Raw genomic sequence first — 255,019 nt, 5'->3', positions numbered from 1 at the left:
AGCATATTGACATTTAGTAAATAAAATCAGCTCGGAAAATTTTTGTTATTTGGGATTTTGTCTCACTAATATTAATTTATTCATCTCATCTTACAACGGATTTTTATAAAATAGGATGCTAGCACCATTTTGTTTTATTGAATTGAGAGATAGAATTGTTACAAATGAATTCGAGAGATCAGTCGAAATCCGACGTTATATCATGAGTAACAAGTCATTCTGATATAAATGATCGTTTTTATACACCTTGTATTTGGTGAGAGCTTAAAATATTTAAAAAAAATCGGATTTTAGACATTTAACTTTGTTCGAAAAGCGGTAAAACAAACTTTGTCCGAAAAGATACATAATAACAAATTAATTAAAATTTTAGTAGTTAAAGGGGTTATTTCGCCAGACAAATGATATACAAGGAACTTGGATACTAGAAAATAATATAAAGACAAAAACAAGTCTTCGATATCCCACCAAGTGAAAGTCGACTTGAAAATAACATAGAGAGCATAAATTTTAGAGTATGTCTCTTGTGAGACGGCCTCACGAATCTTTATCTGTAAGACGGGTCAATCATACCGATATTCACAATAAAAAGTAATACTTTTTTCATGGATGACCCAAATAATATATCTGTCTCATAAAATACGACCCGTGAGACCGTCTCACATAAAATTTTGCCTAAAAATTTTATTCTAACCTTCTATTATGCAGATAATTTAGGTACGTGAATGCTCTAACCACATTCATTCATTTGAAAAGTTAATTAATTAATAGTTGAAGTGAAACCCAACAAAAACTAATACAACATCGGCCTTTTTTGACTGCAACTTCGGCAAAAGAGACAAAATATTGTACTTCCTGCTGAGATAAATATATGGCCCTAATTTGTCCCTACAGTAAATAACTTGGATCCAAATACCGTTGGCTCTTCTTCTTTTTTTTTTTTTTTTAAATAATTGATCCAATTATTTTAAAAAAAAACTAAATTTTATTGTATATAATAATAATAATAGACAATAAAAGCGTTGAAAAACGAAGTCATGCACTTAAATGTTGTGGTCTAATTTTCTACTCGTGGCCTTTACAAGTGACTAGCTTCCTATTTAAGAGTATCATTTGTCACTCTCCAAGAACCTGAACAATATATGCCCAGCTAGCTAGTGAGCAAAAACCAAAAGGGTCAAGTCTTTTTTTCATATATCCCAAAGTATACTAGTTTATGTAATAATTAATTATACAAGGAATATATATTATGCTAAACAGAAGGGAGGCCAAAGTTTCAAGATTTACAGAAGATGAGGCTAACGATCTCATCTCGAAATTACAAACATTGTTGCCCGCGGATTCAAGCTCGAGATGCAGCAAAACAAGGGTAATGTCTATTTCTTCTTCTTTGGTTTTCATTGCTTTGATTTTTCGAAAAATCGATACGATGTCTTTGGTTTGTATGATTATTCTTGTACTAATAATAGATGCCAGCCTCAAAAGTTCTGAAGAAAACATGCAATTACATCAAGAAACTGGAGAAAGAGGTGGACTGTTTAAGTGACAAACTTTCCATGCTTCTGGCTTCTGAAGACATCACGAGCCTTGATGCGAATACTAACCCTACTCCAGCGATAAGGGGGGAAATTGAAAAATAAAACCCTAAAACGGAGGCTAAGACAAATGGATTTTTGAGGATAATGCAGAGGTTTCCTCACGTCTGCCAACGGCACATATGATCAGAGGAGGGCCTATGAATATAGTTTATGAGATTTGATATATTATAAATCATGTATTTTTGGAATAAAATTTTCTATTTTATAAAATTAGTTAGCAGGAGAAAGTATATGCATGTATTTATATGATATATAAATTTCTAGTAATTGGTTATATTTGAGTATTTATATTTATATTTTATGATATGACATATACATTTTTAGTAATATCATTGGTTATATTTGACATCTATCTTGACCAAATTATAACGAGGCAAATATTGAATCTCGAATGTATAAAAAAGTTTCTCTTGGAGACGACCAAAAAAATATATTGTCATTCTTGACAAATTTGAGGAATAAATAAATTTATAGCTCGATGGTTGGATGTACATACTCGAAGCATAATTAAGCAATATGATCATGTATGTATTAATTACATGTAATTCCGGTGAGATGATTTTATGAGTTAATTTTGTGAAACGAATCTCCAACTCGATCTAATTCATGAAAAATATATATTATATTTATACTAAAAGTATTACTTTTGACTTAATCGGTTCGACTCGTCTTACAAGACACCTACTCAATTAATTATCCCTTTATAATGTTGTTAATTAAATCAAATTTGTAGATGAATCCATCACATTATCTCATTCACAATTCCATGTAATATAGATTATGTATATATTATATATTTTTATCTGTTTTTATTGTTGTATATTATATTTATCAATATACATGATTTATTGTCGGTAAGTTGATATTTCAATTATTATCTTTCAGATAATAATTGAAATTTATTAAACGAAGGACCATTCTAGCTAGCTAGATTCGTACTTATCATTAAAAACCTAATTAATGCAATATTTATTTCCTTATTCGTGGAAAACATTGCCCCAAAATTAAATCCATTGATATATATTATTTCTTCACATATTATTTGGGATAAAATTACGCAAATCCGTGCTGTATAAGCCTTATAAAGAAAGTTAGTGGCCAGAGTTATATGCGCAAAGCTCATAACTTATTCAAACTAATTTGAATGGATCGGCAAAAACTTGTATGACACATGTCGTATTTTGTGAGACGGATCTCTTATTTGGGTCATCCATAAAAAATATTACTTTTTATTGTGAATATCGGTAGGGTTTACCCGTCTCACAGATAAAGATTCGTGAGACCGTATCACAAGAGATCTATTCGATAAGTTTTGTTGAGAAATTTGGGCAAAGTGGAATACGTACATAAGTATGAAAAAAAAAACATTTATGGCAGAAAAAAGTGATCTCGAAGAACTTAACTCCCAAAAACTTGCAAACAATACAAAATTTTTATAGTAATATTACAGAAATATTAAAGTAAAATTTAAGGTTGACAATGATAAATATGGTTAAAAAAATCCGGCCGACAATTTTGCAGTTTTTCACGAGATCCGAGTTTGATTTTTCTGCATACGTTGAGACTTTTCAAATAAAATGTCAACCGAAATTAAGACAAAAGTTGCAAGTATTTTATTTAGATCTATCTATACATACTAGTTACTCTACACACGCGATATGTGTACAGTCTTTTTTTTATCATTATCGATGGACTAAAGTGAAATTTGACAAATTATGGAGTGACTAAATTGATAGTTGAATCGTTGAAATAAAAAAAATAAAAATAAAAGTGTTTGTTGAAATTTAAAAAAAACAAACGAAAAACAAAAGTGTAATATTAGTATCATATAAGAGTAAACTTGGAAGAAAAAGTTGGCGTCATTCCTAGGTGGTTATTATATTGTCTTCAACTTTAATAAATTTAGATATCAATCAATCAAAAAAAATTTTTTTTTAAAAAAAGACTAATCCTTCGGCACGATAACATGTCAAATATATATATTAAGAAAAATGATATAGTGAAAGAATGGGTCTATTTTATTTTAACAAATTATAAATGTATGATTTAAAAAAACCTCCAGAGTTGACAATATGAGGCAACCGCGTGGATTCCATCAAATAACCAACCGGGAACAGGTTCGGTCAACGTCTTCCCATATTATTTGTCTGATGTATAAGTAATTGAGGCAGTGTTCATGTATGTACCAATCCGCCATGGCCACTCTTCTCTCTGCATTAGCACTTACAAGCTTTTTGCTAATAACAACGGCTCATGCAGGTGATTGACTCAATTTCAGCATACCATTTTCATTAATTTTTCTGTGGATTGATTATATATATGTATATATATTTACGCAATTCGGCATTTTTTTCATAAAATAAATAAACTATTAGGAAGACGGAGTTCGCAGAAGAATAGTGGGGAAATTTTCAGATTGGGAGTAGTTTCTCATGCAACCAGTACTTACACCGGCAAAACTAACTCAACCGACGGTTGGTGTCGTTATTCTAATTTTGAGTCAAATGGATTTAAGATTCAGTATTACTTAATTTGTGATTTTATTTTATTTTTTGATAAAAAAATTTTTGGTTGAAATAGTTTAAATTAATTTAACTATCTTGATTTCAAATAGAGATTTTAATTGAAACCTTAGGTAACTACATATATCTGTATATTATTTAATATGATGATTATTTTTTGTACTTTAGTGTTGGGATTGGTCTATTTATTCACCCAATATCCGTTGCTGGAGGAAGCTAACGAGGACCCGTGCTTTCCACCAGTGTGGTCATGGATAGAGTGCAATTCCGATCCCCGACCGCGTGTCATAGCGCTGTAAGATCTATTGCAAATTTCATTCTTTTCACGACGAATTTAAGAAAGTTATATATATATATATATATAGACACACACACACACATGACATAAATAAATATGAAACAGGAATCTTGCGAGCAGATTGCTATTTGGGACACTTCCCGACTTCAGTTTTATGGATGCTCTTGAGTCCATGTAAGTAATTATTGTCGAGCTCCCAAAAGTTGGTGAACGTTTGACTAATGTTTAGGAGTTAGATTTTCCCTGCCAACATTTTCTCAGGTGCATATATCGCACATGACTTGTCTAACGTGATTTACCCGACTAGTGTGATTTGCATGTTATTACATTAATTCGAAGGTGTACCCAGAAGGGTAGCGACCGCAGCTTCCTACATCATTAAAAAATAATTATTGTCAAATATTGTTACCAAAATCCATATAATTTAATGGTTACATTTGTTGATTAATTGCAGAGATTTACAGCAAAATAGCCTTTATGGAATCATTCCTTCATTTCTTGGGGACTTCCCAAACCTTCAAAACCTGTGAGTTATGATATATATACCTAGTCATCTCCGAAATTATTATCCCGATCCCATTTTAATTTTCATACTAATTTTCCACATGCATGATTATGAATATTTAATTTGTGTATGGGAATATATAGCTCTTGTATTAGTTATGTACGTCCAATGTTCTGATTGAGAATATCTCGATTCGTCGATCGAATGTGGGTGAGATTGGTCTATTATGATAATTTGTTTACATTATTATTCTCTTTTTAATTATAGGAATTTGGCTAACAATCTATTCACTGGACAAGTTCCTGATTCAATAGCATGCAATAAGAACTTACAATTAAGGTACGTACGTACGCCATCAGAACCTTTTTTTTAGGTGCGTCTCTCTGTGTGTATTTTTGATATGGTAAAATTAGAGATTTTGAATTTACTGGTTCACTATTTTTTCACAAGTAACGTATCGACATAATATATATGTAATGGCAGCCTAGATGGTAACTACGGCTTATACGCATCGAATTCGTGCCCATCGGGCATAAACAAGGCTGTTCCGAAGACAACGACCACCTCACAACCTAATTATTCAGGCGATGGTTATGTATATACACCCACAACGTACGGAAAGAAAAGTAAAACGCCTGTCATAGTGGGGATCGTAGTTTCATTATCGGGTGTCATCGGGATTGCCGTCGGAATTTTCGCTATATTCCGTCACAAGGCCAAGGTTGCAGCTGCCGTTGCTGCTGCCAATGCACAAGGTAACTAGAAACTCGGAATCCAAATCGATTTTTTAATTTTAGACCTTGAAAAACACACAATGATTCATGATAGAAGGGTTTTTATGAATGTTTTCAACACAAAAACTTACGTGAGACGGTCTCAAATGTTAATTTTGTGAGATAGATATTCTATTTAAGTGACCCATGAATAAATATTATTTTTATGCCAAAAATATTGTTTTTTATTGTAAATATGAGCAAGATTGATCCGTCTCACGAAGATCCGTATTACTAAATTTATACATTTTCAGGGGCGAATCACGAACAAAGCAATCCAAAGCTCAATATTCCTATGGAGGAAATGCCAATGAATACACGTCCAACCAATCTAAGCCCATGAGCGGTAGATTTTTATCCTATAACATGTTGGTGCCATATTTTAATTTTGGTTTCAGTTTTATATTAAGGGGTGTTTTAAAGCTTATAAGCTCTCATAATTTATTTGGTAGAAAAAACTTTAATCAACTTATAAGATGCAGAGTAAGTCTTTTATGAGGCGGTCTCACGAATCTTTATTTGTGAGCGGGTCAACCCTACCAATATTCACAATAAAAAGTAATACTCTTAGCATAAAAAGTAATATTTTTTCATGGATGATCCAAATAAGAGATCTGTTTCACAAAATACGGTTCGTGAGACCGTCTCACACAAATTTTTGCCTAAGATGTAAAAATAAGGTGCTTTAAAAAATGTTGGGATACACCACCATCTTTTTAAAAAATATTTTTATTATATTTCACTTCTCCAAAGTATCCTTATATATCTCCTTAAATGTCTATTTTCTTCTTAAATCTGCACTTAATCACTTTGCTTCTTTTTTTTCTTTTTTTTTTATCAAATTTAAAATACTATTTTATTCTATCTTTTTTTAAGATATAAGAAACAAAAAAAATTATTATTTTATTAAGTAAATTATTAACTATATTTTTAAAATCAATAATTTATTTATACACATTAAAAATAATAATAAATACTTTTTCTCCAAAAAAACATAAAATTTTCTAAAAATAAATTTAAAATAGATTAATTTTTTTAAATTATTAAAAATATAAAACTATATATATATATATATATATATAATTAATTAATTACATTAATTCATAATATTATAGATATTGGTAATTTTCACAATAAAACTGTAATGCCCGGTTACTCGTACAAATGATAATAATGCGTTTATGTCATTTATTATGAGTTATTTAGCTCATTATGTTTTACATGTGGATGAGGTATCGATATTGAGATTGAATATAAATTCTAGATTGTCAATAGTGTACTGAGAATGAATATGTGACTAAATAGTCTAAGATGTATAGGTAAAAGTAGTGTAATGGAAGTTGGTAGGAAATGAGATGAAAATATGACAGTTTTTTACGGGTTTTCGCATAATGATTAAAATATTTATCCAAATTATGTGAGGCCACAACCATTAGAAAGCTAAGATATAATGCTACAGCTTTTATGTTTTGGGTTTTGTCCAAATCATTGTGGAAGACAAGCCAAAAGTGCCCCGAAGTGTGTTGTGTGTATCGTCATTCTTCACCGACATATGTTGGGAAAATAAGAATAACTTTTTACTCAAACCTTCAAATGACATGAGGCCGATTGGAGATGCAATCAAAGACATAGGACTACAATTTTTATGTTTACCACTTTTTCAGATTATGAAAGAAAGAAACGGTTTGGAGCGATCTTTGATAAAATAGTGTGCAGGACATAATGCTTGGCGCCCGAGCGGTAAGATATGACTGCCCGAGCGGCAGAAAATGATCGTCCGAGTGCCAATGCATAATATTTTTAGAGTTTGGGCCGAAAGTTCCGCGCCCGAGCGGTAAGAAATCACCGCCCGAGCGCCGCCTTATATATGAAAAGATAACTATCGACTTTTCCAAGATTTCCACCATTTTCAAGCTCTTAACAGCAAATAACTCGAAAGCAATCCAAGAAATCTTCCTCCAAAAGCTCCTTTCGTCCTCTTCTTCATCATTTTGAAGTAAAAATTTAGTTCTCCATCACAAGAACTTCCTAAGGGTGTAAGTTTTCATCTCTTTTAGTTGTTATACATGTAGATGAGGAGTAACTTTCACCTAATATAGACATAGTAACTGAACAATTGGTGTATTTGACAGTATAGGAGCGAGAAACATCGTCTCAAACCAGTGTTCTTACGCTTAGACAGTAAGTTGGCATGTTCTTGATGTAATACATGAATAATATTATGAATTCCAAATGCTTGCAATTGATTATTTTTATATGTACATTGTTAGTATGTTTATTGATGAAAACATAGCACCATATTATATTGTTATGTATTAAATATGAAAAAAACTCACGAATATTGAAGATAGGTGCTATGTCATGAACATGAACATGAACATGAAAGGAAAAAGACTGATTTTTATATGATATAGAGCTTGTTGACATCATAGGTGATTTTAAGTCTACCAAACCTATTGGCCAATATATGTTCATGGGGCATGGGGTTGTCAAAGGTACTCCCTGACGTCCAACACAGTAGTAGCTATATAATAAAGCAAGCACAGTAGAACATGTCAACTAATGAAGCTCAAGTACAAAAATGAACATGAATATATGTTATGATATGACATTGTTTAAAGATTCATTGTTGATCACTACTTGATATGTATGTTTCTTTATATGCATATTGATACGTATAAGTGTCAACTTATTGAGTTTTATAAACTCACGTAGCTCATGTATTACAGGATTAGGTAGCGAAGATACATAGGATGTCGGTTCGTCAATAGATGCTTGTGACGTGTCTTACCTCGACAAGAACCTGAACGTCTTATTGTATAGCTTCCGCATATGTATTTATAGTGAATTTATGTCAGGGTTTGAAACAAGTTGACGACGTTTATGATTATATGTATAACGATACAGTGTACGTTTGAGTATGATATATGTATGTATAGATATTGTTTCTTGGGTGGTTGGCTTATACAAAATACAGGGACATCATGCCAAATTTTTTTATAAACCATCAAATTGATGTCCCATGTTTGAATTGCTTCACAATATAGGTATATCGTTCAAAACCTATTTTGATTATAAGTATTAGTATCATTAATCATGTCAAATATAGAAGAAGGAGGTGACAAAAACTATCTTATAATATCAAACACATTAATATTTTAAGTTGTTTAAAATAAGTTCATTCAAACAATTTAACAATTTATTTTTAAAATAAGACTTTACGGTTTATAAACTCTTGAAATAATTTATAAGATGTAAGAAATTATAAGTTGTTTTAAATAAGTTTAGCCAAAGAACTTCTACGTAACAGGATAATTTCCTAAGTTGTACTATTTATACTTTGAGCTTAGTTAACAAAATTTGGCTGCCATTAATATGGTATTGTATCATGTCTTATCATCATTGAATTTAAAACAAGTGCGACGGATTTTATGCAAACAAGATATTACATAAATATTTTATTTGGGATCGTGTTTATTGTCTTTGGGTTCATCTTCATATCCAAGAAAAACAAGTCTTTTTTAAACAATAAAAAAAGTCAACGTTTATTCTTACATCCTCTCCCATCGTGGAAGATATTATTAAATGAGTATGTTTTTTGTGAGACGGTCTCATTAATTTTTATCTTTGAGACGGGTCAATCCTACCGATATTCACAATAAAAAATAATACTCTTAGCATAAAAATTAATACTTTTTCATGGATGACCAAAATAAGAGATCTGTCTCACAAAATACGGCCCGTGAAACCGTCTCACATAAGTTTTTACTTTATTAAATAAGATGAAATAATTTTAGAATTAAGTTATGATTGGGGCCGGGTTCGCCCAACCTTTTTTTTTTAAATTAGTTTATATTATAAAATTTTATTATTATTTTATTTGGCCTCAAAAAAATAAAAATAGCCTTCAGTGTTTTTATTGTACAAGTTGCAGGTCCTAGAGTCCAGTTAATATAATAATATAGTTTTGCACCAATTCTACAAAACATAATCTTCTGAGTGCCGACTTCAATAATTTTCATATAATATAAGGTCTTCAATTTTTTTTTACATTCTCTCCCTTGTATCTCGCTTACAGGCTACAACTTCCAAATCAAAAAACTAATCCAATTTTAAATTTTTTTGATACATACGGGATCAAAATCGTGATGGTGCAAGATAAAACTTGAAAATGATAGCATTATTTTCTATTAAAATTATAAGTCATATTTAAATAAATAAAATTCTCATTGACATATCTCCGATCCTCACCTCCTCAAGAAAAAAAATTGGATTGCACTTATTTTAAGTTTAACAACACTAAAATATTTTAATAATAATTTGACGTCTTATGTTTCTACGGTTACCACAAAACAATCTTTTTCTGATATGAATATAACTAAAACTATGTATCATAATAAGACGAAAGATGAATTTCTTAACGATCACTGTTTACTTGTTATATTGAGAAGCAGATTGCTAAAAAAATTAAATATATATTCACTTTTAAATGATTTTCGTGATATGCAAGAGACGTTCTAAATTTTAATAGATTCAGGAAGTAATTATGTATTTTGGACTATTTGATGACGAATATTAATGATATATTATTTGATGAAAATATAATATATTTAAACTTTATTGTTATATATATATATATATGATAAATATTTTATTTTTCTCATGTTTGCATGCAATTGACCCCCTTAATATCGATCTAGTCCCGACTCTGTCTCTTTGTGTAATCATGTCATGTAATCGTTACTATACATATAACATTTCTTTTTAGAATTTGTATTGTACAAACATTTAATTAATATTAGGTTAATATATTAGATGAGGACCAAATAACAACTAGACAAATTTTCAAAAAAAATCTACAGATGGAAGAAGTTTATATATAGCACTTCTATATCATCATGAATAAAGAACAAAATCCAAATCCGAGATCCAATATTACCGCTAGATTTTTGTCAGCTACATCCTTCTATATACACATGGCTGTTCGTTTGTGAGATTGAGTTGTTGTCACTCTAATGATGTAACCCAGATATTTCTATGTAAGAACCCAAACAACACATTTTAATAGTTGCGGCACATAGCTAACAACTATGGACTGTGTCCAAAACTGAATCGCCCGATCTTTCCACATCCTCACCATGATGGCTTTCGAACTCAAGATTGGATACAATGCCACAGTCATCTGCTTTTTTGGTGATTTCGAGGGCTATGTTATCTCCCTTCACCGATCCACTTCTCTGCCACGCTGCTAACACACAGAAAAAACAAGGACCTGCCTGCAATAAAGATAGAAACCGAGTTTCTATATCTATTTTCTCCTGGATTCCCTTTCGTTGCCATGATATATATATTAAGGCATTATTTTCTTACAGATTAACATAAACAAAGCATCAAACATCAGTTCACAAATAATATGTTTGATATTCTGAGTTTTGTTTAATAAGATCTGGTGTTCAAATCGTCTTATAAATAAAGCGTATAATTCATTTGGAGTAATATATTTACAGATGACCCATTAACTGCAAATACACCGAATGAATCCAAATAATAATTCTTAAAACTTTATGCTTAGAATTTATAAAGGTATGGACAATTATACATATAGTTCACAAAATGGTAAGGAATTTGTTTTTTCTATTGATTTCTTGTGCAGAAAAATAATTGCTAAAATACGTCTTTTTAAGTAGCAATAATATACAGTAAAAATTGTGACGTATATGATAGATCTATAGTCTTTATATACAGTAGTAATTGTGGAAATACAGCAATGATTGTGCAATTGGGTGAAGGGTTGACCCACTTAAATGCAATTGAAGACATATAGTAGAAATACACATGAAGCCACAATAATATAAATATGTATTTACTCTGAGCCCTAATCAAATTTGGACTTTTACTTTTATATCCCTATACATATTTATGTAGGTTTACGTATTTACAACTGTAAAACTGTATTTTTATTCAATAATAGATGATAGATAAGCTCAATAGCACAGCCCAAAACCAAAAGTCTAGTATGTTAACTTATGTGGATAGCATTTCACTTTTGTAAGCCACTCCACGATTAATCTGAAGCCCTGACATTTACGAGACTGCCAGTTTCTAAGCATCATTTTCCTTCCGTCAGGGCATGAATCACACCATAATGCTTACCAGTAATCTCTGCACGAGCAAACACCGTTCTTGAAAGAGTGATATCGACTCCTATCTCTCAATGCAATCTCCACTTCGTATACTTTAGAAATCAGTTTCATCACAGTGTGACAATCTTTGCATACTCTCAAGTTCTTCACAATTCTCAAGACGCCACACCCTCTCAATCTTGTCATCCCAAAAGCAACAGCCAACTTCTCACTGTGAGTAATAACTGCATTTTCCTTTTCCTCCTCTTCAATATCGTGTAAAAAGTTGACAACATTGGGAATGTAACTTCCCTCTAGTCTTAGTCTTAACATGATCTCTTCTAACTTCTTATGAGCCACCGTTGTTACATCATCCTGCTTGGCACCAGCTACAAAAGTATACACGACCTTCTCAACTTCAATCATACTCCAACCAGGAGTTTTCTTTATTTTTTCTTCAGCCATTGATCTTCTTAGCTTCGCGACATCTGTCCACTGCCCTGCTACTGCATAAATATTAGACAACAATATGTGATCACCAGAGTTTTCAGGGTCCAACTCCGACAGCCTTTTTTTGACCTCCTCTGCCAAATTGACATTATCATGAAAACTACATGCACCAAGAAGTGTCCGCCAAATAATGGCACTGGGTGGAATTGGCATCTCAGATACAAAGTTATAAGCTTTCACCAGTTGACCGGCCCGACCATATAAATCAACCATGCATCCGTAATGTTCGATTGTAGGCTTAATCCTATACACATTGGTCATTTTATCAAAAATTTTGCAGCCCTGTTCCACTAAACCGGCATGACTACATGCATAAAGAATCACAATAAATGCAATTCCATCTGGTTTGATCCCAGATGCCTCCATTTGATTAAAAAGATTAAGTGCCTCTTCACCATGCCCTTGAATTGCAAGACCTATTATCATCGAGGTCCAGGTGACAATACTCCTTTCACCGGGCATCCTCTTGAAGACTAGACGAGCCATATCAATGCTCCCACACTTCGAATAAGTATCTATTAGTGCATTATTTACCGTTGTAATCCAAACAAAGCCTGCTTTCTCAATGAAACCGTGTAATATCTTTGCGAATTCAAGCGCTCCCGCTTGTGCACAAGCAGATAAAGCTCCTGTCAAACTCACCTCGTTAGGCCTCAACCCCACCTTCTGCAATTCCTTGAAATATCTAAATGCTTCATCAAAACAACCGTTTTGAGCAAACCCCACTATCATTGTATTCCAAGAAACATCATCCTTTATTGGCGTGTCCACAAATAACTTCCGTGCCAAATCCAACTCCCCCATTTTTGCATATGCAGCGAGCATCAAATTATAAGAAGCCGAGTTTCGTAACGGCGTCAAATTAAACAATCTCTCTGCGCCTCTTACATCACCGCACCTAAAGAAAGCTGTCAAAATGGCATTCCATGACACAACGTTTGGGTCAGCAATTTCATCGAACACTTTGTTTGAAAACAAAATACACCCACATTCTGCATACAAACTGATCAATGTAGTTGCCACAAAGAGATGGGTATTGATCCCACGTTTCATAGACTGGCAATGGAGCTGAATCCCTGAACGAAAACACCGCATGTTTGCCGCAGCTTTGAGAGTGAAAGCAAAGGAGAAGCTGTCAGGAGGGTTTCCCAAATTCTTCAGCATGAGAATGAATGTAAAGATCGAATTTTTAGGAAACTCTGAATCAGAAAAACCACGAATGAGGGTGTTGTACATGAACACATCGGGGTTCGCGGCATGGAGAAGGAGGTGGCGAGAATAGTCCAATGCGGCAGAAAGGTTGACCGAGCAGTGGAGTATGAATTTTCCGGTTATAAAGGGGTCGGAATCCATCCCGATTTTCACGGTGCGGGCGTGTAATTGTTGGAGAGATTTGAGGGTCTTGCAGCAATTCAGCAGCGAGACACAAATTTGTTCTGCACTGTTCATCACAACCTCGTCACCCAGGTTTTCGTAAGACTGTTCGAGGTAACCACTCTGCTAATATGTTACTCGTTAAATTCTTCCAAAGATGATTACTTTTGCTTATTGTACCTTTCAACATTTCATATATAACGCTTCTCCGTGAATTAACTAAAATTTCTCTATAACAAAGATACAGTCTTCAAAACTTTTCGCTTTTCTCAAGCAAATCGGCCACTTCTTGGCCATCCCTTTCTACGTGTATATGAAATCGAAGAAACAAGAAGCGTAGGGCAGGAGCACAAACAAGGTGGAAAGGATGAATATTGGACCCCTCAATACATATAGAATGAATCTACCGTGTCGAAGCTTTTCCTTTTTAAAAATCTTTCAGCTGGCGTGGCCGCCTCTCTATCTCTCCTTCCACGTATTTCGTCTACCATTTTTCAATTCTGTCATCCTCAAACATTTGATTGTCACCATTGATTCACAGATCTTAACGGCTTCGATCGACCGCAGTTTAGTACTCATCATCATCGATACAAAAAGCTCCATTAAAATATCGCTGTGTTTTCACTGTTATTTATTCCAGGCTTCAGAGAACACACGCACTAGCCTTCTCTCTCAACCCGCTGAAGAGAAAGAATTGGCTGAATCTGATCTGGATGATGTATTGGAGATAGTCATACACAAGCCAAGCGGAATGGCTGCTTACGAACTTGAGATGAATCAGTGACGTGGGATTTTGGGGACAATATTTTTCTATTTACCGAACTTATTACAAGTGGAATTCAAGGATTGAAATCATTAAACGTGAAAAAGCCTCTTGGTTTTCATTTTCGGGTCTCAAGATTGGGAGATTTATGAGCTTTTATCCTTGGGGGGTTTCTGAGCGAGCATAGGATCTGCGTAATGGGATATTTTTGCGAATGAAACTCGATTCTAAATTAAAGGAGGGATTTTTTGGAGTGTAACCTGTTAATTTCTTGGTGGCTTGGTGATGGAATATCTTTATTATTGAATTTTGGGTTTTTCTTTTGTAACTATATTCGATCATTGATGGAGAATAGCGAGATAGGGAAGAGCGGGGATGGGTTCTTTGATAGGAGTAAAGTGAGGATTTTGCTATGCGACAATGACGAGAAAAGTGCAGGGGTGGTTCTTACTCTTTTGTGTAATTGTTCTTATCAAGGTATTGTTTTCATTTTTTCGTTACATGTATTTTTTTTATATTTCTTTATATGTACTTGAAATTTATCAATCTCTTGATTTATGTATTGAGATATTTTTACGTGATTTTTAACTTGTTATAGAATCTAGAACCTCTGCTTGATCAAATAATTGATTGCTTCCTTTAGAAGAACTCTTTCATTTTTTGGGAGTTCTTCCTGCATCATTTCTGATATTTGGGTTTATTTAAATCTAAAAGTTCATGGCCGTTGTTTTTCAGTGACTTCTGTAAGGTCGCCCAGACAGGTAATTGATGCATTGAATGCGGAGGGGCCTGAGATAGATATAATTCTTTCTGAAGTCGGCCTTCCTATGACCAAAGGATTCAAAATGTTAAAACACATCATGAGGGACAGAGGGTTGCGTCGTATCCCTGTTATCAGTAAGTATAATTATTGCTTACGTTGTTCCATTTGTCTAAAAATTTGAAGATTCTCACAAGATTGTAATTCTTTATTGACTTTCTAGTGATGTCAACTCAAGATGAGGTCCCCATTGTTGTCAAGTGCCTAAAATTTGGAGCAGCTGACTATCTTATAAAGCCATTGCGCATCAATGAGCTGTTGAATTTGTGGACTCATTTGTGGAGAAGAAGGCGAATGGCATGTCCCTTGTATTTATGTCATCACTAGTTTCAGTGCAATACATGTTTTTGGTTTAATTGTTGGGATATGTTCCTTTGAGTAGCCTGGATAGCTCTCTATATTTTTAATATTTGAGAGAGAGAGAGAGAGGTATGTACGCGCAAAGAGCAATGCAAAAAACCAGACAACTTAAATGTGATCTTGTGATAGAACACATATAATGTTAGTTTGTCACTTCTTTTGAGTGCATGAAGTTGTATTATTTTCTTATCCAGAGACTATCTTCAAGCAAAGCTTTCACATGGCCCATTTATAGATTCTATCTATAGTGCGTAATTTATGTGGCGAAGTTTTATTATTGATCTGGAATGAGTGCTATAACTTTCTACTTAAGCTTCATGTAACTAATTCTTCGTCTACTTGTTTTTGCATCAACAGCTTGGACTAGCAGAGAAGAATATCTTAAATTATGATACGGATCTAGTTGTATCAGACCCAAGTGATGGTAACACCAACGGCACTACTTTATTTTCGGATGACACGGATGACAAGGCTCGTACGAGTACCAACCCAGAAACTTGTGCTTCAACACATCAGGAAGGCAGGGTCAGTGTCATCAGGAGGACTATGTTTTAACACATTAAATTAATATGGATGCAAAGAAATCGGTAGTGGTAACTGTAGAGTGATGAAAACATGGACCAATATTGAGAAAAAAGCAAGCCGTGGGAAAATTCATAAAATAAAAAACTGGGAGTCGCAACTGAAACTCTAGGGCCTGAGAAATTCTGCCAGCTAAACTTCTCAGGCAAGAAACTAATTCTACACTCAGGTGCTATATTCCAGCATGTAGCCAAATACTCTATGTTTCTTTTGGAACTTAGAACTTCTCAACTGGTCTTAGGGAGACAAATCTTATCATTACAAAATCTCCATGACATTTATTTGTTGTTGAGACAATATCCAGTAATAATTGAGAGTTACTTCCCTGCTGATTTGGTGTTTTTTAACTAACCTTTGTTTCATTGTCAGTTGTTGTGTCTCATCTGTATATTCAGACCAATATCAACACTGCTATTGCTCCAATGGAAACCGTGACTAGAGCCCCTACGGAGTGTCAGCCAGATGTGCCAGGAATAAGTGACAGAAGAAGAGGTGAACGATTTACTTGATTTATACAAATGCTGACTAATTTGAAGTTAAAACTGTTCACAATAGTGTTTTAAAAGTGTTAAACACGCTTAATTATTTACGTAAGGTGTCTGTTGACATTGGAAGCAGAATCTGGAACTCTGGAACCGTGTCCCAGAACTTCATTACCAATATTTTGTTAATATTAACATTTACAACATCTATTCAGAAATGTGTGGAATTTTTTTGCTGAACATGCGACAATGCTTTTAAACAATGAAATTAGATGTTCATGCTGACTCTACAAAAATTCAACAGCAAATCTTGGAAAACAGTTTATTCAATTTTCTTTTCTCCCATATGGCGGTGCACATTTGATCATGCGCTTGAATATTTTCCAGGACAAGTTGTGTTACTTCCAAAGAAAAATGAACTTAAGATAGGCGGGTCTTCAGCCTTTTTCACCTATGTCAAATCATGCACGCCCAATAGCAACATCCAGGTGTCTTCTTCTGCCAATGAGATTTCATCTGAGCATGTGAAGATTGTAGAGAAGCTTACGATATTGGGTGATGAAGTCCAAAGACATGATGCCCGAAATCCCCTGGAGAACTGTTCACGAGGAGATGGGGATCCTGTTATTTCACTTGATGCTTCCCAACCAAACTCACAGGAAGAGTTTGCTAAGGCGGATATACATTCGGAGAATGACAATTCCAATGATTTCCCTGGTTGTCAAGAACATACGGCTGCCTATCCTTTCTACATTTCTGGGGTGATGAATCAAACCACGATGCCACCAGGATCTAGCTATCACAAAAACCTAGCAGATGTTCATAACCAAGCTAATTCAACCATATTGTCCAACTACAATCATATTCCTCAATGCACTGCTCACATCCCCGGGATGCCATCTTATCCTTTTTATCCATTTATGTGCCTACAACCTGGTCAAATTCCAGTACGATGGTCAGCACATGAAAATAATGCCTCCAATGAAGGAAAGCTGCACAAAGTTGATCGTAGGCAGACAGCGTTGATGAAATTCAGGCAGAAACGCAAGGAGAGATGTTTTGACTAGAGGATCAGGTATGTCAATCGAAAAAAACTTGCGGAACGTAGACCTCGTGTAAGGGGCCAATTTGTGAGTAAAGTGAATGAAGTTAACGTGGATCTTAATGGACAACCTCCTTCAACAGAAGATGATCAAGAAGAAGAGGAAGAATCTGATGAGGAAGATCAAAATGCCGGTATGGGTCTTTCACCCTAGGAAGTTGCTTCAGTATTCCCCTAATAAACTTCAAGTCATGGAGATTATAACTCTGATGTTATCTTCCTACTGTCATTATAGATTAAGCGTTCAACTCAATGACTTCTTGCTTAACAAATTTACTAGTAACGCAGGTCGATAGCATATGATCTCCATAATGTTCTTCAGTTGGATGTCATGATAAATGCTTCAGGATTTTCAAATGGTACTGACTTTATGCTACCGTAAGGTGGAATCTTTCCCTAAGTTTTAACTGTGATTCGATGGTTTTTGATACATTCATTCGGATACGGATTGAAGAGATCAAATCTTGTATTGACATTTTATTGACGGCCTGATGATACATATATCTATTTTCGGGTATCAAAATTTGGCTGCATTTTCAGTATGGATTAATTTTTTTATTTTTTGTATCCTTTTTGATGTCTCGAGTGGCTAGTCTTGTCTTTCCTAAGCTGATTCATATCACAAGAAAGCCTCCACTCAACAAATCAAATTAAGTCCAATAAATTCGAAATTGTGAGTTCATCGTGAACTTTAATATATTTATTTATTCAAATTTAATAGAAAAATCAACCTAACTTTCTCGAGTCAAAATTCAATCTTACATTTGATTGTAGGAATCTAGTTAAAATTCAACTAAACAAAAATTACCTGTTAATTTTTCGAATTTTAAATAAAATTTTAGCCGACTGGTGTCACAAATTTTAGGTGCATGTATTCCGATCCATTCTTCAAATCACAAGAGATGGACTCCTATTCGGCAATTGTACTACATTTTCAAATGTTGTACTAAAATAAAATTTTAAATTTCGAAATCCACTAAAAATTGAATAAAAAATAATAATTTTAAAGGAACATTGACATTTTCGAGAACGGATATATATATATGTATATGTATATAATCTGATATGTTGAAATTCAACGTGATGGACAATGCGAAAAAATAGCTATTTATTTAAATTTTAGTTTTGAAAATTCTTTGTTTATATTGATGAAGAAAACTTATTAGAATCCAAAACTATTTGTCTGTTACATCAAACGTTAATAATTTAATAGTCGAGTTGGAGCATCGATTAGCATGCAAGAATTGAAGACATAAAGTGCTTTGTAAGGATGTGGTTGTTGTGTTGTGTGTTCCTTGGTATTTGACGGACGAGGATTTCATCGACTGATTTGTTACGCAAACGATTGTAATCTACTAATGCGGAATTTCTAAGGGATCCAACTCACACTTTATATTCACATATATGTATAATGTATACAGTACAAGCATAAAAAAACAAAAAAATTTATGACAACTATTATTTATTACAATGACAAAAACTTACGTGAAACGATTTCACGGGTCGTATTTTGTGAGACGATATCTTATTTGGGTCATCCATAAAAAAATATTATTTTTTATGCTAAAAGTATTATTTTTTATTGTGAATATCGGTAGAGCTGACCAATCGTCTCACAAGAGACATACTCTAGTATATGATACTAGAATATCGAGATTTGTACAGTCTTTTCCATTCAAAATTTGACTCATTTTTTACAAAATATTAAAGATATGTATAATGATATTATTCATATAAATTATTACATCTTTCATCGTTTCATCAATAAACTAAATCATCTCAATCTGAGAAAAAATTTATCCCACAAAATTGGGGTTATTCGGATCACTCGATCGATACAATTTTGAGAATAGTAATAGCCAACAAGAATTTCAAGAAAAATCTTCTCTTGGTTCAGAATAAAATATGCGGGCTTTTGTTTGTTGAGAACGAAAGCTCTTCGAAAATGCCAAATTCAGTAATAAAATCAATACGCATAAATTATATCTACATGTTATATATAGATATATGTGTGTTTGTATTTACACATGCGGAGAGAGAAAGTAGACGAAGTAAGGAGGACTTATGGGTGGGGGGGACTGGGGAGGAACACGTAGACGAACAGAGTCCAAGTATGTGACGAAGGATACAGCAACAAACACGATGCTGCTACCTCTCGCCCACGGCTGAACGATGACGTTTCTTCTGCTCCCATTTGCCCAAAAGACTCATTTTTATTATCATAACTATCCATGAAAGGATAGTCGCACTACACTGTTACTCCGTCATATTGCCTGAAATAACGATTTTTTCCCCTTTATTCGGTCCCTTTCGCATCGTTTTTTGCTGGAATGTCAAGCAGCGGTGGCGGTGGCGACTCATCTGCTGCCTCCGTTTTCAGTTTGGAAGGGATAGATGATGTCCAGGATTTTCCATATGTGAGTGCTGTATCTTCCTTTTTGTTGTGTGTTTACCGTACTTATGCATCGTACGATTATGGTGTGGGTGGTTTTTATGCAGGTGAATGAAGGAGAAGGACCATCAATGTCATGGGAGAGGTACAGTCATCTCAATGATCTCATGCACACTGGGAACAAGGCTTTTCGAGAGAATCGATTGGATCAGGTTAGTTTCCCCACCTTTCTATTTTTGCAGAGGTCGGTGTGGAGCATATAGGAGCACATGTGTGTTTATTCAAGGTAGAGGTGTGTGTTTGTTAGAGTGATCGTTGATTTAAACATCTATTTTGGCTAGTCGTTTTTGTTTCCATGTTTTGTCAGCTATGGGAATATAAATTCACCTGAATTTGGAGGAAGTCAAAAGTTTATTGATTCTTTTATTCATGAAAAATATGGCTGCGAAACACATTTCAACATTATGGTTGGCTATTTCTATTTTGGCAGTGTATATTGATTATATTCGCGGGTGTATTTGTGCCAACCAGAATTGATATTGCATCTTCTTGTGATTGAATAACAAATGAAAGGAGCTATTTATTTGATGGGTAGTGTGCAATGTGCATGTCTCATAGTTTATTTTCAAAATTAAATAATCACTCTTGTCTTTATGGCTTTTCTACCGAAGCCATACGAGATGAGCTATGTGCAAATAGTTTATCAAAAATATAAATTTATTTGATATATATGTCATGGAGCTTCCATTTAATGCATTTTATCTAATTATTCTTGTTATAATATGCCATTAGATGTGTGTGACTGGTTCATGCTTGTAATGTATTTGGTAAACCATGACAAAGCTGACGACTTAGCCTACAATCCCAAATCCCAATGCAATTGATAAAACACGGCAAAGTTGAACTATTCATGACAATACATAATTAGCATTGCTTGCAATTACTATGTTATATATTTTGAATGAAAGAAAAACAAATTCAGGTTATTGCATGTGATGTGATGTATGCTGATAGAAGCACTTCTATACCTTGTCAAATATTGCTAATTTTCTTCTGACTTCCAAATGAGATTCCTGGCGAGCATTTGGTTTGGTATTAATTTAAATGAAAAAAAAATATCTTGCATTACACATTTTGTAAGTGTTTTTTGATTGATTATGTTTTAATCAGGCGATTGAGTTTTACTCAAGATCTAACAACATTAAACCTGATGATCCTGTTATTCTTGGGAACCGATGTGCTGCATATCTTCGGTAAATATCACCAAAAAATATGGTTTTTTTATTGAACTTTATCATCCCCTTTATCTGAACTTCATTGCTAGTTAATAATGATTGTTTCCTGTTGCATGGTTTTCTAACCTTTAATTCCTTCCAGGATTTGTCAATTCCTTAAACACAGGCCTCCATCTGCATCTGAATATAGACCATTAAGTGGGTTGGATCCAACCACTCATGCTGGGGTATTCCCATATCTTAATCTTATTCCCACATTGCCTGCCTGATTGTTTTCCAAATTATAGATCTCAAATAATCATGTGCTTGGTTTCAGCTTGCCCTGAAGGATGCGGATAAGGTGATGAGTCTGCAACTTAATTTTGTGACATCCTACATTCTCAAGGCAAATGCACTCATCCTGGTAAGCATGACATTTTGTGCACTGTGTTGGATTGAAATGACAGAAAACATAATTTTCCTGGAGGATATCTTTATATAATTCCTTATGAATTATTCTCAACCGGTCTTGTTTGAATTTTCTACATTGCATTATCTTGCATTTATTGTGTGTTATAATGGCCAGTTGGAAAGGTATGAGCTCGCTCAGGAAGTTATATATTATGGCCTTCAAATTGATCCTCATAGGTAATACGTTCTCAAAAGTTGAATCTGAATCAAATTTCTGGTTGAATCGACAGATTTAAAGTTCTGGTTGAACATTTTAAATACTTCGTTCCAAATAAAATTGTTGTAACCAATCAAATATTCCATCGTCCAGTAATCCTCTTCTGAATTTGGAGAGATCAACAGCCAATACATTACTGAGGAGAAGCCATGCAAAACCACATCGTACTGATGATTATGATTGCACAGTTTGCTTGAGATTACTGTATGAACCTGTTACAACTCCCTGTGGACACTCTTTTTGTCGTTCTTGCCTGTTTCAATCCATGGACAGAGGTAGATTTGCTGGTTATTTCTTTCTTTGCTTTCCGCTCTCTAATTTGTATTTATCTTGTCAATAATCCCCGTTTTATTCAGTATTTGGTTAAAAATTTCAGGTAACCGATGCCCAATCTGCCGCACTGTTTTGTTTATAAGTCCCAGAACATGTGCAGTCAGGTTAATTTCTCACTTCTTAACATGGTGACCATTTCATCCGCTCTGGCAATAGACATTACACTCCAGATGATTACTATCAGTGATACATTTCTCAAAACAGACAAGTTTTCATGCTGTATTTTTATTAAAAAATTGCTAAGTTTCACGGAAGAGACTTTCATATGGTGATTTCCATTTAAGTGTTAAGGTTTGTACATGGCCTTCCTTGTTTACAGCAGTTTCATATGCTTTTAGATGTTACGTACGAAGCTGTGTCATGGAAAACGTTAATCTTATACTAAGATTATCACTCAGCAAATAATAGATTTCGATGCACATGGAAAAATAATTCAGCAATTAACTGGCTACTTTTCAGTGTCACATTGAACAACGTTATACAGAAAAACTTTCCCGAAGAATATGCTGAAAGGAGGTCGGAACATGCCATTTTGATAAACCCTGGTGTTGATTTGCTTCCTCTTTTTGTCATGGACGTCATACTACCATGCCAAAATTTTCAGCTTAACATATTTGAACCTCGTTATAGGCTTATGGTAAGTTGATCAAAGTAGTTTACTTTCTGTGGTAAATTGATTTCTTAAAAGGATTGAAGATAGTGAAAAACCTCTACCTGAATTCAAGTCTTGAAGATGTTACATGTATAAATTATTTTCATAAGCTTGCCATATCAAAATTGTGGTACAGACGTTAGATAGTATTTCTTCTTTTTAACTGTAATATGTTCATTGATTTTGTATGCCATGCCCTCATAGCCCCCCCCCTCCCCCTCCCCCACAACACACACACACACACAATGCAAGCCACTCTGAGACCTACTTTTACTGACCTGCTTAATTTACTTACGTAATTTATTATTTAATGTAAAAGGTAGATGATAATCATATCTAAATAATTGGTACAGGATTAGTGGACAAAATATGGCAGCCGTCAACTTTTCTTATAGAAAATAGCTCCGTTGTTATAAATTTGTATAAGGCAGCAATGGATGAGGCACAACTGTTTTAAAGATTATCACTTAATTTGAAAAGAAAAGACTGCATAGAAGTACTAGATGACCTTTGTGTACCATGGTACATGTGCGATTGTTTTATTATTATTTTTTTTTGTAATTATTCCTACTTGTGGGCACGACTTATGCAATCTCCAAAATAGCTAATGAATAAATGAGTTTATATGTGGTTTGCAGTGTTATTATTACTTTCAAATGCTGAATCCTTGTCTACAAAATGGAAGTTGGAAGTTGAACATATTTATTTAGCTTTTGTTGAAAATAGCATGCCACTACTTGGAATAGAACATCATTATCTACTGCTGCATCCCTAGGATTTTGTTTCTATCAATTTTAGAGTAGAATGCTGTTTGAACTCGTAACCACTCTATCCTGTGAACAGCCCACTTTGATATTTGACATAAAATGCAATATGGTCACATCTGTCCCCGTTCACAGAGTTAGTGATGTAAGATGCCATTAAAAAATTTCACTAGTCACTGATATGTTCATGGTTGGACCCTTTTAGGTTGGCCATTCTAACTGCTTATTGTATTATAGACCCAGTTTAGTCATTATTTTTATGTTGTTTTCCATGACTGGATGATTTGAACTTTCAGCCTAATTGTTTTGAAACAGGTGAGAAGGATAATGGAAGGAAGTCGTCGGATGGGAATGATAATTATTTAACTAAAATTCGTCTGTTGTTTTTATTTGACTGATTGATTCTTCTTGGTTGTAAACTTTCTTGCTTCCATTTGGGCAAATCATCTGTTGATGTAGGTCATTACAGACTCAACTACAGGTTTAATAGCTGATCATGCATGTGAGGTGGAGATTACAGAGTAAGTGATTGGTCTATGTTGAATACTACTACATTGATGGGTGCTTTATAGAACACTATAAATACTTTATGGATTGGTTTTACTGGCACTTCAGGCGCATAGATGATGATCACGTTTCCTTCTTAATGCAGTTGTGAGCCACTCCCTGATGGACGTTTCTTTTTAGAGGTAAATATATTAGCTTTACGCCTATGAATTTAGTTGTATTGTATGTTTGCTATGGTTTCGACTTACAAAGAAAGTTAATAATAGATCTTATCGTAATTTTGACATTATTTACTTTTTTGTTTCACGTGCCTGGACTCTACTTTGTCATCATTTGGATTTGATTGTTGTTTTATTATGGATTTTTATTAATGTTCAAACATCTTGAGTGTTAGAACAACAGTCGTACGAGATATTGTGACTAATGTGTTTTAGTTCAACCAGCCATGGGCCATTATGGATCTTCGACCATATTGTTTAGCCATTGTCGACTGGAGCATTTGACTTGTAAGCGAATCTAAAGATGAAAGTCCCTGAAATTCATTTTTAAGCCAATCACATCAGTCACATTGAAATTTAGTCGTGCATTAGAGAGGTCTCTGGCCCCGTAAAGATTTAATATACTTCTGTTGAGAATTATGTTGGGATAATATTCATCTAGGAAAAATAATAAATGTCCCTTACATGTTTGTTGGGTTCAAGGATAAAGTACGTGGGAAAAATAATTTTTTCATCTCTTTTTTGTTTTTTATTTTAGTCTAACTGATTATTGGATGCAGGTCGAAAGTCGTAGGAGATGCCGGATTGTAAGATGTTGGGATCAAGATGGGTAAACTTCTGTTTTCTGTATGGTGCCTGAATTGTTGATATGTCCACGACTAAAATTGTTGATTTATTATCTCATTTTATCATTCTACATGAAGGTACCGTGTTTCTGAAGTTGAATGGGTGCAGGATAATATTCCGCTGGAGGGAACAGCAGAGAGACATTCCGTAAGTGCTACATTTGACAGTAAGACATTCAGTGAACATTCCGTCCTGGGCTTCTCCCTAGTGAAAAGTACCATGAAGTTCTAAAGTCAGAGAGGTCAATGAGTGTCTTACTGTACTAGATTGATATCATGAAATATTGTAGTTTACTTCCACATATGGATATTCGGAAAAGCGCCGAGAGTACAATGGGAAACTGGCATCGGTATCCTGTATGTTATTAATGGACTGTCCAATATCTCATTGTACTTCTGATTGTACCATCTGCCTCTTTTTCGAGTTCATTGTATCTTGTGTTTAGAAATTTTAAATATAGCTTCCCTTGCATATGATAGATGAAGAACCCCTGAAAGACTTAACTTGCATATTGTTTTGGTTTGTTTGACTCAACTTTTATTCTTACAGTATCTGGAGCTGACACAAAATGCAGCAGTGTTTGCTCGCCGGTGGATGAAGGATGCACAAGATGCGGCTCAGGGAGGTCATTATCAGCCAATCTCTCATTTGTGAAATGATACTTTTCAGATTCTTTTAGATTTCTTTATGAGTGTTTACTTACAGATAGGATAAGGCTTGCAGAGCTTTTTAAAGCCGAAGGTTTAATGCCCTCAACACATGATCCTGAGCGCTTTAGTTTTTGGGTATTGATACGAATTAGTGTGTATTTTTTTTCATCATGATATAACATTTGTAGCTTGTTGCTGATGCATTCCATGAACGCAGCTTGCGACTTTAACAAATCGGAGACCATCAGAAAAATTGAAGCTCCTTCGCATGAGAGATACAAAGGAGGTAATGCTCCTCATTTTTTATATCTTTGATAGTAGCATGCTCTTTTGCTGGTGGCAGGTTGCCTGCACTTGGATATGGAAATTGTTGATGATGTCTTCCACAATTTATACTATGTGGCCATGTTGTCATAACTGTGTGGTTTTTAAGTAAAATAGCTAGGAAATTTGCACTAGAGTTGTTCTCCGTACGTTAGTGCTCAAACATTACAAGAGATTTGCTTCTCAAATGTGGAAATGATTCTAGTCAACTTTCTATCTTTCTGGGTGTATGCTCGAAAATTATTTTTATCTGTATTCTGAAGTATAATACCCTGCTAGTCTTATGCATGTTTGCTGAAACGTGGTTAAAAATGTTTCAAGACAAATTTTGATTTTATATTATTTGGTCTACAGCAAATTAAACGAGGTCCAATGCTTGAATTATAATCCAAGCATTTGTTGAAAAAATCTCGGTAATTAACTTCTAATAGTGGATTCAATGAGTCAGTTTTAATCTCGACATAATTGCTTATTAGTTTAAAATATTTTGAAGCTGGTACAAAAAAATCCAAGTTTGAGTTCAAACATGGAAATATAAGTAGTACTGGGTTTGATTCTGTTCATTTGTACTTAGGTGGGCACTGGAATGTGCACCAGCTCTTTCTTGTTGAACTAAACCATGCGAAATGTTAATGTGTGTGTGTGTTGAAGCATGCACTGTGCAGCTTTCGTAATTTTTTCTAGTTTTGTTGCAGAGAATTAGGCGGGGACTTCTGTATATGAAGGCAGAAGAGCAAGGATGTCGGTTGCAGTAGAAGAATACTGGTGAATTCATGTGTTATTTATTGTTCTTTTGACTATTCATTAACATGCATTTGTTTATTTTCAGGCTAGATATATTCTTTCGTCATATATATGTTATACAAGTGGAACTTCCCACTTCCAAATTTTGAGGAACAAGTAGAATTAATTACGTACATATTATCATTTATCTCATAATTCTCGTTGTAAACAAAACATGGAATCAGATTCAGTAAATTATAGACGGTAACTACTTTTATGTTAACTCTTCTATTATGATTTAATGCGTTGTCTTTTATTGTTTTGAGAGTTTATAAGCTTTCACATGCTTTATTGCATCCTGTAGTTAGAATTTGGGCTTTAATTTTGTCATTGGGATGGAAATTTCTTGCTTCGTGAAATATATTTTTATTTTTTCCTGATACAATTGAGATTTATTGTGGAAACCCGAAATAGAGAATCTTCGAGTTGAGCCGTTACTCGAGCATCAACCAGTTTGTGGTAGTACCATTTTAAGCTTGTTTGGTGATCTTAAAAGTTCAATTATTTTTAATTATAATTTGGGGTTTGTCGCGAAGTGCGTCTAGTTATCCCCCTTTATTGTTGTGGTAATTATTGAAACCCAAAATCAAATTGGTTCTTAGTTCGGAGTGGGAAAAACATGTGTTTTTTCCCTTATAATCAGTTGAAAGATAATGATTTTATTTGGTAACAAATAATCAAATGGAATAGTTGCAAAAATGTCTCCTCTCCCAATGACTTAACATTTTTGAGTGCCAATATAAATAGAAAAGTTGCAAAAATAAAGAGAAACGTGCGACCCGGAAACACAATGCTCTCCGCTACAGTAATATAAATGATAATTCGTGTCATACATTACAAAACTGGAGTCTCATGTTCCAAAAATCGAATCATCTTGTGGAACAGAACCTAATCTCGACTATCACTATCCATGTACTTGCTTGCAGAGCCTACTTTTCTAAATCCTATATCTAATCCTCACTTGTTTACAACAATCTTACCTTGACCAGTAAGTACAAGGAATACAACTTTTCATGATTCAACAAGATTTGGTACAATTTTACACGTATCTTGGTACATTTTTGTGATATGCTCTTCAACTCCAGTCCAATCCTCACAAGCAGATAAGACAAATGGAGGAGATACCGACTCTGCTTTCAAGGACAAAATGAGAGGCCTTTCAGGATCATACCAGGCCATATGATCAGTTGTACGGGTCCATATTTACCTTTGGTGACTCATTTTAAAGATCCCAGCCCCAGGAACAGTAGTTACTGATCAGAGACTTAACACAGAGGATTCCTGAATCCTGTGCAAACTGGAGTAGCTGAATTTTTTAAGTCGCTGACACAGAATTTCAGGTATTGTCATGCTAGAGCACCCTCTCACTCCATTTTTCTGGGTCCAGTGAAACCAAATAATTCCATAGCTGATCCATGCCACAGTATCTGGCATTTAAGGCTCATGGCCGATCCATGTTGTGGTATCTGTGGGTCGGAAGTCTGTATCCAACATGTGCTCAGTCCTGATGGTTGAGGAGGAAACATATGAAAATATTAAAGCATTTCTTAGTGCTTCGTTGCTTTTGGTGTCAATTTTATTCCCTTTGGGTTCTCCATCTCAGCCTCCTTTTGAGCTTTTTTCTTTTCCAGTTCATCCTGTTTACGGTTTTCTTCATGAGCTTTTCGAAACAACCTCACAAAATTTAATAGAGTCGCTGGAACTGCATATGTGATCAGACACTGACTTAGCAATCTGCAACGTCAAGGTCACACAAGCCAAAATAAAATACACAGTAATATCACCTTGCTCGAATGGACATCGGGCAGGATCTTCACCAAAATACAGGGCCAGTGCATCGGCATTTCTTCCCTGCCCAACAAGAGAGAGATGAACGATTTCATTACCCAGGAATAATCAGATGCTATCGTGATGTGTCACATAGATTCATTTTAATCCAGGCGGAAATTTACCGCAACAGAATACAGGTTTGTTACTGAGGACCCTTCTATCTCCGCTACATCGACAAACTCCTTCAATGTCTGCATGCAAGGAACCTCGTAAGTCATAAGATATCAAGTGAATGTCATACAATTCCTTCAAAAGTTTATATCACTATATTATCTAACATACATATAAATATATGACTTTTAATTGTGAATTTTCCAATATACCTTATTCATTTAATGTAGCAAATTAAATCAATAATTTTTTTGATGGATTCTTTTATAATTTATTGTCTATCTTAAATGCCTTTGGATATTAATGCATATTGAATTTATCAATTTATCTATAATTTTTCTTTGTTGCTAACTAAAATTTGTCACTAAAATTAGTGTATTTCTTCATGGTTGCTAATGAATATTTAATATTTATATCTTATCTTTTCTTTTTTTTTATAAATTGATTTAAGTAATAATTAAATAAATAGTTACTCAATAATTTAGTGATTTCATTTATGATTCATTATGTATTATGATAATATTTTAGATAATAATGTTTTTAAAATTAAAAGTTTCTATTATTATATATTTTTGTTATTAATTTTCAATTGCGTTCTAAACATAATACAAAGTATGGTTATATTAGGCATTATTCTATTACGAAATCATTGTATATAATATATTGATTTGTTATTTTGTTTGTTCTTTTCAACCTATTAATTAATTTCTAATTGTATATGATGAAATTACATACATAAAAAATAATTTTTTCTCTTTTCTACATATTAATTAATTTATCATTATATATGATGAATTTATATACATAAAAACTATTTTTCACATTTCAAAATAACAAAATTGTTATTTAATATTACTCACATATTAAATTAACTAAATTATGTTTACCAATTCATTGTGCATTATTACTATGATTGCAACTTAATGAAGCATAGGTGATGACATAGAGTGGTCATCCTAACAATTAATATTTGTGTTTAAATTATTATTAGCAATTAAAATTACTTTGTGTTCGATGAAACTATTTGATTAGTGAGAATAAATTTGATTTAGAAAAATGATTTCTAAAATGTAAAATAACAACTATATCATATTTGTTAGGTGCAATAATTGTTTATGTAAGATATAACAATCCAAATGTGACGTTTGAGTTGTTTTATGACTTTAAAAGATTTTAGTTAATGTTGCATCGTTACCTCGGTTATAACTTTTGGTAAATCGACAAATGTATGATCTTACAATTGGTATATATAAGAGTCAAAGTCATGAGATCGATTCTCATAGATTGCAATTAGTGTAATTATTGATATTGTTGGAATGCAATAATTGTCCTTGTTGGATACATCGATCGAATCATGACGATTGAGCTACTATACCGGTTAAAATATTTGAGTTGATTTGTAATATCTATTCTATAAAAGGAAAAAGTTGAACAAAATTCACAATGAGTTAAAAGTTAGCAAAAACACAATTGATATTTAACTTAATAACAAGTTTATGGGTTTTATTTTAACATCATTGTGATAATTTAGTTAATTAAGATAATTTTAATTGACAATCACTATATGCACTCCATTTAAATACATTGTGATTTTGGTTTTAGTAAAATTTATTATTCTCTTAATTTTATTTATATTGTTTTTCATTGTGAATGATATTTGGATGAAAAATATCTTTGTTAATTTGAGATAGCTGTCATTATGTTATAATCATGTAAATTGAAAAATGTTATATAAATAAGTGAATATATTTGATTTATCGTCATGGTGTATTTTTATTTATTGTATTTTGATATATTTAGATTAATAAATACTCATAAACAAGATGTTATTCAAACGATTTTAAAAATTATCTAAATCTCGTTATTATATTTTTCATTATTAATCACCACGTGCATCGCACGTGATCATTCCTAGTAACCAAAAATATGCTACTTTAATATCATTAAATATTTTTATCCAACCATTTCTGATATGAGTTACATATTAAGATGCAAATTATTTTATCAAATCATGTTTACACAATTTAATTCTGTAGAAACAAAAATAAACATATATTGTATTTTCCCAAAACCTTCACCAAAATACTTCGCAAAAAAACTGTCCCAGAGGCCATAACACTCAAAATAAAACCATATGTACTGTTGGACTCTCAGCGATTTTTTAATTAAAAATGATGGGAAAAAATTTACGAGGGACTCCTGAGATTTAATCTAAGTTAGGCAGCAATTCAACGAAGTATTAATGCTATTGACGACCCATAACATTTTGAAGGTTCGTGTGACTGAAATAAAAAAGTAAGCTATTTATGTGAAAATAAAATGCAATGCATTATGCATACGCATCTCATGTGCCTGTACACTAGTAATATTGTGATGCACCACTGCATGCATACGATATGACAAGTGCAAGGAATACCATACTTACCTTGTGAAAATTTTCAGATACAGGACCATCATTCTCTGAAGCAAGCAATTCTTGCTTCACCTTTTCTAAACCCTTGATAATTGCTTGCATTTCTTCTGCCAAAGACTTCAATTGAATCTACGAAAAAAGCCAAAGAATTGAAACAAAAGGAAAAATTACTAAAGAAATTATTTAAAAACTGAAGAAATTTTTCATCCCCAAAAGATAAACCAACTAATTTTTTTTTGTATAAAAATCCAAAATCTAAAAATGTAATATTCAGTCCAAAATTACGATATCTGATTTATTTTAAGGATGAGGTTATTTTAAAAAGAAAATAGTCATTCCCTTGAAAATATTTTCAATTAGGTATGCACATAAACATTTTTTAAACAAGATCATTTTTCCAAAAGAAAAAAATATTTCGTCTAATTTATTTGAAATCGCTGTTTCTTGTACAAAAAACTAAAAATATAATTAAGATTTCTTTTTTATTTTTTTCTTTTTTGTGGAAGCTAACCAAATAATTTCTTGCTCAAAGAAATCTGAGAAAAATTAACAGATTCTGGTCATCGCGATTTATGATGTGATTAATGAGTTTTTGGTATTGAAATTTCTTTATAGAAAATTTCTGTATCGCGAGATTAGTAATTCACCCTAAAAATACAAACCTTTGAGGCCGCTTCCAGGCTGACAAGATCTTCATGGAAGTCTAAAAGAGAAGGAGACTTAGAAGCAAGCACCTGAGAAACAAAATCAAGACAGAATCAACCACACACCAGCAGACTAACTATCGAGTTCCTTTTCTAAGCATCATCCAAGCATTTAATGTAAGGAGTGGTGCATAGCCTCTCTTCTCGTGCATCCCAAGTAGGTAAATAAGCAAAGATTTCTCACAGGCACTGAAGTGCTATATAACCACATTTTATGGTTAACAGTCACAGATGCAGTTCAGAACAAATAGAAAATGTGATATCCTAAAAATTAAGTCCATTATAGTTGCGAAGCAAAGCTGATAATTTTAAGTGAATTCCTCATGATCTTCGCTCAAACATCTATGCATTGCATGATTGCCTTCCATGTGAACATTGCTTTGCCAAAATAAATGCTAATGGAGAAGAAAGGATCCAGGAAGAAAAAAATGTGTCTTCATGCTAATTGTGTGTTCCGTATGAGGAAAAACAAAGCAAAAGACAAGAGCATGTAAGGATTTTGTCATGGATCCAAACACATCAAACCAGCCCAGTATGCAAACACATCAAACTCATCCTAAATAAGAGATGACTCTTCTTTTGTATTTAAACTGTTCAACTGATGAATAAAAGTAATTATTTGGAATTAAACCACTCAATTTCTTTAGTAAAGTAATTATTTGGAATTCAAGACATCCTTTTATTCAGGATGTAAATATGCATTAAGCCACACCCATTTTAAATAAGCGATGGCTCTTCTTTTGTATTTAAACTGCTCAACTAATGAATAAAAGGATGTCTTGAATTACAAATAATTATTTTACTAAAGAGATTGAGTGGTTCTCTCAAGGAACGAGCCCCTTGAGATTATTCAAAGATAAGTAAAAAGGGCAGAATACTCGCAAACCTATCTAGGAGCTCAACGATCGATCTATCCATCGTCCTATAACTAGATCCATCTCATAGTTGTCAATAGTGAGCACGTAGCGAAGCGAAGCCCCGTGGCTACGGGGCGCTATGCGCACCACACTTCGAACCTAGCGAGCGCTATCGTCGCAACATCACGATAGCGTAAAGCAAAGCTACATAACACTTTTTTTAAAGTAATACATGTTTTATAGTCCTATTTTGCACAATTTTTAGACTTATTCTATTTCAATTCAATGCTGCTTCTCCTCTTTTGTTTCAATATTTTCCGATGCTTCTCCTCTTCTTTTGCTCGTGGCTCTTCGGACTTTGAACTTATATATTTGTTATTTAAACAAGAACTGTTGAATTGATGTTACTATATGTTATATATTATATATTTATATACTTGTTGTGTTTTAATTTCAAATAGTCATTGCTAATTCACTATGCACTATAGCCACGAGCAACCTTTGCGCTATTGACAACTATTCCATCTCAGAAGCTCATAATAGATTTGTTATCTACTGTAGGATAAGGTACAAATATAAGATCAATAGAAGAACAAAACAGCAAAAAAATTGAATAATAGTGTTTAGCTTCCTAACAATGGGTGCCATTGCCAAACTATAGGCATATCTCAGCAATAGTGTTGGAAAATGCAAGAGATCATCAAAGCTACCACCTGTACAGAGATGGAAGGGAGGGCATAGAGGAAAGAGAGAAGAAATTTGCAAAAGCAAAAGTTAATTTGGAGAAGAAAAGTTTAATCGCATGTGAGGGTTTTCCCAACTCATATCCTTTATCCCCTGGATTTCCAGGTTCCTGCCTTAGTTATGTAGAGAAACTTTCGAGGGATTCTTACAAGATTATTAACTTCTGATTAAATAAACGTAACAGTAGCTAGATGAAAAGCATTATCCTTCATTTGCTCAAAGAACTATGATATGCCACTCTGGCAATAATAATATTGCTACCATGTCATTAGATGTCATCATCTTTTTCAATCATTCGGACCACTTAACTGACATCACTTATCTGAGACCTGGCAACAATAGACAATGCTCACATGCTGAATTTCAAAACATCGAATACCAAAAATCATAGTAACTTGTTTGGGGAAGTGTGTTGATTCATTCAATATAGGCCAAAAAGTTGACATTTCATGATTGTTTCAAACTCTGTCAGCAGTTCCAAGAAAAATAACCGTCTGCTAACCATTTGGAAGATCAGTTGCATAAAATTAAAACAAAAAAGACAAAAATATTGACCAGTACCTTACAAAGATAATGCATGAGTGTCATTTTGTTGTTTGTTGCACGTGTGTCAGTGAGTTTCAAAAGGCTGTCCAATTTGAATCCTATAGCAGATCCTGGATGAGGACAATTTTTTAAATCAGAAGCAGTATTACAATTGCCACTCCTTTCAGCTGCAAACAAAGTCAAATTCCATATTTATATTTAAATAAGAAATTACAGCCAAAATAACTATACTATAAGGTGAACAAGATGTCAACATTACAAAGGGTTTTGCAATGGAGAGGTAGGGCATGTTAGACCTCGATAGGATTGGTAAAGATGAAACCAAAAGATGCAAGTGCAGGATACATGCTGTATCATATAATGTTTAAGTATTCATGCTTGTGAAGCCGTGAAGGTCTACTCAGGGTTGTAAGCAAAGTAAAACAATACTTTCCAGTGCGCTAAGGAATCCATGAAGAGAGGGTGCATGAGGATAAGGGTACTGGTTGTGCATTTGGTAACATGCACTCCACTGATATATCTTTTGTTCTAACAAAGAAATTGGCCACCTGAACAACAATCAGAGTGAAGAATCGAATACAAGTTATGGGCAAATTAAACCCTCCACTAGTCATGCTGTCAAATTATTATTTCATACCTTGGGATAAATAGATCCTTACCTCTGGCAGTTCCTTGATTCAATGTGTTTCCAAGGTATAAAATTTTCTTAAGAATTTCTTTCAGTTTAATGGACATCCGAACCTAAGGTATGAGAAGAAATTAAAATTAGTTCAGCAGCTAATAAATGTCAAAGCGAGACCATTATAATTTCTGACAAACCTCTTCACAAGCAGAGTTTACAATGTTCAAGCTTCTTTTGAAATCTGAAACCTGAGACAAGCAGTCAACTTAGGCAACTGGAGTAAGATTAGTAATTTTTTTGAAATATATATATATATATATATATATATATATATATATATGTCAAGCACACCTGAGAATTGAATTGAATCTTGAACAGAAAGACCCTTAACTTAGATTCAACTCGTGGTACCTTCATCAGCTCCAAGAAAAACTAAACATGGAAATGGAGTTATGAACATCCAACTTTAGCATTCAGAACTCAAGAAAATAACATAGTTCTTCAAAGAATAGGAAATGGAAACAAGAAATATAAACAAAAGTTACAAGTGCCACATCTTCAAACAAAAAGGTATCTTGTTAAGAGTGGTAACATTTATTGTTCCAGTAATAAACAAGGAGATTACATGATACCTATCTCAGAAATGCAAATATTTAATCATTATTATCCTTTTAAGTGTGTAACAAGGTAACTTATATTAACATTGCAAGAACATACATATTATTGGTAAAGGTGTTCTTTTGGATCCAGTTCACTGACCTGTTCACACTTCCCCAAGTTCTCCTTGTCACCCTTATAGCCCTAAAACCAAATTAGTGGCTAGTAAATAGTGGCCCCTTCTATTAGCAGTGGACATGAATTGCTTAATGCATGAGCAAAGACAGCTTTACCTTGAGAAGTTCCATCTCTTCCTTGGTTGGACAGAACTTTATGAGGTTTTCCACTTGATCGGCATCTAAAATTGATTCATCCATTGCAAGAGCTGCAGCCTGTAAAACACACAATCCTCCCTTTTACAGGAATAAAAAAAGGTGGAAAATGTTTTCACAATTGCAAAAGCAGCAAAGGTCTGACCCACTGAAGTTCTTTCAATTTTCAGTTCCATCATAGTTTTCATTTCAACAATTTCAATCAGCTTTTATTCTTTTGTCTGTGACTACAGGCATGGTCATGAAATTTTGTGCTTAGGAAGAAGAGAAAACTCTGAGGAAATGGCTAAAAGAGCTGAAAAAAATTAAAACTGTCTTGATTAGGTGTCTGAGTACTTAGTTGGACGGGTCTCACTAATTTTTAGACCAACTCAACATTTAAGGTTTTATAATGCATCCGAAACCCAGTCCAAATCAAAATCATAGTTTTACTCGAATTGAAACGATTTGCGTTGTTTGCCTTTTTCTTTTAATTTATCATTCTCTAAAACATGAATTGAATGTGATTATTTAAAACTTATATATAATTCGATAAGTGTTTTGCTCCATAGCAATAGAAACAACTACTTGATCAAATACTAAATAATTGGTCATGCAGCATCTGTAATCATTTGTTGGGATTAATAGCTCTTTCAAATGGAGATCTCTTACAATGGAAACAAAAAAATTCAACAGACTATTACAAATCGAAATCGTCATGATGAGGTGACTACAAATGAAAATTTAATAGTTGAGATGACACATGATGGCATTAAGTGTTTCAAATGGAAATATCTTAAACTTGGTAGGAACAAAAGGCAAACAGAAAAAATTATAAGAGAAGCTACGTCAAGCAGATGTTATGCCATTGAAGGATTTAAAATCTCGATTTGAGATCAGGAGAGTAAAACATAGTAAAGATGCACCAACCCACACTTACCATCATGTCAGGAAGTGGCATTTTCACCTTCGTGAGCATAATTTCAGTGTTGTTTGCCCTCCTTAAGTCAATCTACCAAGAAGAATATTTAGATTAACTACAGACCAAAAAAATTCATAAAAGCACAAATTGTGCCCCCAGCATAACACGTGGACCACCCCAGCCAATAGAGAGACATCCCAAAAAAGGGAAAAAACTGAACTCTAGAGAGAACCACATTCAAAGAAAACCCTCTAAACATATAAATTAGCTTAAAAAGCATACAATCCTACCATTATTTGAAACCACATATGGTCATAATTCTGAAGTTGTAATACTATGCAGTCTCATCGATCTATATCACACAAAGTAGAAGGAAACGAGCCAAAGCAGTGTTCTCGTGACAGAAACATCTATATGGCAAACCCATTACATATTTTGTGCTGGATGAGGCATTTCTCAACAATGGTAAGTCTGTCAAAGTAAAAAAGTTCTCGATTTTTTAACGATACCCATTACTCAACAACTATTCATGTGATTTTCAAGATGATTTGAAGAGTCTAAAGCTTATCGCTCACACTCAATTTCTATATTTGCTACTAAAATGCAGTACAAGTGGTTCAGTTTCTTTGATTGCTACAGGATAGACTATTTCCAGTCAAAGTTGGTCCTGCAGATATACAATTACATCTGATACTAAACATGGCACATTCCCTCAAATGATTATAGTTTAACAAGAAAAAAATTATGGAAATGTATCATTTGTAAATAAAAGGTCTCCTCGAAAGGTTCTCCCCTCAGTAGCAGATTCGGAATTCTTGACGTTCATAAACTCTCATGGTTACTAGATCACAAGAAGTATTTGGTTTCTCAAGTCCATGATGCTTAACTTGAAAGAAATTCATATTTTAAGATGATCTCAATTTATTAAAGCAGTGCCATTTTATTATCATCTACCATATAATTTCAGGAATTTGAAAAAAAAAAAACTGTATTTTGGCTAATTCTTGAGATCCAAAGAATTAAATTTATTCAATGAAACGCCCTCAAACAAGTTCAGTAAAAGAGATCATATATTCGAACAACTTAACCAGATGGACTTTGTCAGGCTTAGATCCAACAGACTTTCTACGTCCTCCAGATTGGCCTCCCGCATTATCTGACTTTGGGAGAGAAGTGGAGAAAAGAGGTCTCAAGTTCGGACACATCGAATTCTGATGCACTAGGAACAGAAGGAGATACGTTAGTAATTTAAGAGAATAAAGAAGTAATAAGAAAAAAGCAATGAAAGTAAAAATATATATTTTAAAAAAACAAGACCCAAAACCCAATGAATAGCCTTGTTTTAATAATTTAATAACGCTACTTTTACATGGGACCACGGGTTACATTCATGCATATGTGGAAACAAAATTGAGCTCATCTCTGGCCTCTAGGTCCTCGCCCTTTTGGGGGGACTGGGGGACCAAAAATGCAAAATAAATACTGGAAACTTTAAGAATGGAACAAAGCAAATGAAGAAGAAACACAAGCATTCTGGCAATTCTAACCCACAAAAGTGTACCATTAGAGAAAGAGCAATACACTTGAGGCTCCCCTTGCCGCTGAAATTCTTCCCATAAGCTTCCTTGTAGCACCCTCGTCACCTTACTCCAATGAAGTGGCTTTAAGGTGGATCTTCGAGGTGTATGGACAGTTGACAACCCAGGAGGGCGTGAGATTCCACGCCCTCTCCCAGCGAGCATTCCTCTTCCATCTGCTGCAGGTCCTTTCGCACCAAATGGTGGAGGTGGAGGAGGTGCACTGCCTGGATGTCTAGGAGGCCCTGGAGGTATTGGTGGCCCAGGAATATGACCTCCAGGAGGAGGTGGTGCAGATGATGCTCCTGGAACGGGCGGAGGTGGTGGAGCACCACCAATCATAGGAGGCGGAGGGGGAGGTGGCGATGGGGACCCATGTAAAGGAGGCGGCGGCAGGGGTGGAGCTCCAAGTACGGGAGGAGGCGGAGGGGGTGGAGCTCCATGTATGGGAGGTGGCGGAGGGGGTGGAGGTCTATGCATCTGAGGTAACAAAGGACGTAATGCACTATATTCAGAGGATGGACGACACAGTGAATCAAGAGGAGGAGCAGGTGGTGGTGGTGGTGGTGGAGCACAACGCAAGATGGATAGAGGTGGTGTGGATGGAGTGACGTGTGAAGAAAAAGAAGGAAAGCCTTGGCTGGGGAGTGGTGGAGCTGGAGGAGGGCTATCCTGCAGAGGAAGCGAATGTGGAGGGGGAGTGCAAGAAGGTATTCCCACACTGTGATATCTTTGTTTAAATGGTCCGCCAGTAAGCGGCGGCGGTGGTGGAGGAACATTCTGTATGGTGGAATCGTGAGGAGTTGGTGGTGGTGGTGGTGGTGGTGGAGAAGGAGAAGGAAGCCGGGAAATATTACCATGAATAGTTTTTTTTAAGCTTGTAGTAGTAGAAAATGTGGAAGGTGGAAGTGACGGGGAAAGTGAGGGCAGCGAAGATGATTCCGAAGAAGAAAAACTGATGGTGCTTTTAGATGAAAATCGAGAAGGCTGAGGAGGTGGGGTAAAACTTACATGATTGGACGGCAGGGCTAGAGGTGAAGAGGGTGAGTTTTCTACTTCCTGTGCAATTGTCACATGTGTCAAAGAAGATTCATTAACCAAAAAAGAAGGTGGAGGAGGTGGTGGAGGAGGTGGGGGAGTAAGAGATGGAGGTGGTTGAATAGCTGGACTAAGTCCCAGGGTCTCGTGTTCCACCAGGGGTGATGGAGGCAAAGTTCGGGAAGAAGCTTTTCGTGACGGTGACAAATCTGATGAGGTTGGACTACGGTACCTTCCTCGGCCTGATCCAGTTCTATCAGCAGTAACCGAAGTTTCAGAAGATGCAGTCACAGCCTGTAGCTTAGATTTCCCACGAGGAGGGGAATCCTTTCCAGGAACTAAATCAGGTGGTGCACAGTTGTGCCTTGATGGCGGATAATACACATGCATTGAATTAGTGTAAGAACCTTTATTTGAAGGTATCCACCTGGATACTGCAGTTGGCTTAGCCTGTCTTGTCATAGAGCTCTGTGGCTCTTGCTGCTTAGACTTCTTACTGGTACCAAGTGAATCTGCAGAAGGCTTTAAAGAGGAAAATGGCTGCTTCTTGGATATAGCTGAGAGCCCCTTATCAGACATATCCTTAACGTTATCATAAGCAAACTTCTGCGGTGAACCTTGTTTTTCCATCCTCTTCATCGAAAGGGAAACCTCATCGCATTCCTTGTCATCCTCTTCTTCAACCTTGCCATGTTTATCAAAATTGAGAGACTTGGATTCTTCATAAATGATTGCATCAGCTATAACGGGCCTAGACTTTGATTGAGCATCGCTGTCATGCAAAGCATTTTCTTGTGAAGATTTAACACTAGAATCAAACTTGTGGTTTAGTCCATGACTACCTTCATCGGCAGCACAGTCTTGAAATGCATGATGATCCAAATTATCCTTGCGAGCAGCTATCACATGAAGACTCCTACCATTCTGAGCGCTAGGCTGAGCTGTCTGATTATTAAACTCACCTTTCACATCGTGCCCATCAACTACATTAGTGAAGATCTCTTCTGCCTCAAAAAATTCATCTGGTGAAGCACTTTCTGTTTCATTTCCGTCTTCACTTGCAGACTCTCTGGCAATAATAGGTGGAACAGAATCTGCATCCGAAAAGAGTGCCTGAAAGAGAGAAAAATGAATTCAGTTCTTAAAACTTCAGGATTTAAGAAACATCGCATTATAACAAACCTTTACCTCAACTCTAAAATCCTTAGAAAATTGTTCCCTGGCATCCCAAAGAACATCGATTTCATCACGAGTCAGCATCAAAACATTTGACCGGATGAACGCTGTGTGAAACATAACTCTAAAAATCATTTCCTCCCTTACTTGATCATTGCCTAAATGGATGCACTCGATGACAACATCTCCTTGAACACGGCAATGAATATCTATTTTCACCAGTTTGCATTCTTCCTGCATTCAGCAATAAGGATTGGCTAAAAGATCCAATAAAATCACTGTAATCAATGTAAATTTTATTCATTATATTACCATTCGATAGAGACGAATATGCTTTTTCCTTTTGGAAGTTGAAAACAAAAGTTTTGAACTTCTACTGGATGTTTTCGAAGAAGTATCCTGACCGTAAATACGGACTGCTGGTCGACATCCTCTCCCACCATTATATAGAGGAAGGACTCTGAGTATTAAACAAGCCAAATCCAAAGGAGTATCTGGTGGAGGCCAATCTAAATTTCTTCTGGAAATGTACTGTAGATATCTGAGCTGAGATGGCTGTGAATTTGAAGAGGACATAAGATGAAGAAGTTCCCTAGGCGCTTGCTTATATACCATTTCAAGCGTCTTCTGTTCACCAATGTACTGTTTTCTATACAGAAGCAAGCCAGCAAGCATAAATGCAAGGACAGGCCACCCTCCACGTTCACAGTGCATCAAAAGCACATTTTGTTGGCCTTCAAGTGATAACCAACTCTCACTGGACCTCAAGAAATGGTGGATCATCTCTAGTGGTAAAAGTGGACAACCCTCATACTGCTGAGGGTAATCCATGACAGTCATATCGTACTGAGATAATACATCAGATATTTGGCTCCTCCGTTCTCCCTCTTTGAAATTGAAAACCATAAAAGCAGCATCAGGGTAATGGTCCTGTAGCTGGGATACAATCCCATTCATATATGCTCTGTACTCATCCTCATCCAGAACATCAGTGGAGAAGCAACAATCAAACACTTCATTACAAAACAAATAAAGATTGCATCAACATATTGAATAATCCAAAACCCTTGGTAGCTCACTAAAATTAATTCCTCTGCGATACACAATAAGTTCAATGAAACGCAAACATCACATTGTTCCAACATAAATCAATCAACTTGAGAAAAGAGTTAGGTGGGATCAAAGAATTAGCAGAGATGTAGCAATTTAACATAAGATCCTCCAGGTATAATGATATTATTATGGAAGATGATCAAAAGTGCCATGACTTAACAAGCATTCTTCATTATTAGGCATGGCAATAGATTTCATATAAACCGCTTTGACACTTTCAAGCTACAAAATTAACACGAACATCTTGCACAACAAGGAATCATGCTACCTTTGGAGATTTTGCACTATACATCAGTAAATGAAGTTGAATTTAAGATAAAAATTTCCAAATGGACATTATGCAGCAGTTTATGTACCCAGCAGCCGAACCAGAACATTAACAGAAGGGATGCGAAATTTGAAGTATAAAATTTAAAGATGAGAGGGGGAAAATATACGGTTGACAAAAAAAATTAATAGAGCGGTGGCAACCATCGTGTTTGCCCCCATTCTTCCTCCACCGCTGCATCCTTTCAAACAACTAGGGTAGCATATTCAAATGTCATCCAAGAAAAACTACTTCCGAAGTTTCAAATGTAGTCGCATCAAACAAGAACAAAGTTATCACGTAGCTAACCTAGTCAAAGACCAGTAAGAAGGCGAGCAAGGGTGAGAAAATATCAATCAAGAAGCTCCAACGAGCTCGCCAACTCTATGGCCTTACTGATTCCATATTTTCATAACGCCAAACATACTGCAGACATAAATGAGTAGGATAAGCAAGTCGAACATACCGTAGACCCTCTCGGAGATCTCTAGAAGCCGATCAGGGGGCTTCTTATAGAAGAATCGTCTAAACAGCGCCATCTAATGATGGCGCTGTTTGCCCCCTAATCAGTTCCAAAACCCTGATTTCCAATCCAATCTCCAAACTTTCTTCTTAAATCTGGACTTCTTACTAAATATCTCCACAATTCAGCAATTACTGCCACAATGCGATCGTGAAAACAATAAATAAGCAGCGATACAACCAAATGCCAAGCAAAATTCCTCAAATCCAGCACGGGTTTTTCACCTCACAGAAATTAAACAATAAATTCAGCACATTTCGACAGAATCAACAAAAAACCAAAGAACCAAGAAACAGAAAAGCAGTGTCAACGGCAGTAGTTAAAAAAGCTACTTTTTTTGGGTATGAACAAGTGAGGGGAAATTATAGGAGATAATCACTACTTTGGATTGTGATTTGAGGATAATTATATCAGGACAATAAGAAACGAAAATTTAGCAGTCCATGTGATCGTTAGCTGCAAGCAATTACAGAAGAATAAATAGAAACTTGGCTCACATGGGTCGAGAGAGAGACTGCACGTCAAGATTGAGACAGACCCGACCCGGAGAAGGTGTGAGTGGGACCCGAATTTTGTCTATTTTCTTCTTCGTTCTCATTTTTCCACTTTCGTTTTTGGTTTGGTTTTATTTTGTTGTGTTTAAAAGTGCGATTTGATGTTAGTGGGGATTTTCTGCCATCACGCATTAAATAATTAGATTAGGTTGCATGTCATTATCTCTTTTTTTTTCTCTTGAGAATTTAATATTGATACGATCTTCAAATTTAAGATGACTTTCAACGTCTTTCTATCATAAATAAGACGGTTTCACGAATATTTATCTGTGAGACGGATCAATTCTATCGATATTCACAAATAAGAGATCTGTCTCACAAAATACGACCCATGAGACCGTCTCACAAGTTTTTGTCTTACATCATTTTATATTTTGCTTAAGTTTTATATGAATTTGAGTTGAAAATTAGTTTATTTATATTTTTATCTTTATTTTTTATCGTCTTATCTCATGAATCAAGAACTATTTAAAGAGATTAATGAAAATGATCGTAATAAAAAGTTTTTGGATGGTTAAATTGTTGAACGGAAAAAGAAATCTATCAGAACTCCCTCCACGTTCATTGCAACTTGCATGTGCAAAACTAAATTAGAACCGTAAGTTCCCAGGGAGGGACAACAGCATACTAAATACACATGATTTATTGCACGTATGCAATAGAAAAATGTGAGTATGCATATATATTGATATATTAATTTTAATATTGAAATGACGCCATATATACGTGTATGATGATGTCAAATTCTTTTCAATGGAGAAATTATTTATTCAAATATAATTTTATTAGCAGTTTCTTTAAAAATAAAAATTGGTAAAACTAGACGGAGGATTTCATTGAACAAATTACTTTAAAAGTATTTTTTCTAGAGATTGGAAAACAGGAGAGCTTTACAGAAGTTTTTTCTTTGAAAATAAAATTAAAGTGTTTTCTTAAATTATAACTTCGATATTCCAAAATTTGTATTAATGTTAATAGTTTCTAAAAATATTTTTATGATGTTTATTTAAATCAATTATATGTTTAAATTAAGCTCTTTTTTTAAAAAAAAAAACAAAATAAACTAAAGATTGTATCCATTTTAAACATGAAGTCCATAATTCAGGAAAATGGTGCTCACGTTTCATAGGCTCAAACGTCAAAATTAATAAAAGCAACAATTAATTAGTCCACTTATCCACGTTTGCATTACATCATCAACGTTTGATTAAATTCGCAACGGTTGTCTTGCCTATCTATCGTGTTTACCCATTGACTCGTCTATTAAAAGTGGCGAAACATATCAAATTTATGTATCTAATATATGAGTGTCATCTGAATACAAACATATCAAATATATATAAATTTAAATTAGTAAGACGTATTTTAATAAAAATAAATTAATAAAAAAAAGATTTTATGAAAATGTTTGCTCTTTAAATATATTCTGGCTCTATTACTAGCGGCGAGACAAAATATTTTTAATATGCTGAAGGCGTATTACTCAAAACACACACACTTGAATGCTTACATTTCGTTAATAATCATTATTTAAATTATCAAATATAGAATGTGTATTATCTTAATACCAATATTCAACCACAAGAATTATAATTTTATTGAGATATAGTTATTCAATCACTAATTTTAATTAGAAGTAAATAAATAAATTTAAAATAAAACATAAAATACAAAATTATTTTATCTTAAAAAAACAAATTATTTTTAAGCTTGCCGCTATACTTATTTTAGAAAAGAGAATTTCACGCCCATGCTGCAGTAAAAAAAAGAAAGAAAGAAAGAAAGAAACATGAAGTTGCATGTTTTAAATGCCTATGTCTCTTTGTCTGGAAGACAGCCTAGCACGTTAAGTTCAATGTCCTTTCTTACCTCATGTTCATGTATCTCAATATTTTTTTTATTTTTTTATATTTCTTGTCAGTTTGTAAATTTTCCACAACATTTCCTATAATTTTCTTATAACATCTCCACTTTTAGTGTTTATGTTGATGTAACGAATTTATAACTATGACGCAGTTGAAATTTGATATATGTAACAATCAATTATTAGTGTAACAGAGAATGTTATGTTATGTTGTAAGTGATTTTTTTCTCGATACATGCGATACAGCCAAACCTCTTTTCGATCTTTAAAATGTTGTTTGCTTGTAATCTTAATTTTTTTCAGATACCTATTAACCATTTTTTATGTGTCGTTTTTTGAGAAGAAACTAATGCATAAACACTAAAAAAATACTGCCTTTTTGTTTCTTCAAATGCTCTCAGTAATGTTTTGAAATATTTAAAAACGTGACCAAATATTTCCAAAATATTAAAAGAACTACTTTAAAAAAAATTAAGTAACTTTGAAATAAGGCTTACATCCAAAGGTATGACTTCTAACTAATATGGATGAGAGTTTTGATCACACCAAAAATCAGTGGCATTTTCATATATACAAATTTAAAATAAAATTTTGCCATTGTTTCTAGAAAAAGTTTTGATTCAAATTTAGCCTAGGAAGAACATGGAAATCTGGTCCACTTTTTGTAATTCCCCGAAGTTGCGAAATCAAAATCAAACTCTTTGTCTAATCAATATTACACAACACAGTTAATTCATATTTTTCTAAACTTTCGACTCAGCTGATCAATTCATTTTCGTAGACTTTGATTCCAATCAAAAAGTGCCGCCAAGAAACAAAATAACTCGTGTTCATGCAAATGTTTTACATTACTCTCCACGCTATATCTAATCTCATGCATGCATAGGTTTGACTGGCGTAAAACCCGTTATTTTCCAAAATTTCAAGTTTTTTCTTACTTAATTGTTGGTGACTGAAGAATCCAAGTTGGGGAAAGAAACAGGATTGAGTTTAATTTATGATGTCAGAAGAAGAAAACTATCATTTCCTGTTTCATTTGGCTTCTGATCTATGTTTCTTGACTCTCATTGCAGGTACTTGCTAAATGTTCCAATCTTAACATACTTATCACTTTTCTGAATGTTAAACTTCTTTCTGGGATCCAATTCAACTGTTGATAATTTTCGCATAGAAATTTGATCACACTTTATTGTGATGGAACTTATTCTGAAAGAACGCCTACTTAGGATGAAGAGAAAACGAGGGTGTTAAAGTCATATTTCTACGTGTGTTCGGCACTCGGCAATATGTGGCGATGAGTACTTTTTGTGATTTCAAGTGTTGCTTCTGCATGAAAACTGTTTTTCTCTTCTTTCATTTTTGTGGGTTTTTCAAGGATAAACATTTGGACTAAAACAATTCTTATTCTATCTGAAAATCACAGGAAAACTTGTCCTTGGAAATTCACTAGAGACAGATAAGCAAGTTCTATTACAGCTCAGATCACTTCTGGAGCAAGAAAATCCAGTCATTGCAAATCAATGGAAATACAGGAAATGGAATCTTATTTGGCCTGGAATTTCTTGCAATGAAACCATGAATCGTGTGGTTGGCATAAACCTTTTTTGAAGCAATATAGATGGAAAAGTCTTTAATAACTTCTCTGCTTTAACCAAACTAATGTATCTCGATTCTCGATTTATCAGGAAACAAGATAGGTGTGGCCAATACCCGAAGATTTAGGCCGGTGTGAGAATCTTAGGTTCTTGAATTTGTCACATAATATCATTTATGGGGGGTCTGACTGGACTTAGTGATTTGGAGGTTCCTGATCTGTCCATTAATAGAATTGAGGTTGATATTATGCTAACTGTTCCTAGAAATTGCAAAAATTTGGCAGTTGCAAACGTTTCTGGTAATAATATCACTGGTGAAGGCCATCTTTGAAAAGTGTCAGAATTTGAAGTTTCTTGATCAAAGTATCAATCGTTTGGAGGGAGATATACGGCCCGAATTTGATCATATTTGAAGAGTTTTTATGGAAATGATTGATGGCGTTTCCACTGTGCATCTATGTTCTTTCAATGAAGTTCATAACTACTGATAACCACAGCTTGAAAATTCTAGATCAGATGTGCATTGCTATTCTAACTCTCGTTCAACTGTTTAACCTATATGTTCTTTTTATTTCGTGGCAAATCTCACTCGACATTTGAGTTATCAACATTAATGTTACTTTTTAGAAATGAGAAGTTCATGCCACCTTTGACTTTTTCAGGGAGATCGCCAAATCTCTGGATCTGCCCATTTAGGTGGGGCTACGGTCGCAGCGCTCGTAATCGGAGGCTTTTCTAAGTTGGCACCTCAAATTGCATTCATTATTAAACCTGTCGCCTTTGAGCTTTCGTTCGATTGACCTTTCCACATTTCTCTTTGGACTAGTGGGGTTTATGTGAAACTTGAAAATTTTACAGCTTTTAGTCTATTTGAACGACAGTATGCAATATTGATCATCTGAAACCCTTCTTTCTTCTTCTTTTTCACAATTTAGCTGTCAAATTTTGATACAACTGAATATCGGGTTATCTTGGTTGGGTGAACGTGGTCTTTTTACAATTTAAGAGTTTTAACATGATACATTCAAACATACAATAATTACGTTTGGCTTGAAAGTGAATGCTAATTCAATTGTGCATTAGAAATAGAAATTAGTGCAATTTGAATTACAAAGATGAAAGCGAGAAAAAGCTCTCACAATGACTGAAGTACATAAGTGCCAACCCAAATTCAAACAGCTCCACAAAGCCTATGGTACACAACCCCATATTTGAATTTTGAAGGCATTAGTTGGAGCCACCTCCGAAAAGGTATCCCAGGGAAGAACCACCACCTGGGGCAGCATGGACTTTAGTTGACGGTCGATCCTGTTGCAAGAAAAACGTCCCTCGATCATATCATGTGAATCAAAATCTAACAGCATACATAGGGTTGGATGTTCTACTACATTGATGGTCATACAATTGAGAAGGGCTCGGTTGTCCCATCAATATCAAATTCAAGAATCAAATTTATACTAATCACCGCCAAAATGTCATGGACAGACTCCATGGTAACACTTCATAGATAATAATCATTACCGTGAGAAAGTTGCCAGAGTTCTGGCCATCAGCTCGGAGGTAGTTGTTCGTTTGGTTTCCATGGACGCCAGCCGGAATCTGCTTAGCAACAGCAGCAGCAGCAGCAGCAGCAGCTGGTGGGGGTGGAGCAACAGCTAGGACCTTCTCTTGTACATGACTAACCACAGTAGACGGGTTCTGAGGAGGAGCTTCCGCCGTGCTTGTAGAAGATTTTGGAGCAGGGGTTCCACCATCTCCAAAAAGATACCCCAATGAACTCTGCCCTCCACCGCTACTAACTCCTCGACCCATTATTTCTTAAATACAACTTCCACGAGTAAAAGCAGAATCAGTTCAAATAATCCATTTCAATAAAATTATACTTCAATTGCAAGAATAGAACAGGCTTAAAATAATATTGGTCTTAATCATAATCGATGGAGAAAAAAAATATACAGTATTTTTCATTGCCTTATTCTTCAAGATATGTCCAGTTCCAAAAAAATTCAGTTAATTTGCTTGCACATATTACTATTGTTAGGGTTTATAGCAACTAAATCCGTTTACAGTCCCAAAGTGTTTCGCACTTGTAATTTGATCTGAGAAGAATAAACAACGTTTCACATTATATGCTGCAGGTAAATATTTTATGGCATCCAAATTCTGGATACTAAAATTTGTGATTACAATAACACACTGAACCTTTGAATAGGAATAATTATACATAGTATCAAATAGATATACTTTAATTTCTACCGGTTTATCTGAAAATCTGGAGTTAGTGTTATATCTGCTAATCTTTCTCGTCAAAATTACTAGCCAGAAGAAGATTTTTCCAACACCTGACTAGTAGATCAACAAAAAATAAACCTAACCATTGGATATTACCGAGAACAAAAAACATTATCAGATCAAACAAAAACAAGATCCAAATAACAAGATGCGATAACAATAATAATAATAAAAAAAATCAGATCTAAGTAAATGGAATGGAAAGCATAAAGATTTGAGTAATACCAAAACAGTGGCAATGGAAACAGTGAAAGCAACACAAATTGTTGCACAAATATTTTCGAATGAAAACGCAGAGAGGAGAGAAAAGGAGCTTACAGGAGAGGATTAAATCTCTGAAGTTTCTCACTTTTTACGTGTGATTTGTGAACGAGTGAAACACACAATATATATATATACAAAACTCTTTGTTTAAATCAATGGTATTCCTTGTTACCGTTATTATTTATTAAAAGGCTTTATCAATTTGAAATTTTTGTACGGCTGGTTCCGTTTTGAAAAATTAATATTCGAACATAATGTATGTTTTTATAAAAATATTTTTTATTATTTGTATATTTCCGTGGCAGAATATGTCGGTTATTTAATTTAATTTTTCAATATATTTTAAAATTTTAGAATATAAATTATAATATAAAATGACAACATAATTATTTTTTAGAAGATGACGAAGGTGGTAAAAAAATTGAAGGACAAAATATTTTTATTAAATTATGGACATGCTAATTATATTTTGCATCACTTGTGTTGAAAATATAGTTTTTCTTAGAACATAATTCCTACAGTAACTAATGTAGGCTAGCCAAAGATCCTTGTCACGCAACTTATTACGAGGTGAAATCTTAATTATCATTTTGTAATTTTGCAATTATTTTTTTATATATATAAAATCTAATTGAATTGTCATATGCAATCAATTAACGATCGAACAATATATGCGATGCGATTTATGATTCTTATTTTTAATCATGAGTTTTATAAAAATCAGGAAAAAACGATGCGATGTAATTCTAGGACGATAATTAAAAAAATTGATTATCCCTATAACATCATCAAAACATGTCATCAATTTTTGAATTTTAATAAAATTAAATGAAACCCCAACACGAAATTTACATTAAAAAATACACCAAACTGATTTTTATAAACCAAAAACCAATAATCACTTTTTTTTTACTACAAACCCTCCGAAATGGGAATTACAATAAACTTAAAATAATTTAATGGCCATAAGTTCTTGTTTTTCAATGTATATAATTAACACAAGTTTCTTCGTATCAGTAATATCATCCATGCTGCAATTTACTAAATCTTAAAAATTTATTTCCATTTACTTGTGTAAAGCCGACTCTAATGTAAGCCCCAAATAATAATCGTCGATTTGTCGTTATGACAAAAGGGAGCAACAAAATGAAGAGAAGAGAGAAAACTTCGGATGGCCTCAAAAACAAAATATAAATGACAAAACCCATAAATGTCAAGGTGATTCGTAATGGGGTCTTTCTCTCCATCTGATGTTAAAGCTAAGGAGGAGTAAAAAACAAAAGTCCAGTTATGTCCACAAAACAGAGCCAAAATCCAAAGCATCGCAATTTCCTGGCTAAGGTTGTTTAGAAAAGGGAAGTTCCTTTCCCTTTCTTGTCTCCACCAATCTCAAAGTGCTTGCACCTCTGCAAATGTCGAACATAAAATAAGGTTTCCGCATAACCAAAAAAATGCCAACATTTCATGTGGTGTAGTGGCATATATTTCTCCCATTCAAGGGAGGGGTATGGCCGGTCAAAACACACATTTCCCCCAAATTGTACTGGAAATATTTTAAAAGACTCAATGCAAACAAAACGAAAATGTAGCTACAAAAAACTAACCTTGATAGGGTGCTGGGAAACATGTTTACAACCTTGACATTGCAGCCTCAACACGATTTTCTTGGTTGTTTTTGCCTGATCAAGAAAGAAAACTTCAGCTACATTCACCCAAAATACAAGTAAAAATGTTTGATTGTAAAACCGTAAAATATTGAGTAGATAGTCTAACAGCACATCATCTTTTCCACTAGTTTAAGTACAATTAAATTATCAACACCTTTTTGTGGAAGACTGGCTTGGTCTGCCCACCATAACCTGACTGCTTCCGATCATAACGACGCTTCCCCTGAACAGCTAAGCTATCTTTTCCCTTCTTGTACTGGGTAACCTTATGCAAGGTGTGCTTTTTGCACTCCTTCGATTTGCAGAAAGTTTTCTTTGTCTTTGGTACGTTCACCTGAAAATTCAAAATCAGACAACTCCATGATAATAAAAAACTAAAAAAATTAAGCATTGATATGTTATGCGTGGATTTATTGAACTACGTACGTTCATGAATCACGAGGAAACATGTAAAAAAAGAACTGGATAAGCCACAAATCATGACTTCTAAACCCAACTTACAAAGAAGTAAAACTGTATACAGGAAGAGATAATAAGGTAAAGCTTGTGTGATACAAGGACAAACAATCCGATACATAATAAGTGCATTTTTGGTCAATAACAATCAGTAAATAAGTGATTGAAAATAGACTTCAATCAAGTCAATTTGTTAAGGAAGATAGACTTCAATCAAGTCAAAAAAATAAGAACATGCTATTGAATAGTAAACCATTGCCAACAATAAAAAACCTGAGAAAATCAGTCCAATTCATATTTCCAACCCATTGCGCAAAATCATATTCCCGCATTTCGTGAAGATAACAAATTTCTTCAAACAAAAGCAACTTAGTTTTTTAATCAAATTTAAACAAAGGAAGGAAAACTAACTCAATATCAGCTCCTCTATAACAGCATGCCGCATGATAATAAAAAGATCTTATAGCTCAACAAATGTTGGGAGTATGAATTCCAGTGAAGAAATAACTAGCTCAAAATCAAAAATTTCATCTTTTATAGAATAATCTATTATTCACGAGCTAATAAAAATTCTCCAAAACAGTAAACTGAATGGCTCTCGTGGGAAAATACATGAATTTCAAGAATAAATACCATATTGGATATGTATTCATATCAGAATTAAATCTAGAGGAAGAGAAATCACCATGGCTGAAGGCAAAGAAGATGGATTTGAATATCGGCCGAAGGACTTCTGCAAACCCTAGCTGATGAAGACCACGCGTAGGCATTGTGTTCTGTTTAAAAGCCCGTTAAACAAAACTGGGCCATTACAATCCTTGGGCTTATTAAAATAACTGATCCATAAATCTTGTCTAATAGGGCTCATCATACACATTAAAATTTTACACACTGTATGCATAAAAAATTCTTGAGTAAAAAATTTAAAATTAATTAAAATAAAAAATTATGTAGATTATTTTTAAATGATCTTGATTTTTTATAATAATTTTTAAATGCGTCATTATATGAAAGTTTGAATTTGATAAAAGATTTGTGCGCTGATAAATTTACAATAATATTTTTTTTCTTTGAATTATGAATATTAAATAAAATTAGGATAAATTTTATGTTGAATAAAAAGTAGGACTATAACACTGAAGTTTGTTAATGTAAGTCCTCAAATTTAATGAATATGATTTATGTCATAAGATGATATCATTTTTTTAAATGTTAGTAAGCCTAATATACCAATTCGTGATACTGAATATGCTTTTAAGTTTTATGGAGGAGCAAAACAATTTAACAAATAAATTATTTTTTTTTTTACACGAATATAATTTTTCGAAACTGAAGTGAGATTATATGTAAAAGTATTTATGAAATAGATCATACACATGATTAGTTTTACAATTGAAAAAACTACTAAAGTTGGTTGTTTGAATTTAGTAATGTGAAAATAAACGATCCACTTGTTCAATTCAATTCCTGCAAAATCATTTTTTTTCTACTGATTTTCCCTTTGACACATCAAAGATTAATTTGCTCAGTTGACAATAATGCCTTTTGAGCATTCAAAACTACAGGAGAGCCCTGCCTTGCTTTCTCTACAAGTTGTCTTATCAACAAACTCTCCATCTCCTCCTCACCGCCTTCACTCTCATCTCTACTGTCACACAAAATATCTTTCATAATATCAAGATTTTTCACACTTCCAAGATTTAATTCAGTTTCTATGTATCCATTACGACTTTCCAAGTGGACGTTTGAGTTACTATCTCGAACCGTATCCACGTCTTTCATCCTTATATCTTGATGGTCGTTTCTCTTCTCAAACGGAAAAGGAAAATCTTCTTCATCAGACTCAGATACCGTCATTAACTCCTCGTATGCTTCCGTATATGCAGCCAAAGTTTCCCTGGATAAATTTAACACAACAGACTTTTGCTCGTCCTCAGGAACCGGGCTATCATGACTGGAAGAAGTCCCAATTATATCCTTCCCCTGGCTGTTTGCGAGTGCTGCCTCGAGTTCAACCACACGTTCTTGGAGTCTTGATTGGATGACTTCATGTAGCCTCAAGCTTAGTTCTCTGGGGGAGATTGGATACTCGGCCGAGGGAGGGGAGATTCCCTCCCTATTTGTATACGGTCGAGTGTCTTTCTCCACATCAAACAAGTCAGCTTTCAACTCCCACTCGGTAACATCTGATACAAAATCTTGATCAAGCTGCAACGTAGCCATCTAGAGCATGTCAAATACATACAATCCAATACCAAAGAAATATAGTTGAAATGATGATTTATACGCCATTTCTACTGTCAATTGATACGGTGTAGGCAGGCAACAAACGTCATACAGTCACATGAATGAATAGTCACATAGGCTGATTGTAATGACATATAACATGAAAAGGTGAACACTAATGAGGTATTTGAACGGGACCAATTTATGATAATTTTTAGCTTAATGTTTCCATATTGTAATGATAATGGAACATGATTATTCGAGGATCCCACATTAATTTAATAAATATTGACATCCAAGAACGAAAGATGCAATCATGGACTTACTATGCTTACCACGGATACATCGGACAGTTTCGCTTCAAATCTAGTTGAGTTCATGTTAGATTCCAGCCTCTCTAGTTCAGCTTCAAGCTCTGCTTCTATTTTGCTTAATGATTCCTCCTCAGCCATTTGATCACAGGAATTGTCTTGAGATTCATAATCCTCCACAGTAAGCTCTTTCACAGTCAACGAATCCTTCATCTCAAGTTCCTCTTGCAAATCTTGAACCAGGTTCTCCTTATGCTTCAACAACTTATCCAATTTTTCCATTTCCCTTTTATTTTCCAAAAAAGACGAGACCATTCCCATTGTCAATCCAAGATAGAAAAGAAGAGCCCCGTCAGACGATCCTGATAAAATTGAATATAAATTATCAACATCACAGCTGAACTCTTATTTTGAGAGAAAATAGCCTATTTATACTGCATTCCGTGATGAAAATATTTATAATAATGGAGTATGAGAAGAAAAAAATAATGATAATGTAATCATTTTTAATGCAGCCTTGTAAAGATAGTTTCTGAACAAGTTCACATTTTATTGATAACTCATGGCTTTTCCTTTGAAATAAAATATTTTAAATTTATGGAGAACATGAAGGCATATATTAATGCTTTTGTTTCCGCTGATGAAAAAGCCATGACATTCATCTGACACTGAATGGCACATTACCTAGTTTTACACAATACACAACATGCAGCAGTATTGTATTTCTATTCTCCACATAAAAACATAGATTTTAAATGGATTTGAAAGAGGAACTGCAAAAAGAAAATTAAGAAACGTAGCCACGAAACTGATGGGTCAATTCTTACTCTCCATATGAGACACTACAAGCAAAGAGTAAATTAGAAAGCATTTAAAGCTTTCGATTATTAAAATATTGAAAATGTAGATTGCTCATACGGCTAGAAGAAAAATGAATCACGTGATAATATATTACCACCTTGTGCAATCTTGTGATTTCCGTTCATTGTTGTGCTAGAGTTGTTCCTTCTTATAGTATGTTTTTTTTCAGTTCTAGCTTTGGTGTTCTCTTGTAACTCCATGGGTACAGCATACGGCATTCTTATAACTCCTAGCACATCATTATTCTCTTCTATACGTGTTTCCTTGAGCAACTTACATCTCCAAGCTGCATTGCAGGATGCAGGGGGTTCTCTGCTGATTAATGAGCTTTCACCAGTCGTTGGCCGCATTGTCGGTTTGTCTGATAGATTGACAGAACTCACATTTTCTTCAATCTCAGCACATTCCTCCAGTAAATGAGCCATAAGACAACTTTCAAGAGATGTACGACGTTTTATGAATTGCCTGTTGCTTTGTCTACTTCTAATGCTACTTCTATTTCTCCTAAAATCATAAGAAAACCCCATTTCTATTGTAGAAGGTTGAGGCAATGAATCATCGGTAATGTCGTCAAGGATTACTCTGTCTCCACAATTCCCTCCCGTGTTGCTTAAAACTGTGGCTGAAGAACTTGTATCCTCTGCCGAAGTTTCACCTTGAAATTCATCAGTTGAAACCATTTCTGCACCAAAAGCGTCTTGACAAGCCCATTCTCTTTCTGTACAATCGCATTTACCTAAATTTTCACTTGATAACACACTGTGCAATTGATGCTTATTATCCTCAATCTTTGGCAGAATTGCCGGTACCTCTTGTTTGACAACATCAAGGTTTTTAGAAGACAACAATTTGTGTTTACCACGATTAATATTCTTCAGACGCTGAGCTAAATAGCCGGCACCAACACCAGCAGCGGCAGCAACAAACCAAACATCCATGTTCACTTGTTTTTTCCACTTGGTTTTATTCCAGTTCTAGAAAACAAGTTCTTTCTTTCAGATTTAGTATCACCCTTAATAGAAATGGGTTTTGTCCATGATCGAAAGAAATTTATGTAATAAAATCAAGAATCATCCAAATTTATCTTCAATTCTTCATGTAAAATCTCAGGAAAACAGTCAACATAGCCGCTTCCCGCTTCCAAATCCAAATCAATATAACAGCCCGGAATTCAAGTTAAAAATATGAACACAACTCAGATTCGTACAAAAGGGTATCCAAATTCCAACATCAAAATCAAGAAAGAATAATATTAGCACAAACCTATCCGCCGTTAACCTTTTGTCAATCAATTAGAACCGATTCTCAGGATCCTTAAATATGTGATGAATGCATGAAGAAAACGCAATATCCCACAACATCCCCATGTACAGCGAAACTCATCAAAAAGGGGAAACAAACGATTTCCCTGAAAGAATCGAACTTTTCTTTGTTTTTCACGATCTTTAATAAAATCTAACTAAAGGCACATGCGAGCTGCACAACCCATCAAGGAAAGGGCCCATTTTCTCACCAAACCCACCAAAGCAAATATGCGACAGTGTGATAGACAAGTGTGGAGCTGCGATTGATGTGTGAAATAAGCAAAATGAAAAGGATTGGCCCAAAGAATGCCTAAAATTAATTATGTAAAGGATCAAACTCTTTGTAGGTTCTAGCGAGGCATGTCATGTGATACGAGGACGAGGGGGCAAATCCAGGGGGCCCAAACTTACAACACAACACGACGGAGGAAAGAGTTTGGCTTGCTATTTTGTAATTTTCCTGTTTTCCAATTTTCTTTAACTTAAATTACGTTATTTGCATCATTACCTACTCTTATTCTGAACAATCCGGAATGTATGATGCTGGAAAAGAAAACGCACGCTGTATCATAAAATAAATATATATGTATATAAAATAGACATAATTATCATTATACAAATTGAATAATTTTCATCTCTTTATTTATTATATATTTGTTATGAAATACCACATTAATCAACAATAATATAAAAATAATTTCCTATCATATCGGTGCTTTAATTTCTTGATGTATTTTAATCTCATGAAATAAAAACTATAATTATTTGAACAACTGCATACAAAAAATATGACTTCCACTTTCCATAAAAATCTTGCCAAAACCGCAGAGGCTGTGTTGTTTGTATTTGGAGGAAAGGGCGGGCTTCTCTAGACTAGACGTTTACAGGTATGGCATCGACGGATAAACGATGCCTGTACGAAGAAGTCCTTGGCTTGAACCGCGACTGCACTGCCGATGCAATTCGCTCGGCATACAAGCGGCTCGCTCTCCAGCGCCACCCCGATAAGCTGGTCCAGAGTTGCGTCTCCGAAGCCGACGCCACCGCCGCCTTCCAGGAGCTTGTCAATGCCTACGAGGTCCTCTCCGACGCTCGGGAGTGCGCTTGGTACGACTCCCACCGTACACAAATCCTCTTCTCGACCAGTTCCACATCCGACGGGTCCTCCAATTTAGTCCCCGATTTGTTTCCTTTCTTCTCGAATTCTGTATTTTCAGGCTACACGGATTCGGGGAAGGGTTTTTATAAGGTGTATGGAGATTTGTTCGAGAGAATATATGGGAGTGAATTGAGTTTTGCGAAGAAATTGGGCTTGGATTTGCCCAAGGAAGCTCCTGTTTTGGGCAATTTGGAGAGTCCTTATGCTCAGGCATGGATTTTTTCTGCCCTGACCCTTCCTTTTAAATTGATACCTGTTACCGCAAGTTTTTTTTTTAGATATGCCCATGCAATTTCTGGATAAAGTATCATGCAGTATTAAATGAAAGTTCATGTTCTTTTGAATCCTTGAGTTTACTCATTGGTTCCAAGGATTGGTGGCAGTACAATTTTTTGGCTGATTTGGGAAAAACATGTGTTGCTGTATCTATATTTCATATGTATTATTTATATGGACCTAGAACTCTGACCTTGTATTTTTCATTTCGATTGCTTTAAAGCCTTACTAATTCGTATATTTTCAAATAGAAGACTAGTGGCACTGACACAGTTGGCATGGATATGATCTGTGCATGAAAGCATGTCCCATAAAAGTATTTAAAGTTGTCTGCTTACACGATATGTGGAAATCAAGCACATGACTTGACCAATGTGATGTTTCTGCTGGTGTGTCATCCCCATTGTGGCTTCTTGAATCTTATTCGCCTGTGTGTATGGTGAGTGTGTTTTGTTTGGGTTTTAGAGATCACGATGATAAGGAGAGCAGTCTGCTATTTCTTGAACCTGATTATGGTAAAGGAAGTTCATGTAAGTAGACAAATGGCTAGAGTTTTTATGGTAGACTTATAGCAGGTCTGCAGGGGTGTGGAAAAATTGATAAAGATGCTAATTTACCATCCTTGGGCTGTAGAAAATTTTCTTCATTTTTATGATATTATTTATGATGTCAATCCAGTATCCTTCATATTTGTTATTGGATGGGATGAAAATTGCGGAGTTAAAATATTTTGTTGTTTCATTGACTTTGTCAGCAAGTTACAAATTCAACTGGAAAATTCAATTGGATCTTTTTTGGATGCTGTATAATGACTTGTCAGTTTACTTCTAGCAATCAATTTTTTTTTCTCATTCAAGGGAGTATATATGTAATTTTTGTTGATGACAATGTCTACATTTTGTAGCTAAATATATTTGTAGTGTCATATTTTCATGCTATTTTCTGTCTTTCTAATATCTTTTTGTAAGATTCACCATTAAAGTTTTACCTTTCATATGCAGGTGACAGCCTTTTATAATTATTGGCTAGGATTTGCTACATCAATGGATTTCTGTTGGGCGGATCAGTATGATGTGATGGCGGGTCCAAACAGGAAGTCGAGGAGGCTAATGGAGGAGGAGAACAAAAAGTTGAGGAGAAAGGCACGGCGGGAGTTTAATGAGACGGTTAGGTGACTGGCAGAGTTTGTGAAGAAGAGGGATAAGTGAGTGATTGATTTTCAGGTGAAGAGGAATGAGGAGATGGAGAAGAAGAGAGAGGAGGAGAAACAGAGGAAGAAAGAATTAGACAGACAAAAAGCGGAAAGAGCAAGGAATTATACTGAGCCTGAGTGGGCAAAGATCGAGGAGTTGGATGATGAAGAGGCTGAGGATGTGGATGAAAGGAAAAATGAGTTGTATTGTGTAGTTTGTGGAAAGAAATTCAAGACGGATAAGCAATGGGAGAACCATGAGCAGTCTAAGAAGCACAAGGAGAAGCTAGCTGAGTTGAGAGAAACATTTAGTGAGGAAGATAGAGAATATAAAGCAGCAGGAGAGAATGGAAAGGCTGAGGAAAACGGGGATGCTGATCGAGATGGTGCTGAATGTTTGTCAGCGGATGAATGGTTAAATGATTTAGAAGAGCAATTTAAGGTTAAGATTGGTATTCAAGAAGAGGAGACATGTAATGATAATGCTGAATTTAGTGAGACAACATCGTTCAATGATATGGACAGTGGCAGCGGAAAGAAAGAAGCAAGTGCTCAGATGGAGTCAGATGATGATGAAACAAGTTTCCTTCAAACCATGGTGTTTGGACGTAAGAGTAAAAACAGGGTTGGAAATAAGCCGAAGTCTCCAGTTAGTAGAGTTGAAGCAGAGGTTCACAGTGATGAATTGGAGTTCATGGATTATAATGACACGAAAGGTTCTCGGAGGAGCAGGGGAGGCAGGAGGAGACGGAAGGACAGAAGTCAAGATGAAGAAGTAGAAACTAGCACTGCTGATGCATCGAAGAAAAATTTCCAGGACAAGGAACAAGATGGGCCTGATGATACCTCTCTTGTTGGGGAGTCGGTATCAAACACTTTACCAGAATCGGAGACCATGAGTGGTGGAGATGATACTAGGAAAAGGGGTCAAAAGTATCAACAGCAAGCCGCGGACAAGAAATCTACAATAAAGAAAGAAAATGTATCCAAGTCGAAGGTTGCCTCCCGAGGAAGGAAACAAAAGGTACCAATACTCTTCCAAAACACCTTCTTTGCCGCTGCTACGTGCGCGTAAATTGAGTTACGGGTTGTCTCAATAGTAAAGCTAAAGCTGTTGTCGTAGAATGACGGACTATTTACTGTGGAAACAAGGGTTATAAACTGGATTAAGATCCCTTGCCTCTAACCAATTGGTCTCATCAAGCCTTGTACTATATCGTAGTATTTTCTTAATTTACTGAGTGGATGAATGAAATTGTGCTTTCTTTCTACTGACAGCGTGGCAGTGGTGGTGGTGGTTTTTTTTTTCTCCTTTATTTATTTTTTTGGGGAGTATAGGGTTTTAAGACAATGAAATGTATTTATGTTTTCTTGAAACCATATAGAGAGACTTTCATGCACTACTTTTTCCAGTCTCAACTACTTCTGTGCTTAGCAGCAATTAATCTCTATTTTCCGTAGGCTGCAATTGGAGATTCAGGCACTGCATGTGAAAAGTGTGGAGAGGAATTTGAAACAAGGCAAGTTTCCTTTTATTTTCTCCTCCGCAAGATGAGCCAGCGCACTACACTACCCCATTCACACGGTTGTACCCATTTGAAATGCCGACTTATTTAACAGGAATAAATTGCATGAACATTTGGGAGAAACTGGCCATGCTACACTAAGATCTCGATGATTTTTTCTTGATGGCGACTAGCAAAGCGAAGAAGTACCTGTTGATTTCTGGAATGCACTTCTCTTGAAACCATTTTTTTTTTGAAGTTCAGAAACTTGTCCTTTGATGAGAGGAACTGCAGAATGCTGGTTCGCCCTCATTGAAGACATTCACACACCAAACGAATTATATACTACGTTGGCCAATTTTTGTGTTCTCATTTTTTATTATTGGATACATGGAACTCAAATTATATGCACTTACCCAAATTTTTCTGACACTTTTTTGTAGTTTGGATTGTATAGATTTGTTGCGTTTAAAACATAGCACTTATCTCTCCCTTTGAAAACAGCAGCAAACTATGGAGCCTGTAAATTTATTCATCTTTAATGAAGCTCATATGATGCATAAATCTAAAGGACAGAGATTTGAACCACAAATTTCGAATACATGTGATTACATTTGACTGTATGGATCAAATTATAATTCATTTTTTTTATTAATACTAGGGTTGGGTTTGTCAGATTTGTCCGTTCTGTCATAGAAATAGGACAGGTTGAGTTGGGGAATCTCAACCGGTTCGGAGACAGGTAGGCTGAGCTCGCACAGGCCGCGAGTTAAGGCGGGACGGATTGGTCCGCCAGTATTATTATTTTTATTTATTTTTATATAAAATTGTATTTTTAAGTTTTTTTTATTATATATTTTAAGTTTTATTTGATTTATTTTCAATGAATTTTAATGATAATTAACTTTATAGTATTTTTTCATATTTTATTTAATTAACTAATTTTATTAATTATCAATTTATCATAATAATGCTTTTACATTTTAGTTGAACTATTCGATTAAAAATTATTTTTTATTTTCTTAGCATTTGAACTGTTTTTAGAATTTTTTTTAATTAAAAAAGTAGCACTTTTACCATTATTTTTTAACAAAAAAGTTAGACGAGTCTGCTTGCTTAACCCACGGCTCAATATGGGTTTTACCGAGTTATCCATTTGGAGGTTCGGCAGCCTAATGATGGATTGCTGGTTGATTATATTTTTACCAGAAATTGAGTTACATTATATATATATATATATTATATGAGATGTAAGGTGTTTTAAGTAAATCCAAAATTACATCAAAATTCCATATAATTGTGATATTGTATTATATATAATAATAAAATATAATAAAAGATATTAGTAAGATAATTGTGATATATATATATATATATATACATCAAAATTCCATATATATCATTAAAATATATTATTCAAATTCAATAAAAATACAAATGAATTTTTTAATAAAAGTATTATTATATTAATAGCTTTAATAAATTTATCGGGTCATATTCGAGATTCTTTATCGTAAAGATGGGTGGGTTTAGAATTTCCTTTTAAAAAATATATTCCTGCGTATCGTTCCATCCTCTTTTGCCATTCTCCTGCCTCGGCAACGCACGAAATTTGGGGGCCAAAATCGCAAGCAAAAAGAGAGAGATGGGGTCAGCGCCAACACGCGCCGATGTCCTCTCACTCTTCCGCTCACTCCTTCGTAAGACGCGTGAGTTCACGGATTACAACATAAGGGATTACACGAAACGTCGCACCATCGACGCCTTTCGCCACAATCACCGGCTTAACGATCACTCCGCCGCCGCCGCATTCACCGATGGAAAATCGCAGCTCGCCATCGCCAAAAGGCAAACCCTTATTTATTCCCTCTATGCGCCTGACATCAAGAGCATAATGGAAGTCAAACACTCGTGAATCTTTTATGTAATGGGTTTTCGTCCAATGAGGTCGGTTATTATTCTTTTTAGTGTTTTCAAGCTTTAAATTAGAACATACTTCTGCTTGATCGAATGTTATGGAGTTTTGATTTATTTTTTTTAGGTGCTGGAATTGCAAGTTTGTTTAGTCTTGGATATTTAATTTGTTAAAGCTAATTAGATTCGGCGTTGAATGTGCTTGGAGAAGATATTATCGTTTGCAGTTTAGGAGTTTTCTTTCCGTCCGTGAGGCTTTCAGCTGTGAATTCAATATCTGATTAATTCTTTCCACAAATAATCTATTGGAACTTTTTCTGAACTTGTGAGATTCCTCTTATGCTTAAATTTGCTTTGCTGTTAACTAGAATGTGAAAGGAAGATAAACAATTTAAGAATTTTACCCAAACGTGAATTCAAGAACGCCGCTGAACTGCAGTGCACTACTACGTGTAATATGGCAATTTAGTTGAGTCTTGTAATTGCTCTTGATCGTCTTGAAAGCTGTTCTTCGGCTGAGAGGGTTTTGTTTCCTTAACCAGGAGGCATCGACATCATATTACCTATCTTTCAGTTGTAAAATTATTGTAATATGGTTGAAGGTAACTTTGAAGGAAGTTTAGTTGTCGAAATGTTCCTCACATTCTTTCCTTTTGCTGTGTACATGTTCTATGTCCTATCCTCATATGGTCAATTGATAGGATTGTGATCGTGCAAACTCGTTATAAACCTCTGTCCCAAAGTAGTTGGAGTTCTCAGAACCCTCTTTCAAATCAACAAGTTGATAGGATAAAGTGTGTTGATGACTTGATGGGAAGGCTGTAAAATATTGGGGTTGTTTTGCTACCCATAAGAACATGAAATGGGTTGGACCAATTTATTTGGTTGTTTTGGCAGTTAATATCCCAGTCTGGCACGCATGGAGCCTGATGAAAGGCATATTCGGACAGGGGACGACTTTTAATATTATCTTAGAGAAATGCTTTTCGAGGAAGTCGACTTTCATTTAGCCATATCTTGATAATTATCCACCCACTAAAATTGGCTTGTAATATCAAGAATTTCTTTTATGATAGTCGATGTCATCCTCAATATTAAATTAGTCCATTACATCGTTTAGTTGAATTGATTGGATTATATGGATATGAATATGTATTTCTGCTTGTCACATTGACTTAAATACCAACATCCATCTGCACTCAAGCACGGAGTCTGTGTAATGGCAATGGCATCATGTGCAATAAACTTTTAAAAGATTTTTAGTTAACCTGTATGATGCTGAACATGTTATTAAATCTGATGACCATTCAAGCTTGGAGTCTTTGCAAGAAAGTTTTGCAAAATATTTAGTTAAGCTACATGATGCTGAACACAGGATAAAATCTGATGAGCAATAGGTTGCATGCAAACATGTTTAAAAAATAATACAACAATTGTGAAATATTTTGTAACTTTAACCTTGTATTTTCTAATTCAAATTCGCATTCAATTTCAGGACCCAGTGGAAGAAAGGCATAGATGAAGGCATTATGAACAAGAAGAAAAGTAGTTGTCTTTGCCAATTGAAGATCAGAGTGGAATTCTGTCTCAAGCCCTTTTGGTTTAATACAATTCTGTGTGTGTATCAGACAATGATTTGTTTTAATACTCAATTTATGCTTTCTGTTTAGGATGGGTGTGTATCAGCATCCTCACGATTTGCTGAGAACCAAGGTTGTTCGCACAATCTGGCTCTTGCCTTTTGTCAATAGTCCAACTTTTCATATTTAACATTGATTAGCTTGCAAAAACACATCTTCTCTATGGAGTTGCTTATCCAAACATAATAGCTCCACTTGGGCTTAGCCCTTGCCCTTCAGGCAGGTCTATGGTTTTCTTATTATATTATGGTTGCTGTATTTCACAATCTGCGTCAAGCTTATGCCAATTTGTACAACTATATGGATAAATTAGGTATGTTGCCGCTTGCACGTGTGTGTATAATATATTTGAATGATAATTATTTTACTTGTGTCATCCAGGTATGTATAAAACCATTTTTTTTTGTTGTTGAATTATGGCAATTATGACATTTGAAACAAAATAATAATAATAATAATATCTGACCATGCATGTTATATAACTCCACTAGAGACAGAGAGTCTGTGCTATTGTAGGAAATCAACTTTGCTGTTTGCGGATGGTTTTAAGAGTGTACACTTGAACGGTTACTACATTTTCTCTCTCAGACGTACATTTAATCCATATTCGATTAAAATGGATAGAAGTAAACAATTTTGTTAAGTGAGGAAGAAGTATGATTAGTTTCTAGAGGAAGCAATTAGGGATGGTTTGGTGCATTAGGTGTGATTGTCAGTAGGAATACTGAGACAGCTACCTTTGGAATCAACATGTCAAAATGTCACATGCACGAGTCATCTGAACATGTAGAAATCATATCTAAATTCTTGATACTTGATCAATAAATCATGACTAGACGGTCGTGTTTTGAAAGATGATAATTTTTATATTCATGTTTCACATTAGTTTAAAATGGATATTTAAAACTATGGCGATTGGATTAACCGATCTGACACATGTACAAACTTACTAATGGATAATTCGTAATTTTTTTAAAAAAAAAAATCAAGAAATTATGTTACAAATTCATATATGTGCATAATATTATTACTCGATTGAATTATTGGATGCGCGTAAAATCCCATCCAACATTTTGGTCTTGGACAGTGTACATGCTGCTAGTCTGCAAAGTGTTGAATTCGAAGGTCCATACACGAATATATGAGCCTTAATGTATCCTGCCTGCCAACAAAAGTCTTGACTTTTACTATGCAGAAGCGGAAGCCAGTGCTGTTGGCATTTTCTCATATCCCAATGCACTTGCGGCAATCTTTTGTACTCTTATTTTGATTGATTCATTATTATGTAGTCAGTGAAATGTTGCTACAAATACTACAAAAACCTCTCCTCTGTCTAAATATACAGTGACAGGTACTGGTAATTTATTACTCATACTCTCCAATCCCATTTGTACTAAAATCTTAACTGTATTAATTTTTTCTGGCAACAAAAGTGCTGGACACAGAAAATACGTTACTATTGCGTCATTTAATTCCTTCTGCTATTGATTCTCTAAGAGAGAAGATTCAATAACTAATATTAAACTAATTAATTGATACATAAAGTATGAAAGCTCAACATATTAGTTTACATGCATAGATCTACAGACAAAAAGCACACTAAATAAATTACAGGCTTTTTCTGCATCTCCGTGCTTTGAGCTCCTCCCCCAAGGAGAGCCTGCATTGAATTAAATGCTGATACAACAGCTTGAACCAGAAATGCTGTTTGAACTTGGTTTTTCTACATATCAAGTTAATTCAAGTGCTCATAATACATGATGAAAATGAACTAGCTAGGCAGTGAGAAACAAGTTTCTAATTAAGCTTCACCATACAAAATGTGTACTCATTTGCATGAAGTTTTGGAGGATTCATGGCCACCGAGCTGGAACACTGTGTGCTACTCAATTGTGCAGCGGATTCGGCCCGCTTGGGACGAGACGTTTCTCGACGCCATATCTTGGATCAATCTCATCATCTCCACTCGGTGGTTGTGGTGGTGGTGGCACTGGTTGATGATGCCTTGAACGTTGAATGAAAAGGCGATGTGGGCTCGGAGAAAATAGAAGCCAATGAAGATCGGGGAAGTTGCGTAGATGAGTAGTTGTGGAAGCATCTTGCGCGGATGCGCTTGAATTTGTGGCTAGCATGAAGACAATTATAGTGCAGGCTGAAATCCAGTTCTCGGTTACGGCGGTCGACCGTGAGCTCTTCATGCGACTTTTGATTGAAAAGATGGTAAAGCAAAGGTGTAGTTTGTAGTGTGAAGTGTGAAGTGAAGTTGAAACACGAAGACAAGAAAGAAAGTTGTCATGGATTGGGGTTGAGGGGTATTTAAAACTCAAACAAGTGACCCATGAACCATGTACCTGTCTTCATAAATGCTGTCATCAATAAGGCCTTTTGCTTTGGGATGCTTTTATGTGGTATGGAACAAGGTTTTTTACTACCAAATGGAACTAACTGAATGTATTTTTATCTAATAGAATTGGTTGGATTTTAGAATATACAGAATCTACCCTGTACTAATTAACTAATTGGTTTCTTGCTATGACCTTACTACATATGATGTCACTACCACTGTGGCACTATCCCAATGAACAAATCACTATTTAAATGACACAATGGTACTTACATCCCACAAAATAATTAAACATTATCTAAACACATTTTTCCATCAAAAATGTGTTTTGGATTGATTTTGGTCGGTTAGAAACTTCGTAATAGTGTTGAAATCCATAGGATTTATATCTGTAGTCGTTCTCTCCCTCTGTTTGTGTGTGTGTGTGTTTGGTGGTTTGGTATACATTTTTCTCCACGCAAGACAAGTGATAAATTGGAAAAACGGAGATTACTTGCATAGTCGTTAACATAAAGAATTCGAAATTATATGGAAAAATGTAGTTCCAATATTGTATGATTAATGTATCGACTATAAAAGTGTAGATGAAGGGCATTGTTTTCCAATTGTGCAATTACAAAATTAACCTTCTATACAAACTTCAATAATATAATGTAACTCCTATATTAATCTTATCAAATAACTCATCTTTATACTACATTTAAATGTTTTATCCTTTTAATTTGATCTCTACTTTTTTTTCCAATGATTTATTGTAATTTTGTAATTATATTGTTAGTACAATTTCTAATTAGGTAATTAAGTATAATATCATAAAAATATATATGAAAGTTTATTTTTTTTGTTATATTTCAAATTTAATTGTTAAAATAGTACCAATAATTTAAAATCTATATTTATTTCTTTTGTAATATTTCAAATTTTAATGGTAAAGATCAAATCAATAGTTTAAAATCTATATTTAATAATTATTATATGATTTTATTTGATATTTACCATATAATCTTATTTGAATGTGCATTTCTTTACATATGTTGATTTATTTATTATTTTAAAACTTATTTAACAAGAAATTAATAGTCATCAATGTTATTATACGTAAGATTGATATATAGAATTTATTATCCATGATATAGAATTGTAAAAATAAAAAGTAAAAAAATTCTTTAGGAGGTTAAATTAAATATTATGAGTTATATTTTACTATCAATATTACTATTTCATTTGTTTTAATATTTTTTTTATGAGTTAGCCACAGTGATTTTAAATTAATAAATATTTGTCTTTAGTATGCTTCGCTATTATAGATTATGATTTATACATTGATAAAATTCATAATTTGGTTGATTTTTATATTATTATGTTTTATATGTGGTGTTTGAATATATAATTTTTTTAAAAAAATTTGTTTCAGTTCATTTTGTTCTATATATTATTTTCATTACAATTTATTATATAACATAAAATCAACTGTTTGAATTTTAATTTGGAAAACAATTTTGAAAGTAAGTTATATAAGTTCTTATAAATCGTCTATATGATAAGAAATTAAGCCCAGATAAATAACAAAATGATTCAAATTGTTTTTTAGAAAATCAAATTTTTTTAATTTTTATAATATAATTGATATTACGTGCAACGCACGTGCATCATGCTAGTTTCTTAAAACTAGACATGAAACTAGTGTATTCAATTTAGGAGATTCAAAGATTTTTATGTGTTAACGAAAAAAAAATAGAAATTAAATAACCTCCAACCCGAACAATGAGGTAGAAACAAAGTAAATTGAACATCCTCTCCACAGTCTTTGTATAGAATCACAATCGACTCGACTCGACTCGACTTCTCCTAAAATGGAGATATGAAATAATGACCGGCCATATAAATAAAAATACACTAGAACTCTTGCAAGCATTGAAAACAAAAACTCAATGAAGCAGCAAATCTATATCCCGAAGTGGTAGAGGATGAAATTTTGAAGCCAGTAGCAAACCGAGTCATCTACTTTCTTAAGCAAATAGCGGCCACGCTGATTGCTATCTTTCACTCGGCTATTGAGCACATCAACTTCACCCTCAAGATCACCCACAGCTCTGATCTGACTGAAGTACACAAATGAGCAAGAATAATTAGCAAGTGATAAGTAATTAGAATTTTACAAAAGCATATTTTGAGTGATAGAGAGATTGGCGAACCTATCAATTTCCAAGCCCATGCATGTCAATAGTCATAGCCTTTAGCTCCCCCAAGACATTACTTATATCAGCAAAAACATCATCTTATTTTGATGATGTTGTTTTTTCTACCTGAAATGAACACACGAAAATAAAATTATATAAAAATATTAATCCCTGCAACACAAACATGCATTGATATGGTTTTACTGACGCTGGAAAGCAATATAAAGGTTTCAAACAAGTGTTAATAACGTAGATCAAATTTTTGAAACCACAACTGCTTTGCTATACATGATTCAGTCATTTATAACAAAACTCAAGCATTTAAAGGAAGCTTATCAGAAGATAATTAGGTTGCCACATTAGTCAGCCAACAAATTTGATAGCACTGTTCATGATTTATCTCAACTTTCTGCAAGGCATTCATGGTTTCGGGAGGTGGTGTGCGTCTATGTGATCGTTCCTTTGATGCAGAAGTAAACCCCAGTCGTTCCCTTCGCTCCAAGGGGTTACCTTTTCTATGTACTGAATCATCTAAAGTATAATCAGAAGTGTTAAACCAGGACCCTGGTCAAAACTCTAGACTAAAATAACCTTCTATTTGCCTTGAACTTAGGCATACCAAAAGATGTGCTCAAGCTTAAAATTTTTTGCACCAAAAAAATTTAACTGTAGTAATTACAGGTCCTCTTATTGGCCGAGTCCTCTTAGGCTTCCATGTCTTTTCAAACATCCCCCCCAAGACTTCCCAAAATCTTCTCACCCTAAAATTAATAAATAAAAAAAACAGAACAACGCATCAATTGTTGGTGGAAATTTATTATCTTCCTTCAGTTAAATTTAATTAGGATTTTCTTGAATTATGCTATGATTTGAACTCAACTTTTGCCTTGTAAACTCAACAAAGATGAAGATTGTATTTCTATCATACATATTGAGAACACATCAATAATGTAGAATCCTCAGATATCTACATTTTTTCCACAGTTAGGAAAAGATAAGCAGGCCAAATAAATGACAGAAACGAGGACAAGTGTTGATACAATGATGATACCGAGTTATCGTTTCAAGTTAGAAAGGAGAAAACACTATGAAGGTCGCATTTGCCTGGAAATCGACCAACTTGCAACTACACTTTTGTTAAAGTATGCCAGATTTGAACTCTGTTACATTTAACTCAAGATAAAAATAAGCATGATAAATTGATTCCATAGAACTATAACCAATATTCATAACCCAATTCTCCAACCTTTGGAGAACAGTATCAATGCCACTAGTATGCTTCATCAAGAGGAAAAATGGCAACGGAACCATGGCATAACTTCTGAATCGAAAGAGGGAAAACAGAAGAAAAGATTGAAGAAGCTCTATATTTGTTACCTAGGTTCGGAACAGCTTAATGTAAAACACTACTGAAGATGTGGATGAGGTGAATCATTACTTGTCATTGTATTTCCCAAAATCTCGTGTCTTTTCTACTAACATGTAGTATCAAATGTTATTATACGACCAGGATCTTTTACAAAAGTTGATGAGACATACCCTACTAAGATCATGGTCAATGTCAGCCGCAGCCACGTGGGTTCTTGTAATCTGCTCTCCCTGCTGATATAGCATGATCAGAGTTTTAGTAGCATCTTCTCTCATGTCCTCGGCAATCTTGAGGCAATTGTTGACCGTCTTTGTTGTCTCTTTAGCCTTATATACAGCATAATTTTCCAACTCCTGCACGGTCTGGTTCTCAAATCCTCAAGGGTCATTCTTATACTTGTTTCTGCCCGTTGAAGAAAGAAAGTTTTGCGAAAATGAGTGTTCTGTAATCATATAGTCGTCAAAAGGGGTTTGAATTCAAATTTGATGTAATAAGAGAGGGTTCGGAGGAAGTCCGTCCAGAGGTTTTAAGGCTTTGCCTTTCTACTCATTGTCTGAATCAAAAGATTTAGAACTGGATTTAATAGGAAATCCTTGTTCCGCTGATTTGTGCTTAGACAACCGATGCAAGGAAGATTTCTTAAGACCAAAACATTCTGTGTCAGCTGTAGAAGGTAGGCCAAAGTAGGTTCTTATCTTACCTGAAAACCTGGAATTCTGATTACTACCAAGTTTTGAAGTGACCCTGGAAAAAATTATCAGAGCATCAAACCACGTAAAGATATCAAGAAATTTGATTGCATGGTTAAAAGATCGATAGAGTTAAAAGCCTTCCGTTGAATTTTTTTTTTTTGTGTGATATCCATCTTTTTTTATGCGTATACAAATGCAGTTATGTAAAAATTAAAATATCAAACGTCGATATTTATCATTTTTTATATAATAAAAACACTTTTTCCTTGATTTGAGAAAAATCCTTTTGCAAAAAAAATTTATAAAAGTTCACTATATGAAGTTTAACCTCTGTTTGCCTGAATGAACTATATGAAGTTCATTTCAGTTTGACATTGCAAAAACATTTTAAAAAAAATTTAAGAAGCAACTTAAATTTGTTTATATTCAAAGAGATATGAAAAAGAAGTCTGATGCGATCTGGTGAAATGGATGAGCAGGGTCGGGTGCTCCACCGGATCGAATCAATAATGTTGTTCAGGAAAATGAGCAAGGTAGATGGATCTGTGAGCTATTGCTTCCACTGTGACCTGCAGACAGGGAGATGAACTCGTGAATGGGCGCCGGAGGGGTGTCCGGCGTGGCCAGTCCGATGCTTAAGTCAGTGAATGATTCAAGCTAAGAACCAATGTAACCAAGTGATGGTTGTGATATTGGTGTGAATGAATGTAAAGAGAGAACCTGGTATTTATAGTAGGAGAAATAATGATGACCTCGTTCTTCGTGCTACCTACTAATTATAGTAGGACGGCTGAGCACACCCTATATTCTGACATGTCAAATCTTGCACTAGTCACGTCCAGCCCACTTGATTTATTGACCACTTGCATTAGTGTCAGAGATATGTCGGCTATACGCACTGTTTATCGGCGGCATTAAATACTTCACTCATATCGAGGCGGACCGAGTAGATTGCCTCCCGGGGGCTTACATGAGAGCCCGGGCGTCTGATTGCCCGGGGAGTAGAGCCCAAGCTTGCGCCTGCCCGGCTTCAGAAGAATCCATCCAGCAGATTGACCATGATTTGGGAATCCATTTAATATCCCGGGTCATCGATGACCCGGGTCCTTACAAGGGTATCATCAAAGTCATTTATGACAATGTATCTCATCGGCAGACACCACACCAGCTAGGCAGATCAAATTGAATTATGTTTCCTTATTCATTCAGGTCGACGTGACATGTTTCTACGAACTCCTAACATCTATATGCAAACTTGACATTCACATATATTAATACCTGATTACAAATCTTTTGCATCAATAATGGTTCACAACCTCACCAAGGAGTAATCGGATAAAGTTAAAGACTTTAGTACAAAGCGTCACAAGAGTATAACCAATCATACCTAAGAATACTGGCAGCAGCAAATATGTTACTGTTCAATCCCCAACAATCCTCTATAAAAAGCTTTTGAATTGTCCGACACACTAAAAACAGTGCTCTCACACCCTGCTTCTCTCGCATTTGACACTGACGTAAATGCAACTCCTCAAGCATAGGGCATGGCCATAAGTGTTCATCTGAACCAGGATTTCCATCAATTTCTTTACATGACAGAATCTTTAAAGTCTTCAAGTTCACACAATATGACAAAGCCGACAACCATCCACCATCCATTTTATGATTACAAAGTGTCAACTCCTCTAACATTTGACAACACTGCCCTATTGCCTTAATGCCCTCTTTCACCTTAATGCAGAATAGCTCAATAAGAAAGTGAAATCACAAGATTAGAAGTTCTGATAGAGAGAAGAAATATGACCCAGAAAATCTTGGAGCTGGCCCACTAAACAAAAACATATATTAAATTCCGATATCGCAGAATCAAAAAACAATAACTTTCCATTTCATGCTAAAAATAAAAATAAAAATAATGTATCACGATCATAAATAAAATAATAATTTGTCACGATTAATTGTTCATTTCTATGTGGCATCATGACGTGCAACCCTCTATGACTTGGCTTTAGTATAAATATGAATCACTTGCTTCTTTAAAAAAAAATGCTTTTCAGTGGCCAAAACTCGTTATTTTTGGGGTCGAAACAACCTGCAAACTATCTGAAATCTATAAACATTTCATTGTAACCTTACTCACCTCATTTCGATTTCCCTACAAATTTTGTATCGACCGATTCTATTTCCTCCGTTGAACCAGGGGCATAATCTAAATTATTAATCATCGCAAAAATGTTCTATTTTTTTAAGATTAATATAATTGAAAAATACGGAAATCGAATATAAAATGTTATTATTTTAAAACAATTTAATTCATTTAGTGGTTTGGAGAAATTTCATAAATCATGCATGTGATTTTTTCTCCTTTATTTGTTCGGTTGTGCATCTCAATGTTCAATCGCTGTCCGTAATCCTTTCCGTTCAATCGCTCAGTGGCACGATCAATTTTATATTTAAATCTCGTTTTGAAAATTATAATAGTAAGGAATCAATTATTTTCAAGAAAGTCATTTTTCTAAATATTTTTTGTAAACGCATTATATGTATCAACGTCCTTGAGCTATATGCAACTCTGCGAATCATCAAAAAATTATTATGACGCAAACAAACGAGATAGTATAAAAAGAGCATTATTACAATACAAATCCAGATTCCGATCAATATATTGAATCATCCCTTAGTTGATAAAGCCACGCATCCAAATATAAACAAAATAATAATAAAAATGGCACATTTGACATCCAATGAGAATGATTAAAAGTTTTAGTTTTAGTTCAAGTTCAACTACTCTGAACCCAACATAGAGACGTTAATTCGCACCCGTATGCAATTAAGGTTATCATTTTTTATATAGAAAAAATAGATACTATTTTTCTGCAGTTGCCAAAAATTACATTAGATCCTAAATGATGTGGAAAACAACATTACCTCGCACGGAAGCAAGCATCTCCTTCTGGTAAATATTACATATGAAACAGCCGATACCAATCCCCTACGAAATAAAGGTGACTGACAGAAAACCATGAATTCATCAAATATAAAAAAACCCAGAAAACCGTTTAGGACAGCCTCAGTGCCATTTCTTGGAGAAGTGCCCGTTTCTGTGATGCGTTAATAACATGATTCGACTCAGCATTCTCAAGAACATCAGCAATAATGGCAGCCGCATGACCGAGTGGTTCCTCTGCAGCTCTTCTGAGCATGAAGGCCTGGGAGAAAATAAAAACCGCAAGACACAACATTCTATGTCAATGAGGGTGTAATAGTTGTTGGCCTCGTGCTTATTCAATATATAAGGTTTCAGTATTCAGGAGTGTATCAGGTAGCAATCTAAGGCAATACATAATAAGACTCGTTTATCTCTTTTCATCTTATATAAAAGTTGTTTGTGTCAAGGGAGAGAAACAGAGAGGGTGATGGAGAAATGGGGATACCTGTCCATGATGCGTGATAGTTAATGTACAAGGTTGTTGAAACCATGGTTCTCCATCTACTTGAACGGGGAATCCAGCAAAAAGCTGGATCTTAATCGACTGCCCCTGTGCAAGCCTGCGAGCTTGGGACAGCCCAACCTGTCAACACGCATAAAAATCATATTTATCTGATAAAATATTCATGAGTGCACGTCACATTCAGATTCATGTAGAGCTCATCCAGTAAAATCCTCTAAAAAAGAAGCACTTTATTATTCTGTCACACTGGTAGAGACAAATTACAAGAGGGTGCTAAAGGCTTCAAAGGATGTTTGACATTCTTGAGATCAGATTCTAAAACTCATCAGACAAAACTGATCTGGGCGTTCAATTGGAAAAGAAAATTTCTCAGGTAAGATAATTGCCTGGACTGATAAAGGTAGTGTCAAATATACCTGCAGCTTTCCCAGATGCCATGTGCCCGAAATGCTTACAACCTCAAGCACTTTGTCATGCATAGACTGAGGATCAAAATTATCGTAGCTCTCATCTTCATTCTGCCACAAGTCAACACCACCCATGTAGCTTCCAATATTAGCCACAAGGACACCCTCTGCATCCTAAAATGAATTAAAGCAATATCACACATTCAATTAACTCTCTGCACTCATGTACAATCAGTATGTAAGATGTGACGAAGATCAAGAAATGCATGCAAAAAAGACAATCGACCTTGCAATCACAACAAATGACAAAATTGAGAATGAACTTTGGAGGAAAAAATGGTTCAGTGAGATAATAGAACTCTTTGCTATAAATATGTTGATAGCCCCTACCTCAGGAACCTCAACCTCGACACCATCAACCTCCACCCTTATTTGCCAAGGGAAGTCAGCAAATGTCCTGTCCATGATACTCTTGGCACCCTCTCTTGCATAAAGAACTTTATTCATGAACTGCAACAATATTAATAGTTCACTCTGCTCTGAGATTTCACGAAGTAAACAATAGGACAAGTCACCATATTAAGAAATGACAACACTCAAAACAGCAGCTACAATATATTACAGCAGCACATAGAACAAACTTAATGGTTTTCATGCACATAAGCTTATGAGCAGAAAAATTTGACTATCAATATCTATCAGCCTCTTTGCAGAGATCAAAACATTTTTCTCTTCTTCAAAGAAAAATAATAATAGTATATGGAGAGTTTTCCCAGACTTTTAAGATTGGAACATTCAAATGTTTCATAAGACATGGAAATAAAAGTAATTCACACTGCACGAACTGACCATGTTTTAATTAGAATACATAACGAGCAAAAGAAATACACAGCAATATTTAGAAGAAAAGGAGAGTTCTACAGGGAGTCTGAATTACATTATTTGATTCAAATATTTGAACAGGATCATAAATTGAAACAATGTTGATTTTATGCATCATAGAACAACAAACAAACAAAAAGACGACTTTGTTCCCCTATGGTGTAAATTAATTATTGAAAATAATTTAAATTAACATCAAAGGATTTATACTTTCTCAATCAATTGCAGACAGAATCTCAAAAATAATTACATGAGGCACAACTGGTACCAGCTGAGGTGCATAATAGTCCCGCGACTCCCGTGACACACAGGATACAGTTTAGCAACTGAATGCACTCCTATTATGATTCTTTATCTGGATATTATTCATATTTCATACCTTCTTGAAAACTAAAAAGTAACCTGTTGTTTTCAAAAATATTAAAGCCCATAACAACCACGAGAACAACCACAGCAATAAAAAGACACATCAACATAAAACAAATCCGATGGTTTGGTGCTGTACAACGATGCTGTATTTATGTATGACCATAAATAGTCCTCATAAAGCTATTGGTTGCAGATAATTTTAAAAGGATAGAAGCAAACTTTGCACACAACGTATGCATATGCATAAAAACTTCAGCAAAAAAAAAAAAAATCTGATTTCCAGAAGGTGCCCCTAAGCAGCTTCAGAGATCGTCATTTACCTGGTTATAGAATTTCTCTGGGTTCTCTTCCCTCAAATTGTGGATTTCTAGAGCAACCTTCGCATCGCATCCAACACCTACAACAATTGCCAGGATCAAAATGATACTGCTCCTCATTATCATAAAAAATTTATTGACCTTAGCATGATGTCTACTAAATGTATTATTGTTGATATTAAGCAGATCAAGATAAATCGACCAACAAAACCCCATTCATAACGGATGCAGATGCTAAAAAGAACATGTAATTGATATATCAACATATTTAAAACGAGTCCCTAGGAATGTAGAATTGAAAGAATAAAGCCTGCTTCACCAAACACCTTGAAACTTCAATTGAACTGTCTGATGAGACCTTGTCTTATCATAGTAACTGAACTACTGAAGTAGTTTTATATCACATAAGAATTTCCAGATCCCTCATCGAAGGTATACACATTTTTCCTCCTACAATAAATGAGACCAGAGAAGATAATCTCGTCCATGCATGTGGCTTGTTCTTGCCAAAAGTACTGAAGTGATATGTGCATTTTACATGCTTATACCATTCTGAAATTTTCTAAGGCACTGCCATGTTCATTCTAAGCAAACAACATAAACACAAAAGAAGCCACAAAGTATTAGATCTTAAGAATAGTCAATGAATTGGTGTCATTAAAAACAAAGCCTCCGCCATGCCAGCAGTTAGAACAGGTAGAGAGCCACAAAACTAACAGCATATAAGCTACTTGAAAGACATGTTAAATGTCACAACATATGTTTGATGGTCAGGGAGAGACACATATCCCTGTTCAAAAGGCGGCAAAAAAATGAATATATGAACCTACCAAGATAGTTATTCATAAACCTTGGGGATTGGAGTGGCTTTCCCTGCTGATTTGAGATTGATACCCTCCATCGATCCAGAATGGTAACTGCAGCATGTTCTATGTCATGCAAAAGAGTGAACAGGCCTCCTTGCCTCTCAACTGAACCCAGGCCAGCGCCCCAGGAAAGTACTCGAGCCAAATCATTTCCAGTTCCAGCAGGAAGAATAGCTATTGGTGGAGGAGAAACAAAATTTTGTTTGTCTATGGCATTCAAAACCCAGCCAACAGTACCATCTCCTCCACAGACAAGGACACGGAAATGGGGCACCCTTCTAAATAAATAAAGACCAGCTTCTGGCCCCTGTGTTGAGCTTAATTCAACAACCTAAGTTGAACCAATTTAAAAGACAGGTCAGTTTAAGGCAAATTAAAAACAGAGGCCAAATTAATAAACTAGAGAGTAGGTAGAGATAAAATACAATTTACATTAATTAGAAATTATGTTGATCATACACCTCTGTGCACATGAATAAAGCACATAAATTTTTTCCAGGCTCACACACCAAACATATGCCCCATAATCATTCGAAGATAAAACAGACACACGTGAGCTTTCTCAATTTCAGCTTTTATGTAATCCTGTTTTAGGAAACATCAATGAACCTAATATTAGTGGCCAAAGGAATAAACAGAAAACAATCCATGGTTGGCAATATTTATAGTAAAATGCACAACTATCGCTCCACAAATTTTTAGTGTTTTAAAACATAGAATAAACCTACACTCCACTAAACAAGGATTTGATGCTTGTCACCAATCATAAAAGAAAAAATTTGAATACACGTTTGATTTTGGTTATCGTTAAGAGCAAAAAAAAATATAATTGAGATAAACAACATTTATAGTTGTTAATCACATTCATTTACGTTTGGTGCAAAAAAAAAAAGATGCAAATTTACATTTAGTCGGTGTATCCACAGAAACAAACAGAGGCGGCGTCTATTACTGCTTGCAGGACTATGTCAGCAGTTATCAGAAGCATTTAATATAGGAGTTTTTTTTTTTTTTTTTAACTCAGAGCATTTAATATAGGAGTTCTTACCTGCACAGGATTTAAAATAATATTAAGCCTTTGCCTGAGAATATCTCCTCGTTGAGCTCCACTCTTCTTGTTTATAAAAACTAGCAAGGGCCTGGCATCTGGAGGTAAATCAATCAGTTCATATTTCTGACTCATTCCTAACTGAAGAGATTCATCATTCTGATTAATTGATGAACTTCTCTTAAAACTTGGAGTCTTATCCGCCCTTTTTGCTTCTTCTTTTTGCTGCTGATCCGCTTCCTCTGCAATTATACTGCCATTACAGTTTTCTTCGAGACTATGAGAACCATTAACCTTTTGACTGGTCTCAGCAGTGCTTTGTGTGGACGAATGCTCATTCATATTACTGTTATCACCTACAACAGGAGAGATCTCATTTCTATGTTTTTGCTTCTTGCTCTGACTTCTGATGGTAGCACGTACAGAAGATGCGATTTCATTGGCTCCATGCGTAATAGAACTTAGAAATCCACCAGAAGTACTGTGATTCAATTGTTTAACATACAGAGGCGATAGGATAAGTCTTCTGAAAGGACCCAGGTCACAAAAATCACCAGTTTTGTTAAACATACTACCATGGCAGTCAACATGCAATAGACGTTGACACCACATGCAACACCAGATTGGGGATCCCCCAAGAAAAGAACCACTGCATGGCTCCTCACAGTAGCTACAAAAAGAAGACTCGTCAGGTTGATCTGTCACCTCGGTCCATTGCACAGCCCACTGATGCATCACATGGTCAAAACCAAGCATTGATACACATTTGCAATCCTTGTGTACATTTGAGATGCAGCTCAAATGAGCAGCTGCACCACATGTGCTACAACAACGAATGGAGCTATCCGAATCCACTAGAGGGCTAAGAGCCTGAGATGGTGGCACAGACTTAAAGCATGCACAGCAGTTTAAACTTTTTCCTCGAGCCACAGATTCCAAACTCCATGTATGAGCAGTCAGTGGAACTTTGTTCTTGACTTTTGGGTTTTTCTTTGATCTTGCTATGGCTTTCATCCAACTAATATTAATATTTCTTCTCCATTGAAAAGCCGCAAAAAAGATGGTCAATATTCCGATCAAACCGGCAAAGATGCAAGATAAGATAAATAGATGAGATTCTGGCATTTCAGCTGAGTTTTTGCTAATCCAACTCGAAAGAAGAACTTCGGAATCCCTGTAGTCATCCATTTCTTTAAATCTACGTTGTCACATTCCATTCACAAGTAAATAATAAAAAACTCAACTCTGCGGCAATGCTAGAATTTTATGATGCAAGGGATAAGCAAACTAGCGCTGTAGTCCTAGGTCTCAATATTAACAATATGCCTACCACCTGCTGGAAACTGCAGCATGTTCTTTCTCATACATGACATCAAATAAATTCCCTTGCACTCTTTGATACAGCTACTTAACCACATTACCAAGGGACCTTCTCTGGAGATGAATAGACTGTTGATCACTCTTCAATCTTTTACGCACTGTAGCAAAATTCATTATCTGTGAGGACACAAATGTGCAAACACCTTTAACTTGGAGCACTTGTTACAAGGCAAATGCGGAAATAAAATCCTAAAGGAAATAAAAAGACAAAAACTTGTGGTACGAATTGAAATAGGAAAGCGTGCTACCATCAGAATTACCACACTTAGATAATCAAGAATAAGCACACACTGCCTCTAAGCCATATCGAAAATTCAAAGTCTCACTAAAACATATCACCAATGCTTATGCTCGCGTTTAGCAATTAACATTTATTTGCCGCAAGAATCAATAGTAATAAATGAGAAACAGGGTCTGAATGTTTCATTCACCGATTAAAGTAGTATAACAGTTTAAAATCCATTGTGTGAATCTCACTCATACCCAAAGTAGCCAAAATGAGATAATGAAAGAACCCTGAAATCCCAATCACAAGAATTTAGACTAAATTTATGGTGCCCTGATTCAAATTCACCCACTGATACTGCAGTAAACCTCACAACCCGAAGCCAAGTAAATCAAAATAACCACCAAGGCAAAGGAAATTATAACGCAGTTTGGTAGCAGACAACAGACGGAAGGCACAGAGATCAGTTCAAGCACATAGAAGAAAGCAAAGAACAAGGAAGAATGCCTAATACCATCAAAATAACGGAACTCGGACCAAAAACAATTTTTGTGATGGAAGAAACAAAAAGCAGCGAAAATGAACAGCGAAACTTGCACTTTACCGCAGAGCAAACAAACCCTAGGAAAAATTGCGATGTTCCCAACAATAATAGAACTAGAAAGCAGGTTTTGATCTCCTTGAGCAATATTGCCTCGGATCAAAGGTGTAATAATTTGTTTATTTATGTTTACGATTGTTATTATTTTGGAGATTCCGTGCGATCTAGATTCCCCCGGGGAGAAACGACGAGGACTGGAATATTTCTTATGAAACGTGGCGGGAGATAAAGGCGTTAAGTGGGGGCTTTCCCGGGCCCGACCGGACCATCAATTTCGTTTTTTTTTTTTCGATTTAAACGGTTTTTCGATAGATTATGGTTTTGAATTTTTGTATTTTCGGTTTTTCGGTTCGGTTATCTATTTTCGAAAATTTAAAACTGAACCGACCATTTAAAATATAATAAATAATAAAAATAATTAATATAAGTAATTTCATTATGTTTACAATTTCACCGCATTGCCTCTTCTTCTAAATTTTTCACCTTCCACTCCAATCTCAATTGTTCTGCTCTAAATTGTTATGTCCTAATATTAGTGATCACATGCCCTAATTTGTTCTGCTCTAAATTAGTAAATCGTTCTGCTCTAAATTGTTTTTTTCCCCTATTTACTCTCATTAATTATTCTACCTCTCAAAATTAAAGGTTTCTTATATCTTTCTTATAAATTTTTTATATTAATATCTTAATAGATGGCCGAAGAAGGTGGTAAACTTGATGATAGTGAAGGTTCAAATGCTAATGCACCTCCTTCTGCATCTACAATTACTAGTGATGCGGGAAAAAAAATGGAAAGTGGTAAGAGCTAGATCTATTGTGTGGGAACATTTTGAGAAATATGATGATTCTGATGGGGCTCCTAGAGCAAGGTGTAATTACTGTAGTTCTAATTATGCAGCTAATACAAGCTATAATGACACATCAACTTTGAGCGCTCATTTGAGAAAATGTAAACAAAATCCCCACAATGTTGAAACTAACCAAGCTAAAATAGGTTTCAACAAGCTTCAAAAGATCATAAGGGTGATGTTTCAATGAGTATTTGGAGATTTGATCAAAAATAATGTAGGAAAGCTTTAGCTAAAATGATAATTGTAGATGAGCTACCTTTTAGTTTTGTTGAGATGGAGGGATTTAGGTACTTTATAAGTGTGTCACAACCTCAATTTTGAATTCCATCTCGTACAACATTGACGAGGGACTGCATTGAACTTTTTTATGAAAAAAGCAAAAGCTTAAGAACTTTTCAAGGGAGAATAATCAAAGATTCTGCTTAACTACATATACATGGACTTCAAACCGTTTAAACCAAACCAAAAAAACCGAAATTTATGGTCTGGTCGGTTTTTTCGGTGTAAACCGTTTAATGAACACCCCCTACTAGTCACCAAAGAAAACTCCCCACCGAGCCAACCTCTACACCCCGTGCAAGATCAGTCTCCATGCTAATTTCAGCCATGTTCGTGATGGCTCAGACCCACCAGGGTCTGGTCCAAGACAGGGGATGGTACTTGCACAGCTGACGCACCACCAACCCAAGAACTAGCCATACCAAACCCAAACAACCACTAGCACCGATCAGCCCCCATACATTATCACCTAAACCGCCCAAGCTTCGACTCCAGCCCTTAACCCTCTTCCTTCTCGAGATTATCAGCTTCTTAGCTACCCAAGACGGCAGCACCCTTGCACGTAAATCACAAAAACGTGAGTAATAAACCATAAAGTACATGATTCGTGTCAAACATTGGCAAAAATGGCACCACATGATAAATCAAAGGATTTATCATGCATATACATATATATCAGCATACATAGCATGAATGACGAGAAAAAGAGTGATACAAGGCGTGCCTTAATGTTTCGTGCTCAAAAACTCGAAGGTAGGCGCGTAGGTCTAGCACCGAAGAAGCAGGGAAGAAGCTTTTTTTGAAAATCCTTGAAGAACTCGAGACTTGCTGCTGGTTTTCTTTTCGAAGCAAGCTGCTGATGGAGGGGAGGGGCGGCTGCTAGGGTGATACTAGGTTTAGGGTTACTTAGGTAGAATTTAAATAAAAATTACATGCATAAATGAATCCTAATTAAATATTAAAAATGGTTAAAAGGGTTTTGAGCTCGTTAAGCATTAAAACAAACCCAACAAGCCCAATAACACACCGAAAAAATATTTCGTATAGGTACGTTTTAGAAAATATTGTCTGAACCCTCGAAAAGTCCCCCGATTCGCTATATTTTGTGTATTGGTTAAAAATATGTCACTACAAGTAAAAATACCCATCAAAGCCCATTCTTTGAAAAATACACTTAAAAACACCTCATATTAAATAATTAAAATTAATTATTCAATAAAAAAAATTTCATGATTATCCCCGGGTTCTGTTACCGTTCGAGCGCAAAATGCAACTTAAAACTCTGATGCATGAAACTTTAATAACTCATGAATTAAAACACATTTTTATGTAATAAACATGCATTTAATGCATCAAAACAATTTAATAAAAATACATAAGAAATTTGATAATTTGCATGTATGTGGTTCACGTAGACCTTCAAATTTTCGGGACGTTACAATTAACTTTTAATTTTCAGCTATTTTTGACTCAATTGCTAACAACTGTTTCGGGTATCACGTCGATACTCCTATAAAAAAAGAATAAAAAATCAAAAGTTAATGTATCGAAATCAAAGTTTAAACAATTTTTTTAACCAAAACCTAAAGTATAATAAATTAATGGACAAAAATGTAAGGCCCATGGGGTTATCCTTTTTGGGTCCTGCAATCACAGGTCTCATGATAGCTCATGCGACATTTACTTAAAGAATTTTCCACACCTGACTGTGGAGTACGTGCCTACCCAGGTTTCGAATCCAAGACATCGTTCAGGCCATAAGTACTTGGATTTAAGAAACCTGATATCAATTGGACAAAAATTTAAGGCTTGTGAGCCTATTCTTTTTGAGTCTTACAATCACCACCTTCGTGATATGTCATGCGACACTTACTCACAAAACTCTCCATACATATCTTATGAGCTATCATGAGAGTTGTGATTGTAGGACTCAAAAGGAATAGGCCCATGGGCCTTACATTAAAAGTTATTTTCATCTTAATTAATATTTACTGACACCAAAATTCAGTGGTAGACGGTGGACCGGTAGAGTAGGAGAGCAACATGAAGCCTAATTTATGGTCTCCTATAATGAAATATGTGGCTCCATAGTGATACGCAGTGACTGAGGCAAAGAGTGGGCGACTGCGTCCCCCAAATTTTTAGTGCAAGATGTGCGCAGCCCCCCTCAATTTTGAAAAAGATCTTTTTAATATGTTTTGCTTAGATTTTACACTGCGACTTTATGGAATTGTGCTCAGATTTTGTAATATGTAATTATTTGAAAAATTCGTGCATTCACATCGGTCTCATGCATCTATTGAATTGATTATTATTAAATTACAAACTTTAAGAATATATTTTTAAATATGTTATGCATATTATATATTTTTTGTTTATTAATATTGACTGTATCATCAATTGTTTATCATACATGTAATATTTTCTATACTAGTTGTTGCTTAGCAGTATTTTTCGTGAGTTCATTATGAATAACAATGAAATGATTCTTACTTCATGAGCTGATGTTCTGAAGGTAGTTTTAATATTGTTCATGATAATACTCAATCCAAGGTAGCTCAATATTTTGGAATAATTTCAATAAATATATTTATTCTAATATATATTTTGCACACTTGTTTTCTTAAAGTAGACTATTGTTTTAAAAGATCAAATGAACATAAAATTCCGTTCGTTCTATGATATGTTTCAAAAATTCGATCTAGTATGCTGCTTTCGATCGACTTAATAGTATGTATTTTTTCGTTTCAAGAGTATGTTTCTTTCATTTCAAGATCACAATTCCTTTGTTTGTGTCATGTTTAAGTTTTATGTTTCAGTCATTGTGATTATTTGACTTGATATGAGAAAATATTTCCGAACTATGATAAGATGTTTCCCCTATACGATAGAATTAAGTCTTTTATATGGTCTCGCCTATTAAAAATGAGGGATTGCTATCAGCAAAGATTTTCGAATTTTGATAAGATATGGCTTTACACGATGGGATTATAAATGTATCACAACCTCGCTACTTGGGGGCTAAAAATAAGATATTGATATCAGTAAATAAAAAAACTTAGATGCAATTTAAGTGATTCTTATTCATATATGTTTGTTACATTCTGTTTTTGTTATAAAAAATGTTCACTGTATTATTATGATATGTTTTGTTCTCTATTAGAATATGTTTATGTTTCGAATATTTCATATTATTTGTTGTATGTACTCGATCGATCTCTCACTTAATGATTATTTCACAAAATACTAATATCTTACACTCCCTCCATAGATAAGAGCGAATAATAATTAGACGAAGAAGAACAGGAAATACTTTGGAGCCGATGATAAAGATCAAGTTCAAGATCACACATATGTTTTAATTATGTCAAATTGTAATCGTTTCAGCACATTATTATGATTTTGTATTGTAAAAACAATGTTTTATTTATGAAAATACTGGTTTTATTGTATATAGTAATACAAAGCTTGTTGTTTTACGATTGTTTGATTGTTAAATAATGACGAATGGTGACACGGCTCGGTCTCCGGGCGTGACATAAGATACATATGGCAAAAATATTGAAGTCTATATTACAAATTAAAATTCATCTATCATCTAAGCAAAAAAAAGTTAAATAAGAAAATAAAGCAAAACGACCTCAAAATCAATCATAAAATAATAACGTTCATTTCCCTTAGCCATAATAAATTTTGACAATTAGTAATTTCAAATATTATTTTTTGTTGAAAAAAATGTTAGCAAAATGTTGCATACGCTGTGAATTATTCTGTGTCGAGAGGGACCAATAATTTCCACAAATAAATTAGTCATCAATAATTTTCGAAAATAATTAGTGAAGTGTATTCAATTCAGAATTTTAATGATTTTTTTAAATTATAAACTTTTGTGGATTCGATAAATTTTTATTGAATTTTAGAAAATCTCCATTTTAGAAACAAATTTTTGTTTATTTCCATAAACTTTTTTGCAAGATTTTTATAATATCGTAAACCTTTTTTTTATATAGAATTATATAGGTTTCGTATCTAATTATAACTTTATCTATTTTATTAATTTATTCGAACTAATAATTAATTGACATAGATAACATATTTAGTTTTATATATGTATTTATGATTGTGTGGATATAATTTTTTTATTAAAATATGACGGTCAAAAAGTTAATAAAAAATTTAATTTTATTTCATAAAAAATTACTATTAGTTTTAATTATATGAACCAATAAAATCTTATAATTTTCTTATATATACTGTCATATAGTTTTATTAAAAAATTCATAATTATAATTTTAAACATTGTCGAAGTCATAAAATAAAAAAATGTAATTTTTAAACAAATTATTTTTATCAATTATATCATAAAAGTTCTTTATAAATTATAACTTAAAATCTTAATTTTTATTTTATTTTTTATCATGTTTGTTGAGAGGGCCATTCAACTATTAATAAATAAGACATTGTTTTTTATATTATCTTTTATTATTATTGAATATTACATTCATTTGTATAAATCATAAATTAAAAATCATAAGATCAATTTAGAATTCAAATTTTTCTATGATATTAAAATAAAAAAAATTATAAAATAAACAATCACTCAAAAAATGAAAAATCTGGAAAGGAAAAAAAATGTATATAGATACATTTTGAAAATTAGATAGAAATATAGAGATAGATAAGGAAAAAAGAGTGTGTATATGAGTTATAAGTTTTAAAAATACATCCAAATCTTTGGATTGAAAAAAAAAAAAACAATTTTTGACAATTTATAGTTATATCATAAGCTTTATTGTTTTTAATGTGAATGAATTTCATTAAATTGTTTAAAATTTATTGAAAATTTGATTACATCTGGATTTTTATAAAGTTTTTAAAAGTTGATTTGAGTATCATTTGACTTTTTTAAATTCAATGAAAGTTTATTTTAAACATCCATAAACTTCTATAAAATATGTAAAATTTTAATTAAATACATCTAAATTTTTTAAATTTACAAATTCATTAAAAATCATTAATCAATTTAGCCTTAATATTTATTTTACTTTCAGCCGTATACTTTACTCTTTTGGATAACACGTGGGCCCGTGGCGGAAGATAAAGACAAATGTTGTAAAAAGACATGTTTATAAAAAACGTGTTTTTTGTCTGATAATAGTAATGAGAAAAATATTAAGACAAATGTTGTAAAAAGACATGTTTATAAAAAAAACGTGTTTTTTGTCTGATAATAGTAATGAGAAAAATATTAAAATAACAAAAGTCGAAGGTTGATGATGCTGGCAAAATTTTGAAAACAAAAATAGAGGTTTTTTGTATTCTTCGGAAACCTCCACCCCTCATTAATAAATCTAAAAATAAATAATTTGATCTATAAACAATAGAGGAGGATTTCAAATTACCATGTGAAATATGTGTTGCGCCACGAATTCATTCACGGGCCCATGATCATTAGGTTTTTTTAAAATAAAAATAAAAAAAATCAGCAATTTATGCGCTAGCCGGGGTTTACTTAGTTCATATGAAAGAGTAGCGATTGTAGACTCTGAAAGAAAATATAATTTTCGTATTAAATTTATTTCCTAAGATTAATTTTTTCTTGTTTATATGATTTTAAATATTTAATTATGATTTTGTCTTTCTAGATAATGAGATAAATCAATATGATAAGTATGTTGAGATTTAATATGCAGGATTTCGGTATGGTTAAATGATTGAATCAATCAATTAGAATTTGGTCTTGAATATAATAATTCAGCATCAATAGTGAAAGATTGCCTTAAAATGAATCCAGATCCATTTAATCTTTGTTTTTTGCGTCTACTAGTGAAATTACTCCAATATCAATTTGGTCTTGAAGTTGTCCGCCTGTAAATATCAGTGCTAGTTTCTTTGATAATTTGCTACTATTACAACTCAATACAATATACTTGATTATAGCGAAGATCGAAATGGCTTCCCAAGTTTTCAATTCCAAGAATGAGATTTGCCAAGCTAAGCTAAGTTTCCCCAGCTAAGCTAAGTTTCCCCAGCTCGTGGGGTGATATGTTCATGTCTAAAAATAAAGACACCGGGGTGATTTTGCTTTTTTCCTTTGTTGTCTATCGATTTACCAACGATATGTACATGTGTACTAGTTTTGTGCAAGTCTAATAATAAACTATATCGTTTCAAACAAAATAATAATAATAATAATAAACTATATATGGGTTCTAATACTTCATTGTATTTGGAAGTATATATATATATATATATATATATATTCTATTTTATTAAGTGTGAAGATATGATAGTAACTACCTAGGGGACACCAAATTTTTCTTCCAATTTTACCTTTATATGATACTAATATTATACTTTTGTTTTTTGTTTTAATCTCAACACACACTTTTATTTTTTTTTATTTTCAACAATTCAAATATCAATTTAGTCCCTCCATAATTTGTCAAATTTCACTTTAATCAATCGCTAATGATAAAAAGATTGTACACACACGCATCGCGTATGCAAATTTACTAGTATATTATTAAGTGTAATACCATTATAGTAACTACTTTAGAGGATAACAAAATATTTAGTTCCATAATTACCCCTCTTACCCTACTTAAAACATCTTCAAGTCACTCCATATTTTACATAGAAAAAATCTAAAAACAAATTCTCTTTTAAATCGAACAACTCTTCTAAATTGAAAATAATTTCGTGTTAATTGTTTAGTATTATTTGATCAAATTAAAAATAATAATAACACATGCAACGCATGTGCATATTTACTAATCTATACTATTTTATTAAGTTTGAGACCCTTAGAGTAACTAACTTTGGTGTCATGGTCTGTTTTAATAATTATATGTATTAATAAAATGTTAAAGTTTTAATGTAAGTTATATGTAGTTCAGCAGATAGAATCATTGTTTCTTGGGGTTTAGGTCATAGGTTCAATTCTCACTGAGGTCATTTTTTTTATTCTTTTATTTTTCAATTTATTTTTTAATTTATATATCAAAATTACAGTGTACTCCCTCGCTATTTCTTATAATTATATTTTGATCCTCATTTTTTTATTCTTTTATTTTTCAATTTATTTTTTAATCTATATATCAAAATTACAGTGTAGTTCATCGCTATTTCTTATAATTATATTTTGATCCTCATTTAAATATAAATCAAATGAATTATAAAAAATATTATACAAGTACGCAACGCGTGCGTCGGTACACTAGTATATATGAATACTCATCATATTGGAGATGTATTTCAGAGGTATAAGTGAAGTTTGATGAATCTATTGCTGAGTTAAGGGAAGAAGTAAAGAAAATGTGTTGGAATTATTTCGTGGGCTCACATAATTTAATTAATTGTACATGAACAAGTTATCTAATAAATAACTCAATAAAGTGATCTATTTAATTATGGGTTTCCAAAGTATTAAATAAATTTGTATGGTCCACCTTATGTGTAGAAACTCGGCCCAATTAGGTCTTCTATGATAGGTTGAAGACTGCTAAGGTTATATAAGGTTATGGTCGCAAGACACATAAAAAACACATAATATATACGACGCACATATTCTAGATCTCTCTTCTTCTCTCATCAAAGGCAAGAATAAGGTGGTCGATTCTCTGTTGCCTTGTACGATCCATAACTCTGATGCTAGATCAATCAATGGATTCTGATACGTGTTTACTGTTATTCATAGAATTCCTATCGTGTCGTGATATATGGATTTAATCACATGATTTATAGATATATTTTATTCATAGAAATTGTATATAGAAATACATTTTGAAAATTAGATAGAATTATAGAGATAGATAAAAGAGAGATAATGAGAGGTCAGAGAGAGGAAAAAAAGAGTTTGTGTATGTGTTATAATTTTTAAAAATACATCCAAATCTTTGGTTGAAAAAAAACAATTTTTGACAATTTATAGTTGTTTCATAAGCTTTTATGTTTGTATGTTAATGAATTTCATGAAATTAATTATTAGAAATCTATTGAAAATTTGAATACATCTAGAGTTTTATAAAGTTTTTAAAAATCAATTTGAATAATATTTGACTTTTTAAAAGTCTATGAAAATTTATCTTGAACATCACTAGACTTCTATAGAATATGTAAAAGTCTTAATTAAATATATCTAAACTTTTAAATATATCACAGGAGTGGGACTCCACTCATGTGAATGAAATCCTTTGGGACCTAAAAATAAATAATTTGATCTATAAACAACATTATTGTGACGAGGAACGTCGATACCTAAAGTTGGTGGATCCTTAGCAGTGCATATGACATTACTCGTAGCATCTTGGATATAAATTTTTTTTTTTAGGAATCAAGTTTGATATGAAGTAATATAATTTGCTTCCATGAATCTTCTGGTTCAAAATTTAAAGCAATGGAGAACTATGACATGTTCAATACAGCACTGTTGTTTCGGTTGTTTAGGCAACATGGACACAACATTCCTTGTGGTATACTCTTTATCTAATATCTCTTCCACCTATATTAATCATCAAGCCATGTCATTTAACTCACAGTAAAAGTATTTGCGTTATAGAAATTTTTTGACAGAAGATAAGTTAATGCATCTCAGGTGTTTTCGACAAGTTCAAGGACGCGGACAATAAATTCTTGACTTCTTTGGAAAGTGACATAAAGGGTTTGTTAAGCTTTTATGAAGCGACGGATGTGAGAATTCAAGGGGAGAATGTGTTAGAAGAGGCAGTTGTTTTCACAACTTGTCATCTGAACAATATTCTTACATCGCAAGCTGATTTTTCCGTGAGAGAGAGAGTTTCACAAACCTTGGAGAAATCCATTCATTGCGGAGTTCCCATAGTAGTGGCGCGATATTACATTCCAATATATGAAAAGGAGGAATCAAACGACAAACTACTTGTTAGGCTGGCCAAATTAAATTTCAGATATCTGCAGAATTTGTATCAGACAGAGCTATCTCATCTCATAACGTACGTAAACTATTACATATTTTAAATATTTTATTGTTAGAATAAATTTTGTTTGACATGCGAATGCATGTTTCTTTTCATGTACAACTGTTGGATATTAAAAAAGCAGAGACCTAAAAACAAACACAAGTATAAATGGAATCGCACGCTACGAGTTCTTAACTTAAATACGACCATCTAATCCGACAATTTAATCTTTTGTACTTATGAGCGAGCTAAGAAATGCATAAGAATTGTTACGCAATGAAAGGTGTAAAACCTTAAAACTTTTACTATGCAGGTGGTGGAAGGATTTGGACATTCTTTCGAAAGTTCCTTATATGAAGGACCGTGTAGTTGAGTCTTATTTTTGGGGTGTGGCCATGGATTATGAACCTCAGTACTCCTCTGCTCGATCAGCTGTTGCTAAATCCGTATTGTTGACGACGATGTTAGATGACACATATGATACTTATGCTCCACTTGAAGACCTAGAGATATTTACCCAAATATTACAAAGGTACGTAAGGGTTGTATATATAATAACATAAACACACGCACATTTGTATACATATACACTCTATTTAGTGGATTGATTTTATACATAAAATGGAGTGTATATAACATAAAGTCAATTGTTTATGACATTGGATAAAGAATTCAACTCTCTTTTAAAAAAAAAATAAAGAATTCAAGTGTTTGAATGCGCAAAAGGTTGACAATTGTTTGGAGTTTCAGTTATTTCTAAACTTGAGGGTTTAATTTGAAGAGAAGAAGATGTCGAGGTTAATGTGTCGTGTCTGATGGTTTTTGAATGTGAGAGGAAATGTCAAAAGTTCAAAAAAAAAAAAAAAGAAGGAAAGACTGATTGTAATTAAACAAAGCATTATATTAGAAATAACTAGATTCTTATGTTTTCTGCAGTGGAAGGATTAATGAAATTGATCGTCTGCCCAATTACTTCAAAGAAATCTATCAGTTTGTTTCAAGAATCTACGAGGATTTCGACAACGAAGCATCAAAGCAAGGAAAATATTATGCGGGTTCTTATAATAAAGAAACGGTATGTACTTTAATTAATTTACAATTTATTTGATATATATCTTAGTTCACATAAAATAAAAAAAATATTCTAATTGAGAAAAATGTCTACCTAATCCTTAATTGGTGGAAAAATATTTTAACTAATTAATTTTGAAGCTGTGCGTGCCCAACATTCCTAATTTGACTTAGACTTATGCAGGATCATCTGAAGTACTGTTGTATTATAAAGGAGTAACAAAAAAATTAGCTTAAGGGTTTGTGATTGCATGTCGATGCATATATACATCATTAATTAATTTCTAACATCGAAAGCATTTTGACCTCGTAGGTGAAACAAGTGTGTATGGCTTATCATACGGAAGCCAATTGGTATAGGAGAAAACGTTTACCAGCATTTGAAGATGTTCTTTCTGTTGGGATTGTCACCAGCTTGTTGTCTATACTTGCAACTTCATCCTTCTTGAACGGCCCAGCTACAGCGAAAGACTTCGAATGGTTGATGAGTAAACCAAAAATTGGCGTTGCCTCAGCTCATATGGGTCGATACTGGAACGATCAAGCTTCATATGATGTACGTACGTATGTATACACACTTTATTATGATCTTTTATACAGTCGATGACGTGGTGCTAGACACATCATCATTTTTCAATGGTACATAGCTAGCATAAAAATGACAAGTTACTCTTATATATTTACCCTTGATCTTCACTTTGTAGCGCGAGTACAAGATTAATGGCGAGAGCCAAACTGCAGTGGATTGCTATATGAAACAATATGGTGTGCCAAAAGAAGAAACTCTGCATAAGTTCGTTGAACTTGCAGAAGATTCGTGGATGACTGTGAATAAGGAATGGGTCGAAACAGTGTCCGTTCCAAGGCACGCTCTCAAACCAATCCTCAATTATTGCCGAGCAGTGATGGCCACTTATAAGAAGGAACAAGATGGGTATACATTTCCAGAAAAATCACTCAAGCCACTCATTCTTGCTGTATTTTTGGATCCCATAATCATATAATTTCTCGGTTCCGATAAAATATCGAATATGTCGTCATGCAGCGTACGTATCATCATTAAATTATGTTCGTTGGGACTCTTGTCTTCCATGACACGTCATCTTGAGTTACTCTGTGTGCAACTAATATTTATATTTAGTACATTACTATCTTGTCCGAGTCCGACGTTTCGATTTCGATTCGATTATAGTTGGAGGTATTGAAGTATATGTTTGAGAGTGAAAGCACGCACACGTGCTTGGATCGATCTTTTGGAGCTGTTGAACTTATAATTGTGCTAGAATATACTGAAGTTTGTTTCCGTTTCGTAATCTACATACGCAAGTAATAAACGAATTCGCTTTTTGCCCTTTCAATTTATATATGCTTCATAATAACATGCATGTTCTTAAGTCCTAACTCAACCTGTGATCAAATATCTTTTCCCAAAGTAATTATTCAAATGAATTCTCTCGCGGAAAGTTGCAAAAACTAATAATCAGAAGCGGTAAAAGATAATCGATCGTACTCAAAGAGCTTTGTAAATGCCTGATCGATATGCATGCATGAGGCGACATTACTTTCTTTTTTGTATATTTTTACTCGTTTAAATATTGAAAAAAAATTTAGTTTCTTGAGAGAGAACGAGAAAATTGAACCAAAAATAAGTTTACTATAGTTTCTTCTAAAAATAAATAACTTTACTATTTTATAATGAGAATACTTTTAAAAATTTGTGTGCTATTTGAGAGAATAAAATACCATCTAGCCATAGTGGTCGAAGACAAGTTTTTAGTCGATATATAAGAGAGTTGTAGGCTGCATGAATAACAATAAGTTTCGTGTGAGAGAGTCTCATGAATTTATATTCTTGAAACGAGCCTACCAGATCCATAACAAAAGTGAAAATTAAAATTTTTTGTATAAAAATTAATATTGTTTCATGGATTGGATGGATAAGAGAGCTGTCACACAAAACTAATTCATTAGACTGAGAGATTTTGCATTAGTAGAAACCAATGCTCTAAAAATGACTTTTGACGAAGTACTCCACTATTTCAAAATGAGAAATAAGCAAAGCAAATTGCATGCTTCTCAATTGAAAACTAATTAAAACATGGATTCTTGATTTCCACACAAGTAAATACACAACCCTTTGGGCTTATTATATAAACACAACTAAAATGGAAACCCTAACCCTTACAATAAAGTAAATTAAAATGTACCTTTTCTAGCACCACCAATCATGAGAATACTTTTAAAAATTGATTCTTCTTTTATATTGGATGAATACGAAAATTTTTATTTAGTGAATTATTTGATAACAGTGGAAGTTTAAAACTAACTGTATCACTGCTTGTGCGCAATCTCCAAAATGCAGTTTTCACAAACTAAGTATTTATAAATTTTATCTATTTTGAAAAAAAAAATAACATTAATTAATAAGTTTCTTATGAGACGGTCTCACGAATATTTATTTATGAGACGTTCAATCCTATCCATATTTATAATAAAAGTAATATTTTTTCATATGTGACCTAAATAGAATATCCGTCTCATAAAATTGACCATGAGACCGTCTCACCAGAGTTGTTGTGAAAAAATTAATATTTTTTATGAATAATTCAAATAGAATAGATGTTTCACAAAATTGATATTCTAAACCGTCTTACATAATTTTTTATGTAATTTCTATCCATGAAATTTCGCTTTAAATATCGATATGATTACCATTGTTTTATAGATGTGATGGTATATGTGTCGACCGGTTACGCAAGTGTATATTGTTTTAATTCTATAGCGATTCTTATCATACTCACGTGATGTGTTTAAATTAAATAGAAAATAATTTTATTAATGATAATTTTTATATAAGCCTAATTCTATTAGATTTTTTTTTTCAAGTTTGTGTGAGTCTTATTTACCATGCACTTATATAAAAGTAAATATATGATGGAGTATAGATATTTGATTTTTTTTAGAAAAAATAATATATTTAAAAAATTAAAGATAATTGTGTAGAACAACAGAAATATAGAAACAAATTTATAAGATTGAATTAAAAGAAAATCCTTCACTTTCACTGTGAGTAGACAAGACAAAAACTTGTGTGAGACGGTCTCACGGGTCATATTTTGTGATATTGATATCTTATTTGGGTCATCCATGAAAAAATATTATTTTTTACTGTGAATATTGATAAGGTTATAAAGATTCGTAAAAGACCTACCGAGTAGACTATCACTCACAAACGGACACTACTCACCAGCTTGATCTGTATACCTATAATTTTTTGCGGGTTCTCTACGAATTCACCGAATTTTCTAATTACTTTTCGACGATAATCACTCTCAAATCTTTTTCTCCTCAAACTATATTTCTTGTCTTCTTCTACGCCGCGCCATTGTGAATATACTCCGGCCCTTTTAGTTATATTCATGGCTGGTATAGTATTGTTCATGGTTCTCTTCTTGGCCATGGCTGGCCAGTTAAGTAAGATTTTTCTCAACCCATTTTTAGGAGCTTGCTAATTTCTCCACTTTTTTCTTCATCTGAGGGGTGTGACATGACCTTCCGTTTCACCTCTTGAAAATGCTGAGTTTTCTCAGAAAGATCTGTTAATTTCCTTTTATATAACTTGTTCTTTCTATCTAGGGAAAGATAAAGCATGTTTTTTTTCACAAATAGTGATGTGATCCTGATGAAATGGATGAGCAGGGTCGGGTGTTCCATTGGATCAAATCAATAATTTTTAGTGTTTAAGAATTTGAGTGAACATAATGGCTGCTATAGCACCTGCAAACAATGAAAAGAACTCGTGAATGGGCGCCAGAGGGATGTCTGGCGTAGCCACTCCGATGCTAAAGTCAGCAGGTTTTCAGATGAACACAAGCAATTATTTTAGGAGAAATATGTAAGTGCTTGAGAGTTAAGGATTTCAGAATCATTAAATGAGAAGTATAACTGCTATTTATAGTAAAAAAGGAGGTAGGTACCTCGATTCCAGTGCCAGCTACTAAGTATGGCAAGTCGGTTGCCCATACTATAGCTTCTGATGACTTCTTAAATACTCCAAATCCAAGTTTCGCTGACAGATTAGACATCCTGTATAAATCATACTCGAGTGTAGTGCAATTCTCGAGGTGGCCCGGATGATAAGATATCCGGGCATACATCTAACGGCCCGGGCTATCTGGTGATTAACCGGGCAGAGAAGAAATGCCCGGGATTTTGAGGAAAGTGCCCGGTACACTGGCTTTAACCTGGGCCATCAAGTAATAATCCAAGTTGATGATGATCCGGACCCTTACGAGGGTATCAAATAGTATGGCCATTTCTTTTTTTTCCCCCTTACTGAAGCCTGGGAAGCGGTGAAGTAAACCTCCCAAATCTTATGACCAAGTTTCGAGATTGTCTATTTCCATTTCAAGATTTCCTATCCTTGAGAAGAAGAAAAATCTTTTATTCTATTTTTGAAAAGAAAGTACGTTAATTTTGCAATGTAGGCGCCACTTGGTGCATTTGCAGAGATGGGATGAGTGACGCAGTCCTGCAAAAGACTTTGGACTATGCATGTGGAGCTGGGGCGGATTGCAATCCGATCCATCAAAATGGACCCTGTTTCAGCCCTGATAATGTTAAGGCTCATTGCAGTTATGCAGTGAACAGCTATTTCCAAAGAAATCGACAAGCTCTCCCATGGTCATTGTTACTAACGTTGTTCGACGGATGTAAGTGTATATAACAATATTAGTGTAAAATATAAATTTGTGTTTTATCAGAATTAAATGTTGTGCCAAATGTTACAACATTGAGACAACATGCAGCGAAATATTAAAGTTTGTAACACAAATTCACTTTAAATAAACAGATTGACAAGATTAAATTTGCACAAGTATTCTCAAGACAAAAATTAATCACTAGAAAACCGAAACGTCTACACAAAAATCAATCACTAGTGATCAAGACTAAAATCAATTTCCTCAACATGTTGAGAAAATTAAAGCTTTCTAAAACCAAGTAATCAGAATAAATTTATTCAAGAAAACAACAAAACTGTGAGCCAAAAACTAAATCAGCAAAACGATCTCCAACCAACTTCGTCACGGATGTTGTCTGCAGATGTCTCCAACATTCAAGGCAACACGCGATTTCTGTACTCTTCAAAACAGCACGTCCATTGCGTATCTATTTGATCGAGAGAATAGAGTATATGATTGATCTTCGGTCACCCCTAATGACTATCCTCCTCTTCTCTTATTTATCAAATTCCTTGCTATCAAATCTATAAGATAAGGAAGGTTTAAAATTTGATTAGTAAATCAACTGCACTTTTAAACATCATACCATATCATGATAAAACTTATCATACTTATCTCATTATCTAGAAAGACAAAATATCAATAAATAATTTATACAATCAACTCAACAAAGAAAGATAATATTAGGGAAATATTTAAGATAAGAAATTATATCACTTAAATAAAGAAAATAATATTTTCTTTGGTCATCAATTCTGACCCAGTGAGTGAGTACTATATATTGACCCACTTAACAAATGACAGTTATTTCCCAGCATTGCATATCATTAGATATATTGTTTTTCATGCAAAATATGTCCAAATCCAATCTTGAGATCTAGAATAAATAAAAAAGAAAAGTAAAGAAATACGATGTATATATCAGTCATCTTAAGAAAAAGCCCAAAAAAATTTTTTTGGGAGAGTGAGTTCCAAATTACATGCATTGGAAAACTAGATCTGGATCGAGATTATTTTTCTTGTATGGGTTATCTTTACTCTTTTGCAGGATTTATAGGTGCAGCTGGCTGTACGTATCCAGTTAGTGCAAGGTAACTTTTGAACGTTTTGGAAATATGTATGTTAGGATCAGCTAGGAGATGCTTATACGTATAGTACAAAATCAATTAAAAGTCATTACAGCGTAAGTTAAATGCGGTGTGGTGTCAATTCTGTGATTACGACACTTCAGTCTGTACGTCGATTATGTCTTGGTTTTCAGAACCCTTTTCTATATATCACACGACAACAAAAAAACCCAAAATTGGCCTCCACCCCCTCATTTGCAATTGGTCCATTTTGGCCTCTTCATGTGGTGGATTGGAATCAATGGTCTGTGAGATCATTCTTATTCACAATAGCAATGTTGGAATGACGATAGGTCCACCAAGGAAGAAATATTTCTTGTGTGGATAGATGCATGAAAATTTGCATGAATCCTACAAGAAATACTTGTACCTTCCATGTATACATCCCGACTCCTGCAGTCTTATTCTATTTTGTGCAAAATCCCCTAAATGATTTTAGAGTTGGAGTGTCATTCTTAAAGGCCCCGGATATTTTCTACTACGGTTAATTTAAACTCATTTGTTGTACGTATCACATTCTAATTCCCTTAGCCATGATGAATTTAAACTCATTGATCTCATTCGTTGAATCACGTTATAATGTTGTCGATTTAAATGAGTGGTATAAAAAGATTGATGCTTATTCAGCTTGAAGATGAACATGACTTGGGTTCTTCACCTTAATAAAATCTAGCATGATTAGGAACTTGGTCGATTAGCGATGAACTTGAGAATAGATCTTATGCATTTGGGATGTATGGGATTATGTGTTCGTAACTGTGCCATATCGATGGGTCACAAGCACATGGTTTAATTTCCCTCCATATGTAGATGAACGTCTCTCTCATTTCCTAACCTCGATGCTGAACTTATTTAGTTCAAAACAGTAACTTACGTGCGACACCAACTATTTGTTCGTTTGTCTAGTGCTACGTCTGTGGCCGCGACAAATGGTGGCTCGCCTCTCGTAACAATCTCTCCCAATGGGGTACTAGGAGGGCCGAACAACGGATTGAGCCCTACGGGATTCAACACCAATGTGGGTGATGGTGGAAATACTCGGCTCCGAAAAAGCATCATATCCTCCAAAATGCTTGCATTTTTTCGGGACTTGTTTTCTTGTGGGGTTGAAAACGATGGCGTTTACTGGTTCATTTTCAAGATTTTCAGAAGTGATGATTTTGAATGTGTAGTTTTATTAAAAAAAAAAAAAAAAAACCAGAGTATCGATCTAAAGACAACTTTTGTTTTTGTTCTTTTCTTTTCTCCATTGTAGCATATAAACATTATGGCTTTTGATTCCCTTGTGAATTCAGGCTGGCAGCGGGATCCATTTTTCGGACCATGCATATGCTTAATGCAATCCTGAATCCCAGCATTGCGGATACCCTTATTATGCATATTGGTTCTCGGTGTATGTAATTTTTCTTTAACAATTACATGCATCATTGGAGCATATACAAGTGTATAGCTCATTATCTGCATAACAAATTAATGGCTATATCTACAAACAAGCTTACAGAGGCACTTTTGGTCATGTTAAGGCTAGAATATTGGCTATTCTATGACAGCATGCTCGCAATGTCAGAATATTTGACTTTAACAATCTATAATGTACCTGGAACGTATTTATATTGAACTATAATTGTGGTTGCCTCGGTAAGGATCCTCCCAGTTTATGTTAGTTCTACGATGATTTTATAGTGCAGTCACCAATCACCATTGTTTCATTCATCATCGCGTTAGACAAAATTGCTATTATATTTTATAGTAAATACCAAAAGCAGACATTTGGCATATGACTATAAAAAGTCAATTATTCTTTACTTCATCGTACTAACAAGTCAGGAAGATGTATAAAACATCCAATTCCACTTGTATCGAGAAAAGAGTTTATTTTCACCAACATTTCCCGTTATGTACAGAAACAATTACCGTTCCATTGGCTATGAGCCGTTTCATGTCAACATAATCGCCATACCATCGGATTTTAGCCAATCACATTCCATTTTGTACATAAACTTGTAAGAACATGGAGCTGGAGCAGAGGTAAGACATTCCGACTGCACTATATTACTTTTATGAGCTTTCCGTCGAATCATGATCTAGATATAAGTAAACAAATTAACAATAAAAGTGCAACTGTTTTGCTAGATTTGAACAGCTAAAAGGTGTGTGAACTACATTTATTATCACGACAGAACAAGTAAATTAAGGGTGCCACCTTTCATTATTTGAACTCCTTGCCAATTCAAGTCATCCCTTTTGTTTTCTGTCAAAACTTCTACTGCTGCTCTCTGTTGCTGAAGCAGCCGCAAGGTCCACAATCCTTTCACAGTCAATCTTGGTCGTCTTGTAACTCAGCTTGATTCCACTTTGCAACCACGACCTTACACAAAGCAAAGCTTTTGTATCGCGGTGGGGTATAGAGAACTTTTGCTGATCGATTTCATCCCCCCTACTACAAAATATGTCTTCAGGAGGCACGGCAGTTGATTGCACGGCCAAGAAATCTCGAGCCATTAAAGATAGCCTTGGATATCTTGGACAATTCACCTTCCACCACTCGAGAACATCTGTTTGTATTGGAGCAGGTTGCTCGGATAAATATTGGGTAAGCTCATCTGTAGCAGAGTTCAAGCTCGCCCTTCGTTTCTTACGAGCAATTTCCTCAGCAAAAGAAGCGCTCCCATCGGTTTCCAGCTCTTGAGTAGTACTGTATGGATTGGGAATAGATGGAAAATATCGACTGGAATAATTCCTACTGAAATGATTTCTTGCCTCCTCCATATAGCTTTCAGAGTTGAGGCTTTCGGGAATGAGCTCAAGTTTTATTCGTGGATCAAGAACTGCAGTCATGTATATGAATACATTGCAAACCTGGTCACTGTAATTTTGCGCCTTGATGCACATTTCTTCAGCAGCACTCTTGAGCCAATCAGGGCTTTGCCTGGAGTCTTTGCACAATGCAACCGTCTCAGAAATATTCTCCATGAAGAAGAGAACCAGTCCAATGGTCAGTTCTTTATTTGTGCATATGTTATTAATGGTCTTATAAAAGGGTTCAAGATATTTATGCATAATTTTAACCACATTTTGCTCGGCAGAATTCAGAAGCAACCTACTACCCAGTTGTTCCTCGTACTTTCTGATAACAGTTTCCATTGACTTACCAGCCTGAAAAAAAAAAAAAGCCCCTTCATTGAAAACTAACCCTCAAAGGATATTTTTCTGCTCTTTTTTCCATCAAAAAATTTTGTATTTCAGAAGAAATGGTCGTCTCTTCAGGACTATAAATTCAACATTGTTCAGCAACACTGATTTAAAGTTCTTGAAATGTTAACTTTATGAATACAGGTAATAGTATCCAGAGCGCTACATCATCCAGCTCTACTCACTTGCTAAAAAGGAACCAACCAGATGAAGTCAGTGTTTGAGCTATTTCATATTACAAATCCTAATTCCTATAAAAAAAAATATTACAAATCCTAATAACTATAGACAAGCAAGAATAAGAATGGCGACCAGTTTTGCAAGTTTTTGTGACCTGCAGATTAGTACCTCAACTCTGGCATAACTAGTAGCACTAGTACATCACAAAGAACAGTTCACGGTAGCTTCTTGTCGGATCTCTCCAGAACTTAGAATAATTTTATAATTAAACAGTTGTCTGAATATGAAATTAAGACCAAACACTTGAGGGATAAAAGAAAGTGAGAGGACAACATTACTGAACTACAATAATAAGGAACAAAGACAGTGAGAGGACAACATCACTGAACTAAAATTTTACTGCAAACTTCTCTTGCTTATTCTATGGCTATCAATCTAAACAGTGCCACTGAATTCAATTTTCATTGACTAAGAAGACACAGCAGTATGTACCTTGAATGCAATATCAAGCATTTGGTAGCTCCCACTCCACCTAGCCGAGGCATCAAGAGGAAACTTCCAGTTCCCTTCTTGGTATGCCATAGTAAATTGCACAAAAGCATCAGAGATTTCCTTTGATGAATTTAGTTCCAGCACAAACTCCCTAATCTTCAAAATTACAGACTTTGTAGTACTTAGTCCATCAACTATGATTGAATTCAGAGTATGAGCAGCACAAGGGATATAGCAAAAGGCAGGCACTTTCTGACTGTCCATATCATCTTTTAGTGTATGGCATGCTTGCAAAGCACTAGGACTATTATCATGGGTACAAGAAAGAATTTTAGACTCAATACTTGTAAAGCCTCAGAACTTTCAACTAGAACATAATAAATTTCAGGCCCTCCACAGGGACTTGGAATGTGACAAATATCAAGGAGAACTTTCTTAAAGGACCAGTTTTCGTCAATCCATTGGCACGTAATCCCCATGTACAGAAGTTGTTCGTAGGAAGTCCAGAAATCAAGAGAAACAGAAACCTTGGGAGGAACTTGCTCCACCATTAACCTCACCTCTTCTTGCATGCTTCTGAAAATTTCAAAGATAACTGTTTGGAACTTTTCCACAGGCCAAAGTTCCGCCAATGGATTAAGAAATTTAAATGCATTTGTCAGCCACTTCTCTGCAGAAGTAGTCGTGGGAAGAGATGCTGAAATGAGCCACTTAATGAGCAACCAGTTCAAATGATCCAGCTCCATTGAAGGTGACTTAGCATGAGTCGGAGGCTTCTTAGCAACTGTCACAAGCTGCAGAGTAGGACTGTTGGCAAAATCCCCTATTTTATCATAGCCTGGATGTCGATTGTTGAGATGCCTACCCAAATTTCCTTCAGCACAGAGAGTCAGGTTGTCAATATTAAGGTACCATTTCCAGTTAAATGCAAAATTTGTGATGGTAGCAAACCAAGGTGATGTGCTGGTTGGATTAGCAGGAAGAATAAAAATCCAATCATAACTTGGAAATTAATTTGAGTTCAAATCTCAACATCTATTTGAACTTTAGCTGATAACACACCATTCACATTGATCCTATGGCAGAAGTACTCAAAATGCCTATGCTCAGATGACAGCTGATATCTGGTTTAGTTAATGAAACATAGTTTTCAATGAACTGAAAAAGGATAACGACAGTTGAGAAATTAACCAGTTGCAGTAGAAATAGAATAGCTTTGTCCACAAATTTTGCACCTTCGACTCTTTCCATCTAGTGCTGTTTCAAAATACTTCAGATGGACTGAAGTCATGGTCTTTCTCCTGTTCTTTGACATGAGAACAGTACTTCCCTTCTCTTCCGAACGTAGCTCTGTATCCACTAGATCTATGTTGGAGATTATTGTGTTCATTATTGTCCCAGGCTTGGGATCCGAATCTGCTATATTCAACAAAAGAAATAATGGTTTTAATAGAAGAGGGAAAAAAACGTAACTGTGAGGTAAGAGCGTAAACTGGAAATCCAAGTGTCCGAATTGTTATTCCACTCCAATATAGCAAGGTTACCTTTAAAGTCAAACCATAAGAAATTAAATCCTTTCTAATGACTTCAATTGCGAATTCACATCACCCTCTCCAATAAACTAGTTTATACCCATTCAAATCTATAATTTATATGTACAAGTTCCACCTCGCATTGCCTGCTTTATATGCCTCAAAATCCAATTATCTTTACTATTATTGCAATAATTTCTTACGATGCCCCAGATATAGTGTATCAGACAAAAAAAGCACTTGCTTTAGGGAAGTTAGAATAACAGAACTCAGAGACGAGGATGAAAGTTCTCGAGTCATTGTTGAGATTATTATTAAGTAGTTCTGACATCATTATACAGGAATCTTCTTTTCATTATTTTCTTATTGTAGCACCATCGAAACATGTTAACACCAAAGGCAACGACTTTATGATCCAAGGATGAGTAATGTAATATAAGCTTAACACATATCAACATCAGGAGCATTCGAACAAGTTGCAATTCTTTGGCAAATCGTTCAAATATAATCTTTGTAACCCACGTCCACATTAAGAGAAAATGCTAACCTCTTAAGCTTTGATTGGTATCATTTCCATACGAATCATTGACGCTCCAATCCATCACAACATTAGCAGCAATCTTTCCACCCACTATACCTGTCTGAATTAAAACCCACAACTGAAATCATTAAACAGCTTAATATCTCACAATTCTCATCAGTGGACTGACCCAAATAGCGCACTCAGGTCATCAGCCGATCAAAATGAAATCTTTTAAAATTTTCAATCAATCGTTTAAAAATGCAAACTTTTGGCCTCCGCTCAGCCCTTAATTAAATTCCAGGCTGTTCCAGGTTCTCATCTTATCTTATATTCCAAAAGACAGACAGACACAGAATCCTACCTGAACTCATACTCACCTGCTCAGAAACGGATTGAATTAGACAGATTCAGGGAAAATTAACAAGAACGTGATATAAAACATTGATCCAACAATCTAAGCGGAAATCGGAGGAAAAACGGCGCAGCAGTTGTACAGAAGTCAAATCAATCCAGTAGAAGGGGAATCAGGTGGAAGGAAATATGATTAGAAAGAAGAAGAAGAAATGGGCAAAGAAAAATGGAGGGAATCGGAGAATGAAGTCGTTGGGATTTTTAAATAGAATTTTGAAGCTAAGCTGAGATAGTTGCCTCAGAGAGAGCCAGATCTGAGCCGCCGCCGAAGCCGTCCAACTTCCCGGAATTTGGCCTTTCCCAAAAAAAATTATTTATTTTTCTATTTATAATTATAACTATTGAGAGTAAATGATAATATTGGTTACACGTCTATTTTATATTATTATTATTATATATAATATATAATATAATACCTAGTAATCGTGACACAAATATTATATTTTTTATCTAATAAAATACAATGAGAAATTCCTATTATCGGTTATTATTACATAATTTCAAGTGAGCCCACACGTAAAATTTAAGCCGAAACACTTAAAATCAAGGTTCAATAAAATCATAAAACATTTGTGACAACTCAAAGAGATGCGACACGATTCATTAAATATTATATTTTATTATAACTATGAGTTGAATCGATCGTCTCACATGACACATACTTCAGTTAACTATGTGCACATCTACATTATACATATTCACTACAAAAAATTAAATTATTTGATACATCATATGTCTTATTAAATCATCTTATAATTCAATCATTTAAAAATTAAAAATTAAGATAACTCCTAACAATATCATATTTTCTTGAATGGCTCTTGTTGCATAAAGATTATTTATTACGATTTATCTAACTAATCAAAATTTTAATCAATCTGCATTAAATAATAGTGATGGTGCTTCTCATCATCATAAAAAATATATAAAATGTGATAAAAACTACAAAGTATTAATAAAAAAAAAACAATTTAAGAAAATTTTACTTTTCATAGAACATAAATTATTTATAAGTTGATAAGCAAATTTAATTCGATAAATTTAAATAAGAGTAAATCTTCTACACATTAACTTGATTTATATATAAAATAAAAAATAATATTTTTTTATGAATAGAATATATTAAAATATATGAAATAATCATATAATTTTTGTCTTTAAATAAATACCCACACATTAGATAGCCAAGAAAAATAAAAGGAATAAAAGAAAGTCAACACACACACACACACATGAATAACTTTGGTAATGAGTTAATTTTGGCGTACGACAATGGCAAAAGATCTCATCTCGCATCTTAATCATCCATTGATTATCGGCAGAAAATTGCTGTCTCTCTCTCTCTCAGATTGTTTGTAGAAGACTTGGGGGGAGAGAAGGATCGTTGCTGTATTGGGAGACATGGGTTGCTCGTTCTCGGGTTTGAACGCCTTGTACGACGCCGTTAATGGTGGGGGAGACGTTTGGATCAACGAGAACCGTTTCAGGGTTGTGAGGCAGCTGGGGGAAGGTGGTTTCGCCTACGTTCTCCTTGTCAAGGAGGTTCTTGCTGAGCCTTCGAGCACTGGCATTGCGAAGAAGATCAAGGACCCTTCACACATTTCTGGTACTCACTGTTCTGTGATTGAATTATTTGTTTTTTTTTGTTATTATGCCTTTTACTTAGTTAAGGTCGGGATCTGTCAATTTGGGATTGATTGGATTCGCAAGTTTTGATTTGAGTTACATGGTAAATGTTTTTTCCTTGTTAGTGAGATGTGGTTCCGAGTTCTGAAATTCGTTGGTAAATGGTCTGATTCAATGTCATCTTCTTTTTGGTGGTGGAACTGAACTGGAAATAGTTAGTCTATCTACGCTAATAGTGGTATGACTTCATTAAATTTGCTCAAACTGATGAATTTTATCAATGCATAAAAGTATTATTCATCAAAAAGAGATGATACAACGGTGCCATATTAATACTAGGCTGATCGGTGAATTTTCAGAATTTGCACTTGATGGCCTGTCCTTCAAATAAGCATATGCAGATCTTGCTCGCTTGCTAGTCTATTCTGGAAGATGTTGATAGGAGCGGCCAAATGCATTAGTTCTCGGGGCTAGGGATCACATTTATACTTTTTCCATTAACGAGCCTGTGGATCAATTATATATGCAATTAGCAAAACCTAGCAAGGGTCTGATGATGCTTTCAGATTCAAGATGATATTGCCTCTGATATAATTACAAAAGCTATATATTTATATAGAAGATAAGTACATCAAGTTACAATTTCAGCAGAGATTGTTGTAGTATATTTTTGGTGGAGAAAAGAGTTACTATTAAGCCAAGGAGTTACAATGCAAGTGATTCTGGTGAGTTTCTGATGGTTGTTGAGTTGTGTCAAAAGATCGTTTTTTTTTTTTGAGAATAAAAGTTAGCTTTAAATTTATAGAGGTTTGTCATCAACATAGAATAGAGATGAAATGGGACCCCGAAGTACTCATACTTGTAAATTAGTTAATGCATCTTAAAGAGACAATATAATGGTATTAGAAAAAACTTCGAACAGAAAGAAGCAAACGAGGATTACCCTAAGGATCACTCTTGCCATTTTGCAACGTATATCTGCTGGAAAGCTTTCTTGTGATGTCAAAATGGTTGCAGGGTGAGGAAGGAAGGAAATCATGAGAATCGGGCATTTGCCAACATTTTTATTGCTTTTTTCTTTCTGATTTCAGAAGCGATGATCATTTTGAGCCAAATGAGACTATATAATTACCTGATCGGTACTCTTCTGGATCGTTTTATTTGCAGATGATGGAACATACGCAATCAAGAAAGTTCTCATTCAAAACAATGAACAACTGGACTTGGTAAGAGAGGAAATTCGTGTTTCATCTTTGTTTAGCCACCGCAATCTGCTTCCTCTTCTTGATCATGCAATAATCGCAGTCAAGGTAATTTCTCTTTGATCATTTTTTCCCAAGTCGTGTATTAACTCTTTCACAACAGTAATATAGTGTGTTTAATTTTGTAATTAAGTGGCTTACACATGTCTGGGGTCTATGCATGGAATAGTTACCTCTACATGCTCTTGGAAAAAAATATGCAATGATGAAATGCACTATATATCTTTGTTGTTTCACAGAATGAGGGTGATTGCATGGATAGTTGGCACATCATTTGTGGAGAAAAACAGCAATCTTTTGAAGACTTACTATTTTCTTTTCTATTATTGAGCCTTGGGCCATCACAGACCTTAAAGGAGCAAACTTCTATTTTGTATTGATGCTGAAATTATAAACAGCCCAAAAAGCATATGTATGATCAAACAATTCTTTTGAAAAGTCAATTTGGAAATATCCTGCTAATATTTTCTGAAGTATAACATGCATAAGAACATGGTTGTTGAATTTTATTTTGGATGTCTACTTAAACGTGCTAGTTAGTTTCTGCATACTAAGTTCATTATTCATCATCAGATTGGTTGTTTATATCAAAATATCTTTGTAATTGGTCAGGTTACACAAGATCAATCCTGGAAAAATGAAGCGTACTTACTGTTTCCCGTCCATTTAGATGGAACATTATTGGATAATGCCAAAGCTATGAAAATCAAGAAAGAGTTCTTTTCTACCTCAGATGTGCTTCAAATATTTCGCCAGGTAGATAATGAAAATACTCCTGCCTTATAGGTTTGATGGACTGTGCTTGCAACATGTACAACTAATGAGCTTACGATGCACATGAGTTGTTTTTGTGCTTGTTGATAAAGATCTATTCACTTTTCTTCTAAGGATATGTTTGAAGCAACATTTTCTGTGTGTAATTCCAAGTGTTTCAGTCTCATGACGACACAAGTGGCACTATTTTTCTAGTGGAAATTTATATTTGTGCTGCATGTCTGTTTAAGTCTTGTGGCAATATGCTACATAGGTACTATGAACTTAAACCACTACTTTTGAATCAAAATATTTCCTTTGCATGTCTTTATCAGTGGCTATAGTGTTTTTCTATGTAGAGGCATAGCTGCTTATGTTATGTTTGTCTTAAATAATCAAACTTCTTTTGTGGTATATTCCAACATCTGTCTCCTTTAAACATGCATGCTATATGGGCATTTTTAAGTAAACACAAATTTTGAAGTGAAATAATACTTAAATTTATAGATGTTACGGTGACTATGGTCGGAGGTTTCCTGAGCAGTAAATTATTGTTCTAATCTACTTTCTTGCTCAAGAATGATTAAAATTACTGAAGAAACTGTTAATCAGCTTTGTGCAGGACTTGACCATATGCACAGTTTTGATCCTCCATATGCCCATAATGATATCAAACCTGGCAATGTCCTTTTGACCCACAGGAAAGGAAAGACACCTATAGCGATATTAATGGATTTTGGAAGTGCTCGTCCTGCAAGAAAGCAAATTCGTTCTCGTTCTGAAGCACTACAATTGCAGGTTCCTTTTAGAACTTCATATATTTCATGGATTTATATCATTAGCTTCATGTCGAAGGCAGTGCTAAAAGCCCAAATTACTCATTGATTAGTATGGCTAGGTCATAATTGCAACTGCTTATCAGACATCAATACCACCCAGAATGAGCGGTAGTCAATAATAGTTTTGCAATAAGTTGTACTGTATTTTGACTATACTTTTGTAGATATGTGAATTAGTATGAATATGTACAACTGCTACATTTTCTAACTGTATGATTTGAAGTACGAAACTGAAAATAACTATCGAGTTTTAAAATATCAGTTCCACTTGGCAGAAAGATAAAAGCAGTGCAACTAATTAGCAAGAAAAAGTTCAGGTATGAAGTTTGAAATGAAGGGAGAGTGGGAGAGCTCCAAAAAGGTTCCAAGGAAAAGAAATGAGTGTGTGTGTGTGTGTGTGTGTGTGTGTGAGAGAGAGAGAGAGAGAGAGAGAGTTTTTCATAGTTGGTTTGTCAATCTATCTCAATGTGCCAGGTTTGCATCTCGGGCCTTTTTTTGTGGTTAATCGGGATATTTTGATTTGATCTGTATTTGTTTGTTACATAGGAATGGGCATCTGAGCATTGTTCAGCTCCTTTTCGTGCTCCTGAATTTTGGGATTGTCCTAGTTATGCAGACATCGATGAGAGAACTGATATCTGGTCATTAGGCTGCACTTTGTTTGCAATCATGTAAGAATGTTTTCTTCATGTCTGGGAACTTTTCATCTTATTTTTGAAGAAACCTAATGTCTCCTTGTTCGTGAGCTATGCTCATTGTGAAACCACTATGATCATCATTGATATTTTTGCCAAACAGTAGAGTATCAGATTTTGGGTTTAATCCCAATTTCCCAGAGAATTTGAAAGATATTAATATCTTAAGAAGATTATTAGAATGTAATACGAGTGAAGGTTTTTAACTCTGTGCATAGAAAATTTTTGCCATAGAAAATTTTTGCCAATCTTAAATTGTATTGCTGTAAGTTTAAGAAGCGAGTCAAAATTGGATGTGTAGATGCTGCTAGGAAATAAATATAACAAATGCAACATTTATGTGGGAGAATTAACTTCTCTATGGCATTTGGGTCACTTCATTGATAGGTTGCTTTTGTATTAATCAAGTTAAATACAGTTTATCTTGTAACGAAGTTGTCTAGTTCAGAGGTACCTCTCATCTCCTTTTATTCTCCTTATTCTTATATTCCTACAAAAAAATTTCAAGGATCTAAAAGACCCCCAGTTTCTTTATTGTGTCTTTAATAGGCTCTCTACCAGCTTGTGGTGTTTGCAATTTTTTTAGGTCTTTTGCTTCATATATGAACGCATTTTGTAGGTATGGTGTATCTCCATTTGAATTTGCACTTGGAGAATCCGGTGGTAGCTTGCAATTGGCCATTGTAAATGCCCAAATAAAATGGCCAACTGGACCTACTCCTCCTTATCCAGAGGCATTACACCAGTTTGTAACATGGATGTTGCAGCCTCAACCCGCTGTTCGACCCTGCATTGGTGATGTTATCATTCATGTTGATCGGCTGATCTCAAAATTTTCAAATTGAAGGAATAGAACTGGACAACTGTTGGTTTTTGTATCTCATAATGTCGGGTTGTACTTTGTAGAGTTACATAACTGTTAATTATTTGTTGGGGTGCATTTCAGATGTGCTGGGATAAGTTTTGGAAAGTCCGTTTCTTTAGCAACTCTATTTACACTCACACAAATCTATGCTATTAATTATGTATTCTTTCAAAAAAGAAAATTTAAGTATTTATAAAGGTAAAGATTAATCGAATGACAGCGTATGTTTTAAATCAACAAATACAGGACGATTACAAATTTGTAGTTCATGTCAAGGGTGAGCTAGTTTAGTCTCTTACGTTCACATCGGGTGACAGTTATTCGTTTCAGACTCGTTTATACTAAACAGTAAACACAACGGTACTCTAGGTGTTGTCCTACTTTTGCACCTTTTACCACTAATAATGGAGAATATGAGAATAAATATTCATGAAATATTGTTAAAATCAAATGGCATCTTACATAAAATGGCGAAGACAATGTATTGTTATATTCATCCCTAGAAATAGCCAATAAAATATTAGCAATATACAAAAATCAGAATTCACAGTTTAATGAATTCAAGACCCATTTATCATCCTCGGTAGGCTCACTAATTAATTAACTTGGATATTAACTTGAATTTGTGTATTCATCAATATCACCATTATATTATTTGCCCCTGGAAAATGAAAGAATTAAAGAAACATATATCGAGGCAATTGATTACCCACCAGTAATAGTGCGCTTGAAAAAATGAACATGAAGTACGCATTAACTAAAATAGCACATACGGAGACAATCTTGAAAGACTGCTTAAAGAGGCCAACAAATTACTTACTCACATATACATAAGAACATCGTACACAGCAGACCCCTCTATGTTAAGTAAGAACCATTTGTACATTATGCAAGGTTAAAATAGAAATGCTGGAGTCGAGGATTCTCTAGTAAAGAGTTCGAGAAAACTTGTAAATATAAGTTAGCTACTCAAACTTGGTCGAGTCTCTGAATCTGATTGCTTGGGAACCACTGTGCCTCCATTCATTCGAGCACGTGCCTCTGCAAACATCCTCTGTTGCTCTACGAGTGCTTCCTCTTCAGTCATTTCAGCTCCGTTGCTCAATTTACCGCTTCTCATGGTATCCTGAGTCTAACCATTCACCAACAAGCAATAAAAGTCAGTATCTTAAGGAGGGTAATTACATTTTTACGATGATGCAAATCATTAATGTAACTGAGCATACTCCAGGAAGAAAGACCCAGATAGTCTATCCGATAGTCAGGGTCAAAATTTTAGAACACTGTATCTCCCAGATTTAGGTGATTTTATAAATATAAAAATTGCTTTTTTTTATAATTTCATAAATCTTTTTCCTTTTATTTTCTTTCTTCCAACCCTTATAGGCCAAAGTAGAAGCTATAAATGTCCGGTGAAAAATGTACACTCGGTAACTCAACATTTAGCAATCTAGAGTTTTTTAAAAAATACAAGGTCCAAGTCTGTGGGAGAGGGAGTCAAACTTACCGTAGTTTCAAGCCTATGTTGTTCATATGCGGCATAAACTTCTTCAATATACTCTCCAAATCCAAGAACCTGAGAAATAAAGACAGGGCAAATCTAGGTTATTGAACAGATAAGAGAATTTAGCACCAAAGAAAATAGATAGGAAAATCTAGGTAAGAAGGTAAATTTATTCAGGGGATTCACTGATATTATTTGATTTAAATGTACTGTCAGATCAATATTTGGAGCCATTTTAAATGCACCATCCAGCCTACAAATAAAGTGTCAAGGAATCATACAATAAGATCCATGTCATATTGCACCTCAAATTTGCAAAAATTGGCATGCATTACACCGAGGCAATTTCATGTGAAAAAGAAACCATAAAATTGTCTCAGACATTTTATCACAAAAAGAGTACTATTCAAGTTGAGAAAACAGAGAAGGATAACATTAACTTCTAAAACATTTTTGGACAGATGCTTCTCAATTGCTTCGGCCAGAAATGCTTTAAAATGTGTTGGCAGGATTCATGTGGATCTCAGTGTGCACATAATCCACCATTCGTCAAGAAAGTCTTCAAGTGAAAGTCAAAGGCAATTATATCAAGTACGTCACTTCACATGGCTAATTATAATATTTAAAATTTCGATAATCAAAGATGCACCAAAAAAATTTCATAAATCCTACAGCAGCACAGCATATGGCATGAGAAAATTCCTAGCTTAATATAGCAGCTCAACGTTGAATAGATGTTAGACAATCAGTAGAACAAAATCACAAGATTCCAATCCAGAAATGATTTTCAGCAAAAATGAAGAACATAATCAGAAGATTCCATTTCAAAGGAACATATCACAGATGACAATAACCCAAAAAAGCCCCTTTGACCATTGGGGAAAAAGGCCTTTGAGACTTTATAAGATGATGACCGCTGAAATTCAATCAACAATAATCATAAGAGTTGAAACCGAAAGAAATACAAAGGTAGAACCTCTAAAGCCTTGAGTACATGTTCTGGTGCAATAGTTCTTTTGTCTCCCCTATTACAAACTTCATTGGATTCTGATGAAATTAGATTGATAAATTCTGCGAACATGAAAATCATTTACCATAAATCACAAGATAGAGCTTGCAAAAATACCGCATAATAATTGAAAACGACAATAGACAAATCAAACTTTGGTCCGCACTGAACTATATCAGTTAATAAGTTGGTTGAGAACTGCACTGATGCACAGATAAACATCTCCTACTCATAACACCATCAAGAAACAAACCTCAAAAAAGAGGCCAAATTTAATAATATAACATCACTTTTTCATGACTTATTTTTCTTTTCCTTACTTTTTTGGATAATGTTGATGGTGCTTGTTGGAGACAATGCACTGAGAAGTAAACCAACAACAATAGATAGCTAACTAATTATGCTGACAATCACCTTGTCAGCGTCCAACATTTGATTATTCTGACTGTTGGCCAACATTTGATTATTCTGACTGTTACACCCCGCCTAGAAAGGCCATTACAGGGCCTTGGGTCTGACTGGAATTTTAAAAATGAAGCCATCGTAATAGGTAGAAAGGGCTTAACCCATAGATTCACTTAAACAGTTGGACCGCTGGGCCATTATAGGATGTAGATCACCATTGGTGCTAGTAAAAAAAACCATGGATAAAAAAAAGCATTTGTACGTTTAAGATCCATGTTTACACCCACCAAATCTCATTACCCACTCAATGTCTTCGCGGGAAAAAAATACAATTTGCAAAAAAACAAGATAACAAGTCCATCTTAGTCACTTTTAACAAAAATGAGTCATATTTCGCCCAAAGTGTATAAACAAAAGGAGTTATAGTACTGTTAGGAGCATCAAATGCTGCTCACTTCGCAGAGAAAAGTCAATTGCTATGCCATGTTTGCTCTAATTATTAAAAAGAAGATTCAAGTCATATGGGGTTTTGTCTCTCTTGATTATGATGCCAATCACATCAAAATCATGTAAAATATGAATCGATCCATAAGTACTAAAGCAGTTAACGAAGTGCACAATTTAATCGCTTAAAGAAATTACACACTGAATTGAAGAAAATCTAACAATAATTGTTTAACTTACACCCAACTGAAAGTAAAATAAATAATGAATGTCCCACAGAATTAAAATGAAAAACAAACACCAAATACAAACCTACACAACACTCAATCAGAAGATCCTGAGCATCTCTTGCTACGCGGACATCGGGGGGGAGCATCTCTTTGATAATTTTTGTCATAGTCGCTGCAAGAAGAATATCATTTATGTATCTTGTATCAAAACAGTACCAATAAAGATGTAACAGCAACTGTGTTAATATTTATTAACCAAATGAGTTTACAAAAACACTGAAGATTGTTTCGTTAATGCTATTAACAGTGATCAGGAATTCGAATAAAACACAATACTCACTTGATACTGTTGGTGATATACGAGTTAGTGGAACAAGCTTTTAACATCTCACACGATTTATTCTAAGAGGAAAACTATACAAGTCAATGTCTTGTTTTCTCAATTCAATTTTGTACAACTCTTTTGCGGGAGACATTTTCTTCTCTTTAAATGGAGATTTATCATTACAGCGTAATCTTCTTGTTTCTTAACATGGTATCAAAGAGGAGGATTTCGATCTTTCTTTTTCGATTGAGATCGAACTTTCAGAATCAAGTTCGATGTTGATCTCAGCTCGGCGATATTGTTGAATATCTCCAATCTAGACATTGTGATATTTCTCTTTCGCGAACAATCTAATCATAATCTGGAACAGATCTCCTGAATTGAGCACAGCTCAATCGATGGCAGCCACGGTGGCTTTCAATGATCCTATGTATATTCATTCATCAGATACACTTGGTATGAATCTCGTAAATGAAAAGTTACTAGGCACTGAAAATTATGGTGTTTGAAGTAGAGCAATGCTTATTGCACTTCTAGCAAAAAATAAAATTGGATTTATTGATGGAACTTGCAATAGACTAGTTGTTGGCCATCCTACATTGCATCAATGGGAGAGATGCAATGCTTTGGTCTTATCTTGGATTATGAACACGGTTTCCAAGGAGATTTCTCGAGCAATAGCTTACCCTACGGATGCTTAAGTGGTATGGACTGATCTCAAAGAACAGTTTGATAAGGTTAATGATTCACGAATTTTTTCGTTGCACGGAGATATTGATCAGCTGAAGCAGGAAATAACACTATATCTTCTTACTTTTGCAAGTTGAAACAACTTAGGGATGAATAATATTCATTAGTTGTACTACCATCGTGTGAATGTTCTGCAGCCAAGAAGTCAAGTTTTAATGATGAGTCCATTAACTACAGTAGGACGGGCCTTTTTTCGATCATATCACAAGAGGAATCGCATGGGTCTTTGTTTTTTGTTGAAACACCATCCTAAACATTCTTCTAATCAGAGCAAGGTACATAATTTGAGGAAATATGTGTTGAGATGTGATCATTGCAACTGGAATGGGCACACCAAAGAGACACCAAAAAAGTTTACAAGCCCCAAAGGCCTTCTGCACATGTTAACACTTCTGAAATTGATGAAAGAGATTCCTCCACTGTTGGAACTGTCACTGGAAACAATCCTACAATCTCTATATTTACTTCGGAGCAGTATGCCGAGATCATGAAGTTGTTAGGTGGCTGTAAAGTGCAATCCCCTACTGAACCTGTGGATAACATGGCAGGTACATCAAGTTCTATTGAAATTCCAACACATTGAATTATTGATAGTGGAGCAAATGAACATATGACTGGAAACATGTGCACCTCTTTAGCTCTAAATCTACAACTCCTCCCATTAAATTTGTGAGATTGCCTAATGGTGGTCGGGCCCCTGTTACCAACCTAGGATCAGTATCATTCACCGATTCTATTACACTTGAAAATGTTTTGCACGTGGCAGATTTCAAAGTCAATCTTTTCTCCATATCCAAATTTACTAAAGACCATAACTGCTTTGTTATATTTTTTCCTCACTTTTGCTTGTTTCAGGACCTCAATACCTGGGATTGCTAAAGAAATCAATGGGCTATATCACCTTGATACGAGAGTTTTTCCGAGTACAAAGTCCATCCCAAACCCTGTGTTTCCTTCATTTGATAAATGTTTGTTGGTAGTTCTACGGTGTCTGTTACCCCTTCTCTTGGGCATTAACGTTTAGGGCATATGTCATTATCTATAATGCAGTTGCTTCATTTTTTGAATCATAAAGTTCACCTTCAGCATTGCTCTGTTTGTCCGAAGGCTAAGCAAACTCGACTTCAATTTCCCTTAATGAGTTTATCGAATTCATCTTTTCTATGATATATGGCGACCCTTTCATACACCTATATACAATGGGGAGAAATATTTTTTAACCATTGTAAATGATTTTTCTGCACACTCTTCAACTTTCCATCATGATCATGAACTTTTTCTTGGAGATGATCATTTTCCAACTCTAATTCTAATATTGATCATAATCAGCATTTACCTTGACCCCCACGAAGATCTGTACGTGCTACTTCACCTACAGTATGGACAAAAGATTATTCTTGTCCAACTTTGTCTCAATCCAATTTAGCCGATTGTCTGTATCCATTGTCACAATGTCTCACTTGTTCCAACTTTTCTGACACGTATCAATCTTTTTTAGCCGCCATTTCATCCGATAGGGAACATACATCCTATCATGAAACAATTTCAGACTCTAGATGGAAAGTTGCTATGGATTTAAAGCTGGCTGCCTTATAATCAAACAACACTTGGAATTGGTTGATTTGCCAACTAGAAAGAAAGCCATTGGGTGCCGATGGGTGTATAAAATCAAGAGGAATCCGGATGGAACTGTCGATAAGTTTGAAGCGCGGCTTGTGGCTAAAGGTTATACCCAACAACAAGGAGTCGATTACCATGATACCTTCTCAGCCACAGACAAGATAGTTACCAAGTGTGGCGGCAACAGTTATGTTATGGCCCATTTATCAAATGGATGTCGCAAATGCTTTCCTTCAAGGTGATTTAGATGAGGAAGTATACATGAAACTCACTGGGATATTTTGTTCAAGGAGAGTTGAAAGTATGAAGATTGCTTAGTTCATTGTATGGCCTTAAACAGGCTTCAAGACAATGGAATGCCAAGTTCCCCGGTGTTATGAAACAAGTTGTTGGGTTCATTCAATCCCTCAATGATCATTCCTTGTTTGTTAAGAAAGAGCTGCCCACATAAAATTGTTATTAGTATATGTATATGACATTATTGTCACAGGAAATGATGAAGATCTCATTCTCGCATAGAAGAAATTTTTACACTCTCATATTCAACTTAAGGATGTTAGACCATGGAGATACTACATTGGCATTGAAGTAACTCGTTCCAAGTCTGGAATCTATCTCAATCAATGGAAATATGTCTTAGAATTGCTATCGGATTAAGGGATGAATGAAGCTAAGACTTTTGGGACTCCTTTGTCTCAACACAACTTACTAGTGCTGAATTAGGTAAGGTTGCAGAACAGTGTTCTTACCAAACCATTGAGGATCCTCTGCTATCAAATTCTGATACTAACAGACGCTTGGTTGGGTGGCTGATTTATCTCACAATTACAAGACCTGACATTTGTTACGAGGTTCAAAATTTATTCCAATTTATGCACTCACCAAATAAATCTCGTTTGGATGTTGCTTTGCTGGTTTTGCATTATTTGAAATCTGCTCCTGGTCTTGGAATTTTCCTCTCAGCTGATAGCTAATTTGTCATCACTGCTTATTGTGATTCCGATTGGGTAGCATGTCCCATGACCCGCCGATCCCTCACTGGTTTCTGTTTTAAGGTAGGGGACTCTTTAATCTCTTGGAATGGAAAGCAAAGAAACAAAGTGTTGTATCGCGATCATTTGCTGAAGCAGAGTACCGAGCAATGACCACAGCTACTTGTGAAATTACTTGGATTGTTGGTCTCCTCCAAGACATGGGCAACGAGTTACTAAATACACCGATCTTATACTGTGATAATAAAGCGGGGTTGCAGTTGCACATTGATGCAAATCCTCTCTATCATGAACGCACGAAACACATTGAGATTGATTGTCATTTGATTCGAGAAAAGACTAAAAATGGGATCATCAAAACCGATTATGTTCCTACCTCTGCACAACTTGCAGACATCTTTACCAAAAGTTTGGGTCATGATCAACATGAATTTTTGTTATCCAAGATTGGTGTATTGAATCTACATCAATCTTGAGGGGGAGTGTTGGTGATATATGTGTTAGTGGAACACGCTTTTAACAACTCCCGTGCTTTAGTCTAAGAGGAAAACTATATAAGTCAATTTCTGATATTTTTGTTTTCTCAATTCAATTCAATTTTGTACAACTATTTTGCAGGAGACATTTTCTTCTCTTTGAAATGAGATTTATCAATACAGCAGAATGTTCTTGTTTCTTAACAGATACAAGCAAAAAAATTAGTATTCTATAACCTAATCATGTCTTATGTCTACAACATCGTTCTCGGGTTGCCAAAACATGCCACGTAATCAAATATCTACTGAATCCCACTTTGACATGCAAGAATCCCTAACTATTACATGGTCAATTTCTGATATTTTTGTTTTCTCAATTCAATTCAATTTTGTACAGCTATTTTGCAGGAGACATTTTCTTCTCTTCGAAATGAGATTTATCAATACAGCAGAATCTTCTTGTTTCTTAACAGATGCAAGCAAAAAAATTAGTATTCCGTAACCTAATCATGTCTTCAAACAATTAGAGTAAACTAGGGGTAACAAGGAAAAAACGGGGACAAGACTAACCTTTAGGAAGCGAAGCATCCTCCTTAATCTTACCAACAATATCCATAGGTTCCATAATTGACCTTCAAAATCAGAAGGAATCAAGAAAAACTAAAGATCAAACATGAAAACCAAAACGCACTAGTTTGAAAATAATGATTTTAAATCAATAATTAATTATATGAATTTTTCAAACGAAGAACTGCATTATTGACTTGAAGGTGAAACGAAGGCTGTGAATTTGTAACACTAACAGGACAAGACGAGAAAAGGCAAAAATGGAGGAAGAAATTTGGTGCGAGATGAGAAGGTGGTGGTCGGAGTCGCGGGCGGTGGTTCGTATAAAAATGTGAAATAAACTAGGGCAAAGATTTCTCCAAAGCGCGTGACAAATATTCCGCGCGCCCGCGTGAGGCTAACTGGTAGAAAAGAGACACTGTGGAGCACGTACCGCTCAATCGCCTAGGAGCGTGCAAGATCATCGGAAAAAAGTCTAAGACTCTCTTTAAGCTTTTTTAAAAAATAATGACAAGGAAAATACCTTTATATATAATATCCTTTTTTTACTAAAGAAAATACCGATTTTTTTTATATTGTTTATGTTTCTTTTTGGCTCAGTCCTTTCTATTTGTTTTGCGAGCAAGGCCCCAATTTTATTCCCAACGCTCAATTTCAGTTCTGCCAGTACTCTCTTTAGCCATATTCCTTCACATAGTCCTTGACCAACAACCTTGAATTCAGCTTCTGCACTACTTTGAGCTACTACCTTTGCTTCTTGCTACTGCATGTTACAAGGTTTCCTTACACAGAAGTAAAATAGCCTGTGGTAGATTTTCTGTCCACTATGGATCCAGCCCAATCAGCATCCGTATGAACTTCAAGTAGGTGCAATTGGGAATGGAAAACGAAAAAAATAAACTATGATAATTAATACCAAATGCTCCTCAAAGATATGACCTCAATCCCAGAAGTAACAAGAAGGAATTCAAACATTAAACTTATAAAGGTGATATAAGTTTCTGTAAAGAACGATTTTCATAAGAATGAGGCATCATCTTCAGTAAAGATTATGAGTCAATGATTGTAAGAATGTGTACCCTAGAGATCTATAATGGACTGATATCCATCAAACTCTTGAACCCAAAAGATGTAGATAGCTGCACAGCTGGCGGGGTGTGGCCATGCACGATTTGATGGACTGGGAAATGGGATTCTTGACTTTGATGGTGGAGCTAGGGGAAAACAAGGATGATGGAACCATTTTTTGTGATTATTGGACGGGTGGGAATGGTTCGAAGAGCTGCTGGCATCGTTCACTGTTCCACTTTGTAGTTGTTTGACGGATAAACAATTATTGTAGTTGTCGATGTCATCTTTCACCTCAATAAACAACGATTTCTCATCTTTTGGTCTGCCTTGATATAGCTCTTGAACAAATTTGTTAAGCTAGGCTTGTGTTTTGGCCTTTTAGACCTCAGTTTTGAACAAATTCGTATCTTTCGAATGTTTATGAGTAACAAGCTAAGCATGATAGATATAAAATAATATTCATTTGATTTAAAATCATCATATAATCAATTTATAGCAATCAAGTAAAATTGACTTGCAATAATGCATGAAAGATAATTTGATGGTGACATTCTTCAATACAGACAAAGCATTTAATACGAGGCTTCAATCAGATCATAGTTCATGAAAGTGGCCCAATTGGTGATGCTAAAACTAGATTTTTCATGGAAAAGGACAGGCCCTTGAAAAAAGTAATTCAAGACTAAAACTCTGAAAAATTGGAGATTAAATGAACCCTAGCCTCGCCTGATGGTGGAAGAGAGGGCCAGAAGTTCGAAAAGGCACTTTTGTATTTTTACAAGGTGAAATAAATTACTCATCAACTTTCACATTTGCTACAAAAGCTACATGAAGCGATTTAAACCCAGAGTTTTCACAGCCGGTCTTTATTAACACATCGAAGTATATTCTCTGCAAGAATGAGGCAAATATTTCAAAAGGCGATCCAGAGACCGATGCTTAATCTTCAATTTCTTCATGGAACCCCTATAGCCCAGTTGTGTAATCATGTAATTCCCGGACTAGATTCTGCTATTCCTGTCTTGGCTTGCAACCTCTGCATGAATTTCGGATTAGCTACAAGCCTCTTCTTCACTTCTGAAATTCGAGCATCCTCTACTAGTTTCCTAGCTTTTCCAGCATCCTCGATTAAAGCAAACAAGGTTCTGAGGCAATCTTTTCTGTTTTCCTCCCGATGTTCAAACCTGAACCAAAACATGTAATGAACATTGTATGCCAAAGACAGGCAGGAAGAATAAAGAATGGATCGTGCAGGTTTGAGCCATTGCCAGAACTTTATAAAGAAGTGATACTGTTTAGCCTTTTGCAACACTTTCCATAAAGATAAATTACGTATACATAAGTACACACGCACTTAAAACAGTAGAGCCTCGCAAATTGTGTTAGTTTAGAGGTCAAATTATTGAAGCAGAAATTCAGTATACTAACTGGTAATAGAAAATAAAGTAAAATGCAAGCTATTGAGCTTACCTTTCGCTAGTGATGGTAAGTTCATCTTTCCCAGGATTGTACCGTTTTCCAGCCAATTCTCTCAGCCGCAAAAACTGATGCTTAGATAGGCCAAGCTCTTTTACAGTAACAGCCAACTTCACTTTTCTATTTTTGGGATGCCATGCATCACCACCAGGAGCAAAGACAACACGAGTTTGCCACCTAAGAATTGGTCCCTCACCTGGTGGATCATCAAGTTCCTTTTTGTTATCAGGAACAGTCTCGTCAAACTGTGGAGATTCCTCTGCTTTCATCAGTTCAGTACATTCCAAGACCACTTTATCTTCAAACTCCTTAAATAATGCATAACCTTCTTCAACTTCTAACTCGCCTTTTTCAACCCTATCAGCTATCTCGTCAAATTTCTTTTGCACCTTCTTCTTGATCTTATCTACAAAAAATCCATCCCCGGGAAATAACTAGTGCTTTAACTACAATATACTGAAATCCATGGGAAAAGTATAAAAAATGCCACGGTACAACAAAATGAAGTCAACTGAGAACAATCTTGCCAAATAATTGAAGGTTCAAATCCTTAAGTTAAAATCCAAATAACACAGATGAACCAAAACAGTTTCATACCATCTATTATTCTATCTACTGAATATCGTATCGAAAAGGAATTTTTCTAAGATTTTGTCTAGTTGTTTCCCAAAGGCAACTCGTTCCTTGAAACTCCCCCACATTTGGTGCATTGCGTTTTACTTAGCTCATAATCACAAATAAATTCAAATAGCACGCAACATGTCTGGTCACCAGAATGCGTCATCCAAAAAATTCGAAAACAAGTCTAATAGTTGCACCTGTTATGTGAAAGGAATAGGCAAATCCAGTTAAATCTCGTCAAAAGAGCAATAGTCAAGAATGCAACAAACTTCTACGGCTGGAAAGTAAAGCATATATTCATATTACTAGAAGGAAGATAAACCCAAAAATAATATCAAATTATATCGATTTCAGAGAAACGGTTCGGCTATTCAAGAAATCACACATCATAATAGATAAACTAACATAATTCCATTGCCCCAACTAGCTTCATTTAAATAATCAATATCGACAACCATAAACAATTAAAAAGGGAAAACTAATGCTTATTTTATCAAAGCAAGATGGGAATGGGAAATAAGAGCACGGTGGTACCAGGTAGAAGCTTGTCCCAGCTAAGCATGTCCTCCAATATTTCTTCACATTCCCTTGTATCCTTGAGATAACCGTGCTCGGTAGCCTCCTTGATCATTTCGTCCCACTTCTGGTCATCCATGTTGCCATAAGGATCAGAAGTCATCTGCTTCATCACAATTTCCCGAGTATTATACAAATCATCAATTTCTTCGTCAGTTTCATAAGCCTCCTCAAAATCAGATTCGAAGTCTTCATCCTTAACATTATCCAACGGTTCCCGGTGAAGCTCATCCATTAACTCATCATCTGTGTCTTCATGCTTTCCTGCGAGTTTTCTCTTCAGAATAGACTCGAGGATTGACGGAAGTGCCTCCTCGTTGAAATTGTTGAAATAGTCATCTATCTGTAGTTTTAATTCTACACACAACATATAACAGACAACGCAGCTCACAATCAGCACCCCGGAGAAGATCAATCAACGAAGTTGATAAAAAGATGTCTTTTACCTTTGTTGCTCACATCTGCTGCATCATTCGTCACCTCTTTCTTGTCTTCTGAATCCCTCACGCTAGATTCGGACTCGCCGTTGTCATTTCCAGATGAAAAAAATCGAATTGTCGCGGGAATACGGTGGATTAACGGTGCATTTTCAGTGCTGTAACCACGATAACAATCCGTACAACCATTAGAGATAGTAGGTTTGAGTCCGAGGTTGCGAAAGGAATGTAGATTCCGAGAGCGTAGGCATAACTTCCTGAGCAGGACACTTCTCATGGCGGAACCAGCTCTCCGAGGGTTCAGTGGAGAAGCTTTTCTTGGGCGGAATGCTTGCAGGCTTCTTATCACCGAACTGGACGTCCCAGTTTGGGCTCTACTGGGCCTTCTTATTTGCTTTTCAATTAATTTTTAAAAATAAACCTTAATTGGGAAAAGGGATTATTTAATTAAATTTCTTTTTTTATCATGAATTTGAAATATAATTTTCTCAATTTTTACTGTTTGTTTAGACTTCGTATTTATTACATGTTTAAAGTCATTTTGTAAAAAAATTTGAAGAAAAGTCATAAATCAAACAATTGTTCCCTGTAGAGAGGATCAGGAATCAAAACGCCTTCAATTACAAGTGACAGTTTATTTTTTAGGTCGAGCCAACATTTTTTTAAAAAAATTAACCCTCAATTAGGGATGTAATCGAGTCGAGCCGAGCCGAACTCTTGAATATTTGAGCTTGGTTCGTTTATAATCGAGCCGAGCTCGAACTTTATTTAACAAATATATGCATGGCTCACGAGCTTATTCAAACATTTATCGAGCCTAAACAAGCTTCATAAATATGAATTATACATTTAAATTTTCATTAAATTAATTAAAAAATAAATTATATATTTAAAGAAAAATATATTATTCTTATTAAAATTTGTAAATTTATTATAATAAATAAATTTAATAAATTTTTCTATATATTTCATAAATAATATGCAAAATCAATAAATTAAATATCAAAACTATTATTTTTCATCTAAAAGATTACTCATGAACTTACCAACGAACACGTTCACGAGCTAACGAACCGAATACTGTAAAGCTTGAGTTTGGTTTGTTTATCTTAACGAGCCTCGTTAAACGAGCCAAAACGAGTTTTTATCGAATCGAGCTTCGAATAGCTCACAAACGGTTTGGTTCGTTTACATCCCTACCCTCAATACACTATGGAAGGTTAGTTTCCAAAACAAAGCAAAAAAATTGTGTGAGACGGTCTTACAAATCGTATTTTGTGATACGGATCTCTTATTTGGGTCATGCATGAAAAATATTACTTTTTATGCTAAAAGTATTACTTTTTATTGTGAATATCGGTAGAATTGACTCATTCACAGATAAATATTCGCGAGACCGTCTCACAATAAACTACTCCAAAACAAAACTTTCACTGAAACCAAATTTCAAAATCATCCCAAATGATTGTCAGATAAGAGTTACATTTGGTAAAAAAAAAACATATATTATGGAAAATTTTGAGGAATAACTAAGGTCAATTTTTGTTAAAATCGATGTTATTTTACTATCTCAGATATATTATACTCAAATTTCATGATATTTATAATAAGCAAAGTTATAAAGCAAAGTCTCAAGACGGTCAAATATCACATTTATGAATTACAAATTAAAGCTTCTCCAACAGATTGAAACCCTTAATCAGAATAATCGAAAGAACGTGAATTTGTATTTAGGTGCAAATAATATTGACGACTTCTTCAAAGAATCCAATCCATTTTATTACAATGAAAACCGGCTTCAAATTAACTTGAGTCATACTTCCAACAAACAAACAAAAAATGGCAACCAAATGCAGAAACATCAATACATCATAGGCTCATAGCACCTATAATATCACACAGAAAGATAAAAATTCTTTCAATCAACGATACAGTGATCTATACGGGAAAAACAAAGGGCCACAAGAATTTATGAGATAAGCGAGAAACATAGCTCATATCTGAGAAACAGCTGCAGTTTTACAGATGGGGCAAGCATTTTTCTGCACAAGCCACTGCTTTATGCAATCAACATGGAAGGAGTGTCCACAGATCAAATTCCCCGTCTCATCATCCGTTTCATATTCCTCCTGGATTAAAACATTTTTCAATAAATTTAAATCAAGATTCACCTGCATAAAAATGGGGGTATTCATGTATTCACGTTTTAGGGACATTGTGTCTTGATCCAGTCTTCATGGCTAAGACATGAAAATCCTACATTGTTTTACATTATCTTTTCATTGTATTTTTGCCGTTTAAAATTCAACAAACATAGATAAAATATGCAAGATTGTCCAACCTGGCATATACTGCATTTCCTTGCCATGTCTAAGGCAAAACGCAATGATAAATGATCAGATAATGCAAGTTTACTACTTCTCAGACATTTTGTCATCTCATCCTCTCGCAGTCCAGTATTCACATATCTGATACTGTCTCCAAGTTCCAGTAATTCCTGTCATAAAATCATGCATAGGGATGTGTATTAAGATTTAAAGACAAGCGAGTCAAGAATATAAAGCAAAGTCAAATTTGGAATCATGAAAAAACCTCATAGGACATGTTATCGACGTCAAGCCTCAAATCCCTGAACCGGTCGCGTCCATAAGGCCGTCCTCCAACAATGAGACCAGTTTGAAGCATCACTATCTGCGTGACAATAGTGCAACTATAACAATCAATGGATTACCTTACACCAAATAATTTTTCAGGCAACACGAACAGGAAAGGTTTTCTTGAAAAGATTAAGTTACACAAGCTATTTTGAGACGCAAGGCGCACTAAGCAGGACATGTATCATTGAATTTAATTAGGAGCAGTGTGCGGCAAGGTACGCCCATTATCATGTAAAGGCTGACTAAAATCAATTGCATTCACTCTATATTCATAATTCCTACATGTAAGGCATTCTTAATAGGCACATGGAGTATAGATCTCAAAGGAAAAGCTTCAGATCCACAGAGCGTTCTTCTTTGAAAGGACCACCTTTGCTGTTGTCTAGGCACATACCTTGTTGGCATTCCATAATGGCCCATTGAATTAAAATAAAATAAAATTATTAAATACAAGCAACTCCAGGAGAACTTTATGCACTGAAAAATTCTGATATATCAAAATCCAGACCATAGAAATATAAGAAATGCTTGTATTTTATCTTTTTACTTAAAGATGGAAAAAATCATCTCTGTATTTGCTACAATGTATCTTTGCATACGTTAATAATGTTGTTAGGAAAGTCCAACTACATATTTTTCAACTATTGAATTGAGTTGAACACAAGTGGTTGACTATACGTAATACCAGAGTATACCCAACGTATTTCTACAAATTTTATGTTATTAGTGAATTTATTTACCTATCAAAAAAATATTGAGCATCTTTGCATCAATCCAGTAATAAGATTATAAGAACCTCAACAAACATGAGTTTGTTAAGGCCTTACACCACCACAGAAAAGAAAGTTGTTAATCCACTTGCATAATTTTTTCTCCAGGACATAGGTTTTTGTTAAGATATCTATACTTCCATTGAGATTTACGCAAAATTGCTTCCTGCCAGGTGGTTTCACATTAAGGACTGCAAATTCAAATCGCAGTTACTGGTTGAATTTAGATTCGTTCTCTTAGTTTTCAAAAAGTTCGGCCACAAGTTCAAGGCATAGATCAAACATTCATTTAATAAGCAACATTGAACCCAACGGATCTACAGAAAGACAGTAAGTTAATTAGTTGTATTTTTTTACCAAGATTTGTAGCCGAGAAATCTATTGAGCAAATATACACAAAAATTCTACCAAAGACTTGTCATTCTGTCCTACAACATGACTAGTCAAATGTAAAAATTAAACACTAGAAAGTTTGTCATGGTGTAAGAACTTTCAAGCTCTGGACAGGTGGTATGACCCTTGATATAGACTAAGAATTAGGATGATCAAGTGCACGGAAAACTCATCTTAGCAATCACAAATTAGAACACTCTTCAGTTTATTACTTGATAAGATCCTTAACAGTATGATCGATTCATTGCAGAAAATTGTGTCCTTTGAATTTCAGCAAATGAATATAATTTATGCGTAAATATGCTCTGAGACACAAAACAGGTTGATTTCTGCTAGAAAAGGCGAACGTAGGACAAACCTCGGCAAGTCCTTCACTGAAACCATGTCTGACATTATGATGATGTATAATTCCAGTAACATCGGAGCGAAAGCGTGGCATTCCTACTGCTGTGTCAGATTCAGCAAGAGGAATATCATCAGAGGCAACCACTCTCCTCATGGAACATGGTGACCGCTGATAAATTACAAAAGTGAATCAAGACCGGTGCACGTAACGTCCACCCCAAAAGTAACAGTTTGGGGGTTAAGTAAGGCCACAGCTTTAAAGGAAGTAACCAAGCATACTTGAAATCTAAAAACTGAAAGCATGAAAGATATCCAAAATAAAGGCATGCATGCAGGTGAAATGGTTAGTCATGGGAAATGATTAAGTGATCGTGAACAAGGCTAATGAATATAAGTTAAGCAAATGGAACATGTCCAGTCTTGGTCACGGGTAAGAGTAAGTCAAAAGGGAAACCATGCCCTTCTTCTGCTTAAGGAAACAATAAACCCAGCAACAATGCCACTCCGGCAGAATTTTACGAAGAACGCACAGTGTTAACCGAATCACAGTAATAAGCCATTCTGGCACCCCGATTAGTAGATCATATCTCTCATTTTGCTATCCTTACCCAACTCCGATTTGAGAGCAGTCACTGGAGTTATATTCTCCCTTCAAGCACCTCAGATCTCTCCCCAGATGCCATTTCAAACACTTTTTTGGAAGGACAGGCAAGAAAAATACTTCAGTCCAAACTGGAGCTCAGACAAAGATACAAATTTGTTAGGCTATTTCTCGTATAGCTTATGTTGGTTCGTAGTACTATCGACCTCAAAGCTCACAAATTAGCGTATTGTATAGGTTCCTCAATTAATCAAAGGCTTGAAATTGGCAAGTGTATTTCTTTTCTTGGTACCCATTCATCAACTAGAGAATCCCAAATTCAGTACTGCCCCACAGCTTCTTGAAGAACACACATAGACTAGTAACAAAAATTCAATCTCGAGCTAAACATACATCATCAATCAGTGATAAGTCGAGAAGGAGAACCACAAAACAGATGCTTAACGCCAGAAAAGCCAAAAACGTATTTCAGTATTGTTTACTTTCGTAAGTGCGCAGCTGAAAGTCAAAGCCAGAAAAACCATAAAAAATAAATACAAAAGGAAAAAGATTAGTACCTCCCTCTGGCCAAGAACAATCCTGTCAACCCCATGACCATCAATTTTGCCTCTAGCCGGCACAGAAGGAGGCCTTCTCGAAACAGTAAAATCAACAGAAGCAACATCAGTACTCAGCTCAATTCCAGGTCCTCTGGCTGGCACATATGGAGGCCTTCTCGAAACAGCACAATCAACAGAAGCAACATCGGTACTCAGCCCAATTCCAGGACCGCACCAAACATCAGGAACGCCAACACAACTTGATGACAGTGTTAATGAGAACGAAGATTGAGATAGTGAGTTGGCATTATTGTTGCCATTATTCGCAACAGCAGGATGGTTATTGCAGAACAACTTGCTGACGCCATTTTTCGTGGTCTTAAGCCTTTTCTTTTTCACTTTCTTGGCTTCCCAATTGGCCGAAGTTCTGATGGCTTCAGGAACCGAGACCTGTGAGGAGGCGGTGCAGCCCAGTCCTCTAAATGCGGAAGAAGTGAGGTTTTTCTTCCTGTCGGAGATAAGAATGGATGAAATGGTTGGGTTCACAGTAAGCAGAGTCGGATCTGTTCGTGGGTTCGCGTTTCTGGGCTTTCTGAACTTGGTGTGCACAGCAATGGCCGAGTCTTCTGCAGCCAACATAGACATATTGCGAGTTCAGAAACTGAATATGCTTTGTTGCTTCTTGTGGTCCTATGAAGTGAGGAAAGATGGGGGGAGTGAGAGCTGATATATGTATTCTTAAAAGTTTAATTTCATTGCTGTTATTATTATTATTTTATTTTTGTAATTTCCTTCATAAAAGTATCATTTTAATTTCATTTATAATATTTTTTTCCTGGTAAAAAATTAATATTCTTATTATAATTTATTTAACTCATTATTTATTTCAAAATTTCAAGATTATCGTATCGATTAAAATATGATGTAATGCAGTTTTTATTATAGTAATGGATAATTGAAATTTACTATTTAATAAAAACAAAATCAAAACAACCAAGCACAAAACATTATGTAGAACTTTGGAATCAAAATAACAAATGGGTGGTTCTTTAAAGGATAAATTAATAGACAATTATTGAATAAATACTCGTCGGGTACAATACAACCACACAAAAGTCAAAGTCGATTAGCGTAATACTATTCGGTTAACTGCATTAATTAATTTAATCGATTGAATGACTTTTATTTTTATTTTTTATTTTTTATTTTTTGAATTCAACCAAATTCTCGCATTAAAAAAAATAAGAAAGATCGTGATTTAATAAATATAATTATATCTTCATTGATAATGATTTTTTTATGTAAAATCTAAAAACAAATTCATGTAAATTTATGTCCAAAATAAACAATATCATATTATTACACAGATATTTGTGTTTCAACATAACTCCTCTGTAGAGGCATGTGCATCTACTTCCTCCATCACAATTTTGAAAATTTCAACCTTTTCTAAATGGAATATTTATTTAGTCAAAATATTTTTTTGGATCTTTGTGAAACTCATCATCAAAATTGAGTAATAATTTTAACCAAGGTTATATAGCATCACCACGGACTAATTAATAAAATTGAGATGACTGAAAAATGATAAAGATAAAAAAAATTATGTAGCATCTCACCTTCATCAAATACACCTAAACAACAATATATAATAATATCGAATAATCTATATTTATTCTTATATGTGAGATTCATGATTTTTCCATTGATCAAATAAGTGAAAATAATCAAAGATAATTGGATACAATTGTCTGATAATATACTAAAACTAAGATCTCGTTGACCAATATTCATTTGCTATTGTGAAGAGGAAAAAAAAAAGAAGAATAATTCTACGTAAATTTCATTTTTCAATAATTAATTTCACATTTGAATATTTTTTAGAGCTAATTTTACACACACAGGAAAAAAGAATAATATTAATGAAACATTTGAAATAAAATTTGTCCGAATGCAGACGTGATTAGGTTGGCTTGACTGGTTCGTGAGTGGGTTTTGGTTTGTCTTCTTGCGTATCTCGTGGGAGACATGCTCTGCGTAAATGATGAAAGTTGTCTCCATCTCTTTAATCAATAGGAATACGTATTTGTCGATCAATTAGTTTTCTCCAGCTTTATGCTTGGAATACTATTCTTTTTTATTTTGCTATTTTAATGTATATGACAAATAACTTTTGTTAATTTACATATAATATATAACGAGTGACTCGACTATTTAAGGAATGAGTGGTGATACCCCGAAAAGAGCGATCAGGACAACGAGTAAGACTCTAGCCCGACTATTTAAGGAGGGAGTAGTGATACCCTGGAAAGAGTGTGTAGAGCCCAAAATCAGTACACGTAAAACACGTGCATTTATTTAAATTTTAAAAAAATATTTATTTAAGTTTAAAAGGAATTTTTAAATTATGGAGTATTTTATTCTATGACAATTAATATTTTATTTTCGCTTAATTGTGGTGCAACTTTTGTAAATTTAGGAATATTTTATGTATTTGTTTTCAAACCTCGAGTACTCTAAATTTTATTTGGACTACACCATATATTGATTAATTAGTTTAAACCTAATCAATATATTTAAATTATTCCTAAATTACCCTAAATCCATTCCAATTGCCTCCAATTGCAAGACTTTGTCCAAGTCTTCTCCGGAAGAAAATTCATTCCCATCAATTCTCCTCCATTTCCCCTCATTTATTTCCCTTCTCTCCTCAAGTGTTCTTGAGCTCCATTTCCATATATTCTACCATTAGAGAATAGCAAGAAGCTCCAAATTTCTTCCTCGTGTCCGGATCGTCGAGATTTGCGAGATTTCCTACGTTTCAAGACCAAAGACATGTATAATCATTCGTTTTATGCATCGATCTCGTCATAGTAGATATTTTGATGTATGTTATGCGTAAAAGTTTAATTATTATGAGCAAAGTTTGAGCGATTATGCATTGAATCGATTTCTGAAGTATTTTTGATCTCAAAAAAACGTTTTGCTGTCATTTCGGTTCCTGTGTAATTTCGGTTCCTTTTCGGAAAATATTGTCAACATATAAAACGTAGAACTTTTCGATACCTTCGATTTGATATAGAATTCGTAATTTTTGGACAAGAAACGAGTGAGTTATGGTTATTTTCGTGTGACTGCTCAAACCTTTGATCTTATGAAAATTATGTTCATCATGTTCTTGAAGTTATTTGTTGCAGGCTTCGTTGGGTATCGTCGGGCTTGTGCTACTGCATTTAGGTATGTTATGGGATGTGTTTAGATGTTATTTGGTGGTTCGTTTGAGTCGGGATTGGCTTGGGATGTAATAGAAGTTGTAAGAAGCGAAACGATGTCGAATTACGGGTTATTGTTGTATTGAAGTTTTTTGTCGATGTTTGGGGATGTTTGAGGTGTTTGTACAGGTTTGAATCAATGTAATAGCATTCTAGGATGAGTCTTGAGGTGTTGGTTCATGGTCCTTAGGCTTGGGTTGGAAGAATGAATCATTAAGTTAGTGAATTTCCACGTCCAGAGGCTACACGGACCCCTTCCCGGACCTCGACACGGAGTCCGTGTCCTTTTTCCTTCAAAAATACGAAATTTTCGTGCCTAACCGGACCCCTACACGGGGTCCGTGTACCCCCCTCTAAAAAAAATTAAAAAAATTTAAAATTTTTTTTTTATTTGCTTCGGGGTTCTATATCATGGTTTAGTACGATTGTTAAAATTTATTTATGTAAAAATATAGGATTTTATTTTGGGTTCTATATCATGGCTTAGTAAGATTATTACTACACGAGGTCAAGTCCCGAGAAATTTAAAATGTCATAAGCTATTTATTTACTTCGGTGGTGAGCACGAGTACCTACGTCTAAGCTATGGAAGATAAGTGTTTGAACTCATGTTAGTATGTTGCAGCAGCGGGCCCAAGCAAGATCCAACGAATCGCTCAATGCCAAGTAAGTATGTTCGACGTGCAAAAGAAAATATTTTAAGTTTTTTAGGTATGCTAAATGTCTCGTGACCAAATTATGAATGGATTTGGAAGTCGGTGAACGTGGCCGAGGACCTCTCCACCCCGTTAAAGCATGAACGGGTTTAGATCAGGATTGGGAAGCGTTAAAGCATGAACGGGGACCAATCCACCCGTTAAAGCATGAACGGGGATCTCGTGTATGTGGTAGTGGATCTTCCCTGTCAGCCCAGTACTGTGGTTTAGTCTGATCAGGCGAATTTATGTATGGGTCACTTGCTTTGAAACATGTCTCTACGCAAAATGCTGAAGTTTATGAATGTTCAAGTATGTACAAGTATGCAAGCATGTTTAAGAAAAGTCTTATGATGATGACACGTCTATGATTATGTATGTATGCACAAGTTTCAAGTATGTTACGTTCAGGCTTTTAAGTATGCAAGTTCAAGTTTCAAGTATGTACGCTCTATTTTAAGGTTTCATGTGATTTTATTATGTATTACTCGTTACTCCCAATTTATACATGTTGAGTCTTTAGACTCACTAGACTTGATCGATGCATGTGAGGATGCATTTGAGGAGACGAGGGGTGAGGACCAATGAGCTGGCTTGGACTGAGCGGGAGGTTAAACCCGAGGACCACCCATGTTTTTATGAATACTTTTATGCATGTTGTTTCAAATACTATGATTTTTATGAAGTGTTTATGATGTTTAAACGATTATTTTTTTTGGAAAATTTTGTTGTGGTTGTTTTTATTTCAAATGTTTTAGACGAGAAATTTATTTTAATGCAAATTTGAAAGTTTATTTTGTATTTAAGAAAATTTTTATTTTTCCGCAAATTTCAAGTAGTTTAAAAGTACGGTACATTACAGAGTGATTGGGACAGCGAGAAAGACTCTAGCCCGAATATTTAGAGAGGGAGTGGTGACATCCCCGAAGAGGCCCGGGTCGTGGGTACTGAATAATCCTGGGTCATGGATCAAGTTATGAAAAGCTTCGGGCCAATTCAATAATAGCTAGGCAAAATCATCTCCCCAGGCTATCAGAAGCCCAGGCTTTCAGACGAGTTCTTGAGTGATGGATCTCTACCCGGATTACCTCGATAAACACCTTACTCGAGTGCACACGTGTGTTATACCTTATCTTGGTAATCATTACTGTCAAAATCAAACGGATTTGACAAGGCGAAAGGGAAAGTTTGGCGTGTCAGAGAGGATGATGTCAGAAAGCAGGGTATGGACAACCATCTTCCCATCATTAATGAATGGGCACTGAAAACAATATCAGTATTGACTTTCTTCTTATAAATACCTGGGTTTGTTTCATTCATTCATTCACATATATCGTCCACATCATTTACTCTCTAGAATCCGCACACCATTGACATATAGAAAATTGCTATATTGGTTCTCTTCGTTCACATGTCGACTTTAGCATCGGTGTGACCACATCGGACATCTATCCGGCGATCATTCACGTGATTATCTTCGTGTTTACAGATCAATATCATCTATTCCCGGGAGAAAAGCATCTGGTTTGGACACATTTCTCTGTGCTCTCATCCCTCGTCATTTTTATACTCGATCCAGTAAATCGTCCGACCCAATTCACCCGGATCACATCGTATAAGATATGATATACCATAATATAATATTTAAAAATCAATTTAGGTAAACATATTTCACAATATATGGCCTTATAATATATGAAACTTCGTCTCGTCGTGGCCCAAAAAGTGAGGAAATTTGCTTCGGTCGGACCAAAATCTAAAAGTTGAAGCCCAAAAAATATATGGCCGCACAAATGGGTGTACAAACATCAGATGTCATCGACAGGATTTTTTTGGGAAATCCCGCTATCATTAATTATCAAACGATCCATTGTTTGTGAAGGGACATAACAAAATTGGACAAATTGGACGAGATTCGTAAAATCATGGTAGCCGAGTTCCTTGATATTTAATATATAAAATTTATTTTCGTATATTATTATTTTATGTTTACTTATTCAACAAATTTCCAATGATAAAATTCATTTAAATGTTCTGGAGAAATAAGTTTCTCCCTCTGTAGGGTTTTACAACTCCAGTGTTCGCACTTCGGATCTAACAAAAAATGGCGGCACTCGCGGTATCGAAGCCGAAGACGGAGACATTCGTGGACAACAAGCGGAAAGATGACATCCGTATGGCGAACATAGCGGCGGCTCAGTCTGTCGCTAACGCCGTTCGCACCAGCCTCGGTCCCAAGGGCATGGATAAGATGATTTCTACTTCCTCCGGCGAAGTCATCATAACAAATGATGGCGCCACCATCCTCAAAAAGATGGAAGTCCTCCAACCCGCCGCAAAGTTTCTCGTCGAGCTGTCCAAGTCTCAGGATGTTGTCGCTGGTGATGGAACCACTACCGTCGTTGTTATCGCTGGTGCTCTACTCAAAGCCGCACTTTCCCTTCTCATATCTGGTATTCACCCCACTATCATATCCGACGCCCTAAATAAGGCTTCGATCAAGGCTGTCGAGATTTTGTCTGCAATGGCTGTGCCTGTTGAGTTAACTGACCGCGATTCCTTGATAAAATCGGCCTCCACATCATTAAATTCAAAGGTGGTTTCTCAGTATTCCACGCTTTTAGCCCCTTTAGCTGTTGATGCCGTGCTTTATGTGGTGGATTCTGAGAAGCCGGATCTGGTAGACCTGAGAGATATAAAGATTGTGAAGAAACTCGGGGGTACCATTGATGACACGGAGTTGGTGAAAGGGTTGGTTTTTGATAAGAAAGTTAGTCACGCTGCCGGTGGATTGACGAGGGTGGAGAATGCAAAGATTGGGGTGATACAGTTTCAGATTTCTCCCCCCAAAACTGATATTGAGCAGAGCATTGTGGTTTCTGACTACACACAAATGGATCGGATTTTGAAGGACGAGAGAAACTATATTTTAAGCATGATAAAGAAAATTAAAGCCTCGGGCTGTAACGTATTGTTGATTCAGAAGAGTATTTTGAGGGATGCTGTTACAGACTTGTCATTGCATTATTTGGCAAAGGCAAAGATTTTGGTGATTAAGGACGTGGAGAGGGATGAGATAGAGTTTATTACCAAGACATTGAATTGCTTGCCTATTTCCAACATCGAGCATTTTCGTGCAGAGAAGTTGGGGTTTGCTGATTTGGTGGAGGAGGTATCATTGGGAGATGGTGGGAAGCTAGTGAAGATCACAGGGATCAAGGAAATGGGGAGGACTACAAGTGTTCTGGTTCGTGGATCAAATCAATTGGTGATTGATGAGGCTGAGAGGAGTCTGCATGATGCTCTGTGTGTGGTGAGGTGTTTGGTGAACAAAAAGTTTTTGATTGCAGGGGGTGGAGCTCCAGAGATTGAACTATCAAGGCAATTGGGTGCATGGGCGAAGGTGCTACATGGGATGGAAGGGTACTGTGTGAAAGCTTTCGCTGAAGCTCTTGAGGTTATTCCGTACACGTTGGCTGAGAATGCCGGTTTAAACCCAATTGCCATTGTGACTGAGCTGAGGAATAGGCACGCACAGGGAGAGATAAATGCAGGTATCAACGTGAGGAAGGGACAGATCACTAACATTTTGGAGGAGAATGTGGTGCAGCCTCTCTTGGTGAGCACAAGTGCTATTTCTTTGGCTGCAGAATGTGTTCGAATGATCTTGAAGATTGATGACATAGTTACTGTGAGGTAGAGTTGATTGGTGCTTCAAAATATTTTGGTCGTTGAGAAAACTGCTTTTTATGACACTTTTGTTACATTTCTGTGTGGTTTTCATTCGGTTTAATGTATTTTGGGTTGTTCTGAATTTGAACTGTCCTTTTCCTTTTCCCAGTGATTGGTATCTCGATATTTTGTTTATTCAGAATTGTTATGGCATAACCAACACATATAGTCTCTATGAAGTTATACAGGTAAACTGTGATCACTTATCTTAAAAGATTTTTTACCCCTTGTGATGACCGCACATCCTGAACAATATTTCTTTATGTAAATCAACTGGCCGAACAGAGAAATTCTCGTCGTGCTTGTTCTCGACCGAAACTCTGAAAAGTATTAGAATTGAAAATTCTAAGTCAGGGTTGGATCCTATCATGCAACTTCGCAAAACTGCAGCATTCACTTCATTTGAAGTTCATAATGGTGCAGCTCATTTTCATCGGTATGGCCTTTTTATACTTTTATAGGCCAGGAAACGTGTAATGTTTCTAAAGCGCAGAAAATTCAAACATTCCAGTAAAGATATTTGATGCTAAGGTTTTCTGAGAACAGTTGGATTTATGTTCCATGAACTAGAAGTTTTTGAGCAAATCACCATGTGTTGACCGGCTTAAGATTGTTATGGAATATCAGCGTCACCATGACACTCTTGGCTTTTGCTGTTGCTCTGTAACAGATGTCTTGTCAATGTTTCATCATTATGTTGGTGGATTTGAATCTTTGTCTCTGCTGCTGCTGCTTTACCCCGTAAGACTAGATAGAGGCCAATCATAATGAGGGCAGCTCCAATGACCCTAAAGATTGGAAAATTTATCAAGTTTTGGGAAAAAATTCTGTTTGCTGGAACTTTAATTTATTTCAAGTTTTTTTGGTGATTATATTCATGCTATCTTTTTCCTTCAATGCCTTAACATGCCCTCCAGAGTATAATATTGGTCGCCAAGGATTACAAATGCCATGCCAGCGACTAAAACTGTTTGAACTGGCTGAAAACTCGCAACAAAAACTGGACCTCCTTTCTGAATATACCAGGTCTGTTACTATCCCTGAAGATATAACTCCCTGCAATCCATATACAGTTGAAGAACGATGTTAGTAGTTCGCTAAAATTAGTATTCAGACGAGAAATGTACAGGGTTTCGATGTTTTACTGCATATAGGATAGTGAAAATTTATTCACCGGATTGGATTTGCCAATGGTTCGTATCCCTTTCCACAAAAGTTGCTATGAATAGAAACTGGATTATATGATATTCTTTCCACAAATATGAACAGAAACTGGATTATATTATATTCTCTTATTATATACTTATTATATTATTTTACTATTGCATATATGATTATTTTTTTCATATTTTTTTGTGATATTATAATTTAAGAAATTGCACAAAAAATATAACTACAAAATTACATTAAAATCATAAAATAACATGTTGAGAGGAAATCAAAAAGATAAAACATTTAAATGTAGTTTAAAAGATGGATTATTTGAGAAAATTAATATAAGAGTTACATTTTATTTTTAAATTGATATAAATTACTACTATCAATATATATTCTAGTGATAATTTATTAGCATTTGTTAGACTATTAATAATATATTAGTTGGAATAATTACACTACTAATTAATTATATATTGGGTGGAATAAATATAAAATTTTGATATTTCATTTTTGTCAATACAACAATTTATATATATATTCTTATTAAGTTTTTGGATATGTATTGATAAGGAGTTCATTTTTGTCTTTTGACAATTGAAGTCAAACAAAGCTCATGATCCACATTTTTACATAGATATAGATATAGATAAAAAAATTTATTTTTTATTATCAAATATATATTCATTTTTTATGTATCATTATTATATTTCTTAAAAATTGTGTAAAAAATTTTCATGCAATTAATCTAATATTACACAATTCAAGAGGATACTATAAAATTTATAATGAAAAATTTGTCATTCTTTTTATACTTTTATAAATATTAAAGATAAATATATTTTTTTAATGTTTTTTAAATATTTTTAATGAAAAATATATATTTATTCAAAAATATATTTTTTTAATAATTTTTCTAAGAATAAGAAAATGTTATTTCTTTAATTTATTTTTATTATTAAATATTATTCAATTTTTACATAACATTATTTTCAAAATTTCTTTTTCTAAAAATTATGTATAAAAAATTATTATTTATTTAATATATTTTTATTATCAAATATTTATTCAATTTTTACATGACATTAATTTCAAATTTCTTATATTGCAATTTTTTATTAACAAAATAAAAACGTTAATATGATTCTTATGTGTTTAATGAGTTCAAAAAAATAAATGTATCAATTAAACAAATGAGCAATACATCGACTTCTACAAATTTATTATCATAAATTTGACATTAAATTTTATAAACTTTTTTTTTACTAATATTCATGCAATTAATACAAACAATATATAGTTTTTAAGTAATGTATTAAAATCATAATACAAAAATTTTGGCCATCATCCACACTTTATGTGTGTGTGTATTCATGCAACTAATACAAACAATATATAGTTTTTGAATAATGTAATAAAATTACAATGTAAAATTTTTTTTGCCCAACATCCACACTTTTATAGGTGTATAGATTTACTTCTTCGTCCTATACCCATTTTAAAGTCCAATGTTTCACGAAATGATATTACGAATTTCGTATCAAAATATATAAATTCTCAAAATGAATTAGTTCGATTTTTTTAATTTTTATTTGACCTTTATCTATCATCAAATTTTCATAATACTGATGATATTTTATGAACTATACATATACATAAAAATATTATATATTTATAAAATCAGTTTGGTTCGGAATTTTTTTTAAAAAACTTTGGACCAAACCAATTTTTTCGGTTTGCAAAATTTTATAATCAATCTAAATCATGATCGACTAAAAACCAATCCATATCAATAATTTGGTTTAGTTTTCTAATTTATTTCAATTTGGTTTTGTTTAGGTATATATGCTTACCATTTTTTGTCTCTTCTATTTAGACTTTTCTGATCATCATTGGCACAATCAATCCCGGAAATCATTCATTTACCCATTTTTTTTAATGCCAGTTTTTTTTCTTTGCCATTAGTTGAATTACTCCTTTCAAAGGATTAAACTATTCAATTAAATATAATAAATCAGTAACCATCACTTACATAAAAAATTTAATGTAATTAATTTCATCATACTTAACTAGCTAATTATTAGTTGTGGGTCTTTTAGGCTCTCTGATTGCTCTCTCTCTCTCTCTATCTATATATATATATATATATATATCTATATATATCTATATATATATTTCCAAATATTGTTTTTGCAAATTAAATACATGTCACGTCAACTTATAAAACATAATATTTGGATTATTACATAATTTGAATGATTTAAAATATAATATTATTATATTATTACTAATCTAGGTGGACTCATATTTAATTGCGTGTGCTTTTGTATGAAAATCATAGCTTTTAATAATATTATATGTATTGGAAAATAATATTTAAAATGTGTGTATTGAATATTTGAATGTTGAATATTTGAATGTTGAAAATAAGAGTTGTAAATATTGAAAATTAGTGTGTGATGATGTAGGTAATGATGTATTTTATTTTTGGATTATTTGTAAAGATTTCCTATAAATAGATCTCTCATTTGTGAAGAAAATCACAATTGAGTAGAGAGAAAAATATTATAAAGTGTGTAGTTTGGTAAATTTTGAGAGTTTGAGATTTTTACTTTTTACCATAAATTTTTACTTTTTCACAACACGTTATCAGCACGAAGCTCTAAAAGTCCTACATACTTTTCCAAGCTCCAAACAGAAGAAAAAGGTAACAAAAATAATTATATTTATTTTACTGTTATTTATTTATTGTGTATTTATTTAATATACAATATAATGTTATTATTAGAAATAATAAAAATAAATTTTTCATAAACTTGTTATAAATCCTGGGAGGATGTTAAGACGACATCCCACACTCCCGGTAAGGGATACGACAAGTATAAAAGCCTATAAGGTTTTTAAACAAAATAAATTATGACACTCATTATAATATTATGATATGATATACATAATTATTTAAACATGTCTAATATTATATATATCATATTATTACCATAAAATTATACAAATACATACCTTTATTTTTTTTGTACCCCAACGGTCATAAATGGTAAAAAACGGCTAGTTTTTGCCCTATAAATATGATCTCACAAACACATTCCATCACTCCAACTTTCTCTTCTTCTCTAAAAATTATTCATCATCAAATTTTTCGAAGAAAAAAGAAGATGGCTTTCTCAAGGATATTTTAATTATTTTGGTTGTCATACTCACGAGTCTTGTATTTATCGGAGAATATCCTCCTCGTGCGTTTTCTTTATTTTTACAAATACTTGTACTTGTTGTTTATCCGTTACTTTGTATTGCAATAATTATTAACTAATAAAATGCATCGTAATTTTTTTTAGTACCACCATGTCAAATTTAACAAAGCTCGAATTTGTTGCGCTCGACATCACGGGAAAGAATTATATGCCATGGACTCTAGATGTAGAAATGCATCTTGAGTCATTGGGTCTAAGCGAGACCATTAAAGAAAATGGCATATGCACGTCACAAGAAAAGGCAAGAGCCATGATATTTTTGCGTCGACATCTCGACGATGGATTGAAATGTGAATATCTGACTGAAAAAAAATCCCATGGCTTTGTGGAAGGGATTAAAAGAAAGATTCGAACATATAAGAGAAGTTATACTTCCGACCGCCCGGGATGAATGGAATACATTGAGATTCCAAGACTTTAAAAAAGTCAGTGATTACAATTCGGCGATGTATAGAATAATCTCGCAATTAAAATTTTGTGGACATGAGGTCACAGAATCTGAGATGCTTGAAAAAACATTTTCCACGTTTCATGCATCAAATATTACTCTACAGCAACAATATAGAGTACGTGGATTCGCGAGATATTCTGAACTCATCGCCTGTCTTCTTGTGGCGGAAAAAAACAACGAGCTATTAATGAGAAATCATCAGTCCCGACCCACTGGATCAACAGCATTTCCAGAAGTAAATGCTGTAAATAAAAATGAATTTAAACCTGGAAACCAAAATCAAATTCAAAGACAAGGTTTTGGTCAAGGTCGAGGTCGAGGTCGTGGACGTGGACGTGGACGTGGAATTGGTCGTGGTCGTGGTCAAGGCCGTGGTTTTGAAAATAATCGAGATAGTTATTTTTATAACTCATCTCAAAAGAACGTCCCAAACCATCCACAGAAAAGGCATCATGAGAATACGAGTGTTAATGAGAAGCACTCAAAAAGATATGAAAGTTCTTGTTACAGATGTGGTACTCCAGGACATTGGTCCAAGGTTTGTCGAGCCCCTGAGCACCTTTGTAAACTTTATAAAGAATCATTAAAGGGGAAAGAAAAGGAGACCAACTTCACTGAACGCAGTGACCGTTTGAGTGATTCAACTCATTTTGATGCTGGTGATTTTATGAATGATTTCTCTGGAAATGATCAATATGTTGGTGGGATAGAAATGAACAATATTGATGCTGTAGATTTTCTCAACGATTTCTCTGAAAATGAACAATATAATGGTAGAATATAAATGTACAATAATCTATTTTTCATGTATTCATAGAATAATGTTTTATTGTATAATTATGATTTGTGTTATATTTAAATATATATTGCAAGTAATTTATTTCATTGCATATTTTTTTGAAGTTCAAATATGGAAAATGCTATGAGCAAAGCTGAAGTTTGCATACCCGATAGTGGTACAACGTACACTATCCTCCGAGATAAAAGATATTTCTTGGAACTAAAACCAACAAAAACAACGGTGAATACAATATCAGGTCCTGTAGACTTGATTAAAGGATGTGGTAAAGCACAATTTTTGTTACCTAATGGTACAAAATTTTTGATCAATGATGCTTTATATTCACCACAATCGAAAAGAAATTTGTTGAGTTTTAATGATATATATTCCCATGGGTATGATACTCAAACAATGAATGAAGGGAATGAGAAATATATGTGTCTTATCACATATAAATCAGGAAAGAAATATGTGATTGAAAAACTACCAATGCTCCCTACTGGATTGCATTATACACATATAAGTCTCATTGAATCAAACATGGTAGTTGATAATTCTTCGATATTAACCAATTGGCATGATCGATTGGGACATCCTGATTCAACAATGATGCGAAGAATTATAGAAAATACACATGGTCATCCACTGAAAGACCAGAAGATCTTTCAGAATAATAAGTTTCAATGTAAAGCATGTTCTCTTGGAAAACTTATTATAAGACCATCACCAGTCAAAATCCAAACTGAATCACCAATGTTTCTTGAACGTATTCAGGGTGATATTTGTGGACCAATCCATCCACCATGTGGACCATTCAGATACTTTATGGTATTGATTGATGCCTCCAGCAGATGGTCACATGTATGTTTATTGTCAACTCGAAATGTTGCATTTGCAAGATTACTTGCTCAAATAATAAAATTGAGTAATCAATTTCCCGATTATACAATCAAGAAAATTAGACTTGATAATGCTGGTGAATTTACTTCCCAAACTTTCAATGATTATTGTATGTCTATGGGAATCATTGTTGAGCATCCTGTTGCTCATGTACATACACAGAATGGATTGGCTGAATCATTGATTAAACGTCTGCAAATGATTGCTAGACCAATGATTATGAAAACAAAGCTCCCTATTTCTATATGGGGACATGCAATTTTACACGCTGCTTCATTAATTCGCATCAGACCAAGTGCATATCATAAATACTCCCCATTGCAGCTTGCATTTGGTAAAGAACCAGACATTTCTCATCTGAGAATTTTTGGATGTATGGTGTATGTGCCTATTGCACCACCGCAACGAAAGAAAATGGGACCTCAAAGAAAGGTTGGAATTTATATCGGTTATGATAGTCCATCAATCATTCGATATCTTGAACCTCAGACAGGCGACGTGTTCACAGCACGTTTTGCTGATTGTCATTTTAATGAGGAAATCTTCCCAATGTTAGGGGGAGAACAGAAACATACCGAAAAGGAAATTACATGGTATGTATCATCATTGTTACATCTGGATCCAAGAACAAAACAATGTGAAAAAGATGTACAACAAATTGTACACTTGCAAAGAATAGCAAATCAAATACCAGATGCATTTGCTGACACAAAAGGGGTAACTAAATCATATATACATGCTGCAAATGCCCCTGCTCGAATTGAAATTCCAAAGAAACAAATGGAAGATACTCATGATGTCATTAAACGCCTGAAGCGTGGAAGGCCAGTCGGTTCCAAGGATAAAAATCCTCGAAAAAGAAAATTCATAGAGAAACACGATGATCACAAAATAAAGAATGACGTTTCTGAAGAAACACATGATGATCACAAAATAGAGAATGGTGTTCCTGAAGAAACACATGATGATGAAAATGTTCTGTCAGAACCACAAACTGACGAGAATCATGAAATCTCTATCAATTATATTAATACTGGAAAAATATGGAACCGAAAAGATATAGATGAAATTGATGATATATTTTCTTATAATGTGGCAATCGACATCATAAATGATAACGAAGATCATGAACCAAAATCTTTTGGTGAATGTAAAAATCGGCAGGATTGGATAAAATGGAAAGATGCCATCCAGGTTGAATTAAATTCGCTAAATAAACGTAATGTTTTTGGACCTATAGTCCTTACACCTGAAGGTGTAAAACCTGTTGGATACAAATGGGTTTTTATTCGAAAGCGAAATGAGAAAAATGAAATAGTAAGATATAAAGCTCGACTTGTTGCACAAGGTTTTTCTCAAAGGCCTGGAATTGATTATGAAGAAACGTATTCTCCTGTGATGGATGCAATTACGTTTCGGTATTTGATTAGCTTGACGGTATCTGAAAATTTAGAAATGCGTCTTATGGATGTTGTTACAGCTTACTTATATGGATCACTTGATAGTAATATATATATGAAAATCCCTGAAGGATTTAAGATGCCTGAAGCACAAAGTTCAAAACCCAGGGAATGTTATTCTGTGAAATTACAAAGATCATTATATGGGTTAAAGCAATCAGGTCGAATGTGGTATAATCGACTAAGTGATCACTTGATGAAAAAGGGATATGTAAATAATTCAATATGCCCTTGTGTTTTCATTAAGAAAACAACATCCGGATGCGTAATTATTGCTGTATATGTTGATGATTTAAACATCATTGGAACGAATAAAGAAATTCAAGAAGTTGTGTCATACTTGAAGGAAGAATTTGAAATGAAGGATCTTGGAAAAACCAAGTATTGTCTGGGTTTAAAAATTGAACAAAAAGAATGTGGAATGTTTGTTCACCAGACAAATTATACAGAAAAGATCCTTAAACGTTTTAATATGGATAAAGCAAATCCTTTAAGTACTCCAATGGTTGTTAGATCATTAAACATAGAAAAGGATCCATTCCGTCCATGTGAAGATGATGAAGATATTCTTGGTCCAGAAGTACCATAACTAAGTGACATCGGTGCCCTTATGTACCTTACAAATTGTACAAGGCCTGATATATCTTTTGTCGTGAATCTGTTGGCAAGATTTAGCACATATCCAACAAAGAGACACTGGAACGGAATTAAACATATATTCCGTTATCTACGAGGAACGACAGACTTGGGACTTTTGTATTCAAAAGATGCTAATCCAAGTATAATTGGTTATGCTGATGCTGGATACTTATCTGATCCACACAAGGCACGTTCCCAAACTGGATATGTATTTACTCGTGGAGGCACTGCAATATCTTGGCGTTCTCAGAAACAAACGCTCGTAACAACTTCATCAAATCATGCCGAGATTATTGCACTACATGAAGCAAGTCGTGAATGTGTGTGGTTAAAATCAATGACCCAACATATCCAAATTTCATGCGGATTATCATCTGATGAGAAGCCTGTGATACTATATGAAGATAATGCTGCATGTGTTGCTCAAATGAAAGAAGGATACATAAAAAGCGACAGAACTAAACATATTCCTCCTAAGTTCTTTGCATTCACCAAGGAGCTTGATAAGAATAGATGTATTGATGTTCGTCACATTCAATCAAGTGAAAACTCATCAGATCTCTTCACAAAGGCACTTCCTACGTCAATATTCAGAAAGCACATATATAATATTGGGATGAGCAATCTACGAAATTTGTGAAGAATTGTTCATGTCAACATCAGGGAGAGTTTACGTGACTGCACTCTTTTTCCCTTACTATGGTTTTTATCCCAATGGGTTTTTCCAAGTAAGGTTTTTAACGAGGCAGTACAAAAACACGTAATGAAGACATCATCGTATCATGATCATCATCACAAGGGGGAGTATTGGAAAATAATATTTAAAATGTGTGTATTGAATATTTGAATGTTGAATATTTGAATGTTGAAAATAAGAGTTGTAAATATTGAAAATTAGTGTGTGATGATGTAGGTAATGATGTATTTTATTTTTGGATTATTTGTAAAGATTTCCTATAAATAGATCTCTCATTTGTGAAAAAAATCACAATTGAGTAGAGAGAAAAATATTATAAAGTGTGTAGTTTGTTAAATTTTGAGAGTTTGAGATTTTTACTTTTTACCATAAATTTTTACTTTTTCACAACAATATGATCATATTCTCACAATTACGAATTAATCTAACATGATATATATATATTCCATAAATGATGATGTATACAACTTCTTTTTCGCAAGATTTTATATATCCAATATAAGACTTTGATTTATATCAAACAAATCCGATCCAACTTATTTATAAGATTTTGATTTATGTTCCCATACATTTGGGCCGAAGCAATATGATGCAAATGGGACCGAATATTTCTGGACCTTCGACTGAAATCCCTCCTAATAAAAAGAAATAAGTATAAAATTCATTTATATTTTGAAATCATAAATTGACGAGTCTGGTTTTTTTACAACTGGCTAAAAATTGTATAATTATATTTTTGTACTTATGATCAAATGTATAAAAGCCATATTTTATTTTAATATAATCACTAGTAAAACTGTCGCATCAATCGAATGGACATCTAAAATGGTGATCAAATCAAAGAGTTTCTTACGTAAATGAGTAGTCTCTTCATGGAAAAGATAAGACCACAAGGCCTCTTTTTGTCGGAACCCACTATGCATATGAACACCACCCCCTACGGATGCCGTCAAATACAACAACGATATAACTTTCTTTGAAGACATAAAGGCCACGACTATATACATGGTGGTGTGCGACGAGGAGAGAAAATTAATTATGGTCAAAATATCCACAATGCGTCAAAGAAAGATAAACTATATGCATGCTTGAAGCTCTATCATTCATGCACAACACAGATTTTACAACTGTTTTCTTCGAGGTAGACACACACACGGGAGGAGCCAAAGGGCTCCGGGTAACCCAATTTTTTTTTAAAAAATTATATGTAAATTTTATATAATTTGCACGGATTCATATTTCTGATTTCGTCGGTGGACATACAGCTAGTCTTCCAATTATCACACTTATTTTATTTCAGATATTAGAGTATGCCGGATCCACAAGAAGACAAAAACACCGATTAATGCGAAAGCAAAAGCAGCTTTTTGCTGTTCCGATTTCTATTAATTGTATTGCTCGTTTCCCATCCAAGCCTCACAGCGGCCAAGGATTCAACACAACACATTTTCACATACATGCAAAATTGCCGGTTCTTCGGGATGATCATTACATGCTAATGCAATCTTGAGCAATTACGTTCTTTTACTTTATCTTGATCGATTTCAAGTCAATCATCGTAGCAAATGGAGAGTGCAGACTATGAAAGTACAGCTCTGATTGAGAAAATCCCAGATCAAGAAAATGGTTGTGCAAACGAAGTGAAGAAGCAGCTGTGGCTAGCGGGTCCTCTAGTTTTGGTCAGTTTGTTGCAGTTTTGTTTGCAGCTGATCTCTTTGATGTTTGTGGGTCACTTGGGGGTGTTAGCTCTTTCCGGTGCTTCAATGGCCACTTCTTTTTCCTCCGTCACCGGTTTCACCTTGTTGGTAAGCTCTTTAAAAAAATCTCTTCGTCATTTGCAGAGGAGAGGCCCCGAGAATAATCTAATTAAGCAAGATGAGAAGCGGGGGGTTGGTCATGAACTTGAAAATATTCATTTACTGGGCTCTGGTGAACCCAAAATTGATTAAAGATAACATGAAATTTTGATTTAGACATGTTTAGCTTCGTACAGTAGCCTAGAGACTGTGTCGGATGAAAGAAAGAGAAATATGTAGCATGTTTTGGCTTCATACATTGATATTAGCATGGGTGTTTAAGCAAAATCCTTGAATAGTGGTGGCGTGAAGAACTAGAAAATCCCCCTTAGAGTCGTGTCTATCTTTGGCATCTGCGATAGCAGACGGAAATATACGTATTACTGGCTTATTCATCGGGGGTTGATTATAATTCTGAAAATGATGCGTTCATTAGTTAGCATTTGGTATATGAAGAAGATTTGTAGGTATAGTCGAGATTATATTCGATTGTGAGTGGTGAACTATCCACTGCTTTGTCTCTGATAAATACAATTGACACCTATAGTTTCCATTTTGTTCAAATGAAAAAAAAAAAACAAGATCTTATAAACAAATAATTTTGTTTCTTCAATGGAAAAAAAGGATCGAAACCTATATTGCTTACTGATCTTAATTCCTGAATCCCTTATTATCCTTGACCATTTTTGGTGACCAAGTAGATGGGCATGGCTAGTGCATTAGACACGCTTTGCGGCCAATCTTATGGAGCAAAGCAGTATCATATGCTTGGCATCCACATGCAAAGAGCCATGTTTGTTCTTCTACTAGTGTGCATACCTCTCGCTATCATATGGGCAAACACAACTTCAGTTTTAACAGCTTTAGGCCAAGATCCTAATATATCAAAAGAGGCTGGAAGTTATGCTCGTTTCATGATTCCCAGCGTCTTTGGGTTTGGTCTTCTTCAATGCCAAGTCAGATTCCTCCAAACGCAAAACATCGTATTCCCCATGATGATGAGCTCGGGAATCACCACTGCTTTGCATATCCCTTTGTGTTGGGCTCTTGTTTATAAGTCTGGGCTTGGTGTTCGAGGAGCTGCGGTGGCAAATTCAGTATCTTACTGGATGAATATTTTGTTGTTGTCTCTTTACATCAAGTTTTCTTCTTCATGTGCGAAGACTTGGACAGGATTCTCAAAAGAAGCCATACATAACGTCCTTACTTTTATCAGACTTGCCATTCCTTCAGCAATCATGGTTTGGTAAGTGCCTTCTTCTCTCCAAGTTAGTACAATAATGGCCTAAGCCTCATATTTGGATAGCTGGCACATAGGATTGCCTGAGATTGTTACCTCCCAACGTTCTTCTTATAATTTTCGTGCATCTTTTTTGTTGTTTGTTTTGAATCTCATATGGCTCTACTTTTACCCTTAAAAGTAATTATGTGAAAATAAAGTGATGGATGTTGATTATCTGTTTCTTGTTATGAAGTGTACACAGAATTAAAATTATGTCAAACGGAATACTTCGTGTAGATGATGATTTATTTTGCAATTTTAACAGCTTGGAAGCATGGTCTTTTGAAATGATGGTTCTACTTTCTGGTCTACTTCCAAACCCTGAGTTAGAAACCTCGGTGCTTTCAATCTGGTTTGACCCTTTCCCCCCTCTCTCCATCTTGTCTCAATAAATCTTTGATTTATTCTGTCTTGAAAATTACACTGGTAACGCTAACTGAATCAACATTTTTCATCTCCAGCCTTAACACAGCTGCAACCGTTTGGATGATCCCTTTCGGACTCAGTTGTGCAGTCAGGTCAGCCATGCAACAAATCTTCTTCTCCAATAATATTTTTTCTCCAATAATGTTAACCATAAATTGATGGAAAAGGAAGAAGCTTATAAATTATGAATGCTTAAATTTTGAATCATTTTTCATCTTAAGTGACAACTGCCCTTACTTGTGCCCCCTTGATCTCCTCCTCTAGTTAGACATTCTACACAACATAGTAAATAACCACAAGGTTTAGATAAATCATCGTGGTCTGATATTATGATGGTGGGTTGCACCTCATGATAACGGCTGTATTTTACAATGTAGCACACGAGTCTCTAATGAACTTGGGGCTGGGCATCCACGTGCTGCACGGTTAGCAGTTGGCGTTGTCCTAGTGATGGCTATCGGTGAGGGCATTATGGTAGGCCTGATTTTGATATTGATACGAAATGTGTGGGGATATGCTTACAGCAACGAAACAGCAGTTGCGAGATACGTTGGAATCATGATGCCAATTCTTGCAGCATCCAACTTCATGGATGGGGTTCAGTGTGTTCTTTCAGGTATCTACGCTTCTAAATAGACCAAGATCTTAAACTTATCTCGCAGATGAATGATTTTCTTTTACTTTTTCTATGGCACCACTTGTTACGTTATCCAATTAATGACGACGATGATCATATATGTTATATAAACATCAATTTCTCTTATTGTCGACATATTGATCAAAGCATCGGTATTATTGCTGACCATAGTTTTCATTACACCGACCCAGAGTTGGCATTAAACTAAGTCCACAGATTTTCAAAGAGTTCTTAGTGTAAATGATCAAGCATGTAATTAATAACATATCACTTGTTTGATCTTTTTAGCGCGAAATTACTTGAGATACACTATTATTATCAATTATAGCTCTGGCATACAATGCACGGGTAAATATTTACATTGCTAATTTGTAAGCGTAGGATCGGTTCGAGGATGCGGTTTGCAAAAGATTGGGGCTTATGTTAATCTTGGATCATACTATCTTCTGGGCGTTCCATTGGCTATATTGTTAGCATTTGTTTCACACATAGGAGGAAAGGTAAAAAATTCATTGATATCTAACCTTTTTTTTCCACATTTATTTCTTTGCAGACGATGTGAAAATATGTGTCAAAAACTTGTAGGGTCTATGGTTGGGGATTCTATGCGCTTTACTGGTGCAAGTTGTGTCTCTTCTTGTTATTGTATCGCGCACAAATTGGGAACTCGAAGTAAACATCTCATCTTGCGTTAATGTGATTCAATTCAAGTCCTTTATCCTCTACACCTATCCATTTTTCTTGATACCGATCGTAAAATTAATATCGATCTGGGAATTACTGTCTTGTTTAGGCGAAGAAGGCCGAAGAGAGAGTCTTCGACTCCACGGTTCCAGTGGACGTGTTGATATGAAGTTATGTTTTGTGACTTGCTGAATGGAATTCAGAATGGAGTTGAATGTTCAAATTAACCTGAATCCATGCAAAATGCAGTCTATGCACGTAAATTATTATAAACTAAATAGCGTTCGGACGATATAAATTGTTGTAATCCTGTAATTTCTATGATTGATCAATTAATTTCCCAAAAGTTAGATTTTGGATTAGAATAAAATAAGCAAATGTATGGATAAAAGCTACTGAAAATTTCATGATTTTTAACCTCAACACTTGTGTGCCACGGGATTTGGACACTATCATGCTAGCAGTGCAAAATAAAACATGACAAAAAAAATCCTTCTTATTTCCAAACAAAATCGAAGTAAGCGAAGCTCATATGATTGATATACATGGCAAGAAATTTTTGTTTTGATGAAGACACAAAAACTAAAATAGACATAGAAGTTGCGTTTCAAGAAAAGTACACAAGATTTATTTTTTTTTTTTTAAAGGAGAGACGTGCAAAATGGTTACGAACCTTGTGTTTTATTACAATCATACATATAATTGATGTCAACTTTTAAATGACGAGTCACGACTGCCATCAATTCAACCATGAAGCCCTCGAAAATCCAAGTAACTAGTGATTCACCCATGAATTGACAATGGCAAGATATAGTTTAAAACTTTAAACAAGTAAAATCACATGATATTAATCACCACCAAAACGGCCACAGTGGTAAAAAAAAGGCCACATCACAATCCATATAATAAAACTTATTCCAGATAAAAATGTCAATCCAGCATATCTGAAAAGGGCAGTTAACATGACATTCTTGAAAATAAATGGATACAAAGTCAAATCTTGATGCACATTTCAGAGAAAAAAATCCCCTCATCTAAGCATAGGAAGCTTTATCTTAAAAAACAATGAAGGAAAATGTTTCCGCAAACAACATTGGATCTCCTTTTACATCTCAAACACAGGTTTACATAACCTTTTAATTGAATACCAAAATTCAAGTTTCAAATCATGTAAAAATTATCAAATAACATTGTAAAAGAAATTATAGCTTTTCCTGCTCTATTGTACAGATTCTGAGTTCATGAGAGGCGTTATATTCAATTGTATTCATTCTGAATCAAATTGCGACTTCATTCTTCACGACACAAGTTTTGTTGCTCTGATAATACTGGTAATAAACAAAGAAGGAGGAACAATTTAACAATGACAACAGAGAATTAAAATACAAAATGACGCTAAAAGAAGGATTATCTGAGAAAGCCATCACAAACCTCTGGTAGTAGACAGGATTCATTTGTACACAAAAACTTAAAAAGCCAGATAGTTGTCCGCAAATTAGTCTTCTTCAGGTATTTGAAATTCAAGATCAAGTTTCCTCTTCAGATGTGATCTGTCAGAACTGAAATAAGACCCAAAGGGCAAAGCGTTCAAAACATAAAAAATTAAGACCATGGGAGACTGGTATGGAACCATAGTGATAATGAAAAGGGGACCAAAAAACTAACATACAAAGTTTTGACAACTGGAGTTTTTTTATAGAAAGTTATCTTTCTCTGAGTTGAAGGATATAAGAGCCCTTTAATCAACCATAGAAAGTGGGAAGGCCACGGTCAACCGTAAATTTAAGAAGAATTCATTCCCAATCAAAATTTTGTAATTTCTTTATAGAGGGTTACATCATGCTCCAAGACACCCCTGTTTAAAAAAACCTAGATATTGACTCAGTATTTCTCGCTGACATTTTAGCCTGATACAATTTATGCCCTCGCCACCATTTCATTGCATACAAAATCAAACAGCATACTCTAACTGCGAGTTAGATAATCCCAATAATCTCCTTCCAAATAAATAATAAACACAAAGGGGTGTCAATGGGAAGATTTTTCCCTACTCAAGTATATTTCTCCTTAAGAAGCACCAGAAGGATGAGAATTAGCTGATGCAATTCTACCATGCTAATTTATTCAACAGATAAAGTAAGGAACTGTTCACAAGTGTTAGCTGGCATATTCAGAAATCCAAGGTTACTGGATGCCAACAGGACAATATATACCTGTTAATAGTTGGTCTATTAGGTGGCCTCATTCCAAAAACTGAGAAATCTAGCGATGTTGGAGCCTGTCCGCTCCTCTCTCCAGTTGTTGGTCTTATCTCATTGCCACGGACATCCATTTTATCCATGTGGTGAGCATTTAGATCAAATCCCTCACGATGAGGCATCACTCTTCTAACCTTTCTTGGAGGAGACAATACAGTTGGACCCTCCTGGGCATTGAAGTCTGAAACCTTAGCATTGACCGACTCCCTCTTTGGTGGAGGCCTCGGGAGCAAAGCAGGTTCTGTAGGTGGAGGAATGGAAGAAAAATACCTATAGAAAGAAAATCAATCCCGCGGTCGCAACGTAACCATAAAAAAAATTATTTTACATACCGATGCTCTAGGGCATGTTGTGCTGAAATTCTTGATTTTGGATCATATGTAAACATCTTAGATAAAAGGTCCAAGGCATCGTCACTAGCCATGGGAAATAATGTACGCAGAGGTTGGCCAGGAACATATTGATATTCCACGTAATCAGGAAGATATACCAAATCTTGCCATTGAGATGGCTTTGGTGTCCCAAATGCGGCAAAAATCTTTCCCAGTTGATCAATATCGCTATTTCCCTACATCAACTCATTTAGACCGAAAATTTAACCACTAAAACAAGTAAAATATCCAAAATAAACAGCATATCTGCAAACTATGAGCATGAGAATGTTTCCGAGCAAACAAATCACATCTGCAAACTATGAGCATGAGAATGTTTCCCAGCAAACAAATCGTAGTTAACATAGAAGAATAAAGGAGGTTAACAGCTTTTGTTAACATTAGGTAATATCAGTTGAAGGTGAGTTGCATCAGAGATTATGCAGTCACAATGCAAAATTGCATCATCACTTTCTCAAAAGATCTCCATTGATGACAAAGTTTTGCACCATTATGATTAACTGCCCACAAGATATAAGCATGCAAAATCAAAGCTTTCAGCCACTCAAATACAATAACTGATATATATAGATGATGGACTTGGACATAACTACACCTTAAAAGCTAGTTCAAAAAGGACTGCGCAAGTCCATCTATACAATTATCAAGAACTTAATTCAGCCGATTTGGGATAAATAACACACCCATCATGTCCAAAAAGTGAACATATGGAGCGTGAAATATACAAGATATTAGCGAGTAGCCCATTAGGGCAGTCCGACACATACCAGTGGACCTAGGCATAATACTATGTTAAGATAGTGATCATAGACTTGGGTTTAACTTCACCTCAAAAACTAGCTCAAGGGGATGATTGTCTAAGTCCATATATACAAGTTATAAGAATTTAATCCAGCCGATTTAAGACAACTAACACATCCACTCACGCCCAGAAATGAACATCTTGGGCATGAAATATACAAGATATTAGCGGGTGACCCATTAGGACAGTCCAACACACGACGATGAGTTTGGGCTATGATACTATGTTAAGATAATGGATGTGTGCCTAACTGCACCGCAAAAAACTAGCTTAAGAGGGCAGGATTGTCCAAGTCAGTAATATACAACTCCAAATAACTTATCCAGTTGATCTGTGATATTTAACAAAAGTGTCACATAACAAGGGCAATCAACATCGACGACACTCAAAATACATTCATAACAGTAGTCACCAAAGAAAATATAGCAGGAACAGGGGTCGATAGTTTAGTTGATAATAACCAAAAGGGTAGCAAGAGTCACCTGCAGAAATGGTCGACGTAATAGCAGTTCAGCAAAAATACAAGCTGCAGCCCATACATCTACTCCTGGACCGTATTGCTTAGAACCAAACAACAGCTCAGGTGCTCTGTACCATCTAGCAAAAACCTATGATTGCACATAATTTAAAAGGTCTAGTAAATGGTTGATTTAAAAAACATGCAAGGACTACAGATTCCAGAAATTCAAATAAATCGTTTATGAATTTGGGCAATAAGTTCCACATCAAGCTTAAGGTGTAATAATTTAGCTATTAGCTTAATCATTGCTTAAATAACATTAACAGTCACAAGATAAACGTATTGAGTTGCTGAAAATAGAGTTTCATCAGAAACACCCCAAAGACCAGTAATCTGTATCAAACTCAGAATTAATTGCATTCCCCTTTTTTTTTGAGACCGACATAACTGCATTCTGCATTAAACACAAATCTGTAAACTTTCACTCAATGCCTGAATTAGCCACTTTATGCCAGCAAACAATAATATTTCAATAAAAAGTACCAGTAAAATGAACAGACTCGAATACATGGATTTCAGCACGTCATTTTCAGTTAATCTAAAATGTGATGGACTTCAACTTCCTGTCCGAGAATGGACTATGGAGTAGTCGGACATGGGTATACCTGATGAGTGAACCTCCGATCAGGGCTCCCAAATACACGAGCTAGACCAAAATCAGCAAGTTTAAGCTGCCCACGGGATCCTATTAGCAAATTGTTCGGTTTCATATCCCTGCTCAAATTAACAGAAGAAACTCAAAAAGATTATGAGCAAGTTGAAGATTCGAAAATAAATGCATGGAACAACAATGCACCTATGCAGGACCCATTTCTTATGGCAAAATGTAAGTCCCTTCAAGGTCATCTGAATGTATGACTTTATATCAGCTGGGGAAAGAACTATATTTCTATCCCGGATAACGGCTTCTAAATCTGTCTCCATGAACTCAAACACAAGGTGCAAGTTCCCTTTATGTGGGAAGGTATCAATTAACTCGATAACATTTTCATCCTTAAGCTCCTTGAGCAATTTAATTTCTCTTAATGCTGTGAAATTCACCCCCTCTTTCTGCTTCCCCAGCCGAATCTTCTTAATAGCAACTGTCTGTCCAGTCTGCACAAAGCAAAACTCGAATCAATTTGCTGCGTCTCATTTGAGCTGATCTATCCAATATCAGTAGAAAGTACGTTCGAAGTAAAGGATCGAAATTATTTTTCCAGACCAAAACATTACGATTGAGCATTCAAAACAAGGTACTCCAAAACTACCCAAAATATAACTAAAACCCTAGAGCCATACGCATAACTTTAAAAGAGGAAAAAAGGATAGCACATAAGAGAATAGATTCCATACCTTGGTATCGATGGCCTTGAAAACGACACCGTATGTACCTTCACCGAGGACCTCCCGCTTCAGGTAACGATCGGCTACTTTCTTGCTCAGTAATTGCTCCACTTCTGCCATTTTTCCTCTGAATCTCACGTTTCAGTTGACGCTCCGGCTCCAATTATACCAAAATCTTGACGGGTCTTGGAAATTTGACCTGAATACCACGATTCCGTAAACCCATGAAATTATTCTAGTGGAGATTGTTTAGGACAGATGAGCTCTTCATTTTCTCGCAGCCACCTCCGATGGCCAGAGGAGCAAAGATTATTTATAAATTTTAACCAAGTAATAAATAATAACGTGCTCTTTTTTAAAAAAAATAATCATAATTAATTAAAATAAATAATCATTTAAAATAGTATATTTTGTATTATTTTTAACATTTATAGTGTGTTTAACTTAAATATAATATAATCGATATTTTATGCAACCCTAAATAAAACTGATGCCCAGCCCAAAAATTTTGATCCAATAAAACGTGAACAATTGCGACTGACGTTGTTTAGCCCATTGCATTGTTTGGGCCTAGTTTGCAAATTGGACTCTTTGTTAAAAAACACCCGATGATCGACCCATGAATAATTTTATTTACTCATTCGTTTATTTTGCTAGTTATCTGAAAAATGAAATTTTTTTTGAAATTCCTAATTAAACATCGGTTTGTCTTTCCAACATTATTTTTGCTCCCCAAAACATTAATGGAGGTGAACAAATAAAAAAGAAATTATGTTAAAATCAGATTGGATTATATTAATTAATTTATGATTTATTGATTGTAAGTACTAACCAGTAAATATTAGAGAATAAAAAATTGACAAAAACTTGTGTGAGACGGTCTCACATGTCGTATTTTGTGAGACAGATATCTTATTTGGGTCTTCTACGAAAAAGTATTACTTTTTATGCTAAGAGTATTACTTTTTATTGTGAATATTGATAGGGTTGACCCATCTCACAGATAAAGATTTGTGAGACCGTCTCACAAGAGATCTACTCTAAAAAATTAGGGGAAACAATTTAATCTCAGAAAAAAAAATTTGTTATAAAAGTTTTAGAAACCATCTTTATCAATTTTTATTTATTTATTTAAGAAACAAAGGCTATCATTTTTTAAGTGTTAATTATTCGTTTTTCAAAAAATAAATATCATATGTTCCTATTTGATTTCATAGGGTAAATGATAGTAAAAAAGAAAAATATATTTTTGATCTTATTTTTTTTTATATTTTGTTTATTATCGTGTCGAATTTTAATTTTAATCACATATCTTTTGATTTTTTATAATTTTGTTTATTTTCTCGTCTAAAATCCTGACGTGAACAACACCAAATTGTTTTCAAAGATTAAGATTGTTAAACATGAAAAACAAAGATAACTATTCAAATTTGACTAAACAAACCATGAAAATAATAAGATAGAAGATAAAAAAAATACAAATTTCCGTTTAAAAAAATGAGGTGATCATGGTTAGCAGAGCAAATGACAAACTGTATTATTTACCCATAAAGTGAATTCAAGCGCAGGAATTGGAAATACAGTTGGAGAGAAGACACTACAATATTGTACAGTGTTCATTATTCACGACTATTCATTCCCTGCAGTCAAAGTAAATCCAGAGGCGGGCAGTGCCATTTTTCCTTTTCTTGGGGCCATCATCGATCATATATTTTTTTATGACAGACGCATGTGACTTTCTAGCAAAAGGGAATCTAATCAATCACCACCCATTCTCGTCTCCTGATAAGATTTGTACCCGTTTTATTTATTTTTCGAGACGTTGATTGTATTTTATGTAATATATATATCGATTTTAACACAGCTCACCTTCCCTAAAAATTATCTAATGCTATTCAATACACAGTACGTATGATTTGTCACTGTGAGATAACGCAGACATAACTTATACTGCATTGTTGAATGAACATTTGGTACAATGTGCGACCGGTATGTGTTGGATATAGTTAGTGATATCTCGCAATGAAAAGAAAGAAAAGAAAAGAAACGGCTGGGCGAGTTGGCTCTGTGTGAACTTGAAAACCAGATCCAGCACTGGAAGTCTTCTTTAAAAATTTTTAAAAAAAAATTTTTAAAAATTTATTCGAAGTCTTTGCTGCACTAAGCAGTAGAATATTGACATTGTCGCTCAAATTAAAGTTTAAAACTAAAAAATATTGTCAAGATGAGAGTGTATCCAAAATAATGGAATACGTGGAAGCTAACAAATGCTCGAGAGTTCCATCCTCTTAACAGTATTGTGTTTGTCCGGAGATTTACCTAATATACATCAAAATATGATAACGGCTGCAAGCTCTATCGTCATGAAAAAACTCAAAAATATTGAGTAGCGAGTAAAATTCAGATATACATGTCGATACGATAATATTTTTTATATTATTAATTCCAAAATCACCGTGGCTTCGTTTTTAATAATCCCTTTTTTTTAATGATTCAAAAATTGAAAAAAAATAGAAATTCCATGTATATCACCAAACACAAATTTATTATTTTTTAGTAAGAATAAGTTTTAAAAAAGTATCATTTTACGAATAATTTCTTACAAATATAAATAGATAGTGTTTGACTCAATATTATTTTCAAAGATTTATTACTTAAATTATTCCTTATTATATATTTTTTAAAAATATCAAATTAAATATTTATCACTCTTCTCCTAGGGTTACCCACAAGGGTAGCTATGCTGTCTATAAATTGTTACGGGGGCAGTGATGGTTGGTAGGTATTCTTTCATCTGCAGAAGCCAATGGCTTTTGTATATCTCAAGTCACATAGGCTACTATCTCTTGCTTCCATTTCCATCACCTAGATCTGGAAATCAGCTTGTTGATTTCTTGTTCATGCGAGCGATTAATTTTAGCTCCGTCCCTTGATTTTTTAAATCTTTTTTCTTCAGTGTATCGGTCGTCTTGGGTTCCTTATTCCCTGAAAATCTTCAGTAACAGGAGTTTTTCTACCCCACTTGTTTCCAAGATTCCATGTCCAGTTTTCTTGGAAGATTATTACTAGAGTGAAAGCGTGGAGCTCCTTGAAGTCCAAAAGAGGATATTAGTGGGAAGATTAAGCTGCTGATCTATGGATCCCTCAGCCCTATCCATGCCTAGATTTTAATTGGATGGATTTGTGGTTTGCATAGATCAGGAGCTTGAATTAACCCAGTACTTAAGACCTTCTTTGGATTGAAGGGAGCTCTACACTTTTGCCTTATAATTAATTTAGTCAACCCTTAATTTTTTGTCATGTTTTGAACTTGCTTTCTTGAATAACAGATTCATCTATTATTACCCGTGATCTCGACTTATTCATTGTTCAGATTGTGTTTTTTCTGTTGATAAATAATTTAAATTTATTGGGTAAGTTGTATGTTTTCCATATATCAACAAAAAGATTCATTTTTATGGCGCACTTCTACCTCCAACTGTATTCTCTGCATGGAAATTCCTGTAAATCTATGAATATCTCTAGATTTAATTTGCCATTTTTGGTTTCTGGAGGAAGTCGTCGACGCTGGTAAACGATCGTTATTTAATAACCCAGATTGGAGGTATATTATTTACTTAGTATTTATATATATTTTTATTGTTTCAATCTTGGGGTTTTGTTCTTATTTTTGCAGGGATTATCACTGGAAATAATCATGCTATAATGGATGGGACGGTCCCTGGAAATTCTCCGTTGATATATATATATGTTGTTAATTTCAGTTCATATTGTATGTGTATTCATACATGTTCTTTTTAAATGAAGATTCACTAATTTATATCAATTTATGCTTTATGGGAGAACTACAATTTTAATTTTTTGAAAAAATTATAATTTTAATCATTTAAGCTTTCTATTTTTCATTTTAATTAATTCGATTTTTTTTGTTTTTTGTTTTTCTTTTCGGATACTGCTAAATCTATCTAATATTATTTATTTAGAACTGATATTCACGACTTTAGTACATTAAAATTTATTTAAGTAACAATAAAATAAAATCATAAGTTTTGTCTTCTCAATTTTGGAATATCAGCTATCATATTTGCATAAGCTATGTATAAGAGATTATTATATGAATAAAATTATAATTATATATATATATAGATCAAAAAGTATAAATTTTTAATCTATATTAATAATTCAGGCAGCTTAAAAGATAATCAATAAATTCATTAAAATATGAAAGTATTAATATATTTTTTATCTATTAAGCATATGAATAAAACAATAATTTTAAGCCAATGATGCACTATTGTAATAATAAAACTGTAAAAAAGGAGGAAATTCAGAATAATTTTGCGCTAAATAATAATATATAATTCCGGCGAATTATAGTCTCGATGTGTCTAAAATGTAATTATTGAAGTCTGTCATATAGACTGTATATTATTGGTAGTCTACAATATCATTAAAAAACAAAGAATATTAGTAAAGAAACCGTTGCTCCCAAGAACAACCAAATTCATTTTCAACGACAGGTTTCCATAGGGTTCTACTCTGCTCTCAGATCCGATCGTTTTCTTTGTAATCTTTAGAGCCCCAGTTTTCCATATCTTGTTTATCATTCATTAATAAACAATAATTCCAATTTTTTTCCCAAAAAAAGTTTATCTGGCGGGTAAATGGCATTTAGTCCTTTGAAGTTAATAAATTTTGGGCACCATTCCCCAAACGAAGACTTTTGTCCCTGGTCCCTTGGTGTCATTTCGTCCAAGAACATCTCCAGACCACTGCACTATATTCTGCACTATATTCTGCACTACAATAGTGTAACACTAAATTCATCTCCAACCTATCTACACTACATTCTACACTAAAAAAGAATATTCTCAGAATATTCTTATAATATTAATTTTAATTCAATAATAACTATTTATAATTCCATTACACAATTATACATAATAGATATAATTATATTATTTCATTATTTATTACAAAATCGATTAATTACTTTATATAAATAAAATAATTATTTAATGATACAAATATTTTATTTTAATATAATCATTGAAAACGATATAAATATTTATTTCAAGAATAAAATACAATACAAGCATAACATTATATATAAGATAAAAAACATTGAAAATGATACAAATATTTATTTTAAGAAATAAATACGATACAAGCACAATATTAAATATTAGAATTACTATATTCTTCCCATAAGTGCTCAATTAACGCATTTCGTAGTTAATTTAATATTTATTTAATTTTTTTAAAAAAGTTTTAAAAAAATTTAAATTAATATTTAAGTTTCAAGAAAAAATTATTTTAAAAATTTAAAAAATAAAAATATTAATTATATAATTAATATATAATAAAATATTAAATATTTATAATTATTAAAAAACAAATAAAAAATTTTTTTTAAAAAAAAAGAGTTTGTGCTGCGCCACATGTAGAGTGGTATACGGGAGAACTCCAGTCCAGCACCATTTTTGGTGAGCAACTCCATTGTGGAGCAAGGATTGGAGTTGCTCTAACAATTCTCAGCTAGATTCTACACTATGACGTTTGATTTTTGCAAAATGGGTTAGATTTTATTTGATTTTATAAAAAAATCAAAACTACAACAATGATTCTACACTATCACGTGGGCCTACTCGAGTACAACAGGGTGAAGAATAGTTCTACCTCTGGTATGGTTGGAACATTTTGGATATACTTACTCCTATTTGATTCTTGAAGCAGCAGCTCACTCATCCGAGCAATTCTTGGAAGAAGTTTGGGGAGTGGCATCCCAGAAACTAAATCACTACCTCCGAATTCAGAAATTAGATCTTCCAACAGCAATGCTCGCAACGAAATGTCAATAATATTTTTTCAAATTCAGCACTGTACAAGGACAGATCATAACAAAATAGACAGGGTTATGCGTTTCAAGATTAACTTGTTCGAATGAGGTATCACAAGTTCTGAATAGGTAGCATCTAACCATACCTTGACACAACCGCACCCGTCTCTGCCATGAGTAATTCATATTTGGTAGCAAGAGCAATATTGGAGTCACTGGTGCTGGAGGATGCAGCAAGTTTATAAGCTCTAGCATCATCAGGCATCAGATAACTCACCAGGTGATGAGGGCTCCCCTTGCTCAACAAAGTGTCGAGTGTTTGAATAATTAATTCATGAAAAGACTAAGGATTGAAGAAATCCTTCAATTGTGCTCTGCAAAATTGAAGATAGTAAGAAGTTACACAAGGTTTGAAACAAGGTTCACCAACGGCGGTTGCACAAGAGCCAAATTCTATGGAACAACACAAGGAATAGGATCAAGTAAAAACAATTTCCACTAACACACTGCAAGAAAAGTAGAATGTAAATTCATGGATTTCATCTCCTTAACTCGACTAATCAAGTTGGAAAGCCCCGAGCTCTAGGAAGCTACTGGAGTGTATCAAGGACCCGAGCCTGGTGATCACTGATCATCAATGTCAGGTTGAGTTGCCTTAGTTTGGATAAAACTTTCAAAGTAAGGTCTCCACTTGTCTAAAGTAAATTAACCACATCAGCTGTGCATTTTCAAGGCACATGGTTTACCAAATTATTTACTCCAAGAGAATAAAAGTTACATTCTACACTGGATAAATTAGCAGTATTTTCCGATGAAATCCACGATGATAGTGCTTTCGCAAGTTGATTTTGTTGAAAATCAAATAAAATTTGAATTGATGGCTGTACTTATGAAAAAAGTCAAAGAATTCTAACATAGCGAGCCATCAAACATATATCAAAATTATATCTTTTCACAAAAATGTCGAGTTTAATTGGGGAAATATTCAACCACAACTTTGTTACTGAGAACATTAAACAACAAGCACAGAGGCCCATCACCAAGATACAAATGCTTGAATTTGTTTGTCGACTTCAGATGCTGCTACCTCTGTGTTTGATATAAGGACAAGAAGGCCATAATTAGAAAGGTGATCAGCACAGGCCAAAAACTGCTGCTCGTCATTTCTGTCAATTACCTCAGCTTCATCCTGGAACCCAGAAATGAAATAGCTTTCAGATACATATTTGAATATCAGGATGAATAAGAACCACAAATTTATCCTTAGGCGTTTTCTACAGCAAGCTTGCTTCTCTAAATCAAAGATCGTCACTAAATAAACTTCGCAAAAAGTACCAGCTATGCTTTATGTCGAGAAATTTAACTGGTTCAATATAATCACGCAGGGCATAAAGTTGTCCTAAATTCTCCAAGTCCAAAAGTATTCTACTGGTCTAAAGAAGTCATATCACAAAAAGAAACTGCAAAGGACAAACTGGGGGTAATAATAAAGCACAAAGTATTCAGGGTTAGTCGAAGATAAAACCAAGGCCGTGAAGAGGAAATTTTGTTATTGAAAAAAGAGGAAGAACAATCCTGCTCAATTCAACAAAGCATTTTCACTTACTCAAGTATCGGCTACAAGTTACGAGTTCAGTTCCAATAACTCCTCAATATGTCCATCTTTACTACAGGTAACACCATCAGATGTCACAAACCAATAAGCTTCCAATTTAAACTTTGATCTAAATACAAACAAAGATATAAAGAAGGAATCGAGGAAATGTTAAATGCAGCTTTGCTCCATTCACGCAAAATTTAAGCTACTAAACTAGATAGCCTAATATCAGACTGCATTTAGTCAAATATTAGGTGCACGACCTTAAAAGTTTACCGTCTCAAGCAAGTTTCCAATTACATCTAGAAAAAATTTATATTCAAAACTATCAACATTTACATGAAGTATCATGATTAGCTAGTATATAGAGAAAGGAGAACGTGTTTTTTTCCCTTAAGCTAAATCAGAACAATGAATAAGGGGATTCTCAATCGCCTGTGGTTATTTTAAAATTTGTCAAGTATCAAATATTTGGATCAGGATCATGAGATCATCCTAGAATATAACTAAAGCAATTTCAAACATAACTTGATAATAAAATACAATTAACAATGATATTTGTGGCTATCAACTAAACAAGGTGGAGCGAGAAACCATAAATCTTCAAACAAGAAATCATGGAATCTTGTTCGAATGGTACATGGTTTCTTGTAGGGAGAAATCTCAATTCAATGTTAGATTTCATGTTGGTTCACAAGATTCATTCGTATAATGATCATCTCATCTTGTTATTTCTTATTTGAGCTTAAAAAAGCCATCATTTGGCCAACACAAGATTTCACAAAATGTAAGTGGCTCACTAGCCTAATTTACCAAAAAAAATATATTTGAGAATACAAGCTGACCTACCTAGTTTCTTGAATTCTTTGTGATGCAGATCGCTTGGATAGAAGGATTCTTGATATCTTGATAAATTCATTTGTTGAACGTAGATCTCCCATATATTTCAAAAAATTTCCTCTGGAAGTCTTGATTCCCCCCACCCTGGGGACTCAGTGATCTTCCATTTATTGTGGATTCACTGGCCTTGAGCCAATGATCTCCCATCGTATCTTGATTTTTCTCGCACGGTGGACACAAATTATCTTTTGATATTTATATGTTGTCCAATTAATTGTCATGGTGGACCTGACAATGCATCGAAATATCGGTGATGAAAATTTCCCAATTATTCTCTTATCTCGGTATTTAGTTTGTGGTCACTATTTTGGTTGTTTTTGACTTGGCCAGAATTCCTCCAATAATATTTAACATCTTACTTTCATAATTTATCGCCAAAAGTTATATGAGATATCCATGTTTTATTGTGTGAAATATAATAATATGAATGTGGAAACTTAGCATACATTATTATTCAGATAAATTTGGGGATTTTTTTTTAATATAATGAGTTTTTGGAAAAATAATAATTTATAAGAGAAATATATTTTTTCGCTTAATTGATTTGTGCGGTTGTTTCAAAAATATAATGTAAAAAGAAAAGAAAAAAGACCGGTCCACAAAAACCCTAATTCCCCAACCCCTATTTATACGCCACAATCCTCAATTGGCCTTCCCGAAGCCCTAATTTGCCCACTCACTCCGCAGCGCAGAAACCATCGAATCAAGAATAATGGCGCAAGAGCAACTAATCCTTCGGGGCACAATGCGATCCCACACTGACTGGGTGACCGCCATCGCCACCCCCATCGACAACTCTGACATGATCGTCTCTTCCTCCCGTGACAAATCCCTCATTCTCTGGTCCCTCACCAAGGAGGACAAAAACTATGGAGTTCCCCGCCGCCGCCTCACTGGACACGGGCACTTCGTTCAGGACGTTGTCCTGTCATCCGATGGCCAGTTCGCTCTTTCTGGTTCTTGGGATGGTGAGCTCCGTCTGTGGGATCTACAGTCTGGGGGCACAGCTCGCCGATTTGTGGGCCACACTAAAGACGTGTTGTCTGTTGCTTTCTCAATTGATAACAGGCAGATCATGTCAGCCTCTAGGGACAAGACGATTAAACTGTGGAATACGCTTGGCGAATGCAAGTATACGATTCAGGATCAGGACGCTCATTCCGATTGGGTTTCTTGTGTGAGGTATAGCTACATATCTCGTTTTTCTTATTAATGTATGTTCTATTTTTTTATGGGTTTCCGAAGTCTTTTCATTTCAAAGGTAGTTATTACCAATAAGATAATTGATCAAATTGAATGTTCTGTTACAACAACACTTGTAAATCTAACTTTTCTGCAAACATTGAGCGAGACATGATTGAAGCTGACACAATTCTCGTAATTATAAATTTCGAAGACTTCAAAATAGCCATTTGATAAGCATATGTTTTGTTTTGTTTTTGTTCAAGGTTTTCTCCAAATGCCCTGCAGCCAATGATTGTTTCAGGCTCGTGGGATCGGACGGTTAAGATTTGGAATTTGGCTAATTGTAAGCTGAGGTCTACGTTGACTGGCCATTCAGGATACGTGAACACCGTGGCAGTGTCGCCTGATGGGAGTTTGTGCGCTAGTGGTGGGAAAGATGGGATTATTTTACTTTGGGATTTGGCTGAGGGAAAGAAGCTTTATTCTTTGGATGCTGGTTCAGTTATTCATGCTCTGTGCTTCAGCCCAAATAGGTATTGGCTCTGTGCTGCCACAGAGTCTAGCATCAAGATTTGGGATTTGGAAAGTAAGAGCGTTGTGGTAGATCTTAAGGTTGATTTGAAGCAAGAGAGCGAGATGGCTGCTGAGGAAACAACTCAGTCTGTTGCATGTAAAAACAAGGTGCAGTTGCTTAATAAAGTAGTTTCTTCCTCACTCTTTCACGCATGTTATTTTTAATTTGGTGTTCTGGCTCTTTAATTGCACTCTAACTTCTTGACCTTTTACTGTGTGTTACAATGGGTTCAACTCTCATGTACACTTTGAACTTTTATTTGTTTGTTGTAGATTTACCAATTCAATTGTCTTTTGTTACTGTTGTTTCTTGTTAATCACCATGGGATGCGCCTGGCTAATAAATTTGAACCCGTGATATGTGTCTTGTATCAATGTGTCTCTGTTGTAACTAGGCATCTGTATGATTTTCATATGAAATATTTAGGCTAAGGATGCCATTTGTATTCCATAAATTTTTATATTAAAATATTTGTACCCCAAAATTTATATATTAGTTTTACCCCTTTCAACTCTATTCCCAGCTTTGCTACCGCTGTGCTCACTAACTATTCAGTTCTGTTTAACTTTATCAATGCCATTAATTTTCATGCTTCATTCATTTCAAACATGTTGATACTATGCCGCCTCTGGAAATTAACTGGAACTATTCTCCTTTGCTGATGTAATGCAAATTTTATGTTAAATTAAATCCCCCAATTCCAATTTTCCACTGCAGATTTTTACCGGATTGAGACCATTCCGAAATCCGAGTTAGTGTGTGTAGTAGTGATTCATAGATTGATAATTAAATACATGGTTTTCTATAAGAAGTAGTTGCCTTTAATTGCTTTATGAGATCCCTTCAACTCTTGTGCATATAATGATGTTTATCGTATATTTAATGCCATGTTAGTTCCTAGTAAAATTTTATTGTTATAACATGCCACCGAGAGCTGCTTATTTCTCTTTTGGCTGATTGTTTTCCATGTGTATACACGATGGTTTGAACATGATTTGTGTCCTTTCCATCTGGTCTGGGTGTTGCAATGGATAAATAGTTGTTGCTGCAACTCTTGTTGTCTTTTGCATAGTAATGTAACAACGAAGAGATAATTTGAGAAACTTGTGAACACTTGCCTTGGATTATATTTATGTTAGCATTTGTCGTATCATAGCTGACTCTTTGAATTGCTTGATGTAGATCAATTACTGCACCTGTCTTAGCTGGAGTGCTGATGGAAGCACCCTTTTCAGTGGTTACACAGACGGTGTTATTCGAGTTTGGGGCATTGGTCGCTACTAGAAATGCAAGTTTAGAGCAGCTGCCAATTATTTTTTTTGTTGTTTCAGTGGACCTTAAGTTGCGGTATTAAAAATTAAAACTTGAAATGCTGGATGTTTGAATTCTATTTCCATGGTTTGATATCCATGCTTTTTGATTATGAATAATTTGTTTAAGGTTACATGTATTTTTACCAACATTTGATCCAAGTTATCTTGTGTACTGAAGGATCAGTGGAATCTTATCAGTTTTGCTGGGTACTGAGGTTTTTCTGCTTGTGACGTCACCCATGATTCACGTCGTCTTATATTCGAAACTCCATATGCAGTGGCTGACTCAGGAAATGGGAGAGGCGAAATTTGCAGGATATATTATTACAAGGAGACTTGAATTAAAGTCAAATCCCTGTGACACAATTTGACACATACACTCTCGCCTACTAGCATAAAGCGCATATGCAATTAATTCCCTTCTTCTTCTTCATTAACGTCTCTTTTCTTCATCATACCAAGCTGGATATCTTTCAGCTCAAAATCACCCAAAAAAATGAAATTTGTATGGTTTTTCAAGATCCGAACTAACCAGCCAATAACTCAACTTTCCTCTCCGCTTATGTCTGAAAATCAGAGCATAAAAAATCGACCAATTTGCAAGTTTTTTGGAAACTTTTTATATAAATTATTTTTTCTATTCGACTCATCCTACCTAAAAATTATTTACCAAAGAAATTAGCAAAAAAATAAAGAAATGGGCATCAATAATCTTCTGAGATATGTGAAGCCACATGTTCAATCCGTTCACATCAAGAAATATTCTGGCAAACGCGTGAGCTTGCATTTTTCTCGATTTATGAACTTGATTTTGTTATCCAAGTCATGTCCTTCCTAACTATCTGTTTCTGATTTGTGACGCAGGTAGGTATCGATGCATATTCGTGGCTTCATAAAGGAGGTGACTGCCAATCATCCGTGAAAAGTGCTATTTTCTTCAATTATTTTTGGGGATTTGAGTTTAATACTACTAGGTTTTTGTAGCTTATTCGTGTAGCATGGAACTATGTAATATTGATGGAGACAAGAAATCCCAATATTTGAAGTATTTTATGCATGGAATCAATATGCTTCGACACCACGAGATCATTCCGGTGGTCGTTTGTGATGGCGGGAATATTTCGTGCAAGGCTGCCACATAATCTTAGAAGTGCAAAGTTCAAGGGCCATCTTAAATTACTTGTTTGCTGATGTTTTTTTTTCCTTCTCAATATAATGTTTATTTAGGAGAAGAAAAGAAAGGTCAATATTAGAGATATGGCGATGGAGAAGCTGAAGGAAGGTAATGCTAATGCAGCCTCTGAGCTTTTCCGGGTATTACTTCATTTTTAGTATTGTTCCTTTTAATTGTTGGTCTGCTCTTTTTGACACTAGTTAAAATTTTGTGGGAAACTGTGAAGTATTGTAATTGTTTGCTTGTGTGTTCTAGGCAGGTCACTTTATCACCACTTTGTTGCTACTTGCCAAGTGAGCTTACATCTCATTTGCAGATTGAATTTGTACGTCCATAATTTAGTTTGTAGGTAGCTTATAATAGACGTGACAATTGATCTACCGATTTCAAGGGGATTTTAAGAATATTTGAACATTTTATAACACGTATAACTCTTTTTTGGTACATATATTTCTCTATGTTAAAGTTTGATTTTTGCTTTTGAACTGATTAGAGAACTTATTATCTTCACGCTCGCATGTAATATATATAAAGCCATCACGAAGTTTTTATTTATTTTTTTAAATCTAGAACAAAAGGGTTCATAAAATATAAGACGCAGAAACTACTTAGGACCTTTGTTTGTTTTCCATTTTTCCCGTAAAGTAATTGACGAGTTTACGAGCTTAGGCTTTTATCAGTTGAGTTTTTTTTCCTTCTTTCTAGTTGATTCATTCAGCGATAGCTTACAAGTATTCATACTTTTAGATCATTTTCTGTTGAGTTTACGAGCTTAGGCTTTTATCAGTTGAGTTTTAGAAATGAAAAAACAAAAGATGCACATATGGAGGGGTTGATGCACAGATAAAACATGAAATAAAAACCAATAATTTAGAACGTCCATGATTCTTACAGATGCAGGATCCTGCAATAAGCGCACTATAACTCTTAATTCAACTTATATAGAATCATAGCTATATAAATAGATATATATATTCATATAATTCCTTCAGCGCTTTCGGTTGGCGGGTTCTTTGTGAGCATTGAAGTAGACGGTGGCAACAGGCATTCCCAGATCAAAGTGATGGGCGAAGGCCCTGGTATTGAAATGCGAGCGGCAACCCGGCGGCTCCAATGAACCCATCACTGCTTTCTGCCGGAAAAGAACCAGTATGTAGCGGTGGATCCCCACCGGTGGCCGTGGCCCTGCATACGGCAGGACCTCTTTCCCTGAAAACATACCAATCACCAATCAAGTATTGCATACAGGAAAAAAAAAAACCAAATAACCGATAATGTTATGTTACAAATTTAAGGTCAAATAAAAATACAAGGATCTCAAACAAAAGACCTGCGTAATCCCTTGAATTTTAAGAAATTAATGCTTTTTTGAAAAAAAGTAATAAATTATATTTTACCATTAAACTTTTGATAAACCGATAATGAGTTTTGTGCTAATTTTATGTGATTTAGCGACGTTTGCCATGCTACACGAGGGTACGACGCATGTCGACCACACGTGTCAGTCCATCTTAGTGACACTTATTTATACGAGAGAGAGATCAAACTTTTGATTGAAACAAACTCTGCCTCTGTTAGAAGACAAACGAACAATTAACCAATCAAAGATCATGTACATACTTGACATTCAGTTCTAATTCTCCCCCCACCCACAAGCACACAGATAAACCAAAAAGAAATACTACATGTATTAAAATGTATCAATTTATACACTATATTAAGGCTCGACCACTAGACGGACAATTAGTTTTATGTACGACCAAATTCCAAAATATTTTAATTTTATTCAGAAACAAGTGTATGTGTCTGGACTGAATAGGGATGCAATAATTAATCAGTTTCAAGATATATTTTACCTCCAGCAACATTGGTGCAGCCAGGAATGTCCGTCACGATCCTTGAAATGAATATATTATAAAATCATACTCCTAAAGCTATATATATATATATATATATATATATATATATATATATATATAAAATTAATTTTCAAGATAAATAAAATATAGTAACTAATGTAACAATTATTTACCACTGGATCCATTCCCTCATGCTAGGCTCACTCGGACTTGGCGCATCTGGATCGGTCATCACCTGCATCATGCAAGTAAACCACATCTCATTGACTACGTAGAATTCATCATGATTAGCCACCAGCAACACAACCCAGAATATTTTAGCTTATTATATAAAAAATTAGATTTTTTTGTTCGAAAACAAAAGATCACATGCTAGCTAGGTATATAACCAGGACTATGAGATCACAAAAATGACTCCCATGATATCTATCATACAAGAGTGTTTTAGATTCATTTTCCCAATACTTTCAACTATTTCACATTTACCTCCCTCATCAACAACACATCACTTGCAAAAATTATAACAATACAAGAAAAAACAAACGTAGGTGAATAAAAAAACCCGATAGATATATGATAGAAGAAGCTGAAGACAAAGAAATAGAGGAGTGGATACCAAAGTGTAGAGACCAGTGGGATGACCAGAGATAAGAACCCTGGGTGGTGTCGCGGCCATGGAGGGCTTGATATCACAGCCATTAGTGACATGCTTCGATCCATAGTAAACAGACATGTTCACTGTGGGAACGAACATGTCAACCACATCACCAATCACCCTACCAACTACCAAAGGATCAACATTTGTTGCCATTTCGATTGATATAAATCACCCGAAATATACTTAATTTTCTTTGTTTATCTGTGCTGCAGTGATGTGTGCTCCTTTGGATGGATATTTATCGGGGAAGCGTTGTGAGATTAGGTAGACATGCATAGGGCGAGGTCAAAAGCAATACACCACGTGTGATACCTTGCGCCTCACTGTATAAACCACCTTTTTTTTTATTTTTTTGTGGGCTTGCTTTGCCACGCGTCACAATACACTTTTCCTTTTCACAAATTTTCTGGTTGGGAAAACGAATGGGCAATAATTCTTTTTAATAAATGTTTTTTTTAACAGTTTAAAATGTTGCGAGACTATGGAGCTTCTAATCAGTGTATTTTAGCACAAAATTTTATGTTTTTCTTTGTCTTTCTTTATATTGTTTTTTTTTTTTTTTTTTTTTTTTAACTATAACGCGTTTTTGAGCTGATTTCGTGCTATCTGTTTTAGATTTATGTTATACGTTGAAACACATTTAATTTTTTCGTGAATAAGTAGTTTTTATTTGTGTAGATTCCATGTAAGATTAGTTGTTATTCACTTTTATATTCACGTAACTCGTCGTATGTTTTATGAGATACAATGATAAACAGGTTTATATTCATGCGACCAATGGTATGTTTTACGTGATGAAGTGGTAATTAGAATGCAAGATGAATATTAGAACGTTTCATACATAAATTTTTTACACGAAGTACTTGAAATTTAAAATATTTGAAACCAATGGCGTTTTTATATTTTTTCCGCTTTCGGAATTAAAAATCAGTTAAAACAAGTATATTTAACATATACTTGCAAGTGCAGTCGAGTTTTTCTTTCTCTTTCTTTATTTTGGAATTTTTTTTTTTTTTACTTTAAAATTTTTCGTGGAGAATTTGTGCTATTCGTTTCCGATTTATGTTCTAAAGAGTGAAACACGATTTTTTGTAAATAAGTAGTTTTTGTTTATGTAGATTTCACGCGAGATCTTTTCTATTCATGTTTATACATGAAATTCATCGTCTGTTTTGCATGATAACTGATAAGCATGTTTATATTCACATGACTCATCATATGCATGATTTATGTGATGAAATGATAATTAATATGTAAGATGGATATTAGAACATTTCCTATATAAGTTTTTACCCGAAGTACTTGAACATTTTAAAAAAATTGAAATCAATGGTTTTTGTGTGTGTGTTGCTTTTAGAGATAAAATTCATTTAAAAAATCAGAAATTAACGTGTGTGCATATTTATTCTTATATATATTGGTAGACAATGTTTGGACAATAATTATTTTTAATAATTTTTTGTTTTTTTTACATTTCAAAATGTTGTTTTTATCTTTGCGAGGCTATGCAGCTTCTAATAGTACTTTAACAAAGACTTGCATGTGCTATGAAGTTTTTCTCTTATTTTGGAACTTTTTTTGCACTTGAATGTATTTTCACGTTGAATTCGTGCTATTTCGTTTTCGATTTATGTTATATAGGGTGAAATATGTTTTTTCGTTAATAAGTAGTTTTTGTTTATATGTATTTCAATTCGTTGTTACTCACGTTTATATTCACACAACTCATTGTATGGTCTGTGTGATACAATACCAATAGTATGTTTGGAGTGATATAGTAATGAGCACGTTAATATATATATATATATATATATATATATATATATTTCAAAATGTTGTTTTCATGCTTACGAGGATGTGGAGTTTTTAATAAGTGTATTTCGACATAGACTTATGCGCCACTAAGATTTTCTCTCTTTCTTTTTTGGGTTTTTTTTTTTTTTTTTACTTTAATATGTTTTCGTGCTAAACTCGTGCTATGTGTTTTTTTATTTATGTCATATAGAATGAAATATTTTTTTCATGATTAAATAATTTTTGTTTATGTAAATTTCACACGAGATTCGTTATTATTCATGTTTATCTTCATCCAACTCATCACAAGTTTTGCGTAAATATATATGTTTGTTTTTTTTTCATTTTAAAATATTGTATTTATGCAATTATGTTTACGAGAATGATGAGTTTTTAACAAGTGTATTTTGACGCGGACTTGCATGCCCTACTAAGTTTTTCTTTATCTTTTTTTATTTTGGGCTTCTTTTTCACTTTAACGTGTTTTCGTGCTAAACTCGTGTTATCTGATTTTTATTTTATGTTAGAGTGAAACACGTTTTTTCGTGAATAAAAAGTTTTTGTTTATGTTGATTTCACTTGTTATTTACGTTTATATTCACGCGATTTACCACATGTTTTGCATGATACAATATTGAACACATTGATATTTACGCGACACATCGTATATTTTGCATGGCACGATAATGATAACGTTTATATATATATATTCTTACATGGTGGAAAATGTTTTGACACAAATTATTTTTTTTAAACGTTTGGTTTTTTTTTTTTTTTTTTACATTTCAAAATGTAGTTTTTATTTTATGTTTGCCAGGCTATGGAGCTTTTAATCGGTGTATTTTTAGACACATACTTGCATGCGCTACTAAGTTTTTATTTTTATTTTAATTTTTTTTATTTCAGGTTTTTTTTACGCGTTTTTGTGCTAAACTCGTGCTATCCGTTTTCGATTTATGTTTATATAAGGCGAAACATATTTTTGCGTTAATAATTAGTTTTTGTTAATTTAGATTTCACATTAGATGAATTGTTATTCACATGACCTATCGTATGTTTTGAGCGATATCGTAATGAGCACATTTTTATTTACACATCTCATTGTATGTTTTGAGCGATATGATGATAAACACATTTATATTAACGCGACTCGTCGCATGTTTTACGTGATGCGATGATAATTAACATATAATATATATATATATATATATATATATATATATATATATATATATTAAAACATTTCGATTTAGTGCACAATATAGGGATCAATTTTGTATTGATTATAATCGACAACGATATCATTTTGTAAAATTTCCTAAATGACATGTTCATCCAAGCTAAATTGACGAAGTTCTTGTTGGGAACTGCAGTTTTATACCAATCAAATATATTATATTTTTCTTAAAAGTTTTTCAAGTATGGTCCATCCATATTGGCATGAATGTGATACGTTGAAGTTGTAATGCAAGTTATGAAATGAATGTATTTTAATTTCTATGGTAATCGCGCGCAGACACAAGGTTGTAGTATGATTGAGCTGTGAAATGAGAATCCTTATCGCCATCCATGCGTTTCATCAGACAACTGCGGACGACTTTCTCTCGTTCTTACCAAACAAGAACGAGAATCCATGCTCAAACTACAACCTTGCCAGAGCGCAGGAACAACAAAGTTACGGACTCCGATGTCGTGAAATGCAACATCGCCATCACGGATTATATGCGAAACGGCCAATGCAACGCGGCATTGCGTTTGTTCAACTCTATGCCTCGGAAAAATTCCGTTTCTTACAACACTATGATATCTGGGTACCTCTCAAATAGCAAGTTTGATCTCGCTCAGGAGCTGTTCGATGTAATGCCGCAGAGGGACTTGGTTTCTTGGAATGTGATGCTGAGTGGGCATATAAAGAACAAGAATCTTGGGGCAGCTCGTCTCTTGTTCGATGAAATGCCTGCAAAGGATGTTGTCTCGTGGAACGCTATGTTGTCGGGGTATGCACAGAACGGGCTCGTACATGATGCCAGGAGAATTTTTGATTTGATGCCGGAGAAAAATGAGATCTCGTGGAATGGGATTCTTGCGGCTTATGTTCAAAATGGGATGATTGAGCAGGCTAGGATGTTGTTTGATAGCAAGGAGAAGTGGGCTGTGGTTTCTTGGAATTGTTTGATGGGTGGCTACTTGAAGCAGAAGCGGATGGTTGAAGCAAGAGAGATTTTTGATCGTATGCCTGTTAGGGATGAAGTATCATGGAATACCATGATTACTTGTTACGCTCAAAATGGGAAGCTGGACGAGGCAAGGAGATTATTCGAGGAGTCCCCGGTTCGTGATGTCTTTACATGGACAGCAATGGTGTCAGGTTATATACAGAATGGTAAGTTAGACGAGGCAAGGGAAATCTTTGACGAGATGCCTGAGAAGAGTGTCGTTTCTTGGAACGCAATGATCGCTGGATATGTACAGAGCAAGAACATGAATCTGGCTAGAGAATTATTTGACGCAATGCCTGATAGGAACATTAGTTCGTGGAATACGATAATAACTGGTTATTCTCAAAATGGAGACATTGCTCATGCTAGAAGCTTGTTTGATAGAATGCATCATCGAGATTGCATCTCTTGGGCAGCAATAATTGCCTGTTATGCTCAGAGCGGTGATAGTGAGGAGGCAATACGAATGTTTGTCGAAATGAAGAGGTACGGAGAGAGGATAAATAGATCAGCATTTACTAGTGTATTGAGCACATGCTCTGACGTCGCAGCTTTTGAGCTGGGGAAGCAGATACATGGCCGTGTAATTAAAGCTGGATATGAATTTGGCTGCTTTGTGGGGAATGCTCTCCTTGCCATGTACTGTAGATGTGGGAGCATTGATGAGGCACAGGAAGTGTTCATAGGAATTGAGCATAGGGATGTTGTCTCGTGGAACACCATCATTATTGGTTATGCAAGACATGGATTTAGCAAAGAAGCTCTTGAACATTTTCACTCAATGAAACAGGCATGCATCCAGCCTGATGAAGTTACAATGGTAAATTTTGTTTGAGTGTATATTTGTTCTCGTTTTGCACAAGATTGGCTCAAGGATTCTTGATTTCACCTGTATGTTAAGTTTAACTAATAGTATTGCAGAACTGTACGTGTTTATTACTTCATTTTTAATTCCTACTCGTGCTGTTAACTTCATGAATCACCTATATCCCTTAATTGTTCTGTATTTTGCATCGAGTCTATCACTCAAGCCCATGTTGTGGAACCAATTTTACTTGAGAAACACCGTTCATAGACTTTTCCTCCTTTTAATGTCGGGAAATACATTATATGGGAATTGAAGGTGGCTGAAGTTCACCCTATAACATCTCAAACCATACCGTGGATTTTGTAATGCTTCTTTTTTAGTTCGCATCAAATTCCCAACTATGAAAATTTAATGAACAGAGAAAGAAAAAATAACAGTGAAAAAGGCCTTCTTTCCCAAAGAAGTGAGCATTTATTATCTGTGCAAAATTATGTGCAGGTGAATGAAGTGTTTTATTTTATGTTTCTCTGTTTCGAGTACGTGCAATTTGTCTCCATCTATTGATTGTCAGTACTCAGTAGTCAGTACTCACTTGTGTTGTTTTCATTTAGGTCGGTGTTCTGTCCGCATGTAGTCACACAGGCTTGGTAGAGTTGGGCAGAAAGTACTTTGATTCCATGAATCATGATTATGGCATAGTGGCAAATTCAAAGCACTATACTTGCATGATTGATCTTTTGGGTCGTGCAGGACGGCTAGATGATGCTCAAAATCTGATGAAAAATATGCCTTTCGAGCCAGATGCAGCAACATGGGGGGCCCTCCTTGGTGCCAGCCGGATTCACGGAAATACCGAGTTAGGAGAAAAGGCAGCTGAAATGATATTTGCATTGGAACCTTGGAATGCTGGAATGTATGTTCTTCTTTCCAATTTATATGCAGCTTCAGGCAGGTGGCTTGATGTTAATAAAATGAGATTTAAAATGTGGGATACTGGCGTTAAAAAAATACCGGGGTATAGCTGGGTGGAAGTTCAGAATAAGATTCACACGTTTTCAGTGGGAGACTTTGCTCATCCTGAGAGTGATATGATACTAGCTTTCTTGGAAGAGCAAGATTTGAAGATGAAACTGGATGGTTACAACTCAACCACAAAACTGGTTTTGCATGATGTAGAAGAAGAGGAGAAACAGCAGATGCTAAAGTACCATAGCGAAAAATTAGCTGTTGCATATGGAATTATTAAGATACCCGAAGGGAGACCTGTTCGTGTTTTTAAAAACTTGCGGGTTTGTGAGGACTGCCATACGGCTATCAAACACATGGCGAAGATCATGGGCAGATTGATAATCTTGCGTGATCCTAACCGATTCCATCACTTCAATGGGGGAGAATGTAATTGTGGGGATTACTGGTAAATCACCCTTACATCATGCAGGCAAAAATGACACTTCAAGAAACCAGAGGAGCTGTGTGATGTGTTATTGTCCAATGTAATTCAAAGTGATTCAAATTTCAGCAAACTTGACTATTGGGAAGAGCTTGACGTTAATCATTTAAAATAGTCAGGGAGTGTGGTCCTTGAGTCAAATGCACCAGGCATTCAAGGATTGACAAATTGCTCCAATGTAATTGGTGAGTTGCATACAAAAAAGCCGGGTCATCGCCAAAAGGATTAAATATTGATAATATATGGGTGTTTTGGAAGTATAATTTTAAAATTCTCAGTTTTTATTTAGATTTTGAAATTCGTGTAAATCTGTCGATACCGATAACATTTCATAAATTTTCGATAATTAATCATGTCCTCTTCAAATAAATATTTTCCATGTTCGTGAAAAATTTGTGAAACTTTTGAAGACCTAAGTAACAAAAATATTTAAATATATTATTTTTATTCCCAAAAAAACAACCGACTGTCAAATAAACTGTTAACTTAATTTTATTTTTTATACACTAATTTATACAAAATTTCAATAAAAAAAATAGATTTTAATCATTACAATTTTATGCAGACTTGTACACGTAGTTCATATATCTTAGTTAAAATTAACAAACTTTATATTTTAAATTAATGTAAAATAATTATTAAATGCTTTTAGCCCAGAGAATTTGAAGAGGCAGATCGATCTATTTACACTGTAAACCTACCGAACGGTCTTAAACAAAAATCTCGCAAAGCTGATTCCAATTACACACTGGATAGAAAAGACTTCTCAATCATTTACTGATTTTTTTTAATCATTATACATGTTGATGTATTGATATAAGCTACATAGTTTGGATGTAGACTAAAGAAGTTCGACGATCTAATGTCAACTTTGATAATTTCATCTAAATATCCTTCAATGGTAAGATGATATTGTAGAGATGATTTGAACATGTTAATTAATTTTTGAATATGTCTCTTGTGAGATGGTCTCACGAATATTTATTTGTGAGACAGATCAACCCAAACGATATTCACAATAAAAAGTAATACTCTTAGCATAAAAAGTAATAATTTTTCATTGATGACCCAAATATCCGTCTTATTATATAGTACTCGTGAGACTATCTCACACAAGTTTTTTATTTAACAACTTTGTATCTAAAAAAAGAATAAAATTGCACATAATTTTTTTTAAAAAAATACAATTATACATAATTAAATCTTAAAACTTGCACATAAATTTTTTAAAAAATATATAACATAGTTAGAAAAAACACATATAAGTTAAAAAATACACATAATTAAAAAGTAGACGAAATTCATTATGATATTTCTGAATACTGACACGTTGCTCCAAAAAGTCATTTAACTCTTGTGTGATATGGAAAATTCGATCCTAGCCCTTATGCAGGATCCAAGGGTCCATACTGTTACCAACAACCAAAAACAAAGATATCTGAAAATGCAAGCGGAAAAGAATCTCGTGAATGATGTTATCTCCATCTTTTTCAAGTATGGAGAGTGGCAACTTTCTCAGACAACCCATCGGCCTCTTCATCTTGCTCCGCAATCAGATCTTCCTGCTAACCAATGGAAAAAGATTATATACCTTTGTATGCAATCAAGAAGAAGCATTAACTAGTAATCAGCACTCCTCTCTTCGTATGCAAAATGGAATATTTGATTTGATTTCTTTAATCCTGATGTTCGACCGTGGAGCAGCAAGTACAAACTTCCAACCATGGGAACAAGTTGAGGCGGCTAATTCAGATTTTAGCAATTCGAGCTCGACCTTTTGAATATATGCGTTTATTTATTCACCAGCTTATCTTGTTTGCTAATTATGAAACTCAAAAACATGTTCATGAGCTCATGATCTTGATTGTCAATATTTTTCATTAAGTTGAGATTGACCTCAAGATTATCAGATTAAGCTATTAGGCTGACGCTACCATCTACAAATAAAATTGATGATGGGGTATAATTGTATAGTAAATTCAACAAGAAAAATGTAAATTTGCAAGGAAGTATCATATCCTTATCATAGACATAACTAGATAGTGAAGCATGATGCCGTAGGATATGAGAGCTTTTTCCACCTTTATCAAGATGCTCCTCCAAACTCTCTTGAATCTATTTCACTCCGGGAAAAAAGGTATAAACCTTGTTTGATGCTGACTTGACCCGTGAAGTTGATCACCATGTGGCCTAACCTTGGGTGCACATCATGTGATGCGATCCTGGTGAAATGAGTGAGCAGAGTCGGGTGCTCCACCGGATCTGCTATCAAAATGATGAAGGAAATAAGAGCAATGCAGATATCTGAACCAGAAGCTTCTTCCCCGGGCGGAGAGGATTTCCTACACTCAAGAAGGTAACCACGTGAATGGGCGCCGGAGGGGTGTCCGGCGTGGCCACTCCGATGCTTAAGTCAGTGAATGATTCAAGCTAAGAACCAATGTAATCAAGTGATGGTTGTAATATTGGTGTGAATGAATGAGTGTAAATGTAAAGAGAGAACCTGATATTTATAGTACGAGAAGTAATGATGATCTCGTTCTCCGTGCTACCTACTAATTATAGTAGGACGGCTGGGCACACCCTATATTCTGACATGTCAAATCTCATACTAGTCACATCCAGCCCATCTGATTTTGTCAACTCATCGGCCAGGTGTCAGAGATGGGACAGTCGCCCACATCCAATTCTGCTAGTATACTCGAGTGCGGTGCTCATATCGAGGTGGCCCGGGTAGAAAGTTCCCGGGAGTTTGAACGAGAGCCCGGGCCTCCGGTGGTCCGGGGAGGAGACGTCCCGGGCATTCACCCGCCCGGCTCCTGATGAACCCTTCCTGCCGACTTGTCCTGATTCTGGCCATCCATCCAATATCCTGGGTCGTCCATGCCCCGTGCACAAGAATCGTCTATGACTCGGGCACAACCCGGGCTATCCCGAGGGTATCATCACTCCCTCCTTAAATAGTCGGGCTAGAGTCATACTCGTTGTCCCGATTAGTCTTGTGTGCCCGATCATGGAAAATATTTAATTTGTCGGTAAAAGCATCGGGGGCTTCATGTATCCCAAAGATGGGATGAAATGCCGGAGTCTCGTGTCCTATGGACTTGATATAAGATGCCGAGACCTCATGTCTCCCGGGCTTTAAAATAGATTGCCGGAGCCTCATATCTCCCGGACTTAAGAATAGTCGAGGTGCGGAGCCCCGAGCCAGGTTTGAGAACCCTGGGCTTATGAATAACCAAGGTGCGGAGCCTTGGGCCGGGGAGCATGTCCCGGGTCTTAGGAGTGGTCGAGGTGCGGAGCCCCGAGCCAGGGTACGGATCCCTGGACTTAATAGATGACCGAGGTACGGGTTCCCGGGCCAGGGTACGGATCCCTGGACTTAAAAGATGACCGAGGTACGGGTCCCCGGGCCAGGGTACGGGTCCCTAGACTTAAAAGATAACCAGGGTGCGGAGCCCTGACCTTCATGAATGGTCGAGGTACAGAGCCCCGAGCCAGGGTACGGATCCCTGGACTTAAAAGATAACCAAGGTGCGGAGCCCTGACCTTCATGAATGGTCGAGGTACGGAGCCCCGAGCCAGGGTACGGATCCCTGGACTTAATAGATAACCAGGGTGCGGAGCCCTGGCCTTCATGAATTGTCGAGGTACGGAGTCCCGAGCCAGGGTACGGATCCCTGGACTTAATAGATAACCAGGGTGCGGAGCCTTGGCCTTCATGAATGATCGAGGTACGGAGCCCCGAGCCAGGGTACGGATTTCCGAACCAGGGTACGGATCCCCGAGCCTGGGTACAAATCCCTGGACTATAAGGAATGATCATATATTGATATTATTACCAAGTTTTTACCTATTCTTTATCCACACGTACTTAACTTGGGTACGAAGAATCACCGAGAGGAATTTTAGTAATAAGCATGTCTATTTATGCTGGGTAGAGATATGTCCTACTAATATAAATATAAGATAAATAATATGTTGGCTCATTTGGATGTCAAGTTGGTAAATCATATGAACGTTGGGTTACTATAATGAGTTAGTAACCCTATTACAAACACTTTTCGTGTGAATGTGTCGCACTTGATTTGATCAGTGTGATTTGTAGACTGCATGCTATTATGTCAGTCCAATAATTTACTCTCTCGTCGTTAAACACACAAGGAATATATTTTTTATCCACACATACTTATCTTTGGTATGAAGAATTACCGAGAGAAATTTTAGTAAATTATTAGGTTTTACGAGAAAATTTGCATGGGTTATTGTAACAATATACAAGTGATTTAGGATTAAAATAAAATAAATTAATAACATATATTAATATTAGTAAAAAAATATAACAATTTAATAACGAAATCCAAATCCAATATTTTTTTAAAAACATGAAATACATTTATTATAAAACCAAAAAAATTGTCAAAATCAAAAAATGTGTTGGTAAACGATTGACAAACCACGGGCTCCAACGGTTGACGGTTCGATTCCTCAACCCGTATCCGTTTTTGTACCCTTCTCCTCCCTTCTTCTCTCTCATACACAGACACACACACACACTGCAAGCCTGTTTCTTGATTTCCACATTAAAGTGTGCGTATGGCTCCACAGCCACCCACCACCGATCTAAATGTACCGGAAGCCGCCGCCGACCCAACACCCTCTCTCCCCGCTGTCCACAATCACCCCCCTTATGCCGAGGTGTTTTCTTCAAAATCCAACTTCAACGAAGTGTTTCTTTTTCACTTCTGTCCAAGTCTATGGATACGTTTTTTTTTTTTCTCGTGGGTGTGATTTTTTTTTCCCCGTGTTTGTGCAGATTATAACGGATGCCATAGCGTCGTTGAATGAGCGAAATGGGTCGAGCAAGAGAGCTATTGCCAAGTACATAAAGACCCATCACACGAACCTGCCGCCTACTCACGCATCACTGTTGGCCACACACTTGAAGCAGTTGAGAGATGACGGTCTGATTTTGATGGTTAAGAACTCGTACAAGCTTGCTGGATCTGCGCCTCCACCTCCTGTTTCCGTAAATGGGGCTGATTCTATTGGGAAAAAGAAGCGGCCTGGACGCCCTCCTAAGAATAAGTCCGTTCAAGATGCTCTGCCTGTTTTTGGTGAACAGTCCTTGCCTGAGAACCCTGTGCCAGATATTACTCCCCAGCAGCAGAATGCGGCTGCTGGGCTGCTGGGTTATGTGAATGTTGCCACTGGTCCAGTTGGTGGGCCTGTCGTGGGCGGGATCCCCAGAGGCCGTGGTCGTCCCCTTAAACAGGGTGGGGTCAAGCGTGGGCGGGGTCGCCCGATAATAAGTGGCGGCCTCCAGGCTAGTGTTGGGAGGAGCAGGGGAAGGCCTAAGAAGAACGCCGCTCCCCCTGTCATGGCCGGGACCAGCAGAGGTCGTGGCCGTCCGCCTAAGGTGGCTAATGTAGAGGGAAAGGTGGCAGATGTTGACGGTGGGACAGTGGGTTCTACGGCAGTTGTCGTTGGTACTGGTGGTGCGTCGATTGTAACAGGTGGTGGACTTTCCCTGTTGGCTGGGAAGCGCAGGGGGCGGCCACCAACGTCTGGTAGGGAGGTTAAAAAGCCTAGGAAGGTGACCACTGGTGGTGCGTCGATTGTAGCAGGTGGTGGACTTTCTAAGGTGGCTGGGAAGCGCAGGGGGCGGCCTCCTAAGGAGGCTGGTAGTGAGGTTAAAACGCCTAATAAGGTGGCCGCTGAGGAGCCAAAAAAACCTAGGAAGCTTAGTGGAAAGCCTCTGGGACGACCGAAAAAGGTAAAGCTGTGATATTTAACGAGTTAAATTTCAAATAGACACATGTCAATTGTTTACTTTGACTTATGAGTTGATGTTTACAAACTAAGAAGTATGAACGATTCAACTTCTGTTTTCTGGGCGAAACTACTGTAGAGATTGTGTCGCTTCACCTGAGTGATGGGCAAAGGAAAATTGGTCTAGATTGCTTTTTGTATTTCGTTTCAATTCATTATGAAAATGAAATCACCGGATTGAAACGTAACTGGTGGCTTTTTCTCCGAATCTGTGGACCTTTTGACGGCTCAAATGCTTCGTTTAGTTCCCTAGATAATGACTTTATTCACATGTTGACTAAGTTAGTTCTGGCAATAAATACCAATTTCAAGAACTGATTGTTCGGGTGAATGATGCCATTCTGTCATGGCGTATTTAAAATCAGAATAAGCCTAAAAATGAGCTATTCAGGGGAATGAAATGAGATGCAATTGTAATAATTTGAACAAGTAATATGAAAAGATTTTCTAAAATAAGGAAATTGAGGTGGCTGTTCAAATAAATGCGTAAACTCTTGGGGAGATTGTTTACGGGTATTACATGACATGGTTTTCTTATACTGAGCTCAGGAAGATTCAAAGTCGCATGTTTCTTCTCTTATTCAAATATTTTCCAGTAGAGGTCTCTCATAGAACTTTCATCAACCTAATGTACTGACTTTATTCATCAAGGGTTTGTCGGAAAACAATGGATTTATAAATTAACATAAGTTATATTGCGATTAGATCATTGTAAAACTTTAAATTGATCAAAATGAATATTAGATGATGAGAATTAATATTAAAAATATGTTTGTTGAAATGTGCATTGTTGATCTCAATAGTGGTTTGGCATGAGAAGAGAACTCATATTCAATGTCGAGAATCGAGGAATTTTTTTTTCCACTTGTGCTTGTAGCATGGGTGTTTACATTTGGGATGAGTGAAATAAGACATTTGATCTCACAACAGAAGATAAAAAACCATCTATGCCTGATTTATTTCCGTCATTTTCTGAAAAAAGTATAAGAATATGATGTATGTGTGAATTTGTTTTCGAAAGACGACTTTTTTTAGTATTTTTTTTTATAACTGTAGATGCACATCATAAGAATGTATTGCATTGAGTTGGTGATACCACGTTATAGAATAATTTTTTTATCGTATGTAAGGTGTTCTAAGATTTTAAAGTTCAATATATTGTTGTAAAGTGTGGTAAAAATAGAATATTTATTTTCAGGGAGTAGATAATTTTATGAAAAGTAGTCATGTTGGGAGGTTTGAAGACGAACAAAAATAATTATGGGGGAAGAAAAAGAAAATGAGTGTGTAAAGTTTGGTGGCGTTGGTTAATTGTAATTTTCTGTTCTAATATTTTTATTGTAACAGTGTTCCAAATTTCTTTTCATGAACAAAATTTATTGTTTTTGTATTATATCAAACTGACACCTTCATTTTTACCTTCATATACGTCTATGTTGCTGAACTAGTTTATGTTTTGTGCCTGCTTGTCTATGGTTTCTAGACTGCATCAACATCAGGTAGGTCAAACTCCAGTCAACCCACAGCAAATTACTTGCCTTGATCCCAATGGAAAACTGCAATATTTTGTAAGTTTTCTACATATTTTGTAGATGTTTGTTTCATTGAAATACATATGTGATGAAATTTGCAATTATGGTCTGATAAAAATTTCATTTTTGAACTTGCTGCAGCAATCAAGAATCAAGCATACAGTGAACATCATAAGGCCACACTTGAATAGCGAAACTGCCCTTACCGCTTTGCAAGAACTAGAAACTTTAGCAGAAATGGATATGAATACAACATTGAACATTCCACCCCAAAGTTAAAATAGATACACTAACTAGCGGAAGGAGTAAACTTAGTTCCGACAGACAGTTGGAAGACAAATAGGTGACCGTTGTTACATTAGGCAGAAGGTTAGGAGGGGATACTCATGGAAACTTAGGACAAAGCCTTTTTCATTTGTTTGTGTTTAGTCTGAATGCAGCTGTGCTGATCAGGAATTATTGTGCAGTTTCGCTTTACTTGGTTTCATTTAAACCATGTCTTGAAACATTTTGTTAATTGAAATCCTTCTATTGTGACTAAGATTTCGTGTGACCAATGCTTATATCACTGCGGCGGCATTTCATGATGTTCTGTTCGACTTCAGGTGACTTTACGTCTTAACGAGCTCGCGCAATAAGTAGCACGAGCTCGTGTTTGGGCAATGTGATATTATATTATGGTTGGTTAGGTTATGTTGCACCGGGACAACCATTGGATGAGGTGAAAGACAGGGTCGATTATTCGGTTAAAACGAACTACTGGAATTTCTTTTCCGGAAATCGAACTGACCAAAGTTTCTGAAACAAACCGAACTGAAAGTGTTCATCTCTACAAATCTCAATTTCTGTTGATTAATTAATTTGATTTCAAACACTGTAATCTAGTATAAAATTTACAAAAATCTTTATCTAAATATTTTTCGTCATATTCAGTTCCTACATTTTGACGAAAAAAATAATAGTTCGAAACCAAATTATATTAAAACTATTTGAATTTGCTCAAATGAAATATAATCTGTTATTCATAATAAATAGTAGATGAGCAATAAAAAAATAATAGATAATATTCGGACATACACACACACAAAAGGCTCCAACGGTCCAATGATCTGCAAAGTCTGGGCCGTACGTAAACCTTTGTTCATCGTTAAATCCAATCCTATCCACTTCCAATTACCCTTTTTCTCTAAAAACTTCACCTTCAATTTCACTCTCTCTGGTTCAGATTTCCTCTCGCGCGCGTATATGGACCTACCGCTTGATCCACTTTCGTCCATCGAACCCATGGCCCCCGCTGCCGCTACTCCTCATCACTCAGCTTACGCCGCCAATCCAACACCCACCAACCCCGCTGCCCACAATCATCCACCTTATGCGGAGGTACTTTCACTGATACCCCAACTTAAAGAAATTAGTGACACGAAATTTTTTTTCCCGGCTCTTTCTTCAATTTGTTTGATTTTTGGTGGTTTTTTTGTTTTGTTTTGTTTTTTCGTAGATGATTACGGCGGCTATAGCGGCGTTGAATGAGCGGAACGGGTCGAGCAAGAAGGCTATCGTTAAGTACATAGAGTCTCATTACTGGAACCTGCCGCCGACTCACTCATCTCTGTTGACTCATCACTTGAAGCGGTTAAAGAACAGCGGTCAAATTTTGATGGTCAAGTACTCTTACAGGCTCCCTAGATCTGGTGTTTCATCACCCGTGTCTGCAAACGGCACCGTTACTGATTCTGCTACTTCTGTTGGATCAAAGAAGCGGCCTGGTCGCCCTCCGAAGGCCAAGTCTGTTCAAGCTGCCGTGCCTGTTTTTGCTCAGCAGGACGTGCCAATGAATGATGTTCCTGTTGTTGTCCCAGGGCTGGTCGAACAGCAGAATGCGGCTGTTGGGCCACTGGGTTCGGCACATGTTGCTTTTGTCCCGGGTGGCGGGCCTTCAGTGAGTGGGGTCACGAGAGGCCGCGGTCGTCCGCCTAAACAGGGTGCGTCAAAGCTTCGTCCCCCAAAGAGTGGTGGAGTCCAGACTGGTGGTGGGAGGGGCAGGGGAAGGCCAAAGAAAATTGCTACCCCTCCTGCTGCGCGGGTGAAGCGGCTAGGTAGGTCACGTGGGCGACCACGGAAGGTGAATAATCCGGAGGTAGGAGTGGCAGCTGTTGGAGGCGGCGTGGTGGGGCCTCTGGTGATTGGTGGTGCTGCTGCGGATGGTGCGCTGCCTGCAGGGAGTGGAATTGTGTCAGTGGCAGGAAAGCGCAGGGGGCGACCACCAAAGGCTGGTGGTGAGGCAAAGAGGCCTAGGATGGTGGGTACTGGGGAGCCCAAGAAGCCAAGGAAGCTCGGTGGGAAGCCTTTGGGCCGGCCGAAAAAGGTGAAACTCTTATTAAGATAAAGTTGATTTTAAGTAACGTGCTAGTAAACTTTTCGTTGTTATTCTCATCTCATCTGTTGCTAAGGGCAACATCAGTTTTTCTTAAAACCTGCAAATTTAGGCCAATTCTTCAGAAATAGTTGTTTCCATTGAGTGCAGGTCGCAATAAATTTTTTATGGAGTGAGTGCATTTTTATATTTTGCATGGTTAGATAGACTAGTAAAATAAAGTTAGAGTGGGCTACTACTAAGACTTTCAATATGGTTGGATAGTTCGAATGTACTGCTTGTGTTTTCATCACCATTGTGATATGTTTTATATTAGGGCCTGTCTCCTGTTGATTAAATCTGTTCAAAAGTTTGGGCCACTTAAATCTCATTTTGAAATATTCGCACACAAAACTAAAATCCGGTTTTGAGGTTTAGTTTGTGGTGGACAGAGACTAGTGTATGTAGGAAGTAAAAGTCCTTCGTAAATCATAACATAGTAGGTGTGAAGTACCTCCTGTTTTATTCATTATTATAACATTAATGTCATAATATGTTTACTTCAAAATATTGCTAATGCTAGAAAATTTGCATTTACAAAGCTAAAATTGATATCAAGTTAAGTTGCTCGGAAAGTATCACCAAATACCAATTTTGTTGTCATTTAGTATTTTTCGTGGCTTCATATGATAGTAACGCACCATACCATTCCAAATTGTTAAGACTACTTTATTCACTGAGCGACAAATTTAGTTTCACCAACCTAACTGCCTTGAATTGTGATGAGGCAAAACTAGCTCCTTTAGTGTGTGTAATCTTCTTAGTGTTTCAAGCCGTAAATGCATTTACGCTCACTATATGAGTTGTTATCAAGAAATATTGTAGTCTTCATCAATTGATTTTGTTCTCTTGAGACGATGTTTTACTGATCTAGCTCCCATTTTAAGCACTAACTAATTATTCCTTCAGACGTTCAAGTAACTTTCATTGCTTGTTAGATGTAAATTAACTTCCATTGTTCATCATTCAAATCTGCTGCTAAAACTTCTAAAAATGGTCTCACAAGATTTAACTATCTATGTGGATGGTTGTTCATGCGATTTTAATATCTTTAACAATGGTAAAAAAATTACAAATAAGATAAAGAAAAAATTAACTTGTTCTACAAATGCAGATCTAATTGAGTTATTTCACGGTTTTATTATTTTTTTTATGTCCGAGGATAATCAACGATGATGATGTATTTTTTACCACACTTAATTTTATTGAAGGGGTTTATTAAACAAATGATTTTGTCTACATCATGGAAGGATAATTTATTTAGGCTACCTTTGTACAAATTGAGAAGTTACTTCGTTGTGTGATGAAACTAATGCTTTCTAGTTTTTCCAAATCTTTTGGAGATTGTTAGCTACAGCTTACCTTGTGTAAAATATTGGGCTATGTTTGTATTAATTTCCTCATACATGTTCCATCTCCTAAATAAATCTAAAATATTATCACCTCATTTTCATTTTCTCCCAGAAGTATAAAATATATGCAATTTTTTTTTTCTGTTTCAACATGATAATTGTTATTATACAATACTCTAACCTAATATGCTGCATCTTTAGAATTTTAAAATATCACATACAACACCCCCACCCCCACCCACACATGCATGTCGCATGATATCACTTACCAACCCGTTCTAAATCGAAATGATAAGTACATGAAATACATATTTCCTCAATCCAAACATAAACTACGATCTCCGATGCAATCTCAAAAACTTATTTTCAGGCCGTTTCTAAAACTTGGGCTTGATGACCACCTAGGCGTCTCCTAAGCGCCCTTGCCGCCTAGGCTAGCCGCCTAGCACCTTTTCAGTGCGGTCGGGCGTCTAGGTGCTAGGAGACGCCTGACCGCACCGAAAAGGTGCTAGGCGGCTAGCCTAGGCAGCAAGGGCGCTTAGGGGCTCCTAGGCGGGCCTAGGCGTTTAAAGTTTTTTTGGGATTTTTTTTGGACTTTTAATTTTTGAAAACCCAATTAAACAAGTACATGACATGAGAAAGTATTATATGTTTCTGTGTGATTTTTTGGGATCGACAACCCAATTGAACCACGATTTGTTGGTTTTCGCTTGTTCTAACACACCACTCTCATTTTCGTTGTCTGTTAACTTCTACACACATAAGAAAATCGAATCAGACCTTAAAGATAATTTATTTCTTTATTTTGATTTCTCTTGCGTTACCTATTATCCTGACCTGCCTTAAGCAGAAGACGCAAGAGGAATAAACCAAGTGTCAATTAGAATTTAACAAAGTTTGGGCTGAAATTTATTCTAAGAACCATTACAAGTCTCTTGATATCGTGGAATCTGCCTAGTGCCTAGGCGGCCTAGGCTCTAAGTGCTGGTCTGAGTTCCGACACCCAACTAGCGCCTAGCGAATTTTAGAACCTTGTTTGTAAACATAAATTCTTGAAAATGTGACGAATGAAACCTAGCTTTGGTATTGTTAGTGATATTAACACGTAGGAATTGTACAGAGCACGAGAAAATGTGGGACAACTTGAAAATTATCTTCGGTTTCTTATTAAATAGGGACCTAACCAGGAGAATGTACGTGGGTGGAGCTAAACTATATACATAAATGTAAAATATTTATGTGAAGAAAATTACTAACAAAAAGATTATTTCATCAATCTCCTGGCAAATTGAGAATGTACTTCTCTTGAGAGAGGGAAAAAAACTTTTCTTTGATTTTGTAAGCTTCATTCAAAGAAGGTATTTTTTTCAAATTCACGAGCGCTGAGGATTTTTAGCTCATAAAGCTCAAAAGCACCATCTCCATTCAAAATGATATCATCCATGAACTGTCGATGTTGCTACTCTTTGTTCTCTTGACTGTTTATAAAACATTGTATGATTGGCTTGACTTTGCACATCACTTTGAAGGTTGACGGCCTTTCAAATTTGTCAAACTAGGTCCTAGGGAATTGTTTATCACCGTACAATGACTTCCTTAATTGGCAAATTTCTTTTTCTCCAAATTTTTCTTCAAAGCATGGCGGTAAGTTTATTAACACTTGTTATTACCATTCAACAAAGTGTTCTTTACATCAAATTGTTTCCGATGCTGGTTAAGATGAATTGCATGAGAAAGTAACGCTTGGACATGATATTGGCACATAAGAAATTATGTTCAGAAGACCCCTATCTCTAGACCTAAACTCTCAAGTACTAGAATTCTACTAGAACACAACTCTTTGTAGTGTTTAACTAAGACACCAATTTCTTGTATTTGAAGATTATTATTTAACTAGGAGATCATTTGTGTTAAATCATGTGCATACATTTACTAGCGGATGTTCTTTGGTTCCACTGAATCGGTTCATTGAAATGGCTCGCCTAAGTGGACAATCCCAAAATATTTCTTAGTTTTAGGATAATGTGACGTCCACGTGGGTAGGTAATGTTGGCATCGTTTTTTATTGTCCAAAGAAATTTTCAATGAAGATTGTATTAGGAAACATGATTCATGTTTAGTTTCATTTTCTAGAGGATACATTTTTATTGCAAATATCATTTCATTCAAAAGTTTGTTGACATAGTGTTGTCACATATTATATACTCCATCCGTCCCAAATATAAAGAGTACTTTTTTTTCATCCGCACCAAATATATAATCCAATGTCTATATTTAGTATTATTTTCTCATTCTTTTACCAATTTATGCCTATACATTAGCTACTTCCATTCAATTTTTATATCATATTAAAACACTCCATAAATAAAGGTAAAATGAATCAATTCTTTATGAAATTTATTTTTCGAATAATTTTCTTAATCTATGTGAAAAACAAATAGACATGTAATTTTTGGCGTGAGGGTTATTTAGTTAATTTAATTTAATAGTGTATTATGATATATTCTAGAATTTATAAATATTGGGTAATACCATAAAATAATAATCTAGTATTTTTGGGAAGAAAGAAATTTAAATTACAAGTAATTATGTTAGGAGAGATGAAATTAAAATAAGTGGGGTGTATTCAATGTAGAGATTTAATGACTTTCAATGACTTTTTTTAAATGATAGATTTTCATGGATTTGGTAGATTTTTATTAACTTTTGTAGAATCTCACAGATTTGTAAGCAGAATTTCATGGACTTTTGTAGACTTTTTGCAAGATTTTGATAGATATTTGTAGACTTTTTGTAAAAAAAATTACAATTCAATTTAACAAAATCAAAATTTCAATATATATTATTTCTTCGAACTAGTAATTATTTAACATAAATAACATCTTCACTTTGAAATAAATTTATTTATTTAAAAAGTAAATATATTTAATATATGAAAAAAATCACAATTCAATTTAACAAAATTAAAATTTCAATCACCGTGTCTATTCAACATGCATAAATAATTAATCAATAAAATTTTATTTTATAAGCATATATAAATAAATTTAATCAATATAGATAAATAGCTAATCAAAACATTTTGAAATTTGATAAGTTATAAGCAGTTTTTTATGAAAAAATCTAAGGTTCGTTATTGTGAATATGATCAACGTCACTCCACATTCTGTTTGCTATAGTATTTCTCCATGCATTTGCATTTGCTCGTTGTTGTTCTTCAGTGCCAAATATTTGATCAAAGTTGTTATCCTCGTAAATTTGTTCTGATGAAGGTTGTGGAACTTCATTCTCTGGTTCAACTGGAAATTCATCAGACCGACACTCCTTTCGAAGAAAATTGTGCAATCCGGCACAAGCCAATACAAGCTCCGCCTGTGTTGTATATGGAAATGGAGGAGTTTTGAATATTTTGAACCGCGATTTAAATATACCGAATATCCTTTCAATGACGTTTCTCAAAGAGGCATGACGAAGATTGAACAACTCTTTTGGATCTTCATGGTGACGACCTTGGCCAGTGAATTCTTGGAGATGATAACGAACACCTCTAAAGGAGCCAAGAATTGACGTCTATTTGCATATCCACAATCCACTAAAAAAAATTTACCTATCGAACATTATTTGTAGAATCAAGTAACCAATGAATAACATATATAATCTTGAAAAATTACAAAATTTTAGATGTATGGCATATAGAACAAAAAAATACCTTGTGGCACTTTAAGCCCGTTATTTCTTGATAAAGCATCTGCCAATATGTTTGAATCATGGGCAGATCCCTCCCACCCACTGAGCACATAAATAAATTCTAAATCAAAGTTACAAGCTGCTAAAACATTTTGAGAAATTGTCCCATGATGATTACGATAACTGTTAGTATCATGCCCAAACACTATTGCTGGAATATGAGTGCCATCAATAGCCCTAATGCAATCCTACAATAAGAAAAACATAATAAAAATTGTGGTACTTATAATCATAACAACTAAAAATAATTTAATCACTTATTTTAAAATAAGGATAAAATCTTGTATTCTCTCTTATTTTTTCTGGAACTCCAGATCCAGGTTTGACCATCATATCTGCTGCAATTCTATTCAATGCTCTCAATACTTTGTTGAAGTTTTGGCTAGTATTGTATTGTGATCGACCGGATATTTTACGAATCAAGCAATATCGAGTATTTTGACCAACAACAAGTAAAAACATTTCGGCCCCGGGCCTAAATGTGTGAGGCCCGGGGCCGAAGAGGGCGGGGGTGATCGCCGGTGCCATCAGTTGCACGGACAATGAGCGGCTCCTGGCAGGCTTCTAGGTGGAGGGAACATGAATGAACCTACCCACATGGGAATGAGAGGGATTCCGAGGCTGTTCAATGTAATGGACTGTACAGTTGAAGAGGGCTTAAAAGATTTGATTTGTACTACTCATATCACCAAGGTGTATCTTCTTTTCGGTAGCTCATCACATAAGAACTCCAAAGTTAAGCGTGCTTGACTGGGGGGCAATTTTGGGATGGGTGACCTTCTGGGAAGTTTCCCAGGGTGCGTGTGAGTGAGGACATAAGCACGCTGGAAAGATTCGTTTTGGTACAGTGAGGACAGTCGTCGAATTTGGGGCGTCACACTACCTTCTCAAGAGTGTGAGATATTTCACATATATAATTTGGGTCTGTATTCTTGAATGTGCTTGATTTTGCTTCAAACTCAGTCCTGTCTCGTTTTTTTGTAGTTGGTGGAACCTCTGAACTTCTGGGCTGAGGGGATAATGGTAAAGCAGAGTCCTCAAAAAATGGAAGCTGGTGTGAAGATTCTTGTTTGTCACTTTGCACGAATTCACCACTGTCATAATCAAAGACATAATCATCTAATAAATTAGTTTTCCTATTTTCTTCTATATCAAATGTTCTTGCATCAGTATCATCTCCTAGTCCAATTGAGTATTTTCCAGTAGCTGTTCCAGTCCCGACCGCAATTCTCAAATCTTCATAATCCTCAAAAGTGTCTGTCCGATAATGTTCATGTTTAGGATGAGACTGGTAAAGAACAAAAAACAACAATTGTTAAAACTAGTTATAATTCTAATTATAAATATAAATTTATTATTTTAACTCAAAGACTTTTACCTTGAAATAATCCTCCCATACTTCATCTTTAGCAGTGAATTTCTTTGTCACGGAATCCCATCCAAAACCAGAGTTATGACGTATAAGCTTACAATAATTCTTGTATCGTTGTTTGAACCACTTTAAACGACTTTGATATTGTGTAATAGTCTTTTCACATCCAAGTTTTTCGTTTAGAGCAGGAAGTATTTTTTTCTCCACAGTTTTCTTGTTAAATACTCCATTCTTATCACGCCATCCTCGCATTGCGGCATCAACCATGATTTTTAGCAATTCATTACTCTCTTCAGTCGTCCACACATTATATTTTGCTTGTGAATCTCCCATTGTAAGTATTACTTGAGTATGCATAAGATATAAAATATACGGTGATAAGAAGCAAATAAGCACATACATTTTACTAGATATTGACCAAAATAAGTAAAAAGATATAGAGACAATGATAAAGTGTGATACAAACAATCAAACAATAAGGACTAACAAGTTCAATGGAATTCTATTTCATAAAAAAAAATAAAAGAAAAAGAATAAAGAAACGCCTTCAAGTTCAAGTTTTTATATACTCACAACAAAAATTTATCAAAAACAAAAAAAAAATACAAAATGCCTAAATGAAAGAATTTACCAAAAAAAATTAGTAGGCTCGTGAATTGGTCTATTTACAGTAAAAATAGCTTTCTTTTTTGTCTTTTCTTTTCTTTTTTCCCAAGGTAATTTTACTTATTTTTATTTATTTGGCCTTTTGGTGATCCTAACCTATAAGATGAAAATATGAAATCTTTACACTGTCGCTTTGCGCTAAGCACACTGTGTTTGGCAAATAAATATATTATTTCAACTGCTATTCAAAATAATTGTACTACTTTCTCAATTATAACTAATTTTGACGAAAGCTATTCTTTTCCTTATGAAATTGTTGAAATATTATTAAAATTATTGAATTAAAAATGGTAGCTTAATTTTAATTTATCTAGCAATATAATTGATACGATATGATTTGGTTTGAATTTGTATCTAAAACTAACAAAACATTAGTTGAACACCCCTAGATTAGATGTATGTAAGTATTTTATGAAAAGAACTGTAACATATGAATTGCTATAACAGATACCAACGACCAGAAAGCTTCTCAAGTGTTCTTTTAAATGGCGCCATCTTTTTTTCTCTCGTGGAAAATCCATCAACTCACCATGATTTGAATATATAGAAATCATAATATATTTTTTTATCAAATCAACAACGATTCAAGAAAAGATTCATACCTTTGAAATTTGGAGCCTCGATTTGTCTTTAGAGAGGAGAAAACACCGTCTTTTGAGTGAGAAAGAGAGATATATGGGTGAGAATGAGAAAATGCCGTCTTTTTATTCTATTAAAAGTCTACCAAAATCTCTAGGGTGAGTAGAAGACAATTTTTGAGTTTTTATAGTTGTACCTAGAGTTTTAAGTTTTGTACATAGAGAATTATATTAGAATCATTGTAAATATATGGAAATATTGGATACCTATAGATTTTTATAGATTTTTAAAAAGTCAAGTTTAAATACCACTATACTTTTCATGACTATAGAAAAATCTAATTTGGATATCACAAAACTTTTATAGAGTTTATAAAAGTCTATGTTCAATACCTCTAGACTTTTAAACTCTACAAAAGTCAATAAAAGTAATTAAATTTCCAAGGTTTAATACACCCCCCTAAGATTACATGTCTGCAGATAATTGTATCGGAGAATGGACTTTATTTTTGGTTTTATTTGGAATAAATTGAAAGTATCTTTTAAAAAGAGATATGAACATAGCTGATAGCCGAAAGATTTCTCAAAATTTACATCTACCACGTAATTTATAAAGGTCTTTGTGTATAATTGTTATCATCATATCACGAGTTTCTTGACTAAAATGGTAGATTTTATCTTGAGGTATAACTATGCTATTAAATCAAGCTGGAGAAAATTAATGAGCCAGACTTCGCATTGTGAAGGATCTCGGATAGGTTTTTTTTTTCCTTGTTGATGCTCCTTGTTGCACGTCTTTTCGATTACCTATCAATTTCCAGATGAGTGCGCAAAAATCTGTGTTGCTTCTCTTACTAAAGTTAAGCGCAGTCATTTATGTTACTAAAGAGTTTTGCCTTGGCTTGTGTGATTGCTAGCTTGCATCGGGAATCATGAATCAGCCTTCAGACAACCAGCTCCTGATGGCCTACCTTGATGTTAAAGGAAAGCTTGAATATTTTGTAAGTTGGAGAAACGTTTAGCTGTTAATGTTGTTTATATATATATTCTTTTGTAATGGATCTGGCAGCCGTGATTTATGGACACTTCAAAAAATATTCCGTGAAGTGTACAAAACCTTATAGTGCGTTTGGATTAAAGGATTGATTTGAAATCTATTTGATTGCTTGGATAAATTTATGTGGATAAATTTCAAATCTACTTATTTGTAAATTTTATAATATAATGGTATTTGTGATTGATTTGAAATGACACCCGATTCTTCAATCTATCCCTCCAAATTACCATCCAAGCGCACCGTGAGAGAAAATGAAAAGAATTAGCTCAATATCTAGCATGGTTCTGTGCAATGTTCAGCATGTTTAAGACATGACGGGGTATTTTTAATTAGTTCTTATAAGTACAAAATAAAAAATATCACCTATTCGTGATTCTTATTTCATATATATGTTGAAAGATAATTTCATTTTTTTTATATTTAAGTAGGCTAATGGTTTTAATTTATTTGACTACGCTTTCAACGTTGAATATGTCAAGTCATGCACGTAGTCGATTCAAATGTATTCACTTGCTGGGCTGCGGCTTTTTTGTTTTCTGAAAAAAATGCACATCGGATTGTCAATGTTGTAATGTCTCTTTCTTTATGTATGGTAATTTTATAATTGTGTGCTGATAGGGGTGTACTGTGCTTCAATAATTTTGCAGCAATCAAGAATCAAGCAAACAGTTGGCGATATAAAGCCATACTTGAACAATGAAGCTACAGCAAGTGCACTGCAAGAACTAGAAACTCTAGCAAATATGGAAATCAGTTCGTCGAATGTTCAGCCCCAGCCCCAAACCCAACCCCAAAGTTAATCGCCGCTAATTTGCTGACTGTCGTCTGAATGGTGGACTCGCGTGTAACTAGATGGGACATCCGCAATCGTGTACTGTACGGGATAGTTTTCTTGAACATGATTAGTTCCTCGTGTATTTATGTGGATGATTAAGAATATGACTTGTATGTCGATGTTCTTGTTTGTATGTAGCTACACTAATTAGGAGAACTGCAGTGTAGTTTCTTGACTTGGTTCCATGTGTATTGTACAACCTCTTTGTAGGGTTCCCCGTTCCCTCGTTGAATCTTTTAATGTTGGCAATATCACATTTTCATGGTTCAGTTGGAATTTGTGTGCCGCATTTTAATTTGTATACGTTGGTACGACACTCGACTCCGCTCAAGGTTGTCCATCAGCTTGAGCTCGAGATTGATGACTAAATATTATACTATGATAAGCCCTTAAAAAGACTTTTAAGAATTAATTAATATTATTAAAATAAAATCCTCATTTTTTTGAAAGCAATATACAAATTTCAATTTTTATCTATTTTATTCTAAATTTGTTCGGCCAAAATTTTTACTTTTAAACACTGTACAAGAATAATGGAAATTCTTTAAACCCATTTTTTTACATTAAAATTTCTCAGCGGCTCTTTCTTAATTTTTTTTATTATTTTTTTTAAATCTTGTAAGGAAGAATTGTATAGAGCATTTTCATTTAGAGCGTGTGGGCTTGCTTGTACTTCCGTCTCGGTTATATAGTTTTTTTTTTTTTTACCAAATATTTAGTCAAAATTCTACGTTAATAGCATTTTTTTTTTAACTAATATACTTTTATTAACTAAATTTTAGAAACATGCTATAATTTTTTGAATGAATTAAAAAAAGATAAATAAGAAATTTGTTGATAAACTTTGATTTTTCAATTATTTTAATTAATCTTTGTATAAAAATATAAACTTATATAAAATAAGTATGTCTCATACCAAACAATCTCTGGCTTGATCACTTGCCTATTGTTTTTGTGTTATCTGTGCTCTTTTTCTCAAAATCAACCAATCCTTTGCTCCAATTTGATGACAATCTATTTTAAATAATTTATAAAACATTTTTTAATAATTTATTAGGTACTTTAAAAAAATATATTAAACTTAATTAAGAAAGATAATATATATCACCACTGTGGAATTACCATTGACTTAACAGACACCATTTCCTTTACCAGTCCACCTGACTGGCTGGTAGATTCATTCGTCATCCTTTGTTTCAATTGTCCAACACAGTGGAGGTCTTTATGTAGCAAAATATATCCCGATTTCTATTGCCCGCATGCGATTCTTTTGTTTGCAAGATTTGAGGAGACATACCTTTTCTTGTGTTGTTTTGAGAATTTTTATGGGTTCTTCTGCTAGAAGTTTATCAAAAGGTGTTTTCTTGCAGTTGGGCTTCTAGGTGTTGGTGGGTTTTTTGTTTGGATTCCTAGGGTATCGACCTTAAGGATTTCTGCTGAAGGAGCTCAATAATTGTTTTTTGTTGTTGTTCTGGACTATTGTTAATAGTGATTCATCATTGGAGAGGAAAGATAAGAGAATGTTTTTGAAGGTTCTTGGCGTATTTACCCACAGGGAGTTTTGCCTAGGGAGCTTGATGTTTTTGTTTCTTGTTCTTCTCAACCAGTTTTGAGAGTGATTCATGATTAAGATGAGAAGATATGAAAAGTTTTCTGAAGAAACTTCACATGGGGTTTAACCACTCTGCAGACTCAGAAGGTTCTTCCTCATCGTCTAAGAGTAATAATAGGTTGTCCAGGGATGGTTCTCCAACTGAGAGGCATTCATACTCTAAATCTGAGAATAGACCATTTTCAAACATTTCAGGATGGTTAAATTCTGCAACAGATAAGAATAGGCACAATCCATCGTCGTCTTCCAATGCAAAGAGCGAAGAAAGAAAGGAAGTTATTGATCCTGTGGGCAGTAGTAGCTTGGATGCTGCTCTGGGTGCAGCGAGCGCTGATTCGGGATCAAGTAATTTGAGGGATCCCGATATTGAGGAATATCAGATACAGTTAGCTTTGGAGTTGAGTGCAAAGGAGGATCCCGAGGCAGTTCAAATTGAAGCTGTAAAGCAGATAAGTTTAGGCTCTTTTCCTGCTGAAAATACTCCAGCTGAAGTCGCTGCATACCGTTACTGGGTGAGGGCTTAAAAACGTGTCCTGCAGTGGTTTTCATCTGCTTGTCTTTTTGTTACTTGATTATAGTTATTATCATCAAATGTTATAGCAGAATAACGTTATGCATCAACATCTCAGCACATGATGGCGAGTTAAGTGAAAATTTTACATCCATTCTCAATTATGCTTGGATCCAAATTCCAAATATTCAACATCGTCTCCCCATGGTCCTCAAGACTTTGGACTACATAATGTCTTAGTTATAATGTCAAAAGTCTCTCCCAATGGTGTGCTATCCTTGTATCTTCGTCCTGTCTCTTAGTAGTTGACAGTATAGAAATCTGACAAACATGATGACCCATCTTTGTCATAATGTATGAATTGCTTTTTTTTCCGCTTGAAGTCATTGGAACAAATCATTATAATTTTTCCATTTGCAGATATGAGATCATTTCACATGTTTCTGTATTCTTTATTGACATAAAAAGTAATAATATTCCCATGCATGACCCACTTAATGTCCTTTTCTAACATATCTCATATTCTAGATTTAACTATTATTCACAGAACTACAATGCTCTTAGCTATGACGACAAGATTCTGGATGGTTTCTACGATTTATATGGCATTTTAAATGAGTCCACATCGTCGAGAATGCCGTCCCTAGTTGATCTGCAAGGAGCACCTATGTCTGATGATATAAGTTGGGAAGCAATTCTAGTAAATAAAGCAGCCGATCCCAAGTTGTTGAGGCTTGAGCAGGAAGCATTGGAGTTGGCTTCTAAAGTATGTCCTGACCAGGGAATTGTTTTTACTTGCAGTATGGTGCAGAAACTTGCTACAATAGTTTCTGATCACATGGGGGGGCCAGTTAGTGATCCCGACAAGATGTTGATTGCATGGAGAAGTATAAGCCATGGCTTGAAATCAACCCACAGGAGCATGGTTTTACCTATTGGTTCTTTGACAATTGGTCTGGCTCGTCATCGAGCACTTTTGTTTAAGGTACTAAATACTTCTCGATGAGAATATTTTCATGAACAACCTGCAAGTCATTTCTTCAACCCATCTTATTGTCTTATTTGGGCATTCTTAGTATAGTATGTGGTTTTTCCCGAAATGGAGAAGAATGAATGAAGAGTGAAAACAAAACTACCCTTATTTTTCATTCTTTTATTTTTAATTTCATATATTTTTTTCAAATTGGAGCAGAGGAAATAGTATTTTACAACTTGGTAAGCTTCGGTGTCATGAAAGATAAAGTGACATGTTGCCCCCGGCATCTCTAGAACTTGGACCTCTTTCCTTTTTTAATGCTCTTTTTATTCTTTACCAATTGACGAGAAGATCAATTGGAGACCATGTAAAGTTTTCCTAGATCAGCTTGACCTAAACAATATCTCTAGAACTTCGGTTTTCATTTGTTTTTTCCTCCAATCGTGGGAAGGTAAGTTGGATTTCTTCTTCTATTATTCCCATTTTCTGTCTTACACAGTGATGAATATCATCTCTTCTTCCCTTTAGTATCATTACATAAGTTTTACCTGTTTAGGAGCACCATAAACCAATTATTTTCACTAGTTGCTAAATGGCTTCATTAGGTGTTGTACATCCTTGTGGTGACCTGACATGTCAATATGCTTCATTATTAGTTTCCATTTACTAACTTGAATTCTCCACTGAGATGTCTGCTTTCATTCATACATATTTGTCCTTGCTATTCAGGGATTTAGTTATAGATTTGAATTCTTCATTCAGCCCTCTGTCTATCTGGGCATTATGATGTAGGTTTTGGCAGATAGTTTGGGCATCCATTGCCGCTTGGTCAAGGGACTGGAATTTGCAGGTTCTGCTGATGTGGCAATGAGCATTGTAGAAATTGATGGGAGGCAAGTACTAATTAACAGATTTCATCTATCGTTTTAACTGAAATGTTGGTCTTATGTTATTCCTTCTTTTCTCCTGCCTGCCCTTATCTCTTTTTATATCTTTAGACTTATTGAATTATCTCCTTGTTTCATATGTGAATATTAAGTTCAGATACTAAATGAAATATTGAATTACAATATGTAGTTAAGCTGTAGAACATGCACTTCTTGACTCTAATTAGCTGTCAGAGTTCTGAAGGTGGCCGTGAGTTTTATTTGACATCATTTCTCTTGAACATCATTGATATTACTGCTCAATTTTTAATTGTCTTGATTAAATCTTTGTTTCTAACAATATACTGTTGCATATCAAATTTCTTTAACGTTACGAATGATCCTTCTGCAATATATTACTTCTCCCGCATTCCTCTTTATGATACAAAGTGAATATGCTTCAGGGAATACATTGTTGACTTAATGGCGGACCCTGGTACACTCATTCCATCTGATGCCTTGGGGGTGAATATGGGCCTTGAGGGCTCTTTTCACGTGGCTTCATCGAGTGGTGGAGTATCCAGTTTATTAGAAGAGCAACAAGAGTTTTCAACTATGGATAAGGAAAGCATATTTGGAGAGAATGTTCCAATGGACATGGAATCTACGTTGAAAGCTCAGGAAGGGTCCAAACACAACGATAATAGTTCAAAAACACCTTTCTTTGTGAAGGAATCATCAGGGGAAATCCAAACCAGGTCTAATCATCCTTATGCACATGCAAGATCACCTTCATGGACCAAAGGCGTGAGCTCTCCAACTGTCAGAAGAACGAAAGTGAACGATGTGTCACAATTAGTGATTGATGCTGCCAAAGAAAATCCCCAGTTAGTTCAGAAGCTCCAAGACGTTCTTCGTGAAAGTGGTGTTGTTGCACCTCCAAACTTGTTCACTGAAATCGACTCAGACCAGTTAGATGTGCAACTGGTGGACATCAAGCCCATGACACAAGGAAAAGAAAAAGGAGGAAGTGGAGGAAAAATTAAAGCTAAGGGTCACACTAACCTAGATCGAAGTTCTCTACCTCCACTGCCACATCATGGATTTCGTAATAGAGGCAATTCAGATACTCCTTTGGAGAAGCAATCTGAACTGAAAGTAATTACGGGGCGTCCTAGTTCATCAGAGTGCGAAATAGATCCTGTAAAGTACAAAAACAATGTTCCTGTGGCCGCCGCAGCCGCCGCCGCCGCCGCTGCAGTTGCCTCTTCAATGGTAGCTGCGGCTGTAAAGGCAAGTGATTCAAAGCTTCAACTTCCTGTAGCAGCTGCAGCTGTTGTAGCAACAACTGCAGCAGTTAGTAAGCAATATGAGGTGTTGGAATCAACTGTTCTTTTGCCAGATAGTCCTTTTGCCATTGTTAATCAAGCAGAGTGTGTAAGAAGTGATGGAGACGTAGATGTAGCTGTTTCTGAACAACGAAGAAGTGACAGCCATGAACGCGAGGGTCTAGGGCAAAATTCGGAGGGAGAGAGAATATCAGACAGGTCAGCGGGTAACGAAAGTTCTAAATCTGATGTAACACTTGATGATGTCGCTGATTGTGAAATCCCATGGGAGGATATCTCCTTGGGTGAGCGCATTGGGCTTGGTACTAATCTTGAATTATACTCAGCCATATATATATTTGTTTGGATCGGTTGATTCCAACTCGAAGCACAAATTTTTAATTTGGCATTTCTTATTGCAGGATCTTATGGTGAAGTCTACCGTGGAGATTGGCATGAAACTGTGAGTTTCTGAAAGTCTTGTAGTAGCTGGGGACATTTATTGTTGTTGTTCATAACATGGTACATAAAACATGTGAAGTAGCCGCCGCATGTATATCATGTAGTTGAACTTTAGTTGTGTGCAGGATGTCTAACCACAACAAATTTCTTACTTCTTTCATCTCATTACAAATTGAAATTCTTACAAGTGTTTAATTGGTGAACAAAACTCGTGGTTTTTAACTCAAAAAATCTTCTCTTTTTATTGCCTTGTTTGGATTCTTAATTTCTGTGTGCCAAAATAAAATGTTAGTGATAGGCAATCAACAAACTCAAAATTCCTCATTTATGGGCATGTTTTTTTTATATATAAAAATAGGCTTGTGTTCTCTATTGGACACAGAGACTGGGTTTTTATTTATAAATAAATATTGATTCAGGAGCACCTACTGCAGTGAGGATCTTGGCAGTGCCACAAAATCATCTCTCAAATACTTGAATTATTCTGTTCTTGTTTTGTATCCCATGTGTACTTCTATCTTGCCAGCATTTTCTAGACCAAGCAAGACAATTGTCCACTTTCCTGTCATCAGCATGATCCCTCTAAAAAATACTCTATGTTCATGCTCCTCAAAATTGAGAATGAGGAATCAAAAGATTTTCTACATGTTAGACATTTACTTCTGTGATAGTAGTTGTTTGTATGTGTATTTATTGTTGTTCCATATGGCTGTAATTTTTTTCAGATGATGATCTTCAGTAAAGAATAAATATAACTTGATTCCGCTTTTAGGAAGTTGCTGTCAAAAAATTCCTTGACCAAGCTATTACTGGAGAATTTCTGGAGGAATTTAAAAGTGAGGTAAATAAGATACTTTTGAAGTACATTTGTATACTACGTTCTAATTGCACATACAAACTTTCTTTCATTTTTTTTATTTGTTTTATTTTTTTGCAAAAAAATTGGGTCTGACGAGGGGTTGAGAAATCTCCAGTACGTATTCTCGTTGGACCTCACGATTTTTATAGCCATTGAAGGGATGCTTTCTCTATGATCGATCATCTGACATTATAGAATAATCGTCTCAATTGAATGATTAATTACACAATTGAATGTCCTTGAAAATTTGTTTAGCAGAATTTTCAGCATTTGTTACTCAACTTGCTCAATTGTTTCATTGCCAGAACTTTCACGTCCCTGCCACATCCTATTTTCTGTTATTTAACAAATTATTTTGCATGCTGTTTACCGTCTGACATGCATTATTTGCTTGATTTTGCAAGATTCGAATAATGAAAAGGCTCAGGCATCCAAATGTAGTTCTCTTCATGGGAGCTGTTACTCGCCCCCCTAATCTTTCAATTGTGACTGAATTTCTTCCTAGGTATGCTGAAATCCTTATAAGTTCTTGACTTTTACGGTCCATGTGATTCACTTGCTTATGATAGTAGTATATTATTCGGCACACAACTATATGTAGAAAGTGCTTGATAGCCTTGGAATTACTCGAGCTACATTTTAATTTTAACCTTTATATGTCGCCTTTTCCTCTACCTGTTTTAAGACACTAGCATGAAAGCACGTGCGAATGCACGTGAATCCATATTCTATATAACCAAAAATTAAATAATAATAAAAATATTTTTTTACTCGTTTCATAACGTGATCCAATCCATCAAACAACATTTTGTTAGGAAAAAAATAGATCCAAACAAATTATAAGAATTAGAAATAAGGATTTGTCATATTAAGTACTAAATTGAACTAATAGAATAGTACAAATACAATTATATGGATGAATTTGAATTGATTAAGTAATATAAGAACGTAAATATAGTGATATGAATTTAAACAATATAAGAGTGTAAGAAAATATTTTGTTATATGATATTGATATTTTTCTACCTATTACATTAATTAATTGACACATATGCTCCTCAAATTAAAAACATTACACCTTGAAGATCTAAAATAGTACTTAATTATAATTCTTGGAATAACTAAAAACATGTGACAACAATTGTTTATGATATTTTATATTCTAAAGTATAACCACGTGAATATTGTAAATTCGAAATCTTTCAAAAACCTGCTTTTTGTTAGTCAATGAGTTATATAAAAAAATTAATAATAAAACATTATATTAGTTAAGAAGGCTTATGAACATAAATATTATTTTGAGGAAAAAAACCATAATATATTTAGATATAAGAATTGAAAATAAACTAAAAATAATATTTCATTCACCCTTTTTATGCCCAAGATATATTTGCTTAAAGTAGTGAACTAAGAAAATTTCATTTCCTACAATTTTACCAAGCGGAGATTCATTTCTTAAATTAATAATTTAAATCATCCTATTATTTTATGCAAGTTAATTGAGTTGAATGATAAATAAACATTATAAATTTTTACTTTTAATTGACTTGAATGATGCATAGATGTTACAAATACCTAACTATTCTAACCATTATATCTATTCATCTTATTGTTACATTGTGATGTTTATTGAAATGCCATTATTTTATCTCAAGAAAAGAGAATAAAATAACCCCACTCTAAATTAATCTCCAGCTTCATGTATCATCATAATCATTATCCCCTCATTTTTTTAAAATTATATCTGCTAAGGTTTGAAGCTATTAACAAAAAATTTGAAATGGTGAGATATGAGATAATAAGTAATAATGGATAGTAATAACAGTAGATAATTAATTCTTATTAATAATTAATCGGGATAGTCAAAATGCGACTCATGATCATGAGAAAATATTTGAGAGGTGCCAGATGAATGATGATTATGACATATATTTGAATTGTCTAATATTTTTTCGTATTTTCTAATTTATTATATCATATTGTCCAAAGGAATCACAATGATAGAAATTTAGAATTTTAACATAAAAAAAAGTATATAAAAAATTAATTTTGGACTATTTTTTCATATTTGAATTGCACAACTGGTGATTCTCATCACACCAACATAACTTCCAATTTAATAATGATAACACTATATTAAGAATTATTTGTGGGAATATATTGCTTTTATTCTTTTTTGACTCATTTGTATATATTTTTTAAAACAATTTCATAATAATCTTATCTATATACCATTAGATTCTAACATTTATTTTGGCATAAAATAGATACCGTCGTTGATTTTTGTAGAAAATAAGCCGAAAAATTATCGGTGATGATTTTTGTGAACTTCAGATAATATATTTTATACCTTTATTATTATTTTAAAAAATATCACTAAGAACTTGAGATTTTATTAATAAACTCTTCAATTATTTTGTAGTTTGTATACATTTATATCGTTTTAATAATTGTTGTTATTTACATTTACATTTATGTTATAAATAAAGTTGAAACTTTTTTTCTTGTGGTTAAAATAGAAAAATATCGGAAATTATGGTTATTTATTAATTATTAATTTTCTTAACCATTATTGCTCATTATGTATTAACCGGTTTGACATGATCAACAATAGAAAAACCATAATTCCATTTAGAGGGGCAATAATGTTTTACCGTGTATGTCAAAATATCAATGTAATGTCTAATATTTTACACAAACTTTTCAATTTCTTTGTAGTTTGTATACATTTATGTCGTTTTAATAATAATTATTATTTACATTTATATTATAAATAAAGTTGAAAACTTGTTTTCTTGTGGCTAAAATGGAAAAAAATTGGAAATTAAGGTTATTTATTAATTATTAAATTTCTCAAGCATCATTGCTCATTATTTATCAGCCGGTTTGACATGGTCAATGATTGAAAAATCGTAATTGCATTTAAAAGGACAATGATGTTTTTCCATGTATGCCCTTAGCACATAAATATATTTGAAAAAAATATCAATGTAATGTCTAATGTTTTACACATATGGAGGGCAAGTTTGACCAATTCACAATTGGAAAACATTGTTTTACACATATGGAGGTCTAGTTTGGCCAATTCACAATTGTAAAATGTCTTCATTAGGTTTTAAATGGTAACAATTGAAAAATCATAATTTCATTCAAAAGGCAATGATGTTTTATCATGTATGTCCCTAGTACATAGATATATTTTCAAAAATATTAATATAATATACAATGTTTTACGCATATGGAGAGCTAGTTTGGTCAATTCACAATTGGAAAACATTGTCCTCTGTCCACACTTTTACAGGTATATAACAGGTATATAGATTTACTAAGAAATCTCTTCCATATCCAAACTCTACCCAAATAAATTTATTGGAAATAAATCTATAACTGTAGCTAATGTTAAATTTAGTTTATTGAGGGGAGATAGCTGGGCTGGATAAGATGTTATTGATTTCAGCTCTCTCTCTCTCTCTCTTACACACACACACACACACCTGAATATTTCCTTTTTCAACTTATCAAGCAACTCCATCAAATTTTGGCAAATGTTAAAGAACATGATAGAAAGATTCGAATATCAAAATCTTAGAATGCTTATTGTTTAGATAGGTTTCATAGGGAGACTGTTTTATCCTTGATCAACTCTTGTTAAACATTGTTAACTTCATGGATGACTTTGGTGTTGGTGGTTCTTATAGATTTTATATATATGTATATATATTTTATTATTATTATTTTTTTTTTGTGTTGCAATTATTGAGTTGAGGAGTTTCACCGTGTCTCTGATTTGGGCCATAAATTAAAGCAGTTTTTTGTTTACAGAGGTAGTTTGTACCGATTGATCCATCGTCCAAACAATCAACTTGATGAACGCAGACGGTTAAGGATGGCTCTTGATACAGTATGTTTGCGTTTTTGTCTTTCAATTCTTTACCTTTTGTCAACTTCTACTTTGTGAGTAAATTTTGTTGTACAGATGAGATATATTTTTATATTACAGGCTCGAGGAATGAATTATTTGCACAATTGCACACCGGTGATAGTTCATCGCGATTTGAAATCCCCAAACCTTCTTGTTGATAAGAACTGGGTTGTGAAGGTGACTTTCAATTAGCTGACGATTGAGCCTGTCATTTTTCACTTATATGAATCATGTATGCTTTTCTGCTTTTAGGTATGTGATTTTGGATTGTCAAGAATGAAGCACAGTACCTATCTTTCTTCAAGGTCAACTGCTGGGACGGTGAGCTAAAATTCATCTTTCGTTATGTTCATTCATCTGTCTGATGGCTGATGTGTCCCTTGTAGAAATTATACTTTCTGTTTGTATAATGGGCTCTGATTTGTCTGGTTGCTGATGTATCACTCGGAGAAATTTTACTTTTTCCCCCTCTAGTATTAAGACTTCAATTTTTTTCTTCTCTGGATTTCTTTCGTTGCTGCTTAGTACCTGATTTAGGTTTTTTATTGTCTAAATGTTATGACATGTTGCAGTGCTCAATATATGTTTCTACACATAACTTACGTGATGTCGTTTGCCTTGACACCCTGTATATCTAATCATGCAAATTGTTAGTTTCTGAGATCAATTGCTAAAATAGATGATCATGCATCATAAATGTCCATTATATTTTTTCCATCTAGGTGTATGCTTGTGTGTTACCTATTCCTTCATGAAATAGCATAATGATCCAATCATGCCGACGTCTAATTTTTGTTGCATCATTTGATCATCAGCCATTTGGTAGATGATAACTCAATTGCTGGTTGTGCTATTACTCTATTACTCTCAAGCCTTTGGAGATCTTTGATTTCCAAGTTTTGCCTTAAAAAAGGTGGTTTGCCGTGATATATGGCTCAAAAATAAATTCCAATTACTGTGCCAACGTCTGTTGAAAGAATACTATCACCTTTCATCGCCTTAATTTTTGCATCCTACCTCCAATTTACCTTCAGTCTCGTGGAATCTGTGTTTCTCTGAAATTTAAAGTGATGAACTAGTTTTCAGGAATTTTTTTGCTTATCTGAAATAGTAGTACAGGTTGAAGAATAAAAAATGGGACACCAGTGATGGATCTGTGTTATCCTTTATTTTCTTTAGCGCATATGATTGATTCATCCGACAATAAATTTGGACTAATTTTCTGTTGTGTAACTAAACTTGTATTTATTTACTCATTTGCTAAAATCTATGTTTATTTGCCTTGACAGTTGATTGTAAATTCAATGTTCTTATCATGCAACCTAACTACCGCATTAATTTATTTTTGCAACTTACCTTACCTTCTCATTGCTTGAAAAATTTATGTGAAGTTAAATCTTAATCTTCAAGTTTTGATTGTGAGACTCTGAATATCATCTTATATTTACCTCTTCAGGCAGAGTGGATGGCACCAGAAGTTCTAAGAAATGAACCATCAAATGAGAAGTATGCCTTCTGCTTATTAGTCATGGAGTTCATACATAAAGTCGATTATAAAATAAATTTAGCCTGATTTGTTATTTGATTGATTCGAATACAGATGTGATGTTTTTAGCTTTGGTGTCATACTATGGGAGCTTTGCACTTTGCAGCAACCTTGGGGAGGAATGAACCCAATGCAAGTTGTTGGTGCTGTTGGGTTTCAGCATCGTCGTCTTGACATTCCAGATAACATGGATCCAGTAATTTCTGATATAATCACTAAATGCTGGCAAACGTAAGTGACTTACTCCCTTTCCTTTAAGTTTGTTCATGACAAATATTAATAGTGAATTCTCACCAAATGGAGTTAATTGGAGGATTTTCGTCAAATTCATCTTTCAAATTGAAATTATTCCATTCGGTTCAAACTCGGCCTTAGTATTTGTCCCATCAAGAATTTAGAACTGAGCAATTCGAAACCATCCAATTCAATTTGGATCCATCGCTTTCAATGCTTTGTTTCTGCGATTACATTTGGCAAGGAAAAACGACCACATGTACAAAAATGATTGTTTATTATGTTTGATTGAATATACTATTATATAGATTAAATAACTCAATTCGGCTTGAATGGCTGGTATAACTATTTCGAGATGTCCTTTAGACATTAATTTATTCTAGACCCAGGTTTGTTTTGGTGGTCAAGCTCGACACCCACCCTTGGAAGGGATCATTCGGTGTTTTGATTTAAGAATGTTATGTATTTTACTAATTCTATGTTCGACCTTGAACCGAGATTTTGGGATTATTGGAGTAGTTCTGTACAGCAAAGCGAAGCTAACCATTCCTTGTTGAAATTTGTAGAGATTCAAGGTTACGGCCATCATTTACTGAAATTATGGCCGCACTTAAACCTCTTCAGAAGCCTATTACCAGTAAGCAGCAGAGGGTTTAAGGAAGAAAGGTTGGTCTGCATCAAATTTTACGGAACATAATGTGATCACACAAGCTGCCTTGAAATGAAGGCATGACACATAATGGTATTGGATCATTGTTGAAAGAGTTCAAGAAAAGATGTCCATAGAGAACACATTTTTATGAATCTGAAAATATACATTTTCCTTTGTTCTTGACTTGTTTATTTGCTTTTCTTGGCACCAAGTAAAATTGTGCAGTGTGTATGTTTATGTTCATATGAATTTACTGTAATCAGTGCCTGATTGTAAAAGAATTATTTTGGCAGCTTAGGGAAAAAAAGAAGCTTTTTTACTGGTTAGATCGGTAATGGAAGTGGCTCTGGTTTTCTTTCTTGATTTTTTGGGTATTGTTAGGAGCTCAAAGTGTGATTTGTTTATTCTGACTGTTGTAGTTAACAGGCCGAAATAATAAAATTGTGCGTATGTACATTGAAATTTCAAAATAAAGATTAGATAATTTTTTTTTGTCGATGTAAAATTTGGCAAAGGAATTCAAAGTCAAATACCCACGTCCTATTCTGTTTCAAAGCGTGAAATCTTGCTCAGACAGAGTCTGACATCAACTTTAAACAAAGGTCGTGCAATTCGAGGTAAATAGTAAAGTTTGTCAGCAAGGAAATCAAAATTTGAAAATAATGAGTGGCATTTTCTGATTGAGTTCAAATGGGGAGGTGAAGTTTCCTTTGAACAAGACGATGGGTCATCTCAGTTGAAAAAAAGAAAAAAATCGGATGAATTTATATATTTTTTTGTTTTTAAATAAAATGTTCGATCAATTATTTTATATAAAATAAAAAATAAGAGTCACTTTCTTTGTTTTTGTCTGTGAATGCTCTTCCCCTTCTTTTTCTTAAAAATATGCATCAAATTTCATGGAATTTTTGGATTTTCTTTTTGCACAAATAAGAAAAAAATAGAATTTGTTTTCTGAAATTTTTCAAATTTATTAACAGAGCTCGTGATTTATAAATTCTAAATGAATCACTCATGATATTGATCATTTATGTTTTATAATTGGGATTTTCATTTTTTTTTTGAATCCTAATCGGGATTTGGAAACATACAGAGTTGCAAGCACGGACATTACCACTCTTTTTTTTAGTTATTCATAAAAAAACATCTCATACTATATCCAATAGGATTAAAATAAATATGATCATTTTAAATTTTGTCATGATATTTTAAATGAAAAATATGAAACATGGTGATCAAATTAACAAAAAATAGTTCAATATACTATACTATAAAATATGATGATAATGACTTTCTATATATTTCAAAAAACAAAAAAAAAAACTTTATTAGTTATATATTAATTTATTGTTGCTCCCCTCATAGTTAACTTCAAAAAAATAAACAGAAAACGTCGTGTCCTATATCTTATTCTTACCAAATACTACTTCATTACCTCCATATTTTTTGTTTTATATTATATTATATCCTTGCTTGCTGGCCGCCACCTTCCTCTCAGCCATGGATGCACTCAGACATCTCATTCCTTTGGTTTTTGTCACCCTCCTCGCTCTCCACATTTCGGGTATCTACCTACATTTCCTTGTGACACATCCAAGTTTTCTTCTTTTGTGTGTTTCAAAAGAATCACGCACCATGTTCATGTCTGGAAAACCCGACCATATTTATGTTTCTCTGTAAAAAAATTCGGTAGTGTTCTGATTTTAGTTCTTTATTTGATGCAGTAGAGGCTTCAGGGACAACGATGACTCTGCACAACAAATGCAGCCACACTGTCTGGCCGGGCATCCAACCGAGTGCCGGAAGACAAATTTTAGAGAAGGGGGGTGGATTTAAGCTGCTGTCTAACAGCTCCTACACTCTCGAGCTCCCAGATGGGTGGTCGGGTCGCGTGTGGGGCCGCCACGGCTGTTCTTTCAACTCGGTCGGCCGCGGCCGCTGCGCCACCGGTGACTGCGGCGGATCCATGTTCTGTAATGGGCTTGGTGGGACACCACCGGCTACCCTTGCTGAGATCACCCTCGGGAAAGAACAGGACTTCTATGACGTCAGCTTGGTTGATGGGTATAATCTTGCCATTTCTCTAACGCCCCACCGGGGATCAGGTCTGAGACCAACTTCTCGATGACTTTTTCTAATTATTATTCATTTTTTTAAAAAAATTGAATTTTATAGAATTCTTTTTAGAAAAAAAATTAACAGTAATTGATTTAATGAGAAAATTTAAATTCCGATTAACTTTTAGCGTAAATTTCAAATAAATATCCACATCCTATTTTATTTAGATTACTCATTTGTTCATTAAAATTTAGTTTAAATTCTATGTTTTATTTTAAAAAATTTCAAATATATATATATATATATATATATCCTTTTTATTGGAATGCCCTCGGGTTTTTTCCACCAAATTTTAATGACCGTTCATCACAACTTAACCACATAGTTGTAAAATATGGTTCCTGATGTAGACCTTTTCAACAATACTTATCACAACATTGTATCGTTTCTTATCTTAGAGTGTATAGTAAAGAAGTTTAATTTAAAAATAATAAGTGAGAAAAACAGTAAGTTTTGGTTCTTTTATTCAAACACACAACATATTATTAAATAATAACTTTCTATAGAAGAGGAGAAACTTGTTTAGCTACTTATGGTAGCTGGAATTACAACACATATAAACTGAAAATATTATAAATTTTATATTGAAAGATAAATGAAGAGGTTGAATGATACTATCATCTTTCTCCTGTCTTGATATATATAGAATTATTGGTGGATTTGAAATCTGGACTTCAAATTTGTGAATTGCTTTGCCAGTTGTGGCCAACAACATCTTTTAGTTGGTGAACCACTAGTTAGTAGTTTGTCATGTTGTGATGGTTGAGTGGTTCATCCACCAGTAATGGAGTTGTTGGATCACATGTCTTCTTTACTTTTGTCGGTGAATCTTTTGTTTTTGTATGGAGCCCGGGGAAACATGACTTGCGTGGACCTTCACCACTTAGACTTGTCTCCGCATTATGTTTTCGGTCAGATCTGGGCCGAAAACCTTTCCCTAATTCTAGCTCTTTTTGGTTTGAGCATTATTGACATATATTTTTTTACCATCTTCCGACATGAGTCATATTTCAGAATTTCCGACGAGTTTCTTTACTACATGTCAACTTGTTGTTCTACATAAAATCTCTTTTCTTTTTAAATATTTTTTCTGCAAATCTTGTAGTTTTTATTGTCATGACAATTAACAAAAAAATATCCATTTACAGAATTTTGATAAAACTTAAATAGAAATTTGAATTTGTCCATATATGTGAGACACACGTATAATCCCCATACTCTTCTAATGAAGATGTCGTTTTAAGTGAGTGATGAAACAAGAGTTGTTGCATTCTTCGGAAGATCCTTGATGGACTTCTAAATGTTCATGTCCGATCTTCTCAACTTGATGAAGTGAAAGACTTAATGCGAGCCTTTCCTGGCTGGTTATGGTGCTGCACTAAAAAAATAAAGTTCCAGAATATTATCTCTTCTTGACAAATAATAATTATTCGTGCTTGTTTCATGAAGAATTTCGCGGATTCATTTTGGTAGTGCTAAATATTTGGGAAGCTAGGTGATGTAATATAACTGAGGTAAGAGCCCCAAATTCATACAATGTTTTTACCTTTTTGGGATATAAATTTGGTTTCATCTATATACTATGATATTTTCATATTATATTAACTCGGATTGTGGTTGTGTTGATACATATTCTTTTTTTCAATTTCTCCATGTTCTGTTGTTATATTTGAAATGAAGAAACTATAAACTTGTCAGTAACAACATTAGATTTTCTCTTGTCAGTTTGAGGTCTAAGGTTGATCGCTCTTTTTTTAATCTCCGAAGTGAAGGGTTGACTTGAAGGCTCAAGATAAGGATCCAGAATTTTCATTTTTGCTTTGGTCGACTCATCTAAAGATGATTCTGACTTAGCACTTATGCTATGAGTATTTGAATCCCTTGTTTTAGGTATAAAGTCCTATACTCGAAAACCTCTCAATTTGTTAAGAAAGCTGCAAGATTAATTTCATGAGATTTAATAATAACTGTATCAAAATATAATTTTGACACAAAGATTACCAGCTCAATAATCTAGCATTTTCGGGTTTAAATTAAATTCTATTTTTCAAAAAATATTTTACATGTTTATTATCAAAATTTAAGGTAAATTTATATGCAAGAAAAAATAATATCAATTTTTAAAAAGTTTTTTTTACTGCATTAAATTCATTTTCGTTGATAGGTCATCTTACTACTCGCAATACATGCATGGTTCTCCTTCTGATGCGAGCTTTGTAAGAACTGTTTCTCACCAATGATTACTGACATATGTATATAATAGCAGCTCATTTTCATCTTGATAAATAGTCATTTTCAGGAGATTTTTGCGAATCTCTTTTAATTGGATTAATCTTTTGTATGTTGTTCTGTCCATATGAATCTTGCATAATATTTTAGGAATGGAAATAACACTTTCCTTTGTTTTACTAGAATTTTTATGACATTCCAGCAAAGCTAACAATTTCTAAAAAGCTTTGAAGTTATTCTCTTCTTTGAGTTTTTTGGCACCTTTTTCAACAATGTGTCCTTTCAGAATTATTCACAACTCATCGATTTCTATTCCAAGATATTCAATTTTCCTTGTTGCGATGATTGTCTTCTTTTTCTATAAGACCAGTCTGCTAGAGAATCTGATTTCACCTTGACTTTGTCCCCGTTGTGTGTGCTTCTCCACTTATTTGAAATTTTGTTTGGGGTCCTCTCATATATGTATTATGAGATCTCACACTTTCTCTTGGTGATTAATGAGAAAATGACTGAGTTATTGATAGAGGTTCATCCCCCTGTTGTATTCATTTTGAGATCCACGACCTTGAGATTCATAAAGGATTCTAGACCATTCATTTCTATAGTTTTCATCATCTTAATTTCTTTTCTTAGACAGTTTTAATCATATTGATCATTTTTTCTCCGTCGGTTAAATGTGTTTACATTATCTTGGCCTTTATTCTTTGGTGTAATAAGGGATCATTACCAAATGTTGATGATAACCTTCTTTCCGAAATATTCTTACTAAGACTTGGTTGTTGTTTTAGAATTTGGATTCTTGTTTGAATATCTTTTAATATTCTAAGAATTTATTTTTGTTTTTCAATGATTTCCTCAATTTTGTGGTTCATTTTATAACTGATTATCATAGTTTTGTATTGTCTGTTGGATCTCTCTAAGATCTCCGGAAAGTTTCAAGGAATCGGTGACTATTTCTAAGAATTTATTACTTTGAATCATAAGTTTATCTTAGGTTTCGGATGTGGCCCTCTTTGCTTCATGTCTAACTTTGGTTAGCTCTTTTTGTAAATATTCCAAGTTATTGGAATAAGCTCTCTAAGTATTTAATTTTGAGCATATGTTCGGATCCATAATATTTTAGTCAAATTATCTCCCTAAACATTTAATTACACAATAACAATAAATTATATGTTTGAAATCATTTTACTTCAATTCTCGTACTATTTCTCGTCCAATTATAAAAACAAAGATATTTTTAATCATTTTAAAATTGGGGGTTTCAAACTAGAATTTTATGTCATAGGGACTAAATTTATAGTACATTTTGATTTTCTGTAATTTATCTTTAGAATATTTTGTTAACAATTCACAATTTTTATTTTCTTTAATTAATTTAAATATTCATCGTCCAATTCTTAAAAAAAGGCTTGCCGGATTGCATAACTATATGTTTGGATGGGATGCAGGGAAATGCAGCTATGCTGGATGCATCAGCGACCTAAACACGAGGTGCCCGATGGGGCTTCAAGTGCGGTCCCGCAACAAGAAGAGAGTGGTGGCGTGCAAGAGCGCGTGCTACGCCTTCAACTCGCCTAGGTATTGCTGCACAGGCAGTTTCGGAAGCCCACAGTCGTGCAAGCCCACCCAGTATTCCAGGATTTTCAAGGCTGCGTGCCCCAACGCTTACTCTTACGCCTACGATGATCCCACCAGCATCGGCAACTTGCGCCGCCGCCGCCTATTTGCTCACCTTTTGCCCTCACCTTTAAAGGAACGATCTACTATATACATGCTTCGTCGATCTTTTCCCATTTGCTTTCACTATTATTTATGATCCATCGTTAGATTATCTTCTTTCTAGTTGGCATGCAAATTAATTAAAATAACTCTATCTCAACGAAGTCAATTATTATATGATTGTAGAAAATTTCCTATTACTACTACTTTCTTCGAGTTAATTTGATTCACTAGAAGAAAAACGCTAAATGACAACAGATTTTATATGTTGTCTTTTAGGATGAAAAACTGATGTTGTAAGCAGTGTGGTTAAAAACCAGGACAACGACAACGGATAACATCCGTTGTCTTAGATAACAAAGACAACGGTTTTGCATTGTTTTTTAAATGTTGTGTAATATGAGATATGACAACGGTTTTACAACGCTTACAAACCGTTGTGTTATATGAGCTACGACAACGATTTTGCAACAAATTAAAAACGTTGTTGTTCTGAAATTACAACAACATTTTGACAATGGATAAAAAACGTTGTTGTTTGTGTTTTACAACAACATTTATGCAACGAATGAAAACCGTTGTTGTATATCTTTGACCTTGATTACAAATTAATTTTGCATCATTTTATAATTGTTGTCGTTAAATTTGTAAAAACGGTTGTTTTTCACATTTTATGTACAATGAACTAATTAATTAATAATTATATAAAAACACAAATTAAAAAATCCTGAAATTAGAACTAATAAAAACTAAAAGCATACAATCATCCTCACACAATTCAGTCCAAAAGTAAAACATAAATTGTGACCACATCAACGTACCATAATCCATAATATTTGATTGAAAATAAGTCTACAACACCAAAAACACTAGATATAACTGAAGGTGCATATTTTTATGAAGCTTTCTTTCTCCGTCTACCGAAGCTGCAAAGTGTTTATCATTTCGAACCTATCATGTTTTGAAAAACAAAAACCATGGTTATATTTTTTCGAATATTTAACTGAGCTCAAAAACAAAACAAAAACAGCTGATGCAAAAACAAAAACACATAGATTTCCATGCACTATCTCGCGGTTGCTAGCAAAAACAACATAACAACTGTATACTCGAAAATGAAGTCTCCAGGGGAAAGCATCAAATCATTATCAAAAGGGATATATCAAACATATTTGGTTAGGTTTTAATTCAGGAACATAAAGAAGGATTTCATAATGGTATAAATATTTTGATTTACTTTTCTAGAAATTTCGACATGACCTTCCCGTAAATAGGACATCCCGAAAAAAATCAAAACAACATAACAACTGTATACTCGAAAATGAAGTCCATCGATTCAAACATAAAACAAATCGCATGCAGAGCCGGCCAAGCTCGATCATTCCAAACAAAATCTATCAATCAAGTATCACACCATATCTACACATACACGGGGTATATCCTCGGCAAATGACTGAAGATGCAGTTATTTAGTACTTACCAACAAAAATATCCGAAATGTCTCAACAGCACAACAACAGCAATTCCCTGGAAATGGAGGAGTTATAATTTTCAAACTTTGCAAATGTTCATTCATTTATATCAAACAATTGTGAAATAAAAAGAGAAACATAGAATTATGGAGGGAAGCGTTCCATACCTACTCATAAATATGATCATGTATACATTCTGCCAACTCAGAACGCCCCTCATCGATTTCTTCCAGAGTACTCCGATTTTGTGAACTGTGAACACACATACAAATTATGTTACTAAAAAAACAATAATTACTGAATTTTCAAAATGTTGAAATCGATGATGTAAATTTTCAAAGAAGCAATATAATTTTACTATTGATCGTAGTGAATCTCTCTCGATAGTTGCAATTTCTTCAATAATTTGTCTCATAAATCTCATCACATATTAACCACATTGTTTTGCATCTGGTTGTCGAGGAGCCTATGGTAATTAGAAACAAATGGTTAATTAAAAATATAAGCATTAAAGTTACTGTTTAACATAATTACACATACCTTTACCACTTCCCACAAAGCATTTTTCCTGCCTTTCCTTCCCTTGTTTGAATTAAACAATCTCAAGGCCCTCCGTACAATAACAATAATTATTATGAGTTTTTTATTGACTAAATTTAAAGTATTAATAAAAAAAGAATATTAACTCACATTTCCACTACATACTTCCATTCCTCATCGCGAATACAATGATACAGGGAATCCAAAAAATAAATAGCCTCCTTGTAAGGTTCAATGACAACGAGGATCCAATGAAAACTATGCAGAAACACATAATCAGTGCATAAAATGCAATAAATTGTCGAAATGAAGCGATTGAAAGTGAGATTGCAATTCGTACACACCCGATATTATACGGCACAAAAACTAATTGATCCACTGATGCACCACTGAGCCTATCTGCTATAACACTTGCATTGTGGTTCAACATTTCAAGCTTACCTGTTTTGTCCTGTGTATTTTTTGACACATATGGAATGCTATGTGCTTTAAATAGATACTGAATCACTTTGTTACCTCCTTTCGATGGAAAATAACAGCAGCTGATGCATTTGTTCTGGAGAAAACTTCTGAGAAGTGTTCAGGCACACCAGAACCACTATTTGCTATTACAGGGATACTTACAGCGTCTGAGATAAGTTTTATTAAATCTAGTATATCGAATCCATTCCCTTGACCTGAAAAGATATAATAAAAATAAATAAGAGTCCCTTCAATAATTGTATGAAGAAATATTCCATATATCAACACAACATTCTCAAATGTGAGAACCTAATGAAGAATATCAAATAACAGAATTTGAAAAAGTGTGGGCTGTTTTTTGTCCTTCAAGCCACCAGCCTCTCCATAATCAGATCGTAAAAGGAAAATTCAGTGGTGACAAAGTGAAGAACAACAAAACATAATTTCCATGCAAGATTCTAAAACATATGCATACCATCACAGCTTTTTTATGAGAATTTTTGAATTTGGTAAAGAGATATTGCATCGTAAATTGTTGAAGTATTTCCAATTACTAGCTGATTAAGTAATTTAGTAAAATAAACAGGCTTCAATATTTTTGGCAACTTATTTATGAAAACAAGTTTAAAATATTAAACATTTGAAAGTAATTTTAATTTTTTTTTTGAATAAAAATATTAAGTACTTCTGATGCTAAACTAAAATCATATTAAATGATATTTCAAATATGAAGCAAGGAATCTAATATTAAGTACTTCCGATACATTAAAAATTTCACTGTGATTTTGCTGTAATCACCCTTATTCATGCCTCACAAACCCAATCACTTTTTACCCAACATTCCCATTTTTTTTCCGACAACTTTGGTTCCAACAGTCCATGGCTGCAAATACACAGCCCCAAAGCCCTCTAGCGTCATTGATCATTAAACTATGGAACACATAATTCATGGATGCAAACACTTCGCTGATTTATAGACCAAAATATGCCAAGAAATGAGCTTTTTGAAAGGAGTGATTAGAAACATAATTATGATATCCTCCATGCAGTTCACATAGCCAAATTGTAGCAATGGAGTCGGTAATGCCATGGATTTATCTACTTTATAAGGGGCTTATTGACACAGAATTCGAAAAAAAATACTGAAATCCAAAAATTACTTGGATTTATCGACGAGAAATATTCAGTGCTCACTCACTAACCAATGGATTTCCACATCCAAAGGTATCCGAAAACGTAGAATTCTATGACATAAATAAAGTATAAATAAGAGAATAACGGCATTACAATCACTCAGCACATTCTCTATACCTCATTTTCCTTGGTGTGCTCCCTTACATTATATTGGTCACCTTTAGTCACAACAAGATCACCTTTGTCAAGACAAGCTATTACCTGAAACAAGTGTGAAATCAATCAAACAAATAAAAGTCTCTGTTTCGGTGACCAAAATAGAAAGTTGCTTTCCTACACCACACACTAACAGCTCCAATAACTCTAATTGGGCAGGACTGCATACTTGGAAATTCATTAAGCAATGAAATAATTGCAACACAAAAATATTGTTCCAGGGAAGGCAAGATGCATCTCTGTGAAAATTTATGGCTTTGGCTGGTTATTACAGTTATTTGTTGGTTAAGATTCATAAAAAGAAGGATACATACTTTGATTTTGGAACACAAATTTCATTCTCAATATTGTTCATGATTAAATTGCATGGAGAATTTAAATATTTTCAACTTACACACATATACACGAAAGAAAGGAACCAGTTTCAGCGCCCTTGCAAATCTCAGATATTTGGGATTAAAATCTGAATTCAAGTGGCGAAAACCAAACTATCAAGCCAAATGTATCGATATAATGCTATCAACATTACTCACCCTCTTAGCAAGCTTAGATGTTGTCCCTGAGACAGGCGTCTGTCTTCGCATGAAAATATTGTTTGTTAGGTACTGTGTCAGATAATCATAGAAACAAAGCATAAGACTGGAGCACGTTTACCTTTGTTATCTCAGAACTGGGATACAAAAACCTTCTCAGAACTTAATTCCTTACTCAATACAAGACAAACAACCAAGAATCGATTCCACATAAACTTAATTCCTTACTCAATACAAGACAAACAACCAAGAATCAAACGCAAATCTAACCTGAATCGAACGCAAATCTCGCACAACCAACAGAAAAGAGGTGCAAGGGCTTGGGGAAGAACTTCAGGAGCTCGACGCTTCTTGTCCGGTGTTCTGGGCGGCGCTCGCTGGAGGCTGTCGTACGTGAGGGAGAGAGCAACGGGAGTAGGGTTGGGTTTTCTTCTTCCTTAGCTTGGACGGGGCGGGAATGAATTTGGGGAATGGGTTTTTCGGCCGCTCGGCTTCCCTCTGTTTTTTTTCTTTTTAATTATTTTTTTTTGGTTTTTTAATGGTTTTTTACGCCAATTTACCAAAACCGTCGTCGTAGGTAATAAAAAACGCGCTCATCGACAACAGTTTGTAAAAACGTTGTCTTTGACACCTATACTTAAAAATCTTACCAAACATACTACCATATATTACATATCTACGACAATTATTTTCTTTATTATTTACATACTAATCATTAGTTTATTTTATCCTGCGACCAAACGCAGCCTAAATGAATGATACTGTTTACTCAAGTTCAAGGTTTCAAGTTTTCAAAAACAATTTTTTAGTTGTTGAGATTTCAAGAGTTAAATTTTAATTACATTTATTTTTAATCAAATTAATTTCTATTATTTTTTTAAAAAAAATCTAGGACCATATGCTAAAAATGCCGGTCCGGACCCTTCAACCCGTCATTCCAACCCAGGAGCGTGTCCTTTAAACCTCTTCAAAACCCCAAATGAATTGAAAAATTACACACAAATGGCTGCAACTTCAGCACTATTTACTTCTTTCGGAACCACGATGTTCCGCAATTCCCGCAATTTTTCTCAGATACGTTCTCTCAAATTCTTCCTTCCTCTTTTCCCGCGTTTCAATCGCTACTGTTCTTCCGCAGCGCTACTCGGTTCAAATGTTTCTGCTTACACTGCGGATTCACCTTCTACAACCTCTACTCACCCATGGCCTGAATGGGTTAGGTTTGTCGACCGATTAAAAGCAAAAGGCTACCTCAATCTTGAAGCTGGCATGTCGGAGAGTAGTGGTGGAAATGATCAAGGAGTAGTCGATTACATGGACATCAACCTGCTTAAGAATGCTTGCTTGAGCTTTGCGCGTGCCCGATATGATATTTTCAAGTACGGGCATTTCATTTTTCTTGTTTCTTTTTAGTGCTAAAGGAGGAATAAGGGATCCCAAAAAAAAAAAGCCCTATTCTCCACGTTTCCTGCTTCTCTTTTCCTTCCTACTTTCTTTGATGTTCTGGAGCTCAAGCCACGCAAAGTCTTTACATTGCTTGGCAGATAATTGTGTCTCTTTCTGATGTTGTATTTAGCCAATTTAATGTTTTACGTATGGTTTAGACCCAGGGATTTCTAGAGAGGGCAAGTTATTGAATTTTGAATGAACGAAATATCTAAATACATTCTCTTGAAAGGCCAAGGTGCTGTTTTATGACATTTAATTTGAGGAAATTAGGAGGATGTAGAATGCTTTTTTGTGCCGTGCATGTGTTGAAGTTTCTAAAAAAATACTAATAAAGTTCTGATGCTCATTGATGTTTGTTCATTTGAACCCTAATCGAAAAAGCATATGTAAAACTGAAAAATGCAAGAAACTTTCTCTTCATTCATTTTCGAAGTAGAGGATTCCTGTTGTAATCAGAATATACTGCTGGGTGTGGTCTGAGAAAGTGAGCTATACTATATACTGAGAAAAATTAGTTGATTTATATGAGTTGAGCTACCTATTTTGGTACTGCAGGTCATTGTCGACAAAAGATATTCAGACAATCGTCGAAAGTGGTTGTCCTAATGTTTTCCGGAAGTCTGTTAATTCAGGAAAGAGATTGAGAGCATATTTAGAACTTGACGAAGGAGATGTGCGTATAGCTTTCACACCATGTTCACTTTGTTAATGATTGATGTAGAAATTGGATATGCAATGGTGATTTACCATCTGACATGACAGGTATGTGCTTCCTGCAATCTCCGTGGATCATGTGATCGAGCATATATTTTGCTAGATGACTCTGAAGCAGCTCCACGTACAGTAGATATAGTTCGTATGCTAATATTTTATGCGCTGGATCCACTTGTTATCTCTGGAGAAATGAAGCCTCAAGGCAGAGACATCATTGAAGCATCTGCAAAAAAATTGCTGCTAGAGTTGATTGATCTTGGTGATACCCCGATCGACCCTGATATTTCAAAACCGGTGGCCGTGACTCCTCGACGGAAAAAACACAATCTCGATTCATTTGACAGAGGAAGCTCACATGATGTTGAAATGAAACCAGGAGACTGGGTGTGTACCAAGTAAGTGAAAGACTTATGCTTTGGTGCACTTGTTTATTATTATAGAATGTTCAATTTCTATAGGAACTGATGTGTGGTTTTGTTGCATTAAGGTAATTTATCTAAACCTTTAGAAGGTATTGTATTTTTAAAATTTTTTCATCCGTTCACTCTGTTCTTAACTTCACCTTGTTATAAAGTTCATTTTAGATGTGAAAGACTGTGTTTTGAACTAAAGAATTTAGACTTGAAAGCATGGGTTGTTGCGGAGGTGGTCTGTATTTTTGTATCATAACATTGATAAACAGTTTCCTTGCATTCATTTTCAAAAGTTTTGTCCAATCGTAGGGTATGCATCTGTTATTGTATGCTTCTATGATGGCCTGATGTCTCACTTTTCTAGACAATTAGCAGATTCCAATTCAATGTCGACATCAGATGCAACTTCACAAATTTCGCAAGATATATATTGTGGCATAGCTAATTTTGATATTCCATGACATGAGTGCCGTATGAATAAGAAAGAAATTTAGAGTTATCTGTTTTAGTGTTTTACAAGAAAAAATTAGTTCTTTTGGAGAGTAAAGCTGTGGCTTTTTCGCTGATGGTCACAACGGTAGCTATTTGTATCAAATTGCTATTTATATCCTTGATTGTAGTTAGCTTGTGTTTCTTGTATGTTCACGCACTTCTTACCATTGTGCTCATATATTAATAGTGTGTTAAGTACTTTTCCCTTTCCATTCATGCTTATTTCGGATGACTATAAGTTTCTCTAATAACAAGTGGAAACCTCTTATCTCATGCTATAGCACTCTTATGAAACTTTTAGGCAACTCAGAATCATTGTCATTAGTGTTTGCCCATATGTAGTTGTGGTTGTGATACTTACCTTAGCAGATTCGTTTTTAAGAAAACTTTTGTTCCTGTGATAAAGTAAGTGTGACATGGTGTTCCCATCTATTTACTGCAGATGCAGTTTTTTGAACTTTGCAAGAAATACACGATGCCTAAAATGCGAAGAGACGGGACCGAAGCACGTTCCTCGTGATAGCGTCGAAATGAAAAAAGGCGATTGGAACTGCCCTCAGTATGTTTTCATCTCTATACAATCAATTTTCATGCTTCAATTTTACTATTCTTGGTTACGACTGCTTGCTCTGTTGAAACCATGTGACCAATCTTACCATAAACAATATCTTGTCTTTGTTCTACCGGATTAGTGAACTGTTTATACATTTTTGTAGCTGTACTTAGAACCATGCGTCCGAACCACTAATTTAGTGAAACTGATTATGTTTGTTCTATTTTCCTTTTATGTTTTCATCTGTAAATTAGTTAATTTAATAATTTCACCAAAGCTTGCTTCTCATTTTTTGGATCCCTAGATGTTCCTTTATGAATTATGCAAGCAAACAGAATTGCTTTCGCTGCCAAGAGCCTCGTCCGCCAAGGGAGCTGAAACCTGGTGATTGGGAATGCCCTGAGTTAGTCTTCTCACCTTGCTTTCATCACTGCTGAGGCAAATCTATGACTTTTGCATGTTCGCTAGTGAAATTCGTTTACATATGCAATTTTTTTCCTTCATACAGTTGCGATTTTTTGAACTTTAATCGAAATGATGTCTGCAAGAGATGTAATCTAAAACGTCCCAACCAAGAGTCCATGACTCCATATGGTGAGCACAAGTGGAAGAAGCCTTACTAAAGTTAGCCATTGTTCAAATGACTGTGAACATTCTGTTGAAACTGGTATCCTATTGTGGCAGCTACGGCAATGTTCGATCATGAAGAATTTGTCGATGTCTTGAAAGAGGAAGAAGGATTGGTTGAATGATTTCACCAGGTGGTTCATATGTATTTTGGTTGAAATTTTCTGCGTAATATTTTCCATTTTTTTAATACGACAGACGAGTTTTATTCTTATCTTTAGATATTTTCTTTTGTTGCATGCAATGAAAAGGGGAAAAAATAGGATAAACGTGTGCCGTTCCCCATTTTCGGTTTTAGCCTAATATTACATTTACGTTGGGGTTTTAAGATACTAGAAATCGTTTTCTATTTGTTTTCTTGATAATAATAGCCGCGGTGCTTAGGCTTATTACAATATTTTCAGTTTAAATTGAACAATCTGGATATGGCTATTGAATTAAACTGCAAAAAAATAAAGAAAGAAAAAAGTTGTACCTTGGGCTGCAAGAATAAAAGAAAAATGAAAAATATACTTCGACCCGACAGTAACCAATACTTGAACTTGGCCCCCAAGAATAAAATGAATTGAGTGAGTATATATCGTTGAAGGAGTCAAAATAGTATTCAAATGAAACCCATGCAGTTAAGTCGACAACTCTATATAAGAAGAAACCCATCATAAAGCCTTTAGCAAATCACAAAACTAACAAACACATTAAAAGAAATGGTGTCTCTAAGGCTACAAAAGAGGTTAGCATCGAGTATTCTCAACTGTGGGAGAAACAAAGTGTGGTTAGATCCTAGCGAGTCTATCCATATAGCCACTGCCAATTCTAGTACGTTTTCCTTCTTTTTTTTTTTTTTTTTTTCTCTCAAACTTTCTTCCCTCAAATATAATATATTCTTGTATATGTTGTTACTACAGAAATTTTAGGTTATTTTATCATGCATGACGCACTCAGTTTCAACTCATTAATTTGGCTATATATGTCTAATGTCTCATTTCTATTACGAAGGATTGAATGTAAGGAAGCTGATAAAAGACGGGTTCATCCTCAATAAACCATCGAAAATCCACTCGAGATCAAGGGCTAGACTAGCTATGGAAGCGAAGAGAAAAGGTAGACACTTGGGATATGGGAAAAGAAAGGGCACAAAAGAAGCAAGGCTACCTTCAACACTCTTGTGGATGAAGAAGATACGAGTGTTACGTCGTCTGCTACACAGTTATCGGGATTCCGAAAAAATCGACAAGCATTTGTATCATGATTTGTACATGAAGGTGAAGGGTAATACGTTCAAGAATAAGAGACTGCTAATGGAAAGCATTCACAAACTTAAGTCTGAGAGGAAAGTACTGAAAGCATTTCAAGATCAAGTAATGGCTATTAAGGGTCGAAAACTGACCGATCGTCGAGAGTGACTAATTGCAATCAGTTTTTTAATTTTCCATTAGTTTATGTTCCTACTATTGTTCTGTAAATAAAATAAATTGATGTGTTGAGGTGTGTTGTGTTTAATGTTGGAATCAAGTTATTTGCTCTAATGTGGCTCAAACCTCACTAACTAGATTTATAATATAGGGCATGCTTTTTTTTTTGTTCTCCTTGTTTTCTTAAGAATAATTTGTAGGACAAATCCTCGTAACGAAGCCAATAAAAAATAATATTCTTAGCATAAAAAATAATATTTTTTCATAGATGACCCAAATAAGAGATCTATCTCACAAAATACGACTCGTGAGACCGTCTCAAACAAGTTTTTGCCTTAATTTTTTTTATAATATAAGGGTGAAATATTTTGATTTAAAAAAAAACGAAAGATGTATTAATTTTTTAGAGCGTTTTATACCTTTTTAGACTTTCACTCTGTGGTATGTGCAATTAGCCCAAACGACAAAGTGGTGTTGAAACTTGAAACAATGACTTGGTCTCATTATAGTACGTCTGTATTTTGAATTAATATGGAATAAAGTTAAATTTTATTAATGTTTATTAATTATTTGTTGCAAATAATAAATATAAACAAATTCAATAACACTTTTTTTTTTATTCAGTAACACTTAAACCTTCATTAAGTTTCATCAGATTATTAAAGCTAAAGAATCAATCATTGCTTTGATAGCACACCAAGCATTTCCTATAACTCGGAGTCTTTCATCCACAAAAAATAAGTTGAAAAAAGGCACTCACAACTCACAATATGGCAAGACTTGGAATTGAAAAAGTTGAAGAAGCATGATTAGGCTTACCAAATCAGTGACAATTATTATTTCTTTTTAGTTTTCGCTCATTCCAAACCTCAATAATATATATAATTGTTTTAAACTGGTAATTAAATATGGTGGATTCCATCCATCCATCCTTTTGTGTAATTTATAAATGAAAAATCACGATTATATTATACACTTTAACTTTGATTGCGAGTAGAAATAAATTTACCAGAGTCCTTAAGTTCCAATTTTTTTTTTAAAGAAATGAATAACTTTCACTTTCATTCCTCTATGTATATAATATTTTTCAACCCGAGTCCAAAAAAAATTCATATCAGGAAAACACAAAAATGTAACACATACTTCCTACCTAAATTAGGTAGGATAAGTTGTCATATTGGCAACAAAAACCCCGTTGAGATTCTCTTTCTCACCAGCCCAAAATATAATTTTCTTCAATGAATCTTGCATGATATTTATCTATGTAGCACTAGAGATATGAAGTTTGGTGAGCGCCTAAATAGAATAATACACACCATTACCTTGCTCCATGACTCACCATGTGCTTAGCAGATAATTAAATAAAAAAAGTCAAGGTGTGATCCATCGATTGTTTGTTCAAAATACCTCGCATTAAGGTCGTACAATCAAACCATCCATCATCATCCAACCTTCGTTGATGAAGAGGACTCCTCGATGAATCGCGGCTGAAAATTTTATATCTCAAGTTCTATAAATAAATTTCAACTTGTACATACAAGTATAATTGGTGGAGATGGATTAATCCTTCACCAACTCAATCAATGAACGATGACAGCTAATGCTAATTGATTATATGCCAATCACCATGATCTATTGCAATAGTATCAATCACTAGATTAATAAACAGAATATTTGTCTTGGATCGATCTTAAAATTAATAATAAATCCGGTTAATGAAAGGGTATTTTGATTGTCCCATTGAATGTCGTTAGTCGAAGGCAAATATTTAATGAATATATACTCGAATAATTAATACATATATCTAAACAACATTACTTTGCTGCCCCATACTGATTAATTTATTTAGTTATTATCTGTCTTGGGAAAGTTAATTAATTATTTAAACAAATAAAATAATAATTAAGTTAATCAAATCTGATTTAAAGTTTAAACATTCTGGTTCATGTTAAATATAAATCAATTATTTAAACTCCAAAATAGTAGTGTGTGTGTGTGTGTATATAAAGCAGCACACTAGTGTGTATGATCTAACATATCACACCACACAAAACCATGGGTAATGTAGCACTTTTTTGTGCTCCATCAATGGCTTCTAGTAATAGTATAGTTAAGGTGTTAACCCTTGATGGGAAGTTGATGATTTACTCGAGGAAACCAGTGATAGCAGCGGAAATCATGCTGCAAAATCCAGGCCAGTTCCTGTGTGAGTCTCACGAATTCAAAGTCGGGCAAAGGATTCAAGGAATATGCGCGGAGGAAGAACTCGAAGGAGGGGAGCTGTATTTCCTTCTCCCCATGGAGATGTTGCACTCGGTTTTGACTGTCGAGGAGATGAAATTATTGGGTTACAAGGCATCCAAGAACTTCAAACAAGCAGTATTAAGCCTGAATTTCTCCAAGATTTTCCCGGAATTCTGCCTGTTTCCCAGTAGTTTGGAAGCCAAGAGAGTCGAAGATTTTGCGATGCGTGTTTGTTCGAAGGTAGCAGAAGAGGGATTCTCGAGACAAAGATCATGGCAGCCAGCTTTGGAAACCATACTCGAAACTTCACCCTACGTCTAGGAGGAGAGGCCTGTTGTTTTCTAAGGTCCTAAACCAATATTTAATTTCTAGCTAATTATCTTTTAATTTTTTTTATTGACATCAATTATCTTTTAATTTTCGATACTTTATATATTTATTTAATAAGTTATGTATGTTAATATATATAAAAAATTTAGTGAAGTGAATAAATAAGCTGTATTTACTTAAATACTAGTAATTGGATATATGTGATAATAGCGTAATAATAAGTATATGAATGTTAGACAAGTTACCACATTATAATGTTAGACAACATCGTGGTTAATTCTATCATACCTCATGCAGGTCAATTGTAAATTCGGTCAAAATTTTTTAAAAAAAAATTAATGTTTATCTTATCAAATTTCAATTCTAGCATGATATCTTCGATTTTTTAATAGTTTTACAAACAAACTAATGTAAAAAACTAATACTGGACAAACACTGAAAATTGGTCATGAAATTTTCCACAATATATGATTCACAAAAACTCATGCGTGACAGTATTACATGTCAATTTTGTGAGACAAATATTCTATTTGGGTCATTTATAAAAAAATATTACTTTTTTATGACAAAAATTTTACTTTTTATTGTAAATATAGGCAGAGTTGATCATTCTAATGAATAAAGATACGTGAGACCGAGCTAAGCATGTAATATATTGTCTTGAATTTATATGGATTCCTTCTTTAACATCTGAGTTTGAAATTAATATTGCATCAAATTATATTTTACTTAAACCTCAAAGAAAAAAAAATCAAGCTTAGTGACTAAATAATAGTTTTATACTTTACATCATCCCTATATCTATATATAATGTACCATTTATTTAAGATTGCACCTGTAATAATGAATTTGATTTGAGAAAGTAATTGTACAATGGATTTCAAATGACTATGAAATATTTCACTTGAATTTTATCTATTCCAGCAAGTCGATGGATTTGAAATCAGTTCATAAATATTCCAAGCACAACCAAAGCGTAAGGTTAATGGAGCATCAAGCAATATAGATCCAAAACCAACCATCAACCAAGCGCACCAAATATTTAGAAAAAAGTTTAGAATGAGCTGAATCGGAATAATAGCACTTAATTTTGTTCAAAGAGAAGAATTAAATAGCCAAATGATCAACCTCCAGTGACATGAATGTATACATGGAACAAAAAGTTTTTACTGAAAGATGAAACTTAACATCTTAACCTTTATTCGAATTAATGACAAAATATTAATCTAGCTAGACTCGTACAACAAGGGCTGATGAGGCCCGAGGAGGATGAAATGCCGTGTTCATGTAGCTGAATCTGCTGTTTTCCAGTAGTCCAATGACATCAATCTTATGTCTGATCAATGAGTGGAGCTTGTGCGGGTCAGACATGTATTCTTGAATCCGTTTGATACCCGGAACTTGTTGTTTCTTAACCTTCTGTGATGTTGTCACTCGTGCATTTGAGTGGACGAACAAGACGACATGTCAAATGATTTTCTCCTAACCAAGAGACAGGTCACTTTGGAAGAATTAGAATTCGCGTTGTCAAGGCTGCACAGCACAAAATCTGGCCTATGGAGCGCGAGATTAAGATGTTCTTCGCCTACCGGCACTTCGGTAGCATCAAGCAAGACGTGCCACGAGTTACGATGTGCTTCTGAAATCCAATGCATCGAGTGTCGGGCCCCATTCACTTCAGCAGGGTAAGAGAAAAGTCCCTTAGGTGCGCTTTTACATTTCCTTCGGAAGTAATGGCTCATTTGTGATCCCTTTATCCTCAAATTCAACCAAGTTTCTGGTGCCAAGATTACTCTTGATTCCTTGTAGATTGCGAATTCCCTTACACTATCGGCTTCTTCTCCAATAATAGTGAGATAAAAGTTCCCCTTGAAAAACGGGTAACTTTCTCCTACCAACATCATCGCATCCTTGTAATTTTGCGTAAAGAGAACTAGGTATTCCTCGTCGGGTAATCCGCAATGTTTAAGAACTTTGTTTCGTGCTTGAATTTCAGGGATCGAAATGAAGCTCCCGAGGAATGATGATTTCTTGGTGAGGATGCTAAGCAATGTTGATGGCTCCAGCTGCGTGTTTTCAAGATCTGTGAGGCTGCTTCCAAGGGAAGGCGTAAATGAATCTCGGGAAACAACCCCTCTTGGCGATTTTCGCTTATCATCGGGTTGGAGTTCGGTGAGATTTTCTTTGACACAGAGATCATAAAGGTCGGTTTTTTCTCCACCTTCTACGAGGGCATTCGAATACTCGGGATATTTCGCGATAACATATTGTTCCACATACTGCATTTCTGCTGGAGTTATCGGTCCTGACCACCTGAGATCCAGACCATGGAGTGTTGAAATGGCTTCTGCAACTATATGTGCAGGAATAACTCCATGTTTCTTCTGTTTCATTACAATATAAAATTAAAGAGATCAATGATTAATTCTGATAGAACCAATAAATGAATTAAAAAGGGGTGAATATCTGTATTTCAATGAGTGAATCAGAGTTTTTTTTCCCGAAATATAATAATTCTTTCTGCAGGGGTCTTACCTTAATAACCATACTGCTTGGTCTGGCATTTTCTGTTGGCGATTTTGAAACGGAACCGAATAATAGTTTTCTCATGTCTTCTTCCTTACTTCCCTGATTCATAACGTACAAATCAAGGTTTATTCTCTTCAGCTAGCTAGGATCATAACACAGATAATTCTCACCTTCATTTTCTGCGATATACCAGTGCCGTTTTCTGCATTCTTCTCCATTATTGTTTGCGATGTTTCCCAACCCATAAACCAACTTCGGACCCGACGACTGGAACGGAATCGGGAAAAACACCTTGGGGAACACAATAAAAAAAAATTATATGAATCACCAGATAGTCTCAAATGATCAGCAGCATGAAAGCAGATGTGTACACAAGTTGTTGCTCGAAATACGCATATATATTTTCATGAACAAAATTCATCGAAACATCTTATGCTAGTAGATGATCACACTGCAAAGAAAATGAAGAAAGCTCTCCTTCAGGGTTCCAAGAAATGAGAAGAAAGACAATCTTGAAATAGAGCAAAGACAATAACAATGTTTTCTTGAACAGTAACAGGTAGAGAAACTATTTCAGTTTCAGCAGACAACCATGGTTTATTATTTGTTTGGCATGTGCAGTGACATCACCTGGTTTTTTCTTATTTATTAGTTTTAAAATGCCTAAGTTTGACCAATGATTATTTTTGGAAAAATCATAATTGTTAGTAATTGTGTGGTGCCTTAAGTTTTATTAATTTAGGAAAGGGATATCTATGCTTAGTACAAGATCAAACGTTAGCACTTGAATTTAAAAATCTTGAGTAGAAAGTGACTGATGGAAGGCAACTTTAGATAGGTTAAATTTATTGAATTAGAATCAAACCATTATTTAAATGTCATTTGTCAAAATTCCATCTTCATCGAGAAGTTTGTACATTACTTATTGGACACTGGAAATTGTCAATCTGACCACCAACTTTCTCTAGTTTATGAGAGATTTTGGAGATATTTTTCTTACACGCTATCAATTTTTGTACAAAAGAAAAATTATGAAATTATTGATTCACACTGGTTCTATGCAACAATCAAAACTTTGTCAATCTGACCGCCAACTTTCTCAAGTTTATGAGAGATTTTTGATGAAAAGCGTTTGCAACCATCAAAAGTTATAGTTGCAGTTCTTTGTACGTGTCGTGGCGCAGGACCCGGGCGTGAGGGGCTGCAATTACTTTAGTATTAATATATCAGGTTGTTATAGACTCATGAGTTCGGAAGGGGAGTGGCATACTGCTAGTGCTGTCTCATATTCTTTACTTGTCATCGGCACCCTCTCCATCAAAGATTTGTCTTGCCCGCTAAGATCTTATGTCCTTTTTTTCAGCTCATCCAACCAGTCGGATCACACAACGTAACGTCAACAGCTTAACGCACAAAAATTTTCAAGATATCACTCATCTCGATATTTTTTCCGTCAACTCAACAAAAATTCATAATTATTAATGGACAAAAAATAGAATATTTATGTCTTTATAACTTGGGAAAGTCCCTAAAGAAGAGGAATAGTTCCGGGCTTGAAGTTTTCAAGTCAAGTGGAACAATATTAAAAATAATATGTATCACTTGCAACATTTTGAAATAGATTTAAACTCTGAAAAAGGACTTGGTCAAAAGAACCAACCACACTATAATTCTATATAAAAAAGAGTGTGTATGTCATCGTTCAAGTACTAATCTAACATCCTTAATTGGCTTCTTAGCTAATTAACTTACAATTAATCTATTTTATTTCGATACAACTGAGGAAAATAAAATGGTGATAGGGAAACTGTTTAGTTTCCTAAATCTATACATATGATTCAGCATATGCTTCTTTTTGAACAGCATATTATTTTTATTATTATTTTTTATTTTGTTGATTAGACATCAAAGTATTTATTTTATTTCTTTACTAGAGCTGGTTCATTGTTTGAGTATGACACTGCCAGAGATTAATTAATTAAACAATTATTTATTTATTTCTCATTGTTCATTGGAGTTCTCCACTTAACTAACCACATTTCTTTGAAGCTTCGATCAAACTGACCTGGGGCATTGGATTTCTCAATGTTATTTTTCTATGTGAAAAAATAGTATATGTATATATATAAAAAATCATCATATAGATTCATACTTGCTTGGTGACTCAATAGTGAGTTGGAAAATGATCAATATTCTATTTATATGATATGTTCTGTATGATTTTGATTCGGTTAGACAGTTAAATGATAAGTTTATGTTGCTCAATCGAAAAAGGTTATTTAAAACAAGAAAAATATAACCCAACAAATTAACAAAAGAATGATCCAATAATTTCAACAAAACTTGGCTTGACAATCATGGATAAGATTGAATTATTGTTAAGTTTCAAAGCAAGTGTAAGAATTACAAAAAAGAAAAGAAAAAATTCGTATGACTCGCGCTTGAGGACCGGAAGTAAAGAAATCCTTGGTATAGCAAGAAAACTATTCCTTCAGACATGGCTCTTGAACCGATGACCATTCGTATAGCTCTCCTTCTTTAAACCAAAGAGCTGCAGAAGAGAAACCCCAGATGAAAACAGTTACTATAGGTGCTGGATACAAATGGGTTTTTGCAACACAAACATTAGATGTAAGATCTCATGCCATAGGCATACCAGACAGTTCGTCTGAGAAGCTCTCGAGTGCAGCCAAAAATTCAACACTGTTTGAATCATTTCTTAAATTTACGAGAGAGAGAGAGAGAGAGAGAACACAAACTACTAAATAACAGCATAAAAATTTGATAATAATTAGTTATGTGAAAATAATATGAAAATTTTGGATGGTACTTATTTACCAAAGTGTTTAAAATGAGAAACTTCTGATAAAACAACTATACGGGATAGAAAATAATCAAGGATAGTTTATCTTTATCACAATCGGAAGAAACTGAGTTCAAGATCTACGTACACTCCTACATGCGTATTGGTAGGTTAGATATAGCCACTAACTCTCCTGGTAGGATAGTTTACAGTCACTAAACTCTCTACAATGAAATTTCAAGAAAAAGTTATATCAAATGATCAAGTTTTCACATGCAAAACAAGGACTTGCACAATCACATTGAGATAAAGTGAATGGAGCGGGTAGATTTACCTATTTCGCGTTTTCCGTTCTCGCAACTGTCACTTCCATGAACCACATTCCTGCCAATTCAAGGATCAACAGTTCAATCAACAAGGTTTGACCACATTAAACATGAAAAAACGTGTAAAAGCTTGAAAAAACTTGATTAAGCCCGATTGAGCTTGAGTTTTTTTTATATAAAATTTTAAGTTACATTTTATTTTTAAAATTTAAGTTAAATTTTATTTTATATATATATTTTAAATATTTAATTTTACGAAATTTTAAACAGAAAAAACCTTAAAGACACCTAAATGTGGTCATTTTTTTTATAGTAAACTAGGAACGTTTTTTCACGCATATATAATCTCGTATTAAACTTGTTTAAGTTTGTAAAGCTTGAAGCTTGATCTCGCTATTTCATCATGCTTCACGTTTTTTACAGCCTTGTTGTTATATAATGCTAGTAACTTTGGGCATGCAATTCATGCATATATATTACAAAATAAAGAGAGATTGTTTGAAACCTCACATATGACATATTTAAATATTGTTTTTTCCGAATATTCTTATGCCCGGAACAAATAATTATTTCAGCAAGCAATCGACACTTGTGTCAAAAATATGGTTAGAAATCTTCCACGAATAGTCGCAGATTCCTTATCATAAAAATATTGGTTAGAAATAGCTTGCTTAATATATAATAATCGCAGAATAATAGTTGCAGATTATTTATCATTCAAAAAATTGGTTAGAAATAGAATTATGCTAAAATATGTAGACGTGTAAATACTTTGTTACCAACTTGGGTATTGTCCAATTTTGGTCACATGTATGTAACTTAGGATTTCTTCTTCTTCTTTTTTCTTTTTTTTTTTTCAAAAAAGTATATATATCACTTCGGAAAATATTCCCAAATTTGCGAGAAATGGCCATCAGTTGGGAAAATTTTTAAAAGTGGAATAAGGGGATTTGTTTGGATGAATGAATTGATTTGTTGTGTAAAAAAGTTACCTACATCACTTCGGTTTGTTGAATTTTTGGAGCGGCAACCGTTCAGCATAAATTGTAATTAATATATTGTAAAGGAAATAAATGCTTTTATTTAGCTTATTTTACTGCCGTTGACGTAAATGCACGCTGAGCACCAGTTTTTCCAGCTTGTTATTTCATTGTCCTTGAACTAATTAAGTTCAAAAAATATATAAATGTTTAGGACAATAAAAAGATTCTCCTAAGACACTAAATTCAATATTTATATGGAATTGCATATGATGACGTTGCGCTTCTGGATTTTTCAAATTCTATTGTTCACACATAGCATCATATTCGGTATGGCATATTTTATTAGCAAACAGTCGCCCATCACAAACATGACTCTTGATGAGTTTTTGATCGTGTTACAAAATGAATCCCAATCTTTTTCCCCAAATACTAGCACACTTTGTCAATAATTTTATGCGGTGCGAGATTTGATTTGGATGACGGGATTTGATCCAATTCCGGATCTACTCACGATCTCTAAAACTAACCATTTTCTTGAAAAACAATTGAAAAAAGGGGGGCCGAGTCCTAGTTTATCAGAGATGAATAAACAAACAAAATAAATAATGACCATTGTCATGTCCGGGCTATATAGGATGGTAGAACACCAGAGAAATTGCCACTCTACAAGAAGTTTTGCTTTGCAACGATAAATTCATCGTTTCACTTGTACTCATCCATTGCCGGATATTTATTTCATCCCAAAAATGCTTCTGAAAAGGCCACGTCTCTTGATTCCTTTGAGATCTTCAGCTGTAACGTCATATCCGCGATGAATTTTAATTTTCTTTAGCAGACATATTTCAGGAAGACTACTTAAGATATAATGTATGATAAGCTTTAGCTCGGTAGACAAGAAAACTAAACATTGCCACCGGGTAAAATGAAACCTCGAATATATATCTCACGTGTAGCACATGCACTACATGTGTACAAATACAGAGGGTTTTGGAAATATCACCTTCTAGCCTCCCAGCACGGTAAAGAGCTTCTTCAGCAATGGGTCTCCACTGCTCGGCGCATGAATAGTTTATTCCGAGCCCAACACTAAGTCCTCTCAGTAAATGCACTGTACGAAGAACAGAGAATAGTTCTTCTGGGAAACTCTAAACATCACCATAACACACGGAGAGGAAATTAGTCCTGACCTAAGTAATGAATGAAACACATATTTTTCACAGCATTAAAGGATATCAAATGACATGCTATTTGATAAAGCTAGAGGAGATATTTGACCAAAAACCAGCATACAGAATCAAAAATTTATCCCAGTTCCAGGACTAGCGCATATATATTGCAAATTTCAATACAGTTTTGGTTTCGCTTTAGAAAACAGCATTCCCTTGACCTAAAAATATGTCTTTAACAACTTGATGATTATAATGGGCCAATCTAAAACATAAGTTTGAAGAAACACACATAAAAGCCAGAAGATTTTATGCATAATAAGTTCAACAAATTACTAAATGTTGAAGATTCGCCTCACATAATGCAGGAAATTAAAAATACGATCTCTTTCATCTTGAAAAGAAATGGGAAAAGGTATTTTTTGGTTGGCAGTGGTTGTAAAATTTAGTCCCGGATCCCCTAAAGGTTGAAATCATACCTGAACAGCGATTTTTTTTATTGAAGATTCTTCTGAGAAAGGTTGCAACACCGTCACACCGGGTGCTAGCTTTGTGTCGAACATTGATTGAGCCAACTTAAGCAATTCCTTTTGCTCATCCGGACATTTGCTCAAGATGTTAATGCCAAGCTCCCTAATGTCAGAATAGCAAATTAAATATGCTAAAAGATTCTGACTTTTACTATAAGGGAACGGTCTTTCTCACTGTAACACAGGTATAATTTTTACTGCCAGTACCAAGGCTATGTTATTAAGGCGCACTAGAGCTTTTCAGGACGGAATAATTCTCTCTATCTCCTAAAAATCTGTCTTGAAATTAATATTTAATCGACCAACAATCTAAATTACAGTTCTATCCTCAAAAAGATTCTACTGTGATTCCCACAAATGTGACTCATGTAAAGAAGAAACACTAAAAGGAAGGTTACGTGATGCTCGTCTGGTATTTTTTGTTCAAATAGCACACCAAACATATTCATTTGTTCTAACTATTTGAGATAAATACAACTGTACATTCAGACAGTATCATCAAATAATTGTCTTTTGCAGCAGATAAAATACATGAGCAAAAAAAATATTGATGTATTACCATGTCTACTTTTTAAAGGTTTGAGTTATACATAGACATAACCCACATCTCACATCCAAACAAACTCCAAAAACACAGATAACACAGCTACGACTGTAACTTGACAGAGAGAACTGGGAACTTTAGGATGCACCATATTTCTTAGTAGGTGGTTTTTGACATTATAAAACCTAGGGAGAGCGTCTATTACATGTTTGTTTAGTGTTTTTTTAAGCATCTTTCTAGCTGTCGAATATGCATGATCTTCATGGCACAACTTAAGCTCATAACTTTGTCGCACTTGACTTTTGAAATGTTATAACAACTTAGGAATCAGTGTAAAATCATTATAGGTGCATGAGTGCATCTAAAAACATAAAGTAGCACCTGTAGCTTTCTGATGCCCCTGTAGGATCGTCATCTGCTATTGCTAGCACCAATCTAGCATATCCTAGCCTCAGTGCATCAGGAAGATCCTTCACTTGTCCGTAATCAAGCAAAGCAACCTGATTTGCAAGACACGGGCCATTAAATAATTGAAGCGCTAAAACGAGGAAACTAAGACAAGAAATTATGCAAGATATCATAATAGACAGTATTGTAACCGCACTTGCCTCAGAACCTCTACAAATCAATATATTCCCAGGGTGAGGATCTGCGTGAAAGAAACCACTCCTCAATATCATCTGTCCATAAGAAAGTGTCAAACTTTTAAGGATATTCCTGCATTTAAAGGTGAAGATAACACATATTATAACCAATTTCTACATCAGAAAGACAAGGTGACGAAAAAAATAGTGAAAAAATCAAGAGATAAAAAAACATTACTATGTTTTGATTCAAATGATAAGATACAGTACAAAACCAAAACAAGTGAGCAACAAAACAAGGTTGTGCACGTCAACACTTTTCAAAATTTTCCGGAATTTGGTAACAAATCATATGCAATTATCATCGAAAACCAGGAGAGAATATATATCCAGAAGTTAGTTTTTAACAATTTCACAGCAAGACAAAAAATGAGGCTGTATCCTTATTTCACAGCCAAGATTTTAGGTCACAAAATCAGTGGTGTCAGCTGTTTCTTTCTTTTTACTTCATTGTACTTGATTTTCGGATTTAAGGTTACATCCGCTCTTGTACCCCTTTTATAGATAGATTCATCTTCGCTATTAATTAACGAATAGTGTCACAAAATTTCTGTTCTACACCAGGGCATCTTTGCCTAGTGCAGGGTACACCAATGGACACATGAATTTATATGTGGCCCACCCCTTTATTTGGATCCAAAGTTTCATGCTCCGTCGATTCTTTTGTATCCAGTGGAGAATAACACCCCCACCAGTAGTAAACATTTTTGAGGTTATTTTTTGTTTTAAAAAAATATCCCTTTCTGTACTACAGGTCTACATCAGCATACTAATCTCTTTATGTGTCCAACACCTGGTCTCTTTATGCTTGTTTCTCTAATACTGATCTCTCCAAGAGATGGGTCAACCGTTATATATTTATTATATTAGGTTTTGATACCTTGATATTTTTTTCATTTGCTAAAATACCTTTAATTTAATAAGAATAGAATACATTAACTTTTGATATCCGAAATAAAAACATACATAATTAATTGAAACACACACTATATGTCAGTGGTACTCAGTATATATAGAGCGAGAGAAAAAGAGGCAGGGAATTGTCTTAATCCAACCGCTCAGCTGCGATTTTTCTTTCAGAAAAAAGCATAAATGAACATACTCTCTGGGATGATGTAGGGGCTTACTGCTTTGCTGCTGTTGCCATTTTACCAGAAGGATTTAGGCCTCTTTTTGCTATCTCATCACCAAGCTTCATGATTGGGATTCCATCGATGTATTCCATCACTAGAACACGCCTATGAAGAGGAGTAGACAAGTTAATACTGTATAAATCAGTATCAGATATAATTTTAATTATTAGCAAATTGTTGAGTCATGATCATTGCCTGAGAAGAAATTTGAATTGTTTTATATTTTAAATTTAGGGTGACGATAGAAAAAAACAATGTGATGCCCAAAATCCAAATTAAGAACGATAAATTATAATGACGCACATGGGTTTAAATATTAGAGATGTAAACAATTTTGTGTTTAAGATTAAGTTGAATTAGAGGTCTTGAATATTTTCGGTTTAGTTTATGACTGCAAATTTAACAGAACACAATGATCTGAAGTATACCTCGTGACCAAGCCTCGAATGACACGTGGGACTTGAACGGGGGATTTTTTGTTATTTTCATAAAGGAAACGCCGAATTCTATCCATAGCATCAGCTTCCCTCAAAAAATCGAACTCATATCCAATCTTAAAAATAAATGCAAAAATGAAAACCAGCATTAGTCGACAACATAAAAAATAACATAACAGATATTACTATTTTTATCAGAAAGAAAAGGATGTCCAAGTTTGCAATCACCGCACATGATATCAGAACTACACTTTTTAATCTAAGATCCAGACACTCAAGATATAGAAAATGGATTCAGAAAGTGAAGCTACAAAATAGAAAAGCTGTGAAATAGGTTGCCGAATAAATTGTAGCAACAAACCAATGCAGTTTATTTTCACCAATGGCTCTGTACAGATCTGAGGATGGGAAGAAATGAAATCTCTGAAGAAGCGAAAGAACAAACAAAGAAGATAATACATATACTGTAACTCATTCCCTGTTCTTGTCCAGTTTTCAGAATATGATTATCTCAAATAAATATGACCAAAACACAGAAACATAAAAAAACTAATTCAAAAAAGAGTAAAAACTAAAAAAGGTTATTCAGCAAAAGGTACGTAAGCAGAAGAGTAAAACAAACACCTGTTTCTCAATCTCCTTGGTTACCGAATACAAATCAAACTTTATATCTGTCTTTTGCATGTACAGTGCAAAAGCTTGCAGGTTGCGAATATCGGTCATCATCAAACCTTGAACGCCTGGATGTTGCACCTATGTGATAAGATTATTAAAACTTTACATACACATCAAAACTGTAACACAACAGGAACGTTCTTTACCTTCACAACAACATCACTCTTTTCACCTTTACGCCGTGCTCGGTGAACCTAGAGGATAAATGAACAAGTGGAGCACAATATTAGTGTTAAGCACAATACCCATCCACAAAATGTCAAAATAACAAATAGAGAAGGAAGGGGGAGAACAGAAGTGAACAGTAAGAACCTCAGGGAATGCTTGGATGTCTCGAAATTGAACATTTCCACCACATCCTAAAATAAGTCTATTGTAGTATATTCTAATCAACAAACTGATCTTTTAAATTATTTTTAAAAATCAAGTAATTACAACACATTCTGACATAATATCACATCTACAATGAAAGATATTTTCATCAAAAAACACAATTATACTAAATGTCCCAATTCAACAACTGAAACAATACTGATATCTAAACACATGTTCAGAAATGTTCTCCGGAAATACCAGAAAGATATCCAACCAATATCAATTATTATTTTAGACGCAGCATAATTCCTCAGAATTTCTGCAAAAATCTCATGTTGAATCTGAGACCTTTATGAGAGCTTTGGATTGGATAAACACTCAGATTAATATAATATCGTTTCCTATCAAAAAATATAAATAAACATTCATAACAATCCTTTCCATGGCATTCATTTTCAAGCTTCAAATTTATCAAACTAAGGACAGAGCAAATAGAATCTATCTTCAACCAAGTCCTCACAGATTGAGTACCTGAGCAATTGATGCGGAACCAATGGGGTTAACATCAAAATTTTCAAACAGTTCCTCAATTGTTTGGCCCAATTCCTTCTCAAGCACACCCTTGATCACATTGTACTGTGTTGCAGGAGCTTGATCACAGAGTGTGACTAACCTTCTCACCCAAGCAGCTGGTGCCAAGTCAGGCTTCCCAATTATTTGTGCAACCTAATTCGCCCAAAAACAAAATAAATTCCTCCTCCATAAAAATAGTATCACAGAGATTAGTAAGCTTTGACCTTCACCACCAAGATGCCAAATATTTTAACAATGAGAATGCCACAAGAGTAGAAAGCGAATCCCCATTATAATTATCAAGTACAAGTACCGAAAGGGTAGGAACATGAGTTAGGAACAATAGAGATATTAAATTGAGTGCCTTTATCTCCATTTATAATTCTTATGAAAATTATGTTCGTTCCCAGGAACTCTATGAATTCGAATGACAATCAAGAAACCACCGAGGAATAAAGTTAAAAGAACAGGACATTTGGGAATTGAGGTAAGTAACCATAAGATCACTATACTAAAAGTACCTTGAGAAAAAACCCGCCAAGCTCAGCGCACATGCTATATATCTTGTCAGCAGCTAACTCGTGCTGCTTCTCCCACATGACCTCCCGTCTCTCTGCATTTTTCTCGAAATTTACTCGAACTTGAAACACCTAAACATGTAGACTATTAGATAGAGTAGTTAGCAAAACGTTTTATACTTTTATTTACGCTTTAGTAGTTACTTCTGGACTCGTACATAAAACCATTATGTAGTTCGTTGATTTTTTGATTCATTCGATATAAAAAACGAGTTCTTCTTGCTCGATACACTGCATATCTTAACATGGTATGAGAGAGCCTAGGTTTTGGGATTTTCTTCCAAATTTTTCCTCGAGGCGTGATTTCATCATCTTCAGTTTCTCGTTCTAGTCGCAAATTGAAGCAATTGCTAGAGTTAGCTGTTTCTTTCAGCTATTTTTTTTTTCTTCTTCCGGAAAATTGCGTTCTTTCAATTCAAACACCAATATTTCATTTTATATTCAAATAAAGTACGCATGTATTACACACCTTGTAACCAGTATAGATATCAGCAACTCGAAACCAGAATTGCCACGAACGCTGCCACGGTCTGAAGCGAGCAGAAATCTTTTCTTGAAATTCCCTCACATCTATATGAAGCATGATGCTTCAGTGTGTTTATGCTACTTTGAAAACTGCTTAAAAAAAGTGGGTATTGGTGTCTGCTTTAATTTATTTCCTGGGTTTAATTTTGATGCTGAGAAAAAGCGTGAAAAAACTATGTGATGATAATTTTTGAATCAGTGAAGTGTAAAATGGGGGAAGAAAACGAAACAAAGGCAGAAAAAATAATGGATCGAAATTCACATCTTATCATCGTTTCAAAAGTAAGGAGCAACGAGAACCAAAAAAAAAAAAAAAAAAAAATTATGTTATGTGAAGCAAAACACAAAGCTGATACATTTATTCTAAAAAAGATTTCATATTTCATCGGAGAGAGTATAGCTTTTGTCATATTTCAGCATCTCCTCGTAATAAATATATTATTTTTACATTAATTTTTCAGTCCGTCTAATTATCTTTGTTTTTGTTAATGTTTGGGGTTGACGCAAATTACAATCATGTGCTCCTGTCTACGGATTAATCAGCACTTTTCACAAATTTTACGAACGAAAACCCTTATTTTTTGTGATTTTTTCAGTACGATTTATCTTATTTTAAGTTTGTAATTTATTACATTAGTTGAAGTTTATTCGATCAATAATTTCGTTATCATAAAAAATATATTATAATTGACATCAAACACTTAATTTTTAGTAGCAAATAGGCTGTAAAGTCAATTTAATTACTTATGTCCTGAAACTCTACTCATCTCACAAGTCAATATATGGTAAATGTTATTGGGCCTTGTTTTCAAATAATATTAACATGGGCCTGACATAGGTATACTAGAAAACCCACTAATTACCTAGGGCTCCTCCACCTAGCGCATATAAACACACCACAGAAATGTTATCTTCCTCTCAATCACGCGACTTACAGTGCATCTGTTTTCCCTTTTCTTCTTGGGTGAAATTTCTGTCGAATTGGGGGGAAAAAAAAAAGAGGCATCGGGATGTGTCATTGATGCGTTGAAATAATAGCGTAATCAGCCGTTCTCGGTGCCCGGATAAATATTGGGGAGCGCTATATGCTTGCATGTGCTGTTTATTTTTTTTCCACGGCTCGTGCACTAATGTGCTCCTATATTAGTTATTTGTTATAAATTATCGTGTTTTATGCTTTTTTCTGATTTTGTTATTTTTTGCGTTTTCGGTGTATTTCTCGAGAATTTTTTTTTGAAGAAAATTTCTGGAGATATTTTGAACAGGCAAGGAAATTAATATTACGCATCGTGAATCCAATCCAAATATTGAAATTTATGACATCAATCTTAGGAAAAATCTCGTGCGCAGAAGGTGGCAAATTTAAGTAGAAGCTATAGTAAAGATTAGCACGACAACGAGCAGGCTCAGGTATGTCTCAACAAGGAAGCTCGCCACACTAGCTGCGCTCTTCGGGGGTGGGCTCGGTGTTGTACCTGAAAATATGACCACGTTCATCAGTTCAATTTTCATTTCTTTCTTCTTCTTTTTTTTTTAAAAAAAAAAAGATCATTAAATATGTGGTCCAAAATATACGATTCTTTTTTTAAAAAATTGAGGGCATACTTAAAATCGAAATTGAAATATATGTCCTCATAATTTTGGAAGATAATGTTTTTGTGACACGATTTTACTGATTATTATATGTTAATATTTTAATAAAAAAGTGTGTATATATATTATTAATAGAGTCAAATATGTGTCGCATAAAATAATTTTGTCCAACAATTTAACGGTGAAAAGCTAATTAATTTTGTCCGAGTTAGAGATGTACAAAAGTAGTGGATGCGAAAATCTTACCATTGGAAGGAGTTGATCCAGGCGATGGAGTAACTGTAATTGCAACACAAAGATAAACTCAATTTAAAAGATGACCAGTACTGACTCCTAAATTTTAATCTTAATTTTATAAAAGATTTAACATTATCATTGAATCGGCCGATAGAGTCCTAAGCCAGCCAGTTGTTTTGATAGAGCAACTCGAGCTTTCGGCATAGTCCACCAAATATTATTTATTGCATGTATATATATATATAATGTCATGACCGAAAGCTTAAATTTGCAATATCGAGATCGGTATTGAGCTGGTGTCAACTTAGCCAGAGTTAAGTTGAGACCGTTGTTTGCAGAAAGAACATACCTTAACGTATAAGTTGAAATCAAATACTAGAAATACCGATATTAATGCAGGAAGACAAATCAGCATTGGATCCACAATTCTTGGCAAGATTCACAGCATCAGCTTTAGTGATATTAAGACTCTGCAATATCGCTGGATTGTTTAAAACCGTGCAAAGGCATGCCTTGTCATCCGCCACCAGCTGTTTCAACGGCACACAACACGACGCCGGGGGCGATTCCACCTTCAGATATGGCTGACACGGCATCAGTTTCTGCACACACGGCAGATTATCTCCTGGTCCTTGGCAAAAACCAACAAAAACCCATGAACATAACACCAGAAAGAGCAACATAAATGACTTGGATATTGCCATCATATGTATATTGATCGATTTTGGTTCTTTCTTTTCCTATTTATATTTGCGCTTTTCTTAGTATTGATGGTATGAGTTAATGTAAGTATGCATGTGTATATATAGGAGTAAAATGGGCTGGGATTTCTCGGAAGAAAGAGATCTGGATTCCATGTGACCAGGAACGGCTTTTTGAATAAGGTTGTTTACATCTTAATCTTGACGACGAAGTTTACGTATTTTGTGGTACATTTGGGAGAATATTTTAAAGAAGGAATGTCAGTTGCCATCTAATTTTAATCCATTTAAGGAAAATAACACAATATTTGAGATCAAGCTCCAAGCTTTTGATATCATGTGTCACGACAAAAGACTAGAGTTTATTATGTATGCATTGGAAATGCACGTCACCAGTACTCGAACAAATATTTTCCGTACGTCCCCTGTAATCCCCTAAAACATTAGATTGAGGGGTTTGGCTTCAAAAATTCTCATACCTTTCTCGTATTTTTATTTATGTGTTTCAACCCACAAAAACTATATGTAACCTCCATTGATCAAAAAGTTGGAACTTGCAAGTGTCGCAATTAAACATCATACACAACTTTCAATTATATAGACTGTACATTAATTCTTTATTTGTCAATTACATAACAACATGAGAAGAAATTTTGAATATACATTAATGAGAAAAATTAAGTAATCTATTATTTTAAAAAGAAAGTAGTCATCAATCAAGCATCACTCACACAAAAAAAAAGCTTCTTTACAAAGAAAAAAAACAAATGATGAAACAATATGTTTCTTGACTATGGTTCACGTAAAGTTGTGTTACAACCATAGAAGAAGATAAATAAATTTTTTGTCTGCATTCAAATTTTTAATCTGTTTTTTCTCACTTGAAAGTTCTGATCATATCATGTTCGTCGAAATCACGAGATTCGTTGTGCTGCAGTCTGTTGATTAAGTCGTGATATCTTATTGACTATTTTCGTTTAAACAATAACCACTATGATATGAGTGTTTCGTCTCAAGAAGAAATAATTTAACTCTTTCCTCTTGTTGTTCCAGACTTGATCATTTCCATTATCACAGCGAGAAATGACCATGTAGTTCGCATTGCATCAAACATTTTGTTTCACAAGGTAATTTATTGCGGGTAGAATTCTTGTTATTCCCAGGACTACTTGAGATGCGGAGTTGTTCGTTTGTTAGGTAGCCATCCACAGAGACCTGTACACACCACCAAAAAAAATGCTGCTAAAAGCAACCTTCAGTCCACATTTCTTCGCAGCCATTCCCACAAAAACCCAATTCCCGCGGCTCTCACGACCCGGGTTCTTCAATTCACTTACACAACAAAGCCCAGAAACTGTTCGACAAAATGCGCCTTCACCATTGCTACTCCACAAACTCCCTCCAACCTCGGCCTACATTCACCTCCCTTTCTGCCGCAAACGCTGCCACTACTGCGATTTCCCGATCATCGCCCTCGGCTCCTCCTCGACCACAAAGACCGATGATGACCCACGTATCTCAAGCTACGTGGAAAAACTCTGCAGAGAAATCAAGGCCACCAAACTGGATTCTTCCGACAACCCTTGTCTTGAAACAGTCTTTTTTGGTGGTGGCACGCCGTCGCTCGTGCCTCCACGGCTTGTCTTATCGGTTCTTGAAGCAATTTCCTCTAAATTTGGGGTTTGCAGCGGTGCTGAAATATCTATTGAAATGGATCCTGGAACATTTGATGAGGCGAAAATGAAGGAGCTTATGGATTTGGGCGTGAATAGAGTGTCATTGGGAGTGCAAGCTTTTCAAGAAGAGTTATTGAAAGCTTGTGGGAGAGCTCATGGGCTTAATGAAGTTTATGAAGCTGTTGAGATTATTAAGTCGTGTGGGGTGGAGAATTGGAGTTTGGACCTTATTTCTTCGCTTCCACGCCAGACTCCAGAGATGTGGAAGGAGAGTCTGCGGCTCACTGTTCAAGCACAGCCTACTCATGTGTCTGTTTATGATTTGCAGGTTGAAAAAGACACCAAGTTTGGAATGCTGTAAGTTTAATCATCACAATTTTTCTTATCATTGTTGACAATACAAAATGGAGTTTTATTGATCTTAAGAGTTGCGATATCATTTCTCTTCATCAGAGGCCTTTGTTTTTTTTTTTTTTTGTCATTGTTGACCTCTGAATAAGTTCTTAGTCGCGGAGTAGTGTGACCATCATTTTCTTATTAAATAAATGTAAGATAATGTCATGTAAAAATTGCTAATGCAATTATCACATCCATCCCAATGTTCCAGTTGTTTCATCATTACTAGTTCTATCCACTCCAAGATTTGCATATCATATCGCACTACACATGGGTACAACAGAACTCAGTCATCTGTTCTGATTGAAGGTTATAAATTTGATAGGAAAAATGTTCAGTTATTTGCAAATGTATCACCTCATTATCTTACCATCTGAACATCGTGTTACAGATACACCCCTGGTGAATTTCCTCTGCCTTCCGAAGATCAGTCCGCCGGGTATTACAAAATGGCATCAAGTATGCTAAGGGGTGCAGGCTATGATCATTATGAGATCAGTAGTTATTGCAAGAGTGGTTATCGATGCAAGCACAATTGTACATACTGGAAAAACAAATCTTTCTATGGTTTTGGACTCGGGTCAGCCAGCCATGTTGGTGGCATACGTTTTTCTAGGCCAAGGAGTCTGAAAGAATACACATGTTACGTGCAGAATTTGGAGGATGGATTGGTGAAATGCTCCGGAAATGACAACATAGATGCTAACGAAACAGCCATGGATATCATTATGCTTTCTCTCAGAACATCTGATGGCTTGAATTTGAAGTCCTTTAGAGATGCTTTCGGTGGCTCAATTGTACTTTCTATCTGTGAGGCCTATAAACGTTATGTAGAAAGTGGGCATGTAATCTGTTTTGATAATCGAGGAAGAGAGATCGCATTTCATGAATTTAGCTCTTTGCTGACAAACGATCAGTGGAGAAATGAGGAGCTAGCATTTGTCAGGCTCAGCGATCCGGAAGGTTTTTTGCTGTCAAATGAGCTTATATCACTTGCATTTGGTGTTGTAACTCCATAACTTGCTTATTTTGTTGCTTCTGGCCATTGTTGCTTCATACTTGGAGCTAGATGATCTTTAAGCAATCTTGACAACTATATAAGGAAACTCAAAAGGTTCTTTATTTCGAATACCATCAGTTAAGAATCTAATTTGGTCCACTTTAGTAGAATAAACAGCATTGTTATTAGCTCTCATAACTGTTAAAAGTAAACATCATTTGTCAAAACTTAAAATTTCTGTCACGAGATGATTTAAGGTTAAGGAACGTCTTGGTATTTATCACATTACGAACACAAATTTAGCAAAAAAAGAAAGAAAAAGATTTATTACTTTACGCACCTGAATATTCATAACAAACGGATCCTCCTCGATTGAACCTAAAAAAATCTACACCATTCTAGATGTCTTGTAACAAAATACTAAGTTACACAGACACTGTTACAACATAAAGAATCTCAAAAGGTGAAGCTAATCCCTGATTTGTGCCATGTCCGATATCCCTTGTACAAAATCTAAACCTGGAATGCAACGAGGAAAATTTGTAATGCACCTTGATCTTGTGATATGCTGAAATAAAATTTGATTATTGGTGATCACGGGGATCGTTTAATGTAAAGATAATACCAACTTTTGTTTGGAACAATTTTATAAATTATCAGATAACATCAAGGCATTGTAAATCAACTACCAGATACAATCAAGAAGGCTTTGTCTTTTTCTGAGGTTTTGAAACGAACTTAAGCTGTTGCGTTTCTTTTCTCATTTCTCTGTGATATACACCAGAACAAGGAGAGGCTAGATCAGTGCCTTGAGAATATTTAATTGACCAAGAAAAAAAACCAAAAAGTGACAAGCAAGAACAGGACCTTTGGTAGAGATATACAAGCACATAAAATATTGGAAGAAGCATCATAATCAGTATTGACATGGCCAAGTAGAAGACTCCTGTATGCTTCTGTAATTGTAAGAAATGAGATCGATAAAATGAAACAGAGAAGGTGTAAGAGACAGCAAAATACAAAAGAATATGAAACTGCACAATTCACTCAACCCACTTTAAAGGTTGTTTCTTTAGGGTGTTTAAGATCCTATAGAATATCCATTTTATGCATGAAAGCTTCTCATAGTACACCATAGGTGGAATGTCATGAATAAATCACTTACCCTGCCACCCCTGGAGAAAGGTTTTATGCCTTTTGAGCAAGTGTGGGCATCACAGAATTGGCGTAGAAAAAACTCTGGCAGATCATCACCAGAAACAGTACGTGAACAAATGTACCAAATTAATCCTACTTTTCTAGCACTAGAAAGAATGGTACCATGGAGACGAGCTGCTGAGGGACCATTTCTAGAGGGAAAACAGGTGTTGGCAAGATCCTTTAAAATGAGAACACAAATATAAACAAAGGAATAGTTAAACATGTCATATAACTGATTAAGAATCCAGGAACAACCTCACATAAGTGACGGTTCCTAGCAGCAGCAGCAGGATTACACTTGGTTTTTCGAGATGATGAATTTATAACAAAATCACAATGTAAAGCTCCACATAGATCAGCCAAGCACTTGTCCTGACTCTGAACACATGTTAAGTATTTAAAATCAAATCGCATTATTTGGGCCACATACCAAAATAAAAAAAAAATAGCAAATTCCAAATATGAGGATCTGAGGAGTTACATGTATGAACAGATCGAAAAAAAGTAAATAAGATTTTTATTATAAAGCTATGAAGAAACCATGAGATGTGTAAAAAATTATAAAGAACTGTACATTACAGTCAAACAATTTCAGATGCTAGCTAAACAAAAACTTGTGGTCAGTCGATGCATGTTATGTACTCGTGTGGGTATCATCACTGGCTCATTGCTATTATCTTAATGTTTGCGTTCCATTATTGTTGATAAAATCAGTATTTTATGGAACCAACAAGACTGGAAAGAAATTGTTAATAAGAGCTAGTGCAATCAATTGGTACAGCAATGAATAACGAACAAGTAAACAAAAGGATGATCCCGCTATTAGCATTTAAATTACGGAAAGAACAGACAGGGTTACGTACAGAATTCAGAAGATTGGAGTGCCTATTGTCAAAATGCTGATCCAAAAAATTTTCTGCTCGAAAAAGTTTTTTACAATATCCACACCGCCATTCACTTATATCTATATGAATCTTATGCTCCTCTTGGTCTCTAAATATGTTATTGCTAGGATGAAGTCTGCATTTATCTGAAAGTTGATACTTCTCCAATTCCACAAAAGGCATGAGATACTGCAAAATTAGTTATTCAAAGTTAGTATAGAACATAAGGTGATTCTACTCACAGGTAACTGTTAAAATGTAAGGTACCTCATCCACAATTTTCGAGGCTGCTCGACTTCTCTCTCTCGAACAATGAACTTCAGGTTGGTCTTTTATGGTAGTTCTATGCATCAAACACAAATTGGAAGTTATCAACAACATGAATGACACATTTTAACCACAAGACTTTATGAATTATCGTGCTTAATTCAACAAAAAAGAGAGTTGAGTATTTGAATATGGAGCATAACACAATTCAACTGCTTAAATCATTACTCCCTTAACCCAAACAACAAAAGGAAAGGAGAAAAAAAAATGAAAAAGGGGAAAGAAAGCCGTAGCGGATGAGAAAATAATTGACAAGATCAAATTGTAAAATAAAATGACAGTATATGTTACCTTGATTCAGAGCGCTCGCTTCCCTGCGGCACAAGAAAATTAAATATGTTGATTGATCGAGAGATGAAAGTAGTATACACTTAGGAGCAAACCAAATCAACAGACAGAAAACACGATGTTGAAACTAGACCTATTCTTGAAACACCGTGGAGAGGCTACAAAAAATGCTCAACCAAAAGACTAGAAGCTACAAAAGTATGATCCTGCAATTGATAATAGATAGCCTACAGCAACCAAATCTTTGCCAAGGATCAACCAAAGTGCGAGATTACAAACACATAATTCAGTAAAATAAAGAACTCTTACCTGGAATATGAAAAGCGTGAGATTTTCATCACAAAATGTCAAACAAGATAAAGCAATTAATATGCTGAAAACCCACAAAGCTGGACCAAAAATTGAACAAAAAATTCTCTCTTTCGACACTTGTTACCCACCCTTTAATGAAACTACAAAATCCATGTCGATAAACTTGACCTGGGGAGGGGGGGAATCTCGATCGTCGGAGCGAGAGAAGACTTTACCTGGTTAGGACTTGATTGAGACATAGATGGAGTGAGTTGCAGCAGCATCAACAGAAGCAAAACGCTTCGGCACAGATGCGCTTTATTTTTCGCCATCTGTTCCCCTCTTCACTGCTTCTTTCCAATCTCAGGAACCATTAGTGCTGAAGGTCGATTTTGATCAATTTCAAGCACTTGAACCCAAATTTAAGCATTTGGGCATACTTGCCATCGAGACCTATAATATGGACCCAGTTTCGTTGATATAAATAATGAAATGTTTGTTTTAATTTATTAAATTTAGAATCTTTAATATGAGATAAATAGTTGATTACCAGATTGATATAAAATAAATAATTGTTTAATGTATAAAATTACCACTGAACTGAATCTCATATTTCCAACAAAAACTTTGTAACAATCCACAACATGTTAAAATTATAAATATTTTTTGTCATATCCAGGGTAAAGTAACCAACAATACAACAATCTCTATTAGTATGTGTCTAGCATTTACGTTTTTACTAGATAATTAAGATTCATTATTTCAAATATATAGACAGAGCTTATGAGAAGTACTTGTTTAAGTGATTTTTGGTTTCTGCGTTAAAATTTTGAAACGTTTAAAATAAGTTCTTACAAATACATTGTATTTCTCGGAGTTTGGCCTTCTTTCTCATGTCTACCAAAATTTCATATGCACAGGAAAGGCTGGAAATGTCCTTGTATTGCCTTTTGTTTGTATTTCTGCATTTTTCTCTGCATCTTCGGCGTAAACAAATGCTAGAATGTTTTAGTCACATCGTTAAGTTGATGTTCAACGTATTGGAAGACTTAAAAAAGAACTGACTAAAACGTATTGGAAGGGTTAAGGAATTGTCTCAGACGGAGATTCGTGATATGTTGATGGCAAAAGCAAAGTCAGAAATCCTTTGCAAACTTGGTGAATGGAAGATTGCCGAATCAAAATCTTCCCCTGCGAAGAAACCTAAGATTAAAAATTCAATGAGTATTTTGCACGAAGATTGATTAGTGATCAGAAGGCAGATCAGAGCGAAGATCTCCTACTCATGAATAACAAGTACGTATCACAGGCTCAAGGGTCCCCTGCTTTGATTGACAATGATGATGTGTCCCGTGCAAACTGTATATGGCGGTGCCTGATTTGACCAGTGCCGAACGGAGGAGTCTTTCCGTGGAAACCAAGTATGGGCAGCCTATGATGATGATGACGATGAAGGCATGCCTCGTTACTATGCTGTGGTCCACCATGTGATATCTGTAAAGCCATTTAATTTGCAAATCAGCTGGCTTAATTCCAAAACTACATCTGAATATGGATCCCTTGACTGGATAGGTTCTGGCTTTACCAAGACTTAAGTGGGGATTTCAGGGTTGGCAAATATGAGTGCAGCACTAGTTTGACTTCTTTTTCTCATCCAGTCAAGTGGAGAAAGGGGGCAAGGGGAGCAATTCAGGTCTTTCCAACAAAGGGGGATATTTGGGCGCTGTACTCTAACTGGTCTCCTGATTGGGATGTGCTAACTGCTGATGAAACAGTGCATAAATATGATATGGTGATGATTCTTCAAGATTACAGTGAACAATAGAGGTGTAGTTGTTGCTCCTCTAGTTAAAGTTGCTGGCTTCACATCAGTGTTTCGCCAGCATTTGGATCAAACCAAGATCCTGGCAATTCCAAGAGAGGAAATCTTTCGATTCTCTCATCAGGTGCCTCACTACACCCTGAATCGGAAGGAATCAGAAAACTCCCCCTCTGGCTGCTATGAGCTGGATCCTGCTGCTCTCCCTCTGGAACTTCTCAAGGTGATCACAGAAGCTGAGGAAGCAGAGGCAGAAAAAATAGATCAACTTCCAGTGAAATTGACAGAACCAGCAGCGGAGAGGGGCATGTATGGAAAAAGACAAGCCTATCATTACATACTCTAGAAAGAACAAAATGAAGAAGGTGACTGGGGAAGCTGAGTGATCTCAAAGTTGAACAGGTTTGGCTGCTGGAGGAGTAATTCTTTTCTATTCCTTTCATTTTTCATTTTCCAATTTCTCAATTATAGTTTATACTGTTAGGAGAAAGAAATTCTGCCACAATTCAAAAAATAACTTCTTCGATCAAAATTTTTACCATTATCAAGATGTATAGAATATTTTTGCTTGACCAATTTCTTTCTATTTTTCCTTTAAACAATTAACAATTTATTACTCTTGAAATTCACTTCTAGCATTGGTTATGAGACATTTCACTGTATGGTTATTTTTTTGTATTTTCAGCACCATGATAGTATATCTGTGCCTTTTCTGTGCAGAGATAGTATATTTGCACTGTTTGTGCAGACATTGCATGCTTGAAATATTTGTGCACGTATAGTGCACATCTGCACTGTGCAACTTACAAATATATATGGCCATTTTTCCGAGACAGCCATGTAGCCTGTAGGCAAAGGATTACTTAGTTGTCCGGGGTAGGGGTGGGTACGGTACGGTACGTAGAAAAGAAGAGAGTGAAGAATAATCATGTTATTCTATTCATTGATCAAAATCAGTAAATATATATACAACATAATCTATATACCTATAAAAGTGTGGATACTATAAAAGTTTTTTCATTGTGAACGGACATTATCACCCTTCACATGTTTACTTATTTTCATTATTAGGTAACATATGTGGTAATTTCATATTTATTCCATTAATTAATATGTTGTACAGTTGATAAAATGAGAAAGAAATATGTAGAAAATCAATCAATTTTTTCATTAGTTTTTTTATTGCTTTTAATTAACAAAAAAAAGGAAAAATTTGAAAAAGTTAAGCACAATATAAATCTAATGTATTGATAGCCTTTTAATAATAATCAATTGAATTGGAAAATACTATTATACTTAAGTAATTATATTTTATTCTAATTCAAATTTAGTAACTTTTTAATGTCCAATATATATAGAATTCATCAGTAGTGTACATGATTTTATTTTTCAAACGATAATAAGAAAAAAAAGAACCTTAAAATAGAAATATATAATGAAAACGAATTCAAATTTTCTGTTAATAGCTTCTTTTTCAATTGGGAAAGGACATAATTATCATTTACATGCTTACTTATTTTCATTATTAAGTAACATATGTGGTAGTTTCACATTTAGTATATTAATTAATAATTAATACTGATTAACCACGTTTTATGGTTATGATTTTGTGATTTTGACTTTTTTCCCTTATCTTTCTTTCATTCTAATAATATTTAATTAATCCATATTTCATTAAAAAAATTTATTTAATTATATATTATATACATATAAATGTGTGGATGATAGAAAATTTTTCTAATTGTTGTAAATAAAGTTGAGTTATATTCATATTTTAATTTATATGTAGCAAATAAGTCATGTCCATGTTTTTAAATGTTTGAGCTACTTTTTAAAAAAAACATACTATTAAATTTACTTAATATTAATATCAATTATTTTTTCTATTTTAATAACTTTCTTGGACTTTCATTTAAATTCTAAATTAAATTAATTATATTATTTATTGTTCTATTTCACTATCATTTGAATTCAATGAATTATTAAAAATAAATTTTAATTATGAAGGACTCATGATAAAGTATCTGAGTGCTTTGAACGAAGAGTCATTCAAATAAATTCTAAATTAAATATTGACAAATGAAAAAATTAAAAATTAAAATAATCATTATTACTTTTAAATTAAATACAAAATTTGAATTGAAAATAAAATTATATTTAATCAAAATTTTAAATTTATTTTGTCAAACTATTAATTTCTAAATGCATGAACAAATATAATATATTATAAATCTAAATTTAATTGTGAATTTAAATAATATTAATAAGAAATTAATAAATTTGAATAAGAAGTACCTATAAAAGTGTGGACAAATGAATCGTTCATCCACATACATCGGATGATGTGATGCTAGAAAAATATTGTTGTACAATTGCTAAAATGAGAAAGAAATATGTAGAAAATCAATCAATTTTTTCATAAGTTTTTTCCCACTAATTTTGATAATAAATAAAATAAATTAAATGATTAATTATTTTAATTACTCTCATAGATTCTATTTTATTTAAGTCTCCTCATATTTATATATTATCAAATAGTACTCAATCATAACAATAATGTCATGACATTTTATTTGTATTTGTAGAGTTATTTACATACAAGTATATAATGACAATTATATTGACAAAAAGGTAAGCACACATTAAATAAAAAAAATCAACAAACACTTAATTTGAAAAAAAAATAAAAATTTGAGATTATTCACAAATTTTATCGCAATTGATACTTTTTCAGCTTATTTTTCTATAAAAAAAAAAAATCAATGACGGTATCTATTATATGTTGAAAAAAAAGTAGAGTCAAATGGTACATAGATAAAATTATTATAAAATTGTTTTAAAAAATGACACAAATGAGTCAAAAAGAGTAAGAGCAAGATGTTCCTACAAATAATTATTAGTATAACGTAAAAAACATAAATAAATTGGAAGTTATGTTGGTGTAGAGTAAGTCTCTTGTGAGAATGTCTCACGATTTTTATATGTGAGACGAGTCAACCGTACCGATATTCACAATAAAAATTAATACTCTTAGAATAAAACTTAAAATGAAAAATTGTTGTGATATGTTCTTAATTATTCCAAATTATAAGTAAATACTATTTTAGATTTTCAAGATGTAATTTTTACATTTTAGGAACATATTTATCAATTAATTGATATAATGAGTAGATAAATATCAACATCATATACTAAAATATTTTCTTCCACTCTTATATTGTTTAATTAATTAAAATATATTCATATAATTCTATTTACACTCTTATATTGCTTAATCAATTCAAATCATTTCACATCATTGTTATTTTAGTTCAATTTAATACTTAATCTGATAAATCATTATTTCAAATTCTTATAATTTGTTTTGATCTATCTTTTTCCGAACGAAATGTTGTTTCATGGATTTGATCACGTTATGCAAAGATTAAAAATATTTTTACTATTAATTTATTTTTTAGTTATTTAGAATATGGGTTCACGTGCGGATGCACGTGCTTTTTTGCTAGTCTCCTTAAAAGTAGGAGTTGTACCAAATCAAAAATAACAAACTAAGTAACAAGATAATCTTAAAACTAGGAAAAGATTATATGCCTAGTCTGTGAATAAATATCTTATAATTATTCCTAAATACATGGCAAGCTTCTAGATGTTCCACAGTCCCCCTCAAGCTCGGACATAAATATTCAGAAGATTGAGCTTTTTACACATGTCTAGGAAGCTTGGACGAGAAAGGGGTTTCGTAAGGATATCCGCTAACTGATTTTGAGACGATACATAGTTCATCGAAATAGACTTTGCCTCTACTTTCTCACTTATGAAATGTCGGTCGATCTCGATGTGTTTAGTCCTGTCATGATGTACTGGATCCTGGGACATGTTGATGGATGCTTGATTATCACATAGCATTCTAACTTGGCCATCAACACTGACTTGTAGGTTTCGAAGTAGCCGCTCAAGCCAAATTCCCTCGCACACTCCGTGTGCAAGAGATCTCAACTCCGCTTCAGTACTACTCCTGGCGACTACCGACTGTTTCTTGCTTCTCCATGTAACTAGATTTCCCCATACATATGTGCACATCCCGGATGTAGATCTTCGATTGGAGACTGAACCACCGTAATCAGCATCCGTGTAAACATCTATATGTCGGCTGGGAGTCTTTCTAAATAAAAGACCTGATCCTGGGGATGCTTTTAAGTATCGAAGGATGCGTATTACTGCTTGCATGTGTATCTCTGCGGGATCATTCATAAACCTGCTAACCATGCTTACCGCGAATGTGATATCGGGTCGAGTATGTGCTAAGTAGATCAATTTTCCTACTAGTCTTTGGAATCTCCCCTTATCAGCAGCTTGCTCAGTCGTTCTTGGCCGCAACTTGAGGTTTGGGTCCATGGGAATATCCACGGGTTTGCATCCAAGCAGTCCAGCTTCTTTGAGTAAGTCAATGGTGTACTTCCGTTGTGCTACTGATATTCCATTCTGTGAGCGTGCCACTTCCATTCCAATAAAGAATTTCAGTTGCCCTAAGTCTTTGACTTC

At 34.5% G+C, this 255,019-nt stretch overlaps 32 protein-coding genes, 1 long non-coding RNA gene and 3 pseudogenes across 59 annotated transcripts; 18 read left to right on the top strand and 18 right to left on the bottom strand.

The window, feature by feature from the left end:
* The first annotated feature begins 1,146 nt into the window (after nucleotides 1–1,146).
* LOC142556755 (uncharacterized) lies at nucleotides 1,147–1,808 on the top strand. Its single transcript, XR_012822676.1, has 2 exons — nucleotides 1,147–1,369; nucleotides 1,470–1,808. It is a non-coding gene; the product is annotated as an uncharacterized LOC142556755 (long non-coding RNA).
* A 1,863-nt stretch (nucleotides 1,809–3,671) lies between these two features.
* Nucleotides 3,672–8,495, top strand: LOC142556754 (uncharacterized). 3 transcript variants are annotated; one of them, XM_075668240.1, is made up of 9 exons: nucleotides 3,672–3,857; nucleotides 3,974–4,072; nucleotides 4,289–4,415; nucleotides 4,524–4,592; nucleotides 4,873–4,944; nucleotides 5,191–5,262; nucleotides 5,407–5,678; nucleotides 5,951–6,068; nucleotides 8,432–8,495. In XM_075668240.1, the coding sequence occupies exons 1-8, from the start codon at nucleotides 3,779–3,781 to the stop codon at nucleotides 6,037–6,039; spliced, it is 879 nt and encodes a 292-aa protein (XP_075524355.1). In that variant the 5' UTR covers nucleotides 3,672–3,778; the 3' UTR covers nucleotides 6,040–6,068; nucleotides 8,432–8,495. The 3 variants fall into 3 exon arrangements, with proteins under 3 accessions (XP_075524355.1, XP_075524356.1, XP_075524354.1); XM_075668241.1 differs by having other exon boundaries at nucleotides 5,951–6,042; nucleotides 8,426–8,486; XM_075668239.1 differs by lacking the exon at nucleotides 8,432–8,495 and having other exon boundaries at nucleotides 5,951–6,081.
* Nucleotides 8,496–11,430: 2,935 nt separating this feature from the next.
* On the bottom strand, nucleotides 11,431–13,792 carry LOC142556149 (pentatricopeptide repeat-containing protein At1g74630). The gene has a single exon (XM_075667443.1). The coding sequence runs from the start codon at nucleotides 13,775–13,777 to the stop codon at nucleotides 11,846–11,848; it is 1,932 nt and encodes a 643-aa protein (XP_075523558.1). The 5' UTR covers nucleotides 13,778–13,792; the 3' UTR covers nucleotides 11,431–11,845.
* Nucleotides 13,793–13,963: 171 nt separating this feature from the next.
* LOC142556150 (two-component response regulator-like APRR1) lies at nucleotides 13,964–18,292 on the top strand. Its single transcript, XM_075667444.1, has 6 exons — nucleotides 13,964–14,942; nucleotides 15,201–15,362; nucleotides 15,449–15,582; nucleotides 16,003–16,170; nucleotides 16,623–16,719; nucleotides 17,097–18,292. Exons 1-6 carry the CDS (start codon nucleotides 14,810–14,812, stop codon nucleotides 17,774–17,776), a joined length of 1,374 nt encoding a protein of 457 aa, XP_075523559.1. The 5' UTR covers nucleotides 13,964–14,809; the 3' UTR covers nucleotides 17,777–18,292.
* Nucleotides 18,293–19,832: 1,540 nt separating this feature from the next.
* On the top strand, nucleotides 19,833–27,189 carry LOC142556148 (uncharacterized). Its single transcript, XM_075667442.1, has 18 exons — nucleotides 19,833–20,228; nucleotides 20,311–20,415; nucleotides 21,374–21,456; nucleotides 21,581–21,665; nucleotides 21,755–21,841; nucleotides 22,004–22,065; nucleotides 22,199–22,380; nucleotides 22,482–22,542; nucleotides 22,898–23,075; nucleotides 24,170–24,208; nucleotides 24,314–24,375; nucleotides 24,507–24,543; nucleotides 25,140–25,189; nucleotides 25,284–25,353; nucleotides 25,756–25,831; nucleotides 25,912–25,991; nucleotides 26,074–26,142; nucleotides 26,876–27,189. The coding sequence occupies exons 1-18, from the start codon at nucleotides 20,142–20,144 to the stop codon at nucleotides 26,933–26,935; spliced, it is 1,473 nt and encodes a 490-aa protein (XP_075523557.1). The 5' UTR covers nucleotides 19,833–20,141; the 3' UTR covers nucleotides 26,936–27,189.
* Nucleotides 27,190–27,745: 556 nt separating this feature from the next.
* LOC142556147 (formin-like protein 20) lies at nucleotides 27,746–42,828 on the bottom strand. Of its 4 annotated transcripts, XM_075667438.1 has the most exons (17): nucleotides 42,298–42,823; nucleotides 40,724–41,424; nucleotides 40,424–40,645; nucleotides 38,182–40,348; nucleotides 37,709–37,839; nucleotides 36,639–36,710; nucleotides 35,681–35,779; nucleotides 35,550–35,591; nucleotides 35,142–35,222; nucleotides 34,988–35,038; nucleotides 34,828–34,909; nucleotides 34,184–34,278; nucleotides 31,980–32,051; nucleotides 31,330–31,446; nucleotides 28,916–28,984; nucleotides 28,748–28,814; nucleotides 27,746–28,665 (listed from the first exon to the last, which is right to left on the bottom strand). In XM_075667438.1, the coding sequence occupies exons 1-17, from the start codon at nucleotides 42,368–42,370 to the stop codon at nucleotides 28,511–28,513; spliced, it is 4,296 nt and encodes a 1,431-aa protein (XP_075523553.1). In that variant the 5' UTR covers nucleotides 42,371–42,823; the 3' UTR covers nucleotides 27,746–28,510. The 4 variants fall into 4 exon arrangements, 3 of the variants coding, with proteins under 3 accessions (XP_075523553.1, XP_075523554.1, XP_075523555.1); XR_012822529.1 differs by lacking the exons at nucleotides 27,746–28,665; nucleotides 28,748–28,814; nucleotides 28,916–28,984 and having other exon boundaries at nucleotides 31,335–31,446; nucleotides 34,806–34,909; nucleotides 42,298–42,827; XM_075667439.1 differs by lacking the exons at nucleotides 27,746–28,665; nucleotides 28,748–28,814; nucleotides 28,916–28,984; ... (1 more) ...; nucleotides 31,980–32,051; nucleotides 34,184–34,278 and adding an exon at nucleotides 34,290–34,716 and having other exon boundaries at nucleotides 34,806–34,909; nucleotides 42,298–42,828.
* A 4,596-nt stretch (nucleotides 42,829–47,424) lies between these two features.
* Nucleotides 47,425–49,033, bottom strand: LOC142556753 (protein SPIRAL1-like 2). Of its 3 annotated transcripts, none has more exons than XM_075668236.1 (3): nucleotides 48,978–49,033; nucleotides 47,889–48,195; nucleotides 47,425–47,675 (listed from the first exon to the last, which is right to left on the bottom strand). In XM_075668236.1, exons 2-3 carry the CDS (start codon nucleotides 48,177–48,179, stop codon nucleotides 47,595–47,597), a joined length of 372 nt encoding a protein of 123 aa, XP_075524351.1. In that variant the 5' UTR covers nucleotides 48,180–48,195; nucleotides 48,978–49,033; the 3' UTR covers nucleotides 47,425–47,594. The 3 variants fall into 3 exon arrangements, with proteins under 3 accessions (XP_075524351.1, XP_075524353.1, XP_075524352.1); XM_075668238.1 differs by having other exon boundaries at nucleotides 47,889–48,184; nucleotides 48,978–49,022; XM_075668237.1 differs by having other exon boundaries at nucleotides 48,885–49,021.
* A 1,062-nt stretch (nucleotides 49,034–50,095) lies between these two features.
* On the bottom strand, nucleotides 50,096–51,853 carry LOC142556752 (large ribosomal subunit protein eL42). Its single transcript, XM_075668235.1, has 4 exons — nucleotides 51,732–51,853; nucleotides 50,745–50,924; nucleotides 50,528–50,602; nucleotides 50,096–50,329 (listed from the first exon to the last, which is right to left on the bottom strand). Exons 1-4 carry the CDS (start codon nucleotides 51,732–51,734, stop codon nucleotides 50,270–50,272), a joined length of 318 nt encoding a protein of 105 aa, XP_075524350.1. The 5' UTR covers nucleotides 51,735–51,853; the 3' UTR covers nucleotides 50,096–50,269.
* A 611-nt stretch (nucleotides 51,854–52,464) lies between these two features.
* Nucleotides 52,465–56,215, bottom strand: LOC142556146 (uncharacterized). 3 transcript variants are annotated; one of them, XM_075667435.1, is made up of 3 exons: nucleotides 54,539–56,215; nucleotides 53,599–53,945; nucleotides 52,465–53,254 (listed from the first exon to the last, which is right to left on the bottom strand). In XM_075667435.1, the coding sequence occupies exons 1-3, from the start codon at nucleotides 55,380–55,382 to the stop codon at nucleotides 52,556–52,558; spliced, it is 1,890 nt and encodes a 629-aa protein (XP_075523550.1). In that variant the 5' UTR covers nucleotides 55,383–56,215; the 3' UTR covers nucleotides 52,465–52,555. The 3 variants fall into 3 exon arrangements, with proteins under 3 accessions (XP_075523550.1, XP_075523552.1, XP_075523551.1); XM_075667437.1 differs by having other exon boundaries at nucleotides 53,608–53,945; nucleotides 54,539–56,213; XM_075667436.1 differs by having other exon boundaries at nucleotides 54,542–56,212.
* A 325-nt stretch (nucleotides 56,216–56,540) lies between these two features.
* LOC142556145 (DNAJ protein JJJ1 homolog) lies at nucleotides 56,541–60,336 on the top strand (annotated as a pseudogene).
* Nucleotides 60,337–72,844: 12,508 nt separating this feature from the next.
* On the bottom strand, nucleotides 72,845–79,814 carry LOC142556144 (diacylglycerol kinase 1-like). 5 transcript variants are annotated; one of them, XM_075667430.1, is made up of 9 exons: nucleotides 79,481–79,814; nucleotides 78,694–78,857; nucleotides 77,361–78,558; nucleotides 76,277–76,643; nucleotides 75,450–75,526; nucleotides 74,269–74,388; nucleotides 73,888–74,052; nucleotides 73,454–73,591; nucleotides 72,845–73,228 (listed from the first exon to the last, which is right to left on the bottom strand). In XM_075667430.1, the coding sequence occupies exons 2-9, from the start codon at nucleotides 78,726–78,728 to the stop codon at nucleotides 73,079–73,081; spliced, it is 2,250 nt and encodes a 749-aa protein (XP_075523545.1). In that variant the 5' UTR covers nucleotides 78,729–78,857; nucleotides 79,481–79,814; the 3' UTR covers nucleotides 72,845–73,078. The 5 variants fall into 5 exon arrangements, with proteins under 5 accessions (XP_075523545.1, XP_075523544.1, XP_075523549.1 ...); XM_075667429.1 differs by having other exon boundaries at nucleotides 79,571–79,814; XM_075667434.1 differs by having other exon boundaries at nucleotides 77,361–78,534; nucleotides 79,571–79,814.
* A 9,254-nt stretch (nucleotides 79,815–89,068) lies between these two features.
* On the top strand, nucleotides 89,069–92,010 carry LOC142556143 (beta-farnesene synthase-like). Its single transcript, XM_075667428.1, has 6 exons — nucleotides 89,069–89,171; nucleotides 89,294–89,669; nucleotides 89,950–90,168; nucleotides 90,573–90,711; nucleotides 91,021–91,263; nucleotides 91,412–92,010. The coding sequence occupies exons 1-6, from the start codon at nucleotides 89,096–89,098 to the stop codon at nucleotides 91,709–91,711; spliced, it is 1,353 nt and encodes a 450-aa protein (XP_075523543.1). The 5' UTR covers nucleotides 89,069–89,095; the 3' UTR covers nucleotides 91,712–92,010.
* Nucleotides 92,011–98,605: 6,595 nt separating this feature from the next.
* LOC142556142 (zinc finger BED domain-containing protein DAYSLEEPER-like) lies at nucleotides 98,606–103,209 on the bottom strand. The gene is given in 7 exon segments (XM_075667427.1): nucleotides 98,606–99,732; nucleotides 100,441–100,785; nucleotides 100,787–100,807; nucleotides 100,809–101,314; nucleotides 101,632–101,856; nucleotides 102,520–102,609; nucleotides 102,857–103,209. Coding segments are annotated over 7 exon segments (2,118 nt in total). The 5' UTR covers nucleotides 102,867–103,209; the 3' UTR covers nucleotides 98,606–98,811.
* A 904-nt stretch (nucleotides 103,210–104,113) lies between these two features.
* Nucleotides 104,114–109,105, top strand: LOC142556141 (uncharacterized). Its single transcript, XM_075667426.1, has 6 exons — nucleotides 104,114–104,512; nucleotides 105,700–105,842; nucleotides 106,407–106,550; nucleotides 107,160–107,345; nucleotides 107,933–108,057; nucleotides 108,701–109,105. Exons 1-6 carry the CDS (start codon nucleotides 104,308–104,310, stop codon nucleotides 108,924–108,926), a joined length of 1,029 nt encoding a protein of 342 aa, XP_075523541.1. The 5' UTR covers nucleotides 104,114–104,307; the 3' UTR covers nucleotides 108,927–109,105.
* Nucleotides 109,106–109,623: 518 nt separating this feature from the next.
* LOC142556139 (protein Dr1 homolog) lies at nucleotides 109,624–117,757 on the bottom strand. 4 transcript variants are annotated; one of them, XM_075667422.1, is made up of 6 exons: nucleotides 117,702–117,757; nucleotides 117,272–117,333; nucleotides 112,621–112,710; nucleotides 111,427–111,521; nucleotides 110,454–110,522; nucleotides 109,624–110,078 (listed from the first exon to the last, which is right to left on the bottom strand). In XM_075667422.1, the coding sequence occupies exons 2-6, from the start codon at nucleotides 117,324–117,326 to the stop codon at nucleotides 109,908–109,910; spliced, it is 480 nt and encodes a 159-aa protein (XP_075523537.1). In that variant the 5' UTR covers nucleotides 117,327–117,333; nucleotides 117,702–117,757; the 3' UTR covers nucleotides 109,624–109,907. The 4 variants fall into 4 exon arrangements, with proteins under 4 accessions (XP_075523537.1, XP_075523535.1, XP_075523536.1 ...); XM_075667420.1 differs by lacking the exon at nucleotides 117,702–117,757 and adding an exon at nucleotides 117,470–117,677; XM_075667421.1 differs by lacking the exon at nucleotides 117,702–117,757 and adding an exon at nucleotides 117,505–117,672.
* A 1,140-nt stretch (nucleotides 117,758–118,897) lies between these two features.
* LOC142556138 (uncharacterized) lies at nucleotides 118,898–121,851 on the bottom strand. Its single transcript, XM_075667418.1, has 4 exons — nucleotides 121,459–121,851; nucleotides 120,971–121,369; nucleotides 119,810–120,221; nucleotides 118,898–119,523 (listed from the first exon to the last, which is right to left on the bottom strand). The coding sequence occupies exons 1-4, from the start codon at nucleotides 121,724–121,726 to the stop codon at nucleotides 119,325–119,327; spliced, it is 1,278 nt and encodes a 425-aa protein (XP_075523533.1). The 5' UTR covers nucleotides 121,727–121,851; the 3' UTR covers nucleotides 118,898–119,324.
* Nucleotides 121,852–123,172: 1,321 nt separating this feature from the next.
* LOC142556137 (uncharacterized) lies at nucleotides 123,173–127,467 on the bottom strand. The gene is made up of 5 exons (XM_075667417.1): nucleotides 126,773–127,467; nucleotides 125,628–125,783; nucleotides 124,042–124,140; nucleotides 123,791–123,946; nucleotides 123,173–123,578 (listed from the first exon to the last, which is right to left on the bottom strand). The coding sequence occupies exons 1-5, from the start codon at nucleotides 127,397–127,399 to the stop codon at nucleotides 123,444–123,446; spliced, it is 1,173 nt and encodes a 390-aa protein (XP_075523532.1). The 5' UTR covers nucleotides 127,400–127,467; the 3' UTR covers nucleotides 123,173–123,443.
* A 5,278-nt stretch (nucleotides 127,468–132,745) lies between these two features.
* On the top strand, nucleotides 132,746–134,588 carry LOC142556136 (T-complex protein 1 subunit delta-like). The gene has a single exon (XM_075667416.1). The coding sequence runs from the start codon at nucleotides 132,826–132,828 to the stop codon at nucleotides 134,419–134,421; it is 1,596 nt and encodes a 531-aa protein (XP_075523531.1). The 5' UTR covers nucleotides 132,746–132,825; the 3' UTR covers nucleotides 134,422–134,588.
* A 144-nt stretch (nucleotides 134,589–134,732) lies between these two features.
* Nucleotides 134,733–137,105, bottom strand: LOC142504506 (WAT1-related protein At3g18200-like; annotated as a pseudogene).
* Nucleotides 137,106–145,108: 8,003 nt separating this feature from the next.
* On the top strand, nucleotides 145,109–148,998 carry LOC142556135 (protein DETOXIFICATION 16-like). The gene is made up of 8 exons (XM_075667414.1): nucleotides 145,109–145,607; nucleotides 146,300–146,844; nucleotides 147,146–147,232; nucleotides 147,342–147,398; nucleotides 147,684–147,922; nucleotides 148,325–148,443; nucleotides 148,529–148,615; nucleotides 148,737–148,998. Exons 1-8 carry the CDS (start codon nucleotides 145,368–145,370, stop codon nucleotides 148,794–148,796), a joined length of 1,434 nt encoding a protein of 477 aa, XP_075523529.1. The 5' UTR covers nucleotides 145,109–145,367; the 3' UTR covers nucleotides 148,797–148,998.
* Nucleotides 148,999–149,528: 530 nt separating this feature from the next.
* LOC142556140 (cyclin-dependent kinase D-3-like) lies at nucleotides 149,529–154,245 on the bottom strand. Of its 2 annotated transcripts, none has more exons than XM_075667425.1 (8): nucleotides 153,935–154,245; nucleotides 153,396–153,694; nucleotides 153,205–153,313; nucleotides 152,562–152,687; nucleotides 151,218–151,453; nucleotides 150,841–151,155; nucleotides 150,055–150,186; nucleotides 149,529–149,955 (listed from the first exon to the last, which is right to left on the bottom strand). In XM_075667425.1, exons 1-7 carry the CDS (start codon nucleotides 154,043–154,045, stop codon nucleotides 150,123–150,125), a joined length of 1,260 nt encoding a protein of 419 aa, XP_075523540.1. In that variant the 5' UTR covers nucleotides 154,046–154,245; the 3' UTR covers nucleotides 149,529–149,955; nucleotides 150,055–150,122. The 2 variants fall into 2 exon arrangements, with proteins under 2 accessions (XP_075523540.1, XP_075523538.1); XM_075667423.1 differs by having other exon boundaries at nucleotides 150,059–150,186.
* Nucleotides 154,246–162,893: 8,648 nt separating this feature from the next.
* LOC142556134 (small ribosomal subunit protein RACK1) lies at nucleotides 162,894–166,461 on the top strand. 4 transcript variants are annotated; one of them, XR_012822527.1, is made up of 6 exons: nucleotides 162,894–163,443; nucleotides 163,710–164,127; nucleotides 165,203–165,367; nucleotides 165,512–166,108; nucleotides 166,198–166,234; nucleotides 166,318–166,459. XR_012822527.1 is itself a non-coding variant. In XM_075667413.1 (3 exons), the coding sequence occupies exons 1-3, from the start codon at nucleotides 162,974–162,976 to the stop codon at nucleotides 165,302–165,304; spliced, it is 990 nt and encodes a 329-aa protein (XP_075523528.1). In that variant the 5' UTR covers nucleotides 162,895–162,973; the 3' UTR covers nucleotides 165,305–165,464. The 4 variants fall into 4 exon arrangements, 1 of the variants encoding a protein (XP_075523528.1); XR_012822526.1 differs by having other exon boundaries at nucleotides 165,512–166,234; nucleotides 166,318–166,461; XR_012822528.1 differs by lacking the exons at nucleotides 165,512–166,108; nucleotides 166,198–166,234; nucleotides 166,318–166,459 and adding an exon at nucleotides 165,461–165,510.
* An 897-nt stretch (nucleotides 166,462–167,358) lies between these two features.
* Nucleotides 167,359–169,229, bottom strand: LOC142556751 (protein MOTHER of FT and TFL1-like). Its single transcript, XM_075668233.1, has 4 exons — nucleotides 168,983–169,229; nucleotides 168,540–168,601; nucleotides 168,364–168,404; nucleotides 167,359–167,716 (listed from the first exon to the last, which is right to left on the bottom strand). The coding sequence occupies exons 1-4, from the start codon at nucleotides 169,175–169,177 to the stop codon at nucleotides 167,496–167,498; spliced, it is 519 nt and encodes a 172-aa protein (XP_075524348.1). The 5' UTR covers nucleotides 169,178–169,229; the 3' UTR covers nucleotides 167,359–167,495.
* Nucleotides 169,230–172,163: 2,934 nt separating this feature from the next.
* LOC142556132 (pentatricopeptide repeat-containing protein At4g02750) lies at nucleotides 172,164–175,645 on the top strand. Its single transcript, XM_075667412.1, has 2 exons — nucleotides 172,164–173,857; nucleotides 174,457–175,645. The coding sequence occupies exons 1-2, from the start codon at nucleotides 172,388–172,390 to the stop codon at nucleotides 175,261–175,263; spliced, it is 2,277 nt and encodes a 758-aa protein (XP_075523527.1). The 5' UTR covers nucleotides 172,164–172,387; the 3' UTR covers nucleotides 175,264–175,645.
* Nucleotides 175,646–179,716: 4,071 nt separating this feature from the next.
* On the top strand, nucleotides 179,717–183,216 carry LOC142556131 (uncharacterized). Its single transcript, XM_075667411.1, has 4 exons — nucleotides 179,717–179,993; nucleotides 180,112–181,071; nucleotides 182,611–182,695; nucleotides 182,801–183,216. Exons 1-3 carry the CDS (start codon nucleotides 179,892–179,894, stop codon nucleotides 182,668–182,670), a joined length of 1,122 nt encoding a protein of 373 aa, XP_075523526.1. The 5' UTR covers nucleotides 179,717–179,891; the 3' UTR covers nucleotides 182,671–182,695; nucleotides 182,801–183,216.
* A 555-nt stretch (nucleotides 183,217–183,771) lies between these two features.
* Nucleotides 183,772–194,955, top strand: LOC142556129 (uncharacterized). Its single transcript, XM_075667409.1, has 4 exons — nucleotides 183,772–184,039; nucleotides 184,158–185,024; nucleotides 193,705–193,788; nucleotides 194,492–194,955. The coding sequence occupies exons 1-4, from the start codon at nucleotides 183,905–183,907 to the stop codon at nucleotides 194,642–194,644; spliced, it is 1,239 nt and encodes a 412-aa protein (XP_075523524.1). The 5' UTR covers nucleotides 183,772–183,904; the 3' UTR covers nucleotides 194,645–194,955.
* On the bottom strand, nucleotides 191,046–191,945 carry LOC142556130 (uncharacterized protein At2g29880-like). Its single transcript, XM_075667410.1, has 2 exons — nucleotides 191,550–191,945; nucleotides 191,046–191,459 (listed from the first exon to the last, which is right to left on the bottom strand). The coding sequence occupies exons 1-2, from the start codon at nucleotides 191,943–191,945 to the stop codon at nucleotides 191,046–191,048; spliced, it is 810 nt and encodes a 269-aa protein (XP_075523525.1).
* Nucleotides 194,956–195,799: 844 nt separating the features above from the next.
* On the top strand, nucleotides 195,800–208,010 carry LOC142556127 (putative serine/threonine-protein kinase SIS8). Of its 5 annotated transcripts, none has more exons than XM_075667403.1 (13): nucleotides 195,801–196,803; nucleotides 197,350–197,787; nucleotides 198,571–198,671; nucleotides 199,109–200,277; nucleotides 200,395–200,435; nucleotides 201,207–201,275; nucleotides 201,698–201,798; nucleotides 205,116–205,194; nucleotides 205,294–205,392; nucleotides 205,468–205,536; nucleotides 206,672–206,721; nucleotides 206,816–206,992; nucleotides 207,562–208,010. In XM_075667403.1, exons 1-13 carry the CDS (start codon nucleotides 196,321–196,323, stop codon nucleotides 207,650–207,652), a joined length of 2,967 nt encoding a protein of 988 aa, XP_075523518.1. In that variant the 5' UTR covers nucleotides 195,801–196,320; the 3' UTR covers nucleotides 207,653–208,010. The 5 variants fall into 5 exon arrangements, with proteins under 5 accessions (XP_075523519.1, XP_075523518.1, XP_075523517.1 ...); XM_075667402.1 differs by having other exon boundaries at nucleotides 199,109–200,295; XM_075667405.1 differs by having other exon boundaries at nucleotides 196,621–196,803; nucleotides 197,331–197,787; nucleotides 199,109–200,295.
* Nucleotides 208,011–209,035: 1,025 nt separating this feature from the next.
* Nucleotides 209,036–213,913, top strand: LOC142556128 (thaumatin-like protein; annotated as a pseudogene).
* Nucleotides 213,914–219,001: 5,088 nt separating this feature from the next.
* On the top strand, nucleotides 219,002–222,686 carry LOC142556125 (zinc finger protein VAR3, chloroplastic). Its single transcript, XM_075667399.1, has 6 exons — nucleotides 219,002–219,449; nucleotides 220,075–220,192; nucleotides 220,282–220,628; nucleotides 221,581–221,697; nucleotides 221,996–222,094; nucleotides 222,200–222,686. Exons 1-6 carry the CDS (start codon nucleotides 219,073–219,075, stop codon nucleotides 222,312–222,314), a joined length of 1,173 nt encoding a protein of 390 aa, XP_075523514.1. The 5' UTR covers nucleotides 219,002–219,072; the 3' UTR covers nucleotides 222,315–222,686.
* A 117-nt stretch (nucleotides 222,687–222,803) lies between these two features.
* Nucleotides 222,804–223,845, top strand: LOC142556126 (large ribosomal subunit protein eL19z-like). The gene is made up of 2 exons (XM_075667401.1): nucleotides 222,804–223,134; nucleotides 223,315–223,845. The coding sequence occupies exons 1-2, from the start codon at nucleotides 223,023–223,025 to the stop codon at nucleotides 223,719–223,721; spliced, it is 519 nt and encodes a 172-aa protein (XP_075523516.1). The 5' UTR covers nucleotides 222,804–223,022; the 3' UTR covers nucleotides 223,722–223,845.
* Nucleotides 223,846–227,548: 3,703 nt separating this feature from the next.
* On the bottom strand, nucleotides 227,549–229,440 carry LOC142556749 (uncharacterized). The gene is made up of 3 exons (XM_075668231.1): nucleotides 229,004–229,440; nucleotides 228,840–228,932; nucleotides 227,549–228,688 (listed from the first exon to the last, which is right to left on the bottom strand). The coding sequence occupies exons 1-3, from the start codon at nucleotides 229,076–229,078 to the stop codon at nucleotides 227,735–227,737; spliced, it is 1,122 nt and encodes a 373-aa protein (XP_075524346.1). The 5' UTR covers nucleotides 229,079–229,440; the 3' UTR covers nucleotides 227,549–227,734.
* Nucleotides 229,441–233,460: 4,020 nt separating this feature from the next.
* Nucleotides 233,461–240,400, bottom strand: LOC142556124 (uncharacterized). 2 transcript variants are annotated; one of them, XM_075667398.1, is made up of 12 exons: nucleotides 240,010–240,400; nucleotides 239,484–239,625; nucleotides 238,921–239,115; nucleotides 238,221–238,268; nucleotides 238,024–238,152; nucleotides 237,391–237,515; nucleotides 236,957–237,067; nucleotides 235,794–235,902; nucleotides 235,567–235,685; nucleotides 234,591–234,744; nucleotides 233,946–234,090; nucleotides 233,461–233,737 (listed from the first exon to the last, which is right to left on the bottom strand). In XM_075667398.1, exons 2-12 carry the CDS (start codon nucleotides 239,559–239,561, stop codon nucleotides 233,676–233,678), a joined length of 1,275 nt encoding a protein of 424 aa, XP_075523513.1. In that variant the 5' UTR covers nucleotides 239,562–239,625; nucleotides 240,010–240,400; the 3' UTR covers nucleotides 233,461–233,675. The 2 variants fall into 2 exon arrangements, with proteins under 2 accessions (XP_075523513.1, XP_075523512.1); XM_075667397.1 differs by having other exon boundaries at nucleotides 239,484–239,612.
* Nucleotides 240,401–241,006: 606 nt separating this feature from the next.
* Nucleotides 241,007–242,681, bottom strand: LOC142556747 (non-specific lipid transfer protein GPI-anchored 9-like). Its single transcript, XM_075668230.1, has 3 exons — nucleotides 242,281–242,681; nucleotides 241,905–241,937; nucleotides 241,007–241,540 (listed from the first exon to the last, which is right to left on the bottom strand). Exons 1-3 carry the CDS (start codon nucleotides 242,600–242,602, stop codon nucleotides 241,428–241,430), a joined length of 468 nt encoding a protein of 155 aa, XP_075524345.1. The 5' UTR covers nucleotides 242,603–242,681; the 3' UTR covers nucleotides 241,007–241,427.
* Nucleotides 242,682–243,555: 874 nt separating this feature from the next.
* LOC142556122 (uncharacterized) lies at nucleotides 243,556–245,790 on the top strand. Its single transcript, XM_075667394.1, has 2 exons — nucleotides 243,556–244,629; nucleotides 245,060–245,790. The coding sequence occupies exons 1-2, from the start codon at nucleotides 243,833–243,835 to the stop codon at nucleotides 245,685–245,687; spliced, it is 1,425 nt and encodes a 474-aa protein (XP_075523509.1). The 5' UTR covers nucleotides 243,556–243,832; the 3' UTR covers nucleotides 245,688–245,790.
* Nucleotides 245,791–245,966: 176 nt separating this feature from the next.
* On the bottom strand, nucleotides 245,967–249,069 carry LOC142556123 (uncharacterized). Of its 2 annotated transcripts, XM_075667395.1 has the most exons (10): nucleotides 248,895–249,064; nucleotides 248,371–248,393; nucleotides 248,020–248,095; nucleotides 247,732–247,941; nucleotides 247,124–247,246; nucleotides 246,989–247,046; nucleotides 246,834–246,907; nucleotides 246,536–246,624; nucleotides 246,358–246,436; nucleotides 245,967–246,187 (listed from the first exon to the last, which is right to left on the bottom strand). In XM_075667395.1, the coding sequence occupies exons 1-9, from the start codon at nucleotides 248,988–248,990 to the stop codon at nucleotides 246,367–246,369; spliced, it is 819 nt and encodes a 272-aa protein (XP_075523510.1). In that variant the 5' UTR covers nucleotides 248,991–249,064; the 3' UTR covers nucleotides 245,967–246,187; nucleotides 246,358–246,366. The 2 variants fall into 2 exon arrangements, with proteins under 2 accessions (XP_075523510.1, XP_075523511.1); XM_075667396.1 differs by lacking the exon at nucleotides 247,124–247,246 and having other exon boundaries at nucleotides 248,895–249,069.
* Between the last annotated feature and the right edge of the window lie 5,950 nt (nucleotides 249,070–255,019).

This window comes from Primulina tabacum, chromosome 9, assembly GCF_025594145.1.
Source record: "Primulina tabacum isolate GXHZ01 chromosome 9, ASM2559414v2, whole genome shotgun sequence".
NCBI lineage: Eukaryota > Viridiplantae > Streptophyta > Magnoliopsida > Lamiales > Gesneriaceae > Primulina > Primulina tabacum.
This window is presented reverse-complemented; position numbering and strand designations above follow the sequence as displayed.

Coding starts and splice junctions, on each gene's coding strand:
- LOC142556754 (XM_075668240.1), top strand. CDS start 3,779: ATGTACCAATCCGCCATGGCCACTCTTCTCTCTGCATTAGCACTTACA. Junction 4,593..4,872: donor ATGGATGCTCTTGAGTCCAT/GTAAGTAATTAT, acceptor GATTAATTGCAG/AGATTTACAGCAAAATAGCC. Junction 4,945..5,190: donor TTCCCAAACCTTCAAAACCT/GTGAGTTATGAT, acceptor TTTTAATTATAG/GAATTTGGCTAACAATCTAT.
- LOC142556149 (XM_075667443.1), bottom strand. CDS start 13,777: ATGAACAGTGCAGAACAAATTTGTGTCTCGCTGCTGAATTGCTGCAAG.
- LOC142556150 (XM_075667444.1), top strand. CDS start 14,810: ATGGAGAATAGCGAGATAGGGAAGAGCGGGGATGGGTTCTTTGATAGG. Junction 15,363..15,448: donor GCGTCGTATCCCTGTTATCA/GTAAGTATAATT, acceptor TTGACTTTCTAG/TGATGTCAACTCAAGATGAG. Junction 16,720..17,096: donor AATAAGTGACAGAAGAAGAG/GTGAACGATTTA, acceptor AATATTTTCCAG/GACAAGTTGTGTTACTTCCA.
- LOC142556148 (XM_075667442.1), top strand. CDS start 20,142: ATGTCAAGCAGCGGTGGCGGTGGCGACTCATCTGCTGCCTCCGTTTTC. Junction 21,457..21,580: donor CGATGTGCTGCATATCTTCG/GTAAATATCACC, acceptor AATTCCTTCCAG/GATTTGTCAATTCCTTAAAC. Junction 21,842..22,003: donor AGGCAAATGCACTCATCCTG/GTAAGCATGACA, acceptor TATAATGGCCAG/TTGGAAAGGTATGAGCTCGC.
- LOC142556147 (XM_075667438.1), bottom strand. CDS start 42,370: ATGGCGCTGTTTAGACGATTCTTCTATAAGAAGCCCCCTGATCGGCTT. Junction 37,840..38,181: donor GTATTGCTCTTTCTCTAATG/GTACACTTTTGT, acceptor TTCTGTTCCTAG/TGCATCAGAATTCGATGTGT. Junction 32,052..34,183: donor TCATGCATTATCTTTGTAAG/GTACTGGTCAAT, acceptor TTTGTTTCTCAG/GTGCTTGCTTCTAAGTCTCC.
- LOC142556753 (XM_075668236.1), bottom strand. CDS start 48,179: ATGGGTCGAGGAGTTAGTAGCGGTGGAGGGCAGAGTTCATTGGGGTAT. Junction 47,676..47,888: donor ACTCTGGCAACTTTCTCACG/GTAATGATTATT, acceptor TTCTTGCAACAG/GATCGACCGTCAACTAAAGT.
- LOC142556752 (XM_075668235.1), bottom strand. Junction 50,603..50,744: donor AGCCAGTCTTCCACAAAAAG/GTGTTGATAATT, acceptor TTTCTTGATCAG/GCAAAAACAACCAAGAAAAT. Junction 50,330..50,527: donor TTTCCCAGCACCCTATCAAG/GTTAGTTTTTTG, acceptor CGACATTTGCAG/AGGTGCAAGCACTTTGAGAT.
- LOC142556146 (XM_075667435.1), bottom strand. CDS start 55,382: ATGGATGTTTGGTTTGTTGCTGCCGCTGCTGGTGTTGGTGCCGGCTAT. Junction 53,946..54,538: donor TCACAAGATTGCACAAGGTG/GTAATATATTAT, acceptor CAATTTTATCAG/GATCGTCTGACGGGGCTCTT. Junction 53,255..53,598: donor ATGTATCCGTGGTAAGCATA/GTAAGTCCATGA, acceptor GCTACGTTGCAG/CTTGATCAAGATTTTGTATC.
- LOC142556144 (XM_075667430.1), bottom strand. CDS start 78,728: ATGTATGAGAAAGAACATGCTGCAGTTTCCAGCAG. Junction 75,527..76,276: donor GTTTATGAATAACTATCTTG/GTAGGTTCATAT, acceptor CAATTGTTGTAG/GTGTTGGATGCGATGCGAAG. Junction 73,229..73,453: donor CTATCACGCATCATGGACAG/GTATCCCCATTT, acceptor ATTTTCTCCCAG/GCCTTCATGCTCAGAAGAGC.
- LOC142556143 (XM_075667428.1), top strand. CDS start 89,096: ATGGAGAACTATGACATGTTCAATACAGCACTGTTGTTTCGGTTGTTT. Junction 90,169..90,572: donor TTTACCCAAATATTACAAAG/GTACGTAAGGGT, acceptor TGTTTTCTGCAG/TGGAAGGATTAATGAAATTG. Junction 91,264..91,411: donor ACGATCAAGCTTCATATGAT/GTACGTACGTAT, acceptor TTCACTTTGTAG/CGCGAGTACAAGATTAATGG.
- LOC142556141 (XM_075667426.1), top strand. CDS start 104,308: ATGGGTTGCTCGTTCTCGGGTTTGAACGCCTTGTACGACGCCGTTAAT. Junction 105,843..106,406: donor ATGCAATAATCGCAGTCAAG/GTAATTTCTCTT, acceptor GTAATTGGTCAG/GTTACACAAGATCAATCCTG. Junction 107,346..107,932: donor CTGAAGCACTACAATTGCAG/GTTCCTTTTAGA, acceptor TTTGTTACATAG/GAATGGGCATCTGAGCATTG.
- LOC142556139 (XM_075667422.1), bottom strand. CDS start 117,326: ATGGAACCTATGGATATTGTTGGTAAGATTAAGGAGGATGCTTCGCTT. Junction 111,522..112,620: donor TCTGATTGAGTGTTGTGTAG/GTTTGTATTTGG, acceptor TCATGTTCGCAG/AATTTATCAATCTAATTTCA. Junction 110,523..111,426: donor ATGTACTCAAGGCTTTAGAG/GTTCTACCTTTG, acceptor TTTATTTCTCAG/GTTCTTGGATTTGGAGAGTA.
- LOC142556138 (XM_075667418.1), bottom strand. CDS start 121,726: ATGAGAAGTGTCCTGCTCAGGAAGTTATGCCTACGCTCTCGGAATCTA. Junction 120,222..120,970: donor CTGGGACAAGCTTCTACCTG/GTACCACCGTGC, acceptor GATTTTTTGTAG/ATAAGATCAAGAAGAAGGTG. Junction 119,524..119,809: donor CTTACCATCACTAGCGAAAG/GTAAGCTCAATA, acceptor GTTTTGGTTCAG/GTTTGAACATCGGGAGGAAA.
- LOC142556137 (XM_075667417.1), bottom strand. CDS start 127,399: ATGTCTATGTTGGCTGCAGAAGACTCGGCCATTGCTGTGCACACCAAG. Junction 125,784..126,772: donor TTGTTCTTGGCCAGAGGGAG/GTACTAATCTTT, acceptor GTAATTTATCAG/CGGTCACCATGTTCCATGAG. Junction 124,141..125,627: donor TCAGTGAAGGACTTGCCGAG/GTTTGTCCTACG, acceptor ATTGTCACGCAG/ATAGTGATGCTTCAAACTGG.
- LOC142556136 (XM_075667416.1), top strand. CDS start 132,826: ATGGCGGCACTCGCGGTATCGAAGCCGAAGACGGAGACATTCGTGGAC.
- LOC142556135 (XM_075667414.1), top strand. CDS start 145,368: ATGGAGAGTGCAGACTATGAAAGTACAGCTCTGATTGAGAAAATCCCA. Junction 146,845..147,145: donor CCTTCAGCAATCATGGTTTG/GTAAGTGCCTTC, acceptor CAATTTTAACAG/CTTGGAAGCATGGTCTTTTG. Junction 147,399..147,683: donor GGACTCAGTTGTGCAGTCAG/GTCAGCCATGCA, acceptor TTTACAATGTAG/CACACGAGTCTCTAATGAAC.
- LOC142556140 (XM_075667425.1), bottom strand. CDS start 154,045: ATGGCAGAAGTGGAGCAATTACTGAGCAAGAAAGTAGCCGATCGTTAC. Junction 153,695..153,934: donor TCAAGGCCATCGATACCAAG/GTATGGAATCTA, acceptor TGCTTTGTGCAG/ACTGGACAGACAGTTGCTAT. Junction 150,187..150,840: donor AATAGACCAACTATTAACAG/GTATATATTGTC, acceptor GTCTTATTTCAG/TTCTGACAGATCACATCTGA.
- LOC142556134 (XM_075667413.1), top strand. CDS start 162,974: ATGGCGCAAGAGCAACTAATCCTTCGGGGCACAATGCGATCCCACACT. Junction 163,444..163,709: donor GATTGGGTTTCTTGTGTGAG/GTATAGCTACAT, acceptor TTTTTGTTCAAG/GTTTTCTCCAAATGCCCTGC. Junction 164,128..165,202: donor CTGTTGCATGTAAAAACAAG/GTGCAGTTGCTT, acceptor TGCTTGATGTAG/ATCAATTACTGCACCTGTCT.
- LOC142556751 (XM_075668233.1), bottom strand. CDS start 169,177: ATGGCAACAAATGTTGATCCTTTGGTAGTTGGTAGGGTGATTGGTGAT. Junction 168,602..168,982: donor CCACTGGTCTCTACACTTTG/GTATCCACTCCT, acceptor TGCATGATGCAG/GTGATGACCGATCCAGATGC. Junction 168,405..168,539: donor ATGAGGGAATGGATCCAGTG/GTAAATAATTGT, acceptor ATTCATTTCAAG/GATCGTGACGGACATTCCTG.
- LOC142556132 (XM_075667412.1), top strand. CDS start 172,388: ATGCGTTTCATCAGACAACTGCGGACGACTTTCTCTCGTTCTTACCAA. Junction 173,858..174,456: donor AGCCTGATGAAGTTACAATG/GTAAATTTTGTT, acceptor GTTTTCATTTAG/GTCGGTGTTCTGTCCGCATG.
- LOC142556131 (XM_075667411.1), top strand. CDS start 179,892: ATGGCTCCACAGCCACCCACCACCGATCTAAATGTACCGGAAGCCGCC. Junction 179,994..180,111: donor ATCACCCCCCTTATGCCGAG/GTGTTTTCTTCA, acceptor GTGTTTGTGCAG/ATTATAACGGATGCCATAGC. Junction 181,072..182,610: donor CTCTGGGACGACCGAAAAAG/GTAAAGCTGTGA, acceptor TATGGTTTCTAG/ACTGCATCAACATCAGGTAG.
- LOC142556129 (XM_075667409.1), top strand. CDS start 183,905: ATGGACCTACCGCTTGATCCACTTTCGTCCATCGAACCCATGGCCCCC. Junction 184,040..184,157: donor ATCATCCACCTTATGCGGAG/GTACTTTCACTG, acceptor GTTTTTTCGTAG/ATGATTACGGCGGCTATAGC. Junction 185,025..193,704: donor CTTTGGGCCGGCCGAAAAAG/GTGAAACTCTTA, acceptor TGTGATTGCTAG/CTTGCATCGGGAATCATGAA.
- LOC142556130 (XM_075667410.1), bottom strand. CDS start 191,945: ATGTATGTGCTTATTTGCTTCTTATCACCGTATATTTTATATCTTATG. Junction 191,460..191,549: donor TATGGGAGGATTATTTCAAG/GTAAAAGTCTTT, acceptor GTTCTTTACCAG/TCTCATCCTAAACATGAACA.
- LOC142556127 (XM_075667402.1), top strand. CDS start 196,321: ATGAAAAGTTTTCTGAAGAAACTTCACATGGGGTTTAACCACTCTGCA. Junction 196,804..197,349: donor TCGCTGCATACCGTTACTGG/GTGAGGGCTTAA, acceptor TATTATTCACAG/AACTACAATGCTCTTAGCTA. Junction 205,195..205,293: donor TAAGGATGGCTCTTGATACA/GTATGTTTGCGT, acceptor TTTATATTACAG/GCTCGAGGAATGAATTATTT.
- LOC142556125 (XM_075667399.1), top strand. CDS start 219,073: ATGGCTGCAACTTCAGCACTATTTACTTCTTTCGGAACCACGATGTTC. Junction 219,450..220,074: donor GCCCGATATGATATTTTCAA/GTACGGGCATTT, acceptor TTGGTACTGCAG/GTCATTGTCGACAAAAGATA. Junction 222,095..222,199: donor GGTGATTGGGAATGCCCTGA/GTTAGTCTTCTC, acceptor TCCTTCATACAG/TTGCGATTTTTTGAACTTTA.
- LOC142556126 (XM_075667401.1), top strand. CDS start 223,023: ATGGTGTCTCTAAGGCTACAAAAGAGGTTAGCATCGAGTATTCTCAAC. Junction 223,135..223,314: donor TATAGCCACTGCCAATTCTA/GTACGTTTTCCT, acceptor TCTATTACGAAG/GATTGAATGTAAGGAAGCTG.
- LOC142556749 (XM_075668231.1), bottom strand. CDS start 229,078: ATGGGTTGGGAAACATCGCAAACAATAATGGAGAAGAATGCAGAAAAC. Junction 228,933..229,003: donor GTATATCGCAGAAAATGAAG/GTGAGAATTATC, acceptor GTTATGAATCAG/GGAAGTAAGGAAGAAGACAT. Junction 228,689..228,839: donor CAAGCAGTATGGTTATTAAG/GTAAGACCCCTG, acceptor GTAATGAAACAG/AAGAAACATGGAGTTATTCC.
- LOC142556124 (XM_075667397.1), bottom strand. CDS start 240,123: ATGCTTCATATAGATGTGAGGGAATTTCAAGAAAAGATTTCTGCTCGC. Junction 237,516..238,023: donor CCAAGGAGATTGAGAAACAG/GTGTTTGTTTTA, acceptor TTTATTTTTAAG/ATTGGATATGAGTTCGATTT. Junction 233,738..233,945: donor CCGTGCTGGGAGGCTAGAAG/GTGATATTTCCA, acceptor ATGACGTTACAG/CTGAAGATCTCAAAGGAATC.
- LOC142556747 (XM_075668230.1), bottom strand. CDS start 242,602: ATGATGGCAATATCCAAGTCATTTATGTTGCTCTTTCTGGTGTTATGT. Junction 241,938..242,280: donor GTCTTCCTGCATTAATATCG/GTATTTCTAGTA, acceptor TTGCAATTACAG/TTACTCCATCGCCTGGATCA. Junction 241,541..241,904: donor TGGATCAACTCCTTCCAATG/GTAAGATTTTCG, acceptor TCATATTTTCAG/GTACAACACCGAGCCCACCC.
- LOC142556122 (XM_075667394.1), top strand. CDS start 243,833: ATGCTGCTAAAAGCAACCTTCAGTCCACATTTCTTCGCAGCCATTCCC. Junction 244,630..245,059: donor GACACCAAGTTTGGAATGCT/GTAAGTTTAATC, acceptor ATCGTGTTACAG/ATACACCCCTGGTGAATTTC.
- LOC142556123 (XM_075667395.1), bottom strand. CDS start 248,990: ATGGCGAAAAATAAAGCGCATCTGTGCCGAAGCGTTTTGCTTCTGTTG. Junction 247,942..248,019: donor CCTCGAAAATTGTGGATGAG/GTACCTTACATT, acceptor CTAATTTTGCAG/TATCTCATGCCTTTTGTGGA. Junction 246,625..246,833: donor CTTTCTCCAGGGGTGGCAGG/GTAAGTGATTTA, acceptor TTACAATTACAG/AAGCATACAGGAGTCTTCTA.